Source organism: Megalops cyprinoides, chromosome 17 (assembly GCF_013368585.1).
Source record: "Megalops cyprinoides isolate fMegCyp1 chromosome 17, fMegCyp1.pri, whole genome shotgun sequence".
Lineage (NCBI taxonomy): Eukaryota > Metazoa > Chordata > Actinopteri > Elopiformes > Megalopidae > Megalops > Megalops cyprinoides.
Window position 1 is genome coordinate 27,463,863 of NC_050599.1, and position 288,358 is coordinate 27,752,220.

Sequence of the window (288,358 nt, forward strand, 5' to 3'; positions counted from 1 at the left end):
CTCCTCTGGCAGGAGAGTGGGAGGAGTCCTGAATCTCACTTTATGCTGACGCTGTCCCCTCACACAAGACAAATCCAGGGCGGTCGATCCCTGTGGTGCTGGAGTGTATTTCACAACGCAGCAGCCTCTCGGGTTACAAAATTAATCTGTCCAAATCCGTGGCACTACCTTTAAATATCCCCTCTACTTTATGAAATCTATATCCCTTTTTCTTGAGCTAAGGGTAGATTAAAGTGTCTTGGATATTTTTAGTAAACATTCCTCCCCTATAACCAAGAAAAGTAAGTCCAACTAAGTAGTGTTCACTCAGTCTAATTTTTTGGCAGGATTAACGTGGTTAGAATGAATTACCCCCCACTTAATTTGCCTCATCCCCCTCCTTTTTAAGGGACTGAATAAATCTTTATATAAATTCACATGGAACAATAAAAAGCAAATAATTAAATGTTTTCAAACACTAAAACCAAAAACGGAGGCGCTGGTTGCATTATTGGTCTGTTCAGATTAGACACATGGTTACCCGGGGCACCAACAAGCACAACTCCCTCTGGCTGAATGTGTAGTCAATGGCCTGCAACCCACTATTGGTATAGTGCCTACCTCTGGCTATACATCTGATGCTCTGATGCTAATCTTATAAAACACACATTTATAACATTTATGTTAACTTTGTTATGTAATGAATATGGAACAAAAAACTTTCTACATTCACAACAAATCTTATTTTTTTCCCCTTTTTTACTTTTCTGAAGCCAGATGAAAACTGGTTTGGCCTCTTTGTTACCTATGATTGACTATACATGCAAGCTTTTATACTATAAGTATAGACTGCAGACTACAGCTTTACAAGCCTTTGATACAGGCTATTATAGTGCTTTATGCTTCATCACAAATGCACAGCCACTTGTCCATAATTGCCTCTTTTATCAATAAGTCTCCCACAATAAGGCTGTCCTAGTTAAACTTGCATCTAACATCTGACCTCTGCACTCATTGATCCTGGAAACAGTAACAATGTACAATCTGTGCTCTAATTCAGTCTCTTTTTAAAATGCCTCATCAATGCTCTGAACTTGGCTGTCAGTTACAGTGCACGTTGGACTTGGAATGTTTTGCACAAACAGTTAAAAATGAACACCCTTGTTACCATTACTGAATGAAAAAAAAATGATTCACAGCAACTGGGGAATGTCCCTGTTTATAACTGTTTCTATCCTGAATTCCACTCTTTTCAAATATGCACTATATACTGTTGTGCAGTATTTTTATGTGTGGTTTGTTTGAAACCTATATGTACTGTAATTATTTCATGTCACCTCTACGAAAGGACACCTTTGCAAAAGAGGAGATTTTATATCTCAATGTGACTTTCCTTTGTAAAGTAAGGGATAAATAAATAAGTTTAAAACTGTTGTATGCAGAGCTGCCACAAGAGGGCAATATACACCCACCATTCATTCAGTGGCGATGTGCCTGGGCATTTAAAAGTCCTGGTCGACTCTTCTACATGGATTTCTATAAAATTATTTTTGTTGTGTGGTCTGTCATTAAATCTACGAGTTTTTGCATCTTCATAACAGTGAGACCGCAGCTCTCCGGACCCCCGACGGAGATGTATAAATGCCTTTTACAGCATTGTGAAAACGCAGGGGTGTCGAAGTTTGATTCATCTCCGCGTGCTTTCCCCATAATCCGTCTCCTAAATTAAACCAACATGGCATCCAGCTGACAAAGCAAAGCCGGCAGACCCCGGGGGACTCTGCTGAAGACATTTAGATTGAGAATGAACCACTTTAACAAAGTGCATTAACAAGCACTCCCCCCAACCCCACAGCCACCCCCCTCCCCCTCCCGCTCGCCCCATCCCCCCGGGGACTCAACTGCATCTCATGCCTGACAGCAGGGATGTCAAACTCAATTCCTTGAGGGCAGCGGGTGCGACAGGTTTTTGTTCCAACCAATTACCCTGGCTTAATTGGTCCAATTAGTTAATTAGCTGTATACATCTCCTCTGATGAGTTTCCCAGAGTACACTGCAGTACATCGTTCCTGGGCACATGTGCGGTCTCCGTCTGTGACACATGCCTTGATAAGAAAGCATGGTGTCATTTTGCACGTGGTCCGTTTCTGCATGAACTCTGGCTGAACAGCTTGCTGAAGGATATGACAACACTGTGCCATCTAGGGTACAAATCTGTAGGGTTACAAGCCCAGCACCTTAACTGTTACTCTACTCTCTCACCTCAGGATGGGGGGGTGGTGTAATTCTAAGTAAATGCATACTGGGGCTCTGTAACGTGCTAGCAGCTCGAACCCGGGTCTACGGGGTACCAAATATGCGACTTTGACTGCAACGCCAAAGAGCCAGGCTCATTGGTATGGCAGTCAGAGCGCATACTCAACCATAGTGACGGCACTCCGTCACAGGCTCTTTCAGTAATTTAGAGTAGAGGCTTGCAGCAATAGCCACTCACAGGGACTGGTTCTCTGGGTTCAGCTCTTTCACCTTGCAGACAGTTTTTTCTTTGAGGGCACTAAGAAGAGATAACCCTGACTACAGGCTCTGGGTCTACAGGCTGTGGGAGCGCAGCGTGATCTCAGCGCAATTGAAACGGTAGGTGTGTGGGACCCAGAGCCATGCCATGTGTGGCTTTGATGAAGAGATATGTTAGCTCAGGGACAGACTCTACATCACAGAACTGCCTCTCTGTACAGATATACAGATTTCTCCAAGGGTTAGGCGTTTGAGAGAGTGCCAACAGCATTATTTTAGCATCCTGGGGTTTCTTTTTAAATGGCATCATAAACAAGGACAGATGGGTGGTAAGATGGTGGTTAGCATTTTCTTTGCAGTCCCCTGAATGACCAGCACATTTGCGGTTTAGTGGGTTCAGAACAGCTGCAATAATATCCCATGAGTAACTCGCAGAACAGAAAACTACCACAGGCATTTCACAACTACAAAACAAAGCACAACCTACAGTACATGGCCACAGGCAGCCAGCAGCTGTATCAGTACGGAAGCAGACTGGGAGAAAGAACGGTGCTGTTTTGCTGGATTTCTCTACCCATGATGCAAAGCATTAAAAACATGTTACAAGCCCTGCACCAGTAATCCACCTGAGAGTGTCTAAAACACGACAGAAATATGAAATGGAAGCCCATTCACTTTTATCATGCCACAGCGATATGGCCCGCGACTGCGTTAGCCACTTCCTATTCCCCAATGTGAAGGCCCTCCAATGCAGTCAGCCTGTGAACACTGCAGCCGCGGAGCACCCGCCATCCTAAGCAAGCTGTCGGGAGTGAAGTAACGGGAGATTAATGCCTCAGCCCGAGCCACTGGCACGGTCACTTCCCCCCAAGTAGCTGAGTGTATTTAGTTTGCTAACCTGCCAAGCAATCAGATTAGCAAGAGAGCAAAGGCACCTCTGAATAGGTTATGTAAATGTCACAGCATTGTTTAATTAGGGGCTGGCTTAGTTTAGATGTGTGCCTGCAGTAATTAATCTTCGGTCAGGCAGCACCGGGCATCCCCATAGGCCGTTAGTGAGAGCAGGGAAGTCATTCTTTTTTCCCCTGGACAGACGCGCAGGGCCTAATGAAGTTATATGGCCACAATTAGAGATGCGCGTTTCGATTGGTTTGAGCGTTTGGCTTCCGAGACGGAACGCCCGACTAATCGAACCCCCGAGAGGAACTTCCCGTCCTCTCTGCATAAGTAATGGATCGCTGCAAAGAGATTGGCACTTTCTCCACATATTTAGACAGAGGGATTAATAATGTTAGTGAATCATGGTACTTTGTTCATGGTTCTTAGGCTCAACTTATAAATGTTCATGAGAAGAAATATATCTCTGGATGGAGTTTAATTTTTGTGTTGATTGACAAGAACAGTCCGGTTGAATATTCCTGAAAACCTTCCTTCCTTACTCAATAAGGTTAACTATAATAGATTTTTTAGGGTGAGCTCAGTCTGTAGAACAAGGGGACATGGAAACTAGTGAAGAGTAAGTTCCACACTGACATAAGGAAGTACTATTTTACACAAAGAGTTATCAATACATGAAACAGGTTGCCAGGGCATGTAGTTGATGCTGAGACCATTGCTGTGTTCAGGTCCAGACTTGATGCAGTTTTGGGTTCTCTTTAATTGAAATGGCGAGCTTAGTTGGGGAGCTTAGTTGTTCTTGTCATAATATGTTCTTATGTTCTTATGTCTTTAAACAGTCACGTCCCACTTCGCAATAGGTTGTCTTTTCCCTGTTGGCTTCTGGATGAAGGCCATTCCCTCTTGAACTGTGGCTTGAAAGGAGAGATTGGAGGCCTTTGAAAAACATAAACTTCCAATGCAACCCCCCCCCCCCCACCCCCCATACTGGGCTCCCCTGAAGGCTGATGTAATCAACTGAGGGAGTGATTGAACTTCCACTTTATTTGGTTATGGAACTTGTTACTGAACACACCAATATAGAATACAGCAAAAACGCCGAAAACAGGAGATATGAATCAAATATAACTGAAGTTTTAAAAAATTACTGGAACATTTGTGAATGTTCTCAGCTGTAAAGACATCTTAATGGGGTAAAGGGTGTGAGGAAAATGGGAAAATGATTCTAAAATTTAAAAAAAAAATGGAATTGTTTTCAAGTGTTACCCAAAAACAGCACTTAGCCATTGTATCCCAAACACAATATTTAATAATTTATTTGCTTTGCAGACACAAGGACAATGGAAAAAAAAGCTAACATCTTCCACTAAGCCACTGGCTATTTACTGATACAGTTTGGGTTAATTACTGTGTTCACGAGCACAATGGCAATGCCTCACCTGGGAGTCAAACTTGCAATCTTTTGTGTTACAAGCCCCATGCTGGAAACACTTCACCAGCTCTCTTCGGGGAGTGCTGACTCTGCAGAGGTCTGTCAATACACTGTCAATACACACATCAACACAATTATTTTGGTAGTTTTCTGTAATGTTAAGTTGCTGCAAGCAAACCAAACGGAGACATACACAGTACTGCAGAACACACCCATCCTCATCTTAGTACCATCACACACACCCCTTGCCTTCTTAATATCACAGACACACCCTCCCATCTGCATATCACAGGCATCTCTTGTCTTCTTAACATCCAGAAGCTGACAACAGGCTGTTTGTCAGACATTTTTGCCGATGAAAGTCAGTCCTTGCTAAACAACTGTGTACATGCAGATAAAAGCCAATCCAATGTATATTCCTCTAATGTACACTATGTAACCCATGTTTGGTAAGCTATACTGCACCTGTAGTGAATAAATCAGTAGAAGTTTTTGTATCAAATATAAAAAGTGGCCTTCTTCTCCTGCAGTTTAGAGGACAGCCTCATATTTCATGCCCTGCTCTAAAGCTATTGCTGAGACTTTCACAGAAACATTCCACACAACTTTCCATAATTGGAAACAAACTGAGAGTCCAATCTGTAAAAAAATAATTACATTTTTAAAAAATCATCCTCGATGCTGCAAATGTGTATGAGGTGAATTCCAGCAGCCACTGAATTCTTGATCTACTGTATCTGACTAATATAATTAATCCTTCCTGTGTCTGATTATACACATTAGCATCTGAGGCAGTACTTAGACTGATGAGTTCCTTATTTTGCCATTCAGATGCTTCTAATTTGCCAGTCACGCATGTATGTTCATTATAAGGGAAGCAGTCTGTGAAATCTGATGCCCTGGCAACCGCTGTGAGACTCGCCCACCCCCCTCATGGCAGAAGCAGAGACTGCCGCCGCTGCCTGCTACACCAGCTGCAGTTCCAGTCTGTTGCTTTTGGACCATGCCATTACAAAGCTGTGGCTAACCATATTACTAACCCCCCTGCCCCCCAGCCTCACATCCCTCTGCACCTGAACTTTAACCCCACAGAGTCATCACAACTAACCTATCACGGTGTGTTCCAGCTCCACGAGGCCTGGCTCATCACCTTCGCCAATATCTGTTTGTCAGTGATGACACAGGTCACCGATGGGGACATTGCAGTCTGGTGGCTGACAACTCTGCCTTGCATGCCATCAAAAGAGATGATAAGAGAGGACCCTCAAGAGCCAACTGCATAACACCTCAAAATGAGATGCTTTTAACTCAAGGGCCTTGCCATTCCATGCCATTGATGTGTTAGTTGTCACAAAAGGTGAGATTGTGTGTGGGAGCCATCATTTTTACACAGAAACCACATGTAATTTTTGAAAGAAGTTTTTTTTTTTTGAAAAAAAAAAGAAAATATATGGAGCAATCAAACTTCTTTTGCTTCTGGGCAGCTCTTATTACATTAGACCCATTGTAGAGCTATTAGCAGGGTAGCCACTAATCAAATCTCCAGCATATTGCTTGTGTAAAATCCTCTGAGAGGGAGGCCCACAGCCTAACGGCCTCCAGTCAGGTATTTTTGAAACAGTAGGGCTCACTCCAAGAAGGAGCCCCTGGGGTTTCTGGAAAGCATCCAGACAGTACTAGTGCTTCTTCACCATGGACAGCCACACAATTTCAGTAACAGAGATGCCTATTCAACTTCAGCACCATGGACAGCTACCCAACTTCAGCACCATGGACAGCTACCTAGCTTCAGCACAATGGGCAATTCCTTCACAGGCTAGAACCACATGGATGCAAAGAGACTCAGTTATTATCTCCAACAACAGCTTAACAAGTCTGGGAATCACACAGTCAAATCTCTAGCTGCACTCACCTCCTTATCCTCCTCCCCATCCTCTTCCTCCCTTTTGTATTGGGGTGTGCCTGTTGAGTGCCTCTCCCTCCCCCACCACCCACCTATTTTGTCTGAAAATGAACAAACCACAGCAGTGAGGCGTCAGAGACTTTACAAATAAAACAGCACTCAGTGGAAAGTATGCCTTTTTGAACAGATGTTATCCTGAGAAAAACCCCCATTCGAAATCCTGTCAGAGGGCCGGGGCTTCTGCCACAGGGCCTTCTGCTCCTTATCTGCCTCTCTCTAGGGTGCTGGAGCTCTCTCTGCATTTGTCTGAGGTTAAGCTCTCCTGAGGGGTGGCGGTCCTCATTTAACCTTTAATTTAATTTATTCAATTGAATTGTTTTGTTTCCTTTATGGGAGCTGACAGTGTGAGCAAAGCAAAATGTGAAATCTGGTATGCTGTCCTCAAGTAGCCTCAGATGATAAAACATCGGCTCAGAAACACAATGCCTGATTTTTTTGCATGTTTATAATTTTTTTTAGTAGCTGCATATTTCAAAGTCAGGTCAAAATAAATATACTGCACTGGGGCAACCCTTACAAAGCTGTCTCACAGGACGCCTGATACCACCTGATCCCTAGATCCCAAGATTTAAGATTCCCCTCTAAAGCATGCTTCTCCTAAAGTAAACAGACCTTTTCCAATAGAAAGTGAGCATTCCCTGAAAAGGGAAGAAGTTTGTGAACATGTCATATGAGGCGGTGCCATGTGTGGAGGTTTTCAAATGCAAGCACTGCTTGGTGGTGATGTAATGCAACCAGTCTACATGGAGACTGCTGGATTACACTATGCATATACTGTATGTGTGTGTCCAAGACTGCAGCCCTGGTGCCCCCAGAGAAATGAAAAAAAGGTTCCTCTGCTAACTTAGAGCTGAATTGCTTTATAAGGAAAATATTGGCATGGTGCTTAAAGATGCCAGGATCATCATTTCAATACTTTCAGAGCGATTCTCTGAAAATAGCTTTTCTGGCCCAGCTCTCTTTTTTTAATAAAAAACCTGTGGAGTCCTTATTCTCAGCTCCCAGCTTCGAAATCTTTTTATAATGAAATGTCTTTTTCCAGGCTTTTCGGGAAATATATCTGCAGACGGGCCAGATTGAAATGGCTCCCTTAGGTTTGACAGAAATACCCAGACAGCCCTTGGCCCCTGTGGTGTTCACATGCATTGCTTACCAGCCCTTTTAGGATTTGGTAGCTTTGGTTCACTGTAGAGACCATGTGGTCCAAATGTCCAACAGCTTAACAAGTCCAGAATGCACCAGGCACATGATGGTGAAATGATTTCCCTTTCATTTGGTTGAAATATTTACATCCGGAGCCCAGCAAGTCTGTGTTGTCAGTGTCAACCTTCTGCCCTGGTTATACAAGATTGCATCCTACATCCCGATTGCATCCTGTTTAAAGGTCTTGGTTTGGGACTCAGCAGACTGAGGTCCAGTTCCCAGGTGGAGTAGAGGGAGCAAGCCCACACTTTGAATTACTCCAGCAAATATTCAGCTGTGTCAAGGGGTACATTGTGTGAAAATGTGTGCCATGTGGTTGAAGGCATCTGCCAGGATAATGCAATTTAAATACTCTTAAGCTTAATAGCTTAAGTAATGGCTACACCATTGCTGAGCTAATGTAATGTTCAAGCTGTCACATGTTATGTATTTTTGATATTGCAAAATATTTACCCTTCTTTCTAGACCCCTTACCTCCTGTTAGGCCCCATGGTATTCTCTTCTTCAAAGAGGCTGTTGAGATGCTCGGGGCAGGAATGTCAATGACCAGGGTCCCCCTGGTCATCAATATTATAGATGCCGTTGCAATACATACATAGATATTCCATGTGACCAATACAAAACATGGACAGAGATCTAAGTCAATGTTTATTCATGACTCTGTGACGTTGGCTCTATAGAGACTAGGGCTCACCCTACCTGTTGAATCCATGCTCAGGGCAATGGAACGCCCTTGTGACAACACACAGGTGCACGTGGCCTGCATTAGCTTCTCTGCCGTGCAAAAACAAGCCTAGCGCCCCTCTGCTCTCCCAATGTGATCCCTCTACAGGATGTCTGGAGCAATGGAACGAGCGGTGCCGGCCACGCTTTGAACACGATCGCGTAAGTTTGCCGAGTCAAGTGTATCACTATCTGCACGGAACATGATTTATGGCAAATAAGCTCTCTTTTAACCCGGACCTCTGGTCGCTAGCGACAAATGGACGACAGGTGAAATATGGATAGCCGCAGTAATTCACTTAATTTGGTCTGAATATGGCTTTGATAATGAGTGTGTTGGAAGTGGCCTTTAACTATAGGCCGCCCGTTTATTCTACCTAAGAAATAATTCACTCTGTCTGATGTTTTTGTTTAGTGACGGTTTGAGCTAGAATCACTGCAGAGATATCTGCAGAGATTTTACAGTTAACAAGACTGGATTGCCGCAGCTAGCCTGAAGCAGAAAACATTATAAAGGCATTGATGTAACGTCGAGCAAACACACAAAAGCGGAAAAAAACCCTTAGCGCTGGGAGGGAAATTAACAGCAAAATAAGCACAGAATTCTAGAAGCAGTGAAACAGGGTGCGTTAGTGGAACGGACATGTGGAGTGTCGCTCTTCGTCCTCTAATGGAAATGGAAACACCCTAAAAGCTTTTGAATTCCTTAAGCATGCCATAATAGATTCTGACATATCGCCATGGGAATTTTATGAAAAATAATGTTCATAAATCATGAGGCAAAGAGCAAGAACTGAGAGCAAAGGCTGATTTTTTTTCTTTTGTCATCATTTGAACTTCCTCTGTGTTGCCACCAAACACAGCTGCACAAATCGCAAATTTTACGTACATTTTCATTTTTTTTTTTTTTTTGATGAGTTAATGTTAGAGTTATGGTTTCTATTTAAGTGCGGGGTTTACAATCCGACTTTCAGGCGTCCTAGTGAAAAAAATATTTCTATCACTCTTACTTTGTTTGTTTATTATAAATAATGAATAACATTTTGGTATGGGCTTTACTCGTCCTTCAGGTAACTGAAAAGATCTAAGGGGATCTAAGGGAACCGAAAAATTGTATCTTTTACGAAACTGATACCGCCTGACAAAAAATGTCAGTCAACCCCCATCTATTCAGTTATTCGCATTACACAGCCACCCCAAAATCTCTGAAAGGTTACATTTTATTTCCATACACATGGTCCATTGGAGCAATAAGTAGCGTAGAGATAATTCAGCAAGCACAGACCTACCAAATACCATCCCACACAAAAAACGCTACACACAAAAAGCCCTACGCTGCATTTGTCAGTCAGAATGCATCGATAGCCAGAAACAGTGATTAGATTCAGCCAACACGCTATCTTACCTGGGCAGAATAAACTCTACAAATACAGCGAGCTAGCTACTTAAATGATTTAGTACACTCCCACGACTGATGTCGCTAACCGATAACTCTTCTGTAGCGTATTGTTCTTTGCAAATATTGCGTATCCATTGATGCTATGGTTTTTCTCTGAGCTTCAGATTGCTTCCGTTATTTCATTTAATTTCATTTCACTGATGTTTCAGTAAATGCATTTTCATGAGATGAAACTAATGACCAACTTCTATTTCACCCCCAAGTCATTTACAACAGCAAAAATGCATGAATCGTGTGTCCCTCTCGACGGCACCACTTGTTGAAAAGCGCAGGGGCTTTTAAGGGACAGCACGCAAATAGCCAACTAAATAAAGTCAGAATTATTTATGTTCTTCACATACGTTTCCATAGACCTCTTTGTGAACTGCAAAGCATTGTACGCCAGTAGTATTGTTTAGCTGTAAGAAGGGTGAGCACTAATGAAAGAACAAGCAACATTTGAGGCATGGGGACCTTGCGCGAATTCACGGCAGCTCCTGTTCACACAAGCTTTGCTTCCGTTCTTACTGTAATGTAATTTCACCACCACGGCATCCATTCTAATGATCCTCTTAGACGCGTCGGGAAATCCCCGGAGCTCTTCTCCAAAACCCGGAGACCCATCGGTGCCTGCATGAAATATTAACTCGCTGAGAAAACTTTACGGGAAGGAGGCGACGGGGCGTGATGTGAATTTTAACTTCTGGTGCGGTTTTCAAGCTCGCATTTTGATCGCGTTTTTATATCTGTGTAGTCACGTGAGGTATTGTAACGAGGAGAAAAAAAGCGTTTCGTTTCAGGGCGCTGCGGTCCGTCCATCCAAAGCTCTCAAACGAAACGGTTTTTTTTTCTCTTTGGGGGACTATCATTCCCTCATCTGACTGCAAACCTCGCGGGAATTTGCTTTGCAGAAACTGTGGGACAGCCAAGGGAACGGCCGGAAGCAAATCTATCAGACGAACTGACGTGGTTAAGATGTCAGCTTGTGATGGCTTGAAATCCCTTGTTCGGGCGCTGTCCAGTGCATCGGCGGTGCTGAAACAAGCCCGCCCTGCCATGGCAACAACCTCTGATCATTCACATCCTCTCAGTTGGCTTTCAGTGCTGTCACTATTCTCTGGTTTTATTTCCCTGATGGAACATTTAAAAAAAATGGGCAGTGCAATTTCAGCTGCAATGATTGGATGAAATGTGGTCCCTAAGCGGAGAAGCTGAGGGTCTCAAACCAGCGCGAGTCTTTGGGTAATTTGTCATAATGAAGAGCAGCCGGATGATTGGTCCTAAACTGGGGCACGTGGGCTGGCTCCAGGGGGTACTTAAACTCGATGAGGAAATTAAATCAGACTATTTTCAGATTTACAGTAAGGAAAGCTACTTAGTACAACTCGAAATAACCTTTCATTTGGAGAGAGCAGAAGAATCATTTCTATGAATTAAAATCATATTTATCGTATAATTAATTTCTATGGGACATTTATGCTAAAATAAGATACTTTGCTGTACCATTAAAGTGCATAAATTATTTTTTATAAACGGATTTGTTAGCGTTACATTCGCCTTTAAAGAGTACATTTTAAGCATTGTGAAATGCTGTTCCTAATGTATGCACCAATGAAGGACAAACGTCCTGTCCCAGGGCATGGCCCAACCGTGTGTGGTGTCCCGATTCCGCCTGGCACTAGATCACTGCCCCCCTCTACAGGATAAAAATGCAAATGGACAGATATTAGGGCAAACTACGTACAGCAAATAGGCCTACACATACCTAACCAAAGAAATGACATGAGGAGGTGATATAACAACAGACATACCACACTAGCGACCTCCCAAGTCCTACTGCTCTCTTCCTCCTGGTATAATTAGAGAAATAAAAACCACTGCCAATTTTATTGATAGATTTTAATGGGGGGGGGGCAATATCTCTGATATTCACACCATATATATACGGTGTGAATATCACCAGCGTCACACATTATGCACACAACACATTACCATGAAAGTCCCATAGGAAGATGGAGGATACTTTTCTTGAGAAAGCCCACTGCAGTGATTCACTGTGGGCAGTTTTGACCGCTCATATGCTTCCATGCTCTCTGGAGACAGTGCCCCTTATAGGACGCATGGAGGAGTGCGCAGATCAGCGCCGCCGCCGGTCCTGCTCAGCAGATCTGCGCAGCACCCCCGCTGTGCCGCTACATTCCTGCACGTATCAAACCCCTCCGCTCACGCCGCGGCGCAGGATCGTATTTTATGTGTGGAAAGCTATAGGCGAGTTAAAGAAATGATTTACTTGGCTTCCCGCTCCAGCAGGTTTATGTTTTGAAGATGCGGTTTCTAAATCGATGTTTTATGGATGAGGGGAGAGAATGATTTGGCTCCAGATCTAGTGTTTTGGCAGGAGGAATAAAGGCTGGACCGACTGGGAGCACAGATGTGCAGGCCGTGGGAAACGCATCCGAGGCAAAGTTTCCATTTTTCCCACAGCGAGTAGCACTTTCAGAGAAGTTATGATAGAATTTCGGCATGATATATTTCATAAAGAGTACACACTGGCAGCCGAACTGATGATACAACCAGGACGGAGGGAGGGAGAGAGAGAGAGAGAGAGAGAGAGAGAGTGAGTTTATCATTTTTTGGAGATGGTTTATCATTTCACCAATGCGATGTACCAGACAGTTAACACTAAGTGGGGAGGACGGTCTATAACCCTCTGCTTGTCCATAAAAGTGAACACAGGGAACAAAGTTTAAATCACTGCTCCACGAAAATTTCCCCCCAGCAGAATGTCCTCCGCTGCCACGTTCTCATATGAGACTGATAAATACGATTCCCTGCACAAAATGCTTTGCCTCAATAGATGTGCACCATAACTAAGTTACAGCACCCGCTGCACTGGTTTAGAGTACTAGGCTCCAGACCACAGGGCAAGAGTGTCTCCCAGCTGTACGTGTAGGCCTACACAGCTGTCGTACAATTCCATGAGGTACAGTATTTTACCTTAATTGGCTGGAGGACAAATCGGTGTCTTTTACTAGGTCTGTACTTGTATGTTTAATTTGTGCATTTGAATTCTGAACAAACAGGGGAGGAAATTATGAATACTAAATACACTATATGGACAAAAGTATTCAGACGCCTGACCATTACATTGTAATGACATTGTATTCAAATACATATACTTTAATATGGAGTTGGTCCCCCTTTTGCAGCTATAACAGCTTCCACTCTTCTTCGAAGGCTTTCCACAAGATCTTGGAGTGTTTCTGTGGGAATTTGTGCCCATTCATTCTGTAGAGCATTTATGAGGTCAGGCACTGATGTTGGACGAGAAGGCCTGGCTCACAATCTCTGTTCCAGTCCATCCCAAAGGTGCTCGATGGGGTTGAGGTCAGGGCTCTGTGCAGGCCAGTCAAGTTCTTCCACACTGAACTCATCAAACCATGTCTTTATAGTCCTTGCTTTGTGCACTGGGGCACAGTCATGTTGGAATAGAAAAGGGCCTTCCTCAAACTGTTGCCACAAAGTTGGAAGCATAGCATTGTCCAAAATGTCTTGGTATGCTGAAGCATTAAGATTGCCCCTTCACTGGAGATAAGGGGCCTAGCCCAAACCCTGAATAACAGGTGTGGCCAAATACTTTTGTTCATATAGTGTACTTCATATATGTATGACATGCCTGTCCTTATGTACATGTGCAAGGAAGTACAGCCACGCATCGCTTAACGTCCACGATATGTTCTGTGATATAGGACGTTATGTGATCTGGATGTTGTGTGAACACCGTACTATATACAGTATATGGTATAATATGTAGCCTACTGTACCATTATACGCGTGGCAGCGCAATCACTTTATTTCAATGAGACATGAGATACATGGGTTGCATGCTGGAAGCATTGCCTTCACTACGTCCGGTCACACCCGCTACATCCCGCTCTGCTGTTGGGATTTTTAAACTTTATTATAACCTTATGGGACTACGGACGTACATGCGAACGGACGTTGACCGAATGGATGTTAAGCGGCGCATGACTGTACGTGTGCATGAGTTAACTTCCTGTTTTGGATGCCATTGCATGGCAAAACTTGAGAGAGAGAGTGTGACTGCGGAACTTGTGAAACCTTTTCCCTTAAGAAGTCGTTCCGGTAGTCTGCCGCAGTACTGTCTTCAGGCAGGCCAGTATCCTCCTCGTCCTTAATTATTTTCGGCTGATGGGACCATCCGTCAAGCCAAGAGGGCAGAGGGAGAACGGCGGGGGTGGGGTGGGGGGTAGGGGGTCTGGTGCACTTCCTGTGAACTCCTCCTGTTCTAACTTTCAGCTCTTTAGTTTTCAGCTTTGGTTAACATATTCTCCTTACTTTAAAAACAATATGACATGGCATTGTACATTAATGAACTGATGTTAAAACAGTCCATTTCCAAAAGAAAAAAATGCTAGTACAGTCTCTTGCCGGGAGCTGCCGCGTCGATTCCTCTGTCGGTGGAGACAACAGCGTGTTTGAGCCTTTGCTGTTGATTTATTAATCTGTCGAGGCAAGTGCGCGCTTGACCCGGCCTGTGTGGCGTCGATCGTGACGCTGTCCGCCGGCCAGTGCCACTATGTCCGATGCCCCAGACAGAGCTGTACATCTGCTTGGCCGGGCAAAAAAGCGCAACGACAGCCCGACAACAATTTCAGGCATCAAGTGTGCATGTCACTCGACTTGGGCTGTCCGACATTACCAGCTGCATTCAGTTTCTCAGTTTTCCGATATCTGAAGCACGAAAGACACGGCTCTGTCGATAACGCCCAACACATTTTGGCCAATGTACATCAATTGTTGGCCAATGTTTATCACTTGTAAGGGACTGGCACAACACCGCGTGAACGTTTACTCTGAACACGCACGCACGTCGGACTGTAAAAACATATCATACTCTATTTAGAAAGCAGGGCTGGGATCATCTTTAGCTTCGCATGTCACTGTGTAGGGCTTTCATAAAGAATTTGCAGTCAGATCATTCTCCAGCTACACTGCCCCGAATTCCACCACGTTCTCTGAACGTGAAAGGTTAATTAATACAGGGAGCCAAGCACGCGAAGATGTTTTCATGCTGCTCTCCAATAGCCTGAGCATGACGAACGCCGCATCAAGAAAGCGAGTTTCGGGCAGTTTGCAATCAAGTCAGTTGAAGGCTAACTTGCACAGCTGGCTAAAACAGAACTCAATGAAAATTTGAAAATAATTCCAGGGACAGGGTTACCTGGAGCCACAGTAAACTCTTGCTATAATATACATATTATATTCTTTATGCCAAATGTTCCCCTAAACTATAGGTTTCCATTAACATTCAGTCTATGTTGCGATCCTTCAAAATCCAAACCACTGCATGTTATTTTAACATTATGTGCCATGAGGTTTATTACTACAGGAAAGCTGCTTCATTATAAAAAAGGCTTAAATTTCTTTGTAAGATGAGAGTCACAACATTGACCGGTGAGCTCCGCGCTACAACCCGGCTATTGATCGCTGCATCCATGGACGTGTCTTTGGGGAATAGCCATGGCGCTTATCTGGGTCTATTGTTATCCCGGATAGATGGTACTGACATGAAACATTCATGCTGTACAAGAAAGATTTCAAAGAGCCTTTCTGATTGATGGCTGAGTTCTTCAGGGAGTTGGAAGGTTCATTTTTTAAATCAGTGCTGGGTTCACCTGAAATTATGTGAATGTGTGTGCACGTGTGTGGGCAGATAGGCGTGTATTATCTGTATAGACAGTATGTGTGTATTTAAAAATGTGTATGTGTGTATGCGTATAGTATGTGTGCACAGTGTGTGTGTGTGTGTGTGTGCAGTATGTTTCTATGCACACAGTATGTGTGAATGACAAACTGCATGGCAGGCTTAAGTTAACTGCTTGAACTCCATGTCTCAAAGTCCAGTGCCGCCCTGCTGTCCCTCTGGGTGCCAGATTGAGATCTAAATCTTCCAAAAAGCTCTGCATGCACACCTTCACCTGGAAGGTATCAATGGCAAAATCACAAAATCCCTCCCATTCCCGTGAGGTACGTCTCCCATGTCCCACTGGCTTTGTGGTAGTAGCATCTCTCCAACACTGTTCCTGTCCCTCCATGGATTCTAAAAACCAGGTTGGAAAATCTCTCGGTGACCAACTGAGGCTCGTGCCATCTGTTCTGTTCAGGGAGGTAGTATCTTGGAGTAGACTGATTATATTCCAAAGGGAGCAGTTCTGGTGAGCTCAGCTGCCTCTGAACAAACACTACAGCAATAAGAGTGATCTTCTGCAATGTTCCTGAAGATCAGTAATCTCAGCTGCTTATGGGTGGTTCACGGATTTATTATTAAACAGCATCAACCAGAAACATAAATTTGCTTCATATGGCTCTTTTCCAAAAACTCTTCAAGAAGCAGAATCACACACAAGAATCAGAATTGTGGCTCTTGTTATACCCGTGACAGTCATCTGGATATTATCATATGGATAGTCTGACCTTTGAAGCAATTCACCCTTGGAGATCAACATGTGAAAATAATTGGTACAGCACTGGTAACATAGGATTCACTTTAATCCATCAATTTGCAGTATAACTGTATTAATTTGCTTTAAATGTTACCTTAATAAGGGAAACTGAAGATTTTACATAGTGTAAATATATTTAAAATGGGTATTTACTAGTATACATAAATTCTGCCTAAGGGTACAACAGCGGGCAACTGAACCTAGAGAGCTGAACCTATAGCCTTAACAACTTCCCCACACTGGGACTGGTGAAAGAAGAGCCTTTTGAAATGCCTGAGATTCAATTGATGGCTACGTTACTGACAGGTAAAGGACTATCTCACTGTATCACCACAGTAAACATCCAGCTGTGTGAATATTTATATAATATAACATAGATATTTCATATTGCGCCTTTCCCTTGATAGCAAACGAACAGCAGTCAACTATCATGAGGTTATGTGTAATTTGCATTCCTGCAGTATTGTTTTCCTCGGCACAGTCCATTTGAAAGGACATGACATCCGGACCCCACACACGCCCATAGGCAACTTATTTTAGCACTCTTCCTTGGTGGGGTCTTCTGTATTGGGGAGTGTGGTTGTGTTTCATACATGTGTGTCCATGTGAGGAGGTACTTTCGCACTGTTGCAGGTCAGTGCAGGGCTAATGGGCAGAGATGGATGGATACTGCACCAGAGGAGAACCAGGGGAATTAAACATGGACAGCAGGTGCAGAATGTAGAAGTGGTTATCTCTGACCAGACTTGAAAAATTCTCTGGGTTCAGAGAGGCGTGCTGGGCTGTAATCAGCCCCTACTTGGATTCTTCTCTTCCGTGAGTCATGGTTGACAGGTGAATGACTATGTGGTGTGGGCTTTTGCGCACTACAAAATTTCAAACTATAGTTCCTTGGAAGTAACTGATCCATCAACTTTGTAGCTCCTTCAGGTTGTTCTCAACATTGAATACAATGCTTTTTGCATAATGTGTGGTGCTGTTGCATTCAGAGCTCCAATTTGCTTTGGGAATTACATCATCTGAAAACCCAATCCCCATCTGAGGCACAGGAGGCTTTGTGAACCATTTAGTGGGCGGAGCAGTGGCCTGACTTCAGATGTTCATTCTGATTCTGACTGTGCACTGATGGGCTCTCATCAGTCCATGACTGACAGCACATACTAGGCAGAGCTGTATGGTAACTTCAGTAACTGATTTCAACCAATCAGTGTGCTCATTCTGATTTTGATTGGCTCCCATCACTCCATGATTAACATACTAGGTAGTCTGGCCACCCTAATGGGCTGGTCCTTGGGGGCCACCAACATGTGTTGCAAATGCAGTGGATATATCAGGGCTTCTTCCTTCTGGCATTTGATTGGTCAGATATTGTCACACCACCTGACATCATTATATTGCTGATACACTGTGAAATTTGTAACTCTTGGATGGGTTTACATTAATCAATGGATGGGTACTGGAGCGTGATTTCAGCTACTGCCCTTTAAACAAAAGTTTCTGTTTTGTGAAATGGTTTATGCTTGGCCTCTGCCACTGATGTAAAAGCAGTGGTCTTTGTAGAACCTTTCCCAGGCAGTCTACACCTTGTCCAGTTTACCCAGGATTATCCATTCATTCCTGATGCCTTCTGGGATGTCAGCTACATTGCAGTGAAATTATAGCATGTCAGAAAATCAATGCAAGTCAATAGTATTCAATTTTATTTGTACAGTACTTTCTACAAATGGAGTTTGTCACAAGTCAACTTTACAGACTGCCTGAATCCCAGTGACAATCGGCGACAGAGACCATGGATATGCCTTCAGACTAGGGACAAGACAAAGGCATCATGCTGGGAAATCTCTCTGGACATTGAATCCAGTTCATATCCTAACAATACCACATTCTCATCAGTGTGATTATTTTCTTTCAGTGCGGTATCTAAGGCCGTGTTTCCCAACCCTGCTCCTGGAGGCACACTGTCCTGCATATCTTCTATGTATCCTTCCTGCTTGACTAAATCAGGTGTGCTCAGCTAATCAAAAGTGCCACTGATGAGTTCAGTCAGGTAGGTAGAGCAGGGATAGATAGAAGATATGCAGGACGGTGTGCCTTCAGGAGCAGGGTTGGGAAACGCTGATCTAAGGCATCTCAGAGGTTCATGACGAGGCCAGGGCATGCCTGCAACACCACTGCTGAGTATTCACTCCTTCATGAGTACCATTACATCAGTATAGAAACATTTTATCACATCGATAGTGTGTCCACCTACCCTAAAACACTGACCAAACAGGCAACAGAGGCAGCTGCAACAGTCATTTTACCTCAAACACTCAACACTCCAGCCACTCCATGGGATCTGCAAACCAAGTGGATTTATATGTTTTAGGCATTCTTTTTGTACTAAACTGATCAAAAGTGCTCTTTGTGCCCTTTAACACAAGGCATGGATTGCTTCAAAGAGCTGAGACGCACAATAACTGCACACTCCAATTTGCTTTGGAAGCACAAAGAAATCAATGGGGGAGGGCTTGGGTGGCTAGGTGGGAGGGAAATATCTGATGAGTGCTTTTATGCTGGTGTGGCAAGGGACTGAGGAATCTGCCCCCCACCCCACTCCTCCCGCATTCGAAAATGAACAAATAAATGGGTCTTCACATTGAAAATCCATTAACATATATCTGCGGTGATCCCAAAGAGGAGAGGGGGCGTCCACACTTGTAGATGTAAATCTGAAGTTTTAGCATGCTTCCTTCCTCCACCCCCGCTGGGCGCGAGAGAGAGCCTTTTAAGAGCTATGAGGGAATTAGTGGCTTCTTGCCTTGCATTCTTCCGAGCGCAATTTAATGATGCGGGTTATCGTCAGGAGATCGGCGTCATTCCACCGCCGGTAATGCTGCAAGACGCCTCCTTATCTCCTTGGATCGAGTAAGTCAATGTTTATCAAGCAAACCTGAGGCGGACAAAAGCATAAGCTCGCTGATAGAATAAGTGCCACGATCAACAGGTCAATTAGAGATGCACAGATGTGTTATTTACCGGCCAAGACTACACCGGTAGTCTGTACAGGTCAGTGGAGCATAAGATGACTTTTTTTCAACATCACATGGTAAGTCACACGACTTCCCACAAGAGAGAAAGGAGTGTTTTTTTGGTATGTCTCTGCTTCAAATCTGTTTTGTTTCCTTTGATCTCAGAGTCCTGCTGAGTCTAAGAGACAGTACCTCTAAATCTGAAACATGCATAAAGTATGTGGATGTGGCTTTTTTTGGTCTACTTAAAATACCCCTGCAGTTTTCACCAAAAGGCATACATAATGTTTGCCTCACACAATGGTTTGTGAGAACCACAGTTTCCTTTGATTTTAGAGTCCTGCTGAGGCTAGGAGACTACACCTCTAAATCCAAAACCTGCATAATGCGGCATTTTTTTGGTCTGCTTGCAGTACCCCAGGAGTTTCCACCAAAAGGCAGTATGTTTGATTTATGTGCTGAAATACTTAACTAGCACTAGACCAAGCCATGAATAAACATTAACTGTCTGTCATTACAGCTATGGATTGTCATCAGGATTTCTTAGGAATAAGTAAGTCGCTCTGATTGATTTTATCCATTGAAATTTGCCTATAACAAGATGGAATAGTCATCTCACAGTGTGCTTTAAATTTTGTAGGCAAACTGAGACACAATGCCACTGATTGTAATAACTGAATTCTGTTTTCAAACACACATGCGCTGTTATACTGCAATATCCTCATATGCCATTCTTTCAAACTGTGCTTAAACCTCAGGTTATGCTCTGCTTTATCTCTCTGCCCCCTGCTTTCCTCTCATTTATTTTCTCACTGGCTTCAATTTAACCCCAAGCTGAAAAGAATCTGACCAGAGCTCAACCACAACCTGACCAAGCCTAACATTAGTTGCTGTGCAAAGAAGCAAAGATGAGAAGTGTAATCACCAGGCTCCACTGAGATGACAGGGTCAGGAGGCAAGGAAAGTCAGAAGCCTGCAATTGCAACTCAACCGTGGCTCGACTGTGACTCAAGTGAGCCGATGAATGCACTGCCCCAACCTCCCACTTCCTGCATAAGATGGATTCACCCGTAACAAGACATTTTCCGCCATGATGATTTCAATTTGACAGCAGCTTGGTTCCCTGTAGTTTGGCGTTGTTGTATTTGCATTTTTTCTGATTTATCATTTTCAGAACAGAAACCTAATACAGGGTATGTAAAGACAGCTACCTTCCAATAATGGACAGGTTGTGACATTTTTTTTTTCATAGTTTTTGTGCCTGTCTTTTTGTCATTGGATAGATCCAGTAATTAATCTAGGCAATAAGAAGAACTGTGGGTGTGGCCTGGAGTGTTTTTCATTTTCAAGTAATGCACTTTATATGAAATATTTCAGTCTTTGTAGGAGTTTTTAAAAAGATTGATTTTTATCATTAAACAAATTTTAACCTCAACTTAATGTATGGTGAATGTTTGGCACAAAATGGCTCCTGCACTTCACCCAGTGAGGTTTGTTTCACGTAGCCCCCCATTCACGTCCAGTATGATACAGTGGGGAAGCCTGACACATGACACAAAATGGAAGTCCATCCAGGAAGGCTGTGATTTTTGATGTGCAGTAATGAATGATTGGCTTTCCTCTCTACACAATGCCAAACTGCTGTATGTGTAGGAATGATTATGGATCAGTATTCAGGGAGCGGACTTTGTCCTGGTTTAGAGTGCCCACTAAGCACGTAGATAAGGTCACGTAAAAGAATAACTCAACATGATTAAGATAAATGACTCTCCTCTGTAATTTTATGAGGATGGAAAATAGGAGATAGGGAATTCTCAGTAGGTATTAATGTTTGATTTGAGGCAGCCCCAAAAGCATTTTTTTTTAAATTTTATAAACCATGAGCAGCACATCTGTCATGTAAAACCAAAAAATTAGGATGTACAGCACCGAACTGATAAACGACAGTATTCAAAAATGAACTCTCCTGAATGCATGTGTGCATGTCACATTCGCCATAATCATAAAACACAGGAAATGTTTATATGACCCGAATTTATGTAAAACGAGCTCCATATTTCACAGAGGTGGCGACCAGACTCTAAAACCCTCGAAGCCACGAGGCAGCCACAATTAGCCGAGCTCCAGTTAGAATTATGCATGCACATAATATGCATTTATGCACGCGTGTCTCCTGAACATTTTCTTTAGGACACGCACAGCAGCGTTTGATTAGAAGATATGCTAAGCGTGCCCGCTCTGGATGGTGAATTTTCAAATAGCAATTTCCCCTCTCCGTACCGCAGCCGTGAGCTCCTGCCGAGGGTAACCGGGAGGGAGTCTGACTCTAACCCGATCTGACGGGAGCCTTTTACAGGAAACGCTTTATTGAGATTGACAGCGGGCGGGCCAATGGTTCGCCTCAGCGATTATTCAGTCTGATCCACTCTGTCAGTTTACCGTTCCCGATTCATTGATTAATTCATGCCTCGATTACATTTTCGCTGCTCGTCGAGCTTCTCCTGATTCTCCGGTCGATCAGAAGTCTGAGAGGTTTATCCTGGTGGTGGCGACGCAGAGAAACGTTGGGAGGTCGGGAGGTCGCTGCGTTGTTTGCCAGATATAAGGATGAAATATCCCTCCCCGCAATCCAGCAGCCCCTAACCCCACACTGGTCAAAACAGGCATCATATTACACTGGAGCTAAAGAGCCTCCTCAACAACAAGAACAGTCTTGTTTGTGCTACGATTACGTGAATGGCTTTTGTGTAATACGCCAGAAAGAAATGTTCAACGTTCACACCGAAGTCCCGGTCATTCATTACATATGTTGGAGTGGCGTTCTAGACCGCCCTTGACATGCCCGCCTCTCGTTGGCGATGATGGTGACTTTCTGTTTCTGTAGAACGTAAGGGAGGAGAGGAAAGCTGCACCTGTCTATTTGTGTAATTGTAAACTCTCTCAGTCAGCCATACCTTTATTTGAGATAATATAGCCCACCTTCACAGACCTCAACATGCAACATTTATCTGCAATGCTGCTGCCAGGTCCCATGGACTTGCCTTTTTATCCACGCATGTCTACCGAACAGCGAAAGGCAGCCATTGTTTTTTTTTTTTTTTTTTTTTTATGATAATCCTTGTTTTTGCATGCAAACGTGTAAGTGCACATTCATTCACATCGCGTTAGCACGGTCTCCTTGCAGGCTCTATTTTTAGAACGAGCTGTCAGAATTTGCTGTGGGGAGCGACTTAATTACTCTGTTATGGTGCATGGGATTTTATCAACTTAGCCTGGGTGGGAAAACTAATGGCAAACATTTTAACGTTTTGTAGTGGTGTTTGAATGTAAAACAAAAATAAAACTCAGTGTGCTTGTGTTCAGCCTGAGGTAGCAGTTCACTAGGGGGGCACCGAGATGTGGGTGCACGTGGCCAGCCATGCTTTTTTCAACAGCTATACCAATATATCAAATCTCCCTCCAAAACAGTACCAGCACCTCCTGAAAGTCCTCTCTATGGACACACATGAATAGGGTCTACGTTACTGGTGCACAGTCACGGACCAGCTCATTTCAGTAGGTCCAAACATGACTCAGTTTAAGTTGGCTCACAGAGAGACGTAGACTGGTAGACAGGATGGGAGCAGTCCAGATCACGGAATATTACAGAGATATCACCCGTGGCAGAAGTGTGCAGCTGCAGCTTATTAAATCCCCTGGTCTTCACCAGAGTCACAAAAACCAGCCCTCCTGGTGGTGTCCTTTCAGAGTTTGTTGCCTCGAAGGTCTTTCAAGATGCTGTGAATATGAATAACAGTTTGACCCCCCCAGACAGAAAATTAATGTAGAGTTATAGTGGTATGAACACTTCTCTGTTAATGGTTATGTAACACGGCGAATGTCATCGTGAGTCGAGATGTTAAAACGACAGAAGGGTTCTGTGTCACACACTTGTGACATTTGAAAGATTCACTGTGAGTTAGAGAGAGGCTAAGATACCTTGAAACGCAACTGTATAAATGAAACTGCAGCTCTGGTTTTAAAAAGCAGGATAACTGTTTCCCCGGCAGTTTTGTAACCCCATTCAAATCTGCTGAACAAAAGTATGCCATATTCTTCTCCACACTCTCTCTCGGTAAGTTCTACTTGGTGATTTCAGTCAAATTGACAACTCCGGGTTTTCTTTGTGCGCATAGCAACATCTGCGCACCGACAGCGATTGTGAAGCTTGCAGTACCGGCGCGAACATTCTGAGGGACAATGGGTTCGTCAGCGGAACAACTCGTTCCTTTGTGTGGATTTCTCTCGCTCCATTGTCACTCTGTTTGTGTTGTTCTGCCTTGATTGACGGATAACGCCCCAAACGCCTCTGAAATTCCATTAGCAACCAAAAAGAAATGACAGTAATTTATTTGCCTAATGTACTGAACTAACATTTTACCATTCAATGAGTTTGAGCGGCAGATAATAGTTCTGGTGTAACACGGAGATGAGACTGGTCCTGCATGAAAAATGTAATCAAAGGCAATCCACGTCAGTTTACTTCAGATACACCGGAACGCAATGACGCCTTAACGGCAGCACACTGTTCAGCCGTCGGAACATCAATATGTAAGGAGCAAAAAGACAGAAAACAATGCTTGGCTCATTTTCGTGCGGGGTCCATTTATACCGCAAACACACAGTTCTCAAGATGCTGCGGTTTGAAACTGAAAGGATGGAAGACGACATTGATTCTCTCACATACTATATTCACATAAGTTTGAATACAGTATTTCAGCCCTGTAGAGGGTGGTGGCTTTTTCTACGTAACCAGTTTCAAATATTTTATTGCATCAAGCGTTTGTTTTGTACTCTCCCTCCTTCAGAGTGATTTACGTGGCTCAAACATCAATTAAACATCATCGATTTACAGAGCTAAATAATTGTTCTGTGAGTTACTTTACTTTTACCAAATATTCAAGCCTGTACCTTTTTCTTTTGTAGCCCTGTTCTTTCAGCACAGTGCCACGGAGATTACCTTGCAGTGGCCCTCAACATTGAACAAATAGAGAGAAAAAGAGCTTCAGGGATAGCTCTGCTCTAGAGGCTCCAGAAGCCTTGACTTTCTCTGCCTGCAAAGGCCTCTGACATTCACTGTGCTGCTATTCATCCCTCACACATTCACACTTAACTTTGCTTAACAGATTCAAGCAGTTGTAACTTTTCTTTTCATAACCACATTATGAGTTTCATGGTCTCAGAGATTCATGTCAAAAACTTTGTGTAATGTGTAAATAGCTGGAGAAGATAGCATGTGCTTAAATCTGACAAACTATGGCACAGAGGGATTGAATGCCCCCCATAGAAAATGTGGGCTCTGACTATGGTTCCCATGGAAACAAAAATCAGAATCACCTAGAACAACCTTCTGCATCTCAGAAAATAAAGCCAGTTCCCCTTGAATAAGGGCTATACTGTCTTTCCAGTCAAAAAACACTGCAGTAGTGGTGTTTGTTCAGTGTCAGCATTTGGTTTTCTTGAGGGAAAAGTCATAATAATTCAATTTGAATATTTTTAATACTAATGCAGAGTGTTCCTTTCCCTAATTTATAATGAAGTTATCAAAAAAGTCTGAAACGCAGCCAAGATATGCAAAACAAAAAAACAAAATAACCACCTCGTTCTCTTGCTCCCCTCTTCAACTCTTAATTAAATCAGAAACTATTTTTGAATAAGTAATATTTAGGAAAGGGAAAAACAACCACCCATGCTTTTTTGTTGTTGTTCTGACGGATGGGTAACATGCTCTTCGTGGATGAGAACGGGAAACCACACGGTCATGCTCGGAGCTGTGAACTTGAAGTCCCATGAAAAACGCAAAAGAGATGGACGCACACAAAACTATTTCCGTTATCACCAGATTGCAAAAAAATTAGAAACGATAAAAGAAAGCTATATACCGAGTGTCATGACACCACTTGCGTACACCTGTGAGCCAGAACTACAGCACTATAGCTCATTCAAGATTAAGGTGGTAAACAAGTTACGTAGACATACTGATGTATTACATTATTTATTTGGCTCAACAAATACCGTCATCTTAAACACCTCAAATATCTTAAACTTTACATATTGACCGTTTATATAGCTGGACATTTAAGAAAGCTATTAAGCACGGTACAACCGAAGTGGCCTACCCAGGATGCCATTGTCTCGAGCGGCAGTTTCGGATTCCATTTTTCAGGATACAGTTATAGAACACAGAACCCAATTTGCTTATATAGTTTGCTAAGGGCGCATATTATTACGGGAGCGCGAAGAAGAGCGAGCTGGAGCAAGAATGTCCTCTCCGCCATCTCCTTCATCATCCATTCATAAACAGGCATTCTTCCTATTATATATGCATCTGCAAGTCCTCTTTAGCTCAGGAAATTGGAACACTATTTCCATAAATCAAAAGCCGGCTTAATGTGAGGTAATTCGCTTTTAATCAAGGTGAGCCGAAAATATCCTGTTATTGTTTACTATAAATCTCTCAGCAGTTGCGATTCATCAACCCAAAAGGCGCATGGATCATGAAAAATAAATGACAGGAGCTCTCTAAGCTTTATTTACTGTTATCACTCAGTGAACTGGCACCTATACTCTCGATTCTTAAACAGTGTTTTTACATGATATCACTAAGCCTGCAGCCAAGATCTTGAGAATGTGAAGAATCGAAAGCATGTAGCGTTACGACTTGCTCAAATGTGCTACCCAAAGTTAAGGGCAGAGCGTCATAGTAAAGCCCCCCCCCCCCCCCCACACACACACACACACACACACAACGTACGCTGTAAATCTTGTTTGCTGGGACTGTAACTGCCAGCAAGCTGAGTGATAACAGTAAACAATATTCAGAAAGCTATTGTCAGTTTTTATGAACCGTGCTCCATTTTGGCTGATGAATCGCAGCCGTGGACGATTTATAGTAAACAGTAACGGAACATTTTCGGCTGACGCTGATTAAAATCAAATTACCCGGGATCAAGGCAGCTTTGATGCATGGAAAAGTGTTTCCAATTTCCGAAACAAAAAAGAAGCGGCAGATTTCGCTTATTGGCTTACCAGATTTTTTTTTATCCGTGTATGTGTAAATAATACAGCAAAGAATTCCTGTTTCACGAACGGATGAATGAGATGGCGGCGAACAGAATCATCCACAAGCTTTCTCTTACACAGATACTATAATGGTATGCAAACCATGCTTCATAAATGAACCAGAACCAGGGTTTTTAAAATTGGCCTACGCCAGTAGTAAAATTGCTCAAGCAAATCAACTGCCTAAAGAAATGACACCAACTAAAAGCAACAAGACACGATAAAACCTGTGCATACAAATATCCATTCCACCGGTGAGTTAAAAGATGTGTCACAATATCACCACGTGAAGCTCTAGCATTGTTTTTTTTGTTTTTTTTTTACATTTTCTGTCGATTCATTCGACCCTTAAATCACCACATTCGAATAAAACCTTGAACGTGTCTGAAACTGTAGGGGAAAGGTCACGTCATTGTCGGCGCGCTCAGACAGTGTGACCATTTTGACCTGGTTGCTTGTGGTTACGCCGTTCACCCAGCATGGCGGGTGCAGACTGAACCCTGGACATTGCTGCGGCAGGATTATGGCTAAAGGGGGCGGGAATAACAACAGGGTCCCCGAGCAATGTGCAATGCCAGCGTTCCGCTCGATTGTTGCCGACTGCCCTGTCTCTCATTTGGGGTCAAACTGTCGGATCGCATTCACGTAGTAACCAGCACAACCCGCCGTCAGAGGAAAGCGAATCGTATAATTTCACCGGCAAACCGTTTTTTTATGTGCGTTTGCGGGCCAGTAATGGATGTTGGCCATTTTATTTGATCCAATCCTAGAATCCGCACAATGTCTTCGACAGAACTTTTTCAAAAATTAAATTTAAATTGTGGACAAATGAAAAGGGCAAGCTTTAATTATTCTCTTCGGTTTGATGTCTGCTAGAGCCAATGCATCGGACAGGCACGCAATGGCCATGCTGGTGGGGGTACATCAGTATTACTTGGGCAGAAATTGTTACTGTGCTCTTACCCTGTCTCTTCAGAAATAGATCTCCACACACCTGCTCCCCAGTTCAATATTTCAACATTTCACAGCATTTTAGTAAGGTAAAGGTAAGAATAATTCACCCGTGGGATGGCCAGGAGTGAGTGCAGTTATTTTTCCCCAAATTTTTTAATGAACTCCTTAAGCTCCCATCTTGTCTCCGTATAACATTCGTCAGAAGTCACGCTGCAAAACATATAGACAGTTGAAATAATTCATGGAAAAGAACAGAGGAAGAACTTGCAGCTGGGAATGAACTCCTAAAAACCAAACCAGAAAGATGCATTGATGTATATTGCACGCGCCTACAGTGGATACTGACATCATGACTTGCAGAGCTGAACGCACACCCATGTTTAGTCATTTCACTTTCTGATCCCTGGGTAACTTATTAAATCGGTTACATACTCAGACTCATTGCGTGTGACGGGCCAGAAGACAAAGCAGATATGTGCGCGAAACACGCTGTTCTCGTGCCGAAGCTCTTACGCGGCGCTCCGACTGAAAACCCTCAGTTCAATTATTTACACCCCGCTTCGGAGCTATGTTTGCTTTTTGGACCGCTTTGAAGAAATCAAACAAACACGAGCGCACGCCGTTTCTCCCTTTCCCTGTCAGCTGCAGTTCTGATTCATCCACTGCTGTGAAGAATTGCTCCAGAACAACAGGAAAACGCACCGAAAATGATTTATAGGTAACAAGATTTGTGTGAGCGCAATCGAATGCCTTTGATTTCTATTGAATTTAGCGCCTCACCCCTCCCCGCTCGCTCTGCTACCCTTTGTGGAGGTTATTTCCTGAATTCAGAATCTCAGCACTTATGAGTGAAACTGATTATTCCGACCAGTATTCGAACCTTTGTGATTAAGGGGACTGACCTTACTGTGTCTGACAGATAAGGCCAGCTATCAACGGTGTCTGCGCGTCTTAACCAATATCAGCCAAAGTCAATTATGTTCCCGTCGAAATATCAACAAGGTTTCTTGTCTTGAGCTAATTGGCAAATAAATTAATGCATACGAGTAAATATAAAAACAATGCTTTAAATTAATTCTTGCTGTCAGGAGGATGAACGATTAATAACATCCATGCAAACCCCTGCCCTTGGCTCAGCGCACGTGCATGGAGTTTTGATGCACTCACTGATTCGTCGCAAGGGTATTAACACATTCAGGTATACAGAATGTCCTTGAAGGGGCCCACCAGGAGCCAGGTGTATAACTTTGCAGAATTCACTATTGACCTGACACAGTGCTGGATTCACAAATACTACAATCACACTGACAAGCACAGTTTGGTGGAATGGCCTGTTATGTTCATCAGACTTCCTGTTTTGTGTTTCCTGGTGAAATAACAAAGCAAAACTGACCTGACAGGCTTGTCCTGGCATGTCTTCAAGAGCTGGGGGAGACTAGCTTGTGGAGCATAGTTGGCATTCTGAATCTGTTCTCTGACACACGGACGTAAATATTTGAACCGCATTATAAAATATATACAAGAATGGATTTATGACCAGGCTCTCTTTCTGCTTTCATCACACTTATGAAAAACAACAAACAAAAACTCAACCGTGGATCTGACAGCAGCCCTCCCGCAAGCCCTCGAAAGACTATAACGAGAGATGTATCCCAAATCCTTTCATCTCCCATGATTCTCACCTCCCTGTTCACCTCACGTTAAATGCAGCCCCTGTCAGTAGAAACAGCTGCCTCTACAGTTTTGTGCAGTGAGGAGCTTTTTGCCAGTGCCCCCCTGATCCATAGGAATGTCTGTATGACTGTAGCAGCGTAGCGTCAGGGCTTTTTTAAGTTCCCACTGCTTCATGATAAAGCCTCGTGGTAACAAGGAAAAGAATCTGCCAGGGTCAAAGGCACGTGATTAGACTGTGGCCTTCTGGCGTGGCTTCAAGGAGCTGAGTTTTAAAGGCTGAGAGCACACGGACCCGCCAAAAAGAGATTATCACGAGCGGCTCTCTCTCTTTCACATAGTGTGGAATTTAATTGGTCTTTGAACACAAAAAAAGACCAGAATAACTCGTGTTCTTCCCCAGGGTGCCAGAGGGCTAGAGATCCTGCCACTGCTGTATTTTGGAAGGAGAGTTTCATGTTGGTGTGTGCGTTTGGTACAAGCTTACAGTGGTTACTGTAAAATGTGCTTGTTAAATTAAAGATGTTCAATGTCCAGACTGCATCGTGTTTTATCTGTTTTACCCATTTCCACTGTATAGCTGGATATTTGCTGAAGACAGGATAGATCTGGATAGGTACCTCTCTCAAGGGTGCAACAGCAATGCCCCATGTAGGCATCAAACTGGCAATCTTTGGGGTACAATACCTGTTCCTTCTCACCCACAGTGCTATATTGTCATGGGAACCCAAAATGGTGTCCTTAAATCAGTCTGTCTGTGCTAAAGGATTCTAGATGTCTTCAATGTGCTACAAAAGTGGAGGTGGTAGAAAAAAGCACACATAAGCATCCAGGGCTAGTAAAAATGTCTGTGGTAGACCATACCATTATTATTAAAAATGATCTGTATATCTAGTTGTATATCAAGTTTTATTGGCAAAATGGAATAAGCACTTGAATGTTATTGTCAGGGCACAGGCAAGGACTCAGGCGCAGACCACAAGAACTCCAGAATCCAGGCGTTTAACAAAATCGCAGAACAAGCAGGCAGTCCAAAACAGGCAGGGTCAAAATACCAGGAAGGCAGTCCAAACACAGTCAGGAATCAAAGCCGGGGACAGGCAGGGTCAAACCAGGTAGTCAGGAAGATCAGGTGAACAAGGCAGGACAGCAGGCAGGAGCAAGGTCGAAGAGCAGGCAGGGTCAATTCGGGGAACAGCGATCAGGCAGAAAACACGGCGGGAACGAGACAGGTAAAGGCACACTGCAACGAACTGGCAACAAGACAGAGACAAGCAGGGTAGATATAGGGCTGGGCTGATGAGGAGATGGGAAGCAGGTGTGTAAGCAGGCAGGAGGGGATGATCGGGTGGGCGGAGACAGGGCGGAGAGTGGGGCAGGGCTAGAACACAAGGAAAACAAAAGCACATGGACAGGGAAAAACAAAACACAATAGCTAGGGGGCGGGAGCACTGACAGTTATGCACTGTTACAGTATTTAATTGTACGAATAAAACTGGATACGTCCAACCAAACACTTCTAATTGGTTTTAAATAATCATATCACTCCATATGCCCTTCAGGTATAAACTGAGAAACCAAGGGTCCAACCTGTTCATCAGAGATGTGTTCACACACGCCTAGCATTTGAATGGACTGGCTCCTCTTCAGCTGTTTTCAAATTCTGTAATGTGCAGTATATGAACACTCTGGTACAGCTTGATGTGGATTGAAAGGCCAGGTCCATTGCTACTGTAAAACTGGTTTGCCACACAAATTCTGTGTTCAGCTCACTGGGCTGGAAGTGATCTTCCCATATGCATTACTGCTCTAGGCAGCAGTTGCACGTGACTACTGATCTGGGACAAGTTTTGTTGTTCAGCTCATAATGGTTAAGGTTAACATTGTGGTTGGGGAATCTGGTACTAGATAAATGCTTGCAGGCGGCTTCTGCCTCAAGGTGCATTACTCAATGAGCGGATCCTCCCTTTAACCCCCACCCCCCTGAGTGAGTGGTTTGCCGCTGTTCATGGATGTGGGTTTAGATGAGGCACAATGGCCTCTACACCCACCCTCAGGTCTTTATTGTAGATGTTTGCATTAACCGAAGCTAGTCTGTGCCCATCATAATAAAAATAAAAGACAACAAGCAAGGAATTCCTATCATCATCACTGTAACGGAGCTGCTAGCCCGTTATAGAATGCCTCTATAATTGGGACAATAAAGAAATAATGCCGGTTATGACTCTAAACTTACCTGTTTTATTATACAACAACAGTTCGCAGAATTCCGATGTAAGTTTGTTAGTTCGCAACCGAGCGCACTACACACATTTAGGAACAAATTTTTAAATTACTGTTAGGCTACACTGTTGCTGTTAGGGTGGCCAACTGACAGGGCAGTGAAGCCACACACTGTTAAAAAACATAGCTAAACAGTTTTAACTTTGTTTTAAATGTTTTATGGTACTGTGTGAGTGTACTAACTAGCAAACATCTTACCGCGCATTTGTTATTATATTATTTGTTATTATTTAATGTACATCAGGTGGTATAGTCCAGTTAACACCAGTTTGCATATATGTTTATTTTCTAAACTTGGGTAAATTGGAAAATGTTATATATGTGTTATAAATGTGTTATAACTGAAATTCTATTTGTAATGTAAATTATTTTTGCGATTTATTACAATATTACCGGTTTTGGATTAAAAAGAATTAAAATTGTTTTGGATCGTCCCAGCCAGCTAGGAGGGTATATAAGGGAGTCTTTGCCCTCTTTTTAGGGTAGTTGTGTCAGTGCTCCCGCCCCCTAGCTATTGTGTTTTGTTTTTCCCTGTCCATGTGCTTTTGTTTCCCTTGTGTTCTAGCCCTGCCCCACTCTCCGTCCTGTCTCCGCCCACCCGATCATCCCCTCCTGCCTGCTTACACACCTGCTTCCCATCTCCTCATCAGCCCAGCCCTATATCTACCCTGCTTGTCTCTGTCTTGTTGCCAGTTCGTTGCAGTGTGCCTTTACCTGTCTCGTTCCCGCCGTGTTTTCTGCCTGATCGCTATTCCCCGAATCGACCCTGCCTGCTCTTCGACCTTGCTCCTGCCTGCTGTCCTGCCTTGTTCTCCTGATCTTCCTGACTACCTGGTTTGACCCTGCCTGTCCCCGGCTTTGATTCCTGTCTGTGTTTGGACTGCCTTCCTGGTATTTTGACCCTGCCTGTTTTGGACTGCCTGCGTGTTCTGCGATTTTGTTAATAAACGCCTGGACTCTGGAGTTCTTGTGGTCCGCGCCTGAGTCCTTGCCTGTGCCTTGTCAAGTTGGTTGAATGGGAGTGAAGACTGAGTCTAAGCGTGTACAGTGAGTGGGTATTATTGGAAACCCCTGTAAATAGTTTTGTTCACCTGTTTGTTATTTTATTCTTTTTGTTTTGGTTGCATATTTGTTGCTTGAGTTCTGTTTTTTGTTTATTTTGATACTTTTGCCACCTGCACTGTATATAGCCTTCATCTTCACCTGCACGCCTGGGAACCAATAAAAACACCCTTGCCACTTCATTTGTTGTTTGGCTCCATTTTGGAATTTTTTGCCTAGCTGCTGCGGTTATCCCGTCACAATCCCATAACATCAGAAACCATTCAAAGATCATTGTGGATTTATATATGAAGAACACGACTCTTGTGTAGTTTGACTTCATCTGTCCATTTTGTGATCTCAACTGTAACAACATCACAAATTCCATCACAATAGAGGAGGATGATAAGAAACTCCAAACCTGGTAGTGGAAAGTTAAAATAATGGATGTTTCTGAAGATCTTAGAAGTACCTGGTTCTAAATGAATTCTGCAAAGCTCAAATCAAACACTTATTTGCCAGATAAATGAACTCATTAAAAGTTGTGCTCCACTATGATAAACCACATCACTTTGATGTCATTTCATTATCATGCTGCACATTCCACAGAGACCTACCAACAATCAAACAAACAAATTGTGGTTACCAATAATGGATGTCCAATTTAAGAGCGTTAAATCATTTTCAAATCATGGTCATAAAAATAAACTAATAGATTTAAAGTAACATAATATATCTGGGGAAAGTGGTATACTGAAAATGAAACAGAAATCTTATAATGCATTTACTACTTGCTTATTATCTGATTATAAACTGTAGTAATAATGATGATACATAGCTTGTATTTGTAACAGTATAAATGGTTTGTAACAGTATAAATGGTCCAGGTAAATCAAGCCAGTTTTAAGAACGGGGTCAATGGTGGCAGGCCTTTTTCATTTTTTTTTAAAAATGGGTGTGTGTGTGGGGGGGGGGGGGGTCATGGTCATGTAGCAATGTGGGACCATCTGCTAGGACTGGTTGAAGTATCGAGTGTAATGGCCTTGTTAACACGAAGATACCTTGTGCGTCTGTGCATGTAGCTGTAAATATTTCAGAGGGTCTAGCTGTCCATAAAAAGGCTGTCCTCCCTGTGTATGAAAGGGGATCTGACATTTCCAAAAGCAGCAGTCTCACAGAAGGAGAGAGACTTTCCTTGTTCGGTGCAGTAACCTGACTCGGCAAACCCATGGCATCCTGCAAGCTATAAGTGGGCTGAGAATGGCCAGGAAGAGCGTTTTTCACCAAGGACGAACTGGGCCACAGCTGGTGCTCCCATCCACGATGACTCAAGCAGAAAGTGCAAGAACTGAAAGCACTGATTAAGGGTGGAAAAATTCCGAGAACAGTGAGCGTTTTTTAAAGCTTGTTACCACAGCGCTTAATTGGTTTCGAGGAACGACAAATCATTGTTTGTGGCATTTGAGTCTCATGTGTTTGAGATCACACCATGTCCATGAATTGCATGCGGCCAGAAACGTGACTTTGTGGAAGTGTGCATGGGAACACTGGAGTCCTGTTGGCACCACTGCCTCAGTGATGAGAAAGTTACGTATACAGCTCCTGCTCTATATCTGGTGCTTTTACATACAGCTTTACACTAGATATTTGTGCCTGAGATCATCTGTGAACATTGCTGAGCACAGTCCTGGCTAACCTACATAGATAGCTACTCTCTAGGAAAAACAGGTGCCAACAAGTAGTTTGTGTTTTGATTAATTAAATTACATTACTGTCATTTAACAGACGCTCATATCCAGAGTGACTTACATAGGTTGCGAATTTTACACCATCTGTTTATACAGTTTGATATTCACTGATGAAAATCAGGGTTAAGTTACTTGCTCAAGGGTACAGCAGCAGTGGCCCAGTGGGTCATCTAACCAGCAACCTCTCAGTTATGAACCCAGCTCCTTACCACCAAACTGCCATCCCATTGGACTGGTTGATTGAATACATTGATAAATATATAGTGTACACTGTGTACATACATATACATTTTTTTCGTAATAGGACTAGGGAATAGTTTGAGTCTATTTCAATTTCTACATAGCTAGTCTTTTTTGTTGTGTTGAATATTCATCACACTACTCATTTTAATTTCTTTAGCCCTTATGCATGTTGATGGTGCAGATTATAGTGGTGTAGGTTTTCCAGAGAATGGATCCATCCTCCTACTTCCACATTGAAGTGCACTGCATTTGTATAAACATGAAAATATATTTAATGCCACAAGCAAATGTAAAAAAAGACAATAACATTTTGTTGGAAATTGCATATGCTGCTGCAAAATTCCAATGTGGAACAATGACAAAACAAAAATGTATACCTTACCTGTAATCATAAATTGCTTCCCAAGAAATATTGTACATAGAGTGTAAAGAGATTGAAATGTGTGTTTCAGACAGGTGAGCTTTTTGAGTTTCACAGCTGAGCCCTCTATTTTCTCGTTATGTTCTTGTCTTTGATGCTGGGGACGAGTGCATTCATTATAATTTATATTTGTTTTTCTTCCTCAAGCGAATCTTCATTGGGAGCTGAAAAACTGATCGCCGAGCTAATTGCTCAAATTCACACGCGCCCCCCGTCTTCTTCAAACGGAGAGGCACCCTTTGATTGCGGCTGTCGACTTCAAAGCGAGCTTCGAGTGAAGCCGTGCGACAAAAGAGAGCGAAGCTTGTCAGAACAGAAGATGACAGGGAAGTGACGGGCGAGCAATACATCTTTTTAAGTAATCATCTGTTTTTTTTGTTGTTTTTTGTTTTTTGTGTTTTTTTTGTCGCCGAAGCATCTGGGTAAAATGTGATCGCGCTGGCCATTTTCTCGGGTTCAGCTGTTGCGATCACTTTCATCTGGGTGAGTCACGAAATCAAAAGGATGATGGGGTGCTTTTGCAAAAGAGGTGACAGCTCTCTAAACTCTTACTTGATCAAAGTGGCTGAGGAGAAAACTAAAATAATAGCCTGATGGTTAATGTGTACCCTGCCATATGGTGCAAAGCGTTGACAATAAGTATGAGGAGTGCTAAATGTGCTGTCTTCCTAATATCATAACATCAGTGCATCTCTCAGCTCATCTTATTTGAGATGACAAGTATGGGTTTATATTGGATTGTGGGGCAAAGGAACACTGAACCAATCAAACCACAGGTGAAGAACCACTTGACCAATCAGAATAATCGACCTGATGGGACTGAGAAATTCCTCACTATCCAGAGCACATAAATGACCTTTTTTGCCACCATTGCAAGTCTTCAGCCCTCTGTCTTATCACTGTTGCTCAGGTTCTGAAAATGTGTCTAACCTTATAACTGATTGCAGCATTTGTCAGACTGGTTCTGGAATGAACTTCCCCGTATTCACATGTTGGTGACAGGGATGAGATCATTATTTGCAGTGTGACTGTGATTGTGTTGAGGAGGGTATCATTGAGGGTGTCACTATGGCTCATGGCACAAGAGATTTACAGTTATGATATGGTCCCTGCTTGAGAGAGGCGGGAGCTAGTCCGCGCCATACTGACCTTTTAGAGATGTTTCACTGCAGTGCAAACATGGCTCCAACAGGGAACTTTAATTCAATGATACAATTTAATTTAATATAGAGCTTTCAGGCATATGTTATGTGTCTGATACACTGTGAGGCTTATCATCTGTCCTTTATTTTACCTTTCTGTGTGTGTGTGTGTATGTACGTATGTGTGTGTGTTGGTGTCTGTTCATATGCACACCGTAGGAGCCTGGAGTCTGCCTGTGTTATTTTTCTCAGCCCGTATAGTAACACAGACACTAAAAGCAAAGTAACAGATGAACCCAAATGTAATGTGTTCCTTACAAATGTAAGCTGGGCGACTCACCTTAATAAGGATAATTTACTTGCTTTTAATTATTACTGAATACAAGATGTTGTTAGACAGAAACAGAGGGCAAAAGCAATAATCAGACCGAATTAACATCAAAGTGGTAAAGCAACATGCTACCAACATTTCAGACAATGAACTTAGAAACAGTAGATAACTACTGTACAAGTGAGTGTTGTAGCAGCACATGCTTTCACTTCGCAGCTTGTGTAATTACACCCGTAACAAACACAAATCTCTTTATGAAAGTAGAGGAGCCTGGCAAAACTATGAGACAGCAAATGTGGCAGCTGTGTAGGCACACAGGACTGACAGGACTGTTGTGGGTGATTATTACTGCAGGCCTTAGTTTGTCTAGTCCGTGTGGATATCAGAGGAGTAGTTAGGGGTGTCCTTGAAAGAGTGTGGTCATAACGTGACTGGATGATGCACTGCTCCTCATTGGCATGAACAGCACGCGGTGGATTCATGCAGGGTGAGATCTGGGACACGCCTCTCTTTCTGAAGCATGAGGTGCCATCAATAATCCTGGTAAGGTTCCACTGCCTGATTTGGCCGTGTATGGAAGCACATTTTTCAGGAAGAGTGGACGGCTCATGAGAGTGCACACACATCCACAATCAGCTGAGCACCAGGACTATTTAAAAGCAGTAAATCCCCTTTTTGGGGAAGAGTGTCACCTTTTATGACAAATCCAGACCCGTGCAAAAACAATTATATGTTGAGAATAGATTTTAGAGAGTGTACATTTTAGCTCAGTTGATATATTTACAATATGTAAATGATTGTCCTCATATATTTGAGTATATTTCTGCATTGCTTTAATGTATTTTAAATGCATTTGCAATATATTCTGAACAACATACCTCTCAGTATATTACAACATATTTCATTTTCTTTGGGGAGATAACACCAGAATGCTCTTAAATTGTTGCAGTCTGTAATGGTAATGATCCTACTGTATTTTCCCTGGATTGCCACAGTGTGTGCTGCATGCTTACCTGCAATTGTTATTCCCATCCAGCAGGGGGCAGTAACAGCAACAGCCCCATTAACTTGCTTGCTCAAGAGCCTTAGCGCATGTCTGCATTTTTATGATCCAAGCCGACTACCTGACCCAGAACTCATGGATGATTTATGAATGATAGTATGCACTAACAGCTGTAGCCAAGCAGTAACAGTCATGCTGGCAAGTCCGTTCATTTGAATGTTACATTCCCAGCTGACAACCGCCAGTAGGAATTTTATCACTGTTGCAGTATACACGTCACATTAGACGTTACATAACGTTGTATTATACTCCGTGAGAGAGAGGGAAGGTGCCTGGGTCTCATGTGAGATGGATATAAAGGGCAACATATACAGAGATGCAATAAATCAAATCCCTGAAGCTGAAACCCTCTGATCCAGGCTTTCTCTTTCAGAAGTGCCGGTAACAACTTATCGCCACCACCAAGTAAGCCCCCACGAAACTGAATGTGGTTTATGCGCTGACGTGTCGTGTGATTCGTCCTATGGCTGTGGGCCCACCATACCTGGCTTCCTCAAGCTAATGCTGAATGGAGGTGGCAAATCAGAAGGGTTGGCGGTACTGGCCATGAAATACGCAGTGTGAAATCGATCCAGGCTGCGAGTTTAGCCGAAACCTTCGCCCAACACACATCAGGCTGCAGGGTAATTAAGGCGGAGCGACTTTCAGGGCTGTGCGCTCAGGTGTGTCTGATCCTGGCCTGCCAGGCTCCAGCAGTTGAGGGCGAGGTGTGCTTAAGCACGCGAGTAGCGTTTCCTGGTACTGCTCAGGCGCTCATCTTGATGGACAGGCAGCCGCGGTGGACAGATCCTGCGTGATTGGCAGGTGCAGGCTCCGCAGAGTGGCAAGACGAGCCATTAGCATCCCGTGACATTTTTTTTTTTTGCAGGGTTCCCTAGCAGTGCAAGCGATCGTGTAAACAAAGCGATGTCGTAGGGTGCAGTAGGGGGAACACGGAATTTAATGTAATGTAATATTACATTGCAGGCCGGATGACCGCAAGCGCTAGGCATGCATTTTAATGTGAGCCGACAGCGCTCCCTCCCTCTCTCTCTCTTCCAGATTGCTGAAAAAGAGGAGAGTGATGGCATACAGATGGATAGAATTGGATAGAGGTGACCGTTAAGATCAGGGTTTCAAAGGTCATTCAGGGGTCATGGATGGAATAAATGTAGCCAACAACGTCCCTTGATGCAAAACAACAATGAAAACTATTGGAGGCGACACTAGGGAAAAAACTGAAATGTTTAAGAATGTTACTCTTAAGAATCAACTCAATCAATCAATTAGGCTCTGGTTTAGTTATTGTCAGTTGTTTTCTGTGTAATTCAGAACCATAGAAAAGAGCATATGCCAAGTAAATGAATAAATAAAATGCAATTAATTATTAACAGTTTTGATTGTTGTGTATGTATGCCTAGGAATGTGACACTGGAGCGATTGAGCTATTTCAGTTTTTGTTAAAAAGGTTCATTCTTGATGCTTTTTAAAAATGTTTGTCGCTCAAACTCCTACTTCGGACCCAGCGGGACACTTTAGGCTTCCAAATAAGTCCATGGGACACTCAACGTACGGATGCTCAGGAAGCGCGACAGTGGGCGTGATGGTGAAAGGGGTACAGTGGACAGGTGCTGTGTGTGTCAGAGCTGGGGTTAGAATGCCATGGGGTACTACCACTGGGGGACTAGTGGTATCCATTACAACTGCTGGTGAAAGGAACGGCTCCAGTGGGCAGAGAGGAGCAGGTAACCTGTGAGATCAAGCTTCTGTGACGAAAGTGCCTGTTAAACCTAAAGACTTCAGAGGAACACTGCAGCAGTACTTGGACAGCTTCTGGGATGAAGCAGGACAACACAGCTAACAGCAAGAAGTAATGATTTGGCTCACCCTGTTTGCCCCAAATCATTGCCAATAGTACATGTCACTAGTTCAAGAGATCATATGTTTGGGGAAAACTCGCTTGTCATACCTTGTTTGTAAAAACTACACAGTTGACCTTCTGGTAACCTCTGCTGTCAGTTTCAGCACATAACAAATGCTGCAGGGCTGTAGTCTGTTAGTGCCCTCTCAGCAGACTGGAGCTGCATCTTGAAAAAAAACCATGACATGTAACACATCATAAGAGGTGACAAGTGACAACCGGCTGAGCTTGCGGTTGACAATGAGTCCTAAAACACATAAAATTTGAAAGACATGCCAGCTGGCCAAAATATTAATCTGGGAGAAGGTTTGAAGCTAACGTTTTATTTATTCATTATCAGGCTTCAAACTACTAAATAAAAGCAGTTTTCTCTGGAGCAGTGTGAATGAAGCTGGCTAAGATCAAATATTTGACTGGTTATTTCAGACTGGAGTGTGGAATATTCATGTTCAATGGCATGCCTTTCATCCAGAAATATCAACACCCTCTGATGCTTCAGATGTAGTCCTGAACTCAAGGAGAACTCAATATATCAGTAACCGTCTGGGCAAAGCAGGGAGGAGGAAAAATTAGATTCAGACACTGCCAGTGACCTTGAGACCTGCAACAAAAAAATATATATAAAATGGCAAAAAGGAAAGACAAGGGAGGGAAGAAAATGAAGCAGTAATCAAATGAAGACATTGTGATCCTAAGCCCTAGTCACAAAGATGTCCATAGCGACCTGAGAGAGCTTGAAAGATCTCCTCTCATCGTCGGCCTGGGAAAAGAGATGAGAAAAGAAGGCACCTCTTTGGCCCCCCTCCCCCTGATGTTTGCACGTCTGTGAGCGAGGCCCATTTGAGACAGCTCCTCACGCTCGAAACCCCTTGTGTTGGAGTGATGTTCCTGAAACGAGAGCTGGCGGAGCGTTGCGGTGCCACAGTGAGCATCTCAAACGGGGCGTGCTGGCTGCGTGGGCCTGTGCGATTGTCATGCGCCAGGAGGCCACTGCACTCTCCAGATGATTCGTTCTCTTGTCACCAGCTTGGCTGTCTGTTCCCGGACCACATTGACCCAGCTCTCTCATATTTATCCTAAATATGACACCCATTCAAAGAATTATATAAAAAAATATACACATTGATCTCCAGTTGCAGTATTACATTGTTTATATACTGAAAATGTGGTTTAAGATATTGGTTTGTGTTGGAGACAAATCCTCCTCCAACTGGGGCAGCAGCATGGTACAGTGGCAAGGAGCAGGGCTAGTAACCAAAAGATTGCGGGGTTGACTTCCCATTGGGGCACAGCTGTTGTAACTTATGGTGCAGTACTTAACCTACAATCACCTTAGTAAATATCTAGCTATATAACTTGTGTAATGTATGTAAGTCTTTCTGGGTAAAAGTGTGTGCTAAATGACAATAATGTAATGTACTTGAGTCTTTACTACTGGTACCCTACAATACTTGCAGGTTTCCTGATCCATGGGATCTCTATAGCATGCCAGCCATGAATGAACATAGTCCTCAGCTAGGTGTTTTCTATGCTGTAACATACAGCATATCAATATAAAAGGGAAAACGGTAGCAGCAAAAACGTACCAATAATCATGACACTGCTGCAGTTGGGACCACAAGATAGCTGGCACTTTCCCTGAGTCATTAACCAATCCTGTGGCAGCACATAGTTGCGTTGTTATGCTAAAAGACACTGGATTGGCTGCTGAGACAAAGTAAGTGCATGCATCTGCAAAGCTGCTCTGCCTGGAGAGGGATGGACAGAACCTGAGAGGCTTGAAAGCAGGACGTCATGTGACAGATAGGGGTTGTGTGAGGGGACCACAGTTGTACTGCAGGTGCATGGAATCAGACAGATGTCTACAGTACTACCTCCCTTCCCACCTCCCATATCTTATGTTGAAGTGGGGGGGGGTTTGACTGGCGGCTGGAGGAGACAAACAGCAAACGCCTGTGTCTCCTGAAAGAAAAAACCCCTCCTTGGTGTTCCTCCGGGGCACGTTAAGAACAAAAACAAGCACCGCGACATGAATCCCGGCGAGCACAGGAGCACCTCTGACACATCTCCATGCACTATGAGGATACGCCACGGGGGAGCAAAAGCGGAGGTATTTCAGGCAACGGGAAATCTGAAAATCCGAGGAGGGGAATGGTTTCTCAGCCAGTGTAAGACTGCTTACTCCCAGGCGGAGTCGATGCGAATGATGAAACGTCCTCAAGTCGTCAGAGTCGCACCGCTGGCCTCTCCGGGGAGAGCAGTAGAAAGACTGTGATGTCTGGGTGTACATGTGCATCAAACTATACATATGCCACGTTCCCTGATACTTTTTCAATCAGGGATTTGTTACTGGGGTGGCATGGCTAGGCAGCTCCTGCACCTGATTGGCTGTCCCAATATCTGTAATACTGTGTCTTTCATGAAAGGATATTCTTTGCCATCATCCTCACCTCAATGCACAATACCTATGAACTTACTCTTCATACCTAGAAATGCTTTTTCCTGTGAACCTTAGCAGTTATTGGACATTATATTTACTATTATTAGGTGCAGTGGAAATAATTTTATTTCTATATGAGCTTGCCACACATAGCCCTTACCTACACACCACTGAAAGTTATGTTCATGTAGAGAGTCTGGTTAATGTAAATGTAGCCATATGATAAAATCTGTTCTATTTTCCAGTCTTCCTCATCTTCTTCATCAATCCTGCTGATTAAATTTTCCAAAGTCCTTCAGTGCCTCAATATCATTTCTCACCATTGGTCCACACCCATATCTCTATCATACTTATATCATATTCAACCAATTGCAAGAAAAGGACAATAAATTAGAGTTCAATAACTTGGCACTTTTGTTGTGACTTTTCAAACCCCATGAACACTTTTTTTTTTGCATTTGACAAGCAAGAAATAGAAATCAAGTTCTATAGAAGATCAGTTTGTGAACCTCTTGTACAAATCGATAAATCTAGCAGACATTTCTTGTAGTGTAGTGACTTTCAATAAATAGCTAAAATTACTTCATAGTTACTAAAGAATTACAGTGCTATGTAGCAACAGGAAACTTTATTATAATTATTATAATGCTTGACAGCTTTACATTTCACTCAAAATAAAGCAAACATTGCCCCATTGAAAACATTTCTCTGTAATTTGTTTAATTTGAATTTAATGGAAAATTAGTCTGAAAAATTGGTTTGGTGGTGGTTCATGAACTAAAATGTATAGTATCATTCTAACCCAGAGCACACAGAACAAAATTATCTCTAGAAAAAAAGCCAAAAAAAAAATCCCTAATTTACTCACATGTACAAAGCCATTATGTGTCATTAAATAAACACTGACAATACAGGTCTGCTATATATTTTTTCCATAGGGCCAGATTACATTTAAAAATGGAGGAAGTATTGGATAGCATTTGGAATAATGCTTTTGTAGATGTTCTCTCAATTTGCTATCAATAATTGTGATGGTGAGCCTATTTTTTAAAATGTATATTCAGTGACATTCAAGAGACTTCACATTTCTGAATGTTGAAAATGTTTCTTTTTTGTTCAGATTAGTATTTGCTTGGCAGATTACTATTTATCCATGGTAATGTATGTGACTTGATTTCATTTTAACATATCTCACACTCATATGTCTGGATATTTACTGAAAGAATTCAGGTCAAAGGTTACAAGAAGCGTACCCCTGGATTCAAATTTTTTGCTGTACCAGAATATAGAAAATGATGTCAGGGAAAAAGAGCACTACCACAACGGCTCCCAGACATTCATCAGCAGGCAATCCCCTAAAGCAAACATACTGTCACTTTTCTGATACAGAAAAGCACATGTTTCATAGATCTTGGTCCACAAGAGTTCATTTTGCACCACCTACATGATTTCAAACACAAGGCTTTCCTTTATTTGCACTGGAAGCAAGTAGCTTATTGTATATGCATAATTAAAGAAGATTTAAAAATAAATTTGTTTGGTCAAGAGTGAGAGAATTTTTGACTCCATTTCAGAAATCATTTATTTACATAGGGAACTGAACATGGAACAAAACTGTTGCAGGTTCATAACCCATAAGAGGAACTGCTAGCAACAAGCTAGCTTCCACTGTCAACCCTGGCTTGCTTCTGTTAATATATCCATACATATGTGCATGGTTAATATGTAAAACATTAGCTATGCAAGTGAATAAACAAAAATCAAGGGTTGTCTTCATTATATGAATATGGAACTTCAAACACAGCATCTGCGAATAGACAAATTTGCACAACACAAAAGACAAGTGTTTTTTCCCCACTGATTTGACAAGTGCTCACCAGGGAATTGTTAATGCATAGAGGAGGCAATGGTAAACAAATGACCAAATGCCAAAATCAAAGACAACAATCAAACACAAACTTATTGTGAGGCTTCAGGGACTCAGCGTCAACTGTGACATGAGTGGATATCCTCACAGCAAACACAATACAATAAATCATATAATACCGGAAAAAGAGCTTTATTGAATACAGATGTAAAATATCTTATTTATTTTGTTGTATGTTGCAAGGATGTCACTTTAAAAAACTGGAAAGTACTTTACAGAATAAAGCAAAAAGGAAAGTCTCCGTATTGTATTTATATATAATTTATATTTCATCATTTGATATTTTAAGAATAATATATTGTTTACATTTTATTTCCATTTTGTGCTTTTTGTATGAATACACATTTTACCTAACAGATCATTTCTTGAAGTAATTTTACCAAATTGATTTGCATATCATTTTCTGCTCATTTTAATATTTTCATCACGCAAAGATGTATTCCAGAAAGGGAAGTAAAGGTTGAAGTCGTATCATTTAAGAAAAAAAAGATAGAAGTCTGTCATCAATATCAGTGATGTCATGTCAGGTTTTTTTTAAACAATAATTTCAAAAACAGGTGGTTAAGGATACAAATGGGCTCACATAGTTCCAAAGTCAGTTTCAGAGTCTGTGTAAAAGCTCTTTCTAGAATAATAAAATATGTTTTATTATATGACGACTGTAAAGGGGGAGCCTTTATTTTGTGTACAGTAATGCCAGGTTTTACTGGATGTCAATCAGATCAGCAGACTCATTCTCTGTGCACGGCACTCTGTTTGTGTTCCACGCTGTCGTTTTCCCATGTTTTTTTGTTGTTTCTTTTTTGCGCGTCCAGGGCTCGCTCGAGTTGGGATGGAGGTCACTTTTGAAGACCAGGGCAGGGCGAGCTGTTGGCAAGGAGCTTTGCCTTCCCCTCCGGTCTGTCCAATAACTGCATGAAAGTTCCAGCTGTGACCACTACTCAACAGTGGAAAAAATAACATTTCCCCCCCACTTTATTGTTCTTTCGAGGTCTCCTAGGGGGGTGCTGTTGTTCATGTGCCCATAAGCCACAGTTCTCGCCCAGGGTGGTAGTTTGCCCACAGCTGAGGGGTAGCACTTTGATTTCTTACATATTCACTTTTTTGTTTGTTTGTTAGCTTTGTGGATGGAAGTGAAGTTTTTGCAATATTTAGCGCTTGTTGTTAGCTGTAACATCCAGTGGTGTCGCTTGCCTTAAAACTGCGGCCGCTGTGGGCAATGAGCTGTGTATAAAATAGTCCCCAGGTGGCATCAGAAATGTCAGCCAGTGCGTTGTGTAATTGCCAGTGTGTCATGTGACTAACATGACTGCATTGTGTGATTACTCTCTGGCTCACAGTTGATGTTTACCTGAAGGCACTTGTTTCCATGGCAGGTAGTGGCTTCCCTTCTCCAGTGATTTGACGACAAGAATCAGACAACTTTCTTCCCTGCACCTTCCAAGCTGCCCTCTAGCAGGCCGCCACAATGGTGATGGTGTACCGTGGTCAGAAAACAACGAGGAGAGAAACGGAGGATGCGATACCTTCTTCCAGCTGTCCTGTTGCACGTAACTGAGCGGAGGGGAAGTGTCCAGTGTGCCCAGGTGTCAGTGCACCCCAGGTCCAGGTATCAGTGAGCTCCAGGTGTCAGTGCGCTCCAGGTCTCAGTGTGCCCCAGGTGTCAGTGCAGATCAGGCAGCAGAGCACCAGGGCAGCAGAGCAGCAGACAGACAGTGCGGGTTTCCCCATGGGGTGGGAAATAATTTCTTTAGAAATACAAAACAAAACAAAACATTTTTTCTTCAATGCTTCTGGGTATTTTTGTGGGTGGGGGATGGCGGGTGGGGGGTTGTAATTGCTCCTGTTTCAAAATCATACCCTGTTTACAAACTATTTCCATTTTGTGTCTGTTTTTTTCCTTGTCTTTACAACAGTTTTTAGAAGTTGCCAAGAACAAAAACAAGAAAAAAAGAACAAACATAAAAATAAACCCAAAGGAAAAACAGTTGGGAGTCTGAGCCTGGGTCCTTGTGCTTTCAAAGGTCTTCACCCATTCTGGGCCACAAATCAATCTATTCGGTGTACCCCACGCAAGGCAACCCAGGGGTGATCAAGCACTCCCCATCCTCAGGAGCGTTTATGCAAATGAAGTCATTAAAAATGAGTGGATCTTCCCTGTTATTTTTGTATCATTTTCACTCGTCTCGTGTGGTTTTGTTCTGTCTAGAGCCCCGGAGCTACTGCGACCCTCTCGGCGGTTTCGGCTGCTGGAATCTTTGGTAATTTTACACGTTGAAGGTCCGAGTGTGCCCACTTCTGCATGGTGCCAGTGCCGGGTGGATCGTTCCATTTCCTCTGCTGAGGAGTGAGGTCACCTTCGCCGGCTGAAAAGGGCCAGAGGCAGGGTGACGCATAGCCGCCATATATGGGATTCTGGGGGAGGAGCCAAGGACCTCAGATCTGAGGGGGGTTGGGGGGGAAGGGAGAGGACAGAACAACACGATTCAAACAGGAATTTAGCACGGTTAGTTATCTTCTGTCTAATAGTATTTATCTTCTGCTATGCGAACTCACCAGAAAACCTAATGTCTTGTCCCCATATGCAGGTGTTATTCTGTCAGCTGAATGTGTTTCTTCATTTCAGCCCACAGTCACATCTTGTCTTTAACCCCTTACACAGTTCCCTTGACTAATGCAATGCTCATGGCTACATGACAATGCCATGATGACCACAGCGAGATGTGTGTGATGTGTCTACTTACTGTTTGGTGGAGGGTCTCGACATTCCCCCTCCTCAAGGGTGACATCATCGATAGCGATGTCCCCCTCAATCCCCGGTCCACGAATACCTTCAAACACCATCTGCAAAAAAATGAAGAAAAAAAATGCAGAAGACAAATGTTCGCCACCACACATTCTGTCATCCATCTCCAGTTCTGCTGTCTAAGACTGGGGCTGAGTCTGCAAAGAGGCATATCTACTGTGCCTGCATTTCATATAGTAGGTAAAACACATTTAACGGAGGTGGGTCTGTCTGAAGTTTCAAACCTGTTCTCTACACAGCACACCAAAAGATGCCATTCGCTGGGCAAGCTAAAGTCTAAAGCCCTTGTCAATGCCACTTATGGTACTCTTGTTTTGGCTCGACAGGGCCATTCAAACTGTGCTGGTTAATCCTCACCTGCTCATACTGCTGAACACTGCTTTACCAATGTACATCTTCACATAAGCCCAGTGATCACTGAATTGGATGAAGAGTGTGTGCAAGAGCTTGGAATGTGTACTGCTGTCCTTGATCCAATTCATCACTCAAAGTTAAAGGACACACTGTAATGGTTAGACCACAAACCCCTGCAAAGAGTATTTTGGCTTTATTGACTTTTGAGGGTATTTTTAGAGTGTATTTTTCAAAAGTGCATGGTGGGTTACAGCATGCCTCCTAATAACAGGTCATTGGCTCTGCGTGAGGAGAGGGACAGCCGCCCCTCAGCTTAATCGGTCAATTTCACAGGGGTCTGTGTGCTGTCGGCTGTTCTGTACAGACCTCCCAAAATGGATCCCTCCCAGAAGAACTGAAATCAAGGCTGACCTTCTTCCAAACTACGGTACTGGAAATTTTGCAGAGCCAAAGGCCATCAACTGATTTACCAAAATGAACGCAGGGTCCAGTCTGGGCTTGTGTGCTTTATGTTCAGCGCGAAACTACCTATTACACGAGAGAAAGGACGGTCTAACCTTCCCCACACTCAGCAGAAGCCATAAAATGATAATTCATATGTCTGATTAGGATTTCCACCAGGGCACTGATGTTGGATCTCTCAACTGCTCTCTGGTAGCTTTGGAGTTCAAAAACATTCACTGAGGAGGACTTGTGATCCAGAGAGTGATATTGCCTTTATGTGAAAAGAAACCCATCGGCAAAATGCACAATAGAGATAGGTAATAGGGCCGCCGCATCATTGGCTGTGGGATAAAAGCTTGGTACCTGCTGGTGGCAGAGTGAAGGACCTGGGCTTTGCACCAGAAGGTTCCAGGCCAGATTCCCAGGTTGGTTGCTGTCTACTTGTGCATTTACTGGAATGTTCTTAACCTTAAATTGTTTCAATAATTATCCATCTGTAAAAATGGATTATTACCAAAAAAAGGTGCGTAAACTGCTGTGGAAGAAGCCACAGTGCAAATAAGTAAATAGTAAATAAGTGAATAAGCTACCGGCATCATTAGGTGGTCAGTGTTCTGAGTTGCTCCCTTTTGGATCTACATTTGTTTTCAGCCAGTTGTTGCCTAGCAGTGGTGGATAGTGAGTTATACATAGGGGAGACAGCCATAGTGAGATGAATTCCAAATCGCTCAGTTGTGTCTAACTAGGTGGCCTTACATTTGAGCACTTTAAAGTTTTATTTATAACAGATAGGGCTTTTTTAATTGAAGTCAACTGCTTTCTTCAAGATTAAAACAAATTCTTTCATGTCAAGTGCATAAAAGCACATCTATGACATTAGATAATGTCATTAATCATTTAGACAGGTCTCAGCTGAGTAATGCCTGTCATGCTTGTCAATGGAGGAAAACAGACATTGTTTTGGAGGCAAGGAGAAGGGGCAGGTGTGACACACCCACACAGGTGACACTCACCTGAAAGGAGGATGTGGGGTGGATGCTGACTTTGGCCTGCCGCCAGCGCTCTCCTTGGTTACCGCTGAGGGACCACACTGGGCTCTCGGGTGTGGTCTGACCCTTCTGCCTCAGAAATGTGTTCAGCGTCCCTGCCGGGAGAGGACTGGGAGTTACACCCATGTGGAGTAAATGCCAGGATTTTACACAGAGAAAATGTGTCTTACCTTTGCCTGCAAGTGCTGATCCAGGACCAGTTTCATTGTTTTAGCTCATGGTGATTATGGTTAGTAATGTGGTTGGGGTATCTAGTCCTAGATCAGCACTTACGGGTAATTTCTACTTCAAGCCTTACAGCTAGACATTTTACTGACTTAATGCAAAAATGAATTCTGCATGACAGGGGGTTTCCCTGTCTCCAATTCCCCCAATTCAAATAATTATTCCCTCTCACCAATAGTCACAGAAGTCAACCTCTTCTGAAAATCACCTTACACAAATAATCAATTAACAAAGTGGATTTGCTTCATTTGGTTCAGAGTTAGGGGGTCACACAACATGAGTACAGTTCTTTGATTCTCTTCAGTTACAAGACTTCATCTTCTTTAAACTTTCTTTAGACTGTGTTGAACATAATATTTCAGATTCACTCATGATTTTCAGATTTCATGACATCATTTCAAAATATACAGTCCTGCATATACAAGACACACATAAGAAAAGCAAAAAATCAAATGAAACATATCAATTTTCATTTTGTACATGTATTTGTAAATATATTGCTCAAAATACTGTAACAGCACATCACATTTTTGTCATTTAGCAGATGCTCTTATCCAGCCAATACACAAGGTGAGATATTTTAAACCACATTATATACTATATGCTTAGTTGTATATATTCATGTGGCAGTAACTGATAACTACTATATACTATAACTATGTAATATCTTAACCACTGATACGGCACATTGTGTATGTCAACAGCACTTGGCCCAGTGTGTTCTACAGATGCAGACATGGTCTGTACTAGAATAGTGATACGTTGAAGAGCATTGGAGGAATAACCTTCCCACAATGCCTGCGGGTGTTCTGGGAGCACCATGGGCACTTTAGCAGAGCCTCTGTATCAGCAGCAGCCAAGATGGTGGTCAGTCCTGGCATTGTTGACCTGAAAATCCCATCACCGGCCTCACAGTTCCAATTAGATTTAGCCATTTAAAATGGTGACAGGAGCTCATTAGTCAGATGAGGATGGAAGACAGGGCTCGCTCCCTCCTGTGAGATAAACTGTCTTGTGATAGTGCTGCTTGATTCCTCTGACCTGATCTGACCTGGTTTGGGCCTGTAGAGGGAAACGATGGCGTGGTCTCTCTCTTCACACCGGCAGGTGTTTCCTCACCTCCTGACTTGTAAGTGTGATAGCACTGACTGCATGCATACCCCTAAGTCGTGGAAAAGCCCTCAGGCTTGGATACCCATGGCTGACTCTGCCAAGTGGTTTATTATTAGGACTTCAAACACATCCGCTCTGTGAGGCATGACCCCAGATCAGCCTCGCGCTCAAAAAGCTTGGTTAGACCACACATTTGACAAAAGACTGGACATCCGGAGTCAGAACATGGTCCTCTCAAAGACATAATAAATTAAAACTGTTCCAAATGGGTGTGTGTGTGTGTGTGTGTGTATGCGTGTGTGTGTGTGTGTGTGTGTGTGTACATGCAGGAAGAACAAGGGGCATCAAGTGCTTGGCTCTGTAGAATGTTACAGTTTTGATGTCTGATGACATGTACAGACATAACGCTCAAGCTGAACTCTATGGCCCAGGTTTGATCCCAGATGAGCTGTTTGCTAACAATGACCCGGAGTCTGCATGAGCAGAGCAAACTGGCTTTATTCTGCCAGGAATAGCAGGGTAGGGTTCTCTCATCTTACCATTCTCAGGCACTCCACAATTCAACTGGCACCATTTTACCCCACATTTTAAAAAGCAAGGCTTAAACAAAGCAAGGTGCCATACTGCTCCATAGTGGATGGAGAACAATTATTGTTCTCAACTGAGCTCAAAACAGCCTATAAAACCAGGGAAGTACTGCATCCACCAATGACTTTCAAATTCCCAAGCACAGTCAGATGGAAGGAGAGAAAATGACCTTTTTGGAAAAAAACAACCACCTCATAAACTCATCTTGTCAAGAGCAGCCTTACTTAGGGACAGCAGAGTGCAGTGGAGGGTCATATTTTGACCTACAAGATCATCTGACTGCAGTCTCCAGCCCCCTACAAGCTTTCTTGTACTCACACAGAAAGACACCAAAATGAATGTTCTCGCATCAAATGAGAGTGCTCAGATTACGGACAGACTGCTGCGCTGTGGGGACTTTCTCTGGGGTGCCTAACTACCCAAGCCCCTTACACATATACAAACATGTTGCCGAATTAGAGCCGATGGGACTCGACTATGTGCGGATTCAGCCCAGCAGGTTCCCTCTTTCAAAGCTGAGCTTTGATTTTGATCATTCTAAGCATGCACTCCGAACAAGAAGACCTATATCTGTCAGTGTCTGCTGTCTCTGAATGGTTAGTGTAGGTTACTTGTGGTATATTCTCTTTACAATGTTTGCTCTTACATAAAAACAGCACAATCTGTTTTGGTCCCACTTTCAAGTGTGAACCTCTGATCTTCAGACTACTTGGCCAGACGCACCTGCAAAGATAAATTTTAAGCTCTTTGGCTGAGTGCAACTACTTTTCAACCTCTTGATCTTCTGAAATGCTGTCACTTTCTGTGGGTGTGAGGTTGACGTCCTTATCATTGTGTGCCTGATCATTAAAAAAAAAATACACAAACACCCAGAATTACTGCTCCAGCACACAGCTTCCCTTTTGATCCTTCTAAAAAGAGTGGTTGTCCGGAGGACCTCGGCAGAAGACCTTAACCCACCAGGATTAGCGTGGCGGCTCTCCCTCGGCCCGGATCAACCGGATTTGCGAAGAGGCAGAACATGGTGGCGAGCTCGCAGTGGAGGTCAGAGAAAGGTCGGCGTCACGGCAGAATGAGCGTTGCCTGGCCACAGTGGAGCAGGGGATGGTGAATCAGAGGGAATCGGCACGAATGGCCATTACTCTGTAGTGTTTTTATTGAGCTGTCAGAGGTGCCGCGCTAAGAGCACACACTGGGACAGGAGACGTATGCCCTTAACTCTGGTGGGAAAATCTCGCTGCGCTGCAGTTTCATGCTTTAGCCTTTCAGTTCACAGATGCAGTTCCTTATTGGCCTGCAAGACTCAAGAGACTGCAGAGTTTCTAATGCTGACATTTCTCATCTGAGATGATTGGGACGTATTACAAAATCAATGACACACACAAAAATAAAAATAAGATATATTCTCAATATATTATTAAAAAAAATTCAATATATTTAAAATATGTAAATAGTTGCCATTTTGGTATATTGCAATATTTTTTTGTTGTGTATTAATATATTTTAAATGGAGCAGCAAAATATGCTTGGGTTGACAATTGATTTTACAAAATATTTCATATTTATGCGGGACGACACTTTTAATCTACAATACACAAATGCAATGTAACGTACGTATGAACAGCAGAGACAGACTCTTCCAATTAGAAGACAGGGAGGAATAAGTTTTGACCTTTCTGACAAAGCAATACAGTTTTCCCAGCTGATATAAGGCAAAGCTGAACTGAAGAAGTTTCACTATGGTACTGAACAATGAGTCAAATTAGCACACTAGACTAATGCAACCTCAGTGACCCTGCGGTTTTCAGCAAAACCAAACAGCAGAAAGAGTTGTCAGCCAGGAGATCTCTTTTTTCCTATCAACAAGCACAGAGCAGGGCAAGCTCTCGATGCTAATCACTTTGGGCCTCGGAGCTCGTTTCAGGCTGCCTTGCATTTCCAAACATAGAGAAATTACTGAACCGGTGCCTTTAAGCATATCTAGGTTAATACAACGCTTCACTGAAAGCAAGGTGCAGCTCACCACTGGAGACTGATGGGAAAATCCAGCCCACACAGGGGTCATAGGTCACATGTATCCAGAATGAAAAAAAGAAAAAAAAAACATTACAATTGTTGCGAAGGAGTCATAAGGGCAATGTACTATTCAAACATGTGGTGGAGAAGGTGCAACACAACAACTGACCTTTTACTTGGCAAATTCTGTTGCTTAGGAGACAATGCTCTCTTTTATGATCTTCTCATTTACTATGTAGAACAATGTACTATCTCAGTCCCCCTGCCTAAGTGTGATTTCTTGATCCCCCTAATGCATAATTTTATGGTAATGTGGTAATTCTACTACAGGTTAAGTGGTAGCATTCTGTTTGGTATAATCCTACAGTAGGCTGTATTGCGTTGCACTTATGCAACTGAACCAAGTACACACCTGTGATCTTAGCATTGTGTTCGGCACTGATACATGTTTGAAGATGATTAGTAGTGTCTCGTTTGTGCAACTTTTCATACCACTTCACTGGATGCACTTTATAAGATGCTGTGGCTAAAAGCTTGTGCTAAATGACTAAAATGTAATGTAAAATGTAATATAATGTACTGTACCTGTTTTGTACTCAGATCTCATGTCATTCAGCAGGAGTCTGATTACATGAATGAGTACAGAAATAATGAGTCAGCCAGCTAATATTTTAATGTTGTCACTCATTTATCTGGTCTCACAAAGCAAGCAAAAAAAAAAAAAAAATCTTGCCGGGCTCATTACCATGGCAACACATCCAGGGTCTGTAAACCTGCTGAAATTCCCCTTTCCCACCCACCAATCAAATAAGATATTCTCCGCACTGCGGAATAGCATTACCATTAGGGAGAGATAGTATTGACCTTGGAGCTCAAATGGTGAGGGGAGCTTTGCCTGTTGGCTATTACAGTGTATTTAAAACAACGTTTAACATATAGCTACATATTTAACATGTTAGAAAATATTAACAGTTGCTTTAAATACGCCATTTAAATGAACACTATAAGGATGTGCGAATTTATTCTGAAAAGACATGGACAGTCCTTCACAATTCATAATTATGACTTTAAAGAACTGAGGAAAAAAGGAGGCGTTCACCTATAAGCCAATTCAGTGAGCATAACTGTGAAAAGTACCATCATTTCCAAATAAATCTTTAGTGGATACGTTACTTAAATCTCCAGGCTAACCTTTGAGATTGTTCACTCCATTTAATGTCATCCAGTCTCACTCTCTTAGTTGGTGGTGAGGCAATCCTCATTAACTGTACCAAATAAAAGGTGATGCAACATGAGCCCATTTTCTATGAATGGCTTAGATGTGACTGCAATGGCTAATGCAGTGGTAACCAGGAGCAGATATAGCATACTGTGTGTTGTTAAATGCAGCATGTTAACTCAATTTATGAGGCACTGCTCCTAGAACAGTGTTATTACTCCGGGGCCATGACGGTAATGGTATCGACTAGTAACAGAAGTAGGTTGGGATGATTGGATATAATGGTGAATAACTTATATGCTCTAGCAAACACTAGCTCTGTGCATATATTAATGAAGTGGACACTTGCTATTTCATTCCAAACTGGCTACAATTGTTTCTATGTGTACATGTTAGAGCTCCTTGTTATATTCCCTTTTAGACTTGCTGACTAGTGAGGGTGAGGTGCATTCCTCTCCTTCCTATTTACTTCCCTGGTGAGATATTTATACATTTCATATGGATGGCCCGTTTGAATCTACAAGCCCAGCTTTAGTAAGCTTGATCATTTTAATGCTAAGCTGGCTCTGCAAAACCAGATAACTGGCTACTGTGGCCTAGTCTGAGCTCTGTCAAGCCACGTAATACAAACTGTTTATGACTCACTTAATCCTTGTTTCTGGAAAAAAAGGTCTTGCTGAAGCAATCAGCCATCTAAAAATACAAGTGGATCATCCACTGGTAACAACACCATGGGTTAGATGTGAAAGAAACAGTTTCTGAAGAGGACTACACTCCCCACTGCTTGCAGGTTACCAGACTGGTTCCATGGGCCATTGTGCTAGTGTGTCATATAGCTTATGGATCTGGACATGTGACCAGGAGGCTGCAGGAGAGATTCCTAGATGGGTGCTACATTTACATTTTATTGCTTATCAGATTCTCTTACCAGTGCTACATAGAAGACGAGTGCATTTTACAACATATTTACATTGCTGACATCAAGCAGATGCTCTTATCCAGAGGGACATACAAGATGAATACATGTAACACTACGTTTACATTGTTGACATCCATTTGAAGCCCTTATCCACAGTGACTCCAGACATCAAGCACAAAGAGCATCCTGAAAATTGACACCGTTACTCAAATGAGGACACCACCATTCACACATGAACAAGAGCCTGTGTCAAACATACAAGGCTGAGATGAATGATGTACTCCTGGCCCAACTGGCAAGTATAACACAATATACCTGACAGAAGTAAGCCACTCCAACACTGACCCAACACATACCCAGGGCCTCTTAATGTAATGGTATGATGATGGCAAAAAATACCCCCCCAATGTCCTCCCTAGATGGACTCCCATTGGTAGATTCCCTTGTCTTTGTACGACCGAGTCTTCGTACAACAAAGCTGAGAAACGGGACTGCTGCTTCAGAAAGGCACACTGAAAAAATACCCTGTTCAGTAAAGAGCAGATAAGCAGCCAGTTAAGGGAGGGAAGCCTAAACTACTGACCAATTAGCAGTTAAATGCACCCTAGAAACTGTTGTGCTTCACCTGACCACTTCAGTGAACGCCCAGCCAGGATAATGTGCCAGAAAAGGTAGACTATGTAAGTGACCACTATAGGGATGTCTGCTTTGCCTTAGTGCATGAATAATGTACCAGCTCAGCTTGCTGTAAGTACAGAACCCTGCTACAAGCAGGGGAGCGATTCCCCAAGCTACCAGTCTGCTAAACAGAAGGCTACATAAATATCTATGTCGTAGCGCAGTGACGGGAATCTACGCAGAGGCAGCGCAACTGCGAACTTGGCACTTTATGCATTAAGATACAGAGGAAAGGCTGTAGATTGATAAGAAAAAAAGGAGGACTGAAAACAGCCAAGACCGCCAACACCTCATCAATATTAATTCACCTAATCCCGCACTGCTTAATCCGGAATGTGACAGAAGTGGTAGTCACGGCAACGCAGATGAAGGCCGCAGCCGCACGGGGAGGGGTAATTCTCACAGGCACGTGCTACGTTGGGCCAATTACGAGCAGGACGTTTGAGCGCAAATCTAATCAGTGTTTTCCTGACCGTCGGAGCAAAGGGGCCAGGGAACATACAGCTGGGGGACTGTGTGCCAGTAGGTCTGCTTTGAATATTTATGGCAGCATCAAAAATGTATGAAAGAAGACGGAGCATTATTAACAACAAAACCCCAGAGACCAAAACAGAACAATCAAATTCCGTTTGTTTAATCCCCTTTTAAAGGCACATAGACTTTTTTCTCCTACAATGCAATACAAACAGCAAGACAAAAACTACATTTTAGGTACTTCTTCGGTCTTGCTGCTGTGCACCACAATGAAAGAAATCAAGCAGTTCCACAGAAATAAGTGGACAACATCGCAGCTATAGTAATGGGATTAATGTAAATCACAAATCTCATATCATCTATAGGCACAGAATGTTTGCAAGCAGTTACACATATTAGAGGGTAATTATATTCACGGTGTACCGCTGCCTTCAGCAACAGCTCCCCAAAGCTGGATGGGAACACATTGTGAGAGACTTCCTGTTTTGGAGGTCTCTGTGGAACTGAAGAAGTAGGTCACAGTTCTTTTTTCCCCCTTCAACCTGTGGCAAATCCCCCTGTAATTATTGAGAGGGATATTATCTGATTCCTGCTTTTAGGGCAAGGACTTTCTGAATGACTTAAGTGATCCTGATTCATGTTTTCACTGGGGTGCTCTTCATACTGTGGAACAGTAAGAGACACATCTGCATTGAAAGGAACCGCACCACTCACAGGATGTGAGAGGAGAGTAAAAATTTGAACCAGCTGCAGCCAAAAGGCAAGGAAACCACGCTGGACTCCAATGCATGTAATTAAAGAACAGACTAAGAAAAATATATACTCAAATACTTCAAATACTTGCTCACCCCCCAAATGACTCATGTATTTTTACCTAACTGTAATGGACAGTTGTATTCTGTACAAGACAGTTTTCCACAACGGTGGAGACATAACTTCTGAAGTCTAAAACAGTTCTCAGGCAGGCTTTAAGTGTATTTTAAGCATGGAAAGGATCTAATGCACATCAAAGCAAGAGAAACAGACTTGTTCTTATCGGCATATTCATCATCAGCATCGTCCTCAGCATCAACATCATTTTCATCATCATACCCAAGAGACAGATAACTTGCCGCACCACGTAGTCACTGTAAGCAAAAGCAGGTGCTAGTGCTTGTGTAGCCCTTACAAAGTGCCAATGGGCCTATTCCACTCTGGGCAAACCCTGAGCCCCCCTGGAGGGGGGGTTCTTTTGGGCCCACTCCTGTCCTCCCCTCAGTGGCAGCCACTGGTGTGTGGGATGGGTCTGACATGTGAATGTAGTGTAGCTGGTGTGGTGCATAAATGTGGAGCGGCTAGCTTACCGATGTGCTTGCCATACATGTGGTAGTAGAAACTGAAGCAGTAGGCGGGGCCGGTTGTCCCGTACGGGCTTTTTGGGGCCACGTTGAAAGTGGGGCTCAGCAGTCGTGCCTGGTCGCCCTCCAGACGGGGTCTCGACGTCTCGATGTACATGTAGAACCCTGAACGGAACACACACAAGTTATCAGTGAAGCAGCACAGCAAGAGACCCCACCTCCATGCAGTTCAGCCTGACAGGTAGAGGGGCAGACAAGTAAACTGTGGCACTAGTGCACAAACACATCCCATTGCATGGAGAACTCTCATGTCAGAGGTTCTAAGTGTTGCCTTTGTTAGGAATTCACCGAGGGGGTGATTGTTTCTGCCTTTAAGGATTTCTTTTACATACACTACTGCAGATAAAGCCATTGTTCCTTCTCCTGCTCTCATTGCAATTTCATTTATTGTGTGTGTGTTCACATGTATGTCATTTAATCAAAGACACAGCAGTGGAGGAACACAAATGTTTCCAGGACTGACGTCAAACCGTTTAAACGAACGACACCAATGTTTATAGGAATGATACGTGAGATTGAGAGACTGGTCTCCACTGCTGTTTTCTTGGTGAAAAAGAAGTGAAAAAAAGCTCATCAAAATTACCAAGAAAATAATGATATGACTAACACAACTGGATTCCAAATTGAAAACATGAGCTTAAAGGAATGTAAGTACTTTACAACTATTTTAAAAGTTGTGCATTTTTGCACTTGCACAATGACAGATGACAGAAATACCTCAGAGATGACTCAAAGATAATTACCCCTCAAGGCTGCAAATTACACAAAAATGCAGCAATGATGAACAGGTAGATGGCCGTCATGATTAAGATGGTCAAAGATGAAAAAAAAAATTCAGTCTAGATAAGCAGGGCGTTTCTTATTAAAAGAAGAAAGTCCCTACTTAAAATTGTATTATCAATTTTTTAAAAAAGTCTTCTCTGCTTTTAAGGGTCAAATTTCTGTAACGAATGCAATTCTTCGCCTGCACATATTATCACATATTATTTTTAGTCACTCTCAAGCAGTATTATTTTTGCCTTGTTTCTCAAAAACTGGCAAGCCTATTTACCTCTCATGAAATTCAAATTTGTGCCTTATTATTTATTGAAAATGTATCACTGGCTTTCAAATACGCTAAAAAATTCATTATAACATGAAGTCACAAAAAATGTTTGCAGAGTGCAAAGATTATAATTGCATTGCTTTCACTTCTACAAGAAACGGCACAATACGCTCGAAATTATAAGTATGCATAAGTGTGGCCGGAGCAACAATACCTGGACTGACTGTCCTCAGTGAAGCACTAAGAAAAGTACACATTATATCTGCTGACAATTTCAGGAATAACTGCTTCTTGTGTGACCTGTGAAGAATTTACTTATTGCATTCACTTTAAAGAAAACAACAACTGACTGCAACTTGGACACTTCTTTGACACCTGACTTACTAGGCCTAGTTTGTGCAGATGGTGACATTGCTCAGGGCGGAAAATGGAATGCCTTTTAATTTACATCTGAAGTTCAGTTTTAACTGTATTATCCCACAATGTGAGGTTAATTGTCCTCTAAATGCTTAAAAAATAGCAATGTCAATATATGCTCAATACACTTAACAAAGAAAGTAAACAGTAAATAAGTGTGTTGCAATTCAGCACATTCACAGATACAGTACAAAAGTGTATGCAAAAACAAGCCTTATACAGTCTAATTGTTGTGAGTACAAAAGAATACTTGTATCTGTTTGTGTTAATCTTTCGCTGGAAGAGTCTGCCCCTTGCCAGCTTTTATTATCTAATTTATTATCTACCGTTCTATTAAATAATATGACGTTACTGTGGACAGTTATTTAATTGAAATAATCCCTCATGGTCAGATGACTGAATGATTGTAGTTGTGCTATTTTCTGAGTGCACACTAGGGGCAGTGTTGAGAATCAAGCAGCCACTGGTTGTGAAACATTCTGGCACATTCTGGCTGAGTGCACCTGTATAACTCCTACATGGCTGCCCCATCCTTGCTTGCCACTCAGTAATGTTGACTCGGCACAGTCACACAAACTGCCAAAGATGGATGGACAGGAACTCATTTGAGCCAGAGTTCCCATGCAATTAAATTTTCTCTTAATGTCTTAGGGTCACAAGTTCCTTCAGTAACAAAACAGCCATATTTTGTCAGATATATCATTTCTGTACTACATCTTGGCTGATTGAAATGGTCTCAAAAATGTCAGATTTTCAATGGTACATAGTTATGTACTGTATCTCTATGTACACATACCACCCCCCCCCCCCCCCACACACACACACACATGCACAGATACATATGGGTATGGCTGTAAAGTTTTGATATGCCAAATACTTGTGAATACAGCTGCAGTTGTGAATCAGGTTTGTGCCAGGGGCCACCTGTTGTTTTTGCAGATCAGATGAGTTGTGCACAGGTAACTTTCAACTGTGGCAGGCATTCTCGTTTGCAACTTATTCACAAGTGTAGCATGTTCCCCTGGTCCTCACAATATTACCAAAAAGTGTCAGATCAAACCTTAACAGACAATGCTGTAGATGGATATGTAAAATTTTTTCAACAAATAAGCCATTTGAAAGGGAACGTGCAACTTTCCACTAAGTATGAACAATATCACATCCACACATATTAGCACAAATTGCTCAAGTCAAACAGTAGAGGACCTATTTTCCTGGTTAAAACGTTGATACTTTTGACTGAAAACCAGCCAGACATGGTGAATTTGTCAGCTTTGTGGACCACGAAAAAAGCCTGGAATCCACACTGACTGGGACTCCAAAGCAAATGACTTTGTTATACCTCATTACATTAGCAATATTTTTAAAATTCAAATACAGCTTCTGTCTACCTTTCCACATGACTACATTTTATTTGGCTGATTTGAAAATTCCAGTGTCAGCTTCAGTCTGCATACAGACTTACACAATCACAAGAGATGAATTCCCAAAGAAATGATGATCCATTAAATCATGTTTCATTCCCTTAGCAGACACCCTTATCCAGAGCACCTCACACAGCATACATTAACACGTTACCCATGTAGACAGCTGAATGTTTACTGAGGCAGTCCAGGTGAACCACCACAGAAGCGGCCCAGATGGGAATTGAGCCGGCAATTCTTGGGTTACAAGCCCAGCTCCTGACCACTACACCATCCTGGTCTACTCTTCCTTTCCACATACCCAAGGATCCATCCTCCACTTCCCGAAGCTCTCTGTGAAAGCCTTCCCAAAAAGCATACATGGGTTCCCACTGGCTCCACAGTCAGTGTCCAGCTCTTTTTAATGATTCACTCTGTGTTTATTTGGCAGGCCCTCTTATCCTGGGGCGACACAGGTAATATTGGGGAGTCTGGTCCTAATCTGTACATCCCTGACACCAGCTGCTTCCTGAAAGCTGCCGAAATTAAATTGGTGCGAAGCAGGGAGGGGACCGCTGCTCGGTAATAACGACCTCTGACATAAAAAGAGGGTTCTTTCACTTTCCTCCAATGACACTGTTAAACCCACTTGAGGAGAGGCAGAAGGTAAGTAATGGTACTACTTCCATTAAAGATTACCCCCCCCCCCATCTAATGGATAGCACTTTCCTTTCTCAGGAAAACTATGCACCAAAAAACCTCCCAAATGAACCTCACTGACACTAACCAGCCTTAGAATACCTAACAGCCTACGTAGCTGGAAAGCACTTCCTATCTTGTCGTGCTCAAAGTTTGAACTATCAAATGCCCTCAGAACTGTAACAAATGGAGTTGGAACTTTTTAGAACATCTTACTATGCCAGAAACAAATGAGGGGCAATGAAGTACTGGACAATGTAATTTTGGTTTCCGACCCTCAGGTTACTGAAGAAATGCATTATTTACCACATTGGCCAATGCCTCATGCTCGTAAGACACACTGTAGCTTAATCACTTCAGCGTCTCTCTCCCGCGGGGATGCAACCAATTAACTTGCTGATCTTTTAACAGCTTCTTTTTGAAATTTCAATATAACAAAGAATGTTCTCTATCTTTCACTCCCTCCCTCTCACTCTCTCTCTCTTGCTCCCTCTAATTCCCTCCTACTTGTTCTCCTTCCTAATCTCTCCTCCTTTCTACCCCTTCTTATTTTTCCCCTCTTTTTCGAACTCTAACTCCCTCTCTCTTTCTCCCCTTCTCTCAGTCTGTTTTGCTCTCCTTCTCCTTTATCTGTCCCTCTCTTTCACTCTCTCCCTTTCTTGCCCTCTCTTCTCTCTCTCCCTCTCTATTTCTCCCCCTCTCTCTCCCCCCTTCCCTCTCTCTCCTTCACTCTCTTTCTCCATCTCTCCCCCCCATTTCTCTCTCCCTCTCTCTCCACCTCTCTCTCTCTATTTCTCCTACAGGAAGCCCTTGAGCGCCCTGCAATGACAATGTCCATATTTGGTCGCGGCCATCTTCTCCTGACACGGCAGCTGGGATGCGCCTGCAGAGACCCCCGTGGACTGTGAGGGTCTGTAGCTCCGCCTCTGCCCCTCCGCTCCCACCCCTCCGCTGGCACCTCTTTCACACACTCGCGCCCCAACCTTCAGTCAAACAGGCCTGGAACAGTCAACACTATGCATATCAGCCCTGAGCAGCCAAGTTTGTGGGCCGCGGGGAGCGTGCACATGTAAATTTAATGTATATGTTTAGCATAATTGCCACACTGCGGGTTGCGTTACCGGCTGTGGCAAACTCTGCAGAGTGGAAAAAAAACACGCCAGTGGAAAGGGGGCACCGGTGACATTCTGTGGCGAGTGCCAAGGTCGTGTCTGTACCACTCTGCCTGCCCACAGCCTTTCCCATGATGCCTCACGGCCCGACCGCCGGGCTGCACGGCCCCCTCAGTGAAGCTCATTCATTGCTGTCTTTGTGTGACATCATATTGCTGTATAAAGCAGCTCTATAGCACGAGATAACGTTCTGCTGCTGAGAGCTGATTTGTATTCAGCTTCTCTCTGCTGCATCACCTGCTTTCTGAAAGGAGAACGACTGGAGGGATGCAACAATGGCTACATCTGTTCAACCACAGAGAGAGTGAGAAAGGGAGAAATGGAGAGGAGAGGAGGAAGGGCGAGAAAGAGGAGGCGAGAGAAGGAGAGGGACAGTAATGTGGGGAGGTGAGAGAAAGAGACAACAGAGAGACAAGAAAGAAAAAGGGAAGAAAGGAAGAGAAAGAGAAATGGTAGAGTGAAAGAGAGCGATAGGGGAATGGGAGAAAGCGAGAGAGAGAGGGAGAGAGGGAGAGAGAGAGAGACGGCACAAAAACCCAAGCAATCAAAAGATACCGAGCCGAGGAGAGAGAAATGATTTAGGGGGGGGGGTGTCCTCGAGGGGTCTGATCCTTCCCTGCGATTGTGCCTTTTATCGTGATGCTGGGAGGGACTCACCCTGCTTAGACCCACTGCGGTCGCTGCTGGGCCCAGTGTTGGGTGTGTACTTGGTGTCCCTGGTGGCGGCGCTGTGCCGGGTCCAGTCGAAGTCGTCACTCTTCTCCTGGGTGAACATGCAGATAGGCTCCTCCTCAAAGCTGCAGTGGAACTCCCCTGTGGACCAAGAGCCATGCTATTATGCAGGTGGCAGGTCATTTGATCAACAGTGTGTGACACACCATGCATTAATAATATGCAGCATGTCTATTTGCATATTGTGGCAAACAAACAGTGTGCCACAATATGCATTTTTACACGTATTAAGTAACAAGGTCAGTATGGGGCAGTCATCCCTGTGGACCAAGTATAAATTACTGTGAATGTATGGCACATTGGGGATACTGTGATGTAGGTGGTTTCAGAGCACACTGAAAAAAAGAACTGTAAGCCTGTTTTGACAGACTGCTATAGAACAAGGGTCTCTCATCAAAAACTCAAATTTATAAGTCATTTATTACTGCTCCTTAGAGAGGAAATTATACATATTTCTTTGTACATTGTATTACTTTACAACAACATGAGCCACAGCGGATGTAGTTTAAATGGAAGAGCAGTGATACTTTGGCAGGAAAAAAATAATCACCTGGTGTAATTAGGGGTTGCTAATTAAATGTGATCAAATTATGCTTGATCTGAGGTATTGAGAGATGCCACAATAAGACACCTTGCAGTTATATTTGTGAAACAATGCAATACAGAAAAAAAATGCAATCTTGAGCAACCCGAAAAAAATGTAAGTGAGAGAAAATTTATGGGAAGAAAAATAACAAGGGCTTCACTACTGAAAGCCAAAGCATTAAGAATGACTCATTACACAAGTAAGACATTTCAATCCTTAATATTGTCACAGAAGCGCAGATGACTATGGAGAAGCAAACTCAAATCGGTATAACAAATATAAGGGTTTAACAGAATAATACACAAAATGTGTGCATTGATTTATTGAATTTGCTCACAGCAGGATGTTAAAAGAGCATGATCTGCTGGTTTAAGGCCTCAGTAATCTCCTGATCATATATGCTGTCGCCATGCCTGGCCGCCACCTCACAAACCCCTCTCTAATCTCAGACGCTGTGGATGGACTCAGCCTCCTATGTGAAGAGTGAGGTTGCCATTTACACCTTGTCACCGAAGCTGTGCTGCACACAGGACAGCCAATCCACATGTTGACATTCGCGACGCGTCTGACTCCATGGCAACAAAAAAAGACACATCTGCAGTATGTGAAAGTGGTTTTTGATCATCCAGAGAGCTGGATATATATCCAGAGCTGTCATGCTTCAGATATCACTATAACGTAATGTTTATTATATCTAAATTACCAAGTAAAACATTCATCAAGAAAAAACATACCAATGAAATATACTTACTTAGATGTGGGTTGACAGGAGCTGTAAAAGAAAATGGATAGGACATTTATTAGAATACAGCTAAACCTTTTTTCTCCTTTTGAAACAGTAAAAAGTGATGGAGTATAAAGCACACATTCATGGCCCTGCATTCAATATAACTGCATTAAAAAAATCAATACCTAAGTTCATGGAGAGCATTTTGTTTGTCCCTGAAGCATTTTGTAACTCTGAGACTAATAAAATGTTTACAGACTCGAATGTCCCGCAGCGGAATCTTTTTCTGCTTTATCACAGTGGGAGAGATTTATGGGTTGCAGGAGGGGAAACCCACACAGAGACTCTTAATTGAATTCAAAATCACCCTATCTGTGCTTAGCACGAACCTCAATCAGTGCCCTTTAAAAGGAGTGCTGCAATGCATTCTGGGAGGAGAGGTTGCAGTGGACACAGTCATATTCCTACACACTCTTGTTCTCTCTTTCTAGCTCTCTTGCTCACACACACATATTCACACATGCTCAAACACACACTCTTACTCTCTCATATACACACAAAGACACACACATAAATTCACACATGCGTAAACATCTTCTTCCCTCTCTCTCTCACTCACACACACACACACACACAGACACACACAGACACACACAGACACACACACACACACACACACACACACACACACACACATAAACAAAGCCATTTGCACACCCTAACTCACACACACACACACACACACACACACACACGCACAGACACAGACACACACACATAAACAAAGCCATTCGCACACCCTAACTCACACACACACACACACACACACACACACACGCGCACACACACACACACACACAATCTTTCTCTGTTTATCTTATTTCTCTCCCTCCTTCTCTCTCTCTCTCTCTCTCTCTCTCTCTCACACACACACACACACACACACACACAAACCCTCTCTTTCTCACATACACACTCATACATACAGACATACACCTACCCCAAACACACGCACTCTTGCTCTCTCTCTCTGACACACACACGTATTCACTCACATAGATACTTACTGTACACATACTGACACTCTTTCACACATTATGCCTTGCGTTGGAGTGGCAACCAGGGGTTAATCAATCTGACACAACATTGACAGAACAGTCAAGGAGAATGATTTAGATTTAATCCTCCCAATAGTGCAAAAGGGCCTGGGGGTTAAACCTGTAGGAGAGGTGAGAGGTCATAGTGTATGCAAGACTGCTATGGACAGTGACACCATATTCTGGAACATGTGTAGATGTCATGACTGGAAATGGCTCATTTACAAGTCATCCACTTTAAAGCTACCTTTTGAATATGAACAGTTGGCAAAGCTGCACATTTCCATAAAAAGTGTTAGCTGAGCCATTTTTAACCAGAGTCTGAAAAAAAGCATACATCATCTCGTTTGTAAAACAAATCGATGCTGACATTTTCTCGATGGCGGAGCAGAAGCTTAAATCTGGGGATTTTATTCACCACATTTTCTGGCCGGAAACCTTTAGCATTTAACAGATCCGAGAGCGGACAAAAAAGCCAATTAACGCCTTTATTTTTGCTCAACCTTCCCTGGATCTGAATGATAAACCTTTAATCAAACGAGCTCCCCCTACCCCGCCAGAGGCACCTGGTGCAGAGCACGGCCCCTGAGGGGCACCTTCGCCCACTGATTAGCTGTTTACCCTCTGTGGCCCCAAACCCTCCACGCTCACACGCACCGTTAGCCTGTAATGGAGGTTAACGTTGGAGAAACCTTTAAACTTTCATTAATTCAGAGTCTGGCAGGAATCTACAAACAACAAAATGGGAAGGAGTGTTTTGTGTGTTTTGCCATAATGATACACATCTCAGGCACACAGTTTGCATAAGTTTGCAAACACTATACAGTTGGCTGAAGGGATATGTATATGATAATGATATGACTATTACACATTTCTGAAAATGTTTTTACAGCAGTCTGGCTGTTACCTCACATAACACACTGTGGGGCGTGGGAGGGCCAAGGGTCCCAGAGGGTCCCAAACTAACGAACAGAATGGATTTGCAGATAAAGGTATTGATTCCTGCGTCTGCTCACACATGCCAACTGATACATCTATAGGCTTAAGTGAGACAACAGAAAGATCTTGGAATATCCACTTATTCACAGTAAGGAAATGGGTAAACCCCTTTCCCATTAATGCACAAACCACAAGGAAATAAATGCTTTTGTTCAACCAAATTCAAAACTGCTCCAATACTCTGATCTGGGAAGGTATTTTACCTAAATTGTTGCTCTTTCTGTTTGGTTTGAAGGTCAAGTTTATTTTTAAAAAGAGGGCCCCTTGAATGTTAATGAAGCGCAAACAATTATCATGGTATCCCTTCGGCATGTTCAAGAGCACACAGCACAGGGACAGACGAGCTCTCAGCCAGCCAACCAGCCCCGACTGCCGTGAGATTACCAGGCTGCGGCGGGCCTGAATTATTCAAAACCTACTGCAGCAGTGTTCAGGAGGGGACTTTGGATATGAATTTACAAAAAAATAATAAAAATAACATTGGGTTTGGGTCACGTCTATTCAAATATTCAAAGAGCTTTTGATGTTGCCAACCTCTCGCCTGGGGTTCTTTCAAAGCATCGAGAATACTAAAGGCAGGCATGGAGTCTGCTGCATCTCCAGACCCATTCACAGAGCACAGTTCTCAGAAGAGACCCTTCTACAGGAGACCCACACTGAGTCAGGACCATTTGGATACAATGAGTAAGGAGACAGGGAGTCGCTTACTGTGAATTTCAGTTCCTATCACACCTGATGCAGACATGCAGAAATAATAAAATCCAGGCAAAGTGTTGATTTGGACGGACACTGTGAAGCACTTATATGTATATATGTGTATATGATACTGATTCTGTAGGATATATATATCTCATTCAAAGCCAATCTCCTTAGTGCTTGCTTAGTTAAGTACATCCAACTAAATGATTCTTTGAGTTTCTTTTTCTTTTTCAAATAGTTGTTCAGTTTTTCAAGGAATCCTAAAATGAGTTTCTGGATGATCACAATGTCATCTACTAACAATATGGCAAAAGGCAGCCCTGGTTTCCCTGTAACTGTGAACTGTATTTGCAGTTTAAGTATCACAGTTAGAGAATCAGTAACTTTTTAAGTATGAGTAAAAGAACCAGTAGTCACATTATCAGTATCAGCTTCATATTCAGAATCAGTATCAATGTAAGAATCAATATCTAAATTAGAATCAGTGTCAGTATCAGAATCTGTAATAGCATCAGATTCAGATTCGGAATCAAATCATAATCCATCAGAGTCAAAATCTGAATCATTATCAAAGCACAGTGTAAATAAGAACTGAAGAAAGCTACATGCTTACTGCTGTACTTGATCATCCTGACGGTAGAGTCGCCCTCCCCGAACCGGGTGATGGGGGTGAGGCGCACCTCGTAGGCCTCAGGCTTGATCAGTTCGGTCAGGTTGTAGGTGATCAGCTCCCCTGGCTGGATCAGTCCCTCAACAGGAATCTCCTGCTCCCACCACCTCTGCTGCCCCGTCTGGCGAGGAGGACAGAACAGAACGAAACAGGATAGAATGATGCCCATAAATTGAAAATAGCATTTGTCAAGTACAACACTAAGGCATCATTTACAAAAAATGACAAACAACTAAATAATTCAACTCTGAAATCCATTACAATTCACCCACATAAACAGCAATACTTGTGGTTCAGTGTGTTCTCTGTACACCTCTGCTGCAGGAGTGGAGGACAAATGACACAACATACAGTTTGAGCCTGTGGTTCTCAAACTGTGGGGACCCTCTGGGGTAGGGAGTATCAACTAGGCTAGGGGGGCACCAAACAAGAGCTTAACTGTTTCCAAACACAGCATTGTCACATTAAACCTAAAATAAGAATGAAAATGGGAATTTTAATAGTGCATACTAAACAAGAATTTTATTTGTCTCAGGCATACAGTGATACAAAACTAGAAAAAATTTGTCTGTTTAGCTGCTTTCCTACAAGAACACAGTAAAATACTGTAATATCTTTTCCTACATGTGTTGCATTTTTTTTGTTTGTGTTGTACTCTGCTTCACTTGTAGGTTACTTTGGATAAAAGCATCTGCCAAATGAATAAATGCATGATGTAAATGTTTTTGATCCCCATTCATACAGGCACAAGCTTCACTGCTTTTTCCCATATGCCTCTTTCCACACACATCAGGGAGAATCTACTGGGAGGGTGGAAACCTGGATTCAGGGTTAAAGAATTTACAAGTGGCAAAAAGTGGGGAAAAAACAAGCCGCCCAAAATGTCAAATGTGAAAAAGCTAATTAACTCTAAGTAAGAAAGTGCAGTGGTCCTTATAGGGAGCATTTTCATTATTGGACAAAATATTTTAATGGCACCCGTTATATTTAGAAAAATCTTTCATTGGGAAAAGAAAATGAATCTTACAAATGAAATAAGAGATTTTTTATTGCAGGCTCTCGACACAAACAAGGCTGGCCCCTCTGCAGCGGAGAGCTGGCCTCATTTCTGGCATGGTGCTGTGTTTGAGCCTCACAAGTGTGAACTGCTGCTCCCGGATCAGCGGGAGCCTCTCCCAGCCACTCTGTGGCCCAGCTGCCTGCCAGCAAGGGTGCGACTCCAGTTCAGCCAGGAGGGAAGCGGGCACGGCGCTCCCACAATATGCAGCACGCCCACGCTGAGAGGGCGTCCGCAGGCTAATTATCACCTCCCCGGCTGGAGTGGGACGGAAGCAACCAGATCATGCTGGTTGAGTTCAGTGTGAGAGGATTCCAACACAGGCAGAGGACCTGCTTTTTACTTTCACCCTCATGTGCCTGCACAGACAACAGTGGCCCAACTGTCACAGCTCCGCCCCTGTTCAAATTAATTTTAATAATCAGACTCCCTCTTCCACATCATGTTGAGCTCCGAGCCACAACACCCCCCCTTACACACATAGGCCAGTGAGCTTGGCCTTTATCAACACCCCTGGATGAACTAAATTAATATGGAATCAACCTTAACTGGCATTAGTTAGACTTTTCTCTGTAGTGTTGCTGCACAGCAACAGAGAGCAGCTGGTCTAGTTAAAAGCCACCCCCCCACCTGGCCCCCAACACATACACGCATACACACACACTACACACGCATACAGGGCCCAGGTGTTTTCTCGCTCGCTGATCCTCAACGCCCTCCCTCATTATACGAACATTTGCTTGCATATGGGCCACTCTCAGAGCTCAGAGCATGGGGGCCTTGCTTGCTATGGTAACCCCCGGGTCACTTGCTGGGGCGATTACCTGGCACGTCCACCGAGAGCTGCACCTATCTGGCACCATATGGCCTTGGCATATGAACCTAACAGCCGCAATTAAACCTTTTGGGCTGCCTGATGCTACCATGTTGATGTCAGATTGCAGCCGTTAAATTTGAATGATTTAAAAACAAACCATAACAGCGCATGCTATTTGCACACCTTGTCCTGCTGCTACCTTTTTCTCCTTCTCTCTCTCCATTTTATCACTTTGTCTTTTCCATTCTCTCTATTTGCTTACTTTTAATGTTTTGTATGTGATGAAGTTCACAGAGAATTCTTCACTTCCAACTCCATGGAAGCTTTCATGGACTGTGTGCTAAAGTGGGTTTGCAAAATGTTTACAGGCACATGGCTACAGGAAATGGTTAAACAGGTAAGAGCGCATATGGTAGGAATGAAATCTACTGGTAAAGTAAGGAGCTTCACATGTGCAATCAGATGTCTCTATGCTGTACATTATGGCTGCTGAATCACAGATCGTTGCACAGTAAAGTTAACAAGATGATTAAAAATTAGGCTTCATAAAACTGGACAGTTAACATGTGAATGACATTTGTTTCAAGACAAAAGCAAACTCCGGCCAGAGTGTTTAGCCGGAAATAACCAAATAAATGGCCCTTCCCTTTTGCAGAGCTGCGGACCTCAAGACCAGCGCTGTCGCCATGGTTCTGCTGGACGTTCCTTATATGTGCGAGGAGCAGAGGGGCACGATGTCAAACGCTTGTTACTGCGGCAGCCATTCAGCATTCAGATGAGCTGCTTGCATTTTTCGCCATCTTCAGGATTTGACATTCTGTCATAACAAGCTGAGGATCCACACTGACCCCCACCATCCCCCTAAGGGACTTACCTCTGCCCTTTCAACATTGATTTGTGGAGATGCTGAGGCCCCCCCTAAAAACCGTTCGGGTGCATGCTGTCGCGGCCTGTAGCAGGAGGTTAGAATTTTACCTCATTAGAATTCTGCTCTCCATGTGTAAATAAAGACAGAGGCAGTGAAACCAAGGCCTCATTACGGATGCGCGGCTCTACCCACTCGAGAAGGGTGCATTAAAGCCCTCTCCTCTCGCCTCTGCAAGAGCCAAACGGGGGGAAAACAACCTAATTAGAGTAAATAAAAAGACAGGGGCGGCACGGAGAATGTAGAGGGTGGCAAGACTGGCGGTTAGCTGGAGCCGCAGAACCAAGGAGCGGCTCCTTCGTATGTTGCCAAAACAAGACCGCCGCATGACGCATTGATATGACCTGGAGACCAGCTGGTTGGCCGTTACTGTGGACGGATGTTTTGTTCATTGTTTGAATCATGGAAGGACTGGTAATTTTTTTTCTTTCATAGAAAGGGAAAATTTAACCCCCTGAGCAAGGGCAGAGCAACTAAGGATAGGTGGATCACCTATCTGGCAGAAGAATTTTCTTTCCTCCCAGTCCCCAATTAAGCTGCGGTGTTGTGGAAAAGACGGCTTGAATGAGGAGTGAAGTCCATTCATCCCGCTGAGCCTGGTTGTGAATGAAACCCTTGTAAACATGAATAGGATTCTTTCAGCAGATGCTGTTAATTAAAACAGGGGCCCACTGCGAGAGAGAGAGAGATAGAGGAGACACTTCAGAGGCACACCTCTCCTCCAAACCTGGAGGGTTACACACATCTTTCAGAAAGCCACAAATGTGACTCCGTTAGAGAGAATCTCCTTCTAGTAGTTAACCACGGGAGAACATTGTTTTTAAGGCTGACTCCTGTGAAAATGAAACATTTTCATTGGATGGCTTAGGCTCATCCTGTTATGTACATTACAGGGTTAGTATTGCACGGTTTTGGAGCCCTGCATAAATACACTACTGCATTAAGTTCACAGATATTTGCAGGCAGCTAAAACAAGATTTCCAAAAATCTGAAATCAGTTTGTCAGTTGGTGCAGATGTTCTTCTGAAGGTGAATTCTTCTGAATTTTCCATCTCAGCCACATATGTAACATAAATCTGCTTCATTGTCCTGAATTTTCATCAGATCTCATTCAGAATGTTGGCTGGAAGAATCATGACCCCATTGTAAGCTATCTGCTCCACCGCTCTCCTGTACAAGTTATGTCCTTTTCATGTCCCTAAATGGGTTATTAAACCCTAACCTTGGTCTGAACTATAATACTAATCTTAAACTTAAAACTACAGGTAACTAATTCTGACTGGAAGAACCCAATCTGATTTGGCATCAGCATCAGAACATACCCTTATATCCCTTATACACATACAATTATATATATATATATATATATATATATATATATATATATATATACACACAATTACAGACATTATATACTGTATGTGTATATGTGCATACACATATATTGTATATTTACAGAGCCCTGACGTCCTGAAATCAACCTAGAACACAAATGTGTTATGCCAGACATTAGTTATTAGTCATTTGTTACACTGTTTGCTGTAAATAAATTTGTTACACTGTTTGCTGTTTGCTGTAAATAAATAGCAATGTAAATTGCTCTGGATAACACCATTTGCAAAGCATTTATATGCTGGATATTTACTGAGGGAATTTGGGATGCACACTTTGCCCATGGGTACAACAGCAGTGCCCTACTGGGAAGTGATCTGGCAACCTTTGGGTACTGCTTCTTCCCACTGCACCACTCTACTGCTCCAGTTATTGGCAAGCAGCCATATATGGTAAAATGGGACTGTCCCACTGGAGTCGGGCTTTCAGTGGCTGCAGCTGTTTAATGTTCAATATCAGAAGGTGTGCTATATATGGCTTTAAGTAAGCTTTAAAAACCTCAGTATCTGATATACCAGAGGTTAAGTTTTCATGTGGATGTATCATGTACACATCAAGTCATGGCCTTTGCAAGGATTATTTCTAAATGTTTTGTACATGCAACTAAATAGAACCTCACCCACAGATGCAGGTTTTGGTAGGGTCAAGGGATACAGGACACTACCAATAATGTGTAACTGTTAAATTGACTCCAAATCATTTTAAGTTGTCTAATATCCACACCACACAGGGTTAACTTTGACAGTCCCACCACTCATTGCTTGATATTTATAATGATGTGCCCACTGTCTTTGATTCATTGATAGGAATGCTTCTGAAGAAAGTATTTTTACAGTCAGCAGCAGCAACCAATTCTGTGCTGTTACACTGTTTGCTAGTATTGTTCCTATGTAATTTTTTTGAAGATTGAAAATATATTTTTGGTCAGTTTGCTAACTTGCTTGCTTGCTAGCTAGCTCAGAATGAACTACACAACTTGCTGGCTAACTGTGTCATCATAACTCCATGCAGTTACTCACTTACTAGTTAACTTGCTAGATAACTGTGGAATGTTTGATAATGTTAGTCAGACAGGTTATCTTTTCATGTGGGCTTTGTAGGTGACCAAACTACTATGGCATCATCAAAACAAAAGGACAGCGGACATAAGGACATAAGGAAGCTTTATATCACTTCAAGGTAACCCACAATTTATGAAGATTCTTATTGCTACTGCATTTATGACATTTTCTTTAGTGATGTTAGCATAGCCAAATAGAGTAGAGTAGTAGAGTAGAATAGCAGTGCAGAGACAGGAACCAAATGTAGCAGGGCTTTAGGTGCTATTTTATACAATGATTCTTAATATACTGCAGTAAAATTAGTTAGACCCAGACTCAATGAAAGGGTTAGACCCAGTTGTGAGATATATTGTTCCTTGGGACATAATCATCATGGTAATGTGTGTGTGTGTAATCATGTGATCATGTGGGGCAGTATTGGGAATAAGGGCAGCCTGTAGGAAGGGTAAAAGTAGAATGTAGGATAATAGTCAAATATGTCCCCACCAATGTGAAGCTCACATGTAAAACTACACTTTTAGTGATGGAAAGGTATATCTTCATTAGTTGCATGAATAAATGGGTGGAGCTGCTCCTTGCTGTCGAGCAGACTGGGATAGGCTGATGTAAACACGTTTGCTGTTCAAAGCAAAACAGTTTGATAGGCTCAAATTTAAAAGTCACACAAAGTATGACAGCTCCACCCATTATGTGATTCATGACTCAACATCCAGCTTTTTTTTCTAATTAATACTCAGTTTCTGAGACACAAGGATTTGTCATGACCAATGGTAACACCCCATTGTCAGGGAGGTTGGTAAGCAGGAAATGTAGGTTTATTTTGCAAAAAGTGCATGGCAGCTTGAATGGGATCAGAGTGCGACAGAGACCCTTCAAAGGGGTTAAAAAAACAACACAGCAAATATAATTATTTAATCTTCAGACTTTTTCCTACAGAAGCAGATTTACCCATCCCGTATTACTCTCCACACAAACAACCTTTTCCCACAATCGTGTGCAAAATGGACAGACTGGCCTCACTGCCCGCAGGTGTTCGAGAGCAGTTACTGTCAAATGAGATGTGTGTTACTCAGACTCCAGGGTACCTCTCTACTGCAGAGCTGCTCTCCTTCAAACCAACATCGCACACTCGATTTTTTCCTTCTAAAGAGGCTTTCTTTGAATACCTTTATCGGCGCACGTGTACACAGGTCTATTACCTAAAGTGTAGGCAGCCAGGAGTTCTGACTTAAACAAAAGGGGATGAATTCATAAACGGCTTTTGTTACACCACTGCTGTTCCATCTCAGGCACAAATCATGTCACATCATAATCGTAGCTCCCCTGTTCACGAGTTGGTGGGTGTCGTCTCAGGTGTTGAGAAGAAAAAAATTCCCCTCCAGAGCTCATTCTGAAACGTGTAAAAGACCGAACCGTGACCACCCAGGTAATAATCCAATTGGTTCCTGTGAGCTGCGTTGCGCCCGGCTGGAAGTGCGCTGTCGGCTCCACTCCGAGGGAAGACCGTGGAAAGAGCTTAGCTTTTGAGCGGTCGCAAAAGCTGCTAAACAACCTCCAACAGCCCCAAGAATCAAAACGAAAGCTTTACCTTTCACAACGTCAGCCTGCACAGCACAGCGATGTTACTCACTTTGTCCTTTTCCCTGCCTTGTGCTGCTGGTAAGATGTGTATAAAACATTGCACTTCGTGTGGCAACCGCAATCTGTGTGTGTGAAAGAGAATGTTGTTTCAGCCCATCCTAATTAGTCCATTAACATTTCCTCTGTAATGAGTGGAGTGGAGCCTCTCCATTTCCACCCAATCCCCACCAACTGTTAACTGCCAACTTAATACAGTGCAGCGATTTAAAGTGGAACCAAAGATTTATGACATACGGGGCACAGGGCATCATTTTGTGATGTCCCAGGAAAAGGAAATGACAAAACAATGCAGCATTCAGACCAGCACCCGACCAGCGATGAGTAAAGATAACTGGACTGGCCACTGGTTCAACCCTATTTCCTGACAGCAATATGACATCATGGGACCACAAAGTGGTCTTGCTGATGCCCCCCAAAGAGCATTGTGTGCCCCCCCACCAAACTCCACTCAAACGCTGAGCTCCCCCTCCAAAAATGAATTACCAATGAAAAAATACTTAAAACCCTGGCCAGTGTTTGTGTGTTAATTTGCAATAATAATACACCGTGGATATATTTTATATTAAAATAATGCACAAGAGTGATGCCCGGAAATAAATCAATCATCTAGCAAGAACGAACGTGAGTGAGCTTTGAACCAGCATGGTTGCAGCAGTGCACGGGTAGCGGGTATAGTAGGCTAGCCTAAAGGTTGTATTAATTTTTTTTACTAACCCTAACCAACCAATATTACAACAATACCCTGTCCAGCTGTTTCAGAATAGGAATCGGTCTTTTGTGTCTATATGGTATCAGAGCCGTGAATGGCTGGAATATAGTGTGAAAGCAGATGCAGAAGGAACAAAGGAACATTTAATATGTCTGGCGAGATGGAAGGAACAGAAGAATTGCATCCGTATCGGCAAGGAAATTTCCACACTCATCCATGCTGACCAGATATGTAAGAACAGGTACTATCTCTCATCTCTTTTTGATGTGGTGGGATTCCTCACAGAGATCAGTTAGCTTTCAGGGGAAGTCTTGATAGTTTTAATGACATGGAAGAAGGGTTTAGTGGTCTCTTTCTCTCGCTGTTAAACTACACAATCCACAAAGACCCTGACCTCGCTGAAATAGTAAAGCATATTCTCCGTAACGCAAGCTATACCAGCCCTGACGTCCAGAATGAACTGATTAGCATTTTAAGTAATTTGGTGACTGAAGCCATTGTGGAAGAAATAGGCAAATCGTGGTATACTATTAAAGTGGATGGGAGGAAGGATTTGACTGAATGTGAAAACATTCTGGTGGTGGTTCGCTTTGTATCCCAATCAAACGAACCTACAGAGCGTCTTCTCATGATCGCTACAGCCAATGCAGGTGATGCAAAAACACTGACCAATTTGATAATAGCAGAGCTAGAAAGAGCTGGACTTGACACGTCAAAAATCCGCAGTCAGGTGTTTGACAGTTGCATTGCTTAAATCACCAACTCCATCTAGTTGTTGTGCACGTACTGGAAGCAGAGAAAGCAATCGTCGATTTTTTGATGTTTGTGGACCCCTGTACAAATTCTTCAGAAAGTCTACTGTTGCCGTTCAGTATAAAGGTGAGCAACTGAAGCGACTACTTGATCAAAGATGGACAGGCCATTTAGCAACTGTGTTAGTGGTCACTGGATCATTTAAGGACATCACCTCTTTACTGTCTGAGATTGAAACAGAGCGGGCTTATGGGACAGAAATGACGATGGAGGCCACTGGGCTCTTGCGAGAAGCTTCTGAGCCTACCTTTCTGTTCATTGCTTACTTTTTGCAAAGGGTATTGGTGCTGCTGGTTGCCCCAACCAAGCTCTTGCAGGGAGAAGACATGGACTTGTTAACAGACTTGGAACTGGTGGCAAGTGCCACTGAATATGTGAGAAAACTCCGCTGTGAGGCCGAGTTCACCAACCTGTGGAATAGGGTCACTGACACTCACATTGCTACCCCTACACCGAACCCCTACCCCTACACCGAACCCCCTATGAACAGGAATATGGATCACTTCGTGGTTGAAGAAACACTGGGACAGAAGGATGCCGACAAAACGGAACTGAAGAGGCTTTTCTACAGTGCCATTGACACGGTTCTTGGAGAGATGGACCATCGCTTCATCGAGCGCAACACAGAACTTGCACGGTCACTGGCTGCTTTGAATCCAGACATTGCCAGCTTTGTGTATCCCCGCTCACTCCAGTACATCATGGCATTAACAAAGTCAACCATCATTTAAGCAGAGTGTGTAGATGCCAAGCAAAAATCGGAAAAGAGGAAAGGCAGAATTGGACACAAAAACTGCTCTCAACATACCACAACACACTACAAGCCATGCCAAGTGTAGTGACTGCAATGCAACTTGGAGTAACCCTGGGTGCTTCGACTGCTATGTGCAGTTTTGAGGAACGTCTTCACAGACCACCATCGGTCTATGCTGCATGCACAAAAGGCCCGGATGGTGCAACTTGCCTTTGAGAGAGACCTCACACGAAAGTGCTTGAATGAATGGAAGGAAAAGGTGCTCAGGAGATTCCACTACATGTCTCTTCGACTTCAGCTCTTCTAAAGGCGAGTGAGCCCACATGTCCAGAAAATGCATTACTGTGGTATTATCAGGGTAAGCATTTAGTTTAGACCCTTCAACAAATGTGTAACAAATGTGCAACAAATGTAAGTAAAGCATACTTTAACAATGTTGTTTTGTTGTTGCCGATGGGCTTCAAAAAAGGACCTATAACAGTAGCATATAAACCATTCATTTCTGTGGTCTTTTCTTGTCTCTAAATGCTTAATGCTGGACCCCCCCCCCCCCCCAATGGTTCGACTGTACTAATAGCCTACTATTAACTGAGTTATGCGTGCGTGTATGCGTGTATGTGTTTAAGTTAGCAGTAACTAGGCTTTAGTGTTCAAATTGTGTGCCTAATGCGTGCCCCCCCATGAAAACCAAATGCCCCCCCCCACACATTTGGTTTGTTCTGGTGATGGGCCTGCCTGCCAAAGACCATGAGATCATGGGCATAAGAACATATTCCTGGGGTTTTTTTTGTTATAGCAGAGGAGTCAGAGAATCCAGTGCACTAGTCTCCAAATGCTGGGTTGTACAATGACAAAATGGGCACGGCTTCTTGTGCTGCAATCTAGCGCCATTCCTCTTCACTTCCAGACAGTGCGCCATCCGATCATTTCACAGGCATCCTCCTTGATTTGATTAGCCGCCATTATGATGACAGGAGCAATAAGACACACGAAGCGAAGGAAACGAACTTCCCGCAAGCTTTTCCCGCTCAGAGCCTCTGAAGGGAATGGCCTAAACGGGACGTGAAACAAAAGCAAGCATGCCGGAACTAATGAGGAAAAGCACCCGTGCGCCCCTCTCTCCTCACTGACGAGCGCATTTTAAACCCATTACCGCATTTAACCAGATTCCAGAGCCGAGCCGGCACAGAGCGCAGTGCAGGGCGTTGCAAACAGAAAACAATATCGCCAATTTTCAAGGCTTTGCTGCAGGAGCGCATTTTCATCTGCATTGTCTGCACGTTCGGTTTGGGATTTTGAGCTGCTCACAAATCCTTAACCTTTAAAGCCCGCTTTCGGAAAACACACAAAATCTGATTGAAATGAAAACAACGTCATTAAAAAGTGATTTTGCTCCCATTATTACAGGATCTGAAGGCTGACAGGGGCCAATGAGATGGAGGAGGGATTTTTTTTTTGGGGGGGGGGGGGGGGTGAGATTCAGGTTGAGAGGGAATCTTGCACACTGAACAAAATTAGCCATTGGCACTGAAATGCAAATTAATGAGTCATGGAACAAGCTCATTGAAACAAAAAAGTAATCATAATAATATGTTTAAGGTATGTAAGTGTCTGTGGACAAAACCACAAATTCATATAATGCTGAAAACCCTGGTGGTGGCTCAGAGTGGTCTCAAAGAATGCCACCAGGAACACTTTTGAGACTGTGGCCTTTAGACGTCCCCTTCCAAGCCATTTCCATGCCAGGAAGAGAAGAATAACAGACAGTGAAATCCTTTTAGGAGATGAAATACGGAACACAGAACCCATGGGGTCCATTGAGAGCTAAAGCCAAGATACACTGGAGAGCAGTCAAGAGGCCCACTAATAGCTGAGCTACAGAAGAGAGGCAGGAGAAAAACCAACACAGACATTCTACATCCTGACCAGATGTCTATGAACTATGAGCAGAATCTATGAGCATTCTTATTTTCTGGCCAGTTAAGAACATTCTTAAAGGGGTGTGGTCTTAAATCGAACATCCTCAACTAGCATAACAACACAGACAGAAGCAGAACCTCATATTATCAATCAGGACCTAAAAGGCAAGGAAACACTGAAGACACAAGTAACAGGAGCAACATCTGTTCACACTGTAGAATGCCAATAGTATCAACAACACAAGCCCAAGTGCAGGGCATTATGGTTAATTTGAACAGCATCACTGACTCCTCTCTTTGCTGAAAGGCTTTGGATGATATCGCCTTATACAGGATGTGTTCCTCAGGCTATGTACTGTATGTGTGCATGAAAAGTGGGTGAATTTTTTTACAGTTAGGTGGACTTTTTTGGACCCCTGATAGCAGTGTTATCATCACAGTCGTTCCGAGTTTCTGCTGTAGTTTGGTCACAAAGAAGGGTGGAAACAATTTTAAAAGGAAGGCAATAAAACAATGTGACCTCTCCAGTGAACTGGTGAAGGAACATTGCTCCTGTCGGATTTCACTAACCAGCCGACTATCTTATTCAGCTCAGGATCCTACATCATACAAAATATCAGGAAGAGAAGGACATTCACAGTCTGTCTAGCTACAATTTTTACGCTATATCCACTTATAGAGCTGGATATTTACTGAGGCAAATCTGGGTTAAGTTTCTTGCTCAAGGGTACAGTAGCAGTGCTCCAGTGGGGAAGCAAACCAACAACCTTTTGATTGTAACTCCTGCTCCTTACTATTATGCTATGCTGTATAATGTTAACCTGTTTTAACATTATTTAACTTCAATATGTTGAGGAAAATCAATTGAGAACTCTGAGTTTTTTTCAGTGAAAAGCTGAGGGAAAGCTAAGATTTGTGAAGGAATTAAAATGCAAGGGGGGTGTGATAAGTGTGAAAAGATTAATGGTCATCTAAAGAATGAATATATTGCAAAAATGTATAAAAAATGCATATATTTATATCTATATCAATGTGATCTATGTAGCTAGAATTTGAATAAATTGAGGTGTATACATGGACAATATGTCAAACAAGTCACCTTAACACACACTGCTCTGTGTAAAACAGCTGTGTCATTCCTGGGATTTGACCTTGTAACCTACAGTATAATGTACTACATTTAGGTACATAGGTAAACATCGCAATCTTGGTAATCCCACCACTTCACTGGGATAAAATCCCCCACTGTGTGAAAGTGACAGTGCATTAAAATGCACTGCTAAGCCGCTCTTAAATGCATTGATCATTTTAGGAATAAAACATCTGACATGCTTCTAGACAGATCATCTAGATAAACAGGAGGTACAGTGCCTATAGAAAGTCATCATACCCTGTGAAAATCTTTACCTTTTGTCACATTACACCCTGGAAAATAAAATAAATTAAGTCTAACTTTTTTGTATGTACACATTATAACCCTCTTCATCAAAGTGAAAATAACATTTTTAAACATTCTGGAGAATTATTAAAAATTAATTAGTGAAATACCTGGTTTGGTAAAGTGATCAGCCCCTTAGAGTATACCATTATAAACTTGCTCAGGTGCAACCAACTTCCAGATCAAACACCAGGCTAATTGCCCCAACTGACATCAATTGTAGTGGTTTTGATTACTTCAGAATAAAACCAGCTGTTTCTTGAAGATTTCACTACTAGTGGTGCATGGTACTGCAATGAATTCACCATGGTTGGGAAAGTACTTTCAAAAGGCCTCTGGGATAAAGTCGTAGAAAGGCACAAGTTAGGAGAAGGCTACAAAAAGATTTTGAAGGCTTTAGCTATCCCTCTGAGTACTGTTCAGAGCATCATTAAGAAGTGGAAAGCGTATGGCACCAGCAACACGTTGCCTAGATCAGGCCGTTCATCCAAACTGGATGACCGAGCCAGGAGGACATTGATCAGAGAAGCTATCAAGAGGCCAAAGGCAACTTTGAAGGACTTACAAGACTTTATGGCTGGGACTGGTCGCTCTGTGCATGTGTCAACAATCTCAAGCTTTACACAAAGCTGGCCTGTATGGCAGGGTGGCAAGAAAGAAAAAGTGCCACACTCAGTCTCGTTTGCGCTATGCAAAAACACAGCTGGAAGATTCTGATGCCATGTGGCAAAAGGTGCTATGGTCAGATGAGACCAAAATTGACCTTTTTGGACAGAATTCCAAGCGCTATGTTTGGCGAAAATCAAACACACCACCCAAAACACACCATACCTACTGTGAAGCATGGTGCTGGCAACATTATGTTGTAGGGGTGTTTCTTTTCAGCGGGGACTTGGCGATTGGTCAGGATTGAAGGGAAAATGGATGCTGCCAAGTACACCCAAATTCTTAAGGAAAACCTGCGTCCCTCTGCTAGACAGCTGAAGATAGGCAGGTAATTCACCCTCCAACACGACAACGATCCTAAACATACCGCCAAAAGAACAATGCAGTGGCTTAAGGACAGGAAGGTGAATGTCCTTCAGTGGCCAAGTCAGAGCCCTGACTTAAATCCGATAGAAAATCTGTGGATGGACTTGAAGAGAGCAGTCCATTGCTGTTCACCACGGAAGTGGACTGAACTCGAACAATTCTGCAAGGAAGAATGGGCAAATATTCCCCAATCTAGGTTTGCAAAGCTAGTACAGACATATCCAAAAAGATTGATGGCTGTAATTACAGTAAAAGGTGGCTCTACAAAGTATTAAATCAGGGGACTGATGACTTTTCCAACCCTGTTATTCTAGTGTCCAGTTTTTTTATTAATTTTCAGAACTGTCGCCTTTTTCTTTCATTCGTTTGATGTTGTACGGCAAAATTTGTAAATAAAGTTGGAAAAGGTTTTTTTTTTGGATTGGGTTTTGATTTCAGGCTGTACGACAAATAAAGTAATTATTCTATAGGCACGGTACCTTCATGAATTTATTTTTATACTATTCTCATATATAAAACAAAGCTAATGATAAAATCAGGAACAGAATGAGCTGTGTATTGTGTATCATCGAACTGCGCAAGGCTGTGCTTGTGTGGTCGTCCCTGGATTCATAAGGAGACATTCTGCCAGTACTAGTCCCCTGAATTCAATTCAGGACAAACAAAGATGAGCTACCTGTCATAAGCAAAAATAGCATCACTGTGTGCACTCGGGAAACATAAAGCCCACAGCACAGCAGCTAGAATGCTGCAGGGAGACGCAGTACTGGGAAACTGTCTAATATATAATATGAAAATACAGAAATGAAAGATATGTCAAGTTTAAACAGAGCCCAGAGGAGCCAGAGTGGGTCATACATTGATGTCGCTCCCCTTGTTGTCAGGACAGGAGAATGACTGGTTCCCTGAGCTGAGGACCTGGGTCTTTTGTCTAGTTTGTTACGTCCTAGGACATATTTGTGTGTGTTTTCTCTCTCTCTCCCTCTTGCTCCCCGTCCAGGTTACAGCGCGAGCTGAGCTTTGTGGTTATGAGCTCAAGGTTTGTTTTACCACACAACGACATGAATGGCATATTTATATCACCATTATGACAAAAACCTACAGAAATATTACAGATGTCATTGCAATAGGAGAGTGGCGAACATGTTTCAGTGAAAAAAATAGAGGTCAGACACAGTGACAATAAATGGAAGGTCCCATCTAGAACAGCAGATTGTGAGCTTCGGTCAACGTACGCAGAGATGTCAGGAGAGGTTGTAAGTGTGAAAATGTCATTTTGAAAAGAGGGCAGGGTGCAGGGTGGGGCCGATATCCCTCACCTGCCGGATGCCCAGGCGGTAGGCCACGATGCGATCCACCGCGCCTGGGTTCATCTGGGTCCACTGCAGCTTGTAGCCATAGAAACGGGGCCGGTTCTGCCAGAGGGGGCTGTATGTGTCGTAGTAGAACTCAGGAGTGTAGGCCTTCCCTGGAACACAGACGAGAAACACAGTCTTTATTACAGCCTGTTTGTGATCCTCTTTCTCTCTCCCTTTCCCAAAATCTAACCATCTTTCTCTCTCTCCCCCTCTGTCTTTGTCAAGCTCATAATCTACATCTCTCTCTCTCTGTATCTCTCTTTTTCCTCTGTGTCTCTACCTCTTTTCCTTCCTGTCTCTCACTCCCCCCCCCCCCCCCCCCCCCCCCCCGCCTTAGTTCAGTCATCAGGAACAAGAAGACACTTGTAGTTTTTACCTACTGTAATGCATCTTAAACATGTATAAAACATCAAGCATCTGGAAAAAAACGCATGCATAGTATCAGGTATCACCTACATATGAGACTCCATGGCTTTAACATGGACGATTAATAAATGCTTGATATGATCTACCAAGTTTCAATTTTTCTCACTGAACCATCCTAAGTGGGCTCCTAAGTATCTGCATGGTGTATTTGCAGAGCATGTTATAAGTTAATGCACTGCCTCACTGTCCTTCCTGGATTCAATCCCGTGACACACTGCCTCCTGTCCCATCCCTGTACTACACTGCTGTACCTCAGTCCCTGCACACCCTTGGCACACATGGGCCATGCTTACAATCAGGTAATCACAGATTCAGGTCAGCCATATTGCAGTGTAACAAAAAGGGTAAAATGTTCCATTAGAAGTAGTGTCCCGTCCAAAACTTAATTACAATTCATAAAGGTTAACATAGCAGAAACATCAGGACTTCTGTTGCTGAGAGGAACTACAGAGCTAAAAGAGTGGACAGCAGACCCAGACACCTCTCCAGGTGTCTCCTCAAACACTTCTAGAAACATCTCCCCCAAACACCTCCACAAATGTCTCAACAAACACGTCTCCAAAAGTCATTCCAAACGCCTTTCCAAATATCTCCCCAAACACCTCTGTAAATGTCTCCCAACACCTCTTCAGCTTTTTAAAGCCACATACACCACAAAATGATCTCACTTGGCCAAAAGCAATCAGACTCTTCGTGGAAGGCGACCGCAGTTAGGCCTGTCAATCATCTGCCACTGAATGTAACCTTATTGAACGCTATGTGGCATGTTTAATTTTCCTTTGCATTATTTATCATTAAGTCTATGATTTAAAACCCAACATCCCCGAATGAAAAAATGACATACTAAACATATCCATCCATTAATTATAAACACCACAAGCGAAACCTACGCCTCATAATTGGCTTTATTGATTGACAACGGTCAATATGCACATAGCCTATTCCTTCCTTAGTTGAGTGTTTGTGCTAAAGGTCTCCACTTACTGCTCTGTTTCCAGCAACAGGATTAGTGGGTTGTAGAAACAAAAGTGGGTTTTCTGAGTATGAAAATTAATGCAGGCCCAAGACTTTTTGTCCAAGTTTCAAAATGGAGGTTTTAATAGAACTAGTGGTAATTCTCCCCAAGTACAGAGAAAAAAAAACCCAACAAGGAAAAGACACAGCATTTTAAGCACATACCCCCCCCCCCTCCCCTCCCATACTTGGTGTACACTTCTAGGTCCTGTTGAGAGCAGACAGTGCCTCTCACCCTCACCCCAGGAAAGAGTCATTCACCTTTTCTCAACTCCCCAGGGTGAGGCTGATCTGACACATGGCAGACAGATGGCTGCAAGATCTTTTCACAAAAAATGTCCTTTCACGCTACATTTTAACATTCCCACATTCCCCACTTAGCTTACTTAAGTGAAAATTACAAATAGGGAAAGGGAAGAAAAGAGGGGTTGTATCTGTATTGCTGGGTTATATCTTCTGTTTAATAAGGGGGGAGGAAAAAGAACTTATATATATATATATATATATATATATACACACACACACACACACACACACACACACACACAAATGAACACAGGTCTGCATGTCAAGAGCAAGAACAGAGAACACAGAAGTGTCTGAGGTAAGGGCTGGGGTGCGTTGGCCTCGCCTGCGGTTTGAGAGATGACAGGAGCTTAAGAACCCTCCCTCCAGACAAGGCCTGCCACTTCTAATCTCTGTCAGGAGACTCAAGAACTGCCCAACCAGGCCACACACTCTTCCGAAACCCCACAACAGCAAACGGCCAACAGGGCTTTCAGGGACTGTTGGGCAGGGTGTGTGTGTGTGTTGGGGGGGGGGGGGGGGTTGCGTGTCTCAAGCCCGGCCACGCTTGAACGCGCCGCCTTTTCATTTGGATCCTGCGACATGCCAAGAGAACGGGTGACGCTGAGAAAGAGAAAAAATTTCACGACAGCTTGAGTGGAGCTCCCTGTGTCACCAAAAAGTGACTATTGTTAAACCTTAAAATTTAGCATGACACATTTGAACGTTTCCCTGTGGTGCTGCAGCTTCCCCTTTTGGCAATGACTACAGCGAATACCGAAGTGCTTACTCTTCAGAACTTTAGAACCTTCTACAAAACATTGAAGGAAATAAGAAATAAACAGCTACACATAAACAACTTTATTCCTTTAATAATACTGTATACACCAGGTATGACTTGGTATTTCCCCATGAATTCAACTGTTCACTCTTTAAGCTTTGATGAGTTTATGGCACATTTCACTGAAGTGGTAAACAGTGGGGATTGGAAAGAAAAACAGATTGTCTGGATAGAATCTGTGTATTGCCTTTTAGGAAAGCATCACTTCTGAACTGGACATCCCTCATTTTAGGGAACATGTTTTCTTGTCTCCTGACTTCTGAGACCTTACATTACATTACGTTAATTTAGCAGATGCTCTTATTCAGAACAATTTCCAGCACAGAAGAACAGAAGTGTATCCATTCCAGCTGAATGAGCAACAGTGTCAGACCAGGCTAACAACACTCCCAGACCAGTGACTGTGAACACTATTCAAGTCCCACCCCAAGTTAACTTGTGCAACCTGTTACCCTAGACAGCCTAGAAACAAAGGGAGGCCAAGGAGACCCACTACCATACATCACAGTCGCTAGATCACAGAATCCAAAACACATTGCGATACTGCACATACAATAAACAGCAAGCAATATAAGTAATACAAGTAAAAGGTGTTAGGGGGTGGAGACTGAGGTGGAACTGAGATACAGTCTGAAGAGGTGTGTCTTTAGTCAGTGTTGGAACATACGGCTGCTACTAACGTATTTAATTTTGATCCTTTCTCCCCTTTCTTTTTGAAATTGCTAATTGTGCACTGGGCTCATCTCACTGCAATAACCTCTGCACTTTCACAGGAGAGCTGAGGCGAAACAAATGAGACCCCTCCATACACTCGCAGGCAGCACTGCAAGTCACATTGCGCAGCTTTGGCAGAGGGGCACTCAGCAGAGGACAGGCGCAACGGTCCCGGTGACCCGCAGGTGCCTAACAAATCGCAGGGTGCCAGAGAGCATCGAGATGAGGAAATCCTGGCTGATCTGTTCCACTTCTGTGGGCCATAAAAGCTGCCGATGACCGCATGGGTTATGAGAATAAGGCTGATTTCACTGAATGTAGCTAACTTTATTTTATTTATTATTTAATAGTAGCCTACAGGTTGCTGGTTCGATTCTCTGCTAGGGCACTGCTGTTGTACCCTTTGGCACGGTACTTGCCACAATGGCCTCAGTAAATATCCAGCTTTATACATAGATAAAATTGTACCCCACTGTATCTGTGTCACTCTGGCTAAGAGTGTGTGCTAAATAACAATAATGTAATGATGAAAAGTGAGTCAGAAATATTAAAATTTACATCCAAGAATGCACTCATGGGCAACACCAGCAACCACATTTTCTGTTTCAGAGGAAACCACACCATGAAGGACATAAATAATGACAAAGAGCTCCACTGTAAAAGCATGCTGAGACTGCCCGTTGAACCTGCTGTGAAACAACAATGTTGCGGTGGCGTTCTCATCACTGTGTTTGTTGAAGAAATCAGAACGCATTTCATAAAACATCTCATAACTCCGCCCCTTTGGGGTAACCAGGCCACTCAGCTCTCTGTACCCCCTCATTACCTTACATTATTGTCATTCAGCAGATGCTCTTATCCAGAGTGACTTAAGTTTTACATGTTACCCATTTATACAGCTGGATATTTACTGAGGCAATTCTGGGTACCTTGCCGAAGGGTACAGCAGCAGTGCCCCAGTGAGGAATCAAACCAGCAACCTTTCAGTTACAAGCCCTGCTTCTTACCACTACACTACACTGCCAACAAACTCAAAATAAGCTGCAGTCAAGTGTCCAATTATTCATTATTAGATTCTTTTTTCACATGCTTTGCCTCTCATTGCTAAAGAAATAGACATATATAATTTATAACACAACCACAAATCTTACTCACCCGACCACATTAAAAAAAAACAGCATTAACATTTGTTCCCCTTCCTATGCAGAGCTGATTAAACATTTATGACACACGTCGATATGATTAATCACCACACAGTGTGTATACGTGTATATTTGACACATGCGTCTGACGCAGTAGTGGTGGCGAAGACTGCCATGGGGACATGGCTGTGTTCTGCGTCACGGCTGTCTTGTCCTGTCACCGGCTCAGCTCGCGTGCAGGGATGTGGCTTATCTCCCCATGCCCTGTCTTGTACTGAGCGGGGGCCCCTCAGAGACGGGATTAATTAACACGGAGCCCGCTCTGGCGCCAGCGGTTCAAAGAAGCGAAACCAGCGGGGGGGAAGAAAGAGAGGGATATTTGGAGTAGAGGACATCACACAGAGTGCCTGTCCCCCTGAATAACAAAAACGGGTGATGGGATAGCAAATAGTGATGTTAGAACACAAGAGGTAATGGTGCACTGGGCTCTGAAAATCTGTCAGTTCACAGAAGAGACACTGGCTTGTAGCTTTATACTAATCTACCCATTAACAAGGAAATGCTTGTGTGAAGCAGACAATGAATAAGTAGTTAATCTTCTGTGCATTATCTAAAAGGTTAATAATCCTAAACAGGAAAATAATAGGCCTGCGTGTGACATGCACTACATTCCTATTGTAAAGAAAGTTACAGAAAACATAGCACAATGGAAGAAAGGGATAAATGTGTTCGGCCACCCTCTGCCCACTTCTAAAGGGGTAGATGTGTGAACCGAGAAGTGTACTTTACTGAGGAGAGACTCCTACTCATGCTTATGGTGGGACTCCTCTACCGGAGACTCCTCCTCTCTACCGGGGCTATTCTACCAGCTGGACTCACCCCACCCCAACAGAGTCCCAGGAGCAGTTGAGGCTCCAGTTCTCAACTCTGTACCCCCAAGTGATGTTTTCACATCCCATGTCCCCTCATTCCCACAGAACCTTGCATCTCACGCAAGCTGTGCCAGTACCATTGCTCTGGGTCCATCCCTTCATCTTGTGTGTTTATCTGGGGCCCAAGCCCTCAGGCCAAAGCAAATTATCATAAAATAATTATTTGCTCTAGAGAAAGGGGAGACATGTTTAATACGAGATGGGCGAATGCCATCTTCAAACCCAAAGGCAGTGATGTGTCCCTGACCGGGAGCCGGGCACCCCATCCTGATGAATGCATTGCTTATTAGCACTGGGTGTCATACCTGGAGCGGAGCTCTCCCAGACTCCCCTACTGCATCCAAGTCTCTTTCTGTCCATCTTACTCTCTGTCTTTTCCTTGGCTCTATACCGGTTCTTCATTTGGCACGGCGGCTAACGGGCTTCTGGCAGATGCGGGCACTGAGGGGCGTGACCTAATTATTAGCCCGTGAGATGGCTAATCAATCACTTGGATCGGCGTTTGCACGCCCGTTAAACCAGAAAATGCAGAGTTTTATTTCTTCTCATCGATGTTTGCGAGGGAGAGCCTGAGAATGCTGCGTGAAGTAGCAGATAATCCTGGATATTATTCATTCTTCCTGCCTGAAAGAGCGTGAGTCAGGGCAGAGAGTTGTTTTCAAAGGTCATTTAAATGAGTCAGGATCAGCGCAAGTTATCAGGCTTCAGCGAGCTCGGCTCCCTTTCGCCGACGAGTTCAGTGTCATGACACCTGTTCACGATTAATGTGGCACGCTAACTCGAGCCGAGCCTGTTAAGTCGAGCTCAGCGCGCGCATATGCAAAACTTTTAAGAAAAGCAGATAAAGATCACCGTTGGTGAAAGGGGTTTAAAAGGAAGGGAAGAAACGGGAAGGAGATGCTTCTAGGCCTGCACGAGTATATGTTAAACTAAGATCTGAGGAATCAATCACATCTTATATTGCATATCTGAAAAACAGCACAGTAACAGTAGTCAAAATAATGTCAGTACAATAATGGCTGAGCGTTTTCTGCAGTATATAGAAACTACTACATTTTCACGAGTTAAACTTAATCAATGCGTGACTACTTCATTAAAATGTTTAATTATCATATTATTCCAAATACACATCCCTAATACACACGCACTGAACTATTACTTTTTGTTGTGTGCTCCCTGATCCTCTAACTTGCTTCCTTGCACTGTGCATAGAGTGTATATTTTTTGATAAGCTCTCATGACATGCCCCTGAATACACATGTACTAAATATGCAAACAATAAGGATTAACAGCACTGAGATATAAGAAGCAAGCATAAAGCAAACCATAAAAAGTACATAGCCTACGCACAGTGCAGCGCAAGACAATGAACCACCACGCTTTACATCAAATTATATGCTATATGGGAATATATGCAAGGCTGCTTCGCACAATATAAATTTTCTGAATGATTCCAGTCTCTCCACGAAGTAAAAGCAGGACTGTTTCATAACCTGAAAACACACACACACACACACAAACAAGCATCTCACAGAGGTCTCAGCTCGCTCAAACTGGCCTTTGAAACGCATTGTTTTTGTACATCGCTACATTCTGGCTGTGAAATTCATTTTTCATACAACGCAAGCTCCACGCACACAAGGCTTTTCTTAAATATTGCATTTACCTGAGTTCCTCCAACAGGTATCACTGTGGAGACCCAACAAGAAGCAAACAGAGCAGGCATGTTGAACATTTATCTGATTGTAGTCCTCAACGTCTTTTAATTGTTCCCCGCGATTAAACGAGTTTAAACCGTTTGGCAGTCGTCTCCCTTTTGGATCCATGGCATCTAATTTTAACGCTCTGCCTTCTCTCTCGTCATTCAAAACCATTTTAGTCACATTTTATATCTTTTCTTCATGTGTTACCTCTTTTTATCCTTATTTGGAATCGCCAATTACTTGGACTCAGCCAATGGCGACACCCCGAGCACTAGCACAGGAGAGCTCGGCGTGGCGAATTCAATCCTTCGGTACACTTGCACATCAACAGCGCTTATTTTTCACTACAAGCACCCAGAGAACTACAGTGGAAAAAGCACAAACTTCGCTTTTCTGACATCATTCACGAAATTTCATGCATTGATATTCACATTACTATATGTACCTCACCAGCTTTATTATAAATGTGTTATAAACGGCCCCACTGTTTGCAGTTTGTGTTCTACATTTTTCTAATCAGAACATTTAAGGCCTGGAGCACACTAGAGGATTTTCAAATCTTAACCGATTTTAAAAACGTGGGAGATCACAGAAATAATGACAGATTTGACCAATTTTTAATATGTTAATCGTAAGAACACACACCCCAGACGATTCAGTCAAGACGCAGGACCACACGCTAAACGATTTCAGAGTGGCGATTCCAGGGACTTGGGATCTCACAGAAACTCGCGATCAAATGTGACTTCAGAGCAAAACCAACAAGAAGGCAGACCGCCGTCTTCAGCTTGTTGCACTTGTGTGTGCTATGTTTTGTGCCGGAAAAAAAAAAAAAAATAGGAGAAAGACACTGTGGATGAAGTCATGGCTGAGAAGACGGAATCAGCATGGCTATACATTTTGCAGCTAGAGCTGGAGTTGAGTTGGAAATAAAGTTTTATTGTTAGTCTCAAACGGGGCTTGTGCAAGCTACTGCTACAAGCTATTTGTTATTTGTACACAGGTGGAGGGGAGAGTGAAACCTGTGATCATTCGAAATGTAGTAATTTTGATACATTCTCTGACCTTCCACGGCCCTGGAGATGCATATTAATATTATTGTGTTCTGGGCTTGTATGAAGGTTAACTGTCAATTGCTGAGTTGGTGACGCTTCCCGGTCAGCCCGCTGTCATTGGCTATTACAAGTTTCTGCTCAAGATTCCATCGCTGTTCCTTTCACACTACAGGATTTCAAGTCATAAATATGTTTGATATTTATGTTGATGTTTGATATATTCGAAATCGGGGAGACTCCAATCAAGTTGGTAACACTAAGATTACGTCTGTAAACCCCTCACACTACAGGATCATTTGGGCAGACAACCTGACCAGCCCCAGCTCGGGAACAACCCCCCCCCCCCCCCCCCCCCCCCCCGATCGTCGGGAGGGGCAAACTGGACCCAAAATTGGCCCAATTATCTTCTAGTGTGGGGCCAGCATAATTCAACTGCAGTCTTGTTTGTTCTTTAGTGATTGAATGCACCTGATTGACCACCTGGCAGACTAGCCTCACAATTTCTTTCTTTTATTATAGTGTTGCATCATATTGAAATGTATCTGCTGGAGAGCATGTGAATGTAGGCTGGCAGGTTTGTGGAGTGCTGGCCACTTGAAATGGGGCTCCTTTTGAAGGCACATCAATTTTTAATGCTTTTTCTCTGTTTGAAACTGCAGTCATTCAGGAGGCGATACACCTGCATTTGTGCCATTGGCCATTTTTGACACTACAAGTCCCACAGTGCACCATATTGAAGTGGGTGCTGATTGGAAGGAAGGTGCTACTCTGACAATGTCATCCAAGAAACTTACCGCAGCCCACAAGTGGTAAGATGGGAAAACCCTGGCTGACCCACCCACCCCTATACCTGGCAGAATAAAACCAATGTGTTCTGCCAGTGTTCGCTCCTGGTCATTGTTGCAAAATGGCACAGCCGTTTCAAACCCAGACAGAAGGGCTCAGCCTACACCGTAGACAGGCAACGTGCTGACTGAAATACAAATAAAATGTAGGTGCACAGCACAGCTCCTGGAGTGGATGGATTGCAGCATTGTGAATTTCTCAGAGAAATCCAAGACAAAAAAAAAAACAAAAAAAACAAAATCACATACCATCAATATTCTTGGAGGAACGTGGTCATTTTTTCAATTAATCTTGACTGAAGTGTGTTTTTTTTAGGCAAAACAAGAAGACAAACCCTGTTTCCCCACCTTTGGCAGGGGCTGCTTTCAGGTGGTTGAAATCTCAGCGATTTGTAGGAGGGCCTGGAAGGGATAAACCCCTATCCAAGGCCTGCTGTGGGTCTGGTGCCTGTTAAAGCAAGGCAAAGCGACCATAGGGTGAAAATCTCCTCCAGCCCGCTCTGTTTATGAGCAGGGGACTCAGGTGGCTGGGAGCGCCTTACGGACCATCTGCGAGTCCCGATTTATGAATATGGAAATGATCGAGAGAGAGAAAGAGAGAGAGAAAAAGAACAAATAATTCCCCTTTCCAGCAACCGGCAGTGCCAGGAGGGAGGCTGTGATGGCAGACGATCAAAGGGACAAACTGCCCATCCGTCTTAACTGCCCTAAGTGGCGTGTCAGAGACGCTCGTTCCTGCCAACTTCTGGGGATGTTTCAGCGATCCTTAGAATGCGCCCTGCCCTGTTAGGAAAATTAAGCTCAAAGCAAGACTGGATCAGAGATGATGGATTTTTCTGTCAGAATGCCACAGCAGCTCCTACTTTTGCCATTCCTGGAGTCAGAAGGGAGAATCTAGAAAGGGACACAAGCAATGGCATCCATCTGTATTCTCAGCTTTTTAAATAAAACTGTTAATTTTACTTAATTCACAAGCTGTGAAATAAAAGACAGACCGATGGGAAGGCTTGAATTTGGTAGCCATCAGCAACCGTATCTTAACTGGGACCACTGGAAATGTGATCGCAAGATTGACAGGCCTGTTGAGCACCATATGGGGTCTGCCACCAGGGGGAAATTGCAAACAAGAAGTTGGGTTACCTGTGACCAGGAAGCTGCAGCGTCCCACCCCAGCCTCGTTGATGATGTCACAGGTGTACTCCCCGTAGCCATCGCGGTTCAGGCTCCTGATCACGTACTCGGTCTCGTCCTGTAGGTCAAACTGCCCCGTCCGTAGCAGCCGGGAACCCAGCCTCCACTCATACCTCAGCACACGGGACGGGTGGGCCCGCAGCACTCTGCAGTTCATGGTGAAGGTGCGCGCCAGGCCCTGGCGGATTTCGGTGAACACCGGCTCCACTGTGGGGGGATCTGTTTGGCAAGAGGGAGGGTTGGAGGGAGATGACATATCAGCAAAGTTACCCTTGCATTGATGTATCCATCATCAAAAAATGTCATACGTCAACAAAATACCAGCACCAATATTTACCAACTCATGAGATCAATGAATCTGAATCCACTCGTAGTCTATGATTTTAGCGATTAGCAGGAAAGAAGACTCTCGACAATTATGTGCAGTAAAGAATTCATAATGCCTTTACATGTTCCTATAAACACAGCGACAACAAAATAATCCATGGTGGGAACCATCCCAAACATTCTTAAAAAAGAAGTAGGCACATTAGAAGTATGCTGATATCATGCTTCTGTACTGGTCCCTCAGTGGTGGAATGAACTCCCCACAGGGGTCAGGACAGTGGAATCACTGGCCATCTTCCAATGCACACTGAAGACCCACCTCTTCAGACTACATCTCAGTTCCACCTCAATTCTTGCAACCAAACACCTGCTACTTGTAGTACTTGCTGTTTATTTTATGTGTAGTATTGCAATGTATTTTGGTTTCTGTGATCTAGCCACTGATGTATGGTAGTATACTTGGCTTCCTTTGTCTAGTCAGGTTGCACAAGTTAACTTAGGGTAGGGCTTGAATGGTGTTATGCTCACACTTGCTGGTCTGGGAGTGTTGTTAGCCTGGTCTGACACTGTTGCTCATTCAATTTGAATGGACACACTTGTATTCTATTGTGATGGAAGTCGCTCTGGATAAGAGCCTTTGCTAAATGTAATGTAATGTAACGTGTAATGTAATATAGAGTAAGAGAGCTTTGTGGAGTAGTATCTAGAAAGCTGGATTGTCAGAACATATTGCATCCCTGTAATTGCAAATCAGATAACTGCATACTCTGTTTTATTGCAGATGGCCCTGTTTCAACTCCACTGACTTCACTTACTGCAGCTATGTGTGCACAGTGATTAAGTGCATAATGCCGCAACAGCCCTAGATGTCATTGGAACTGGAATTGTGGATGGTGCTTTGTGTTGATGGTAGTCAAGGAATTTTAAGTCCTTCTCTCAGATTATAACATGACCTTATCTAAGGACCCTCAATAGCTTGGCCCCACTTACAGGAGTGATACAGGACAGGACCATAGACTCACAGGAGAGCTGCAGGGCCATGGACAGTCCTTTCCCTACTCACAGATGAACTGCAGGACCATAGACTCACAGGAGAGGTGCAGAACCATAGACTGTGTTGGTCCTACGCACAGGAGTGATACAGGGTCATAAACTAACAGGAGAGCTGCAAGGCCCCAGCTGTACTCGCCAGCATCGCAGCGCCAACAGTACAGCTCTGTGCTAATCATAGCAGCTGCTCCTTATTGCCTCATCAGAGATCCTGTTTAACACTCCTGAGACTTTAATGGAAGAGAGTACTAGAGTCTATTAGACTGGTAGGTCTAATGAGACACCCACATGGAGACCTTTTTCCAATGCTTTTATTTTGATGTTTAGGCAGCGTTTTTTTGTTTCGGTAGATCCTTATTTTCAGATTGCTTTTCTATTTTCATCCCCTTGGAATGTTATTTTTTTTCTTGCGCTAACAGCCCAGCTGGGCTATCAAAATAAAAGCCCCAGCCAGCAGATTACTGCCAGCTGGCATCTGCTTGTTCTTCTCCTTCTCTCGCCTCTCTCCCTGCACTCTCCGTCCACACCTGGCACTCATTGACAATTATGGAAAAAAAGAATATTAACATATTAAAAAAACAGTTCTTCCATAAAAACAAGGCCACAGTTTTTCTTTTTTTGTGGAATTGTACAGATGGATTGAAGGGCACATCTCTCCATCTTTAGAAGCACTATGGACAACCTAAAGTGTGGACTACAGGGAATCAAAAAACATTCTGCCACCTTAAACATTTATAATAATTTTTGAAAATGGCACAAAGCCGATGAAAATTGCCGAGTGCATTAATTGTGATCACAAACAGTTTGTTGGCTCATTTTGAGTATCACTCATGCAGTTGTAGATTACATGAGCAGTGCATTTTAAGTATTGCTCATGCAATGTAAATTATTTTGTTAGCTCTCACTACAGACTTCCATTTAGAGGCCACATCCAATGACCTTTGTTCAGTCGAGCATTCAACGCGATCATTCAATCCAAATATCATTCTAGAAAAGTGGTTATTAAAATTGACTGCCATTTGTATTGCAGTAGCTGAGAGAGATTAATTGTACCATGTTGGGGCAACAACACACACTGCATCGCCAAGGGGAGTTGTTTATGTCACTGCGTAAAGACGATGCTGATTTAAAAGCAATAATCACAGCATTGAATCTGTGACTTTGAGGAATGGGCCTTCTGCTGAATAGTTCCTCCTAATGGTGCTACTTTGTTTGTGCATTGGTTTTGATTAGCATTTCTGGTGTGGGGAAAGGCTCAGGGAGCAGCAATGAAATAAAATGAACAGAACAGAACTGCAGTTGTGCGAATGCTGGAGTTTTGTAACTAAACCAAGCAGTTGATTTTTTTTTCCCACAATCCTGACAGCCAGTGACAAACCCTAACCGTGGAAAATCACATTCTGAACACGCTGGGGTGGGCTGCAGCAATACCATTGAAGTTTAACAGTCGTGGATTTGCTTGTATGTATTAAAAGAGCACTTTCCTGACTAGGCTTCCTTCAGTCAAAGGCTACAGAGGCAAGTGTTTACACATCAAAGCTAGATGAAAAAAATGGCTTGACTCTGTGAAACTTTTTTTTTTATTTTACACTTCAAATGCTCTTTGTTTAGAGAAATATAACTTTACCCTTTATGGAATTAGTTAGCATGGTTTTACATAAGTCTCAGAAGCAGAAGGCTCTGACGCTGCTGAAGAAAAGCGCCTCAGAGGATTGGCAGGCGGGCAAGAGGAATGAAGCTGGGAGCAAACCCTGTGGTAGAATAATACTGGTATTTACTGTACCGGATCGCCATCCAGACTGCTGCATCTCAGTTACACATTGGGCTGGGAATACTCTAAAGGGCCTGCACCCTATGAATAATCTTAGTATGTTATCATTTCACAGGCACTCGCACAAACATACACACATGCACTCACACACACAGACACACACATTCACTCAAACACATGCACATACACACACACACACACTCAGGAGTATATATATTACAAGCATATATAAACATACAAACACACAGCCACATCAACACACATAATGCATACACATGCACACAAGGAAAAAAATATTCCCACAAACACATTCACATCATCCACAAGGCTTATAAGGACCTGCTTTATGTAAGTCTCAACATTCTTATCCACATGAAGGCATTAACAAAATCACACAGGGCTTCCCATGACTGACTGACCTACACCTGGTGCTATGGAATCTACCCTGAGAGATCTTTATGCCTGTCCATGCCCTGCCTGTTATGTAAAAACCATTTTAAAAAAGACAAGGCAGGGTACAAAAGTTAATCAATAAAAATTCATTAAAAACAGATTGCATTAATCATGCAATCTAATAGATGTTAATAAATAGATTTATGGAAGTAGGAGACTGATTAATCATTGACTACGGCAGGTCAAGTTGTGAGCTTCCTGCATTGAGTTGTATGCCTGGACTATTTTCTTTGCTTTTTCAGATTTGATTGTGGCCTCGACGAATGAAAGCTGTAATTCTGTCCACAGAGAGCGACACAGTCGAGGGGCAGAAGGATTCTGGTCGTCTGCGAAACATTGAAACATTCCCAAAATGAGCTCCGAATAAATTTTAATGCGTTCATTTTTTAAGGAATATTGGAGAATGCTTCATCTCTGAAATGCGTTTCTCCCCCTTCTGCGCGCCCGACGCGGTACGGCGGCAGGTACTCGCTGCGCGAGCGCACGCAAATCCGGCAGGATGAATTACAGACGGATTCTAATTAAACACGCTTTGTTTAAATTAGAATTTGCATGCGTAATAAGGTGAGGGAGACAGCGTGAGGAGCGACAAGCTGAGCCGCCCTGCTGCGGCGTTTTGAAGCTCTAAGAGGCCGCGATGCCTGGATTCTGCTCCTCCCGTGCCGAGTGTTTCTAGCTGTTACCGCGAACACGTGCTCAAAACAGCAGCATTGGGTTCAATCGAATGTATAATTAATGACGTTCGGGGACCGTTTTCGAAATCCCCCATCTCGCTAGTGTCGAAGTATCGGTATTTTTGTCAACCAACCTTAAAATGGACAAACTACATTTGAGAGTAATACTGTATTTCTGAAGTCTTTGTTTATGTTTTTGTCTTAGCAGTGACTGGAAACTTCCCAAAGGCCTCTTGTGTTCTCTCTGTGTAAACTGTGAGATGTTCTTGCCCCTGAGACTCAAGGTCCGCTCACATTAACGTCACCCTGCTAACGAATCCATTTTTGAAGAAAAAAAAAACTGCTTTGGAGCTGAGCTAGTTCAGTCTTATCTTTTTTTTGTTCCAGTTAAATTCCCCTATTGTGAAATGTTGCTGACCCTCTGAAACTTTAAAACAGTATTCAATGGTCTTCTAATTGACATAATGACTGCTTCTGAAACACCTTGAGGCTAATATGCTTTCTCAGATTTCCCTGAACTTCTTTAAGTGGGTAGGCGTATAGACTTGGCCTACAGTTCTGCTCTGATTGCAAACCATTCCTCAAGCATTAAGCCAGACCTTACATGCTCCTTCACTGATGTGAGTGAGATCAATTGACACATAGCTACACAGTACATGCGGCACTATATTCTGATCCTCCATTTTACTTTAACTGCTACTTTGCTGTTTATTTCTATGCAATGAGCCATCTTAATGTTAGAGTGCTACCACATGTTTACTGTATTACTAGCCTTTTATCCTTTAGCCTCCCAGTGGTAAAAGTGCTGCCTACCTGGCTGTCCCGAGCTAGCACAGCCATTTACCTGTCTGAATGAGAGCAGCTGTTATGTTATGGATGTAAAGGTTGTAGCTAAGGCTGGGCGATCAAAATCATATCTCAGTATTTTTAGGCTGAATGGCAATACACGATATCTCGGTACTACATTATATGTATAACTTATTATTTATTTTATTTATTCGTCTCATTTTTTTTTTACATTTTTTATTTGTTTTTCAGTTGAATTATATTTAAAGTTCAAGAAAATCCACTGTTAAACCTTTCGCACGTAATTTATTTTTATGCTATGTAGCGTGTATGTTATGTTACATGGTTCATTATGTTTTCATTAGCGTTATTAAGCTTCTCATAGTTTTCAGTTAGCATTTGCTAAATTTTTAACGTTAAATCGCTGTTTCTTCAAAGCTAAAATGAGAATTTTTCCAATCGCACTGGTTTTAGCACTTTTTATGCAGGTTTTACGCACTAAACAGCTAATCACACCAATGTGACGCGCAAAAGGGTTAAAAAGTTTTTTTTTTTAATGTTTCAATAAATGCATGATGTTTCCAAAGTCAATGAGTAATCATGTTAAATAATCATGATCTCAATATTAGATCTAAAACATCTAGTAGGGGCATTTCTGCTGATAATCTGAGAAAAATTTAATTTGACAAACCTGAAAGTAGAATTTGCAGACAAATGGTACTTAAGATTGGGTTAATAAATATTAGGTTGTTACAAGCTAAAGCTGTGTTAGTAAACGAATTGATTACTGATCACCAATTTGATATCTTACGCCTGACTGAAACTTGGTTTAAACCTAATGACTTTATTGCTCTTAATGAATCAACTCCTCCCAGTTACAGTAATCACCAGGTCCCTCGACCTACTGGCAGAGGTGGCGGTGTTTCTGCTGTACACAGCTCCAAACTCTGTGCCACTTTTAAACCTGGCTATAACTTTTATTTGTTTGAACTGTTAGTACTGAGCTTTGCGCATCCTGACCAGACTGCATTTCAGCTATTTACCCTTGTAATAGTTTACAAGCCGCCTGGCCCTCGCAGTGTTTTCTTAACAGAATGTGATGGAACTTTTTATCCGAGCTGGTTGTTAATACAGAAAAGGCAGTGATAGTAGGCGACTTTAATGTGCATACAGTATGGATAATGAACATGACTGGTTCAGAACAGCATATTTGTCTATTATCGAACCTATTGGACTCTATCAAGCTGTGGATAAACCCACACATTACTGTAACCATAATCTAGATTTGGTCCTCACATATGGAGCAGACATTACCCAGGCAGAAACTACCTCACCATTGCCACACCATCCTGTGTTATCAGACCACTATCTCAGCTTTTTCAATTTACCGCTAATGTGCTTCACATACTCGGAGCCCAAATTTTCTTCTAGACACATGTTTTCGTCTTTCACAGCTAATGCCTTTATCGATGAGCTCCCTACATCATACAGCCTATACAATGAAATCTCCTCTAGCTTATGTTCAAACCCTAGTTTAACTGGTATTAATCAACCTGCAGACAGTATCGACTCTACGTAAAACTCTTGATGCCGTTGCTCCCCTTAAAAGGAATGCGAAAACTCGAAAGAAAATGGCGCTCCACCAAATTACAAGTTTTTTTTCCTGCCGTGGAAGGAAAGTCTCCTAACCTATAAGCATGCCTTCATAGCTGCCAGATCCAAATATTTCTCTACCTTTATTGTAAAAAAAAAATAAGGACAATCCTAGGTATCTGTTTAGCACTATCGCCAGATTAACTAAGAGCTACATCAGTTAACCCTAACATGCCAGCATATATGCTAACATGCTTTATAGTAGCAATGACTTCATCCCAGTCCCGTCCCAGACAACCTAGGTATGTTTTTTAGGCCTACCTCGTGCTTTGACTCTTTTATACCCATTGAATTTAGTGACTTTTTTTCTTTAATCAATTCATCTAAAAACTCTACCAGCCAACTAGACCCCATACCAACCGGCTTCCTAAAACAGCTACTACCTGCAATTGGCACACCACTATTAAATCTTATCAATGCCTCCCTTACATCTGGACAGTCCTTCAAAGTAGCAGTTATCAAGTCTATTCTGAAGAAGCCCAATCTAGATCCCAATGACTTGTCAAGCTACAGGCCCATTCTGAATCTTCCATTTCTCTCAAAAATCCTGGAAAAAGCAGTATCAAAGCAATTCTATGCATTTCTACACTCTAACAACATTTTGGAAGTTTTTCAGTCTGGGTATAGACCTCATCATAGTACAGAAACCGCTCTTCTGAAAATGCTCAACAATCTTCTACTCTCCTGTGACAATGGCCGTATCTCTCTTCTTGTGCTACTAGACTTAAGTGCAGCCTTTGATACCATTGATTATCATAGCCTCCTTGACCGCCTCAAAAACCTGGTTGGCATAAGAGGAAAGGCTCTATCTTGGTTTAGGTCCTATCTATCAGAATGATATCAGTTTGTCTCCATTAACAATGAATTTTCTGTTCATTCCAGAGTAAGATATGGTATACCACAAGGATCTGGGCCTCTGCTATTCTCATTTTACATGTTGCCTCTTGGCGATATCATCCGGAAACATGACATTAGCTTCCACTGTTACGCGGATGACTTTAAGTTATACATATCTGTGAAACCTGATGTTCCTCTGAATATATCAAACGTGGAAGCCTGCCTAACAGATGTAAAGAATTGGATGGCCCGAAATTTTCTCCTCCAAAACCGAAATATTGGTTGATGGCCAAAATTCAATCAGGAGCAAAATTACTCATTTTACACTAGACCTCGATGGTATCTCCCTTGCCTCAAGTGCAGCTATCAAAGACCTTGGTGTTGTTATTGATCCTGAGCGCTCTTTTGAAACTCATATAACTAACACTTCTAGGACAGCCTTCTTTCATTTGAGAAATATAGCCAAAATCAGGAAAATTGTATCAACTAATTACGCTGAAAAGCTAATCCATGCCTTTGTAACATCCAGATTAGACTACTGTAATGCCCTCTTGTCAGGATGTGCAAATGTCTCACTGAAGCCCCTTTAGCTGGTACAAAATGCAGCTGCTCGTATCTTAACTAGAACTAAACTCGCTTTGAGCACATTATCCCAGTTCTAGCTTCTCTCCATTGGCTACCCATTAAATACCGGATCGATTTTAAAATACTCTTACTCACATTCAAGGCTTGCCCCTCCCTATTTTAAGGACCTTCTTCATCCATACCTTCCGCAAAGAGCCCTTTGTTCCCAAAATGCCGGGCTTCTCATTGTTCCAAGAGTGGGCAAAACTACTATAGGTGGTAGAGCCTTTTCCTATCGAGCCCCTCTCCTGTGGAACAGCTTACCCACCGAGGTTCAGGGAGCAGACTCTCTCTCCACCTTTAAGTCTAACCTCAAAACATATCTATACCGTAAATCCTTCAGCTGAGGGACATGGCCTGGTGCTGGCATGGATCATAGAGTCTCTGGTGGACTAAGTGGTCATTGGCCATGATCTGGTGTTGACTGCCTTAGGGTTGCCCTCATGATTATGCTGGTCCCTTGCCTCCCGTCCCCTAGGTATGCTGCCATGATGTTAGCCTGCTGGGGTTTTTTTCCTTGTTGCACACTGGCATCTTTTTTCCTGCCCCTCCTCTTCTGCCTCTCTGCTGTACATTCCTGCAACTCTAATCATCTACTAACCTATGTTTTCCCCACTCGGCTCCGGGCTCTTGCCTGGAGCTGTAACTCAAACACCACTTCGGGACCCCCAGCTCAGTTTCCTCGCCGTCATTTCTGTGGAGCCCACCATGTATCATGAACTGGACCCTCGAGGACTACATGCCATGCATATTCTGCTGTATAACTTTTAAGATTTAAGATTTACAAGACTCATTGAGTCTTACGCACCTACATTGCTGTGTCTTACGACCTACATGTTTCTCTACTCTTAAGTACTGTTAAGAACTTCACAGGAAATTTTTTACTACTCTATTTGTCCACCCAGTGCCAGCCAGAAGCAGATGGGCTCCCCCTCTGACCCGGGTTCTGCTCAAGGTTTCTTCCTATTAGTCAGGGAGCTTTTCCTTGCCACTGTTGCCTTTGGCTTGCTCTGAGGGGGTATCAGGCCTGGAATACCGATGCAAAGCTGCTTTGTGACAACTCATGTTGCACTATAAAAAATGTTAAAAAATTAAATATCAAATCAATATTGACCAAAATAATCGTGATTATGATTTTTGCCATAATCGAGCAGCCCTATGAGTGGGGCTGGGTTTGCGTGCAGATGCAGAAGGAGAGTGGGGGCAGGGAGTGTGAGAGAGGAGAGATGCAAACACTGGCACAGCTTTACGGAAGAAACAGGTTATGTAACGCAACATCAAACTATATCGATATAAACGGTATTGTCTCATCCTATATCTCGTTTGAAAATACAGTATATCGATATACCTTAAAAAGTCGATATAAAGCCCAGCCCTAGTTGCCCAGTTCCTGCATAATTCTGAGACTGTTTGGACAATGCAGATGGCAGGAGGAGATTCTGGTGGATTCGCTCCATGGCTCAATTTCCACGACAAAAACGGAAAGTGGGAAACACGCGCCGAACACTGCCACCCACCCCCTCCCCCCCGAGCCCTTCTGGCACGTGCTGCCGCCAGCCGGTGGAGAGCACGGTGCAGGCTTGAAGAAGGGTAATTACCTCCTCGCTGAACCGAGCCATGGCTGCTCCGCTTCTAATTTCGCCTTGCTGGCGGAGCCGCGGGCCTGAGCCGGCTGGGGTCAGGGGGAGACACGCTGCGGAAAATGACATTGCATCCCACCGGCCCTCCAAAGGCTGGCCGCCACGGCGTCATGGGTGACCACGAAATCTGCGATCCTTCCACCCCCATCCCTCCCAGCCATCAAAGGGGGCAAATGAAATTGAACTTGTTTCCGAGGCAAAGAGTACTCATAAAAACTGTTTTTTTTTCATTAGGTTTAGTGACAAACCACCATGGGCAGCATCTTCAGGACGGTACCCGACCTATCCTCACTGTCATTGGCTGAAGAAGTGGTGATGCTGTCTGAACAGGAATGTGGTCGGGATGTGGTCAGACCGCTTTTGAACCCTGTGGGGCAGTGCCATTTGTGGCGTCCTGCTGTTGTACTGAATCGCTGTTGCACCGCGTGTGCACTGATCTCCATACGATCGGGACCGCTCCTCCCATTTCCTAGTCCTGCTGCATCAGCTAAACTTACAGTACTAGGTGCTTACATCTGTATTAAGTAGCACTTTACTTTCAATGTTCCCATTCCACTTAACGTCAGTGTAATTGTTACTTTGCTCTTTGTTTTCGGTGTAATGAGCTGCACTTACCAGGCTAAGTGCGGGTAATTGCAAGTTAACATGGCAGTGTTACCACATTTCTACCACATTATTTCCAATTTATCTTGAGTGGTGAAGTTAAAATCAAGTGCAACCTACTTGGTTACTGTCAGTCCCTGCTGCACTGGTTAATACAAATGCAATTGGCAGTACTATCAGCATCACCTCAAACACAGAAATGCATACTGAAATAAAAAAAAAACATTATGGGGTTATGACATGGTTATTAAGGCACTGTAACAGAATGTGCCAGCAACATCTAGCACACATGCAGCCACTGAAATAGTATGCTAACATGGTGGTGTCTCATTAGAAACACCTCACACTAAAAGGCTACATTTTAAAACACGCTAATCACAGTGCAGCTCTTCCTTAAAGCAGGCAAATGGTTGCTTTGCTTGCTTTGTAACACATCTGCACGAAACACAGCGATATGGGGAGAGCTCCAAAGCGGCGGCCCCCTCATCAGCGATCTATCATTATTCATTTGAGGAAAAGTGAGCGGCCGCGGCGGTTGCTTGGGCTGATTTCTCCAAGCGCGTTATAACTTCATTAATCTCGCGGCCCGCAGAGCCAAGATGCTCCTGGCGTGCGGCAGTGGACGTGCTGGCCATGTCAAGACGAGGGGGGAGAACCGAATGAACCATTCAGCAGCCTGCACACCGGGACCCGGATGCCGCCGAAACACTGCCGAAGTGCCTGTCTCTGTCTGTGCAGCTGTACTGTTTGGGATGGTGTGCGCTCCGGCGTTTGGGAACGCGCTGCCCCCTACAGGTCCAGATTACTCATGCAGCAGTTTAGAGGAGGACACGTCAGCTGTGATCTCAGCTCAAATCTTTTCAAGAGAACAATATGTCCATGTACAAAAATATTCAAAAGGCTTTTATACATTCAAGGGCAGCTCTGATGGTCAAGAGTTTATGTTAAGGATTGCTGGGGAAGGCAGCTATAGAACTGTAGAGCTCACATTGCCCCCTGTTTAATAAATCTTTCTGGCCCAGTGTTTGGAGAACTCTGATTCATTTCCTTGCATGAATCTCTTTCACTTTTTCCCTGTGAAACTGCATGAATGGGTGGCTCTGCAGTTAATCCCAGCAATATTCAGGAAGCTTTCCACAGTCTACAGAAATACATGTAGATTAAATTCCAGTGGGGAGAAATTTACTCTCTAATTAGGCCTTCTGCCAGCCTCTGAATGTCACATTTGAACAATGGGGACAGAACTGTGATGTGGCTTGATTCCAAAGAGGAAATAGTCATCCCCTGTAAGTTCCTTCCTGTTAATTGCAATACATTTCACACTTATAGTGCTGCCATCCCATTTCTGCACTGTAGACTTTCACTTCAATGCACAAAAGAAAGTTACCAGGTTTGCATGAGAAAAGGGTCCTTTCCATGTGTACTTTGATGTAGCCTAAACTCCACTCGCACACAAGGTGCGTACACTGCCTGTCAGAAAGCATTGCTCACCACATTTAGAAACATGGGGCCACACTGCGTGATGCTTTTTCAAGCTGTGCTTGGAATTAAAACATTTTCTGAGATTTCAGAAAAGAACCCTGGGTGATGCGAGAAACACTCCGTTGTTTCTTTTCCACACTGTGTGGGGTAGTGGTCTGAAGAGGAGGGGACTAAGGTGATGGATGGGCCATCACAGTCAGCTGACCTGACTGAGATCCATTGGGATCCACCTGGAACCGAGGAACATGAGCAGAGTTCTGTGATCCTGCTGAGATATTGTTCTATAACCTACATGACGTGTGTGTGCATCTGTGTGTATGTATGTGTATGTATGTGCTCTAACTGGACTGATCAATCAACTTTAGTCATTCTTTAATCAAACTATTTGATTAGGTTATTGGCAAGGAGTTCTCTTTGAGCACTGAGCCTTATGACCTAGGTTAGAAACCAGAATTTTGACTCATACTCACTAACTTGACTAAAATTAGTGCAATTTAATAGCAGAGTTTGCTTCTTTTTAAGTATGTAACAAGCTGTTTTGGGCTGTAAAATGTGCTGTCATTATTGAAAACATGTTCTTGCATTAATACCATCCATCCTAAATAATTATGCTGCTGATTGAAGTTTTAAAAAAATAACAGCATCTGTGCTCTCAAATTTCACAACATTTCAAGGGTCTTGTGAATCTTTCCCTCAATTTTTAGACTAGAAACTAAATTAAAATCTGCACCTCATTAAAGCTGCTATCATATAAGTTTAGTACTAATTACCTAAATTACAGACTCTCTGCATATTAGTAGTATACTTGAATGAATGTACTATTATTAGTATTAGGAGCGTGCTAATATTAGCAATATACTTGAATTCAAAGTATACATAAATATATACATACACATATACACACAAAGGACCACCAAGTGGGCTGTGAGTCTTGTCTTGGGGTAGGTGATGGGTTGGTGTGGACTGCCAGCATGGCCACACCATGAGCAGATCCCCATGGACTCTCTGTGGGAGGCATGCATGGGACCTCATCTCCAGCCCACAGTGGCTGCCATTATGTCCACAAGGTTGTCGCAGGGTAGTTGCACGCAGGCTATCGAGCTTTGTGTATCCTACTGGTGGTTAACAATCTGAGGAAAACAGCACCAGCAAATGAAATACCCCGACCAGAAAACCAGAGGCAAGATACAAAAAAGAGAAATATTGTGAGCCACCTATTTTCTGAGAGAAAAGACATCAGCACTGGTGTTTTATAATAGCACAGGCTACTAGCTGCAAGGCCATAGGTTTAATGGCGTTCCATCTGATACAGGGCGACTGTTAGGGCCTGAGGGGAGAGAGCGAGGTGAGATGGCCCTCCAAAAAGGGGCCATTCAGGTTGGAAAGAGATGGCTGCTCCAGTTTCAGTTAGGATAACAGCAAATAGAAAAACACAGGAGAGGGAAAGATGGCTAAAGAGCCAGTGTAAATGTTGCACCAAAGACAAAAACATTTTTTTTCCATTATTTGATAAAATTATACCGCACTCTGAGCAAAGAACCTCACATGTGGTCAGTGTGTGTGGATTAAATTGGTGTTCAGAAGTGCTGTGTGTGTCTGTACATGTGTATGTGAGTATGTGTGTGTAAGTGCATGTAAGTGTGACAGTGTATGTGTGTGTGTGTGTTTGTGTGTGAGTAAATGTGTGTCCCTATATGTGTGTGTGTGTGAGTGTGTGTATGCATGCAAATCCACACATCAATCTCTGTCTCTTTTCAGCTACCTGGTTTCATTGCTCCATGCGTACCCTGTTGCTCATAATTCCCTTAATCCTCCTCAGTGACCTGGGGACGCTGGCCTGGGTAAGCGCAGGGTAAGCGCATCCGGCCCAGGCTGCCACTTCAACAGATGACACGCGCAAAGCTCCGTGACTCGCTCTCTGCCACCACTGCCCGGCTGTCACTGCGAGCAGGTGGAAGTGACAGGGACGGCGCTTGACCTTTTAAAAATGCCACTGGAATTATGTGATTTGATAAGAAAAACGCCGCCGGCCGCCACGTTTGATTAGGCCACAATCCTCTGACAAATCCGCCAATGCACCTCAGCCAGCGCTGCACCCAAGGAGCCGCCCATTCCCCACGCTGAATCACCACCCCTCTAATTGTATGTTTTGCCATTTTGCCAGGATTCGTGGGCCTTAATGCAATTAATCCTAACCCTCGGAGGGGGACTGAGCAGAACCCCCATCACAGACACTGGTGGGGTCGACAGGTTCAGAGGCCGCGTCCCTGAACCCATTTGCCATTCCTGCGAGTCACGTTCTGCTCAGCAGTTAGCCTTATAAACGCTCAACCTCCACATTCTGTCTCTTTCACTTATTGAAAGCTTGTTATGCTGGTGTCACGTGCTCAGCTGTATCTCAGCTCTCATCATGCGTTTATTGCTTGGCCTTTCTGTGGCAGCTTTCATGGGGTGTTGTTTTGCTGTGTACTGATGTACTTGATAAAAGGTAAGACTCTTTTGTTCATTTCAATGTGTGACTGGAAAATCAACACAGCTAATAGGGCAATGAAATGTCAGCAAAACAGTTTGTTCTGAATATGTACTACCAACTTCTGTTATAATCATAATTACTATCTGTCGAATATGATGATATTATGTCCCTTATGCACACACATGAACACACACATGCGCACGCACTCAAACACATGCACACATGCACACATCCACACACACGTCCTCTCACGATCCAGGTGCATGTTATGTTCATATCAGTTCAATATTCATTTGCACTTACGCACATTAACTTAAGTACACAACTCCTTCTGCCTGAGCAGAATAACACTGCTTAGCACATGGGGGAGTCATGCCATTCTTAGCACATTCAGCCCTGATTATTGATACCAGTGGAGCATACAGTATTTTCTGAAAACACACTGATGGAGTCAACTGGAAAAGATGTTTGCCCGTCTGCTTCAATATAGAGCCAATCAGAAGAGCCTGATCTAGCTTTCATTTTTTTGCCTTTTAATGTAGATTTAATGCAACATGAATAATGCTGATATAATTTTGTGACACGCCTTTGAAAAGTACTGTAAATGTATCTAACAGAAAACTCTAAAGTGTTTTGCATCCTGTGCTGTTGTCCTGTGAGAAATACAAACTTAATGTTCCCTTAGAAAAAAGCAAAAGAGTAAACATCTTGTCTTATAAATACAGGTGTGAAAGCCATGAGACTACAGTGGTTAAAAGTCAGTACATCAGTGGATACATCCAGGGTGAAGACCTGCGGTTATATATAGAGCGCTCAGACACAGAGGGCAGAACGCACTTGCGTGAGGTTACCGCACCAAGACTGCTATGTGTTGTATTCTCAACCCGCTGGGAATTTGCGTTTCCCTCTCAAACAAAATCACTGCAAGAACACTGGTAAAAGAGACTTATCGACGCACTATCCCAAAAAACTATCACAAGCAGTACACAAGGGGCCACATGCGGTCGATGAGACAAATTATTTATTATGTAATAATGCAAATTCTCCGCTGTGTGCTCTGCACTCTTACGTAATAAATAATTCGTCTAGATTGTGGACTGTGCGCAGACCTTATTACTCTGTTTTTTCAGGGCGCTTACTGGTGATTCATGCACTCCTCTGCCTTTGGCTGAATACATGCACACATGCAGGAGTGCATCTGTAAATGTAGCCAGAATCTGCTAAATGAAAGGACAGGCGTATGAAAAGACCTGAAAGAAACCATGTCACTCGGCACAAACCAGTGTTTTCCAACCAAAGTGCTCATTTGGGTGACCCACTTCTCAGAAAACACCCTTTGAATGTGCCTGAGTTTTCTTTTAAGACATTATGTGCTGAACCTCAGTGGGTGACAGTTCTGACATAAGCTTGTAGGTGATTTAGGAGGGAAAAAAGGTGCAATTCTGGGATAAGTACATGGTGGCTAAACGTCAAAACACACAATTAATGCTTATGCACACAAAATAGCATGCACTGTCACTCACAAAAACAGACACATATGTATATGCCGACACACAAAGACACACACACAAACACACTTTCACTCACAGGCATATGTGCTCACATGTGCACATACACACATATACACACACACACATACACACACACACAAAAACAATACACACACAACACGAACACCTGCTTAATACGTATGTTCCCACACACAGATGCATACGCGCACGTACACACACATGAACATGCAAAAAACATACACAAACACACATAATCTCTCTCACACACAAACACACATAATTTCTCTCACACACACACTCACACACTGACACACACGCTCTCCTGTACTCACACTGCACGATCAGCTCCACAATGGCCTCACGCGGCTTGACGTTGAAGCCGTTGTACTGGCTGGTCTGGCAGCGGTAGGAGCCGGTCATCTCCCGCGAGACGTTGACAATGCGCAGGATGCCGTCGTAGCTCTCCGTCTGCATGCTGCCATCTGGCATGGGTGCCTCCTTGTCGGCGCGAGACCACAGGATGATGGGCTTGGGCTTCCCTGAAACAAGGCACTGAAGCTCCACCGTGTCGCCCTCCTGGGCCACCAGGGGGGACTTGCCTCGGGGGACTGTCAGGTTCGGGGGAACTAAGAAGGAGAAAAACAGAGGAGGGACTGATATGGGGCTCTAGCACGTCAGACAGCGGAGTAACCGGGATGGTTTGCCCCCCTCCCCCCACCACCCCCTTGTTTGGCAACCCGGGTCATGACTGAAAGGTAGACGCCTGCCACATGCTTCGCCAAGAGCCTGAACAGCAGGCCAAGGTATCATACTCACATACTATTCAATGGTGAGACTCTTGTCTGTGCCACTTTTGCTTGCAAAAATGTCTTCTGATTTAACATATGCGACATTTAGTTCTTGCATTAATTCCCACTTTTGAAGTGTATTTCAAATCTAAAATATGCAAATTCTAATGCAATGAATTAAAAAGAAGACAGTTTAATTCATAGAGCATGTTTTGTCATTGAACTTTTTTCGTTTAAAAGCCAATTTATCCATCCCCCTCTTTCACCCTGCCTACGGAATGAGCAGCTATATGTTCGGCTCTGCTTCTCCCTCTGCCCCTGCTCAGGAGCACCAAGGCATGACAAATCCCCCCGATACACTCACATGCGACTTAATGGCTGTTTCTCACACTACAAGTCCCATAGTGCACCACAGCAGGCAAGCACTGAATGGAGGATAGGCCCCTCCCCCACTGAGGTCATCTGAAGATCTCATCGCTGTCTGACGGGTCACTAGGAGGTGCGTCTGAGCAGTGTGATAAAGGTGCCCTTGCTGACATAACCCACCCAACCCCAGGAGAATGGAGCTAATTAGGCTGTACCAACATGGGCTCCCTCTCTCTGTCAGCTAACGACATAGCCAAGGCTCGTTCTGGCAGTGACTTAGACCGCAGGGCTCAAACTTAATCGACTAAGCTATTCGGGACCAACAGCTAATTGTTTCAGTGAATATGAGCTGTACAGTTTTTTTCCCAAAAAAAAAAAAAACCAACAGAAAATGAACATTAACATAGCTCACACAGGGCAGAGTACCTTGCCCTTGGCTATAATACACAGCACCCTTCTTGGCATTCCAAATTGTAAACCTTCTGGTAACAAGCAGAATTAGAATTCTGAGAATACAATTACACTCCCCCCATTGCAATCACCATGGTAACGCAACAGTCAGTATTTCAGCATGTCCCGTTCAATGACATACATATTGACTAAACTGCCAGCCCTGATATCTGAACACAGACACTTCAATATGGCCCAAATGGGTGTCCTTTCCAGAGGACAGGGGTCAGCCAATGGCTGCCAGTCTTGTTCATTTAGACGCTACTGGTCTATTGGAAAGCTCTTCCTCCAGACCAGCAGTTCTTGAAGAGCAGTGTAGATAGTCTATTCCAGCCTCTTTTTTTTAATTAGCTCCTTAATATGTGTGCTCATGTTGTCAGTTCAGCTTTTTTTTAATGAAAACATGCTTTGCTGTGAGATTTGAGGAATAGCCAGACATGTTTCATAGCAGTGCATTATGGGAAAATGCTGTTTATTACTGCATATGTATACTACTAACTAATCAACCAGACCAGAGGCTGGGGTTTTCAATCTTATGCACGTTTAGTGCACTTTTTTTCAGGCTTTGTCTGATCTATTGTGACATGTGCCCCTGTGTATGCATGATTCCAAATACCCCCTACATCCTTCTGTGTTACCCCTGGAGGTATCTGTAACCCTTGTTTAGAGTCTTTGTGCTGCACCAGTTGAGTAAGGGTAACTGACTGATGCACACCCTGGGGAGAAGTGAGCTGAGAATGACAGCCCTGCTGTAGGCCGAGGTGCAGATCTCCACAGCAAAGGTCTCTGTGGCAGCACTGGGCTGCGCTCCCCAGAGGGGTCCTGTTACAATCAAAACTCTGTCATGGCATTGCACGGTCCTACGTCCCCACCACAGGGGACGAGGTGGTCTCAAACAGATGGTCCATTCAGGGCTCAGGGCGGCTTGCTCCGCTGATTGTAAGCCAGGGTGCATGTAGGGGGATGGGACTTCACCTTTGAAGAACCTATACTTCCATTAGGCCTTTAGCTAACTCTGTCCTCTCGTTTAAAGGAGAAAATATGGATAAACAACCTCCCCTCTTCACACACAGGCACCACGAGCAGGAAAAAAATGGCATTTATTAAAACTGCTGATATTCAGTAAGTCTTTTCATGCAGCAAACAGCAGGGATTAAAGACGCGTGTTAGCTCCAAATGACGGGTACATCGCACAGTCCTCCTCTGAACACTTCAGAAACAAACTCCTCTCTTCAACAACAAGCACCATGAAGTATCTCAGACAGCACAAACCAGTCAACTTGGACACAGTCCGCCCCAAACGCTGCTGACGCTTAGCAAAAACCATCTGACTGAACACAAAAATGCTGCGCTGGGTATCCAGCAGAGAGCCAGCCAAAGTGATTCAGTCACCGTTCCATAGACAGGCTCGCCTGGGGGTAGGGACAAGCGCAGGGTTAGGATAACCCCAAGCAGCACCGCTTTAAAAGTCACCTGAAGATACCCGCCCTTCATTTTGGTGTTCGCTCTCTCGCACCTGGAGCCAGTAACACTTGCTAGAGCGGCAAAAAGGCAACCTGGGGCGTCAGTTATCATGGCGCGGTGTTGGTCAGTGGAATGCGTGGCCATTGCCCCTGGCCCCCCTCTCTCTCCCAGCCCGTGGTGGGCTGCCTGTGCTTCCAGGTCTCCTTTTCCGCCGCATCAGAGTGGATCTGTTTTCCAGACACCCGCTTCGCCCCCGAAGGGGTCTCTCAGGGGAGCAGGTGATGGAGGCGGGACTGACTGAGGGGGTAGGACTCGCCCGGGAGGGGTGAGGGGAAGACAAATGGGAACAGACGGAGCCGCGGCATGGAGAAATTAAAATAACACCAACAGACAACAACAGAAACACTCAGCTAGAGACCTGCACTGGTGTGGCTCCAGCTCTACACTGTTCTCTCCCTTCTGTCCGCAGTGGGATTACTTTATTGCCCTGAATGACATTAACACTGTACAGAAAGGGGGAGAGAAAGAGAAAGACAGACAGATGGAGACAGTGTGACAGAGAGAGAGAGAGATAAAGGGAGACAAAGAAAAAGAAAAGAAGAGAGAGAGGGAGAGAAAGAGAAAGATAGAGGGAGACAGAAAGACAGAGTTTTAAATACTTCTGTGTGGAGTAAAATATGGGATCCACACAGTAGGGAAAATATTACTATATGAGAAAAACACCCAGGTGGAATTCCATGCAAAACACAGGAACATGCCCACCAATGAATGTAGAGCTGAGCAGGCTGATATACAGTTCTTATCCATAACCAGAGAAGGCCGCTTCATTTAACAGAACATCTAAAAACAAATTAATCACACTAGAAGGCTCTCAAAACCAAAGAGCTCAGCCCAGAAAAGACAGTAAGAGAGACAGAGAGGGACACAGACGGTCACTGGATAGAAACCACAAAGCGACCGTTCAGGTGGTGACATAAAGGGAGTGAGGACGTGACACAGCATGCTAAGGAAGGGGAGGTGCAGATTGTATGACAGAACAACCACCCTGGCAGCAGACAGCTTCTGCATTTCATTAGGACGGCAGCGCAGGAGCTGAGATTACCATGATGCCACACCGTGCAGATCACACCGCCAGGTTAGGTGCCGTCTGCATGCACCACTGTACCTCTGTAATGTAAGAAATGTGTCTCTGTGCAGACTGCAGATGAAAGAGGCTGATTAAACATTCACTGTTGCAGCTAAGACACATGTACACTCTCCTATGAGAAATAATACCAGGTCTATGCAAATAAAAAAACAGGGGCATTCTGTAATCTGGCGCACTGCATATCTGAATGTGATTATCCCATTTGCACAGCCTTGCCTTCAGTAGCTACTGTAGCAGTAAGGGTCTAAGGTTAAAAAAACTTATCCTGAAAAGAAATAACTGCACGGCATGTTCTGATGTAGCCAATATTCTAAATATCACACTCATTGATCATAATTTTAACACAGCGGCTTCATAATGGCTGTGAAATTGCTTCAACAGATCCCAACCCTTCCGTAACCGTAACGACAAACGAAGAAGAATTGCTCCCTTCCTTTGGGAAAACTTGATCCACATACTCTCCCTTTGATAAACGACACCATGGTAACATATTAATTAAATTCTATCTGTCACAGGGGTCGCAATCACAGGGTCGCAATCACCGAAGGCCTCATACTTGTGCATTCAGCACTTTTGGCTTACTTTTTTTCCCTGGTATCATGTTTAACATTTAACGGACTAATGTAAAGATTAATAGTGTGCTATGACAGACCGCAGAAACAGCACTGCTCTGAATTCTGGTTTGTCTCTCCTCTTTAATCTTGCTGGCAATGTAGAGCAGGTCCTGACGCTCATTTGCCTATTTGTGATGAATAAAACATGAGATAAAAAAACAGTTGGTTAATGACTCAATCCTCACAATGAAAAATACTCGCAATCTTAGCCTGGGAGAGGAATATGAGCAATTTTGTTGGTTATATATAGTGTTATCAGTTGTTAGTCACTTTCAGTTTTATCTTCGCAGGGAAATCTGCATGGCAGAAGCATGAGTAAAAAAAACACATTTAGGTATTAATCATGTTTCTGTCATCCCAGTCCTTTATATTTATCACTTTATGTTTAAAATCAGGAGCTTCAAGCACATCACAGAATTACGTTTAATGTGAACAGGAAGACCTTTGCTATAGAAATAATGTGATAAGCAGTGGGATCACCCAAGGTCCAATTTACAGCCTATATACAGTTAGTGTCCACTGTAAATCAATCCCTCTGGAGAGATATTACATCATTGAATGATTTGAATGATTTTTTTCCCCAAATTTTTACCATTGTTGGCATTCTACTTTTGGCTTCTAATTAGACAGTAAAGGAAAGGTGACGAAAGGGCAAAAATACTTTTCATAAAGGGGTAGGGCGACTAGTTTACAGCTTCATTAAAGTGCAAAGCTTCCTTTAGCTGAGGCTGGCAGCACACTGCAGGAAAATGAAGGAGACACTTTCGTAAGACCCAACACCATTGTTTCAGCAACTGTCATGTTCCATATGCCCACTTTAACAAAACAGACCTGATTAATCCATCAATTAATTAACCCAAGAAATGAAAATGATTTAACTGTTTTTTCTTTCAATCAACTGGGATCACTAGTGTAAATAGGTCACATCCGCCCCCATCCCTGCAGAGACCCCACAATGGGGGGGAGGTGGATGGCGGAGCTTGGTGGAAATAGATGCTCACCAGTGGTGGAGGAGATGTTGACGTCGATGCTGATCTCCGGGATGCCCCCGCCCTTCAAGGCCGCGATGCAGGTGTATGTGCCAAAGTCGGTGAACTTAAGGTCAATGATGTCAAGGTTGGTGGTGCCGGCGGACACGTCTGGGTCGGTCTGGGTGATGACCATCCGCTCGGAGCTGCGCAGTGGGCGGCCGTTCTTCAGCCAGCTGAACACCAGCTCCTCGGGGGGCGTGGCCTCCACCTGGCACGAGATCTTGACCTCCCGCCCAATCTGGATGTTGTCATCGTTGTGGTATGGGTCCGGGGTGATCCAGAAACGGCCCTTTTTCAGCGCTGTGATCGGAGAGAGCAGAGCATGCTGGGTAATGGGGTCCAGAGGGAGAGTTCTGGACAGCAATTTCGCAGTAAAGCATTCTGGATCAGTGCCTACAGGTTTTTTGGCTCTAGCAAAGCATCCCCATAAAAAATATATTATACTGAAGATATATTTTAGAGATTATATATTTTAGCTTAATCAATATACTGAAAATATGTAAATTGTTTTTGTGTTGGTACATAGCAGTATATTTCTGACATGTATTAATATATTTTAAAAGTATCTGTAATATTGGGATGAACAACATATTTCTAAGTACAGTATATTACATTAAATTTCATTTTCATATGGGTCCTTATGAAGGATAACTAAGTATCCCCCTATCCAAAATAATTTAATATATTTTCTCAGAACATAAAAAAAAATACAGGGTTGGAAGTTTTACATCACAACTGCAATCCCAGTTTAATGTCTTAAATAACAAATACCATACTCTGCTCAACAGAAATAAAAAGACTTCATTGGAACTACATGGAGCATTTTGCTGATATATTGAGATGTGTTTATGTAAATAAATGTTTTCCTATGAGACAAGTTCAACTCCCATCTCTTTGAAATTATTGGACTAATATATCTTTGTTTTATCCACCAGTAAATTTTCATAAAGCTGTTGAAAATCAAAACCAAAAGGTCAAATGGAGACATTTCAAAGGAAATTGCAAGTTATCATTATAATTTCTGGAAAGATATTGTATAAACAGCATTATGATGAACAGATATGAAGCCACACAATAGAAATGCTTTTTTCATGCATTTTACTCTGTAGTATATATGCTTTTGAGTGGCAAGCAGAGCTCCTCACATCAAAACATTGATTTCTCAGTTACATAATGTATGAACTATATAATGCAATTAAGATTCTAGAATGTGGTTTTGTGAAAGCGCAGAAAAGCATTCCATGGTTCCTTTCTTCTCAACGCTCCATTTAATGAGGTACAAGTGAGTGAGAGACTGAGGCTGCGGTGTATTCTGTTAAAGCATAAGTAATTCTCTGAAAAAAGGATCAATACTTCACTAGTTGTTAGGAATTATATAAGAGCGAGTGTTTCAAAATGAAATTCAACAAACATGTTTCAGTCATTAAAATGTGGCACTGCGAAGACGGTCCAAACCACGCTGACCAATATCCAACCACGGGCTTTCTGTGAGCTCTGCAACACACAGTATTGAACCATGACTGCTTCTTTGATCAACATCTGTTTTGTTACGGTCTTGCATGCCTTCTGGGTGTTTCTCAAGCAAAAAGAGGCATACGCCTCAGCCAGCAAATCCTTCCAAGCCTGCAAGTGCTCTCCCAGTGCCACCGCGTAGCCTGTCACAGCACCTGCCGAAAGCAACAGCTGGACCAGCTTGGGATGGTTGCCAAAGGAGATGGGCGGGCTGACCGGCACCTCCAGGTTATATCCGCCCAGGAAGCACATGCCCTTGAAGTGAACGCCACTCGGACCACACTTTCTATGACCACTGCGTTTTCATGCATATTTCAGTAAACCCCACTCCATGCCAGTGTTCTGCTCAAAAAAACAATTTAACATTAGCAGTCGCGCTGTGTCAGAAGCGCCACGGCTGCAGCACCGCTGTGGAGTACATGTGCATAGGTGCAACCATGTTGTTTTTTATGGACTCAGCCCATTTCCTTATCCAGTGCGACTCATATATATTTTCCTGTACATTATTCATCAATATGGCTAGGTATTTACAGAACAAATTCAGGTTAAGTACCTGTCTGGGGACCTGTCTGGGAACCAAACCAGCAACCCCCTGGCGTACAAGGCCTGGCTGCTTCCCCCACCACACTCTTTAGTGGAGAGAAAGTGGTGCAAATACTCATGCCTAAAACAAGGTAAATGGTACCTCTGTTGTCACGCTCCACACCTTGTGGGGCTGGACGTGATTGGCTAGGAATGTTTATGCCTTGCCTTCGAGTGACGGGCCTTGGGAAGCACTTTTCTGGAAGCAGAATCAGTTTAGTGTGCCTTGGCTGTCGCTGGGTTGCCCACCCCCATCACCACCACGCACTAAACAACATGACTCATCTCAGAGGGCTGCTGCATTTTTTACAAGAACACCAGGTTAAAACAGCACTTCCCCATTTGTGTGCCCTGACTAAATGTACCGGATGCCACCGCTGTCCGCCTCTAGTCAGACCGCATCAAGTTAGGCGATTTTGCCCGCTTCGGTGAAGTGAAAAAGTCCAGTCACAGAAATAGACGCTCCTACATTTGTAAAGGTCAGTAGCTTATTAGGAGCTGTAAAAGCTAACTAGAGTGGGAACAGTACTACCCGCATGTAAATCTGATGGGGAAGAGTCTATGGGCTGAACAGAAGAATCCTGCAGTTTTTAAACACACCTGATATCAAAGCCAGATGCACCTGTGACACCAGGACCGTTCAAATCTCGTTTGTCGCGTGTTTTGTTCCCCTGGATCTCAAACGAGCTGAAGCTCAAAGCAGCTGCAAATATCAACCCGCTGATGGTGGCCAAACGTCACACCCCCCTCCCCACCCCCCAGCAGACGTTTAGCTGTGATGCGTTACAAAAGTGCCCGTGCGATGCGAGCTTTGGGAAGTGCAGAGAGAGTAAACAGAGGAACACAGAGTCAGGGTGCATTATTAATGCACCGCTTTGGGGCGGGAGGGGTGGGAGGAGGGATGTAACTTCCCTTTTCTTCGCACATACCCGTCGCAGGACGCAGCTCTATGAGCTATGCAGCGCGAGCAGCGAACACGCACTCCCTCAGAACTGCCAATCCTAATATTTATATCGGCGGCAGCTCATCTAAAAATACACAGAGGTGTCGGAAGGAAAGGCGGAGAACAATGAGGGAGTAAAAAAGATAAGACAGAAGTGCCTTCAAAGGGCCTGAGTGAGAGAGCAGTGGCAGCCATTTAGGGAAGATTGGGCAACACCAGGCAGTTCAGGCAGAGTCGTTTGGTTCCATTAGGCTGCGCCGCGCTAAGATATTTATGAATTTGTTGCACAAGAACAGGTTGCTGAACAGAGTAAAATAACAGAGGGCCAGAGTCATGACAGGCCACAATGTCTAGCAGCTCTCCCAATGGGCACTTGGGTTGGCGGATTTTCAGAACGCTGACATGACAGAACTGTGAGATTGTAGTGGTGGAGGCCCCTGCCCCTGCTACATGGTAACCACGAGCTACACAGTGCCTGTCTCACTCACAGTGCTCACAAGAGGAATTAGGGACTTTGGGTTTCACCTCATATATAACACACGAAATACATTTCCATGCAATTGCCGGTTCAATATCATAAACCTTGCTTTCTTTCAGTTAAATCATATTGCACATGGTGATGAAACTTGCAAACAAGCAAGTCATTTCCATTTATTTTTTTAACTAGTGGAAAGGTAAAAGGAAAGTTAAAATAGCTAAATCCACTTCTGATGACCCTAAGGTGTTCGACACACATTTCTCTTCATAACTTCAAGATTTTTTCACCTGTACTTCCCTGTGTTCCCATAAAATACATTTATTTATGTCCATATCAGATGCCTTCTCAGAGATTACAGATACATTACTATTACATTATCCCTGTATGCATGTGAATAATGTGTTCCTGTAACTGAGGTTAAGCACCTCAGACAAGGGTAGAACCTGCAGCTTTAACATTAGAAATCCAGCACTGAAGTATAGGCACATGCCATTGAGCTGTCCCACCCAGCTGCTGAGATGGGAGAATGGGAGACCGTATGATGGCAGGTTGTCTCATGTGAGTGGCCCTTCAACCCCTGACCACTGCCCGCTATCGATCCTGCAGGGGTCCACACCCGCCTGGTGCAGCACAGCTCACTTACATCCAGAACCCCCCCCCCCCCCCCAAAAAAAAACACTCTCCCCTGCCGCTCATTAATGAGAATTTTATGCAGCACAGGCCCATGAATTATTTAAAAAAACATCTCTGATAAGAGCCAATTTACATGTTGATTTACATGCTGGCGGCCGGCTCTTTACAAGCCGCGTAGAGAGGCGTTTGTTTTTGTTGGAGGGCCAAACATCAGCAGCGGCGAGCCCGCCAGAGCCCAGCGGGCCGTCCGGCTATAAATAGGCGAGAGAGTGTCACGGGAGGCAGCCCGCCGAGTGGCCGTCCGGGGGCTCGAGTGGCCAGTGTCTCAATTAACGAGCCGGTAAACGTGGGCCCAGATTTCAGCAGCTCCCACCGGAGCTGTCACAAAAGACATTAATTACGCCGTTTGATTCGGAAGCTTTGGTACATGTGGCCCAGCTCCTTTCCTCATATTAGAGGAAAAGCACTTGAGGCTGAAGGCGGCGGAGGGGTGCTCAGTCCAACTTTAGTGGAGGCTCATGTGTGATGTAAGCACGTATCTAAGTAAATGCCACATTTTGGGGCCAATGCTACAGCCTGTCCACCTAATTTGCTGTGGAATGGAACTGTTTTGATGAACTATGTTAATGCCAATGTTATTTTTTCCACTGTTTTCCAAGAGTGTCTCAACCACCTTTTCCTCGCATTGCCTGGATATTTTTGGTCAATGAAATAAAGCAATATTGAGGAGGACAAGTAATGGTTATCATAATTCCTTAATTAAATTTAAGGAGAAATAGCTACAAATATTCGGCCAACCTCCACCCTCCACCCTTAGGAGTTTTGGCTCAGGTGTTTCTTGGCCTGGAGTCATGGGGCTCAGTGAGCCAGGAGTCGGTGAGCGTCTGGCCAATCTGGAGAGAGTGAGCTCTGTGCTTTTCGTCTGTGTTGGGTTTCGCCGCGCCAGGCGCCTGTGGGTGTCCTTGAAGGACGGCCGAGGCGAGAGCCGTACTGAGCCAGGGGAAGCGCAGCCAAGAGCGCAGCCATCTGCTCGGAGAGGACCCGTGGAAACAGACAGGCCCCCTGGCAGGATGGGCCCCCAGGGTGGGTGGGGTTGTTCAAGGGCTGGGGCCCATAAACCCAGCCCCACCCGTGCCAATCCCAACCCGCAGGACGCCAAGGAAACAGACCATGACCCGCAGGACGCCAAGGAAACAGACCATGACCCACAGGATGGCATGGAAACAGACCATTTATGAAAATAAATCTCCACTGTGAAAATGAGCTGGTCTCAAAAGGCTGAAAAAACCAAAACGACATCAGGATGCACCTCTGTTTCTTTCTGTGCTAAACCACTGCCCCTTTCAGTGCTTTAGGAGTTTATAGACACAGCAAAGTTGTTAATTTATTTTCCCTAAGTGAGGCCAGCTTCCCTCGGTGGAGCAAACAGTCTGTTGTCAGCACTGTCACAGGCCTGGACTTTGTGTCATGACAACTTCAAAACAAACTTGTTTCTGCTGGAATCCAACTCACCTCGCTTGCACATCACGTAATTCTACTTATGTTGTCTCCTTGAGCTCAGTTTGTCTGCACAGTGTCAGACTTAAGAAAAGCACACTTCTCCAGCTAAAATAAACCTCATCAGCTTAATAAGATCTATTTCTGCATCGAACAAATTGCTTCCATAATATTGTATTATCACATAGGTATTTACCTTAAAATAATCCCTGTTTTCAATTGTCACTCATGTCTCTATGCCCATCTCTTTTCATTTAGCTTGTTTGCTAGCTCAAGAAATCAATAGTAATAATGCCTTCTGTTTTGTGTTCTTGTTCTCTAAATATCTTTTGTTGCCAATTCACATTCTAAGGCTTTCACACCAACCTTCTCCTTACAAAATAAAATGTGGTCCTCTGACTACTACTTTTTAATAAAGGTGTTCCCCACCAAAAAACAAACCAGACTAAGTGGCTGACAATGCAGCACTCTGAGGCTTGATTTGCACAAAGACAAAACTAATACTTTACTAATATACAGCTCAGCATATTCAATTTACCCAGAAGCATGTGCAATTTCAGGTGCCTGGGTTTTGAACAAACCTGAAATGAAAGCAAATGGCATCTCGGTGTCCAATGATCAACTATTCCATTCTATGCCAGAGGTTTAAACTGGCAAGTGCATTTTCCCTGAGAAGGCTCTTCACTCCTCGACAGTGACCTCAGCTACTGTAAACAGATACATTAAACTGTATATTAAGAGGGAGTAAAAAGTTTTAAAAAATCTCTGAGGTCAGTGGGTGCCCTGGAGATTACTAGAAAGTTGTAGTTTTTTGGGGGCTGCGGAGCATTAGCAAAGGTGTAGCCTTGCTTTATGAAATGGTAGGGTCCACCTTCTCTCCCAAAACAAAATTAGGTCAAATTATGTCTTTAGACAATAATTAATAGGGCTTCTTTGGTATTAATACAGTATTAACAAGTGCTAACAATTTTAAGTAGTAACAATTATTGCATGTTTCTCATGTTGTGTTGCAGAAAGTTGCCTTCATATGCACAACATCAAAACACAAACTTGGGGAAGTTCAGAAAGGCACGATGGTGCTCAAAACAGTAAGCAGACGGCAGCATTCATGTTTGCAAAGGGAGCACATTTATTGCTGACACTAAAGGCACAGCGTTTTTCTCCCCCTCAAACAGCCCGTAAGATCAGCGATAGAACAAAACAGCTCCACCAGCACCCACGTCGTTATGATCAATAATAAATGTGTACCCATTGCAAATATGAAGGTTACTCTGTTCTCTCTATTTCAAAGCCCTATTATTGATAAACATTTGTTACAGTAATAAAATTTATATTTCTAGGGGCTGTGTTTGTAAACTGGTGCTTACCACACTTAAACGGGTGTTCTCTGTGTTTGCATGGGTCCTTTTTCAATGGTAACCGGGTTCAGGTTTTAGAGTTGACCTCAGAAGTCACACTGCTTTTGGGCCTCTAGAGGCACTGGAGAGCACCACCTCTGACAACAGTGGTGGTAAAATTGTTGCATATTGGACTAGATAGCATTACTTCTGATGATGATAGCAGTGGACTTCTTGGACACTAATCATTGTCTGCTAGAAGCAATGGCAAGCACTCCCTCTACAATGGTGGCGGACTTCTTACATACAACCTTTGTCTAATAGAGGTGCTAACAGCACCAGCTCTGACAACAGCAGTGGTAGAAGTGTTGCATATTACGCTTTGTCCACTAGAGGTGCCAGAGAGTGTTACCTCTGATGATGATGGTGGTGAAAGTGTTGCATACTAATCTTTGTCTATAAGAAGTTTCAGAGAGCAGCTCCTTTGACAACAGAGTGGTAACATTGCACCATACTACTCTTTGTCCAATAGAGGTGCCAGACAGCGATACCTCTGACAATGATGGTGGTGGACTTCTTGGCAGGGTTGCCCACGTTGTTGTTGGCCAAGCAGCTATAGACGCCGGCATCCTCCGCGGTGACGGCAGGCAGGGTGAGGGTGCCGCCATTGAGGACGCTCTTCTCCGGCAGCGTCTCATTGCTGGAGACCCAGGTGAGGGTGGGCGGGGGCTCGCCGCCAGACGTTATGCACACCAGCGTCACCGTCTGGCCCGGGTTCACCACTATGGGGTCCTCCACCAGCAGCTTGATGGTAGGCGACGCTGCAAAAATAAGTAAAAAAAAAAACACAGGCCCATGTTTACTTCAAAGCAGCAGGCCTGCCTGAGGCCAGAGGAGCTTAACCTAACACTCCACGCATCAAAATCCCTCGGATCCTGTCTGTCACAGTTCAAACATACCTCCAAGCGCATTAAATTGCTCTGGAGTGAAGTTTTATCCATCAAAAAAAAAACAGTAAGTAGAAAAAAAACTCAAATATGAAGTCAGTTGAGGGACGTTATTCAAAAAAAATCCACACAAAATCCACACAATTTTGCTATTCCATTTTTTTAACCATATCTCAGGGAATATGCACAGCCCTTTATTCAAGAAACACTTACAGAGATGTGAAACTGGAGTAAAGCTTATTTTAAGTGAATGAAGATAAGCAATTGGGACAACACTGCAATCTGTGTGACTTCAGTAATTCATACCTTTCATATTCTCTTTTTCTTAAAGACCATGAGGGAATATTTGAGATTTGGGAAATCATGATCATAAACTCATGCAAGCAGCCAGGATGAATGCTGTGAGATCTGTATCTGAGTCAGTGAAAGTCTCCCTCATTACTGATTCAAAATCTGAATAGAAATACACTTTGCAACCATTTACAGATCTGAAGTCCTCACTGTCCTTTACAACTTTCATATGATCTATTTCTTTGTCAAGCAGCTAGGTCCAATAGCAAGCTTTATAAATGCTTATTGATACTTTGTCCACTGGTCAAAAACTGTTATCTAGGATTAGTAGAATTTCTTAATGGTAGTTATTTTTTCTATAAATGGAGAGATTTCCAATTAAACAAAGAAGATATCAATGAGTGTACAAGTGAGGTCAACAAATCACTTCTATAAACACATAATTACGACATTCAAGAAAAGTAGCAGATATTTTTTGGATGCAGACACCTCATTAATGAGCTAATTATCCAATAATAGGTGGACTTTGAGGAAGTAAAGAAATTAATCTTTCTGAAAGCTTCCTAAAGGCCACATAAAATCCGGTCCCCCATATATTAATTCTCTTGAATCATTCTTTAGAATTATGAATTGCTAGTGTTGGAGTTCTAATTGGGCCTGAGGGATGGGGTGGAGCATTCTAAGGCTGTTCTGTTTGGTGGAGAGCACAGGGGTTGGCTGGCTTTCAGTGTGGGCAAATAATCTCCAGGACAAGCCCAGAAAGACCAGAAAAGTCCAGCACCAGAAGGCCATTACCACAGACAGGATATCCCGTATGTCCTGATTCATTGAGAAATGTATCTTTTACTTTTTTGTTAAGCATGGAGTGGCACGTGCTGAATAATACAGAAAATGATTAGATTCAGAGGCTGCAGTTCGTTTAACTGTCTTGTTTTCAGTGCACCAGACACTGCACTTTACTTCTGCTTAACAGACACTCTAACAGTATATCAATCATGTACCAAACAAAAGGATATTAATATGAATGTATCTGAGTACTCAATATACTCCACTCAGAAGAAACACTGATATTACAGTCAACTATACTGTATATACATCAGAAATACTGGGACAGAATCTTTCCTGCTCTAACTTTGTTTAAAAACTCAATTTGTAATAATCAACCAACCAGTTTATGAGAATCAATTTGGGCTCACTCATCATGTAATATGGAGCTCAATGTAGCCATGGTGCATAATTAATGAAAAAACACTCAAATCTCTTATCTCACTGATTACCAAAGCATCAAGCATGCAAAATATTTTTGCAGTTTATCTAAGAGCCTGAATGCCAGTGAACATGGCAGGAATCAGGAGGACACTTCATACAGCTGAGAAACACTGACTTCTTGAGTCTTACAATTGTCTTAATACCAAGCTGAGTAACCGGGCATTCCACATCCTACACTAAGATTCTGTGAGGCATCGCAAACAGGCCAGGCACCATGGTGACAATTATCATGGAGACACAAAAAAATAATTAACGTGAGTCAAACTGCAATTTTATGTTTTAATTTAGGGACGGACATTGCCAGGGCTACAGCGCCAGCAATTTGCATGGTGGCATTCAAATGATTAACATGACTCATGTTTTTTATTTAATAAAGGACTGTATAAAAATATTGAGTATGTTTTTTAAAAGATAAGCGTCCATCTTACTCCGACTGCAGCTCTGCTTTCAAGGATGAAACGCTTTCGAATTGCCTTGGATGGAGCTCTCTGCATTGCCTCTATCAGTATTTTTAGTCAAGTATTACTTTTGAAATCCGAAGAACAGGGAAGACTAAAGAAATTGTTACCGCCATGCACTAAAGACTCCGCATAGCTATGAGGTGACGACTCCAAACACCTGCGCTCTATTGCTGCTGTACTGTGCCTTAAATGCACACCTGCGGGCAGGTTACCTGTCTTGTTGGTGAGCCTGAAGTGGACATTCTTGTCCTCGATGCCACACACGCTCCGCACCGAGGCGATGCAGCTGTAGTTGGCGTAATCCTGGGGCCGGAGGTTCTTCAGCTTCAGGATTTTAGTCTCCCCCTGCAGATGAGGCCATGCCAGAAAGAGCGACATTTGCATTGGAGGTGTTCCGCTCATTTAGATCACACTACACACCTGGTTAAACTCAAAGACATTCTGGATGTTCCTCTCCGAATGCAATAAAGACATTCTATATCCTTTTAGGGGAATCACTTGCTAGCTGCAGGTGACAACAAGTTAGAGGTCCTCACTTTGAATGTGGGCAGAACCCTATGGCCCAACTTCAAGACTGACCATGTCATTTGCTGAAAATTAAAGGAAAAACTGCAACAAATTGGCCTCATTCTACCAGGGACAGGAGTGTGGAGGTTGGTCAGGGTCTCTCATCTCACTGTTCTCAGGCATCCCCTGATTCGTCAGACATCTGCGAGTTCCTTGGCTGAGGTCAGTGGAGTGGTGCCTATCCTTCAATGAGAGCCTGACCTACTGTAGTGCACTGTGTGACAAAGACAGGTAATTGGCCGTGTGCTAGTGGATCAGAGGATTGAATCTGTCTTGCCTCAGCACTCCTATGCAGATGCGGAGGCAGTCAAGGTGAGACAACCTTGCGCACAACGGTGGCTCCAAAACAGGCTTGCAAAAAAAGGAGAAAGCATTTAAAAAGAAATGAAGGTACATTAGAAAAAAATGCTCTTTTGTTTGATTTCTTCCCACTGTCTACAGAGGCTTTAAAAGATCAAAAGAGGAGCGCAAGGTCTGTGCAATGTCTGTCCTCATTAATTACCAGCACAATGACATTTCACCAGGGTTTGAAAATGTCACTGTGCAGCTTCATTCATCTTGGTGACACACATTTTTAGGACGAGGCTGCACCTTTGTTTCAGCTGATTCCATCGTGCACAAGCACACACCCCTGCTTCTCCAGCTTCTGTCTGGCCCTGAGCTGTCCAGTGCAGCTCCGGTTACACACGGCTCAGGCTTATACCCACCTGCTGTCAGGGCTGGAGGATTTATGCTGATGTTTCTGCCAGCCTTAACTGCCTTTTGCACTTCAGTTAGCACAATATTCCCTTTACTTACACCCGTAAACGCGTGATCCTGGATCCTGCCTTTGTTTTTTAAATACAGAACGCATGAATCGATGGCTCAGAGGACACGCTGCCACAGCATCAAACTTTCATTGTATTTCAGCCAGGTATATCTAAGGATAAGACGTGCTTGAAAAATAAATGTTGAAATCATCCAAGTCTGCTTGCTGTGTGTAACCATGTAAGCCTAGCAGATAGCTGTTGTGGCCTTACCCTTTCAGTAGGTGTGAATCCCTTTGGTAATACTATTTGGGTCAGACTGTAAATGTGTGTACTTAAACTGAGCTTAGCCCAAAGAAATTCACTGTTCAATTTTGACCAAATTTGTGAATCTGCATTTGCATGAAACTGCTTTTTGGTGAACCCCTGTCGCTAAACCTCATGTTGCCAACATTGTCATAATGGTGGGTTAGCCTGTGCCAGCCAAGGCAGATGCAGCTAGGAGTCCATGGCTTACCTGTGTGAAGAAGGGCTCATAGATCTCCACACCCTTGTCGGAGCCCTGGGAGAGGACCTCGTGCCCGCGCCGCCAGCTGTAGCGGACTGGAGGGTTGGAGTTGGCCATGCACCGCAGGAACACGGTCCGCTCGTAGTAGAACTGCTCCTTGGCCTCGCCGATACTCTGGTGCACGGTCACCACAGGGTCGTCCAAGTCTGGGGAGAAAACACACCGGGGGGGGCTTGTCAAGAACGGGCGCCATTAGGTGTGGAGGCTGGGGCACTGCACTCTGTGTGTCACGGGTTCAAATCCTCCATCGGGACATGTTGTTTTACCCCTGGGCAAGGTATTCCACAACAGTCACTGCAGTGAAGCTCCAGCTGTACTGGTCACATTGCAAGCATTGTAATTCACCCTGTGTGAGTGTCAGATGAGCAAATGACTAACGTATTGCCTTGTAAAGAAGACTTGGCTCCTTTCACTTTCTAACACACTGTCTTGTTATACTGTGTTACAGATTACTGATGACAGCAGATGAACTGGTAATTTCTGTCTGGCAATTTATCTTTCGAAACAAAGACATTTACTCAGGCCTAACATTTATTGGGACAACACTGCGCTAGAACAGCAGCTCAGCTTGGAATTGAACCCACAGCTCAAAGGCATAGTGTCTAATCAATGAATGAACCTATCAATCAATCAATCAATACTCAGGACCAAACCCATGCAGAACTTGACAGATATAGAACCAGGTTTCATTATTTAGGATGACATGGAAAGAGGGCGGCCAGACTAAAAGGAATAAGTGACATGGAGGCAAAAAATAAGGATGCTGTCACAACCTGTCACCTGTTGCTTCAGACACAAGTGACAGCAAATAAGGAATGCAACTACCAGAATGTCTGTGAAAAATTTCAACCAATTGAAATGCACCCACTGGCAAGCAAGGAGACATCTGCTGACCAGTAAGGCTTTTTTCACCAGTCTGTATTGATCTACTGCTGCCATCAGCTCACATTGTCACAATTAGCTAGACTGTGTTTGCTATGCAATGCTCAGGTTCCCCCACGCAAAAATATCTTACTCACTCTTACTTTAGTCTACCTTGGCTGTTTGCTGCAATCAGGGATGGTGCCATTCTCCTGTCTCTCCCTTCCATATTTATCATCTCTGTTTTCAGTACTGATGCCAACTGACGTGAACATAGCTTGGCAGGTCAATGACTCTGCCCACAACCTGCTCTAAGCAGGCTAACTAGTGAGTGGAGCCGACGCAAGTCAGCACAAAAAAGAGGACTGTAGAAACCCACCCAGAACCTGATCTATGAAGGCCAGTATGATTCTAGCATTGTGTTGGAAACCAGCAAGTGTGACTGATGCCTACATGATGTCAATGTGATGACCCCACCCACGCAAAAAGAAAAAGAAACAGACACGTACCAAGTGCCTCTATTGTGTCGCCTTAGCAACAGACAGTGGCTTAATTAGAACAAAAGATGAGACAAGTGCTACACGTGAAGTAAACGAACCAGGTTCTGTCACTGCTGAAACGACAGCAAAATGACCCACACTAGGTGAATACAGGATCATTTTAGTGTGGTAATCGTGAAATTAGTGCATTAGTGCATTAGTGCATTAGTCTCTATTCACCAATGGATCCTGGACCATTTCTTTCAGCATTAGTCACTCTTTTGGCCCATTGGGGTCCAAGGTCACAGCAAATAGCCTTTCAATCTGGTACACAGTATCAGTAATTAAGGTTATGAGAGGGTGCTAAGGAATGGGGTGGGAGAACTGCTCACAAGATTGGCATCCAGGTCACAACACAAATCTAGCTGTGTAATATCTTTACAGAAGTAGAATGTTCTGTATGCCAAACCATAGACTAAGGGCACTATCAATATCCTTAAAAGCACATTGACAATAGACAATAGAAGTGAGATGCCCATGGTTGGATCACTTCCTGCTGAGAACTAGAGAATACAATAACGATTTTCAACTCTTGTCTGTTTTCACTGTGTGTCTTTTTAAGTGTCTTAAGAAGACAAAGTGTCTTAATATTACAAATAGTAATATTAATATCAAATTAATTACATTCACACTGATGTTTCATCCATTTGATGAAAAATAAAAAATCCCTTCACAGTTGTGGGGGAGGGGTGGTTGGATTCTCCTAATCCACCACCAATGTGCAGCATCTGTCTGGAAGACACATGGCAACCATTTTGCCTCAGAACACTGACCACATACCAGCTGTGGTAAAAAGTAGTCAAAAATGGCAAACTACAGCTAGGCTTGGCGGGCCTTCCTAGGCAGTGGCTTTAAAAGAAGGATCCCGATTTCTTAATTTTCCGGTTCATTTTCAGGAACAGCTTAACAGAGGTTCTGCCCGGTCTTTGCCATTGCGCTGTCTGAGCAACCACACTTGCAGATAATTAAAAGGATTTCAAGTTAATCACCTCACTCACAAAACACATTTAATACAGTCTCCGGAAGCTGGAAATTAAGCTTGCACAAATGGTGTTCATCACAACACTTTCTGGTGCCATTTAGCTCACCGTTAAAGAATGTCTGCTCACGTCTCTAGAATATCGGAGAGCGGAGGACCCACTATTTTTTTGGAATAGACTGTTTAACGCAAGTAAAAGCAGATGTAAATAAGCTAAAAACTGGACGGACAAATTGTCGAGTCAATTATTATGTTCAGGCCTTCTGACATAATCACAGCTCACTGAATCATAAAAGAATATGGCCCATTTTAATGAGCCATCTTGAGCTATAACTCTGTTTTAGTCTTTCAATGCTCAATGAGGAAATATGATATACAAGCTACAACTGATCATTTTACCCACAACTGGGCTGACATTTACTAGTTTTTGTATCATGACTACACACCAGTAAATGTAATACATACTTTATCACTGTTTATCAGCTTGGTGTTTAGTCACTGTAGCCTGCCTAGAATACAGATAAATAGTGAAATAATAATGATAATGCTTATTTTTTAAAGCACAGTTCACAAATAGTACAGATACAATAATACAGATTTATAGTATTAATACACTCAATAATAATCACCACTACACAATCCTTCATACTCAGCCTTACTGAGATTTAGAAAATATATGAGCAACATGTTAGCAGAAATGTTTGCATTAAACATCCAAAACTAGTAGCAGTTTCACTGTCTCTGATGTCCTTAGGCAAATCTCTCCAAAGCCATGGTGCACAGCTTGAAAAAACTATGACACCAAAAGAACAATGCCTGGTTAGATGATAAGATGGGTTGTCAGTGGAACTGAGACTGAGCTTTATGATGTAAGAGATATGAAATACAAAAAGGGGATGGGCCATGTGGGAAGGGGAGGGGCCATGCAGGGCCTTAAATGTTAGTAGCAGTGATGAGACAGTGTATACAGAACCAGTGAGGTCTGCTCTTAACTTTTAGCACATGTCACAAACCAGACTCATAAGCTTTGAATGGGTGGTTGAACTTCCAGCTAGTAAGACGCCAAAAGATTGTGGGACTGGAAGGAATTTGAGAAATATTATTAAAATGATAGAAGGAATCCCTGTTGTAAAGCATATTAATACATACATAATATATACTATATAACATATAATGTATACATATATAAGGATGGGTCTCAGAAGTGAACCCTGTGGTAAACCTGACAAAACCAGGTGAAAGTAATTTTATCTGATTCCTGCAGCATTCTCAAGCCTACTTGGCAGAATAGAAAACTGATTGTGTTTAATGCAGAGCTCAATTAAGTCAAATAATGACAGAAACCACTGCAACTATTCAGCAGTTAATCACCCTCAGTATCATTACTTTGCAAAGATCTGGACCTCCACTGAAATGGTTTATATGGGCTGTTTGTCTCCAATTCACTAGTGTATGGACACCAGCCCACTGTAGAACCTTTGACAAGAAGGGTAGATGTGAGACAGGCTGGTAATTACTGATCTATGTTAGGCTTTTTTCAGTGGCGGGGAAATGACCGCTTATTCAAGACTGGGCAGCGTAACTCCAGCTCTTAAGGGTTTATTTACAACCTGAATAATTGCAGGACTTGCAGGGCTAGAGCACCTATCTAAACCAACGGACTTGGAATTGGGTTAAAACATCTGATCGAGATGTTTAATCTCTTAATTTTAAACAGACCATTTGGGAATATTTCTGAAAAACACAAGAGGGGGAATGTACTTATCTACAATTCAAGCACTACTGCAGAGAAGCTGACTCCTGTTATGTTCAGCGTTTTGCTAAATAATTCAACTCTGTCTTTGCCGTAGGCACTGGAATTAGTTATTGCAGTTTTTTATGTTGATGAGGTAAGCAGTTACCAGGTAGTCAAAAGCCATTTGGGGTTACATTTTCCTCCTCAATGAATTTCCCCAAAAAGGGGGACCTGAGCCAGTTCAGGTCATTTTTAACCTGACAAGTGCTTTCTGTATGTATGAAAGAAGAGCCTACACCTGAACTGGAAAAAATAATTACTTGGCTATAAATACTGTGCTGTCTTAAAAGGTATGTTTTGTTTTTGGTAACATATTGGTATTTTAAATGGTGTGAAAGTACACATTAAATTGAGGATCTTCTGCTCGGTCCTCACTCTTACCAATAACAAATCTGTTCCATCCACTTCATCTGTGAGATGGTAATTGTATGCTTATGTCCCTGGGAGGACAGCTGTCTGTTAATGAGCCTCACCTTAACTCAGTGCAAAAACAGATGTATAGCTACTGGGAGCTGGTAATTTACCTTGCTGTGTCTCTGTCAAGGCTGGTTCCTGAATTTGTTCTTGATTTTTCAATAAATTCTTTTTTTTTTGGTAAATATTCTCCTTCCCCTTATTTACATGTGGCGCATAAGCCATAACACCATAACAGTATCCTAAAAGGTATACATGGAAGCCAGTTTCCCACCATCTTTGTTTAATTTTCTGACCTGTGTCTCTTAATTAACACAATCATGAATTGTACCAAGGGGACACTCTAGTAACAGTTGCTCCTCTAGGCTTAATAGAGGCACATTTATTCCCAGCACCAGAAAGGGTTGAGCCATACACTTCAGCTAGGCCCTGAAGTGCGTTACAATCAGTGTCATTTGTTGGAGTAAGTGTGACATACAGAGCCCAATGTTCTCAAGTGGAGACAACATAATGGACTAAATTGATTTGTCAATTGTTTTTTTCAGGTCACGGGAAGACAGAGTTTGATTTGAGATTTTTTTTTTTCACATCACATTCAGAGAAAAAGTGAGGCTGAAAAGAACTGAACTATACTATTAAATGCAGTGTCCCTGAATGTGGGGGTTGTCCATTTTTAGCCCACATGAACAAATTCAGGGTATGTTCTTTATCACAGGTGGGCCTGACAACATGGTGATTAAGTCCATAATAACTCAACAGGGGAAGAGCTTCTAGTGAAAGGGGCACAATGTTGAGAATCAGTACAGATGTTAGAAAAGTCTTGTTCGGACTTTTCTGAAGTCTGGAGGTGGGAATGGAGATAAGGTTTGCAAACTCGTTTTGGAGAGGTTGCCCTCATATATTTCAACAGCCGCTAATGGATGAGGAGAAGGAGCTTTAAGTGTCAGGCACTGAATGGTGGATGTGGAAGCCATTTTTATGCAGCACTGAATTTAAATGCAGTTAACTAACTTAGCACCCTTGCCTTGATTTTTGTCTTTTTCTGTCTCTCCACACTATCCAAAACGCAGGTAGAACTGAAGACAATAACCAATCAGACACTCTGCATAAATGAAACCACAGTATCAGAAGGCCAAATGATAATCTTGTGACCCCCTCCGGAAGGAGGCTTCCTGAAATGTCATATCTTTTCTCAGACTACAGCCTCTGTGTTATTGGCCTCTCAGTACACATGTTCTTACTGTTGTTCTTGCTCCAGTGATTTCATGGACTGCTTTTCAAGTGGCTCTGGATTAGAGCACCTGTCAAATAAATACATTAATAGTAATGTATGTAAAGATCCAACCCTGATAAGGAAAAAGAAACACTTAAATATATTCCAAAATCTTCATTTACATTCACTCTGCCTGGCCCAGAATGCCTGTTCAAGAATAAAAAAAAATCTGCCAGTCTAAACGTCCTTCAAATGTTCTGTTGGAGTTGCTCGGGGAGACGGCGATCACCTCGGAGGGACGGGTAATGAGGGATAATGAAACTTGGGTTGGTCCCGGTCGATGTTGTGAACCCTTGTCGCTCCATTCAGCTGGAGACGCAGGCTATTCGCCGGCACTCGAAATAAATATGCAGTCACAACAGGAGGTGCTGATGAATATAGACTCTTGGTCAGGCCTTTTCAATTTCCTTCCATTTCACCACACCATATAACAGCTGTGACAAGAATAGAGCAGAATCAGAAACTACATTATAAAGTCCCCCGGAGAAACATCTCCTTGTCAGACAATATGAAAATCTATGTAGAGCATTTTATTTTACTCAAATACAAACTGAAACATTAAAGACATTATGTATATAAGGCATAAATTCTCTATTTTTTGTGGTATTGACTATTTATAGATTGCAAATACTCAGAAAGGCAGTCTACGCTGGAGGGAGCTCAGCTAAATATAAGAATGGACAGATTGAAATTTAAATCTCAAATCTGTCATTATCATACATCTTCCAGCACAAGGGCTGCCGGTGTTTCTCCAGCTCCATCCCCCACAATGCAACACTGCGCATTATCACAGGCCTGAGAGTGCTGACTGACTCCTGTGCTTGAATAAAGACAGGAGCTGGACTATAGCTGAGATGCACTTTTCACTGAAGGGTTATACCCACTTCAGTGCTTCAAGGGTACTGTGCAGCAGTAGTTAGAATTTGCAGTGTGTACTGACTATAAGATTTGTACGGTAGGCTATGCACTGAGGTTAGGATCTGTTAAGGATATTGGTATTTGTAGCGAGTAGTGAGTTTAGCATTTGAAATGGCATTCATATTTGCATACTGATGAGTAATCAGGCTAGAATTTGTCATTTGTTTAGGGATGGTATTAAGAAATAAGTACACTTTTTGTTACCCTAACCTTTTTGTATGCACTTTTGTTAGTCACTTGGGATAAGAGTGTCTGCTTAATGACAGCAAATGTAAATGCAATCAGATTGGAATTTATAATCAGGTTAGGATTTGCAGGAAGATGGCTGCATATTCACAGGTGACAAGTATTACCATCACATTGCACATTCTAGAAAAGCGCTAGACATAAACTGCAAGCAAGACCATACTGTTGTGCAATCTAGAAAAGCACTAGTCCTAAATTGTTCAGAAGTTCTGTCATAGAAATGAGTCTGCTTTTAAGGTGATTGGCACTCCCGAATACTTAAAGATTAGTCTTAACCACAGAAAGTGAAAGTGAATCTGTAATAAGACCCGCTGTTACAGCAAGCCATTTTGAAACCCCCAAAATGTACATAAAGGGAGGGCTGGTTCATTTCAGGCCTCCTCTACAGCACATTAAACTGGCTCCATTATCTGTGTTGCAGGTGGGGGAGGGAAAGTAAAGCGCAGCGTTTATTCATTTTAATGTACTGCATGGCAGTCATTTGGATACATCTACACGTGTGATAGGCTCTGAGGCTGCCCACGTGAGGGTGCCTTTTATCTGGACCACACAGGGGCAGGTGATTTCCCCATAATTACACACAGAGGCCACGGGGGTTGGCGAAATCTGGCAATTTGGCTCAGGCGGGTTGCACACTGAGACCAGACGTGGGCGCCACACTCTTGCTCAATTCCCCCCCTCCCATCCTCCCCATGAGGTGGAAAACACACGACGATGCGCACGCCGCCCCCCTCCAGAGGTGCGCGGGGGGCTAATTAGGTGGAGGATAGCTGTCTCCTCCGATTAATCCTAATTATGGGGAAACGAGCCTAATGGAGCGGAGCTGTTCTGGCGCACCCGCTCAGGTGTTCTGCCAGCGGAAGGCTCCCGCCGCGCCGCGCAGCGCTCCGATCGGTCATGCCGGCGGCACCTCCGCATCCCTCTCAAAAACTGGGTCCCTCCTTGCGCTCATTTCAAAGTGCATCTCCTGCCCCCTTCCCTCCATGGGGTGAGCTCAGCCAAGGAGAGCTCCCTCTCTCTGGCAGGTACCGTGTGTATTTAAGCCAACAAAACCCAGGAAAAGCACTTTGTTGGCCCATGTGTTTATAAACCAGCCCCTGGAAGGGTTACCAACTTATGTGTACGGGCACAGTGTGTTCCAAACAAGAACTTTCTCTTAAGGTTTTTTTCAAATGCCTACTTCTTTTTTTTTTTTGCTAACTGCATACTGCGTTAAACATGAGATTAATTTCAAGCTCCCATCGGATGATACATATGAAATCATAATTACAAGGTAAATTACTGATCATTTTTCCCTTTTTTCCAGAGAATAGCTCTTGGCTGCTCATGCAAAGTGGCTCCCGCAGCCGAGACAGGGGAGAGAAGCATCTCTTCAGAGACTCAGCAGCTCCGGTCGGCTCTTTGGAACAAACAGCATCCTCAGTCAAATGGGACTTCACTGAGACGCCTACTCAGCCACCGTGGAGGTACTCTCCAAGCTGATTTCAAGGAGAACATTGCCGCGGCAACACAGGCCTCAGCCAATAGATTCCAGAAGGAGCATAACCACTGCAGAAACTCAGAGGAATGACCTTTTATGTTCAGTACATTTCATTATGAAATATGCCAGTAATAAAAGATACAAATATGACAAACAGCTATGCATGCCTTCCTATTGGATGAGATTGAAAGAGTGACCAAATACCACAGCTTTCATGTTGCATGTTACATATGCATTTTTAGTGTTGTAGTTACACAGCATGTCCATCAAAAATCTCACCCAAATGTATTATATTTGATGCATCTACCTACCTGTATTTAATGGAGCTCATAAGGATTAAATATTTTACACATAAACCCTTAAGCAACTGCGCTTTAAAACAAGAGTTTTGTCAAGGGCCGCACTGGGAAAGCATCCATGGCTGTCCCTAAAAACTACTCCAAATGTTAGAGGGAAGATCAGCCTTTATCAGCTTGCTCAATGCAAACTCTTTTGAATATGTCCTTCCCATTAGTCTTTGTCAGGCCTCAATGAAGCATTACTGTGTCCCAACATATTTTAAAAAATTTATACAAATAGAATGTTTATGCAACCAGGGACACATCCGTGCACTGGACCACCCACGGCTCTCCCCGGATGTGGAGCGCAAGGCCCTTAGGGGAGAGTGCTTGAGATGTCAGCAATCAGTGACGTGGAAGCGGAGAGGGAAATCTGATGACTCACCGGGATATTTATAGGCCAGGATCTCGCGCGCTTCCCCTCCCTCCGCTCTCCAGCTGAGGCCCTGACTCCACTGCGGCTGCTTAAGATCCCGTGGCACTCAAAGCACAGAGGGCAGGGGGTTTGGCTGGCGTCCTGGCTGGATCTGTCTGGCATCTAATCTAATCACTCTGTGGTTCAAGCGGATAACATGAATCGCTCTCAATCCACCTTAGCTGATTTGGGGTGAGTGTTTCGGGGAGAAATGGCCTCTGTGCCTCAGTTAGGCGGGTGCTATATGCCCATCCCCTCTAGCCTCACCCGCCCTGCCCTCCACCACTGTAAAGAGCTTTGAAATCCACAAAAGACACTATAAATGCATCTGCTATGCCCCCCCCCCTCCCCCCCGGACAAAGGGATCTGCCATATAACTAATAATAATGTATAATAATGTTGAATTTCTCCCACTCTCTTAGTAATGTGATGTGCCTCCCACTCTTTTCTTATCACAGGCACTCACACACCGCAGAACGTACCTGACACCCAGAGTCCACCATGACAGCATATAGGTACATCGTGCTATAGTGCTCGAGGCTTGCATTGAGCAGTTTAATCTTTATCAAGGCATTTCCAGGCCTGGGAATGGTGTCAATGGGAGCTCAGTGTGTTCACGCTTGGGCTGGAGCTGCAGCCACTGTAGATAAGAGAGCCAAAGAGGCCAAAAGGCGTCCCTTTTCCCTCTTTTTTAGCCGATTATGAGAGGGTAATGAATTTTCTCGAGCTCCAATCTCAGCCTTCTCCAGCGTTTCATCACACGGCTGAAATCGATCATGATTTTGCTCTGCCAGGTCCTCAGATTTTCCCCCAAATTGCCGTGGAAAGGATCGCCAGCTGCCGGAAAAGCGCTGAAATTCTGAGACCAAGAAACCCCCCGGCACTCGTGCAAGCTCTCCTGATTGGAGAGGTCTTGACCCCACTCTTACGACAAGCGACAAAAAACTACCTCAACATTTACCTCTGAAACCCCTCCCCTCCTCCCAAGCTGAGTGCTTTTAAGGGCTGTCTGTGCAACAGCAGCCTCAGCAGGACACCACTGTTCCACATGGAAATTAAATGCCATCTGGTATACTTGCACTTCAAGTAACACAGCTTCTCGTTATCGTTCTATTTTTAGCAGCCATTCTAGTATTCCTGTAATAGTGGCATTAGAAGTATTAGCTGGAGTAGTGGTACATTCACATTTTTACATTCGTTCATTTAGGAGATGCTCTTATCCAGAGCGACTTACAAAAAGTGCATTCAATAGATTAGGCATGTAGCCATATAAACACTGAATCACTGCTTCCTGTGCTTGGGGAAGTACGGCATACAAATACATCAACAAATATGCAATATTTGCGCATAATACACACAAACATATGCTACCACCTCCATTTTCAGCCACCAAGCTTGTACTGCCACAAGCTTCATAGTGCTACAAAGTACTGCCTTGTTTCACTACTGTCAATTACTACAGAGGTATTTGCCACATCAAAAGACTAATATGGCCTTTGCCTCTAATGCTTATATCTCACATATTAAACTCATTTGACTATAAGTTTTTACCACAGTGGTCAAGGAGGGGGGGCAAGGGTCTGGTGAGCTGAGATGTAGTTGAAATAGGAGGCATCTCAGTCTGCACTGGAAAATGGACAGTAACTCTGCTGTTCTGATTATTGTGGTGAGCTCAATCCACAACTTGAGGGCCAGAAATGGGAAGGGGCATGATCCAGGAAAGGATGACTAGGCATCTAGAGGTATAGGAGCTACATAAGCTGGCTGTAGGTAAGAGGATGATATTCCTGCCACTGCTCTGTTGGTAGAAATCAGGGTTTTGAATTCAGGAAGACAATCAAGAAAAGAACTGCTGTGGTCCAGACTACAGAGAAAGAAGGCCTGCGGGAACAGCTGTATCAGATTGGGAGTAAGAAACTAGCAGATTTTTCGGATATTACAGAAAAGAAATCCATAGCTGTGAGATAAGGATGCTATTTTGAGCACATATTGTGTGTAGCATCAGTGCTAATGATATAATACCAGCAGAAGTAGTAGTGACAGGGGTATGAGCTTCATCTGTGGCAGACATAGTCTTTAGAGCCCATCAGTGTGCTAGCACATCGCTCCAATTTACAGCTTCTCTGGAACCCATTCACACAGTTCAACTGTAAGAGGGCAATTTGGGATAATGCTTATTATAGATTGATCCTCTCCACCTCTGAGCAAAATCAACAGCAAGGCCAGACTGAGAAGCCTGTTCTTGTCAATGTAATTTCTCATGTTTGTGTTCTCAGATTTTCAGCTCAGCAGCATTAAAGGAAAAGCCCGACAAGGAACTGAAATGGAAGCCCCCCCTTTGCTTCAAGTCTTGACCCTCTCCTGCTGTACTGCTACAGAGGGCTGCTTTAATTTGAGCGTCCCTCTTGGACCGGGATTTCTCCTTCTCTTTTCTGCTTGCACATCTCTTTCTCTGTCAGCGTGCCCCTGTCGCTTTTTCCTGAACACGCTGTCAGGGATGGAGTGAGGTGATCAATCGAGAGCTCGCTCTCTCCGCCTTCACCACCCCCCCCTCCCCCACCCCACCCCCCCAATGGAGCAGGGAATGAGGAAATAACCAGACCACCGGTCGTGGAGTCAGTGGTAATGACTCTCTCTTGATCGTCTCCCTGGGACAATGTTGTCTGCCAAAGTCCATATCCCCTCCTATTCATCTCACCGATAAACAAAGCCGTGGAAGCGCTCCCTCGTAAGCATTGTCTACTGCAGACGCAACACTTTTATTTTCCAGCGTCTGGCAGGCCCCGTGGAATCTCTAACGAGGCCAAATCTGTCCTTCTCTCTGCTCTCTTACTGTCTTACTCTCCCTCTTTCTTTTTCTGTTCCTCTCTTCTTTTTCTCATTTTCTCTTTACTCCTGTTCTCTCGCTCCATGTCCATTCTCTCCTCTGTTCCATTTTGTTATATTGTATTCTATTTTCTCTTTCTTTCATTCTCTCTTGGCTTCCTCTTTCTTTCCCTTTCTGTTGGCTCGACCTGTTCACTGTTTCCTTGACTACAAGGTCTTTGTTAGCTTAGCTTTTCCACTGAAATGGACATGTTGTCAACAGAAATTGGGACTAAGAGTCCAGATACATTGGAATATCTCATCTGAAGCATAAGGGACAGAGATAGTTAAGTTCTTGTGCTGAAAGTGATCTATCAAAATTGCCAGGCTGGATTAATTTAATAACTCATCCAACTGTACGGACTGACAATTGTCTGTCAGATGTTGTCATTTGGGTTAATTTAGTTATCTTGACACATTTGGATTAGTTTAGTTATCTTCCCCTTCCATTATGTCTCTGTGTTGGAAGCAGAGATGTGGGCCTTTATTTACACAGGTGTTATGGGAATGTCTGACCCTGGTTCTTACCGGAGATGTCCTGTGGCCATTCAGAGAGGCCCTGAATTCAAGAAGCCAGAGGTGCTGGCAGATTGGTCCAAGAGTGCAAGGGAGAGAAGAAAGAAAGTCCAACTGTGCAACTTTTAAATCTGCTTACATAACCACTACCCATTGGTTTACATGGAACAAAAGTCCCTCCCCATGCGTTCAAGTAAATTCCCTGTGTCAGGGTCGACTGACCTGCCAGAATGGCCTACCTCCATTGGCCTGTGCCTCTTCTATCTCACAAGTTGTGTGAGGAGATGCCCATTTGTTGGCTGTTTTAAAACCCCCAAGCATATAAAAGAGAGGGATGGGGAAGATTATTTGACTAAGGGGAGTTCATATTTTGCTGATATGAAGACTTTAAAAACCAAATGAACAGGACATGTGGATGTTCCCTCAGTTGTGTCTTTAATTGGAGCAACCACAAACTGCACCACCTGAAAGAGATCAGCGAGGCTCCCGGGCAAGCTCTCCATCACTGTCTTACTCTCTCAGCGAGCTGTCAATCTTTCTTACTTTCTCAGCAAAAACTCTGTCTCTTCCTTACTTTCTCAGCAAGCTCTCAATCTCTTCCTTATTTTCTCACAAGCTTTCCATCTCCCTTACTTTCTCATAAAACCTCTGTCTCCTTCTTAGTTTCTCAGCAAGCTCCCTGTGTCTCTCACTTTCTCAACAGGCTCTCCATCTCTTTCTTACCTTCTCAGCACGCTCTCCATCTTTTTCTTCGGCAAGCTCTCTGGCCGTTTCTTACCTTTTCAGCAAACTCTCTATCTCTTTCTTACTTTCTCAGCAAGCTTTCCATCTCTCTTACCTCATTCTCCTATCATTCTCATCCTCTCTAAAAGTTATGCAATCAATGTTTTTCTCATTATTTCTATTTTTCTTTTGTTCTTTCTCTGTTTATCTTCTTTCTCATTTCTTCTTCTCATCTTCTGTCATATTTTCTGTCTTCTGTCTGCTACTCAGTGATACAGGACTCTCAGTTTTTTTGGCTTTATTTATTCTTTAATAAATAAGCCACTATTTACTAATTAAATCTTGAATCATTTTTAAATATCTAATACAGAGACAGTTAGAGTGTAGGAAATGCAATTAGAACCTGACAATAGTTCATGAAAATTTTGAAAAAGTCTGAACAAGAAGTGTGGAGGAAGAAAATTTTTAAAACAATGATTTTTTTTAACATATTTTCACACTCCAAGATTGAATTTAATTCCCTTTAATCAATGACCACATGGCTGCTAAGCACATAATGCTAAAAAAAAAAAAAAAAAACAAGTCACGTTTAATCAATAATCAGGAGCGTACTCATCAGCTGTTTCCTAACAGTGTAAGTAAGCCCTGATAACAAAGGGTCAACATAAAATAAACTGTGGGTGTACAATGAGGAAATAAAAAACTTCAATTTTACAGCGCCTGCTTCCTGTCGATCCCATGTCTTAAACTGTGATCAAGGTTGACGGACATTAACTGCTAACCCATACCAATGAGATCATCTCATAGACAACTTCATGTTCTGTACCAGTGCAAAAAATCTTGATATGTATTTAGCAAACATGTCATTAAAATTTTTGTATGAAGAACTTCACCTAAAAGGATGTCCTTGTAAGAGTGATGGGGAATCGTGATCCAAAATAATTTTCACAGAAGCAAAAATTTACATGTTTGAGCTAACAGACAATGAGGCAAATGCAGGTGACACTAATTGATACAGACCAGGGAGTGAGTATCCCTAATTTGAGATAAATTAAATACTGCCAGAATGAGGTCATTAAAAGGACAGATCGGAACACAATCAAAATCTGTCAGTTCATGTGTTGCGTAACTATGAAACATCACCTTTGAAAACAAGCTCGCAGCCCTGAAGCCAAAGCCCCCAGCAGTAATGACCCCACTGGCAGTAAGGCGGCACGAAGCCACTGCTGTCAGAGGGAAATTGAATTTGCGATAATGCGAATGCTGAAAACGCCATTGATGCGCAGTGCCCGCAGAAGCGGAGCATCTGCTTAACGCCTCGTTTGGGCCCATCTGTGGGAGCCCGCCTCCGAGCCGAGCCCCAGCGGGGGCCGATTCCGCACACGCCAGTGTCAGGGCTCCCCTCGCTGGCCGCCCACACTGTGGTGTCGCCTGTCAGTGGAGCGGAGCAGCGCCTGGGGAGCTTGCAACAAGAGGCTAGCGAGCGCAAATCCCAGCAGTGCCGTCTGTACCATTAAGAAAGCTACTGATCCCTGATGGCTTCAGTAAATATCTAGCTCTGTAAAAGGATCATGGGTAAAATCTATTGTGGGGTAAGTCATGTTGGAAGGCGGGCCTCTGTTAATGGACACTAATAGTAATGAGAACTCACAGATTGACTATATCCAAAGCACAGGGATTCTCCTCTCTTTGCCACTCAGAAGAAATGATGCCAGAGACCTTCCATGGACACCACTCTATCTCAGTCCATCAAATCCCAACAGTCTCTCTTCTTTAACCCTTTTGTGCATACAGTCAAACTGGTGTGATTAGAACACTAGATTGGAAGAATTCTAGCTAATGTTATCTTTGAGGAAACAGTGATTTAACATTATAAAGTAAAGCAAATGCAGAGCTGAAAACTATGAGACGTAACACACGAGCTACATAACATAAAATAAGTCACACTGGGGGACAGTTGATTTTAGAACTTACGTATGAAAGGGTTAAAACATATTTATTAAAATGAAATGACCTCTGACATTTCTGTTGCCTTGGGCTGGGTCCCTGGTCCTTTCTGCTAGTCCTGCCAGTCTGCTTTATGTGTCTAGAAAGAAGGGTTATTCTCTGGCTTTTCAAGCCCATGGTCAACAGAGAAAACCAGCAGAGTAAACACTTCACAACTTCAACATGTGTGCCACTACCAGGTCTACATCAATGCAAGGCCAAGTGTTAGTCATGTGTCAAAGGTGGGAGAAGTAGACTGTGGATAAAATGTCCTAGACGAGTTAGAGTCAATGTGCAGAAAATGTAGCACTTCTAATCTGTTCAAAATTCTGGTAAAGGCTAAGTAATAGCTGATAAATGTATGATTCTATTTTAGTTGTTTTTTTTAATGCCTTTCATGGCATTTTGACTGTCTGCAGAAGGAGTGCCAACTCTAAATATGGAGGTGTTCCAGGCAGACACTGGGGCTTCTCCTGATCTCTGTGACTTGCTGGGAAAAGGAGTGAAACTGAACCAGCTGAGAATTTATTTCACACTAAGGCTCAGGTGGGGGAGAGATGCTGCACACACAGACATGGATGCATTCCAGTACACCAACACACACACACACACACACACAGATGCATTCATATAAATGCAACACAAGCACATACACATGCATGAATATGTGTATACACACACATACATATATGCATGGACACACACATGCACACACACAAAGACACAAGCACAAAAGCATACAGTTGCTCTCACAGCCGTACAGCCATAGAATTAGCATATCCAGCACACATTTAATGGATACAGTGAGACCGTTAACTCGATTTAGCACTGCGTGTCCTGAAAAATATCCTCAGCTTTAAAAGAGCTTTAAAAAGACTCCACAAAGCACCCAGTGTGCTTATAATGACATATAATGACAATATGCAATGAGCACCATCAACCCCACAGCATGCCAGAGAGACACATTATCGTCGTTAATTATGGTGGGCTGTCCATGTCCATGCCTGCTTGGAGGGTCCCCAGCACTACGAAAGGTCCTGAATCCTGTGCAAAGAATACTGGGAGTTGCTCACTCTCCCTCTCCCCAGTTTTTTTTCCCCACAAACCTTCCACACTTTCTCTTGGTGGACGGATGACAGATCCCTCCCACAGATGTGCTGGCGTGGACACAGATATGCACAGCACTGAGCTGCGCGGGAGAGAGGAGGAAACTTGGGAGGCATCTGAGCACCAGATGAGACACACGTTGGATTTGGGACTAACCACACCGCTGTGTCTCCATACCCCGAAGAGGGTGAAAAACAGACCGCTGTGCTCCCAACCTTGTGTTTCCTCTCAGAGGCGATCCACCCCCCCACTCAGCACAAATGATCACTCTATGTTTGCCATACAGATGTGCTCATTTTGTGCTTTTATTCCTAATTCCCTCTCTCTTTCCCCTCCTCTCTCCCCCTCTAAATGAACTAAAATGGGCCATAAATTTTGCACTTTGTCAAAGTGATGAGAATAAATGGGGTTTATAAATATCTTTTCTGGAGATCTGGGTTTTTGAAAATGTTTCTTTGTTTGTTCACTTGTTTTCATTGGTTGTATTCTGCAGTTTTTTTTCTTTTTCATGTTTTACCTTTTTGTGAAAAACATGCTCTTTTAAAACAAGTATTAAATAAAGAGCCTTTAGAAGTCCAAAGTCTCTCTCTCTCTCGCCCTGTCTTCCCATTTCTATCCATCTCACTCATACTCTTTTCACTCTCTCTCTTTCTCTCCCTCTTTCTCTCTCTGTCTCTCCTGCTTTCTATCTCTTTCTCCCTCTGTCTCCATCTCTCATTCTGTCTCTCTCCTTCACTCTCTCCCCCTCATTCAGATACGAGCCAGCATCCTTGGAGCCCCTGACCTTTCTGCTAGCTCAGCTCACTTCAGCGACTCCCTCCCTTCCCCACAAAATCACTACAGGACCAGCTCTCCCTTCAGTGCCCAAGAAACAATTCCCAGTGCTCCCGGCCTGGAGGCAGCCCAACCAGCCACCTCAACTATGGAAGAAACTGCTGTGAAACCCTACAACCCAGGGTCTGTTCCCACCGCTACATTATGGTCATTTACCAGATGACCATCTTATCCAGAGTGACTTACATGGGTTGCAATTTAATCCATTTATACAGATACAGATTTACTGAGGCAATAGTTGGTTAAGTACCTTTCCCAAAGGTACAACAGGAAGCGCCCCAGTGAGGAATCAAATCCACAACCTGGTCACAGCAGCCCTATTCCTTACCACCACACCACGCTGCTGGCCACATCCACATATTTTATATAGTGTGTATATATAAATGTCATTCTGGGCATGGAAGTCCTGCCATTAAAGTCTCTCCTGGTGTTCCTTGGATCCCATGGCAGCCTGTGATCGCTCCCCCTTTCAGCTTTACCTCTAAAAAAGCACAGTGGAGGCTATCCATATAACTTTAGTATCGTCATAAAATCAGCACCCCTTCTTTCAACCAAGCAGACAATTCATGTTGAAATACACCAAATTACAATTTCAGGCTGGCACTTTATGAGCTAGGTACTTAACCTCAATTGTGTTAGTAAATACCGAGCTGTATGAAAGGGCTAGATGTAAAATGGAGGCAGCAGAGGTCACCCTCCATGAGGAGGGGTCTGCTTAGCAAATCAATCAGGTAATGCAGTGGGTCCTGAGCCAAACAGAAGCATCCACCAGCCAAAAGGCATCGAGGTGAATCCATTTTTAAATTATTGCTAAATTCATCAGTAACTTGCCCTGAAAAGTGCACGTTTTCTAGTTGAGCCGATGAAGCACGCAGAGAGGTGAAGCTGAGATGCATGTATGCCTAGGATGCAGCTCATTGTGGTTGCATTTTTAGGAGGGTAGGTGAACAGGGTTCAGTTGGAACAAATGTTGGGGCTAAATTAAGGATTTTACCAGCTGGCTGAAAAGCTGGCCATTTCAGCACTCCTGCTTGCATCAATAGAGGACGGGTCACTCCACCCTCCTGTGATCAGACAGACAGGGAGGTGCAGTTCTCACACAGCCAGCAAACCTGCCCATTTTCAGCTGCAGTCAGCCTTCAGAGGGAATCAGCTTTATTCTCTGTCAATCTCTCATTCCTTATGCCCTTTTCCTCTCTTTCCCTGTCCCTCTATCTGTCTCCTTTTATTGATTCTCTCTTGTCCCTTTTTTTCCTCATCTGGCTTTCTCACTCTCCCTCTCTGTCCTCCTCTCTTTCTATCCATCTCACTATACCTCTATCTTTCCATGCCACCTTCCTTCCTTGTCTCTTTCTATTCTTTCTGTCCATCTGTCCTTCTCTGTTTCTGACTTTCCCTGCCCCCTCCCCCTATCCCTGCCTCTCCCAATCACTGTTCCTCCATAGTGATCAAGACATTCTGACTGGGGGCCTGACCACCTGACCATGTTCCTCACAGGCAGGGTCCTCTGGGAATGTACCATTTCTTGCAAGTTGCAAAAAAAACTGCAGCTCTTTTTGCTGCGCGGGGAATGTTGCAGGCCCATGCTTATAAAAACTGCAATTTCAACGCTAATTAAAAATCAAGGCTGCAAACCTCTAAAAATAGTTGGAGCAGTAAGAGGAAAATCAATTACAGCTGCCCCCAGGGGAGGCCAAAGCTCTTCCTGGGCAAAAAGGCATTTCTGCACAATGGAGGCTGAGCAACAATGAATAAGAACAAATGGATGAACATAGCATTCAGGGGTCAGATATCGTTCTTAGGCATAGTCCAAATGTAGAGTAGGATTCAAACAGTATGATTCAGTCAGAAGGTCGCTGACTGATTGTGAAAAACTTGAAAATGATACAATGCATGACACCATATGAGCATGTACTTGCAGGTCCTGTTTTGGTTTTAGAAGATCTGGTGATCCTGTACTCCTGTGTTTCTGTTGTGCATCTCCTGCGGATGTTACAGTGGCCCAAAACTCCCGGTAGGTTCCTAGGTTTCCCCTCATTTTCCTAATTTCCATGTGTATCGCAATGGACCTCAGTGGAATCTGGGTCAGGTGACTGTGATGGCCAACCCATCGTCTCAGCTGCCTCCTCTTGAAAGCACCTCCCCACACAGCACGGGACAGAGACAAGGGGAGTGTTCCCATTATCCACCAAAACATTCCTCCTACTCGCAAGAAAGGCTTCAGATCGGTTGGGTACTGTGGTTCAGGTAAAAATGCACCATGTGAGGGACACCTAGTCTCTCAGAAAAAAAAAGTTCTTAGCAGGCTGAGCCCTACAGTTTGGGAACAAAAGAGGTAATGCCACCTACTGATGATAAGCGTGACCCCACAGCGGTGTAACAAAGTGGCTTCATCTTGCCAGGGAAGGGGTGGGGTCAGGTATGTTAGCCAGGGTTTGCTCATTGCATCTCTAGCACCTCGAAACTCGCTTGGCCATTTATGAGTGTATCAAATATGGCGACGTGACTATCCTCCATTCAGTGTCTACGTCCCAGTGCACTGTGGGACTTGCAGCATGAAAAAAGTTGCACTGACTTGTGTCTGTATTGCGTGTGCCCCTGATTGGGTGCAGAAGCTGTCATGGTGGGGTGAGGTTAGTATTCATCTACTGAACAGTAATCAAGGGGCCAAATTTTTAAATAGCATCAGGTAATATAGTTACACGTTCCTATATGTTGTGAGTATTGCTTTCCTGACTGCCTATGTGTTTGAAAATATATTCACATATTTAGCATATAAATATATAAATGATTGCCATGACATATCCATATGTAATTCACAAAATATGAAATGTTGACATTCATGAAGCAGCAGCAACTGACTTACTCTGTAATGCATTGAGTTTATTTTTATACACATTAAATTGAGTTAAAACATACCTCTTGTATTCTGTATTCCATAATTCATACTTTCATACTGCATATTTTATTTCATATATTGACATGTATTACTTATTCATTCCAATAAGCTGCTGTAGTTCTGCTTCCCCATGTTTTCAGATTTCACTTTATTTCAACAAATGTCAAAAAAAAGCCACTGCCACATTGTGGGAATGTTAGTCAGACAAGCTCACACAACAGGAAGGCCACAGTGGGAGCAGAGGGTTTTGGAATTGGAGTGTCACTCCCTGTTCCGCCCTCTCCCCGGGGGACTGATTTTCATTAACATCAAAGCATCGTTTTCATGTGCCTCAATAGCCTGGTCACGGTTCAGCTTTCTTGCGTCGCCTTCTGACGGGATGTTTCCAAATGTGACAGCCACGACGGCCTGATCCCATACGCGGACACGTGTTGTGTAAGTGCATTTACTGCCTCGTCTGCTGATGACGGAGGTCATTGGGTGGAACAAGCTTACAGATTGGGTGGGTGCGGCGGTTCAGATATAAAGTGGATGGAGGCGATGGGGGGAGGGGGTAACCATGCTAATAATGTCTGAAGTATTAAGGCCTATCATGATGGATGGAGCTAACATGTGCTGTCAGGTATCTAAGACTGTCTATCAGTCATGTGGACCAATCAAAAATTGTTTGCTCCATAAAAATGATTGGTCACTGCGCTAGCAAGCAGCTCAGCCAGTTAAGGTGCTTGGTCTGTGCAGCTGCTGGAGTGCTAAAACCCAGACCTGGATTCAAACATAGGCTGGGTCATTCGCTGACGATGACCAGGACTCCATAACCCTGAAGGACCCTTGACCCACGACCCAACTGGTTTTGTCATGCTGGGATAGGGCAGAGTTAATTAGATGCGCTCATCTACCTGCTGTGGCACCCTCTAGCAGCCCCTGAGGTGTCTTGAGCTGCTTGGATGACAGTCCTGATCCAATTGATGTTTAATCTGCCGCAATGCACTGTGGGACTTGTTGTGTGAAAAGCAACCATTGACAGTGTGTCGGAGGATTGCATTCATCTTGCTTCCGCACTGTTTGCTTCTACCCAACCAGGACAGTTCTAAGGCCTTCCCTTGACCAATAAAGGGGAGGTGGCACTCACTGAGCCTCACCTCTCACATTATAGGGGCATTCCAGTAGCTCCCTCTCCACAATGAGCTCCATCAATAGAAGGGACAGTCAAATGCAGGAATGAGAGGAGCAAAAGCTGATAGTCAGACAGACAGAGAACAGGCCCCAGCCATGATCACAACATACTAAAGACAGACCACTAACCTGACAAGCACAATGAGGAAGCCCTGACCATCAAAAGGCACCTATTGTCAAAATCCAAGCCCTTACATACATTCATATAGTCATCAAAGAAAAGGTACATACATGCATATAATACGGGCACATTAACACCAGTACATGTCAGAAAAACACATCTAAACATGTGCCAAGTCATCAAACAGCTTTGTGATAACCAGTGCTATACTGCATGCAGAATGGCTGCTACAATAATCAAAACTTTCACCAACTGTGTCAAAGTACGGTAATACCCTACAGCAGCAGTCAGACTGGATTAAAGCACATTTTCAGCCTTTTAGTGGCCATTAACTTGAATGAGCTTGATACGTCCAACTAAAACGTTTCCCTGGGCTTTCTTTACAAATATTTAAGGACCTTTTCAAGAGAACCTAAAACCAGTGTAAATCTGAAATTAGATGTACCAAGCTTAATGCTCAGAGTAAGGTTAAATTATTGATTGTATTTTGCTGAGAGACCAGCCCTGTGTTTAAATGAAAAACGCTGTCCTCTGTAAAAGGTCAGCAGCTGGTGCACCCTGGGAAACAGAGCAGGGCAGCAGGAATAAAGCATTGGCTCAGCATCGCTGCGGAGCTCAGGCCATAAAATATGAGCACAACTGTAAATGTACACAGACGCAGTAAACAATACTACAACGCCTATGGCAGCATAAATGGACGCTATCCTTTTTCAAGTCTCGGAATTTTCACATTATTATAGCGGGGAGCAATATCGAGGATAAGGGCATGCAATCTGAATAAAATGCCAAAAAAAGACGGGTAAACTGTCAATCATCCTACAGCAAAAAGGGCTACACTTTAGCAGCAATTGGGTGTAATCATCATGACAGCAAATACTTAAAGGAGGACTCCAATATAAAGATAAGAGCTGATTTGTTTTATGTTTTGTACCAAGTACATGACTAGAAAATTGAACATTCCCAAACTCGCCCTGTAGGCCCCCCATTCATTTGATGGAACAGGGACATGCTACCAGAGTTTTGCATTAGTGCAAAAAGCAAAATGCAGACTGGCATCATAGAATAGCAGCTATCTCCTCTTACTCAAGAATCAAACAGGAATGCTACTCATGGAAGTTATGGTGAGTGGGTCATGTGTGGTGATGATTTTTGCACTGTAGAATGGGCAGGGGTCAGTCCCCGGACTCACAGTACACGTCGACCCGAATGGATTTGATGGCGGGTGAGCCCAGGCCATTCTCTGCCTTGCAGTAGTAGCGGCCCCCCTGGTGGCGCTGGATGTTGGGGATACGCAGCGTCTCATTGAACACAGTGGAGTCCTGGAAGCGGTCCGAGGCGCTGCCCGCCGTCTTGGTCCAGCGGATCTGCATGAGCGAGAGGGAGAGAGAGAGGGAAAAAATATCAAGAAGAGCTGAAGCGTGCTAACTGCGATCATGAGCATGACGAACAAACACACCTAAAGTAATGGAGGGAAGGTGAGTGTCTTGCTTCAATATCTCAGACAGTGAGGCTTCGTGAACCCCAAAACGAGCAGTGCAACAATTTGCTCTTGAGCCAGCCACAGTGTTCTATTATGGCAAGCAAATCCTTTCGCTTGGTTGAGTCAAGTCAGTGATTGACAGCACATGGCAGCCCCAACCATTACAGAGTTCATGAAGCCCCAATCTCTGGGCCATTAGCCATCTGTGGGTGGGGCTGTTATGTAGAGGTCAAGAGTTAAACGATTTGGTAACTGGTCTGGTTCCCAAGTCAAGCACTGACAAGCTGCAAACCTAATCCAATCTTTTTCAGTAAAATACCCCACTGTGTATACTTCAATGTTTTGGTTGTAAAACTTGTAGAAATCACTCATCTTCATGGATGCAAAGTAATGTATTCTACATTTTTGGGCAGCCATGACACTTTCCTCATCAGTTGGAATAGGCCTCTTCTTATGTAGCTGTGATATAGGTCTGTGTGAATGCACATGTGAAACACTAAAGCAGAATAATGCCATTTATTCCAGCACTCTTTCTGGTTACTCAAAGAGGTTGAACATCACTGAGGTAAGCACACACACTGCACGCTCCAAAAAATGAAAATCTGCCGCATGCAAATTCAGATGACCTATTTCTAGCTCTTGCCGGCTTGCCGTTCCAAGGGACGTGTCGAATCGCGACACGAGAATCTCACGGTCACAGTGACGCCAAGCCCCTGCTTCTTAAAGGAGCGGCTGAAATTATCCACGCTCAGCGTCCACTTAATCTCGCATCTCCGTAATAGATTCACCCGCACATTATCGACACAAGCCGTCATCGCGGCCGTTTTGCACAAGGCAGAAAATGGTTTCGGCTGGGGTCTCTCGGCTGCGCTAACCCGCGTTTAATTCCGATGTAGTTCAGCATGACACTGCAGCAGTCTCTGTACCCGGCTCCCTCATCTTCCCCCACCCCCCCAGGGAGCTGAGAGAATTTCTGGAGGAAAGCAATTAATTAAGTCTGTGCACTGAGCTGGGGGCAGGTGAGGGAACAAAGAAGGAAGGGAGGTTAAAATGAATCGGCTACATCTGCACGTGCACTGTATCACTGGAAGCTGAGCACTGTGCTGAATGCCTCTGACTACTTTGCCAACTCCCTTTGCCCTCTTTTGCCTCAATAAATGTCTGCCTCTCCACTGTAGATAACATCTGTTAACGTCATGGTGTCACATGACCACTGCTTGTCACCCTGACAGGTGCTCCACGTCAGTGGTGTGTTGGGGAGATTTGCTCTGAGTCATGTTACAAAGCATTTTGTGATCCTGGGAAAGGGTGAAAGAGGGCGCAGGAACGTGACTGGTCACTTCCGCCTCACTGCGAAATGGCGGGATGTGCTCACTTGGTCGTTGCACAAGTGAATTGGTGAGCCGGTCAGTCAGGCAGTTGGCCGGTCAGTGAGAAACACCACTGTTTCTATGGCCACTTCCTCCCCCTGAAAATTACATGAATAAAACGTCTAAGCACTTTTCATTATCCAATCAATGAGTGTCTTTATTTTCTGAGAGTCATTCATTGCCTCTTGTTTTGCATTGTGGTGATCATTACACCAAATGAGTCTGCAAGGCTACTGTGACGTTAAACAAGATTCAAAGACTGTTACTGCAGTCAGATGTCTATGGCTTATATTCAAAGATCACACAAATAACAGTAACTTTTGAGATAAAGGAAGACGTCCATAGATAGCAATAATAACATCAAATGCTGTCAAACAGAACATCAAATACCATCAAATAGCATAACGAGACACAAAAAACATAATTGTGTCATTTAAATGTAAATGCTTAACTTAACCAACAATATGATGGCTATGTGTCTGTGTTCACACCACTTCTTACTGGATGATATTGAGGCTTCAGGAAAAAAGGTCTTCCTACATATTTTTTTAGCCCTAGCATCGGGTGCCAGTATTTGGATACACAAGCTTGCTTCTGCTCTCCATCCTGACACCCAGCAGCCTCCTCTGTTTTGACCTCAGACAGGAGCCAATCACCGGTTTGGGCCTGGCATGCCCGTATGATGGCTCACTGTGAAACCTCACCAGCCAGCGAGACTCGCCCCTGCAGCAATGCTCCACCTTTCATCACGAGCACAGCCCTGGGGCTCCGCTAATCTGTAGCGAGCCATTTACATGAGACCACACCACCCTTCCCTCTTCTCACAAATAACCTCCCTGTGTTTACTCATCCAGATGTGTTCATCCCTCCTTTTGAAGTTTTACTCCTTACCCTTTCTTGGTCGCCCTCTCTCTTGTTTGGTCGCCTCCCTCGCTCAGTCACCCTCTCTCTCTCTCTCTCTCTCTCTCTCTCTCTCTCTCTAACTCAGTTACTCTCTCTCCCTCAGTCTCCCTCTGTTTCTCCCCTCAGTCTCCCTCTCTGTCTCGCTCACCTTCTCTCCCTCTTTCTCCCTCTATTTCTCTCTGGTTCTCTCTCTCATAGCACACCGCGGACCATTTGACACATTTTGGTTTCACTTCAACACTCAAATACCACTGCACCAGGTAATGGAGAGACCTCTTTGGGCTCTTGTGCAGGTGGCGTTTTTTACTTTACTGTCAGTCTTTAACTCCATTCTGAGTATAAGACCATAAGGCTGCAATCTGGCAGTGAAACCACCCTCTCATGTGTGTAACCTCAGATGAATTATCCCCATCTGGAGTGCAACAGAGAGCACACAATCTGATAGGGCCTACTCTACAATGCCCCTCCAGTCATTAAATGCCTTATTTGATGGGGGGACATTAGCAAAGGGAATAAAGAGAGACTAGGGATCTGCAGAGAACCCACACATGGTGCCCTGGAATCTCTGATCCCCCACATCAGTAGGGAAGCATAGTAGTGTGGCAGTTACATAACTGGAACGTTGCAGATGTGGCACCGTTCAGCAAGGTACTCAAGCTGCATTGCTTTGGTTAACATCCAGCTGTATGAATGGACAAGAGACAATATAAGGTTAAGCTCTAAGTCACCCTGGATGTGAAATTTCTCTGAATGAGCTGACAAATTTCATGCTGTAAGTGAACCAGCCCCTTCATTGGAGTGTCACGAAAGTTGGGGTGGTCTGATACTTCTAATAGTCCAGCCTTCATGGTACAGCAGAAGCTGATTATGAAGCTTGTTATTTGGACCCTTAGGTTTGGCTGATCTCTTTCCATGATGTTACGAGAGAGGGAGGTTCAGGACAAAGGACAGCAGCCAGCAGTATCCCTATAGGCAAGGCTATATGTGGACTATATCAGGACTATATGTGAATTGGTCATAAGAACGAAACAGTCTTTTTCAGCATTAATGGGGTGGTAGTAGTAGATTCTTTTTGTATGGTGAGTGCAGTATTCGTCCTCGATGATGTGATTCGGGACAAAGGACAGCAGCCAGCTGTTGCCCTATAGGCAAAGCTGATTCAGGACAATGGACAGCAGCCAGCAGTTGCCCTATAGGCAAGGCTGATTCAGGACAACGGACAGCAGTCAAAAGTAGTCCTACAGGCAAGCATTGTTCAGAACCATGGTGAGAGGCCAACAGTGGTCCTAAAGGCTAAGCAGACTGAGGAACGCAGCTAACAGTGGCCCTGAGGGTGAGGCAAATTCGGGACAGCAGCTAACAGTGGCTTCAAAGGTGAGGCAAATTTGGGAGAGTAGCTAACAGCAGCCCTAAAGGCAGGGCAGATTCAGGACTGAGGACAGAAACTGAAAGTGCAAAGGAGGGTGTGTTAATGTTAATGTGCAACCTTCAGAAGGGATTGACATTGCTAAAAGACCTTAGCATTTTAGAGTTATGTAAAATACAGAATTCACCATATGAATATATGTAATTATTTGTAGCATGCATTACAAAATACTGATAATCAATTACGTCTGCATCCATACAGGCAAATTTATGCACATATTATTAAGTATGTCTTAGTGTTAAAATACTTTGACAATGGTTGTACAACATATTCATAAAATCACATATGAGACAGTGGATATAGCTGATGCATTTATATGTATGCTGTATATTCAGATATATTAAAAAGATGTGTCTCAGATATTGGATTTCATATTTTTGTAAGAGAAGGGGGCCCACTGGCTGGCTGTATTAAGTATGACAGAGAAAAAAGAAAGCTCCACTTGACCTTAAAAGTAATTGAAAAATCTAGCTGTAAAAATCTTATCATGGCACAAGAATCTCGTCCAGCTGGGATGTGTTTCCAGGGAGGGAACACATGGAGCCACCAGGGTACCTCGTCTCTGTCAGAAGACAGCTACCAGTGAGGTGCGGGTCCACCCCCATTTCTGAGGGTATCTGTGGGGTTCTTCCTAAGATGGAAATGTGGGACTACACCTCCATGTCCTAGAATGCCACACTTCATCTCCTCTTTATGCTGGCTGATACTGAGGACTTCTTGTGCCATTTCACTCTCTATGAAGTTATGCCCAGATGTGACAGTCAATCCACCATCCAATATGTGGTCTGTTTTTCATGGGTCATACTGGACTATTACTAACCAAACCTACAGCAGTGAAATCCACACTCACATGTCACCGGCCATCCCCTATGGCCACCTCTACCCCACTAAATTTCCCAAATTTCCCCGCCTGGGGATCAATAAAGTGTTATCTTATCTTATCTGATCCTATCCTATCTTATCTTATCTTATCTAACACAAGTAAAAATTTTCTTTAGCAAGTCAAATAGCACTAAGGCTTACTGCTAAAACTGCATATGCATTCCTGCCAGCACCGATCACACAAGACCCCTGTAATCAGGCATCTAGCCACTTCAGCCAGTGCCAATATCACCCTTTACCCACTGAGACAAACAGAATATTTTTTAGTAAGGGTAGTTATTTTAAAATGCCTAAAAAACTGCTTATGCAGTCCTGATAGCTTGAACCATGGTTTCTTACCAATAATCAGATTCACAGGCATATAGCCACCTCACCCCTTATCCACAACTGACACAACCAGCCAAGTTGCATTACCTTAAAATACCTAATTCAAAAAGAAAGATTTTAAATGAAATGCACCATAAAATCCTAGAATTTCCAGAAATAACATGCCAGAAGACAGCACACACCTCATTACCCCCAAAGTGTTTGGACCTCCATGATGTCAAAGAAAGAGTGTCGATGGTATTCTAAACGCGAGAGGATAAGAACGCCCCTCCATCAGATAGCCTGCCCTCTCCTGTATGCTGGGTCCTATGAATCAGCCCCATCTGGAAGACAGCTGAGAATGCAGGGGCTGGAGGGTGTACTCCACAATACCCTTGCAGTCATTAACTGTCTTATGTGATGAGGATGGAGGGGGCTAACAAAAGGAAGGGACGTTACCCAGGGAACTGCGCAGAAATCCGCAGAAAAAACTCCTGTCACTTCAGCCCTGTTAAAGGAACACCTTAGGATACGCTCTCAATCCGAGACGCCATTTGATTGGCTGTCCCTTGTGGGTAAATTATTTGGTGTACATTGGCGCATGCTGGTAAATCAGCTCCATCAACCCTTGACGGGCACTCCTCCTCAGCTTCCTTTACACATCTCTATCAGCATGTTTTGGCTTGCCCAGACAGAAATTAGAGCATGCCCCCTTCGGTAATCGCTGACCCTGTCTCGCCCCGCGGGTTTGAGCTCAACTCTCCAAATAATCACAACAACAGAGACAATATTTGCTTGCTGTCGGCTGCCAGCCTGATGCTGTGTTTTCACACAGCGTGCCTGTGAATGGCCCAGCAGCTTGGGGAGCATTGGGGAGTGGGGGGGGGGGGCTCATACGGAAAGAATCTTTTTCTCTGCTGGTGCGTGGGATGGGAAGTCCCAAAACCTCACAGATACGGCCACCCGAGTGCTTCGACCAAGCCTAATTTATTTTACCTCATAACTCAGTTGATCCATTGCTTCTTTTGGCTTGCAGATGCTGTTGTCTGGGAGGCCTTACCACATTGGACTGAATATAAGGCAGGTTTTTTTCAACAAAATATATATAGCAATTCACCCAAAACTTGTAAACAGCTTAAAATTGCTAATGCTAAGTGGTAAGAGATGGTGCCATTGACTGAAGTGATGCCCACAGATGTTCCGGCAGCAGTTGTGATGTGTAGCTAGCATGGCAGCATGAAAAAAATAAGCCAATCTGAAGTGATCATGTCAAAAATAACAGTGGATGAAAAGATGGGTGTCCAAGGGATTAAGAGGAAGTTATGGTGCCAATTTAAAGATCATGTAAGTTAACAAGGCAGAAGCTTCAAAGAACTGTTGATACTGGAAAAAAAGTGTCACTGAAAATAGTGTGTTGTAATGGCGTGACATGTGAGCCATTACAGTACATCACTTATTTTAACAACTGATGAGGGAAATTCCATCTCTTTTTACAAAAGTGTGGAATTCATTTTTGGTGGCATATTCGGCCCAATACAAAGGATAATTTTGGGAATTAAAAAAAGAAAAAAGTCCTTGAATTAAAATGTACATACAATCTTGATAGCTTCTGATTCAGCAAACTCAAAAAGTTTAAATCTGATTTTGACACTAAAAATGAAAGATGGTAACACTTCAGATTCAGGTTACATCAATTAACATGAAGTAGTGTATTCATAATTCTCAATAAATTATACCATTTACAAAGCATAGACAGGTCTGATGTAGACTTAGTATATAGTTGAAAATACATAAACATCAATACTATGCACTTGATGAAAAGTGTTCCAAAACTAGGTTGATGCTTTACATCATTATAATTCATTATAAGCTGTCATGGTACATTAATTAGACATCAATGTATAAATGAGACATTAATTAGACATAATGGTGTGAATGGTTGCCACTATACTGTAGGAGCACAAAGAGGATGAATTCATGATGAAGTACCATGAGCTAATCCTTAGCAATCTGTCATCACTCTTTCGTCATTTCTTAGTAACAGTGTAAATAACTAATACATTAGTTCATGTTAACTAATGTAACCTTCAAATAAAGTGATACCGTGAATGTATCTTACTGTATGAAGTCATGCCCATCAGACTAGATCTCATTGAATTTACTTGTCTTGTTTAAAACTGGATATTCCATTTAAATAAAAGACAAGCCTTTTGGTAAAGACAGTCTTCAAACATCATTTAACATGGTTTTTCCCCCATATTCAAAACTGGCAGTTTGCTTGCTAAACAATAGCATGGCAGTTGCATCCATTAAAGGTTTTCAAGAGTCATCAGAACTCAGCTGACAACATTTGGGAGTGCACTCCATGGCCCTCTAGCAAGCTAAGCACTGTGGCATCACTTGGAGGAAAAGATAGCAATCTAACATCACCGGGAGGCACTCGGGGCAGAATGTGTTATCTCCAAAGCCATGTTTCAACCAAGAGTAGAGCAGTCAGATTTTTTTCTTTGATACCATTTTTGGGTGATAATGGGATCCAACACTTCACACTTGCCAAATCCCACCAACATCAATGAAACACCACGCTCCAATGCAACGTCTGGGATGAGGACGTTTTCATTGCTGATTGGTCTCTGCTTCTGTTCTGGTCATCTTGAATGGAAAAATGTATCAATAAAGCTTACAAGTCAAGCAGTAAAGTGTAGTGAGAAGCAAGATTAAGACTTTTGGTCTCACTGTCTCTTTGCAACCCTGGCCAGTGAACCTGCCCATCAAACTGACACATCCCCATGAACAACCTTTTTTCAAAAAAGTTTTCCACAGCAATGGAAAGCTTTAAGCAGGGAAGCTCAATGGTATACCACCAAAAATTCAACCAATCACCTCTTTTTGTTTTTTTTTCCCCCAGATGGAGGTGGGAATGCCTCACTTTGCCATGCTGATGCAGGGTCTGTTCTTGCAGGAAGGAGGGTAAACTTCAGGAGTTAGTGATATGGACATGAGCCACAGGAGTGTGCATTCCTCAGAGGGGAGACGGAGAGGGGAGTTGATTTTATATTTATTCTGAGATGAAGCTGTCCATCTCAGCTCAATGTTCTGCTGTATTCTCGGTTCCAGAGAACATGCTTCATTAGTGGGCATAGACGTGGCATTTCCACCTATTGGGACAAGCAAGTGCCCATTTTGGATGACATCCCAGAGTTCTATAAATGGCACACCTTGAGGTTTGGGTGAGGAGATCTATGGCCTGTTCACTGATCACCCCGAAAGGGGTTAAAGGCCACCAAAGGAAGGAACATTCAGCAGGGAAATATCCTTGATAAGGTAATGTGTACATCATCTGCGCATTCACAGAAGATTTTTTTTCCATTGGATTTAAATTAATTGGGTGTGGGTATTTGACTGATGTGCATGTACCCATGCCCCTTGGGTACTGACCTTTGAACTGTGTATTAAAAACTCTGAACAAATTAACCTGATGGCCATTTAATTTTTCTCCTTAATCATAATCCCTGGGGGACTGACCTCCAGAGGCTCAACGAGGCTCAAAAGTCAAAGACAGGGGTCAAAGGTCAAAGACAATGGAGTTTGTCAGCCCCCCATGGTCAGACAGAGGAAATGTTTAAGAAAAATTAAAGAGACAATGAAAATAAATAAATCATCCAGTGACAAGTGTAATATGTTGGGTATGTCTGTTGCCTCATGTAAAGCTGTTGAAATTGCAACTTGATATGAAATAAATAAATAAATAAATAAAAATATTATTTGCTTGAAATCCATCGATATGCTGGTAAAAATTACATTATCACAGATCTCATTCCAACACAGCTTACATTTGCTTTGCTTCCAAAGAAACATGATTAAAAAAAAAAAAAAAATCCTGATATACATCTCAAGTGTTGGAATGTCCACCTTTTTACCTCTTAATTCAATACTGTAGTCAATATAGAACATACCTGTCCATTTCCAGAAGCTGTGTATGTACTAACAGGCTGTACATCGATCAAAATGGCATGAAACATTAATTAAAATATAAATTGACAAGTCAAGTCCCAAGACATTATCGGTCAGACTTAATGAATTTTCATCGAGCAGTTCGAGTAAAATCACTGCTTTTGGTATTGACCGCGTGACCCTGAATGCAAAATAAGCTTCAGTTATGAAGGAGAAGGGAGTCTTACTAGTGAACCTGGCTTTCCGCATTCAGCACTAAATCTAAAGGCCATTTGTCTTTCTTTAAGCTGCTAAATAATCCTTTTCCAATCTCCACAACACTGATAGGAAGCCAAAATAAACGTGTGTGCTGAAGTATATTCTCATGGTTTTGCTAAATCTTTGTGAAATCTCATCTGTCTGATGTGTATTGGTCTCATATAATTGGATGAGAAAGCCAGACAGACTCAGTTGGTTGTCACATCATGGCAACAGTACTGTCACCGTTCATCATTTGCTTCTGGGGAGAGCAAGAGAGACAGTTGTCTTGTCCCTAGGGCTGTCTCCTCCGTAGAGTGCAGAGAACCCCAAATCTGGGATTTATTATTGCGTTCTCCCTTTAACAAGAACAAGACTGAGGTGTGTTTTGTGGGTAAGACTGCTCCTTGTCACCTCTGCAGCAGTAGACTGTAGATTAACGGGTAGGGAGAGCTACATGTTACACAGTTATCTGTTATGCAATGAGAAAAGCCTGTTCCAAGCCTGTTGTATGCTGATTGGGCATATGAAACACCCACGGCTTTTGATTGAACTATCTTTGCAAATACATTATCTCAGTTTATTGCATGGTTGTCAAGACATGTTTCTGTCAGGCTGACACACAGCTTGGAAAGCCAGGCCATGGCAAAACTAGCAGCCAACAAATTCAGTGCTGGAAAACCTCAAAACTGAAGCGCATTGAGTTTACATACAACTAAAGAGCAAAGTATAGAACTGAAAAAGCCAAGAGGTAGCAACTCAGAGATGGCAGCTTGGTGTGTTACTCACCTGGGGGTGCGGGTGGCCAGTGACCAGACATGTGAGCTCCAGCGTCTCCCCCTCCCTGATGGTGTAGACCCTCTCAGTGTACCTCTCTTCCTCGACATTGCACGCATGGCCCGAGTGCACAATCCGGACAGAAGGGGGAGCTGTGGAGAGAGGTGGACCACCAATCTGGTATCACTTCAGCAGGCTAACATGCAACAAGCATCAGACAGTACGACAACTGCATTTTCTATAAACTGTGCTCTCTTTGTGCAGCACAAATAATCAAAGAGCAACACAAACTCACTCTCTGAATTAGTAAATGTAAAAGTTAGTTCTGAGAGGAAAAGCACAACTTGTGTACCACACACCATTTCAGTTCCACTGCCCCCTTTCATCCATGTGCTGCAACATAACTACAAGAAAAAATGTTCAAAAGGCAACATGCTGTATGAATGTTATTGTAATCTGTAATCATAAGGAGCGTTAATTCCAATGCATGGGTTTGTTATGAACTTCCCTGACAGAGTATGTAAGAGTCTCAGATCTGTGCTCTGCTTGATAAACCTGCACTCCTTGATTTCTCACACCAATCACCGCTGGAAATAAACAGGAACTGGGAAAGCAACAAGGAATCGGTCTTGCATCAAATTACGTAACACTCGGACATGAGGAGGACTAACTGCAAAAGTTGCAACTCTGCAGTTGCTGCAAAACTTTGTATTGCTGCGCCTCTGTAATGTATTCTCAACACATTCATTACACTCTCTACAACATACTCACAGTGCTAAAGGGAGTTCATAGACACCAGTGATACTTTAGGGCTGGTTTACTTGCCAACAGTAATGGGTTAACGCAAATAGCAGCTCATTACCCATAAATGACAGCAAAGTCTCATTTGGACAAACACATCTGAATGCAGAATGCCAGTGTTACTAATAATAATAATAATAATTAGTGCCACTCTGTAAACGGATAAGTCCAATCTGGCTGAATAGGGCACAGCATTTCATTATATAGAACCAATCACAAAGAGGGACCAATTGTGAAGAGGGGTTGAATTTAAGGACCAATCATGCCAAAGGGGTCAATTTCAGGGACCAATCACAAAAAAAGGGATAGCCAGACTCCCAGAGAGTGTGCTACGTCTTCATTTTGTCAGCCATGTTGATAATGATGCCTTCAAAGGCAAGAAAGGGAAAGCACCCAACATTTTACAGACAGACAGACTGCCGCATTTTAGTGAAAAAACCTAATTAAAATCAGTAAGAAGAAGCCACATCTAAACCCTGCTTCAGCAAATCGCCATTGAAAAGGGAGTGCTGATGATCCACACTGCCATCTGACATCCAGCCTATAATGGCTGAATCACATGGACTGAATGGGAGAGTCGCTGGCCTTAAGCGGCTCATATTGCTTTCGTTTTCCTGCACTTCAAATAGATGGGCCATCGAAGAGGGGCTAAAAGCATCTCTCACTGGAAAACAAACAACCCTCGGCGCACGGGGGGGTGGTGGGGGGGGGGGGGGGGTGGTGGGGGGAACAGAAATAATTTCACCGTGGAAACTGGATGTTCCAATGGAGATTAAACAGGATGTGGCTGCCTCTTTGATAGAGCAACTGTCAAGAGCAGTTCATAAATGTAGGATGGAAGCATTCTCCTTCATCTTGCAGTTGAAAAAGTACACACAAATTACTGAGTGCTCACTGGCATGCATTTTGCTTTTCAAACTAAGCACAGGGGATTCTTACTATGTGTGTGTGTGTGACTGCATTTGTGTCTCTGTGTGTGTTTGTATGTGTGGGGGCACTGTGTGTGTGTGTGTGTGTGTGTGTGTGTGTGTGTGTGTGTGTGTGTATGGTGTCATAGGTGTATGTGTGTCTGTGTATATGACTGTATATATGATTCTCCCTGTGAGTGTGTATATGTGGGGGCACTGTGTGTGTGCACATTCACTCGTTTTTGATTTTTCCTTGACAGTTATGACAGCTCTGACAGTTATATTCATTCCACGTTTCCTGCAGAAAACAGATTCACAGCTGGTGTGAGAGATGGTATGCATGAAATTATATCTTCAATGCTTCTGTCCACAGCCAGCGCTGCATGTTGACTGTAGTATTAGACCCAGCCAGTCGTTACATGGCTACACTTATCACCACTACAGCACTGCCATGGCAACCTGGGTAATGTGCTTAACCTGCACTGCCTTAGGAAATATCCAGCTATGTAAATGGATAAAACATTAAAATGTCAACTATGAAAATGTATGTAAGTCATAGACAAGGCCCCGAAAGCAAAAAAAATTAAATATCAATGAGGAGCCGCTTTGCTCCCTGTTCATAAATTCCCCTGCGCAAAAAAAAAAAAAAAAATTGAACATGAAACACGTGCCAAAGGGAATTGTTTTAAGATTAGGCCCTTCCTGATCAGACCTCAGACTACACAAAACAGCTCTTGATTATTCCCAGCAATATAATAAAGCTTCGCATGTTTGGCACTGATTACATTTACATTCCTCTAATCGGGACCCCACAAACGGCAAGAGGCCTGAGCTGACTCGGCCTCGGCCAATCGCAGCCGACCGCCTCTCCTCAGTGCCCCGCCCCCCGTTTTCGGAAAGCCTGTTCCTGCGGTAATGTCCTGTCATGGTGGGTTTTTAAACTCTAATCCCCTCTAATCAGCTATCTGCAGGGGGAGGATAATCACTGTGATTGGCTGCGGCGGCTTGTCGGGCTCTGATTACCGTTCGGTGAAACGTGTGCTACCAGTGCCCCGGTTCGAGAGTTCCCGCTGGCAGCGCAGCCTGACTCCTTTCTCTGTGCCCGGATTAACACGTTATTATCTGCTCCCCCAGGGTCTCATAGAGAGGCTGTTGCTGTAGCCCAGGTAAGGCCCAAAAACGACCACCACAAAAACGAAGCCCATATCCAGAAACTCCAGCAACATTTGACAAATTAGCACGGATACATGGTGTAGTACTGGCTGAATGTCACTTACCATGTGCCAGTTGCACACAGTGATGTCGGTACTGTAATATTGGTACTGATTGCTTTGTAATAATAGAGACCCCCAGGTTCAGAGACTTCAGTACTCAGGCTGTGAGATGAGGGGAGAGAGCCAACTGCTAGTGGGAGGCAGAGTTAGGTCCTAGAGGGAGGATGCTGTAAGCCCGTATGTGCCATGCATTATTGTATGGATCATTATCTGTGAGTATTAATGCATTTCACGGGGAAATGATTATAATGTTGAGGGGATAGTGGTAAACTGTTATAACAACTGTTATAACTGTCCACCATATATACCATGGTGGACAATTAGTGGTAATCTTGCTCTATGATTACTTTTCCAATAGCCATGGCTTTACAGCAGTGATTGGCAACATCATCCTGTTCTGTTAACCTGTACCACACTGGTTGTCTAATGTTTAAAATTCCTTGTCTCTGTGGGAGATGTGATTTGGCCCAACAGGGTGTGGTTGGACACCTCTTGGGAGGGCCAGCTGTTTGCCCATCTGCGTCTTTAACACATCCACATCCTTTTTTAAAAAATTATTTTCACTAATCCTGTAAGATCTTTTAACTATAATCACAATCACAGAGCGCCTCGGTCAGCATTTCCACAAAGCTCTGCAATTCCATCTCTCCCTCCTGCTGGTGCGGCTCTTGCCTATGCGTTTCCCCGCAGGGAATAATGGAGCGACAGAAAAAAAAACCCCAACCCCCTGACCACCCCTGATGAATTTATTAATAGGCCTGGTTTTGATGCCTTCTGTTATGTCGCCAAACCCACGCTGTGCCGGCCTAGTGTTTCCGAGTCGCAGAATTGTTCTGCCTCGCTAAAGCTGCATGGCCGCCAAACAGGCTTCCAGCACAGCTCCTGTCAAGTATGTAAACAAGACTAGAGATTTCCACACTGGTGAACTGTACGCTTTTGCTGCAAGTTGTCCACTTTGTTGTGCATTTGACACCCTGGCAAGATCCACGCTGTCATGACTTTTATGTGTGTTGCACAGTGTTTGTTGTGAGTTTGCCACATTGTCATGAGTTTGACAGTCTGCTGCTAGTTGGACACTCAACTAAGGTTAGAGGAGCTGAGGGATGTGATAGTGTGTGCTCTTGTACACAGTTCGTATAAAAGCTGAAAAAATACTTTAATTTCATGTAATGACACAATGAAAAGTGAAAAAGGCTCAAGTGCTATTTTGCTCCTTAACTTGTACTGACAAACACAAAAACATTTTGTATTGATCTCTGCTGGCTCTTCATCAGGCAAAGTTCTGTGGGGATCGAAATGTGGTCTCGCTTGTTGGTGAAATACAAGTTTTAAATGCAAAATCGTGTCTTTTCCCTCCTAGTCAATCTGATGCAGAGAAGTGTTCAAAAGTGAGACACTGAAAATGGAGTCAAAATTTACATTAGGATGTTTGGGGATTTTTGGTGTTGTTTTTTCATTTAAGAGTAAAAGATATTAAGAAAATTGTATTTTTTAGTTACTTAATGCTTCCTTCTGTTGTCATTTTGCCAAATTCTTGAAACCTCAGCTCATGTTAAAACCAAGCTGCAACATTGTCATTAGTACGGTACAACAGAGAGGGGAAAAAAATGTTTTTCATTCCACCTCTAAAGAGCCTCCCATGGTAAGGAAATATCAAGTTTGGTTTCAGCGTCACAGGATATTTATTTCAAAACTAAGATTTGAAGGGAGAATTTTCAAGCAATCCCTACACCAATTAACTAAACTGAGACAAATTGCTCCCATCCACAACTGTAAAAATCCCACTTACGTATTACGTATCAGCTGTTCATAGAATCCCTCATCCAGCCCTCCCCCCTTTTTTCCCCTGTTTAAATATCCGAATGGGGCAGTCAACAACCTCAGCCTGTGACCAAGTGTAGTCCCTTTGGCGGACTTCAAACTAGAATTAAGTGTTGTATATCCACCTCAATCGCAGCTTGTAATCGGTGCAGATCAAAATCGCACAAAGGGAACATCTGGGAGGGGCTACAAGCATTCCTCACCAGAAAATGAACAACTCTTGGTGCAGGGGAGGGAAGCAAACCAAAAATAATTTTACCGCAGAAACTCGATGTGCTGATAGAGATTAAAGAGGACAGATGGAAACATTCCCCTTTATCTTGCAGTTGAGAGAGCACAAATTACTGAGTGCTCACTGGCATCCTCTTTGCTTTTGTAACCAAACACAGAAATGTGTGCACATAAGCATACATACATTCCTGTGTATTTATCTACATGCATGTTGCTATGTATATACATATATACGTCTTGGGGGGTAGAGGTGGGGTTGGGCACTGTGTGTGTGTGGGTGTGTGTGTGTGTGTCACACATTCACACGCTGTAATTTTATGAGATCAAAACAAGGCACGTTTTAGTTAAAAGACTGAGGGATCTAGCTGAGGGAGTGTAGCTAATACACATTCTGAGAAGGGTGTCAGAAAGTTGCTCAGAAAAAGAGGAGAGAAGCAGATGTTTGCATCAACAATGTAAACACTACCAGAGTTATCAGTGACTCCAACAATAAACACGTCCACCTCCAAATACCACGTTGTTTCGATGGGGAAGGGTCAAGCTACAGTGCAGAATCTTGAGGGAAGTTAGGTATGAAAACACCTGTCACAGTCATGTCAAAAGCAGACACCATGCTGTAGGTGAATCCTTTCTGATTGGTTGAGCGACAGCCTTGGGGATTTTAGGCCCCTGGAGTTAGTTGCCTCCTTTGTCTCATTTTCCACAGGCAGGTGTTTCAGTCTCAGGGTTGAGGTGTCCCCTGTGGTCAGCATTCAGGACTCCATCAGTCTATCAGTCACTCTCAGCCAATCAATAAATCAATCAATCAAGCAAATATCATGTCTTCCTCTGGGCACTTCCGCGTTGGCACATTACAGCAGCACATCAGCCGTCCAGCTGGTCTTTAACTGAACGAGGCCCGCTACTCCGGCACAGCACGCACTGCTATTTTGGACCCGGCACGGATCTGGGGGCGGATCACTCTGAGCAGAGATCAGACCAGAGATCAGTTAACAGCTCACTGCACAGGCGCTATTGCAATTTCTGTTAGACTGAAAGGCAGTCTCTGCAGGGTGGCTTGGGACAGAGATCGAGAGGCCCTGACCCACGCACCTACTGGAGATTGTGATAAACGGAGACAGGGGAAGGACTACCCAGTCCTCTCCATGGCAACTAACCCAGGATGGGGCCTTAACAGCACTCAAACTGGCAACCACCTTGGTAGGAGGTAGTCATGGCACCAGCAAGGCCTAGTGAGGGAGAGAGAGCTGGCTCAGAGCTGATATGTCTTGCAATATGCACGATTCCAGGTGGGCCACTGCTTTTATACCCCTGGGCAAGGTACTAACCCCACAGTGCCTTAACTATAGAGCTATAGAAATGTGCAACATATGATAATGTAAGTTGAGTACGTTACTCAGAATAAGGGTGTCTGGGAAGAAAATGTAATGCAATGCAATGGGACATTAACGGACAACCAATCAAATAAGAGTGTTAAGCCCACAAGGCCAGAAACCCACACCAGAAGAATCGCTAAGTGCCTCAAGAGGTGACATCACCTTGTGTAACTGCACTCATAAATAAGTCCTATTAACCTGCAAAGTCTTCTGGGAAATTCAAAGAAACAATCCTTTCCCCCACTGGATTGTACAAGATTACTTTTCCTCTACAAAAGACAGTCATTGCTCCAATTGTTCTTTTCTCATTTGGAGATATTTTTACTCATGAGAGCATGTCTGAGAAAAGGATATGTAGGAGGAGAGTGTGAGCTAGATCTTACGACCTTATTTTTCACATCCATACTGTGACACTATGGTGTCTCTTTTTTTCTGGAGAGTTCTTTTTCTGTATGATGGGAACATCACCTGGACATCAGAATATGCCTGCAGACACCGATCCAATCATCCGTGTGAGCGCTGCGACCATCTGCCAGCCCTGGTTACTAGCGCCATTACCACACTGATGCATTATGGGCCATTTTGGAGACAGGTCTGGGGGGAGCGAGGGAGACAGCAGCTGGAGACCGTGTTTCCGTTTAATGGTCATTGCCTTTTTGGAATGGATTTTGAGTGTGATTCAATTCTAGCCGCTCTCTGATTACCACGTGCACAGACCGCTGTGCACAATCGGTCAGGCTGAATTCCCTGCGACGCCGAGGTGATGGTTCTGCCTTCTACAGTGGCTGTAGGAAGCACAGAACCTGCACATAAGCACTTTCCTGTCGCGCTGCTGGATCACCCTGCTGCTTAATTTTTGTCTAACTCGGCTCTTTCTTGGTTTGGTTTGATTGAGCTATTTATTGAATACCTTTCTGGGTTTGACATTAGTAGACAGGCAGTCATTAGTTTATATACTACATTTACATTTTGTCACTTAGTGGAGGCCCTCTCCAGAGTGGCATACAAGATGGAAGCATTTAACTTTAAATTTATGTGTTTTTCATCCAGTAGATGCTCTTATCTGGAGTAAGTCCCAAAGTGAAGCAAAAGGTGCATCCAACAAAACACAAAACATTACACAAACAAGGACACCACCATCCACACACACACCCTGTGTCAAACACACAAGGCTGAGACCACAATTGCACACCTGGCCCAAAACAAGTGCTACACAATATCCCCTCAGAGGGGTGTACCATTCCAACACAAAACCAACATACCCTGAAGTAAAACTACCATACTTAATGGATGTGATTAGTTCATTAAGTTAATTAACAACATCAATATGGGATAGTGATGTGACAGGACCTCCCCCAGGGACCTCCTTTGATGGACTCTCATAGATAGATTCCCTTGTCTTTACATAACTGTCTTTGCCAACTTTGTACAGTCTTCGCCTTAGTCCTCAAAACAACGTTAGCGTTGTATCCAGAAGAGTGTTGCACTCGCAAACAGACACAGTTAATGGTAGCGTGTCAACTTATTTCTGGTCATTTCAGTCCCTTTAGCAGATCGAGTGATGAAAATTGGTGTTCGATTTAACTGAGTGAGATTAATCAGGCACTGATTTGGTATTGAATTGAAAGGAATTGATCCACTAATGAGACTGCACTGAGATGGCTGCCTAGCCTGATGGAGGTTATGATGATAAACTTAAGCGTTGACCCTCACCTATCTGCAGCAACTTGACAACTGGTTATCCAGTCAGCTGTATACCTCTACACTCAGTGCAGTTCAGCACAGTTTACAAACTGTAAAAGGCTACAAATGTCAAAAGTCTGACTATATAAAGTCTGTAATAAAATTTGAAATTAGTTTTTATGGAATGTATTTATTTTGTGTCCCAAATTCAGAGGGATATTCAGTATCAAGGTTGTAGGAGCTTTTTCCCTTTAGTGACATAAACAATGTTCTGTGGTTGAGTATCCAAATGACAAATTTAGATAATTTATTATTATTCAAAGGGTAGAATGCCACTGCATGGAAGAAGTGAATGGCAAGGGATTAAATAAGACATGATTTCTCTTTGAATATTAAACAGTGACTTCTTCAATTTGACTTTAATGACAGTACTGTTTAAACACATAATTTGTGGGTAAACTCCTCAAAATGTTCCAAGATGCAAACTGTGGAGAAACAAAGTTGTCATTGAATGCAAATCACAGTGAGACAGCAGTAGCAGAGGCCCATTTAAGTTCATTTCTCTGTGTAAGCAATGGACAAATTGTAATAAATTGTAACCTGCCCTTTTGTCAAAAACATTTATGGAAGCATTACATACTTTATTAACAAAATCATCATTCTATTATATATTTTTTGTGGCATAATATTCACAGGTCACTCTGTGGAGCAAAGCCACCAAGGATTTCCCCAACACTCCTTGGGTCCTGGTAGAGAGCGTCTTGGTAAAGGTATCAGCACAGAGTGGTCAGTTTGTCTCTTCACAAAGCTGATGCAATGGCCAGGAGTTACTGTTCTCTGATTAGATAATGTTGAAAGTCTCTGCATATTTTCTGCAAGTGAAATAGCATGCTCAGGTGTGCTCGTTTGACTCCTAGTGCGGCTCCAGCGTTCAGCTGGTTGCGATTTCTTACCTCTTCTACCTTCTTACTTCTTCGTTTTATAGTTTTTTTAATCTAAACTTGAACTTTTTTATCTTAACTTTTTTCTGCTTCCTGATAGAGCTGACAGAAAGCATGGTGTGTTGTGATTGATTCTCTGATAACTTTGAGCAGCAAGTAAGAAAATCAGATGTCCTTTAATTAGGCAACAGAAGCCTGAAATGGATGCAAGGGCATTTCGTCACATGGACAAAGAATCATCAGAGGACAATGACGTCCCCCGTGTAAATTCACTGGAGTCTGTGAGGTAGTCATCTTTTTTCAAACAATGCTAAATCTCAACTTTAAAAGCCCTCCACTGCAAAGACTGGAGTTTTAACATACGGTGACAACAGACAGTGCCTTAGAAAGAGTTAAAGGCACTCTCATTGCACTTCTGAGTCATCCAGGACCAGAGCTGTGAACTTGGCTTTCCACCAATCAGACCGAAGGGGGTCAGACACCGTGGATGTTGACATCACAATCACCTCCCGGGACACCGGGGGTGTCTGAGGACTGAGAATGGAACACCTTTACTGTTAGAACACTCCCAACATGAACCAGCTGAGGTAAAACACTGTTCCAACCCCGCCTTTCTTCTCGAAAACCTCGACTGCTGAAAACCAGCTGGCTCAAAAACACTGTGCGCGCAATTAAGCAGCATGTGTTGGGAGGGGCACAACAACAGAGCTCTTATTCTTATGCTGTCAGTGCCTGCAGATGGACTTGTGTGGTGTGCTGGGACACTTATTCCTTCAGGGAACTGTTGGGGTGATGTCACAGACACTTGCACATAAGGCATTCGGATGGGGGATCTCAAGAGGCTGCTACCCCTTCCCCGCCGATGTCTCTAAGCTAACCAAGTCATCTGCCAACATTGTGCAAATGGAGCCACGCTGAATCAAGATAACAGTTAAATTCACCTGTGTAAAGCACATATTAGACATCACTTCACTTCAGATGGGTAACAGACCAGGCAGATGGGTTTTAATGCTGTACTTACATTATAGCTGCGGTGGTGAGCTGCATGGTCCTCTGCTAAGCTGTACAGAATATAGTGTCAATATCAGGCTTGCTTTGACTTTGCTACCTCTTCAGGCTTCTCCCTGCCTGTTTAAGTATTAGGCAACCTGCCTTGATGCTTTTCATACCGCCTAGTTGAAAAATGGACAAAATAGCTGCTTGGATCCAATAATTCTGTCATTATTTTCAACTGCACTTACATTTACTTATTTAGCTAATGCTCTCATTCAAAGTGTAAATATGACCATCATATCACAGTGCCAAGACAATTTGCCAGGGATGGTAGGGTAGTTTGGCTGGGGTTCCCTTGTGTCACCGCTCTCAGGCACCCTGCAGTTTGTCAGGTACCTGCAAGCTGCTTGGATTGTGTCAGCTGAGTAACTCCTATCCTGCAGCTGCAGCGTGCTGTTTGACTTGTGTGGAAAACGAGTTTCTCAGAGGATTGCATTCACCTTGCCTTAACACTCTTGCAAAAGTGCAGTTGTTGGGGTGAGAAAAGTCTGATATACAATTATTTAATGTACAATTCCACAACAGGGTTGTGTGAAGGGGAAGAAATAATAAACTCATATTCAGCAAGGCTGATCTGGGCTCAGTGTTTATGGACTTGGTTTACCTTCAGCATGCAGTGTGCTGAATAGAAGAGATGGAGGAATAAAATTTGACCAGGGGACTCTTACCAGTTGTCTGCATCTGAAAGAGTGCAACTTTTTTCTTATCTGTCTTAACTGGTAACTGTCGTAACTCTTACCAGTTGTCCCCGGTTCTCTTACCAGGGGATTCGTTTGGTCCAAAGTTTTAGATGATTATTGCTATAGTAGCATATTACTATTATTATTACTTTCAACACTACAGGTTTGCGATGCCCCCATTTGGATATCATAAACAGAAAAACAGATGGATGGTGGAGGAGGGATGCTGTGAACACCTGACATGGAAAGGAAGTGGTAAGTCTGATTCTCATACTTGTGGATGGGACCAATATATGTAGGTGGAGTTAACTGTATAGGGATAGCCTGAAAATTCTTCTCCTGCACCTTTGTTTGGAACTTCAACTCATCAAATAGGGAGCCACACCCACAGTGGTGAGTCACATCTGAAACCAGGCTGTCAAACCTGAAGATCCAACTGCATGACAGTCTGTGTGTTGTATGGAAAAAAACAGCAGCATCTATTGCACTCGACAAAATTTTAACCTGGATTAAAATGGATTAAGCCTCGGAATGCCAGGCTTTCTAATAAGGATTTGTGTTGAGATTCAGGCGCAAAATGAGAATGACGGAAGTCCACACTCATCATTAAGTAATTTTTATCCTTGTGTGACACACAGAGATGTTTCAGTCCTGCATGCAAATGAATGTATTAATGCAAATTGATGCAAATAAAGTCAATGCGCCAAACTGAAGTTTGTTTTTTTTTGTTGGTTTTTTTTTTTCTTGCCCTGTGAGGGTCTTCAGTGCTAAAACACATCCAAGAGCCAGGCTGCCATGCAGTGTGCAAATAGCTAACATTGTACACTGCAGGGAGGTATTCATAAAAGCATTGTTTCTTAGGCATTCATTTGTCTATCTAAACTTTGTGAAAGGCCTTAACTTTTCATCTACTAACAAGATTTCCTTTTTTAGAATGTAGACATTATTTTTTTATACAGTTTTATTACGCTTGATGTGGCATTTCTGATCCGTGATGTTACGTAAGAAAGCACTGCTGTTTTTTAGTCTGCTGTCAAGTAAGTCACATGTTAACATTCAAAATAGTCAGGGGTGTTCCATGCACATAGCGTGTTGATATGTGATGGAGATGTCTGTCCATCAATACACACAACCAAACAAAAAAAAAAAAAACTAAACTTTCACAGACATGCTGATAAAAGGCTGAAAACAACTGAGCTAGCAAATCCTCTCTGTTCCCTCATAAAGTTTTAAATTAATCGGCTTGCTGGAGACAGAGCGCACAGAGACTGTGCATGTTTGGGAACCATTTCCTTTCTCATCTCTGAGTATGATGTGACTCACGCTGTGAAAGTATGGGTTGTGCGTGCGCCGGGGGGGGGGCTAACGGGGGTTCCCACCCGTCAGTGAAAGAAACACTTGTAATGGCTGCAGTGGGAAAGTGGGAGATGTTCAGCTCTGCGTGTGTTCGCAGAGCCCTTTCTCTTACACAGAGCGCGGTGGCCTCCAGAGAAACCGCACGTCCCTCCCTTTCTTCCTTCTTTGGTCTCATAAGCTGAGAGCTACAATAGCTTCAGAGAGGGACACGGACGGGACTCGTTTTAGTGAGTAAGCGCTTTAAAAAGAGGAAATTGTGAAGACTTGTTGAGCGTGCAGTAGTAAGGCACCCTGCGGTATTCGCGGTCCTCAGTCGAGCTGGTAGACAGCTTTATTTGGCTTAGTTGAGCTTCTGAACTCGGTGCTTTCAGGACAACCCCAGTGTCCCATTATCAGGCCTCTTTAAGACCATAAAGTCTTCAAAAACACTCAGGCATCAAAAATAGCTATGCCACAAACCACTTGCTTAAAAAATAAGAAGTCAAAAAGGTTTTATGGAAAGATAATGGCAAACAAGATAAGACTAATGGATTGATTCTCGATCATACGCAGTAAGATCTAATGGATTTCAATCGTGGCATGTGCCATATCCCATTCTAGCGTCTCTCTTCCTCTCTGTCGTGTTTGGCCCTATTGGAAAATGAGATATAGAGGCTGCTGATCACAGGTTCCACTGTGGTTGTCCAACCAGCTAAGGGCCTTGTATTGCAGTAGCAATCTTATAACAGTTTACAGCAAAATAATAAACAAGATTGTCCAAAAAAACCACTGCAATTACTGCAATCACATTAGCCAATTCAGTAGATATGAATTTCCATCCAATCAAAGCCTGAAGGTTGTGTGTGATGTGGTTACAGCGGTATTTTTGCTTGGCTTGGAGTCTGATGAAGGGATCACACCTGGCCGTGGGCTGAGATTGTTGACCCTGTGTGTGGACATCAGAAACAGGAAAAAGTGGGGAGATGGGGTAGATGAGGGATGCCATGAACAACCAAGGCAGAAAGCAAGTGTTAAGTGAGATTTTTATGTGGACAGGACTGGCTTTTCTAGGTTTGTTTCACTGCATAGGAATTTTTTGAAAATCCTCCAAACTTCAAATTGTGATGATGTGTTTTGCATGGGTCCATGACCAGGCACAATGTGTGGATTCAGATCCAGTGGCATTGCTCTGGGGACCCACTGCTGACCACAGCTGGTTGCCAAGCACATATGATGCATGGCTTCAACAGAAGCCCAGAAGACATGCTGACAGAGGTCATCTCTGACATGAAAGGGAAATAACACATAACCCAGGGCTGGACTGACCGAAATTTCAGGTCCTCTGTTTTGGGCAGGGGTGTGCATATCCTGAACCAGTGCTCATATTAAATCACTGTGTATGGGGATCCTGATTACAACATCTGCCTTTACACAGTGATAGCAGAGTGAGGCCTCATGAACCCTGAAATGGGCGGTGCTATGATGTCCTATCAGTGGCTCACTTATTTGAAAGATGAACAGGAAAGTCTTTTTTAGTTGGTTAATGAGGTGTTGATTGACAGCATACAGTGCAAACCCTGTAATGAATCCTAACTTTCCCCTCACCGCTGTTGTCTGAACTAAACAGAGATTGCTCCCCTTGTATTCAGCTTATCACTCAATTGTGGCCCGAGCCAAGAATAAATGGACCAGAAGAACCCATCCATTTAACCCTCTCACCTTCGCAAACATCAGCGCTGTGGCTCAGAGGTGTTTCACACAGCCCAAAGCTAATGCAGTGCTGCAGGCTGAGCCTCAGAAAGGCAAGAGATTTTTATGGCATGTCTCCACTTCGTAACAGAAATTCCAGAGGTGCATGAACAGTTCTCAATGCACCATGGGAGACTGAGTTTATGCCCCATGACAAGACTCCCAGGATCATCACGGATGCATGCTGCTGAATAAAAATAAAGGGCCTCATCCACTTAAACCGGCAAGGATGTGTTTCCATGGCCTCCATGACCACATATGGTACATTTGCACTAGATCACTTTAAAAGGCCTGTAGCATTACTCTATGACAATATAAAATCTGCAAAGTTGGTAAGTGGGACTCCCTGTGCATTTATACTGCTCTAAATCCTTCCCTTATTGTGTAAGTGCACTTTAATGGGTATGTGCTTTGGAATGTCCAATTAAACATTTTTTCGGGGGCTGTTTTCTCTAGGAAAACATTTAGGGAAAAACACATCATTTCAGACACCAGTTAAAAGACATTACATACAGATGTTGAATTTACATGTTAAATTATAAACAACATCCTACGGTAAGGTAAACTACATCCTTCTGTCAGCAATGGTTCTACACTGCATTGATCACTTACAATGCTAGTTAACTCACTCCATTGGTTATTTAATGCACAGGCTGGTTACCACTCTGTCTCCTGACTGAATTTGACTAATCAGTAGCATTACACTACCAGGAGGGCAGGTCCTGTTGAGATGCTCAGTTTTTGTCTCTATCTCATTGCCTTACACCCTCTCCCTCTTGCTCACTCCCTTCTTCCCCTTACTCTCCTCCTATCTCATCCCTCCACCCCCACACTCCTCTGGTTTTGAAGTGAAACCGGGTCAGGGCACACTCACATACCCTCTCTACCACCCTGTGCTGCAAGGCAAGAGCTACAGGAACCAATTACCATCAGACGCGAGGCAGTGTGAATCTGGACTTTTGTAGTCTGGCAAAAAAGAGGGAGAATAGGAAAAAAACACGGTTCTCCTGGTCCTGGAGGAATGGCAGGGTAAGTTAGAGGACACTTAAAAAAAACACTGGCTCAGGCAACTGCAAAGTTCCTGACAAACACAGCATTCCTGTAGGGTTCAATAACATATTCTGGACAGGGTTGTTTATTAGGGGTAATGCAGGGAAGACTAATGCCAAGCTGCTGTTGCTCCAGTCCTACGTGACATGCAATTCTTATGCAGAACTGGAGGCCAGTGGCACTGACATTTGCCAACTACAAAATTCTACAAAGCCTTCAATTACAAGCTGGACAGATCATCAAACCCAATGTGTCATCTCTTCCATGTCCCAATCCAGAACCATCTCACTGGTTGTAAAATTCTGGACTTTTCCATGCTGCAGGAAGGGTGATAGAGAATGGCTTCCTTTGCATTAGTGTGAATGAGCTTCACGTAACACAAGCTGAACCAAGACCAAAGGCAGGAGTGTCCAGAGCAAAGAGGGCTTGATGTTTGTCAAGGGCGCCCTGAGCCACTCCCTTCTCTGCGAACCCACCAACAACTCCCCTCGGGGGTAGAGGATGTCCCAAATTCAATCCATTAGAGCGTTTGTCCATAAATAGAAATGCTAATAACACAGCGATTGGATCAAACCCTCACCGTTTTTTCCCCCGGAGTATAGTATGGTAATGGAAAAGCCTTTTTATGACTCTTTATGCACTCTCATACATAATTCATTCCATTTATTATAAAAGGGAGTGTTTTGTGCGAATTGATCAATATTTAAAATGCAAAATGCTGAAAGCGTACAGCACAATACATCCAAAATGGGAAGGTAAAATTACCATGACGAGATTACCAGCGTAAGTGTGTTTCCTCCTGGTTTCGCATGCGGTGGCCACCTTATTGCATTAACTGCACGCAATCACAGTTTACCGGGCTGATTAACCTGGCATATCACTCAGACTAGCCCCTCACCTCCGCAGCACACTGACGTGTCAGAATGTGCGAGAGTAAAACAAAACACAGCTCTGCCTTGCAGGCAACACATGCACTTGAATCTCGTTCCGGTACAATTCCATCCCTAAATGTTGCATGTCGTGACATCCATGTGTTAGTACCATGCAGTGCTCATTAGAAGCTCTCTTGGAGGGTGTAAATGGCGCCAGTGAGTGTAAGTGGGGGCATGACGCCCACGGTAAACAACGCTTGCCCCTGGGCGAATCCGCTCCCGATCTCTCCTCCGCTTGCCACAACCAATCGGAGGCAGACTCATCTTACCGGGAAAAAATAGAAGAAGGCAACGGCCCCATTCTTCCCATAAAACCATTTCCGCCACCGCATCACGGAGCATCCTGCCGTGGAGAGTGACAGATATGGGCCGACGTGTAAAGAGCCGAACGGGCAAAGACAGCTGTGAGGAGCTCATGAAAAAACATGAAACACAGGCTGCATTCCAAAATAATTTAGCGTGGAACCATGTTAATGCAAACTGTGGGGGAAATGAATTTGTATATGGTGCTAGATATAGAATTGATTGTCTATCCTGTGCATATATGTGTATGTGTGTGTGTATATTTAATATGTATATGTATGATGAGCAATGCGTGTACATTTGTGCCGGTAATGCAGCCCCCAGGCTAAGCCAAGGGATGTTTAGTGCCCTAGAAGTGCTGTACATGGAAATAATAATCAGCTCCGATTGGTGGAAAGGCAGGCAAGAAAAAAAAGTCTTCTGATTTGTTTGTATGGATCCATGGTGGACAGAAGAGACACTACCCATTATGGGCCTAACGAACCTCTACTTTCCATCACTGCCGACCAGAGAGCTTGACAACTTTCATACAACACAGACCAGATGGAATAATGTACTTTGGATACAACGCTAAAGGGAACACTGTTCTCCAATTTGTATTGAAGTAGATAAGAGCATCTGCTCAGCAAATACTGGAGAATAACAAAGTGAGAATAACCACTGCAATGGTCTCTGAATTTCTGAGATGGAACACAGGCTGGGCAATGGGCCAGGCTTTCTAAATCCATGCAAAGGGAGAGCCGGGGCACCCTGACAGACCAGCTTTGGAGAAACAGAGAGAAGGCTGCGTCAGGATCGCCCTTCTCATAAGCAGCTCAGGCCAGCCTGTAAGCTTTTCGATGCATGGTCCTGCTCAGAGAGGTCGGAGATCACAGGGAAAGGACCGAGCAGGCGTCATTCTTGCGGTCGTTCACATTTGTACACAAGCGACCAGCTGGCTTATCGTCTGCTGAGCTAGCGGGAAAGTGAGTACAACTTCTTTTGTTATGAGTTTGTTCTGGGTAAAAACCTAAAGAGACCAAATGATGCCTCAAAGTTACAGGAAATCACCAATCAACAGCCCAGACCAAGCTGGGGTCCCATTACAACCAATGGGAAGAGCTGGTTCCAAAGCAAAGCATTAATAGCAAAGCTTACATCTGCCGTGTGTTGGGTAACTGGTTGGAATGGAACACTGCAAGCTGTGAGTGGAGACTCCCCAAGTCCAGTTCACCTCAGAGATTTAGCTGGCTAGCTTTGTGCAAAGGAGAGAAGAACAGATGATCAATAAGAATCCATTAAAACACATCTACCGATATAGCGTACTTCTATAAGTCTCAAAAAAGCATTACATTAAGTGTGACCTTATGCATTAACAACAAAAGCAAAGTAATGGAGAGATGTGGCTTGATTTCTATTTTCAGCCTTACAGGAAATGGCCAGCAATCTGTAGCTTCTATCTAACCAACATATCTGCAAAATTCATGTTTGTTAATACAAATGCTTTTTTCCTACACCACTTAAATCACCAATGGAAGTGAAAGCTTTGGTTTCATACTTTATTTACAAAAATATATCCAGCTCACAGTGAGAGAGGAAACTGTGAAATTGTTTCATACTTATTTAAAGTCATTAATCATAGGATACACACACTATAAATAGTATATTAAGACAGAGTACACAAACACACACTCATAAAAGCCCCTGGATTCCACTCATTTCTCAAGCGAAAACTGCAAATTACAGCAAATATCTTGCATCTGATACTTGAGTTCAAACGAAGATCGATAGCCTGCGAACGAACGGACATAAGGCTTCTGTAGGCTCGTGCAGTCCCTCAGGGATCGACCGGCCGCTCCATTTTCCAGCGTATCAGCCTGCTTGCAATTCAGTATCATTACGCAGACATGGGCAGTCTTGCGTAAAGCAGCTTGTTTACTGTTGCCTATTGATCTTCTGTTTGCCATTGGTTTAATCTGGGTTCTTAAAATTGCTGCTGCATGTCTTTGGAGATGCACGCTCACACACGCAATTACACTATCGCGTGTTTGCCAAAACCGGGGATGAGAAAAGAATAAGAAAAAAATTGTTTTACCTAATATAGCACTGGTAAAGATAAAAAGGTATATTCACAGTGCGTTTGCCAGGATGCTAACAGAAAAGAAAGGATAAATGCGACAACAGTATACTGAAGTTCCTTAGCAGACCCTCTTATCCAGAGCGATTCACATACCTTATTATTTTTACATGTTATCCATTTACACAGCTGGATGTTTGCTGAAGCATTTCAGGTTAAGTACCTTGCTCAAGCGTACAACGGCAGCGCCCCCTTGGGGGATTAAACCAGCAACCTTTGCGTTACAGGCCCTGATTCTTTACCGCCACGCTTTCCTGCTGCCAACATGAGACGTAACGGAAGAGCAACAGCACGAGTTAAAGTGGAAAAAAAAATCACAGAGTGGAAAATACATGTGACCCACGCTACAGCATGTGTTGCACGGAATGATCCGCGGAATATTCTGGGCTGCGAATATATGCCGCATTTCTCTGCATCGTGCCAGGAGGTGGGGGTTGAACTATTTTCCCATTAGAATGCTCAGATCGTGCTCAAGGAAATAAATGATTGAGCACTGGGAATACTAAACAGCGCGGTACCTCTGCTAGTGCCGGAAGAGCATCTGCCGAGACGTCGCCGTCTGTGTGCTTCATCATTGAATGTCGAGACTTTTCAGGCGCCCGAACTCGTCGCTGTCGACACGCTTTTCTCGGAGAACACGCTCCTGCTCGTCAGTGCTACTTAAACATTGCTTGCTGCGAAGATAAGAGGCCCCTGTGAACTGTTTCAGATATGAACGGGCCGCGATTCTAGTACGTGCTGTACGCGCATTAGATGATGGCTCCAGACTGGTTTTGGCACAAAGGAGGGGAATCGGGATGTTCAGACATGCGAGCTTTACACTGCCAGTGTTATGGCCGGTGTCACTTGAAGGGAAGAGAGAATACAATGGGCGTGTCAATTTAAGCAGCATAGCCATCTCCAGCCTGTGGAGAGTGGTACACGCTCATCTTTTATGGCTTGTGCACCCCAAGGCCAGTTCTCACATCCAGTACAGACAACGGAGCCTACTGCTCTTTCACGATCTGAGCATCCCAAGGTCCATTCTCACATCCAGTAATACACTTTACATCAGAGGTTTTCAACCTTTTTGGGGCTAAGGCACATCAAAGGTCAAGCCAGAACGTCAAGGCACACCAACTTTAAGTTGGTTATCGAATATTAAGAATGTCGCACAAATTATGATAGGCTGTAATGTCATTAGCGAGATTTGACCCATATTGCACTACAGCAGACTGTCAAATAATTATCAAACAGATAGGTAAATCATAATTTATTAAAAATGCATTGAAGTGCATTGGAGCAAGAACTTTTCCGACATAGTGCGGCATCATGAACAGCAACATACTAAAATAAAATAAATAAAATAAAACAAAATGTTACTCCATTAATAGCACAATATAAAACATCAGTCTAAACAACAATTTAAGCGGTCGCAACGTGCAACTGACAACAATTAGCGCGACCGCCTTCTCTGGTCGCTACAATAACGATCCTCCTCCACGGACCTAAATTTATTTTCGAAATCAAACTGAGAATGTGACTAAAGGCCATTTAGATAAAAAAAATAATAATTGTAAAAGTTTTAAATAAGTGACTACCTACAAACGTTTTTAATTAAGAAGCAGTGTCATTGGTGTATTTAAAAATACTATTTCATGAGCCTGTATAAAAACGCATTGGGTACCTCAAAATTCCATGGCACACTTCACTTTGCCTCACGGCACACCAGTTGAGAACCACTGCTTTACATAACACTACCTGTGTAATTACCTATGCCAACTACTAAGCATTGTTCTTACGGTTTTCCATATAGTGCAACATGATTTTATTTGACAATGTTCCTACATAACACTGAGTATATATTACTTACATATGGTGCATAGGTTCAAGGCCACTGCTCCTGTTAAAGACATGCACACACACATACAATGTTTCCTTTCTACCTGAATTTCATTAGGGTTCATTAGGGTTCATTGGAGTTTGTAAAATATTTCTAATTTATTCATTTGAAAGTGTTTTTAACTCGATAAGATTCACACTGTGAAAATACATGTGTGACTTCACTTCCGTTGTTTTTGTACTATTTTTTCAGTTTTGGACAGTCAATATATTAGTGATTATACTGTATCTTAATAAGTGCACATGAGCTTACACACTGTTACCTGCAATAATAATAATAATAATAATAATGCTGTCATAATAAAATAAAAATGTTGTTCTATATACATACACAATTATTTATTAAGCACTTCACAAACAGCACACAGAAGCATTAAGAACAACCAATAATTGTTAAGATTCATAATGGAGTGTTCAACAGCATTCATAAGAACTTATAAACATCTATTACTTGGGACATCAAAGATAACACAGAAATAAAATGACTTCTAGCAGGGATTAAGTGAGGCATTCCTTTTAGGTTTGGCAGGCCTGCTGCAATGTCACCTAATGTCACCTACAGTCCAGGTACTGAAATGCCAGCAGGGAGACTTGACTCAGAGACTGTAATGTAATCTGCCAGTCGCTGGTACAGTGCTCCTCCCAACGGCTTGGTCAGTACTGGAGGATACAAAGAGCTCCTGCCATTAAAAGCCTTGTCTTCCTGTTCAGTGACAAAGTGATCATTGATCCTCCGCTATCGCAGTTTTATAAAGTGACATAAAAACGTTGCCTCGGCAACCACAGCCCGCCTGCCAGCTGGACAGAGCGTAGCTTTTTTCTCTCCCCATAAATCTTTCCCAGCGATATTCTCAAGCCGCAGGGACTACGGTAACACCAGGGCGCCTCTGGCAATTTACGTCTCGCATGCGCCTCACGTCTTTGCAGGACATTGCTCAACCAACCCCTGCAGTGGCATGGCCCCGCCTCCGCTGACCCATGTGAAAATGCCTCGGGGGCAGACACAGTGTCTCGCCGGCTGCCCCCTGGCAACCGGCCCGTCACTATCGGGCTCCAAAAATAGTTTTTGAAAAACACAACTTGCGCGTGTGGCCTGGTGACAGCACAGCCTTGCACCTCGGGCGCTGCTCCCTGAACGTGGCAGTGAACTGCCTATGGCGCTGCGCTGTGGGTGAGAAATTGGATTGGAAACCTAAAGGTCATGGGCTGAAATCCCAGGGGCTGCTGTCGTATGTCTGAGCAGAACATATTTCCCATCTGAATCACTTCAACAAACACCCAGCTGTATATATTAATATCATGGAAAAATGTATATGATATGAAGGTCGCCCTGGACAAAGGTATATGCTAAGCAAAGCTATTATTTAGAAAAATGAACTGTAAAAATGTAGATTTTACACAGCAAATATGCATTTCATACATGTAGGAGATCTGAGGGTAGCAGTTAGGGGTACTGAATCTTCCACATTTTGGTTCACTCCACCCATAATAAGCAGCGTCATGGATGCAATGATGCATGTTAACATTGATGCAATTTTAAGGCACCGTTTGGGTCATGAGTCATATGTAAAATGGCAAGGACTGATTCTTTCAGTTCTTAGTATTATCATGTGCCTGTAAAGCTGAATTGCAGTAATTCTTCAAGAAGAAGCGGACTTGGGCATCAGCAAGGAATGTTAAACAGGAAGTATACTAGTGACAGGATGCATGAGGATCTGTCTCCAGAATGAAAAAAAAAATCCACTCACAGATTACATAGCTTCCCAGCAAATGTGCCAAATTCCATGAACAGCACTTCAATCATATGGCAAAATTATCAAGAGAATGTACATGCCAAATTCCATGAAGAGCGCTCTGACCTTATGACACAAAGTAAACAGAATGCAGAGTTATCAAACAGCACATGCTGTAATCTTGCTTGATCCACCTCCATTAAATCGAGTTCATCAGGGTCATTCCTGAAACTGGGGCATGATTATCCCTTACAGATCCCATATTGTGCATTGTCTCAGTTCAGTGGTGCATCAGGCCCGCCTTGCTGAGCCAGTGTTACACACATCTGGTGACAACCATGGGATTAAATGAGATAAGAATGCGTGGATTGATCCTAATTGCGTGGGGAGGAGTGTTGCCCGTTTTCCATTTCTCCCTTGGGAAGCAATCTGACAAACAGAAATGCTTACTGCATGCTGATTGAGCGGGTGAATCAGCCATTATTTCTGATTGCTCACCTTTTGCGCATACATTATCTCAATTTAGACATCCAGCATCCAGCAGGAGGGGAGAGGTGGGGTGTAAAAGTAAAATAAATTTTAAGCTTAAAGTTTGAAGAAATAAACAGTTGCTCATCAAAACTTGACAAATTAGGCACTGCTTCATCAGGAACCATTTGTTTGCCAGTTTGTTTTAAAATGTTAAATTCAGTGTGAAATTAAACAATTACTTCAGTCTGTCAAAATAGCACATTAGTAGCCAACACTGCCTTCAAGAGGAGGTGTTCTAATTTCTATTACTGCTAAAAGCCAAACCACCTTCCAACTCTGTCCTACGTGATAGCTGAAGCTAAGCAAGAATTAGCTTAATTAGTAAACCACCTGAGAAAAGTGAGGTTGCTGCTGAAAGTTGTACTGGTGGCCCTATAGGGGGCAGTCTTCCCTCTGGACCTTACAGGAAACCAATGGCCCTGTGCAGTGATGGGGACACTGTGTTGTAGGAGACTCTGGGTGAGATGTTAAACTGAGGACCTGATTCTCTGTGATCATTAAAGATCCTATGGCAATTAGTGCAAAGAGCTGGGGTTCCCCCTGTGTCCTGATTACATTCCCAATCAGTTGGGCCATCTCAGTATCTCAGGGTTAATTGACTAAATTACTTCCCACTCCCAGGTCACCATTGTAAATGGGTCAATTTACCCTATCTGCTAAAATAAAAGTTATTTAGATAAATGTACACACGTAGATTTTTAAGGATATATCCATCTATAAAATTATGTGCCCTCTCTCTCCGATGGTTATGTAAGCAGACTATTACTTTAATTATTTTGTCAAACATATTTGTTTATTATTATTTATTTTAGAATGGATCCAATTCTTCTGTTTCTGTTATTTTCATGTTGTTTTTCTTTTGAATGTTAATAAAATATTTAACAGAGATCTTCCTGGTTTCTCTACTACGTGTAAACTTGAGTCTATTAGCTGGATAAATAGCTAAAGTTAGCATTGTCAAGCAATTGCATATTATATGCTATGGTGTCTAAAGTTACAAATATATCTGACATGTTCTTTTTTATTAACATACAGGTACGCTGCTAGCATACTGTAGATGACAATCAACCAGATAGTCCCCTCACACTAACAACAAGAGTTTTTGAAGGGTGGGCTGAGTGTTAATTAATCACAGCTCTCCTACTCCTCTACTTAATACTATTAAGACTTTTTCTTAAGCCTGTTAAGACTCCTTATAAAGGCAATTAAGAATTCTTGCTTAGGATGGACTACTTCTTAAAGCCAATAATATGTCTTAAGGCTGTTAAGACTTGTTGTTAAGGCTGTTGAGAATTCTTGTTTACAATGTTAAGACTTCTTATGGCTGTTAAGATTTCTTGTTAAGTCTGTTAAGACTTTTTGTTAAGGTCATTAAGACTTGTTGTTAAGGCTGTTGAGAATTCTTGTTTACAATGTTAAGACTCCTTATGGCTGTTAAGACTTCTTGTTAAGTCTGTTAAGACTTTTTGTTAAGGTCATTAAGACTTGTTCTTAAGGCTGTTGAGAATTCTTGCTTACAATTTTAAGACTTCTTTTGGCTGTTAAGACTTCTTGTTAAGTCTGTTAAGACTTTTTGTTAAGGTCATTAAGACGTCTTGTTACAGATGTTAAGAACTCTTGCTTAGGATGTTAAGACTTCTTGTTAAGGCTGTTAAAAACTCTTGTTAAGGATGTAAAGACTTAAGGCATTCTGACTTCTTGTTAAGGTGTACCACCAGAACAAAAGCACTCTGCGGGAGCAGCACTCCGGTTAGATGTCCCACCCTGGCAGTGGGGCGGATCACCACAGCGAGGACCGTGACCTGAGAGAGGCAATGAGGGACCCCGTGGAAAAGGAACAGAGAGGCAACAAAGACAACTTCAGTCTTCAACGGCAAGGAGAATTTGCATAACTTACAAGCTGAACGTCTGAACTCAGCATGAAAAAGGCCCTTGAGAACTCTGACGGCTTCAATAGCAACGGGGGATGAAAGCAGAAGAACTGTTTTACCAAGAGCGCATCGGAACACGATGCAAGGCGCCTTATAGTATAATTTCTGATGTGCCATGCATTTACTGAAAGCCGCGATAACTTAAGCATGACTTACCTGGTGCATATTATCTCCCTGGAAGGAGCACAGGGCACATTCCCTGGGCTCGAGTAATTTTGCTTTTCCTCATCTGAAGAAATGGCTCAGAGCAATGTGCTCCTTATCGCAGGTCTATTTCAGCTGGAAGTGCCTTTCTCATGAGCTGTGGTGTCCACTCCTGGTGCTAGAGGTCCACAGGGTTTTAGAGATAACTTTCATACAGCTGCTGGGCTGATTAGGTCCCGCAGAGGAAAGTTAGGTTTCTGTACACTAAATCTCAGCACTTTCTAGAACATATCTAGAGTGTGCAGACCACATGATCTAAGGCAGAGCCAAATGATACCACAGTGGTTCCCAAACCTGGTCCTGAAGTAACCCTTATTTTAAATCTGCTGTAGCCCTGGATCAACCCTGTGCCGGCTGATTTTGGCTCCATCTGAGATCCTCGCAATTGGGTTTGTGTTATGCTAGGAGGGGGTAGCCCAAGAGCTGGGAGACTGATTTTCTTTGGGGCCTCAAAACACAGAAATGTGTCTGTGAAGGTGTGTTTGTGCTAATAAAAGGGTCAAAGTAAAGGCTCATCTTGTGGTTCACAATCAATTCATGTTAATATGTGGCCCTTGTAAACAAATTACTAATGCAAATTGGTATTGAACTTAGTGATTAATTGGGATGGGGCCCACAATAATTTATTTATTGAACAACTAATTAATCCTGAGTTCAACACAAATATGCTGAATGTTTGTGTTTAACAAATGCTGAATATTCAGTATTATGATGAAAAATATCTTATCATGAGCATTCAATAAACCTCAGCAGGAAACAAATTATTTACATGTATACATTAGGGGAAAGACCTCTCAGTATGTGTTACGTTACACAGTATGAGTCAGTGGATATCCATGAGTTCTGTATTCCGGTTCTCGCCACAACACCACATTATTAAGCACAGAGAAGTGCACCACGTCCAAGATTTACTAGATGGTCATGGTCATAAAATTGGATGGTCCTCCGCAAATGTCACGTGCGCATTCGCTATAACCCATACATCATCTAACTGAAATGTGCTCTGTGCTTAACTTTGAATGACAAAACTAAGCAAGTGATGTTTTTGTTGTTGTTATTTGATATTTCCCCTTACTGTCAGCAACGTTAGAACTTTGTTTGCTGTGTTAGCACCAAAAGACATACATACATACATGTGTTACTCAGATTTAAGGGGTTAAAGGGTTGACTCGGGCTGTATGAGAGAAGAACGTGGTATATCTACTGTAAATATCCAAAAGGTTTACCTAGAAGATTCTGTTAGGCCTACTGACGTCTTGCGTCTGCTACTGTATGTAGGTTAATTATTGCTCATCAAAGTCTCTTCTTGAAGTCACAGAATGCGGACGCATTATATAATGTATTCTTTAACGTTGATCGCACCTGACCGACCTGCGAAAATCGTGCTGCCTGTGTCCATCTGTAAATTAACGTCTTAAATATGCCCTGTGTAATTTAAGATATGATTCACTTAGCCCGAACGCGAATGGCCATTTCCGATAGAGAACGCCAAAGAGGACTGGGCGAAATGCAGTGTGGGACTTTGTGTGGCCAACACTCTTTTGATTAAGATATGTTATTTTCACAAGTGTTAGCTCTTAGTCCGTGAATCCAGATATTTTTAGATTTTATTTCTCAATGCCTGTGCAACCGAGGTCAATTAGAAGAATTCTACTGTAAACCACTGGGCCAATCCATACTCGGCGTTCGCTTCATCGAATTCACCGACTTCTTCTCATTCACAGATCCGCATAATATAATTCCCACAGTAACAGTCCAGAGAGCGTGCTGTCGGCTAGGAACACAGTATGTAATAAACAGCGCGCCAGAAATGCGCAGGCGTCATTTAATACTTAGCGGCGCAACGGACTTTCAAACGGGCGCATTAAGAAGCCTTGAACTAACCAATTGCTTTGTTTACTCCGGGAGATCAGTCAGCAGCCGGGATTCAACTGAGCTTCAGTGTCTCCGCCCCCCCCCCCCCCCCCGTCATTTGCTCTTTATGATTCATTCGGCTCCACAAAGAATAATGACTAATTGTTCTTGCCTAACACAAAGGTGTCTCATTCACTTCACCGGCACCATTGGCAATAGCTATTTGTTCGAGACAGCAAGCCAAACGTCTTAATGGCCATCTATCGATACCATCTATCGATGTAATAGTAAATACTGTCAATCTTACTCCAATCCATCGAATATAACAAATCGGCAAAAGTTGACAAACCATTCAAAGGGAAAATGTACATGCTTTTAATTATTTCACCGTAAAGTCGTATGTTTAAAAATAATTGTTAATCCATTTCTAAAAAATCGTTCCTATCTAGGCTACTTGAATGAGAAGCCAATGAGTGGAATCCAACCAGCTGTGACTGGGCACGTTGACTCGCGGACGCTGGAAGACAAGAGCCCATTATACACACGTATTACACGGTCCCGCTGCAGAGACATTGACGTATAGAAAATTGAGATTTTCAGTGCTTATTACTATTCATTTCAAACTCTACATAGCCACTCGTTGCAGATGAATATCTGGTTTTGTTTGACATGTAGAGGAATGGTGAATTGCTCAACTAAACTGTAAGTGCAAACACAATTTTAAAAATTCATATTAACGACGTGCTGTGCAATGAGCTACGTGCATAATACTGCAAATCTCGACCGGTTTGCCATGCAGCATTGGTGAGTGCAAGCCACATGTGGTTGATTGAAAGCCGGTAGTCTTTCGTTTTATGATGGCAATCATACACTTAAAATAATCACGTCCGGAAAAAAATATGGAAATGGTCTCCATATCGTTAGTGGCCCTAGGGTGTAATTGTGAATACAAATCTTCCTCTTTATGGGCTAATGGTCGTGATCATAAAAAATCGAATCCGTCTTCCCATGTGCACCCACTTACCATATACTCCTTGGCAATGAATGCCCTCCAGAAACACCGTAAGAAGCCACGAGACACCGAAAACTAAATCCATCTTTACGTTAATGTCACCATATCCAGCTCGATAGCGGCAAGTCCGTCCCCGAGGCAAGAGTGGTGGTCAGACAGAACTCAGATCCAGCGACAAACCACACCGCGTCCGCGCTTATTGGTGACGGTTCTGAAGGTGGTGTGGCAAATACAAAAATAGATTCTTTTAAAAAAGGCAAACTGCGACAGATTACGATCCAGAATCGGTATTCATTCCGGTTCGTTGTATAAAAAAACAACCAGGATGCAACGGCTTAGACTAACGAACTGATTTAGGCAGGTTTGGCTGCAATACAGACGGAAACCAAAAACACAGGATAGCTTCTGTTCGGGTACGTTAAAAGTAGCTCCCGCAGAATAATTAAACCAGCACGCTTGATCGCAGTCCTGCAATATCCACCGACATGTCTTCACCAGCCCTAGGATGCAACGGCTAGACAAAAAAGCACATTAATCCTCCGACCAGTAGCCCGTCTTAATTGGGACCCGATGCATTGACAAACAGGTTGCCTGTTCTTGGGTTATTTCTGTATATCACAGCTACCGGGCGAACGAGAAGCGCGAGGGAGCGCCACGCTGTTGCCGCTGCCGCTGCTGCTGCTTAGAGATGCGATCCGCTCACAATCACATCACGACTTACATCCAAGGACCGCGAGCGAGTCACCTCCGGGCGGGTGAGAACTGCTCCAGCTAAGCAACTGCGCATGCGCCCGATAACGAGTAAACTCCCTCGATAAAAAGGAAAAGAGGAGGATGCGAGTGTTGTTGAGTATCGGTACTGTACGTTCTTTCCTTTCCTCTACACAGACTATCTTAAAAACGGAGGGGCATTGGCGGACAGATGATCAGTCACGTTGCGCAATACGTGCTGTGCCGCAAGAACACAGACCCGCAGCCAGTCGCGCGACGACGTCAAAGAGTGCGTGATTCAGAAAGATCTCATCTGTATGGGGAACTACAAACAGCGTCAAGGGGCCACGCGAAATCCAACCACTGGATAGATAGCGATAACAGGAAAAAAATGACAAAGGCCTAAATTGGTATTCAGAATAATGGGCTTCCTTTTCAGTCGACAGTAATTCTTACAATAAAATAGATATGATTTCGCCGATTCTAATCCGACCACTCTCCCTTACCGTTCTGCGGTAACTGTCCACGTTGCTAATGCTCGAGTTTAACGCATAATGTGACTCTTACTCTCAAAGCGTAGGCCTACAGTTCATCTTCGTTTCTCAGCTTGTAGATTCGTTTAAAATTACTACGTTTTTTGACTTGTCATAGCTTCGTTTGCATCGTTAAAACTGTTTATATTTGCTGTCTGGTGATACCAATGCATTCTCTGCATGCGATTTGAAGTATTACAAGTAATCACCCGTGTTGTGAGAGTGGCACGTCTCTGTGTTCCCGTGCCAGAGCGATGCGCTTTCATGGCCGTGAATGAGGCTCGTGTCTGTGCATTTTCTGGCTCTGTGTCAGAGAGGACTTGGAGAGATGTGTTTGCTAGTGGGTCTGTGGGGAACAAACAAGGGTAGTCAGGGGGCTTGCCATAGCAGCAGCTACTGTAGAAATAGTGCTCTCCCGGCTGCTTCCCGGGCATGGGGGCGACATGGGTCAGGGTGTGGCCACAACAGGTGGTTTACAGGCGCTGTCAAAACGATCATCGTTTTCCTTTCCTTTTTTTTTTTCTTTGTTGCTTTCCTTTGCTCTTCGTTTTTTGTAGTAGTTGTTGTTGTTGTTAAAAAAAAAAAAAAAAAAACGATCATCGTTAACGAGAAAGATTTTTATGCGCCCTCAGTCTCTGAGAGGTCCGTTATGAATGACCGCAAAGCGGTGTGAGCGGACAGGACGTGTCATTAGTGTTATTAGCAAAATAATTGACCAGAACACAATGCCAACACAGTGATGGTGACGGTAAGCATACGCTAATAAAACCTGCAAATTTAATAATAATTTAATTAATATACAGCCACACAACGTAATTGAAAGTTATTTTTGAAGGACAGACACGGCGGTGATGGGGAAGCAAGAGGACAGACTGGTCCAGTTTCTAGTTTGCGAGCTGGGGCTGTATATATTAGAAGGTAAAACCTTTGCTGTGAGTGTGTGATACGAGAGTCTGTTTATCAGCACTTCAGAGGGAGAAGTAGGCTGCGCTCCAGAGAGGCTGAGAACATACAGCACATATTATATACGACCATCCCCGCAATTGCAAGGGGAACGTGGTGCCGCTTCAGTCGAAGTGTAGTCTAAAGCAGTTTTGTAAGGGGCGCCCTCTACTGTTATGTGTAGGAGGCAGCAGACTGTGTCTTCAATCGTCTTTGGAAATAGTAATGACACGTATAGTGTAAGTGTGGTCTCCAGCACTGCTGTCATCTGGTTTGTGTTCCATGTCATTCTAAATCACCAGTTTCTGGACAAAGGACAGCACCTTATTAACCATTGATAAGTAAACCAGCTTCTTGTTCAGGATCAGTAAGTGTGGTTAATTTTTTGGTGGCATTGCCCATGTTGTGATTAAACATACTCTAGTTAGAGCTAGTGACATTATCAACCCACAAAATGCTTAGCCTTAGCTCTCAGTAGGACCTTTAATGAAGTTGTTCATTTTATCATAAGGTACAAAGTAGATTTAGTTTAGATACATATTTTTTTCTCTATCTGTTCCTGTCCCAGGTCATGACTTTGGTGTCCTTAGTGGAAGGTGGTAAAAATTCTGTCTGATATGGACATGCATAACCATCAGACACCAAGACATGGTGTCTGTGTTGCCATATAATTACACAGGGATTGTTTTCTCATTGATTCATATGCTTGTATTCAGGGGATAATTTAAGCTTTGCATGGGTAGTCTGACATTTTTAATTATGCTAAAAAGCGAATGTCCAGCAGTGGCAGAGCCATTCTTGCCAATATTGCTGTGTTTAATCGCTTCAACACACATCGCCTGGGAGCAGACGTTTGTTTTACCAGGACCTTAATGTTTGAGGAGGGCCACATCTTGTCAAAATGAGAAATGCACAGTTCAACACAGTGGCACATTCACTCTATGATTAAAATGACTGGGTCCAAATGGGATTGATCCAGGTACTCTGCAAACAAGACACTCAATGTTATGTGTTTCCAAACAGGGTGTAGACACGCTCCCTGCAGATCAGCAATCTTCGGAGGCAACACACTTTGTAATTTTTGTACTACTGGGATTAGATTTACAAGCACTCAGTTAGGGACTCTTGAGCATCTCACGGAGAGGTCAAAGGTGAATGTGATTGGTCCTACTCTTCCTTTGAATGCTACTAGAAAGTGTGTGAATGATTCAGCTGTGTCCAAGGTTCTGAACTTGTTACCCTCTCTGAATCCCCAGATACCCAAAATGTAGTGCTTAATTAGAGGTTTTAAATTGAATTTTTGGAACCAAGCTGATTACAAGTCCATCTGATGTTCCTGTTGGTAAACTCACTCATTTTCAGTCATTTGGTCCATCCTGTCTGTAAGAGTGCTTGATCTCAGCTGGCTGGTCATTAGTTCGTTAATTGGGCATGACATTTATTGGGTGTGTCTGCGCTGAAGTGGCAGTGGAGGCAGCAGCCTTGTCTATCAGCCTCCTTGTATGGAAACTTACTTTCCTCCACGTATTCTCTATACTTCCCCTCTCCCACCTCTACAGCTCGTCTTTTATAAAGAATCAAAGCATTAAACATGTAATTGTTGTAAAGTAATGTAACTACATGTCAACATCAGTAAAGTTGTAAGTCACTCTGGATAAGAGTGTCTGCTAAATAAGGAAAGTATAAATGAAAACGTTAACATTGTAGAAATAAAAGGGCACACAGAGTTATTGTATTACATGAAGCTGTGTGTGGGGGTGATGTTTGCTGCACATGTCTCCGGTTTCAGAATAGCGCTTAAAGAATTGTGCTCATCACCAGATGGCTCCAGGTTTGAATCCCTAGGCAGGGAAGGGAGGGGGGGGCTGCCCTTAAGCCAGGCACTTCACCAGACTTGTTTCAGCAAGCGTCCATCTGCAGAATCAGAAGTCAAAATGTGAGTTGCCCTTGATGACAGCGTGTCATCAGCATGTCAAGGTAAATAAAAATATGATGTGTTGCATTTTGCATATTTCCTTCTTGCTGCGCAGCGTCCAGTCACTCAGGGCTGTCCTAATCAGCAATAGAGCTCCTCCCCAAGCTTTCTCAGAGCACCAGTGTAATAATTACTGTGACAGCAGGCCTAGTGCAGCACCATAGAATAACATTACCATACTGAGATAGAAGCTCGCCGTGGGGCGGGCAGTGGTGGAAAAAACACATCTATGTACCCTATGGTTTGCGTTTTGATCATCCAGGGGGGTAGGGCAATGGGGGGAGGGGTCTTTTGCCTTTCAGTTCCCCTCAACAGCGCTTCCTTGTCATCTTGTGAACCCTGAATCTTGGAGATGTTCAAACAGCCCCCAACCTGTTTGCCTGTGTCTTTTGATGTCATCATCCAAGGCCTTTGGCGCGCTGAACGTCAGGGGACTGCTCTGTATCTTACTCTGTGGCCTAGAAATGTGTACAAAGCTGTCAGAGGTTGGTGCACTGTTTACAGAGCATAGGTTTTTTGACCCATTCATCTATTTTTTTCAATGGTGAAAAAAGTAAGTAAACAATGTATATTGCATTGTATTACAATGTCAAAATTATTAGGAATTTATCTAATATCAAACATCAACACTTATGCCATGTATTACAAAGTGTATCAACTGCAGACCTTTACATTTGACAATATATACATGGAAAGTATAGTCAAAATAGAGAATTGGTTTTGATATTAGGACATTCAGTCAACATTAGGTAGCTAACAAGCCAGTTATTATCTCAATAGTAGCAAATTAGCTTATTATTATTGAGAAATATATTACTAAATTATTAATAAAGGTTTGTGAAAATGTGTTGCTCAGAGTTAAGCACTAAAAGAATTGTGTTCAAGACCAAATAAAAGCACAATTCATTCACAGGTACTCAAAGGCAAATGATAATAGGAAATCTGGTTTAGTCCAAACCACTCTGCCACAATTGCCTGTCATCAGAATGATCCACAGAATGGGGACCTTCATTTTTCCCCACCTGTCTACCAATCAACTATGACTGATGCATTACCCATCATGCCTTTTGGTTTAGCTTGCTGCCGGACATTTAAACAAGCCGCTGTCGTTCCTCTCCCATAAGGTGGGACTCAGTGTGACAGTAATCACCAGTCACCACATGCACTGCTCACAGTTTTCCTGTGAAATCCACGAGCCACTGCAACACTTCTGCTCTTAATGAAGCTCGAGTCCCGTGAACACCTGCATGTGAGCAGGTCCCGGGCGAGGGGGGCTGATCGAAGAAGCTTAAAAAATGCAAAGCTGCTCCTCTGAACAAGGGCCGCTGCGAGACTCCGCTCTTGAATTGTACATCAGGCATGCCTAGATCCTCCCGTCCTCCTCGGGAGCAGAGCGTGGGCCTTAAAAGCATATCATTTATAAATAAGAAACAAGCTTTTTATGAACTTTTTACTCATACTTGCCTGGAGCTTCCTTTAAATTATGGTAGAATTGAGGAAGACTAGAAGGTAGTGATTTTTTTCTCTGGATGACTTGCCCTTAGTGTCCAGCTTCTGCAACCCTGTGAATAACAAATACTGGCCAATGGCGTGCATTTCAGTAATGGTGTGCATTTCAGAAATCAAGCTGCAAATGTGTAACAAGTAGATATCTTGCACAAAAAACAGACTCAAGCAAATCGAAGCCAGACATACATTCCATGAAGCTTTTCATCTTGTGTAAGACTGTATGGCCTTGATCCCTCCCTTCAGACATCCCTGCCTGTAGTAGCAATAGAGCTGTTGCCTGATCTGTCATTGTGTCCAGCATTAACACAGAATATACCTGCTGAATGCACACCTTTCAGTTTGAGTGAAATATGTTCAGAGAGAGATGGTCCTGCAGCAAAGCAATGCAGCAGAGCTCTCCAGCAGCCATGCACCCACACAAACTGTGCAGCCTTTGTCAGTGCTTTCACTCAAAGGGAATTAAAGCGACTTAAAGCGCAATGACAATAAACAATAAAATATTCAACAAACATATTTATAATCCATATATGTATGAAAATATAGTTCTCATTATCTGCTAAATTGCAATCTGAAATTAGGTAGATGGTGAAACCACGTACTATACCTAACTAGCGTGTTAGAATATTTATCAAGCTTGCTAGCTAAAATCTAGCAGTATGGTACGGTATGAGTATTTAACGGTAGCAACAGTTGTACCTACCTTAAACTGGCACCAAGAAGATAACTCACCATTATCACCATTCTACAGGATAATGAAGCACTTTCACACACATTGTGAGTCTGGCAATAGAAACATGAAGTGCAGGAGATTGTTTGATTGTTTACATCAGTTGATTGCTTTGGTATCATTACATCATCCACCATTTCCACTCCTATCAATGCTATCGTTCCACCCACCACTGACCAATACCACACTCACCAACACCATTGCTCCACCCACCACTTACAACTGCCACACCCACTGTGAGGCGGAACCAAAAACGTGGTGCGAGGGGAGGGGGAAACAACACAAGCAACCATTCACCGCACAACCATGAGGCCTCTGATTCAAAGACCTGATTTTCCTAAGGGAACAACATGGTACAAGTGCAATTGCCTGTCTGCCAATAAACTCTTATCACTCACCTGTAACAAACAGCCTACATTTTAATGGATTACTTCACTAATAGACTAAATAATTAAACTACCACCAGCAACTGAACCAGCCCAAGGTGTTTTAGACCCCGAAGCAAATGAGTGAATCAGTACAACAGGCAGAGTTCAGAGCCCACTGTGGCCACCTCCATTGTCCTGTTTGATATAAACGTGTTGTGGGTGATACAGGCTAAATGGGTTTGTAATTACTTCATTGTACACAACATTTCATGCTCAGAATCGGTATCCTTTTTGGCAGCTGAATGATTTTTGCTTTCCTGTTACTGAATGTCAAAACTGAGGACTGAATCTAAATGATTTGTCTTTCTTTTCTTTTTTTCAGTCTTTCAATCAGTCAAGATAATGTGGGCTGTAATTGCTTTTTTCCACAACAGATGCGCAATATATGCTGTGTCTAATGTGACTCTCTATGAAATTAGTTCTCACGAAATCTAGGCCTAATGCCAAAACATTATTCAGGTTTCAGGTGCTGTTGCATGTTGTTTAAATACAAATTACTGTTGATTTGCTGAGCAGATTTTTACACATAACGTATTTCACATTACAGCTTGATATTTGCATTAAAAATCTGGATTGGGTAAGTGCTGCTAGGGTACAACTGCTTTGTCCCGCCGGGGAATAAAACCGGTAACACAACTGCTTTGTCCAACTGGAGAATCAAACCCATAACCCAACTGCAGTGTTTCACCTGAGAATCAAACCCATAACCTGACGGCAATGCCCCACTAGAGAATCAAACCTGCAGCCATCTGTTTCCTTATCCAGTGCACCACACCGGTGCTATATGAGCAGACTAAGGCAGCACATTACACAGTGGAGTATAGGGTAGGGTAGAGCATTAATGAGAAGCTCAAATGCCTGGTTGTTGCCTCTGAGACAGCGGATCTTTGGTAAGAGAGGTGCGTGAGTGCTGAGATTTGTCTCGAAATTAGTGCTTTATAAAAGCTGTGCTTCCAGTCCACCCTCAGCACATTCATGCACCTTCCAGGAAATGTCATGGTTTTCACAAGCCTGGACAACACATTAATATGAGACATTATTTGGGTTACTTTACAAACTGTTTACTTTAGAAACTAAGATGTTTTTTGATTTGTAATGTAGACCACAGACCAACTACTACTGTTAATTATAATATAAATAATAACATAAAAAATGACTGCATCATGTTGTTACTTATAGGACATGAGGAGTAATTATATTTTTCTTTTCCATATTGTAGCTTACTAAAATGCTTGGACACAAAGAGGTGTAATGGTAAATGTTCACAGGTTAACCGTCTTTTGTCCAGAACAGAGACATGCACCTCCATACAGATGATAAAGAGAGAGGAGCTGTAAACAGATTAGTAGCTGGGTACACTTCTCAGAATATGCTAAGAATATACTTCTCAGTATTCATTGTACAGACTGTGTTCAAGCCATGGCACAGGAACACCACATTGTGCTTCTACATCCACTAACTCAATAACAGACTGCTAGGGCTTGAAAAAGGTGAAATATAGCTCAATATAAATTTGTCAATATATGTGTACATGTTCTTATCTAAAAAGAGAGTTATTTATAGTTAAACACATATGTTTATTCATAAACATGTAGATAAAAATGTGCAAAATATATAAAAACATATTTATGAATACATGCACATATTATTAAATATAGATTTGCGGTTGCACCGTCGGAGTTAAACAAGCACTTTAAAACCAACCCTCTCCCTAACATATCATACGTCCTGTGTTTGATTTGAGTTATATTATTCATCTTGATATCTTGGCAGAAGCCTCCGCCCAGGGTGAGTGAAAAAGGTTAGATTTTGCATACTATCCATTTTCATTGCTAGCCACAATGACACGGAGCCTAACAAGAAAGCGTCATGTATCTCACATACCTCAACACAGCAGCTCCAGCGGCATCAGTGACGTGCAGCTAATTGTACAACATTTGTGACAAGGCACGGGGTTGCTGAAGTGGTTACTTCCTTTAAATTAACGTGGCGGCACGCGGAACGTCTGCACGAGATCTAATTAAGAAAGGTAATTGAGGCATCTTCAGTGCTACCACCTCTATTATTCTCTCGTGTTTTTCACCTCATTTGCATGTTCGGAAACGATAAATTGTTGCGGACGTTGCTGTTTCTGTCCCTGATTTAGTAATATAAAGGATGTGTGTGCTTTGCTCCTTTGTATCATTAAATAGATTTTTTGAAACATGGCATTTTAATTTGCGTATTACACTACCATTAAGGTATGGAACTGCAAACTCACTGCAAACAAAGAAAATAGCAATTTACAAAAACAGACTGCGACAGCATGTTCCGACACTTGTGAATTATCAGCAGGCCAACTGTAGCCCACGTCTGGTTACACTTTACATCTAAGTGTAACTTCATGAAGCGTAAATAACATTTGCAGGAGCATGGCATTGCCTCTTCATAAATCAGCGCTTTCATAAAGTGATATACAACACAGTAATGCACACTGTGTGGAAAATGACACTGCACACGTGAAAACATGCATTATAGCTATGAATTTGCATCTAACAAAAGCACAACAATATACACAGGAATTTATGAAGAGAGCAATGTCCATGATCCATTAAGTAATATGAATGCAAGATGACAGAGGAAGCTGTGAACATATTTGTGGGTCATGCTTTGATGTCATAATGAAATCCCACTGAAAACATCCTGACGCTCTCTTTGGAACAAAACTTAACACTGTCTTTGTGAGTTTCATAAATGTTGCCTGCACCATCTCAACAGGAGCAGGCACCTTGCATGAAAGGAACTGTTCCCACCAACTACAGTTCTGGTCAACATTTTTGGCACCCCTGTATTTTAAGTACAAGTGTGCCGTGAAACAGTTGTGGTGATACAAAACAGGACAGGATAAAACAATAACAATTTAAAAAGAGATGGCTGTGTAAAAACAGAAACATTGCCATGGACACAATTATTGGCACCCTTTTGAAGAATTTAAATCAGATTGAAAAGAAGTAGACTGTCCATTGCAGTGAAATTAGACTCACCTGTGATAAATTGTCAGGGCTCACATGACTTGAATTAACCAATGAATGATGGCTTTATTACTTAACAAGGCCACCTTCATTCTCTGTTCCTTTTTCACAATGGTGAAGACAAGAGAGCTGTCTGAGAGCATCAGAAATGCTATTATCACAAAACACAAGAATTCTAAAGGGCACAAGGCTATCTCCAAAGACTTTGGCATCCCTGTTTCAACAGTTCACAATGTTGTTAAGACGTTTGCTGTGCATGGAACTGTCAAAAACCTCCCTGGATGGGGTGGAAAAAGGAAAATTGATCAGAGAAGTCTTCAGATGTTGGTGCGAACTGTGGAAAGTGCACCATGTAAAGCATCCACAGAGTTTAAGGCTGACCTGGAGCAATCTGGAGTGATGGTTTCAACCTGTACCATACACCACTGAAATAAAAACATAAGGCAAGACAGATCTTTGCCAAGACCTACCTAGACAAACCACAGTCCTTCTGGGAGAATGTTCCATGGACAGATGAAACCAAAGTAGAGCACTTTGGCAATGCAGACCAGCGATTTGTTTATAGGCAAGGAAATGAAACTTACAAGGAAAAAACACCCTACCTACAGTTACATATGGTGGAGAATCTGTAATGTTGTGGGACTGCTTTGCTGCCTCTGGTACTGGAGGCCTTGAACATGTTAAAGGAACCATGAAATCAAAGGATTACCAAGGCATTTTAGAGCGAAATGTGCTACCCAGTGTCAAAGAATGAGGTATGAGTCAAAGATCATGGGTCCTCCAGCAGGACAATGACTCAAAGCACACAACCAAAAGCACAAAAGAATGGTTGAAAAGGAAAAGATTGACTGTTTTAAACTGCCCATTAATGAGTCCTGATCTCAATCTAATTGAAACTCTTTGGAAAGAGCTGAAATCTGCTATTGGGAAAAGGAATCCTGCAAACTTGAACGAACTGCAATTGAAGAGTGGGAGAAACTACCAGCAGAAAGAGGGTCAAGAAGCTTATAGATGGCTACAAGAAATGTTTGCAGGCTGTCATTGCTGCCAAGGATTGTTCAACCAAATATTAGAGCAGGGCCGGCCTGACGCATATGCGAACTAAGCGGCTGCTTAGGGGGCCCCCAAGAGGGCTTGAAATGTCCCACAAGAGAGCTTGAAAGGTTTTTTTTTTTTTTTGTTGATGTATTATATTTAGGGTTGTCAAAATAACGTGTTAATTTACTGTTAGTTAGCTAGCTTGCTAGCTTCCTGCTTTTTTATCATACACGAAAAGGCTAGCTATACGGTAGGCAAGCAAGCCACTTTTAATCATAGCTCACTACACATGAGTGAGCTACTTTGTAGCATACATGGACAGGCTAGACATACGGTAGGTTTGCTAGCTAGCTATTGTTTATCATACGCAACTGCAGGCTAGCTAAGTTCTTTTATATCATACACGAAAAGTATCCACATTATATACTATATCCACCATATATTACTGTTGGTCTATGTTGCCTAACTAATTTTAGTTTAGTTTTTGGTATCTAAAATATGACACATTGACAATCATTACAATGTCAAGGATAAATGAGAAAGTTATGGACGTATTTCCATCATTATTCTTGCTGAAACATTTCTGATTTTTAATTTCCTCAATTCATTACGTCATATTTTTTTATTGTTATGGTAGGTATGTACGATGATATCGGCACGACATAAAAGCTTAAGAAGTTAATTATCGCAGATATGAAAATTTCTGCTGATGTGCGTGGCCGATAAGGTGACGCGTTAATTATGCGCACGCCATGGCACTAAATGTTTATTATGAGCGCCAGCAACAAGCTTCAACGTCAGCTGTATGGAAGTAGCCTATTTCAAAGCATCTGAAACAGATAACAAAATTGCTATTTGCAATGCTTGTAAAACACCAGTGATGTGAGGAGGGGTGAAATAAGTGTCTCACTCTGGGAGGACGCTAGCTGTGTGCTGCTAAGCTTTTCTCTGCTTCTGGAGGGTCGTGAGAAAATTTTTAAATAACGCGGTTCCGGAAGCAGAGATGGCAATGGGAAACAAAACAAGACAACCCGCAATCGCCTAGTTCCTGCTTTGGGACTCGAACAGAAGGCGGAATTTTTGTGTTTGTACACTTACACAACGACACTGGACAGCGAATAGCTTTTTCTGTAACTTTATTGTGTCTCTGCTCATTCAAAATATATATCGCGGAAATAAGACAGCCCGCGATCGCCAAGCTCGTGCTTTGGGACTTGAACGGAGGGGCCCAATGGTTTTGACCGACCCCTAGCTAGGTTTCTCACCCTGTGAGGATGCTAGTTATGTGAAACCATTTTTAAACTACGCGGCACCTATATCTCCACTATCGGCATGTATCGGTGTATCGGCATGGCAGTCGGCCAAAATGAGTTGAAAATATCGGCATATTGAATATCGGCAAAAATCCAATATCATTATGTCATGTTATAGCCATTAATTGCGTATGAACAGTGAAAAAATGTTCTGAATGTATGGGAAATGAAAGACATGTTGGCCTTTAAAGTTTACAATGTCTGTTATCATTGATGCAGTCATCTACCAAATCTATTTGAATTATTTTTAAATGCTTCTCGCAGCATATATTGATATATGCAATTAATTTAGATTATGTATGCATGTAATTAATTAGATTGATTTTTAAAAATTGCTTGACAGCCATAATTATATTATGTCAATGGTAATCATACAAAAACGCAATATTATGTTAACAATAGTCAAAAGTATTGGCAGTGCCGAGGCGGTGGGGGGCCCCCAAATCAAATTATGCTTAGGGCCGCATAAAGGCTTGGGCCGGCCCTGTATTAGAGAAGGGTGTCTTTAATACTGTCCAGGTCACATTTTATGTTTATTCTGTGAAATCACTACATGTAAGTTGAAAATTATTTCTGAAGATATTGTTCATGATGCACTTAAAATACAGGAGTGCCAATAATGTTGACCTGAACTGTATGTATCAGGCAGAGTAGTTACACTGTGAGCTTATAGTAAAGGACATTGCACACAATACACAATGCATAATGCATGATGTTGAGAATACAAGGATTGCACTGGTGATATCACAATTGGGAAACATTATGATGTGATGACTACAATCCTTGGTAACCGTGTTACAGTGGCAAAGACTTGGTGATGGAGTAAAAGCCCCAACAAACAGGTCAGTGATTGATAGCAGATGTTAGGCCCACACATGGGTCATTGGGCTGATGAAGGCTTGCTTCCCCACCACTGATGTGTAATGCTCCACTCCTCACGGTGCCGTGAGTGGTAATGGTGATGAGGGGTAATATACTGTTCAAGCCATGCATTCACGTATAAACCTCGGGAACTTTTGCTGAACGGTGGCGGATCTCAATTATATCCCACACTTGTTCATATCCAAAACAAGTGTGGGATATAATTGTGGAGAAGCACTAATTTGGGGAAGGATACAAGAAAATTTCAAAGGCACTGAACATACCTTGGAGCTCAGTGCAGTCCATCGTACAGAAGTGGAAGAAATATGGAGCTACAGCCACACTGCCCAGGGCAGTCTGCCCCCCTAAACAAGAATGACACTTGTCAGAGCAGTTACTGTGGGGCCAACTATCACTCTATCCGAGCTACAGAAGTCAGTGGCTGCAACTGAAAATGATGTCCAAGGGTGAACAATCTCCAAGCTATGCACAAAAGGGGCTATTATGGAAGAGTGGCAAGGAAGAAGCCCTTGCTGGAAAAAAAGCACATACATGCCCATAAAGACAAAACATCACCTGGAATTTATTACAAATATGTGGCAGAAGGTCTTGTGGTCTGATGAGACAAACACTAAATGGTATGTGTGGCATAAAGCTAACAATGCACATTAGCCAGGAAACAGCATCTCCCACAGTAAAATATGCTGGTGGTAGCATCATGTTATGGGGGTGCTTTTCAGCAGCAGGGACTGGCAATCTGGTCAAAATTAATGGGAAGATGAATGCTGCATAATACATGGACATTCTGGATAAAAACCTACTCCCCTCTGCCAGAAAGTATAAACTAGGGAGGATGTTTGTGTTTCAGCAGGACAACTACCCAAAGCACACTGCCAGAGCAACACTGGATTGGTTAAAAATTAAGAAAACTGATGTCCTTGAGTGGCCCAGTCAGAGTCCTGACCTTAACCCCATCAAACATCTGTGGAAAGACCTCAAAATTGCTGTCCACTGCCGCTGTCCAACTAACCTGGTACCGCTTGAGGAGGAATGGGCTAATATTACTCCATCAAGTTGTGCAAAATTAATACACTTATCCAAAAAGACTGGCTGTAATAGCTGCAAACGTACTAAAGAAGGGAGATGAATACTTATTGTAAACATTTCAGTTCTTGATTTTTTTATTCTTTAATGGTTTATAATTTTATTTCTTTTTTGGAAATCATTTGTGTTGGGGGCTGAATACTTTTTCAAGGCACTATATGTATAAAATATCAAGTCAAGTCAGGAGAACTAGTGCAGCTTAGCTTGGCTTTACTAGCTCACCACGGTATTGCAATGAACAGAGGACTCCTTACCAGTATGTCCCAATCACTCCACATAGGTACAGCCCCCCCCCCCTTTCTGACTAATGCCCTTTGACCTTTATATCAATATCCAATAAGAATGATCTGGCATATTATCATCCAATAAGGATGCACCAAAGCATGTTTATAATCCTGTTCCCATTGGTCGCGTGGGCTGAAAAGAAGGCATTTCAGAGGTGCCACGTGCGTGAGAGGGTGGGAACTGCACCGACCTGAAAAACAATTCCCTTCCTTTTATTGGAGTGCTTATCACTGCAGGCCTGTTAACACCAGCTGATGAGAAAAGTCTGAATGGAATATGAGAAGCTGTAGCAATGTGCTGGGACTGAATCAAAAGGCATCTTGCCCAAAAGGAAAAGGCATGAATGAGAGCCTACTGCTTTCACACACTGGGGAAAAGAATATGCCGAGGGCAAAAAAACAAAACATTATTGTGATATAACTAAACAAATGTAAGACACAGAGCACACACATAGCAATTACTCACAATACAGTCGTGAGGCTGAAAGAGACAGGGCCCAGATTCAGTCAAATCACTACTGCAGTTTGTCCTTAATTTTGAGTGACGAATTTAAGCAAGTATTGCATTTGCCTTTTAAATTCATGCACAAAGGAGTTTGCTAATTCCAGTGACAGTCAAACTCGTGCAGTAAAGCTTAAAAGAGAATTAATCATTTGCTAAAATTTGGTGTCAAATTTAATGGTAAAGCATGTTACAGCTATATTGAATTGAAACCAAGGGCTCGGTTGTTTTCGAGTAGCATCGATCAGCCACCTCTGAGTGACTTTAGTATGTTCCAGAACATTCCATCTGAAGTATGTGATCAGCTGAGGTGAAAGTGTAACTTTGACCTGGCGTCAGGATGTGAGGATCTATTCAAAGCCATGTTAAAGGATGTCATTAAGGAACAGAGTGAATACTGCAGCATACCATAGTCGGAATCAGATATCGCTCTCGCTAACCATTTCACAGCACTCTCCCCGTTTGCCTCTCCATCAGGCACTGAAAATGTTCAGCACACTGAACATGCATTTTGTCAGTTTAAATTTGTGCCACGGTTTCTCAGAAACCCAGTGAATTCTAAAACAATCTGGGGCCTTGGGCCATTAAATTTGTATTCATTAATAACGTTTAGCATGACTTTTGTAGACTGGGCAACCACTCAGTAGGAAACTCAGTAGGCAGCAAGTGTTACACAGGAAATCTGTACAGATTTCTGAACAATTTTAATAAGACACAAAATACATGCTAGAGCGCATGTTTTACATTTGCACAGCAGATAACCTTGCATAGCATTGTCATCCACATATACAGATAGGTATTTACTAAAACAGCTTAGCTTAAGTACAGTGGTGCCCCACCTGGGAATTAAACCTACAACTTTAGGGTTATGAACCCTGCTCCTTAACCACTACACCAAACAGCTTGCAAATTTGCAAGTACGGGTGTTGTGTAATGCAGGTTTCACTGAGTATTGCGTTAGCATATTACATTATATTACATTACTGGCATTTAGCAGACGTTCTTATTCAGAGTGACTTACATAGGTTACAATTTTTTTACATTTTACCCATTTATACAACTGGATATTTACTGAGGCAATTCTGGGATAAGTTCCTTGCTTAAGGGTACAACAAAAGCACCCCAGTGGGGAATCAAACCAGCAGCCTTTCCATTACAAGTCTCGCTCCTTACCCACTAAGCTATACTGCTTGCTGCATAGATCCTTCTGTGCAAGACCACAAATCCCAGTGTATACCTGAGCTATGAACCTGAAACCTTATGTCTAGGATCCAAACTCATTACCCACATAGTACAGAGCAAATCAAATAATCATTTGCAAAGAGAAATCAATCTGTTAGTACCACTGGTCCCAGCTGGTACATCAAATGTTGATGACATGCTGTAAAATGTGTCCAAATTCCTAAGACATCTGAATTGTACATTAATTGCAATTTTAATTTCATTTCAGTACCATAAATGAACTGCTCTTAATGTATGTCAGTTGGAGCCCTCTTAGTTCTTAGTTAATGAAGATGGCCTGTCAATAAAACAACAATGTCATACATTTGTCCTAAGATTGTGAATATGAGTATCATATGAGCTACATCTTTAGATTTCTTTGTGCTTTTTGGATGTATCCTTCTTTTTAACATTTCACTGTCTGGGCCCAGCTAATCTTACAGTAGATGAAACTTACTAGGTTCTACCCTCTAGGGTTCAGTGAAAAATAATAAGATAGAATAATTAATCCCCCCTTGTTTTGTTTACTGGAAATGTAGGAAAATGGCACATGGTATTGGCAGCAGCCTTGGAGGTGAGGAATAAGAGTCATAACCAGGGGGTCATAGGGTCAGATCCCTCATGGGCTGTCACTGTTGTTCTGTTGAGCAATGTACATAACAACTTCATTTTCAGCATCCAGCTGTATAAATAAATCATTTATGAATGTGAGTGGTGTAATTCGCCCTGCGTTAAGGCACCTACTGCACTCACACCAAAAAAGAAAATGATCATATATGAAATGCGGTGACTCTGAGCCAATAACGTGGGTCAGAGACCCTGGGTCACCTTTGCACTTTGTTTATGAATAGTGACCCTAGGCTTGTATTTGGCATCATAAATCTTTCCCCAAGATATTCAGAATCTCATGGTTGATTGCACTTTAGCCTAGCATTGAGAGGTACTGTATGTCTCAGATTTTCCACTTAGCCACCTGGCTACAGCTGCAGTCCAGTGCAATTCAGTGCCACATGACACAGTCATACTTTATTGACTGTTGGCTTGAACTGTGGCCCAAGTATTTGGTTAAACATATTTAAGAAAATATATTATGCTTTACATTGAACATAACAAATGATCAACACATAAATCAAATATGAATCAATAAGTAATCAGCAATGCTGTTTATATGAAGGTTGCAGTGGAAGAATTAATTGTTGAAATAATCAGGTAGAACAGTTTTACAGGTCTGGTCTGACATTATCATTCTTTGTTTTTTTTAGTCTGACTTGATCCTAACACAGTTAAATAAACAACCATTCAGACAGGCAGATAGATAGGTGCAGAACATTAACAAACATGTTTGTTAATAAATAAATAAATAAATAAATAAATAAATAAATAAAAATAAAAATAAAAAATAGTTTGATTCTGTTAAATTCTTTTAATGTAGACACAGCATTCATTTTCAGTAGCTTTTCTGCTGAAAAATTTAGCGCAAAGCATTCCATCCACGTAAGTGGCCTACAGCTAGCCATGCACACAGCAAATTATTTAAATGAAGATTTATTCCAGGAAAATGTATGTTTGTCTAGGTGTTCTTGAATTAAATCAAGTGTGAGTCAGGGCAATTGAATTTACACCGTTGCGAATATTATGTCAGTTTGCATGCGTGCCACAGACGCGGGCCATCCTCCAGTGATCCACTTCACAGCACAGAACAGTCTATAGTATCATCGGATCAGCAGATGTTTTTACATATTATCCATTTATGCTGCTGAATGTCTGCTGAAGCAGCTCAGTGCCTTTCTCAGTGGTGCTACAGCTGCACCCCACCCAACCTGCAGCCCTCCTGTTACTAACCATATTTGTGTCTGTAGGGTTACTTTGCAGTTATTTTTCTCATTATTATTATTCTTAAATGTGGCAGGTCCTCAGGTGTCCAGCCTCCAGGGTACTCCGTGTTAAACTCCCGCACCTGATATGTGAGTCTGCATCTTCTTCAAGGATACATACAAATTAACCGCACATACATTTTTCACAATCTCTCCCTCTCTCCTGTTGAAATACGTTGAAACTACAGAAACACAAACGACAAAGCAATACATGAACATGCTTGTTGTGCATTATAACTGAAATAAAAATCTGATGCTGGCATTCCACTGATGTGCACTCTGGGCAGTTTTTTTTTTTATCTTAATCCGATATTCCACAAAAGGCTAAATTAGGTCTCCCCAATCTCCAGCCTACTCCCAGTATCTCCTTACGATATTCTCCAAGCTCATTCGTTATTCATAGATGAAAAGGTTGGTTTTTTTCCTTCTTCTCCTTTTTTCCCCTTCCTGCCTTTTGCTTGCTCCTGCTCCCTCCTTTCATCCTTCGCGTTCTCTCTCCAGTCTATCTGAGTTGCCCTTCAGAGAGCGGCGATATGATTTATTCACCTTCTCGCATTTGATTTTTCATTTTGTAGTGACGATCAGTGGCACACCAGTAATGCAGGGAAACGTTAGCCCTCATTAATGCTGTGAATGCTTATGAATGCTGTGGAACAGTATTGCAGTTAGGTAATATCAGATGAGTGTGGCTAGGTTTGGCTAGGTTTGGCTAGGTTTGGTGGGCCATCTGTCCCTGTTTCCCTCTGGAAATATGAAGCTTTTGGACACAGCGGAGACTATCACAGATCACTAATAAACCTCTTATTATGACAACCTATTACTTTTCGTGCAGCCATTCATTAACATTTCTAAAACTACTTAACAGCATTTGTGATCCTTTATAAACATTTTTATAACCACTGATTACCATATAGTGTGCAGTTATGATGCGTGTAATTGGTGGCTGTAAATATTTATGAATGATTAAGCGTGTGTAAATGTATAATCGCTAATGAATGCATATGAATGTCCTTATGTGGTTTTAAATAAACATTAATGGGACCTGCATGTGTAAAAAGGCCCATTCTTTGCCCCCCAGCTGTGCACGAGGCCCGCCTTGTTCAGCCAGCCATGCTCACAGCTGGTGACATCTGTGTGCTTAAGTGAGATGAGTATGCACGGTTTGCAGGGAGGAGAGCTGCTCCTTGTAATGAGAGAAGCCTACCACATGCTGATAGAGCGGGTGGATAGCCCGCTGCTTTTGATCACTTGGCTGGTGTGCATACATTATCTCAATCTGGAGTACAGCCTGACATGCTGCTGGTAGTGAAGGCATAAAATAAGGTTTTTGCCATCTGTACTGCTGTAAGGTTCCTTCCTCAGAAAAGTTTGGAAAGAGGAGGAGCATGAGGGTGGAGTGAACATGGAGTAGCCGCCTGGTGCTAGGCTTCAGTACCTTAGCATGTGATTGGACGGTCCATGGCTTAGATTCGGTTCAGCAACCATTAGACACCTAGTTCCTTTTAGATATACAAAGCCCCACGTGTCTCAGCCAATTAAAGTGCTTGCTCTGAGCTCAGGTGGAGTTCTATGGCCTGGGTTCAAAACTGGGGAGCCCATAGCAGCATAAAAAATTGGTGATGGGGATGGAAGGTCCAGGGTCCCTTCCTCACACCAGGTGGTATGGGAATGTATCATAGAACTGTGCTTGCTAAGCCCTGTGCCCAATGAGGAACCAGTGAAAAAAAAAATCAAGAAAAAACTCACATACTAATAAGTTCATAATAAAAATGTGTAGAAAAAGGTGTAGAGGTCAATGAGTCACATTTTCAGCCATTTTCCTGAAGATCCTCAATCCATATGTGACACACTAATGAGGGTACCTGACCCATTGCCAAAGGGTTGTGGGTTCAAGTCCCAGGTGGGGTGCGTAAGACTTGTCCCTTTCCTCATTTTTGGGGGATATTTTTCCCATAATCCCCGGGGGCAAAGCAATGCTGGGGAAACAGAGCAGAACGTTTTAAAGATGAGCAATGGCCCCAGCCCATGACAGCAGGCAATTACGCACTCTAACCTGTCATTATGCTAATGAAGCATCGGGTGCACGCTTCACATTCCTTGGGAATATGCTGGAATTTGCCGTCCAATGAAAAGCCCACACACAGAGATGGTAATCAGTCTTCCGTTAGCCTGGAGGCACAGAAGACAAAGCTGAGTCAACAGCCATCACAATAAGCAGGTCACTACTGGTAACAATTGCATGGGCCCCAGAATAAAGACCAGAAATTTGAAGAAACTGTACATTTTGGATTTACATATGAGAGGCCTGTTTCCGAGATTTTCTATGTAATGCAGTTATATACTGATATACACGACCCAGTAAGATTACTACATTTTTAACTGCAGCAGCCACGGTTGGAAAAAAACAAAGACCGTGTAATGCCTCAACAGGTTTAGAGAAATTAATTTTAGGAGATTACCCGTTCCAGTAATCCTCACAACCATTTTAAGGAAAGCGCAGGGGACCGAATGAGCATTAAAAATGCCATTTTTGCAGTTTGATGTACAAACTGCTTGTAGCAGGACTCTAGTAAGCCAATTAGTGATCACATTGGAAGGACAAAAACAGTTCTTTGTAATGGGAACATATAGTGTAAATAGCCAAAGTAAATTCTACAGACATCCATTACCAGCCTTTCTGTAGAAGCTCTTCTGTCCTTTTACATAGCTCATCCAAAATATGATGCTCAACATAAGTCACATAATGCACTGAGACCACATAAATCATAAAAACTCAATAATCATAAAATCTCCTAACAATGCAAACCCTGCCAACTGCATAACTCATGCATTCCTCCAGAGAGAAAAGCAGTTTCCCAGGATTAGGTAATGCAGAGTAATATCATGTTGTTGCAGACTGAACATGCTTTTTAAACACCAATACTAAAAACAGAATAATTAATTTTGGTCATTAAATTCTGGAGAAGACATTGCCAGATATATGAATTTACAGAGCAAATATCAGATATGTTGGACCTGTATTTTTGAACCCATACCCCCCCCCCCCCCCCCCCAGCCCGACCCCATATATCTATCAATATGTATACATAAAAAATGTATGTACACGTATATTAGGAGTGCATATGAATTAAATATGAATGCAGATCGTCATCCTCCTGCTAAGGGCGGCAGTATGCTCTCGGTTTAACAAGATCTTTTGGGAATTGCCCCCAAAAATATAGATGCAGGCAGCCAGGCCACTATACTTGTATATTATGAGTCTGTATCTGGGGCCTGTTCCACAAAGCAAGATTACTGAGTTAGCCAATTCAGTCTTAACCTGTTTCATGAAGCAAGCTCAAACTGTAGTCAACTAAGTTACCATAACAGCCTATCGTTTGGCCTAAATCTGACACCAAGCAAGGTAAGTTGAACTTGAGCCTGACTTCCTACAAAAGCCGACATGTCTGACCAATCAATGGCACACCCTTCAGATATGGCATCATAATTTCTAAGGGAACCGATTCCAGACATGGTGTCACCATTTCTGAGTATTCTGGTATTGGTGTGCAAATTGCAAGAAGAACTTAAAAGGAGAATTTCAACAGGATGCATTAAATTCCTCCAATGATTGGATGTAAGAAGGATATCTCTTCACTCATGAGGGTTCAATGTACCTTAGCAATTTGCTAACTCCCTACATTGCCAGCTTCACCTGTCACATCTTCACACTGACAGTGACACAAATTGAAGCTCCAAACAAAGATTCGGAAGGAGAATTTACAAATCCCAAACAACAATCCCATCCCATCCTCAGGTATAAAAATCCCACTTGTATCAGCTGTTCATTTCTGTTGCCTCCTCCACCCCATGTCCTTATATCCATTCGCAAGTATGATGTCTAATGGGGGGTCAGCAACCTCAGCCCACAGCAAGGTGAGACCCCACCTCAGACTTCAAGCCAAAGATGTGTATCTCTACACCTTCATCACCACCAATGCCCCTTATTATATTCATATTGATTGAATTGTTTGTGTCAGACTGTGTTTTTTTGCAAGTGGTAGGTTTTTATATTCACTTGGGGAAGCGGAGCACCTTGGCAAAACAAAGGTGTGCCATGTCATTAAGAAAACATAGCTGCCATCAAAGGCACTGCTGTACTGTTATCAAATTCCCTAGCCTTGCAAATGTACATTCCATTATGGAAGGTTTTTCCACAATCGCTGGAAATCCATACATTCTATTATGCATTACTCCACACATTATTCAATCACTACCAATGTAATTGGGAACATTTACATTAAGTGAGCTGCCCAGCTGTTCCCAATGGCACAGACTTTTATGCCATTTGTGCTGTGGATACCACTTTGGACAATGTTCTTACATCTGGTCCTTATCTGGACCCAGATGTTTCTGATATCTATTGGATTACGACTACATGCATAGAAAACAAACATTAGCATGACATGATCATCTGTAATGATGCAAGGCACATTCAATACTATACAAGAGAGTTGCCTAATAGTTTAAGTAGAAGACATACATTTGAGTTAAACAAATCATGAATCCATATGTCATTTCAGCAATATGTTTGCGCTGATCTGTTGATTTCAGTTCGCTTAGCGGGTTATGTTTTGAGAAAAGCATGACATCTCTGCCACGCTCCCCTTCAGCTGCCCTCCCTTCTCTCTCAAAGATGATATGCTGTTAAAATAAAAGGATGCATGGAACAGAGCCAAAACATAACTGGGATGGCAGGTGTGCCATCTGCTAAGCTACGTGGTTGGCGTGGCATACCCCATACCTACACACCACCTAGAGTTTAGCCCTTTTTGGTTCACAATGCAGTAACAGGTTAGTCTGACTAAGACCTAACACAGACATAGATGACATCTGCCGAGCACAGTAAACACAGCATTGGAAAACTAGTAAATTTGCATTAAGGAAGAAGTCTTGGTTATTTCATGCTGTATCCGTGCTGATGGCATCAGTGCAATGATGCTGTTTATTCTACGCCAACTTCTCCCTGCAGAAACAGCACACTTATGAATTTGTCTTTACCTCCACGTGTAGCCTGGAATGACAGACAAGCACATTTACACATGACTGACTGAAGGCCTGCACTGTGTCTATGACCCGCCCAGCATACAGCGCTGCATGATGGGACATGGAATATTTCTGACTTTTTTTCATTTTGAGGTATTAAGAAAGACATCCAAACTGTGAATGTTCTTTTTAGAAGGCTTAACTGTGGAACAACTTCCGCAGAAACCAATATTTCTTTTCCAATAAAAGAAAAATGAGGAATTGGTCTTTTGCAGTGTGAGTGACAGCATAACACAATAAAGCACACACAAAACCACACATACACACACTAAAAATCAACACTAAAAAAATACCTGCAGGTATCACGCTGTAATTCACAAGTGATCTCGCTATCAATATTATATAACAACACAACTGATAATGACAGGGTACAGCCTGTTTGAGAAGCATGAATACATATACAGTATATCATACCACAAAAGCCAAAAAAAAATCTGGTTATCACACAAAGAGTGGTGGGGTAACATAATCATGGGGGAAAAAAAATTGAAAATATCTATGGAAGGGAAATGCATCAGAGCCGTGGGAAAGGAGCAGTTTATTTAGGGTTTTGCTTTTGAGAAAGTCATTAAAAAGTAGCATTGCAACATTCTCCAGTGAACTATACCAGACCAGGTCACAGCACAATGTGCCAAAAGCACTGAGAATTATGATCTGGAGACGGTATGTGCTAAGAGAGATAATTGCGGCAAAAAGCCATTGTTCTGGAGAATGTTTACAGGGTTGTTCTCATTGTTTATATTTTCTAAATATTTCAGCTATTCAGAATGACTCGAAAGGACAGCTTGGATTGCTTAATTACATTTCCAATGAACGAAAAAGATTCAAACAGAGCATAAGTGCTGCGTAGAAGTGCACTGAGAGCAGTTCTTGTGTGTGCTTGACGTTTCAGGCCAAACAGATAGCGTTGTCCTTGTGATACATCCAGTAAAGTGTTTTAATCCAAGTGGTTATATGGCACAAAGAGGAGAGAGCAGAGAAATCACTTAAAGTGAAATTCATTTAAAGAGATATTCATTTGAGTGGCTCAGTGAGTGCAGACAGAGCCCTACAGACTAGGTCTGAAAACCAGTGGTGGCACCTGCTGACAGTTACTGGGAGACAATTGGAGTGGAGAAAATTGGCTTTGGTCCGGCGCAGACAGGCATGGGTGGGTCGGCCAGATTTCCCTCATCTGGCTGCTGTCAGGCACCCAGTCAATTCATCAGGTGCCTGCAGGTTGCTTGGAAGATGCCAGCGGATGACAGAGCTCCTATCCTCCAATGAGCGTCCACTCCACTGTAGTGTGCTGTGTGACCTGCAGTGCAAAGAAATCAGCTGGCTTTGTAAGAACATACACATCAAAGAACTGCATTGGTCTCGCTTCAGTGCTCCCGTGTGAGGTCATCCAAATGAAAAGGGCCTCATGTACAACTGGTGATTCCAAAACAGTGACATCAAGGGGGGGAAAGTCACATAAAAGTGAGTGACATCACCACCCAATGAGTAGAAGTCTCAAGTTTAAAATAGAAAACAGAAACTTTACATTAAAGGAATAATGGAGGGGGAAATATATAAAAATATTTATTAGGCTGAAAGACGTTTTCATGTGTCCAGTGTATGTTGTTCGTCTCGCTTTTCTGCGTTCAACTTTTCTGTGATAGTTTCACCCATAAAGAGCTGAGGGGGGAGTGTGAAGTCAGTGTGAACTAAGTTCATGTTAACTAAAAAAAAAGAACATGGCAATGTACAAAGATCAAAGATTAAAATCACACAGTGATGTACAAAAGAACAGAGGCTTTCCCCCTCCCTATATGTCTTCCATTTTGTTCTCTTGGGAACATCGTGTCACTGTGTACGGTTTTGCACAGCATCAAAAATGAATTCTGTGAGATTGGCAGCTGCCAGACTCCTGTTAACCGAATTCAACAACTGATGTCAGTATGCATCACTTATATGGATTTACATCTCCCTTTTTTGCTGCCTCAAACACTTTCTGTTGCATTTCATTCCTGTCCTTTTCCTCCCACGCTCCCTCCTTTTAGCGAGTGAAACGCAGGTGACGTGAACACCTGTCACGAAACGACACATTGACGACTGCCACGGAAATATGAAGGACCTTGCGGGCGCTGAAGCCTCAGCTGCGCTAAATGTTCATTAGGTTTTCTGCGCCGCTTGATGGTGCGGGGTTACAGAGTTACGGGGCCTGTTCGGTAATGGGTTCTGGCATTTAGCTGGTGGTACGATGCGGAAGACTGCCACTCACAGCGTGCTGAGCCGGTAACGCTCTCAGTATTATCCTGATTTTATTTTCTGACAGACACTCTCGTGAAAAAAAAGGAATTATGTTCACCCAGAAAGCATCTTCAGCAGAGATGAAGCCAGGGGAGAGAAGAAAGCTCTTATAGGGGTTAAGCCGGTGGATGTTATTGAAATGAGCTACGTTTACTGCCGCTATTTATTTGGTAGAGTCATTTCAGGACAAATATCAGGGACAATAACAAGGAGAAAGAAGACATGATGCAGGGCTGTTTGCAGTTAGGGAGGAGTATGATATAACTGCATGAATATACATACAGCATGAACCTGGTTAATATCACCTTGCCTAATGTCACAACCCTCTTAATGTTATCTGCTGTTAAGTGTTGTTTGAGTGAGAGAATGGGCTCATGGACAGTAGGAAGAGCAAGCAGGAAAGAGTTGTAATATACATATTCTAATACAGCAAGATTAAAATTGGGCTAAATCGATAAATTTGTTTTACTTACTACAGATCAACATACCTATATATGTATAGATGTATGTGTATGCACGTGCGCGCGCACACACACACGCACGCACGCACGCACGCACGCACGCACGCACGCACGCACGCACGCACACACACACACACACACACACAAACACACACAAACACACAGCGCCTCGCCTAGGTGCGGCCTCGAATCTACTTCTCTGACCGAACATCACAACTGGTATTATTGCTATGCGCATTCTTATTTGTGTAATTTTAAATTTTAACTATTTCACTCTTTTGTTTTAAAGTAGTTATTTCACCATTTATTTATTACTTTCTCCTTTTTGTTTCAAATGTTTCATGCCACATCCTTCTTTGTTTGTTATCAAATGCAATTTAAATGTTTTCACCATTAATGAGTGGAACCCTGATGCCTGAGCAGGGAAGCACGTTAGCACCAATTACAATACGGCAGTCAGATGTTAGTGCCTTTTACAGTAAGGTAGTTAGAAGTATGTTAGCACCATTTACAGTATAGCAAGTAATGTGGCCCCTTATTATTGTCTCTTTGTACTGTTTTAGCTTTACTGCGCCTCTTTTGTACCTCATCTCAACATCTCGGCACAGTACTCGGGTGGACATGACGTCCTTTGTCTGTTTTAATAAGCTGGCATTTATGAATATTAATACCTCTGAATGTATTATGAGTGGTGTATAAAATGTCCTTCAAATGAAGTCTTTCCAGATGAGGTGGCACTGCTGTAAGTGTTTGTGCTCCAAAGCACTGTGACTGATGATTCGTCCTTAATTATCTAAATAAATTATTTTTAACTCGGAGGCATGCAATTAAAGTGTCCAACGTCGGCACTGCGGTTCTGCGTCTCAAATCTGGAGGGAACATTGGTGCAATGTAGAACTGCCTCTCTCTCCCTGCAATATTTATGGTCAGGTCACTCAAAGGCATACCGGCTCTTTCTGCAAAATGCAAGCTTGTCTTCAGCATCCTCGCAAGTACATTAACCCTCTCATACACAGAGTCTGCAAAGGCTAAATTTTAAACAATGCAAATTTGTGTTGTTGTTGCTTTCTTTCTTTTTTACTCCACTGTCCTGCCTCAATTTGTCTGTTAGATTTCATTTTTTGGACATTAAACCAAGGTCCTGACTTACTCTGGTCTTTATGGGGTCCATTGTACTTATCACAAAATGCCGGGGTGCTCCTCATCATCCTGGCAATATGCCCAGTCTAGTTCAGCTAAATGTGGTCATCTGCAGCAATCATCCCCCAGTTTGACAGCCTAAATAAAGCATTCCCGGCTAGGCTAATGTACAGTAAGTGCTCTGTTGCAAAATGGCTGCCCTGCATCACCCAGTTGGGTGCCACACTTTGGCGGAGGTTCAGTGGAGTTCCGCTAATTTCACAAAAATTACGAAGAGCAGCATGAAAGAGCACACACATGGTCACATAATGTTTCCCCCTGTTATGAAAGCTCCCCCCTCACATAAGAACCTCCTGCTGATATAAGAGCCTCCGCCTGTTATAAGAACTTCACATTGATATGAGACTCCCCCTGTTGTAATAGCCTCCCACTGATATAAGAGCCTCCCTCTGATATAAGATACCTCCCCCTGTTATAAAGAGCTCCCTCCTGTTATAAGAGCCTCTCATTGCATACTAAACATGCTCAAAGGCATACGAGTAATGGTCTCTCTGGCCAGAATCACCTGAGGTTTTGCCAGAACATTCACTAAATTTAAACCAACCTTGTATTGGTGTGCTAATCCTCTGGTCTACATTTACAAAGGTGTTGCCAGAATCAAGTAAAAGAAAACTACTCATAAAAACCATGTGTTGCAATGTAATTCTCTGTACATTTGATATGTTGAGCTTGAATTTATCTTTTACAAATTGGGTAGCACTGGCAAGAGGACTTGATTGGTTACAGCAGGGTTCAAATGCCATGTGGGGTGCTGCTCTGCTCAATCACGTTACGTAAACGTAAAATGTAACATCTAATGTTGTAATATTTAATAAACAGTAATGTAATAAAGAGTAAAGGGTTTTATGCTTTCAGTTATTTAAAATATATTTTAAAAAGAACAAATCCTATGTCGTTTAAAATTGTCATTGGAAGACAGGGGCAAAGTGACCATCCGTGGTCTATCAATGCACAATCATTCTTTTGCGGACATTTCTTGCGCAATCTGACATTTCAGCTTTTTTCAAGCCTCGTGTCCGTTTCCACATTTTCTGCTGCTTCTGCTGTAATCCCTCATCGTAGACCTGTAGACCCGTTGGTGCGTCTGACTCCACCGGCGGTGCGTTTCCGTGCCGCATGCTTCGCCGTCTTTATTAACTGCGGCGGTCTCACCTGACAAGAAGCGTATTTACACGACACGGCGCCTCTCGTCACCGTCGCCCTACACACCGCTGACAGACACCTGCAGTCTCCGCACGTGGCACAGAGATGCTAACATAGCCCCAGCAAAGTTAGGCCAGGGCCGCAGCAGTTGCATCGCGTGTGTGTGACGGTCGCTGAACGTCGTGATTTTCATTTTGGCGCCCATGTTAATAGGTTAGAGCAGCCACATAGCCCGCGTGAGCAGCGTGGCTCACGCGCGGCTCGAGCCTCGCTGCAGTTGCGAGTCATGTAGACTTTCGGCGTGGAGCCTATTTTTTGCAAAAATAGACAGTGAAAACGATCTGTTGATAGTCATGTTGACATCATACCAGCATTACACCTTTCACTACAGTTTCAGGATGTTTTCACACTTGGTCCATTTTCCTGGTCCGAACTCGAGCGCGATTATTCCCCCCTCCCCCTGCCCCCGCTGGTCTCCTTTCACATTACATTTTTTGGTTGCAAACCCTGGTCTGTTTACGTCATCAACACGTAAAGAACGTGAAGCTTTTATTTACCAATGTCGCTAGGCAACGAAGCAAAACGGAGGCAAAATGTAAAGACTACTAGTTTTCTAATTCATCTTTTTGTTAATATGGTGTCAGCACCAAAATAACCGTGTTCGGCATTTTCACTATGCCATAAATGCGTCCCGCTTTCTAAGAGTGATGCGAGCTGCTCGGATAAGGAGATTTTTGCGGAGACAGGCGGCAATGCGAAATGAAGTGGCAGCTTTGCTTGCAGAGCATACACTCATACCCTCAAGGTGACCGAACAGTGCGGCTACCTGCAATTATTTCCCGAATAGTTTTTAGATGCGACAAGCAAATAACAAATTACACGTCATCAATAGCGTTTACTTCCTGGTTTTAGATTAGATAGTTTTCACACCAAATGCGAACCGCAGTGGAGTTCAGGTGAACCGTACCCCAGACCCCTGTTTTCTGGAGGACTCAGGTACGTTCCCTGGTGCGCACCCGAGTTCGGAAAACAGTGTTCACATCAACAAAACGAACCGAAGTAACGGCTCCAGCGGACTCGGGTCCGCACCAAAAGCTCTAGTGTGAAAGCACCCTCAATGTCTATATCTGTAGAATATGTCACAGACATTTATATTTTTACTTAACACTTCCTGTATCCGTTTCAAATTCTGTCTAAACTAAATATAAATGAAATTTATAATGAAATGAAATGAAACATTCTATGATTGATCAGTGGGTGAGCTGGAAACAGGGGAAGCCCAAACATAAGGACATAACATGTTTAATTATGTCCTTAAACATAATTTAAGGACAATAGCGGGGGCAAGGGGAGGGGGGAATAATCACACTCAAGTTCAGACCAGCAGAATGGACTAAGTGTGAAAACAGCCTAAAAAGACTGCTCAGGGATGAACATCTCAAAAAGCAAGATACACAAACACAGAAGTGACCCAATATTCATAAAACACCTTCGCCTCATGGGTATGGCATGGCCTGGGCTAAGGCTGGGATTCAGTCGAAACCACATTCCGCAATGTCATCTTAAGGAAAAGTGCCATTTAATCAAACAGAAAAAATCTTTTTAGCACCTCAGGTCAGCAGAAGGCATTTCTGAGCCATAGAGAACTGTGCAGGAAGCAAGATCTGTCAGCCAGTGACATTGTTTTTACATCAGTGACTGACACCAGAGATTGTGTCCTATTGGACTTAAAGCAGAAAACATTCCTGCTTCTTTGGATTTGAAAGAGTTGTTTGTGTTTATTTAATGCTCAGACAAGCTGTGTCATCCCCATTTTGATTTTACAAGTTGTTATTTTACACAGCATTACAAAGTTATCACACAGCACGAAACAAGTGTTGACCAAAGCAACCTTCTACCATGATGGTAATATTAGATACAAAAACATAAATGATCACTGAAGAAAAAAACTGAACATTTTACTTTGTGAACAACTGCTTTTTTTCCTTTTTAATAGCTGTTGATTTGCTTTCATTATTACATCAAAAGAACTGTCTAATCCAAAAAAGGTGGAAGACAAGAAAAGGAAACAATTACATTAACTAAACTCTTTATTCATATAATGTGGCAGTAACCAAGTATGACACGATTCCCCTCAGTGAATTCCATTATTCACTCTTTAAGCTTCTTCATTTCTGTAAGTATAAGATGTTGTAAAGAGTTAAACAGTAGGGATTGTAAAGCCGGAGACAGGAAAAAGGTTTCTCTGGAGCACAGCTGTCACTCTCACAAACACTCCCACCTCCAGCCACCGTCAGGCCTGTTCCTGTTGCCTGGATTTTGAGCCTTTATAAACTTAAGACTGACCATTACGAGCATATGGCTTATCTTTTTATGGATAAGGCTGACACGATTGAATAAAGATAGCCCTCTTTTGAATGATCTCAGCCTAAATTTGAGGAATTCACAACCAGCAATTGCTAACCTAGCAGCAGGTCACTGTCAAACACTTTATTGTCAATCGATTTTTTTTTCTCATACCATTGTTATTAGGTTTTGAGGGGTTATTTATTAGTGTTGTGCATGGTAAAGAGTACCACAAGAAGTACTGATGCTTTGTTTTTTGCACTGCATAGTTTTTGCACAACTTAAAAAGATTGTGATCAGTAAATTACTGTCAATAATGATATTTTCCCTTCATTCTTTGTAGTTTTCTTCTGGAGTGTCATTATATCACAGTGGTTAGAGGGTGCTGTTTTCAGACAAGATTATATGATGTCATCATTAGCAGTGTCCTGTTTAACATAAATGTCAATTATGGCAGTATCACAAAGAACTGATTATGGGCAAAGATCTTGTGAGCCAAAGTGATTAAACTTGGCAAACTAACTCCCCTGTTGGTTCAGATTCCTTTTGGTCTTGTGAATTTCTTCAACACAGTCTGTAAAGAACATGCTTCAAATTTAAACATTTAATTTATGTATGACCCCGGGTGGAACATATTCAGATCTGCATAATTTATGTTGGAGAAGACACTTTGTACTTACCAGTATCAGGATCATACCCCACATGGGAACTGAACCTTCAACCTTCAGATCCACAGTGTAAAAGGAAACACTGTATCAATGATCCTCATTATGTCCATACATTGATGAGACATTGAGAGGTGATGGCAATACAATTATACAGACAATTTAATGCAATGCAGTTCTTTTCATTCGATTTCCAAACTATCCATTATGTGTATACCCACATATTGTGAGGAGGTTTCCCCGTCAGTGCAAATTACATTCAAAAGTCAACAGATTGTATACACTAGAACATTTGGGAATTACTAGCATACCTCAATATGATATCCAGAGGTCAGGTTTTTGTGAATTTGTTATGGGGTGACTGCACAGATGGCTCAACAGAAGGCTGGAAAGAAGCAGCACTGAGCTGTTTAAGATTTTCAGGGATAAACTTTCAAAATCCCCAGAATGCCACTCTGTGTGTCGTGCACATGTGGGCTAAGTGTGGCAAGATAGTTTTGTCCTCTCAAAACAGATTAGTGTCAAAGTTTTTTATTTATTTTATTTAAACCTTCCTGTATAATCTCTTTTTCCTAATGCGGTGTGACACTGCCGCTCTGCTGTCCTGTCCTGTGTACCTGTGTCACAGGACCAAATATATAATATGCATGGACTTACAGTATTGTGTCTGTGTCTTTTATTAAAGGGCATGGGCTTGTGAATGTTTAAGCTGGAGAGAGAATTTAAATACAACATGTCCATATGCTGCCACATGTGCTCCTTGCAAAGGGGAAATAAACGAACAGACAAACAAATCTACGTATCATATACATGTAGGTATTACAAACTTTCCTTCTGGTGGAATAATGGTATCTGAGTTCTACATTGTGCAGTGGTAGCATTAGGATCTTGCTAACTATATTAGTCTGCAACCATGTTGTGTGACTAAAATGTAATATTTACTGGGGTGAGAGTGATGGAGGAATATGAAAGTGAATATGAAAGTGTGATTACATAATGAAGTTAATGAGAGGATAAATAATAAGCTGGGGTTTCTGGCTGAAAGCGTGGTTATCTGGGCTGCAGTCAAACCAGAGCAAAAGGCCATCTCAGCTGCCGCACCTCCCAGGACTCTGCCCACTTTAGAGGGGTCTGGGAAAGCTTACAAGTGGTTTTCTCGCTCCATTCAGGACACACCGGTTAAATGATCATCACAAAGGAGAAAAGTGGATGCATTTTTTTCCCCAACAACGTGATTCTGGGTGCCATTTGTGCGGCTGCCATCTTGTCATCACGGGTGGTAACCAAGCCAGGCTTACCATCATCTCCAGCACATGGCACCTGTGCTCAACCCAGGCCTTAGGGCCTGTATGCTAGCTTTAGCTCCAGACATACTTGGGTCTACATGAGAATTCTGTGGATCTGTGTGACCCCCCACCCCTCCCCACCCAAGTCCACATTGCGGCAGAAATGGATACACTGTAGGGTCGGGTGGGAGTTGGATAATCCTGCCACCACACCCAAAGCTTGGGAAACCCTAAGGAGGTCAGACGGTGAGTGAAGCGCCGGCCACACGCGCACCCTAAAAAGCATCAGCGGTCAGCTCAGGTAAGGCTTCATCATACCAAAACAATTTCTCCCAACATGCCTTTGAAAGGAGGGACTGGCTTGTACATCAATTTGGAATCTCTGGTAACTAGGAAAAAGCAGATCTAAACTAGTTGACCTTCTCTTGGTAGCACCTCACAAATTCCCTCATGTGCAAAGCGAAGAGCTCAGAAACAAACAAAAAGCAATGAGCTAAATGTGCATTCTGACTGTGGACAAAGAAGTAGTCAAATGCATTTTCATCTTAACCTTGACTAAACAAGAAAGCAGCTGGAATGAAAAATCAGCACATGTACCACAGTCTGTGAGGCCCTTCTGCAGAAAACTGCTTCTCATACTGAAGCTCATAAATGCTAGAAATTGTTTGTGCACAGCTCCAGTCCACACTGATTTACATCCTTCTTCTATGCTGCATATTAATCCATTTGCTACTGCCAGCCAATGTTTATGTATCCAGGTTATCATGAGACATTGAGCACACTGGGCTAATGTTACACTCTACAGAGTTAAATATGAATAAATACAGCGATCAATGATTTATACTGTAAATAGAGCTTGTGTGACCTGCGTTGAATTTTAATGGGTAACCTGCATACTTGGGACATATGTATTATGCAACTCTGTCAAGGATATAATTATTTCATGTCATTATTTCTTCTAATGCATTTTTAATTGTGCCTAATCATATTTCTAAGTATGTTTATTGTTGGCTGACGTGTTTTAAAAGGGATTAGGGCCCACGTTCACTCGAACAGCAAGGCTCTTAATCTTTCATTTTGTAAGACAGATTGAAGCTACTGTTATATATTTATTTTTTCAGATTTTTTTGACGATTTCAGCTTTGTGCAAGTATCAAAGGAAAGTTACTCAGAGTTTTGGGCAACATGTGTTGCAGTTAGGGCAGAGTCTGGGCTTAAGAACACAAAAAATCAAGGTGTCTTTGAAATGCAAACTGGATTGTGAATGATCCAGATCAGGCAGAGGATCATAGAGGGTCCTTTTCCACATCTCCCGGTGACACCCTGGGAGCAGTTTGAAATCACCACTGCACCAGCATTACACACTGCTCCTCAGAACTACATGTAAAGCCTTGTAATTTGCCTTCCTCGTGAACAGTATCTGTTGCGGGTTATGTAACTTAATCAACATTACCAGCATTACCATAAAAACCTACATCCTGGCCTAGATCTCTCTCAGCTGCAGACAGAGGAAGACACAGCCATATAGTTAATTAAGCTAGAGTGTTGTGGCAGTATAGCATAGCGGTGTAGAGCAGCGCTCGTAACTGAAAGGTGCCAGTTTGATTCTCCACTGGGGCACTGATGCTGTACCTTTAGTAAGGTACTTAACCCAGAACTGTCTCAGTAAATATTCAGCTGTATAAGTGGATAAAACTGTAACATATGTAGGTTGATCTGGATAAGAGCGTTTCCTAAATGACAATAATGTAATGTGTTGACGGCCACATGCAGACAGTGATTAAAAACATCTCATCTGCCTGTAATTTAGGGGAAGGGAAGAAAACGAATGTTTGGACACTTTGTTCTCTGTTCTCTGTTGAAAGGTATATGCATACTCACACGTCGTGTGCAGAGCTTAATTCAACATTGCATTGCACACTTGAACATTGCAATGTGGGTAAGACTCAACATACTAGCTCAGGATAATCTTTTTAACATTACAATTGCTTTGCAGACATTCTTATCCAGAGTGGCTTCAATAGATTACAATTTTTACACTTAATCCATGTATGCAGCTGGATGTCTAAAGAAGCAGTTTGCATTTGTGATGTATTTCATGAAATCATAAGGAAAAGACGCAACTGTAATGATGCATATTATCAATTACGCATGATTGGTTATGTGCTGTGATGTGATGTAATCCTCCTCTGAGGAAGGACTCAAAGGACTTGGCTCTGACGTCCTTCTCTCTCTGTTCTGGCCTGCAATCAAGAAATCTTATGCACCAAAAGCTCATTAGCACAGTAAAGTTGTACGATTATACTTTTCACTCAAGAGTCACTAAAATTAAATTTTAATCCCAGGGTCCATCAGTGTCTCACCCAGGAATTTAACGAGCAACCTTTGGAATGCAAGCCATTTTCCTTACCACACTGCAGAATTTATTTTAGCACAAAGCTGAAGCACTTTTTAAGGGGAGAAGTTCACAAGGGACAAGGGAACCATGTCCCCAAAACAAGCCTAATGCATTTTGTGAAAACTCCTACTCCAGGGTACAAATAGGTATCTGTCTTTGTCTATTGCTTCTCATATGAAGCAAGTGACACAAGCATGACTGCACTGTCCACACTGACAATGTAGACTTCCAGGAAATGATATATATGAGGAATAGCCATGTGTCGTCAGCAACTCAAAAAATTAAATGGATCGCAGCCTTTCGGAGAGTCTTTTAACTCCTTCACCAATGCCAGTGAATGCCAGCAAGTTGCAGCTCCACCAGCGGAGCAAATGAAGCCTCTCCCTGCTACAGCGACTCACTGCTAAACACATGCTCAGGGATGAATGTGATGCCAGGTCATCACAGCGATAGCGGAGCCTGCCACTGGCTGCTCCAGCACTTGTCAGGCCGGAATCCGCTGCATCCACGAAAAATGGAGGACATCATTTATAATTTAATGTACCTGCAAAGAGCGGAGGCAGACAGTGTATGGATACAGCTATGTTACAATCTTTATTATGAACCCATCATACCTCCCTGTTACATCATTGACGTGTGTGTAAAATTAGCTTTCAAATGACATTAAACATGATTATGTTGTACATGTACAATGACCATATTCAATACTTTTGACAAGATATGAACAGAGTCCTGGGTGTGGCTGTGCTGTAGGTTGCCTGGCAGCAGAGTCCAGAGTCCAGGATGCAGCTGCCCTTAGTGTGACCTGCTGACTAGAGATTAGTGGCAAGCGTTGGACTGCCGCTACCCCCTGGTTAAGTTGCTTAATATTCACATTTGGTGGGTGTTGCATGGTAACTGAGGTATCCAGATAACTATTGCACCCTCCTGACCTCCTGCAAGCCCAGAGGAAAACACTTGCATTCCTTTGGGGGGTTTTGCAAGAGATGTGGTCCTGTAAATTGCCCTACAAGCAGTGGAAAGGAGGCCTGGTACCCTGTAGCTCCCCCCCGAACACAAACACTTTGTTGACCTTCCTTACTTAACAGAGGTGAAATAACCAGTCAGCACTACAGGACACTTGAGGCTTAAATTCAGCAGAAAACTTCAGATTCCGAGAAAGCTTTTTTTGGCTCAGATTTGATCACTGTCAACGGAGGAATTTTTTTATTCATATGAGTGGCACCCTGAGTAACTCTTTTTGTTATTAGCAGGTGTGTCAGCACTTTGGCCAGCTGCCCTAGTATTAGGAAGCGCGTCTACAGTGGTTTAATAATCACAGTCTCATCTGTGTGTTCCCTTGGATTTCTGCAGTTCCTTTGTGATCCTCATTGTGGTACTGTCAGAATGGATCCTTTTAAGTCTTGTGTAATTGGCATGAAATGCTTCCAAAGCAGATTTAGCCTGAGGTGAAACCGTCCCCCAAATCAACCACCCATGACGTGACCAGAAATTTGAGCCAATCTGTGCGGTCACTCCAGCCAGTGCTACCAGCATTCAGGCTTGACTCTTGACTTCAGAGGGTGGCGGCTCTCTGTGAGCAAGGAACTCACAAGGACTTCCACGAACCAGACAGTTCCACGTTCGCCCATCTCCATCCATCCTTCCTGAGTAGAAATTGATGAGGAACCTCTGCTGAACTATCACTGTTTCTGGTCAAAATCAGCCACTCCAAACTAAGCACCCAGAGGTTTGCTGAATGTTGAGAAATGCAAATTTAATTGGTTCTTACATTCAGTGATAGACAGCACATGGCAGCTCCACCCCTTTTTGGGCTTACTGAAAGCCTCACTCTCCTGTCACTAAGCCTCATTCTCTCGTCACTCCTTTCTGGCTTGCAACTATGAAATAACTGTCAAGGGGTGTGGCTAAACTTAACCTTAGTGTTTTCCAGACGGATTTCCTCAGACAATGATCCAATATTGTCATGCACAAGAGAAGCCAGGAAGCACTGGTGCCAGGTACTGTGTTATTCTGTGTGGTTTTTGGTTTTCTTTTTGGTCACGAATTGAAAAAGCAGAACTTTTGCATCTTTGACCTTTAGTACCCCTCATTCCAGCAGGGCTCCACAGTGGCAGATTATTGGCAGGGAATCAATTGGCCTCGCCGTTGGCCACCCCGAGCTCAGCATGAGACAAGGCAAATGAAAACACGTGAGCTTGACACTGTTCAGCCCCTGAGAGCACCAAGCAGACCCATTTCCCCAAAAGCTTTTACCTCTTTTCCCATCCATCTGAGGCCCGCGCGGCTATAATCACACAATCATACTTATGTTCCCACCACAAATTGCCCGCCCTTGTAACACATGGCGGGGGGGGCAGGCGGGTGCTTTCACAGCAGCGGCTGATTTCAATTGCCTCCACAGTGCAGAGTGGGAAGTCAGAAGCTTTCTGCATTCATGTGAAACAAAATGAAAATGACAGGAGTGAGGCGTCTGGGGCAGGGTTTTGTTTAGGTACTGAGTAGTATTGTGAGGAACTTGCTTGGGGTCGTTAGATTGCGTTTGCTTTTTTGGCTGTTTGTGTTCTACACTGTATCTTCTAATGACCCATAAAGTTACCTGCTTAAGAGTCATATAATGTCATTCTAGCACCCCTGTCATCATTGTTGAGATGGGTTTTCCTTAATTTCCACTGCCAGTTCAAAGGAAGCCTCACACTAGAATTTTCCTTCATCCCAGAAACTTAGCACATTTAGGTATATTAGCCCACACATGTCGGCTGTACAACAGCTGTGCAGTACTGGCTGTGCCCGTCAGGGAGCCCCAGACAATTAGGACACATCCCTGAATGGAGCTTTAGGACAGATGCGACACCCCCTGTTAGAAAGAGCCAATGGACTGATGGAAGGAGGGAAGGGAGGGGCAGGCAATCAAAGGAGTAGGGAATAAAAAAACAAAAACACCATGGTGAAACTTTGCCACACTGCTTAACAGTCATTTGATGATTGACAAGCAGAAAAATGGCCCAAAACGGGCAAAGCTTCCATGTACTGTCAATCACTGACATGTATGAACAAATCAAAGGACTTCACCCGTACATGACAGACCAACCCATTTTTATCTGTTCACGAACAGCCATTCTCCCATCACTAGCAGTGCTTCTGTGCTTCCCTGAGTATTGTGGCATTCAATGGGATGAAGAGACTGTTCTCACCAGCCTTGCTTTAGTGACTGCTCTCAGAACAGTAAAGGACTGGACAGTGATGCATTGGCCCCATGATGCTAACCTAATAATGCTTTTTTCCAGAGTCAGTCAGGGAGGAAGTACAGTTTTCTTCAACCCCCTGCCCCAAAACTCATCATAAAATCAATTTTTAAAAAATCAATATCTGAAGTGCGATAAGGAGGGAATCATTTTCAAACAGTTTGAAAGCATGTCCTCCAAAGCAGAGCCGCAATAGGATTCTTTGTTGGAGATAAGGAAATGTAAATACTTCGCAATATAAATAAACACAACAAAATAAATTGACCAATCTTAAAAAAGTATTTTGGACTCAATTGTGGAAAATCATCAGGTTTAATAGAAAATCTGACAAGTGGTACTCATCGCTCTGATCCATGGGTATGTATCTTAAACGATCTGATACCTGACCACATTTATGCTGCAACAGCTTTATAAATGATTAAGACAGCCTATGAACTTCTCTGATGCACTCTGATGCAAAGCACTGAGAACAGTAACTGGACTTGTAACTGGGTCTTGTGCTTGTGCAAATGGAACAGGTGCATGCGCGCTTGCATAAATGAGCACTAACAATGTTAGTGTGCAAGGACATGTGTATACATGTATGCATAAATGAATGGGTGTATGTGCACGTGCATAAATGAGCATGAGTGTGTGGATTGAATGAGTGTGCATGCACATATATGCATTTGTGAGTGAATGCATGCATCTTTGTTAGTGCACGTGTGTAGTAGTGTGTTAGTGGCAATCTTGTTAGAGATAAAAAAAAAACTAATTCAGTGGAGTTTCCAGATAATATCACAGTAAATAGCCCAAATGTTCAAAACAAATTCTGTTTTCCTGACAAACATAAAATCCAGTTGAATCCTATTCAATTTAAACTGGCACCTGGGCAGGCATTTGAATCCAAGCCAGATAAGGTACACAGTAAACACTCCATGCCCGTTTAATTAATGCTTGGCTGTTACTTACCACCATAATTACACCCACAGCTTGACAACAAGAAACAAACTGTGAGAAACACATCCTGTTTGTGAGTGAATCCACATCTCATCACTGACTTTATTCAGTCAGTAATAAGTCTGATTCATACAGATTTCATTTTTCAGCATTTAAAAAAATGTGCAATGTGTAATGCTTTCCCATCACTGTATACATGGGCACAACTCAAATGTGAGGCGAATGGTGTCTGATTCAAAATGTTAGTGAAAACAATTCCAACCCAATCTCACAGTGTGCTGTTTTTTGTCCAGAAAGTTTTAATTAATTTTACATTTAAGCAAGAGTAGTGGTTTTCCCGAGACTTACTTTAAACACCTTTGCCAAATTCCCAGTCTGGCTATGTCAGTCATGCCCTCTAATCATCCCCATGTTCCATTGCCTGAATAAATCCATCTCTCCGCCTCAGCTGACCTCAGCATCACCCAGGGCCCAGGTGACCAAAGTATATTTCATGTGTTGTTATTCTAATTGTATCTCAGAAAGTGAGAGGTTGCAGTGCTGATGTCTGGTATGACGTCAATGACCGAGACTGATCCATATCACAGATTACGCTGAATGAGAGTGATCCATAGCATAGATACAGAAAATGAGTGATCCATAGTGTAGATTGCACTGAGTGAAAGTGATCCATAGTGTAGTTTTGGCATCACAGACCAATTAATTCACTCATATGAGAAAGGATTCAATCCCAGTGTTGAAGGCAGAAATGGTGTTTCACTCCAATGTCACACTTTTGTTCACAGATATGGATATTACCATGTTGGGGCTGACACGATGGAGTTGGTATGACTCTGCAGACCGTGTCATAATATTATTTCACCACCCCCTGTTATGTACTCATTTAATTGACATCCTAATAAAGGGAAAGCACCCAAACTGGACATGAGGCGTGATGCTTGCTACTGGTATGAAACCAGTGGAAGACATTTTGAAGGGATGTTCACTCCACCTGAAGTATAATTATCTAAATCTTAATCGCTCCTTGTTACTCATAACAGCATTGTGAGATGTTAAAGAGGTTTACCTTGAAAAGGTTCAAGATAACTGCAAACACTGGGTCATAAAACTGGCCCCAACACCTATATATGTATACTGTGTCGGTGCAGGAACTACTGTGTAGTTATATAGTAACTGCTGCATGCATATCTATTTTGGTTGTCAGACAAGTGTAATTACAGAAATCACAAATGGGTTAAGTATTCTGTAAGCATGTGATATTCAGCACAGTTGGCACACTTTTTATGTAAGCAGAGCATAAAATATAAATACATAAAGTATAAATACATATAAATATAAGTGGTATAAGGGCCACTTGATGTAAATGTTATCATTGTAAAAAAAAAAAAGTATTCCAGGGCAAGTTAATATTTATGATTCTTCTAAAATGAATTAAATGCACTAAAGAATATTCAATAAACTTCATGCTTGGAGGCCTTAGTCTCTCCCCCACCACCTAGAGTCTGAAACGCTTACATTTCGAGATGAGCTACCTGGAGGGAGTTTAAGCGGGCTAATCGCATATGTGGCGTTTATGTAAAGACCGTGGCATGACCCACGCATGAAGTGGTAATACAGTTATACAAACAACCCCGGGCGCTTGAAGCACGTTTTACTTAGGCTGATATTCCCCATGCGTTTATACAACTGCATTCTTCGGCTGAGAAAGCCCCGGCACTTTATGTGCAAATTGACTGAGCAGCTCCATCCTGTCTCCAAAAAAAAAAAAAAACACCACTGCACTCACAGCAAGGTGCTCATCAGAAACAGCGGCTCGGCTCGGAGATACCAAGTGAAAAGAAAATCAAACGCGCTCCGACTCGGGCCCTCGCTAAGTAACGGAGAGGCGACAAGCGTGCTGCCTGTCTCCGGGGACCGCATTTGCATAATGGAACAGTCGCGCGCGTTTGAGCCGAGAGCGCTTCTCTCCTGGGGAAGCTCGATGGTGTGGAACGAGGACGGGCGAATCGGGCCGGGTCGGCAAGTCGCCGCGGAGACCACCGTTTTCTCAGCTCCTCTCTATCACACCTGCCCGTGCAACCCGTCAAGCATGTCGTTCCAACCCCCAGAATTTCGCCGACGAAATCGGTCATGTCAGAACGCTATTAGCACCGTCAGATGACATCGGCGCAGCAGCGGCTCAAATGCACTTCTTTTCTGGCGCAAAAGCAAAACGGACAAAAACTCAGAGCCCAAAAAACGGCGCCTGTTCTGAGATGTGGTCTTCGAGTGTTTTATTTCACCACCACAGCTACTAGAAGTCAGAGGTTGGGATTTGAACTTCCAAGCTTTATCTCTGGATACCTGCAGTAAGACCTCTGCTGACCCACCCACGCTGCAGTGTTACCTCAGGAAGCGAGGGAGAGCGGGTGTGAAGTGCGTGACCTAGGGCCTATAGCGTGGGGTCAAATGTGCTTTGGGCAATGGGTGGAAACCAAGGTGTTTATTTTGGATCACCTCATCTGAAAATAGAACATTCAACCACCAGGATAACGTAGCATATGGAAATGCAGGAAAAGGACGGCGGGTACAACGAGTCTAAATGTATAATGGAATAATCACAAATGCGATAACCTTTTCTGAATTAACACCTCATATTGGTGCCTTTTGAACCCTAAAGCTCTGAAATGCAGGAGCACACCTCGTCCTCCTCCAAAGAGAGAAATACACAATGCTACCGATACTTTCCCACTTCATAGAGGCTGTCAGTCAATGGATTTTGACTATCTAAGCACTCCTAATTTACTCTTAAAATAAAGAAGTTACATTTTTTCATACATAACATCATGTCAATCTCAATCTGCTAGTGAAGCTAAAGAAAAAATGCTTATACTTGAAGAAAAATGTAAGAAAGAACTGCAACTGAAAGAAAGGGAAAATTTAGCACTGTCCCCATGTCCCACTAAGAAACAAATGGGCGAAGTGTAGAAGTTTGTGCACAGTCAATTTGACTAGAACCTTTTAGGTAAAGGACAACTGGAAAATCTGAGCTATCAACAACTAAATGTATATTTACATTTATTTATTTCGCAGACTTTATCCAAAGCGACATACAAAAGTGCATACAGTAAGTATAGTGACAGTACGGGGACAGGATGTGTACAGTTCCACAATGAGACAGTAGTTCTCAGCTGAGAGTAAAGTCTGTTTGAGGACACAGTATTAGCTAATTTATACAACTACAAGGTATAGGGCAACTAACAAGATCCAACTTCAAAACAGCACAATGAGTGCCAGAGTAAAGGCGGTAACAAGAAAACAAAAACACACAGCAATGGGGAGCTGAAAGATGACAGCAGACAGGAGTTGGGAAGTGAGTGGTGAGTGGTGATTGTGTGATAGGTCAGTCCAGGTAGAATCTGAAGAGATGTGTCTTCAGACCACGTCTGAAGGATTGGAGTGTTATGTAGCAGATTAACAATGAAAAGAAATTGCAATGAATGTGACAAATTTAGCAGAGCAAGAAAAGATCATCAGTCTTTTGTAACCATAATGGTTATCATCTCCAGTGTTAGACCTTGTTAATATTCCAACTGAGATCAGCTCTTAAGCGCCCTGTCTCTGTGTAATAAACCTGTAGCATTTATTACATTGAAACACATAAAATTGTCACAGGGGAGAAATTCTGCAGAATTAATCCTGTGACATTTGCCTCATTACCTCAGCTGGTTTTAGCAAAAAGAGGCAAATGGTTTAAAGGGAATTTTGGATTTTAGACAAACATCTGCATTATTCATGAAACACCCACTCTACCTGAGTGTGGGGGATTTCTGTGAGCCCTGTGGTGCACTGTTGTGTTTGAGCAGCTAAATGTTACATGTGGCTGGTGCAACCCTGATATGATTGGCTGAGCTTCACACACAAAGAGTAACACCTAAATTCTAGAATGTTCAGCCTCATTTCACTTCAAAAATGAAAACTGGGTGTGTTACCATGAATTTCTGGAGATGCCAATCAATAGTTCCACTAAAGGAAGTTGCTGGTTGCAGTATTGGGGTAAGTACTTCTGGGTCGATCACTCCCTAATGCTAGGTAGAGATCAGAAAATGGATAAAAAAGGGTCACAGGATGACTTGAGAAGACCTCTTCATCTTTGTAAGAAATGGTTATAAGAAAACCCATATTAAGGAACAGCCACAGTGGTGTTCATACTTCAGTCATGTGCTTACTTTGTCATATAAACTTTTAGGGGAAAAAAATAATGCAGTAATTTTAGTCACTTTTCTTAGCTTAATGGGGCTTGTAATTAAATTTCTAAACATGGAAGTGTGTCTTTATAATGAATCGTTTAATGGGGCAAAGGTTGATTTACGTTTTAATGATTTTTTTTTTACATAAAATTGAACATTCATTAAAACACTCCAGACTCTGAAAATAAAATGATATTCTCCTTAGCCTTATTTTGATTCACCTGCAATATAGAAAAAAAATACATGTAAGCACATGGAAAGAAGGCTTCTGATATGTATGCCTAACTTTACACATTCAAAATGTTGTGTTTTATATTTTTCTGGGTATCAAAGTGGCTTGATCCACAGCCCTCGGGCAAACAAACCGCCCCCTGAAATGGCTTCAATGCATTGGCCAGCGGGCTGAATAGAATAGATAACGAATCAATTTTATGAAGAAATGAATAAATGAATAGGTAAATGAATAGAACTTTCCACCCTCTGCCCTCAGCTGTATTAAAAATGCAGGCTGGCCTAAAAGAAGGTCAGGCAATCTCAGGGGAGAAAACTCCAACCGTTTCGGGGGGGTAAGGTGGAAAAGGGGGGTAGGTCAAGGGCTCTGCAGACAAGGCCTGCAGAGTGACAGAGGGAGGGCCCCAAAAATGCAGCACCATGCGCTATATTTCTGTGGCTCTCCCTGTGTCACACCCGCTCCCAGTCAGCCAGCTCAGCCATGCCCAGTTCAATTCACTCAGCCAGACCAGCCACGCCCAGTTCAGCCTGGCTTAACCACTCAAGCACACCTGTAACCCAAGTTCAGTTGCTTCATTGTGAGGTATTGTTCCTGCAACACTACTGAGCCTGCTCTCTGTTGCTCTCTTGTGAGTTTCCTGTGTTTTGACCCTTTGCCTGTTCTTTGGACCTTGCTAGTGTTTTTGGATTTGGATTTGGATTTTCGTATTGCTGCTTCCCGGTGCAGACCTGTTTTGTCCCAGACCACGACTTTGGATTCTGTTATTAAATACCATTCACCGCACTTGGATCCCAGGCTGTTTCATTACACCCTGGTGCAGTGCCTGACCATTGACCCTTAAAAGGGGCGGGGTGGAAACTGCGATGAGCGCTTGGGTTGTGGATGCTGTTCTGCCATTTTTTGCATGCTCAAATGCTGCTGCAACAGCTGCATGCAAATGCTGGCCATCGGTAGCAACATTCTCCAGCTCACCAATTACCTGACAATAACATGATGCAAGGTCTTTTGTCTTACAACCAATGCACGTTATTACCGCTAAAAATGGTTGATGCACGTAATGAATTCTATACGGACATGAAAGGTACTGTAGTTATAGTCTCATATGAAGAAATACATTTGAAGGAGGATACATATTCACATGTTAGGGGAGTAAATTAGTTTATTAATATAATTGTTATTATTACCATTTTGTCTTCTTAATAATAAAATATAAGAGCACCACATGTTTCAGACCCATTGCTCAGTGATGATGGAGGGGGGAGACTTTATGGACCCTGTAATAGGTGGAACTGCGGTGTCAATCACTGAATTGCACAAACCACTTCTATTGTGAACTCCTGTGATTGGTTCAAATCAGCGAGTGACAGACAGGGCCTTGACAGGTCCACTCACTTTGGAGGCTGGAAGCATCATGCTACCATCTCTGCTGGCAAACATTTGCAGTCACGTTCATGCTGTTTGGAATAACGTTCAGATACTCCTCGGATGTCCTTACAGCGTGCATCTGTTCTGAACGGTGACCGCTGCAACCCCCCCAACACACACATACACATACACACACACGCACGTTCCTGATGATCGATTAGTCACTCCATGCGTGTCACCCAGCACGATGGATGGCCTCTGACAGCTCCAATCAGAGGAAAGGTTAATTGGCTGTCGTCCTCTCATTAAGCTCTTCCCCTGCTTTTTTTTTTTGCAGACGACATTCTTTAGAACTCCTGACACCCTTAATGGACCTGCTAGTAGCGTGGAATGCTTCTGCAAAACCCAGGTGTTCCCTGGCCAGAGGGAATGAAAGGGAAAGGGAGAAATTGCATTCCATCTCCTCTTACCTTTACACTGATACATTGAGAAGTCCTCTCTGAGAAGTCCTTGTGTTTTTTTTAGTCCTATATTGCAGTGGCAGCACATTAACAGTGTCTATTTGCTGAGGAGAAAGTAACCTCACACACTTTCATAAATTATGCCCTTTTTCAACCTCTCCTCTCATTGCATGTGGCGGTGGGAGATGACACGATCAGTACACGCTGGCGGTTGACCTGCAAGGAAGGACCTCGTTAATTTGTGCAGAAGCTGATGATGTGGTGACACGCACTTCATAAAAAGCTGTGGTAAAATACAGCTGATTTTGCTTTTAAAAAATGAGCTAGCATCTTGTTAACCACTTTCTAACTTTAATTGCTGTGAGAACAGGTTAATTGTGACAATCGTGTATCCTGATGTCAGATACACTTACACAGTGGTTTTGTGCTGAACTGGAGTCCTGCCTTCAGAAAGGCCTTTGAGCTGAAACATTGACTTCTGCCGAACCACAATTCCATCTTTGAAATAAAAATTTATGGTAATTTTTGTTTGCCTCCACACATATGTGATGCCAGAGGGGGTGGGGCAGGAATACAGAAGGCTGCTTGCAAACATTTTTGGCTGCTGTTTGTCCTGTCAGCCTGGGAGGCTTTAGGACCTCAGCCAGTGGAGGCTAATTGCTAATCAGCCAGGTGCTCCCCCTTGCCTTCGTTAGGCCTGTTATAACGGAGGACTAGATGCAACCTGGAGGGGACATTGGTTGTTTTGGTGTTTGTAAAGTGGAAAGTACTCATGGTGTTTTTGGCTGGCCTGAAAGAGTTCTTATTGTTTTGGTTCCTATTTTCTATAACCACTGGAGGGAAAAATATATCTGCCAGCCAAACAGACAGTTTGGTAGATGTGTGCTTGTTCAATCAATCTCTGGCTAGGTGGCATTCCTGTCACCGTGCCACAGCATATTTTACTGTTTTTTTCCCTATAGCTGAATAATGAGGTAAGCAGATTTATGGATAACAAGCTTCCTTCATCAGTAACCACAGATGGGAAAGAATCAATGCTGGAGTTGGACCATCCAGCATTTGCAAATATGAAGGCACTGGACACAGCCCACAGTAGCTTGTCCTTTAAGAGATCCATTCCAAAACATGGCGCAAAAGCTAGCTGGCACTTAGAGACAGGCAAACAGTAGCTCCTTAGCATGGTCAAAAAATGTCCAGCTAAACACTTACCTTGGGGTTCCTTCTGAAATACTTTTTTCCAGAACTGAAATAAATTTCAAACCCCAAACAGAAACACATTTTAAATCATGGCACAATTATTTTTCCACATTAAACACGGTTTTTAACAGTGCCTGAGAACAGTACACACACTCTGCTCTCTGCTGCGCGTAGCAGTAGGCAGCCTTCAGTGTCTCGGGCTTTGGGTGGCACAATGTTGTTTTAGAGGGTGCCCCTGATGTTTTTCCAGGTGCAGCCTGTGGTTTTAGTGAGTTTTCTCCCCGTGTCTGTCATTAGCGCAGCCCCACATGCACTTGGTACCGTTTTCGTTTCTTCAGTAGCAATGTTTGAAGGGGGACCCTGCTCGCCTGGCAGTGCCAGGATAATGGGAGAATCTCCCCTGCGGTCTGCTGGAGGCTGAGGGGGCCCTTCAGAGAAGATGCCGGCACTTGTGATGCAAGGAAAGCACAAATGAGTAGCAATAGACTGCCCGAGCCCTGCGTTACGAAAGCATGGGGGCCACTGGGAGAGAGTCAGGTGCAGAGGCGTGTCTTGTGTGTGTTTGTGTCTTGAGTGTGTGAGTGCATGTGTGGGTAGATATGTGTTTATATGTGAGTGTGTGTGTGCGCACATGTGTGCATGTATGTGTGGCGTGTATGTATGTATGTATGTGTGTTTGTGTGTGTGTACAAAGCACCTGCGAATACCACTGTGTGGTTCCATAGCCTGCTGTGTTCTTAAAACATCCAGCTGAACTCTCGCTGGGACCCATTAACACACAGGCATTCTTCCAGAGAAGTAAAAATCATTCTCTACTGCCAACCAGATAAACATGTTCAGTCACAACCGTAACATTCAGTGCTAATGATTTATCAGAAAACAAAAGCCTGGCTCCCTTTATAAATGTGTCACAGCTGAAAGAAGGTTTTAAAGAACATCATTCCACATCATGTAGCATTATTGACACAAAGGTGGAAAAGTTTAACCACAGAGCATGCAGTTCTTAATATACTGACCAAAAAATATAGCGGAACTGCTGATGCACGCAAGACAAGTGTGCGATATGAAAAAAGAGAGGATGAGACAGACATTTATTTATTTACTTATTTCTATGCTTTTTGCTCTTATTTCTGCTACCACAGTCCTAACTTAAGAATCATCAGTTGCATACTGTTGTCTCTCACCATGACAACCACTGTACTCATGCAGGGGTGCTGGGGTGGAGGAAGTGCAATCCTCTGATTCACACACATGCCAGCCCTGACTGTTTTTCACACAGCATGCCTCCCAGGGCACCACAGTGAATTAAACACCTATTGGAGGATGGGTGTGGCTTCACTGACGTCGTCCATGAAATCGGCAGGTCCCTGATGAGTCATAGAGTGCCTGACAGCTGTGCGATGAGCGTCCCTTGCCGACTTGCCCACCCCTATCCTCAGCGGAATATTATTAGATCACGGTCACCATTGGTTGATGACATAGCTATGGTTGGCTTGAAGTCAATTTGCTGGCTCCCGGTCATCATCTGCCTATGACACAGGTTCAGTCTGCACTCAGAGCAAACACCTTAGCCACTGACCCTCTTGGGATCCAAGACAAAGGTTCATTAATCATTACTCTTTGCCCTTTGCTTTTTCTTCCTTGCTTGATTCTTATCTTTTTTGACAGTGAAGTCATTATGCTACAGATATAATGTCACTTCCTCCTGCCAATCATATCAGTGTTACCAACGTCTTTCATTATATCACAGTCATTTAACAGATGCTCTTATCCAGACTGACTTCCAGCACAAGGGAACAGAGGTGTATCTGTCTGAGTTACATGAACATCAGTGTCAAACCAGGCACACCCAGGCTAGTCAGTGCAAGCACATCACCATTAAAGCATTACCACAAGTTAACTTGTGCTAATCTTAAACTAGACAGCCTAGAAAACTAGGAATTGAACACATTCATTACCACATATCTAGATCACACTAGATCACAACATCCATAACACATAGTGATACTATGAGTAAATAAGCACCAAGTAATACTAGTACAAGTAGCAGGTGCTAGAGGGTGGGAGGAGGAAGTTTCTTATGAGGAACATGCTCCACCGTCCATTTTTTTACTGCTTCAGGATCTTCCCTGCTTCTGGCTAACTCCAATTCATTCAAGGACAAAAGAGCAGATGACAAGCCTGAGGACGCGTGAGCTTTTCAGACCATTCAGACACAGGTAACGAAGCAAATCTTTTCAACGCAAAACAGGCCTAATACAGCTCTGCTTACACTTCAGAGGATTCCAGGCAGGAAGTTCAGTGTTTATTCTTGAGTTTCAATTTTGACATTTATTAATACTGTAGCCGACAGCATGGGATTTTGAGATCACTTAATTAGACGTATGCTCGTTTAAGTGTTACGCCTTCATTTAAAAAGAGCTTGACGGAATAATCGTGTCTTGACGCAAGTAGGTCTGGTGTTTACAAAGACTGCCGGCGCTGAAAAGTGGCGTTTACCGCAAGCCGGCCGTTCTGCCAGTAATGAGGGGCTACTCCTCGGCAGAAAATCTGGCTGAAAGCGGATAATTGCTCTTCAGGGGGTTTCAAGCATTCCTTAAAACCCCCCAAAAAACCAAAAAATTTTCTGCAATCTGTTTCTCCCCGATACTTCCCGATACTAGAGCTGCTTTGAGGTTTTAATTAATACAAGTGGTGTACCACTCCTTACACGGAAACAATGTCGTCCTGGAAAGCACTGTAGAAATGTGCCAGTAATCCATCATTTTGTTCTTTGGCAAGACACACCAAGACGCACCTACAACCTCTCTTTCCCCCACCCCCACCCCCTCCCCAAAAAACGGGAACAGAGAGGGTGATTGAATCTCAGGGAAAGCGGAAAGTCCTTAAAAATCAATAACTAATTTAATGTGCTGTTACTCTGTGTTATAACCACTGTTATAGCAGCGCCACTGGCCTCATTCCTGTTTGAAGACAAATACCGCTATTTAGCTTAGCGATAGCTCTGGTGCTGCCCCCAGAAAATAAGACATCAGTTGGTTCAAAACTTCCAGCCAATTTGGTTATGTTTGATATCCACTCTACAGATCCACTGAAATTCTTCATGACTAAAAATGTTACAAGGTGTGTATTGACAAGCACCTCATCCTGAAATTAAAGAAAACTGTTGAGTGAGTAATAGCACAGTTCAGCAAAGCATTTACAAATGTCCTACTTCTGAATTCCTTCCCGACTTCATATATTTCGTGTTATGAGTGGTTTTGTTATTAATTTCCACAAACTAACAATATTTGTCATAAAGGTATGCAGTCTACTGACTCCCCCTTAATCAACTGGAACATCTCTAATGCTGCCATCCACCACTGTTTTACAGTTTGTCTTGAACTATTCCTCTAGGCCTGAGCGCTATTCAAGAGAGACACATTTCTTGTATCACCTTCGTCAAGCCTGATGTTATGTCTACACCTCTCTTTGTATTTTAAATTGCCTGCCTCAAAGTGTGAGACAATACGTCCCTCCGCCAATTACTCGGTGACATTTTCGCCCATATTTACAATTCCTTACAGAGGCATATCTGCTTCCTGCTGGGTCCCCCTCAGCCTGCAGTGGACTGGCGATGCATGACCTTTCCTCTCGGACTGAGAGTGCTCCCTCTGATCGCCGGTTCCTCGTGAGCTTCACGAAATCTATAATTCAGCGTACTTCACTCGTTTCTCTTCAAAGGAAATGCGGAATGGGTAATGCGGGCGGATCGCCTAAAAACACCACGGAGCCACGTTAGCGGTGGGAGAAGGGGGAGCTACAGACCGGCGCCGGCTTATTGCGGCCTCAACATCAAAAGGGAACTAATTAGGAGCTAATCGGAGGTCTGATTCAATTGAGCATCTGAGCTTTCAGGTATGCCACTCGCCCCGACCCCGTGAGCTTTTCCGTCAGTGCAGACAGAGTGGATTTCGCAAACATGCGGGACGGCTCCTGACAGGGGGGCGCGATTCGTCGGCCGAGCTCATGACCTCGGCACACGAGACCGTTTCCCTAATGTCTTCACTCGTGGGACAGTGAAGACGAATGGCAGGAAATCCATACATGTATAATGGAGTTTCCACTGCAGGAAAATGGATGCAAGGTGCAGATATACAGTATAGTGCAGTTATAATGATTATATAAAACCACATTCTTATACACAAACGTGTCAAAATGTGAAATCATGCTGATGCTATAGCAGATGCTGTCAGGACAGATATTAGATTACATTAGATTATATTAGATTAGATTACAAGTCTGTCAAAACAACACAATTTAGGCTATAACACAGAAGACATGTACAACCCAACAGCATTAGAACATTAGCAGACATTGATGTGCGTATACAAAAACAGAGCTAGTCAATTTATCCAGTCTGACCAATTATGATTAGATTAGATTCGAGGAGATTAGACAGGATTATAGTGAGTGAGTCTGTTAAAATAACACAACACAGGCTATAACACTGAGGACATGCACAACTCAACGGTGCAGGATAGAGAATTAGTGAACGATGACGTTAATATTCAAAACAAAGATAGTCACTTTGTCCGGTTGTGACAATTACACTCATTACAGATTATATTACAATGGTTAAGCATTAAAACACTGTGTTAACACAGGCTATAACACAGAGGCCATGCACAACTCAACAGTATGGTCTTTGTACAGTACAGTACGGTGCAATAGCAGACAATGACGTTCATATTCAAAAACAAAGCCTTTCCAAAGCCATATCCAGTCTTGACGATAACACTCATTCATTTCACACATATGCTCCATATCAGACGCTTGGGCATTTCTTAAACCGCGTGGACCTCAGCTGGAAGATCTCACGCCTTTCAGAAGCTGGAGTGAGAACAGGACGAATCCTGTCACCAGCTCTCCCACCCTCCTAGCGGTCACGAGGAGGGGCGGAATGGTGGGGAGGGATTCGCAGAGCACACGGGACCACGCCTCTCCTTCCACCTCTCTGCTTTGGGGGGGATAGAGACCAGAAATCACCCATAAATTCTGTACTCCTTGCAAAGGTCCCGGCAGGTAAAGAGCATCCTATTTCATTCAGATTTAAACAAACACACAACAAGCGCCTCCTCAGGAATGGGCTTGACTTTAAAGGTGCAGTGAAATTGCTATTGATTTTTTTGTCCCTGGATAATGCAAAGGCATATCGCTTGTCCGGACGGTGAGTTTATCGGTTTATTCTGAATATAAATAAACCAAATGCTTACGGGAGGACATAGGTGCTTACTAATATATGTGCAGGTACATTTCAGTAGTTATTATTCATTGTGCCAGTATCCGCTTGGATATCACGTGGTGGAATGAACTCCCCATCCCCCTGAGAACAACTCCTTCACTCCAACCCTTCAGACGTGGGCTGAAGACACACCTCTTCAGACTCTACCTGGACTGACACCTTTGCTGTTTGACCTTGTAAATCTAAGATTCTTGGCTTGTACTTGTAGCACTATCTCTTACCTTGTATTTGTAGCACGTTTTTGCCTAGGTAGTATAGCACGGCACTTTATTATCCCAGTGACTGTATTCAACATACAGTATATACAGTATGTAACCTTAGATCAGTCTTTAGTTATCACCTTAGTTCTGTCTCACTACACCGACCTCGTGCTCAGCTTCAGCACTATCTGCATTGTATGATGGGCGGCAGTGTAGCATAGTGGTTAAGGAGCAGGACTCGTAACTGAAAGGTTGCCGGTTCGATCCCCGCTGGGACACTGCTGCTGTACCCTTGGGCAAGGTACTTAACCCACAATTGCCTCAGTAAATATCCAGCTGTATAAATGGATAACATTGTAAAGAACTGTAACCTATGTACGTCGCTTTGGATAAAAGCATCTGCTAAATGAATAAATGTAAATGTATGACCTGCACACATCTTGCCCTTGTGCCTGTCTGCCCACTATATGCACTTTTGTACATTGCTTTGGATGAAAGCGTCTGCTAAATGAATAAATTTAAATGTAACTGTAAATATCGCTGGGTACAAAGTCTTTTGTATCGCCATTTGGGAGATGTGTAAATGCGAATTAATCTTAATATCGACTCTTTATCGACTTCTCTCTGCCGCTGTCACCCACCGCGGTGAGAGGAGCCCAACAGAGAATGCGAAGCTGACGTCATGCCGTGTTGAATTTTGTTTACGCGCCATCTTGTGAGGGTCCCGCTGCTTTTCTGTTCGTGAGTTGGAGGCTGTGTTTTGATTTTCTGTCGTGATTCTGAAAAATGTCGCCATGGTAGGTCAGTGCTGCTGCATCAAGAACTGCCATAGTAGGTCACACCATCATTCAGGAAGAAAACTGGACAATGGAATACGTCACCTTTCCCACATGGAAAACACACAAAGGGACGCAGGTTGAGGAGGTGATGAGAAGACGGCGGATGGCGTGCATCGGGGTCTGTAATCCAGTCTTGGGCTGCCAAGTCATATGGATCTATGTTATTCATCGTTATTAGTTTGTCCAAATATGGTTGCTTGGCATTGCCCATTAGGGTCCCTTTTCTTTCTCTTTCGCCTTCTCCATCTCTTCCTTTCTCCATCAGATTTGAATGATTTAAACAACTTTTTAGCCAAACAAAACAAAAGGTATGCAGGTAAGCACCGTAGCAGGCACAGGTAAACAGAGTGCGTTCCTCACAAGATAGTGCCCCTGCCCCAACATGCAACATGGCGTGACATATCTTCACATTCTCTATATGCCCATGAATCTGTAAGAAAGCAAAACCACTTCAATTACACGCTTAAATGTAGCCTAATGTAATGTTCCACTCAGGCTATTACTAGACTCTGTTTGTATGTTAGTATGACGTACGAGTGTTGTTTTTAAGGATAGTTGATGGGCGCTGTGTGCTTGCTTGAGCAATTATGGATTTTGGGCACGATGCTTAGACACCATGTTGTTGGCTGTTCTGATCTCAACGCTTCTGTTGTTACCATTTTGCTTGCATCTTGCTATGGCGGCCTGGTAAGGCTCTGACAAACGAGTCTGACAAATGAAATACTAATTACTGTAGTTCCAAACGAGGATTTGGGAGGAAAACAATCTTCATCCCGTGGCCAGATTCAATTCAAGCCAAAGGTAAGTATTAATGTACCCACACCAATCACAGGCATGTGCATAAGGATTCATAACTACATAATAATACTCATAATAATAATATGTACTTTTGTGATATATTCTATTGTGATTAAAATGCCAGTATGATAATGGATGTACTGTAGCTTGGTGAAAACACATCTTCACAAACACTACTACACCAGAAAAAAGGATGTCATTTCACCCTGTGAATATGAATCCAGAGCCCAGGGAGGTCATGAGGCCTGGCTAATTAGGCCAGTCATTGTCAACATGCCATCACTTCACTAGGAGCGTGCTGACGACAGACAGCAACACATTGCTGGGGTTTGTGGGGTTTGTGGGTGGGATCAGAGCACACGGGTGCATTGATCAGGAGAACGGCACAACCGCACATAGCGGTTAGGTCAACAATTTTAGAAAATGGCCCCTCATTACAGAGAAAGTGGTATGTGAAAGGAAAAAAAAACATGTCTGTGACATGTTCTGATGTAAATAATATTCTTCATTATTCCCTTTGAATGCAATGAATGAGATTCGTTCCTCAGATGTCCAGATGAAAGCGCTCCATTTGCACACATTCCAAATTTAGCACATGCAATGGCAGGAAGAGGGGGCCCATTTTTATAACATATCATAAACCTAAAATATTTCTGTGGAGTGGGTAGTTCACAAATATTGTTACGGTTCACGCCCCACAACCAACACCAGCTCATATCAAGCCCACGTTTGAGATGTTGTGGTTGTTTCTGATTAAAATGCATTTTCACAGTACGAGACCGCCTGACAGAAAATCCATTCGGAATTTGCAATATAATGATTATTTATGGATTGTGGGCTTTTGAAACCGTCATCAGTCAAAAGTGTCACAACGCAGCATCAGATGTGATGATTACTTATGTAATGGGAGCAGATCATCAATCAAAAATGTCTTTGTGCCACGTGCAACAAACACAGGTGGTAAGATGCTCTCCAAAATGTGTAAAGGAAAGCATTTCAGTTCAGGCACTTCTTCCTGTGGAGTGGTGGAGGGGTCATGCTGAAACTTGTTTGACACTAAGACGCAGGTTCAATCTAGCCAATGTGTTTTGTTCTTGCACATTTCTCATTAACTAAAGCAACCATCAAATGTATATATATTGTAAAAATAAGAATTTAAGTAAGACTTAAGTTCCAAAGCAACATTTAGGAGGACAATTTTTAGACAATTTCCACACAATTAACTGAACCCAGATAAACCTGTTCTACCTGCATATAGAAATCCAACCTACCACTTCCTTTCCACATCAGCTGTTGAAAGCATCCCCTCTCCACCCCAACTCCCCCCTTTCTTTTCCCTGTTTATAATGTCCAATTGGGGGGAAACAACTTCAGCCTCATGGCCAGGTGCGATCCCCTCATCAGACTCCAAGCAAAAGATGAGAAGTACTGTGCCCATATCTAATGGCATGTTCTCCAATACATTCATTAGTATTGTTTGGAAATTCATATCTATAGCCATATCTAAAAGAAGATTTTCTTTGCAGATTCATGCCTCACCCAATGAGCAATTAATGTGCGACCATTATGGAAAATGACAGCTCCCACTCAGCGTGGTGGAAGCCATTAAAACAGCTGGAACAATGAGAATTCTTCTTTACTACTTCACAGCTTTGTACCACAACTGAAAAGGCAATGATGCCAAAGAGATTCATTTTCCAAAATGTACACTGTGTACCTATCGATCAAGCCACACAGAGCACTGCACTACACAGAGCACTGCTCAGAACAAATGCAGCTTGGACACCAAAAATGACAGAATGACTTAAACAAACACACACAGAGTATGCTGCATGCAAATTTGTTTTATTCGTTGGTGAATTTAGTTTGCTTTCTCATTTCTATGGGTGAAAAGTACAAAAATCACAGTATCCTTAGATGTTACACATGTTCTTATTTAGAGAACTATTGGAAACTCTATTTATATTTATTTACCATTAATACAACTGGATATTCTACTGCAGCAATTCAGGTTAAGTACCTTGCACAAAGATACAGTACAACAGCAGTGCCCCACCTAGGAATCAAACCTGCAACACTCAGACTGCAAGCCCTGCTTCTTACCTGTAATGCCATACTGATGACTTTTGGATGTGTTCCCCCTCACTTTGCCCTGCCATATTCAGCAGAAGGAACCTTTATAGTAAATGCCTACAGGGCCCTGGCCATTGTAAAAACAGCGGACCGAAAGATCTTAGCTGGGGTTGCAATTTTGAGTGTAGACTGACAGACCGCTGAATCCTACCACAGCCAGATCAGCTGTTCCTGCTTGGGAGTACAGACTGTTCCTGTTGAGTGCGGCGTGGCGGACTAAACCTGAGGTTAAAACCTCCACTAAGGCCCTCACAGCTGGTCCAGAGAGAGGGAGCTCTTTAAATCAGGATGCCGCTCGCAGCTGGCCCAACTGCGCCCGGCGAAGGCACGTGTGTTTAGTCAGGACGCAGCTGCGGGGCCGAGGAGCACGGCGGCGAGGGAGTTCCTCCCCTCTCCCTTAACGAAAGAGGAACGAGGAGCTCAGACTTTTTAATGAGCACTCCAAAGCACTTACAGCACAACACATCATTAGACACCGTCCGGGATAAAGACAATTACGCGCGGGAGGAACCCTCATTGGACTCACGGGGGGTGGGGGGGAGCGCAATTAAAGAAAGCAGCAAGGTAGACCAACCAGCTCAACGTCTCACAAGCAGGGATCCTTGTAAATGAAGTTACGCGAGAAAAAAATGATCAGATCATCAGAAATACCGCCACACCATGGATCCTGTACAGCCACACAGTCACATAAAGCCACAGTAAGACCACAAACCCTCAAAGAAAATGATTTATGCTAGTACATAGGTAGAGAAGCTGGGAGGGGAGCAGTTATCCTTGAGAGAAAATGAGACATTATTATTTGTTGACTAGGTGCTGGTTAGATTTTCCACTCGTGTCTGAAAGGATAATTCACACAGCAGTGTCACATGGTTCCTGGCCATCAGCATTATGTCAGATGCTATATTATATATCCCATGATGGATTCCATTCTATCAGGTCTTCTCTCAGTCAGTGACCTCACCACTCACATATGCATAGTGTAGCATCTGCTTCAAATGGAACCTTTGCTCACTCCATTCAAATCTTCATGCATTTGCTCAGCATATGCAGTAATTCACTGCGTAGCTCAGTAGGAACTATAGCTGTGCCTCACTCAGGATTCAAACCTGCAAATGCTTAGTTGCATGTCCACTTCTCTAACCATCAGTTCACTCTGCTGTGGTTTATTTGCTTAGTAGATGCCCCTCACCCAGGGTTTCAATTTTATTTATTCATAAAAATGGATATCAGGCTATTCTGATCCAGCGCCTTGCTATGAGGGTAATAACTGGCCTCATGACTGTGTCCTACTGCACTGATGACTCACTCCTGGCCAGCATGAGGCCACCATGAAAATGGCCCTCTCTGCTTCTCATCCATGTTGAAATGGGAGAAACCACCAAAATTGACCATAAAGTGCATATGTTAAAAGTGCATTTGCTAATGGGGATTTCAAAACTGGATCTCAAGGAACTTTTGTGAGCTATCACAAGTGCCACTAGCTAGCAAGATAGCTAATTACAGTAGCAGCACATAAGATATCAAAATAATTGCTCATGGCATCATTCTATGCAGCTAATAGCAGCAGCGAACTAGCTAATCTCATTTTTAACCACGTGTCTCCTTCATTCATATTGGATCCTGCTTTGACCATCCAAGATCAATTGCTATTATGTATTAAAAAATGACACTGGCAACCGGAATCACTCCTCCCACGTATGACAGCCATACCAACAAATTATCTCTGCACTGACCCGGGACATCACCAGGCGTGGAGCTATACGTGTCATGCACCTGGTGAAAATAGTTAGGTTACAGCGTTACTCCATGCTGCCCTGCTGCCGAGGCATGAACAAACAACGAGACTCCATGCCTAGAGGTGGGACCCAGCTGCCGAGAAACCACAGCCACCTGAGCGTGACACACTGTGACACGGCTGTTGCAGGGTGGACCGACACGTGCGTATGCTCAGTGGGCACTGACTTCCAATCAGCCACAGAAGAAAAGTTCCAACCAGAGAGTTCTGAAATGAGAACTCTCCATCCTCTTCTGGCCAGTACACCACTGCAGTTCCTCTGTGGTTAGTCAAGTGTCTCAAAAGGTCTATGTAATGCTGCGGTTATACACTGTGACTGACATGGAGCTTGGGGAGCTTTGGTCCCGCCTCCAGCCCTGTATCCATTTTTAGGGCACTGCCAGCTGTCAGAATCTGTTGTCTTCACTTATTTTGGATTTTCTCACTTGTCAGCAATATCACTTTCAGAGTCAAACTTCTACAGGCATATATCCATTGACGCATTGCGTGAGGTCAACCCATTATCAGAACTTTCAACCGGAGACAATAACATTCCAGAGCTTCAGAAAATACTGCTAAAGAGGTAACATCAAATCGGCCTTTAACAAGAAATGCACATTTATTTGAATGTAATGAATGGGTATGAACTTGAACTGCATTAAGATGCACTGATTTGTACGAATTTCATTCAATGCTAGCGTTGTGGGACTTGCATGCACTTGCACACAGCACTGAATTCTTCACTTTTTCTGCTCGATTGAAAATGGCAATCAATGCCTACTGCTCAAGACTGAACAGCATCACTTCACTGTGCTTTTCATTCTTCTTGGTTCCTCCCTCCTTATGAGATGTGTAGCATCCAGTCAAATTGATTTAAATTTCATATTACATCCTGGAAGACTGCTCACAGTTTCATTGGCTGGGCATTTGCATGCCATAGTTACTTTAATCACTGCCATTAATGAGGAACTGTAAAGGGCAAGACAGGAACTGTTTATTTAAAAGACTCACAATCCATGCCTTGTTACTGGTTGGCTTTTCATATTGCATGAAGGCAAAATCAGTGAAATTTTAAAAACCAATGTCGGCTGACGCACTGCACATAAAACTCGCAGAAGGAGGAACGTAGCAAGAAAAATCGAATAATTTCTTTGAAAAAACACATGAGAAGAGAAAAAGCCTTGAACACATACACAGCTAAACCTACTGCCAAAAAGTGTGAGTCTCTACCAGCAGCCCTTTACCTGTTCTAAAGGCATCTGAACACAGACAATTACAATCAAGGACAAATGAAAATTCAACAATTAGACAATTAACCTATATGAACCTGATTGATTTAGACTAGTTATCTGTAAAATGGTGTAATGATGATTCACATAGAGGTCCTATTAACATTTATACAAACATTTAACAATTACAAGACATTACTAACAAACATTAACAATTTCGGTGGCACAAGTGAAGACTCGCCTTCAAAAAGTGCATTAGCACTGTTTTGAATTGCTTTGAATTAGAACTGCTTCAATTCTAAGCATTTACATATTAAATAAATAGATTTTTTATTATAAAAATATTAACTTCTTTAACAGGGTCTTTGATCTTAAAGATTTTGCTAACTGAGGTATACCTGTGCTGTGGTCACAAAGGCATGCATCAGAGCTGTTCAGAAAAGCTACTCTTGTGGCTGGAGTTGTAAGCCGACAAGATATTAATTTCATTTTTCAGTGCAAGAAGTTGTCATGCAGAGAAGCCATGCCATTAACTACAGCCCTGAGGGCACAACCAATTGTGTTGAGGGTTTTTTTTTGGAGCCACCTACTAGTAGTTGGAGCATGCTCAGGAATGCTTAGAGGGGTTTTGGTGAGACATTGGTTCCTCAGACATTGGAATCTCATGCTGCCACCTCTTGATGTACGCCGCAAACTAGCGTGACATGGAAAGTTATTCCACGATGCGACAGACCGCCTTAGTTGAAGGGGTCACTTCAATTCCAGCTCATTCTGTGGTAAAAGCCCCCTCTGTTAAATATGCAGGCAGTATCGATTCCTGTCGGTGAACTGCATATTGCTTTGTATGTGGTTAAATTGGATGCTAGCACTACCTGCCGAGTCAATAGCTTGAGTGGTGCATTATTTTTGATGGTTTATCAGCTGGTCATTGATTTTTTTTATCTTTTCGTCCACAACTTTGCAGCACCAGGCATATACTTATCTCAGCATAATGACTTAAAAGGCCCCAAGGGTGGATCAATGAGAAAATACACCCCAGGGAAAGAGGTTTGGCCGGACATAATAAGCATTTATGAATGAGTCCTATAAGGACTGTATACTCACTATGTGCTTTGCATGGCCGACTGAATACTTTCCCTGTGGATCATTTTGAAATAATCACCTTTTCCCTACAAAAAACAACCCTTTTACTGTGAATCCCAAAATTATTCTCAAGCTGCAGTTTGATATTGCTGAAAGAAAAACAGCTGATGACTCTGTTTTTTGGAGAGCAGCCCCAGGTGAGTGTTAAAAGCAACAATTGCAGAAATCAACATTGCAGGAGGCTTCTCCAAAGGCCAGAGCAGGACCTCTTAATGTAGCCGAAATGCAGTTTTAAAAGATGACTTGCATAATCTCTAACCTTACTTTGCTAGCATTCTAATACAGCAGGCAGCTTAAAATCAATGATGGCTCATTCCGCTGAAGCCTATGGTGTTGGATGTCAAAGGTAATGAGGTGTGTCTCCCCTCTGATCAATAATGAGGACATCATTGGTCATAAATCTTATATTTCCCTTTACATTCATTTTATGCTCTGCTGTGATGGTGCCCTGGCAGAGCGGAGTAGCTGCTAAGGAACTGGGCTTGCAACCAAAAGGCTTAAGGTTTCATTCCCTTTAAGGGTACTACTGGCTTTGCTGGTGCTTAACCTGGGTAGCCTCAATAAAATACCCAGCCCTGCACAAAGAATAATATGTGAGAACTCATGATGTTGCAGATAAGGGCGTCTGTCAAGCAGGCTGACAGTTGGAGCTTAGGGTTTTTCATGGTGAGATATTTTTCTGCTGTGATTACTGTGCCTCAGGGAGAGATAGCATGTGACCGATTCCCTTTGCTCTGATTGTTTGTGACTGCTCCCATCCCACAGACGGATAAACAGAGAGGTGGAATCTAAAAGTGGAGTTCTGGCGTTCCCTGTGTCTTACAGAGACAGACTGAGCTGTGCCAGTGTAGGTCTCCCTGTCCTCTTTTGGGTCATTTAAAGTAAATTTTGATAAAATTCGAGCTAAAATTGAGTGATTTTGTGTGACTGTACATGGTAGTATGAAGGTCTTGAAGACCAGAACTGTCAGCCATTGCCCAAGAAATGAGCATGGTGATCCATGCAAGCAGCAGCACACAAGAGCTACTTGTCAGTTCATTCCTGTCTTTTCTTTAAGGGTTTTCTCAACATTCTCGTAAATGTTAGAACCTCCTAACAAACTGAAATTCAAATTCTAATAGAATTGGTTTATCTTTATTGGTTATCTATCAAAAAGGTCCAAGCAATGCCATGTGACAAATCCCCTTCCTTTCTCCTCAATCAAGGCACCAAAAATAATCACACAAAAACATTGTAACACAATACAAATTCAACATCAATTTACAGAAATCAGTAGCAATAGTGCTAGCTTTTAAGCTTATACTTGAGATGTGATTTTCGTGACATATTAGCACATAGAATTTCCAGTACCATCCTCCACACCCCCGACCCCACTAAAAACAATGTTTGGGGGGTATGTTTGAAAGCATGGGGAGAATATTTCAATTTGAATGACAACCTTGAAGGCACTAGATACACAGATGTGTATCAAGCGAGCAGTGATCGAAGCAACACCCCTGAAATCCAATACGAGAGGGAAATTGGAGTGTTTTCCACCACTCCGTCACTCCAAACGGCCCCCCTGTGAGTAGTTCGGCCCTTCATTCAGCCCTGATACATTTCCCCTATCAGCACCCTTCACATTATTCACAAACCGAGAGGCTGTAATTTCATACCATCCTCCATTCGCTTATCGACAGAAGCTTCCCTACCGCCTAGCTTGTACATTCCATCTGCACGCAGATGAGTCAACCAAAACTGTCACCCCATTAAGGCCCAGTTTGAATAATCTTGACATTCGGGCTGGTTCTGTAATCTGCCATCTTTACCCTTCAGACAAAAGAGGGGGGTTCCCCCCACTAACAATCCATTCGTTTCGTTTTGCAGATTTTGTAAGCCATTCGGCTGGCTACCCCACTTGCCTTTTGCCCTTGCAGTGCCTTGGCTAACATCCACATTCACTGAATGTTCTCACAAAGCAATGGAAATTGAAATGCTAAAGGTAGCTTCCGTCACATGTGACTGTTCCAGTACAATTAAGAAATAACATTTACTCTTCGTGAGTGCTTTCAGCAGTTTAAGCCATTTTCCAGGCCTTTTAGAGCAGTTTTTACCTTTTTTAAAATGTCCTCCATCCTACGCATTATGAAGAAAAGAACACATTTTCAGAGAAGATTGCATCATAGCTCACTATTTAATGGCCAACCAGGCCTGACCTCTAAAAATATATTAGCACCTTAGAGATTTCATTTACTGTTTTTTTTAGGTGCTTTGACAAATTTTTAAGAAGGACTTTGTCAACAGAACATCTCTGAAAGTTGTAAAATCCTGTCCTGTGGAATTTGCATCACAATGTGAAAGGCTGTGTGCAAGCAGCAGCAATTTGGAACACTGCCTAGCCAGGCCACAGAGGTACTGGCCGTGGCCATGGTTGTGGTCAACAATCAAGACCATACCATGAACTCTGATGGAATCAGAGCACTGATGATCAACTGTGTCATAACCTGAGGTTGGTCAGCAGCTTGACAGCTCGAACAGCTGAGTTTACATCATAAAACTGTTGACTGCTGTTTCTGTTAACTAAGTACTCTGTTCTGTTTACTGGTGAGTAACACGTACATGGTACTGAAGACACTGGGTTTTGAGCATGCTAGAGTCTGTTGCTGAATTGGGGAGGTTGGGGTTTTGTGTTGAGTTTTGAATCTAAAGACCATACCTAAGCGATTGAGAAAAAACTAACATCTGTTTCTAATTGGTAACACACTCACTACCAGTAGAAGAGTGCTGTACATCTAATGTACTCTCATCCATCATCAACCACTAACAGACAAACAAACAATAACAAATACACAAACAAATCAAGCAGTGACCAGTCAGAGGAGAGCAGAAATGCATAGCAACCAAATTAATCAACCAATCAGTAAACACTGACTTCTGCCTAGCAGTATCTCTCTCCAACAGCCAACCTAAGCACAGGTTATGAGCAGGTTCAGTAGGCATGGATAGCAGGTGCCATACTGTCCAGTTACATTCGGCACTTCAAACATTAATCAAATGCAATTACCCTGATGCTTCTCTTTAACCTGTGGCCTCTTACCTTTATGAGGATTAATGTCTGTTTTTCTCTTCCAGGCAAGCATGTTTTTTTGAGAAAGTTTGATTAAAGTTTGATCCCTCAGCCATCTGCTCCAACACAGAACTGAACTTTGAACCCCCCCCCCCCCCCCCAGTCCTGAAGCCTGGACTATTGTCCACCCATTCCTACTCCCAACATTAATCACACACAAACTCACACAGATCTGCACAGTCACTTTACTTATATAACAGTCTACATCATATCCTGAGGAATTCATATTTATACTTATATTTTTATATTTATATTTTTATATTTCTAAACCTACCATGTGCCTTGATGCCCTTGCTGTAAATATTTGTAGCTTGTTCTGTCTCTAATGTCATACGTTTTATTTATGTCTGTGTTATTGAGCCATTTGTGTTTATTGTATATCTGTGAAAATTCTTGTTCTTGTCTCTCAGTGTCACTGTGTTATGTCGAACTGTTGTATTGTCACTGTGGGCCTGAGAGAAACGCAATTTCAATCCTCCATATGTCCTGTGCATATTGGAGAATTGACAATAAAGTTGACTTTGACTTTGACTATGAAATGACCACAGCTTGACAGGTAATACAAAGCAATCAACATATCAGACTGCTTCCCATTGTTAGTAAAAGTCCCGAACACCAAAACGTGTTTCGTTACGACAAAGAACCAGATTCAATGTTCGCAGCAAAAGACAGGTAGGTTTATTTGCACAGCTGGCCGTGGGAATATCAGCATTGAGCAGAAGTTCAACTAATATAACATTTCGTTCTTTTTTTATACAGTTAATAGCAGGCACATTTACATATTAGTTATAATGACCAGCAGGGGTTCTGATTGGTTTTGTGGAGGTGTGCATAGCTAAACAGCTCCCTCTCTAATTGGGTATTTCCTGAGCCCTGTAACCTAATTGGCTCCGTAGGGTTCACAAGAGGCGCCATTTGGCTCCGGTCGGATGTAGCGACATCGCTTTGTATTCGAATACACATCGCTTGTCTCCAGCGTTTGTATTCGAATACACATCGCGTGTCTTTGGATCAAACGCCATGCCGTTCCACAAAACTGTCTCCTAACACCATGTTTTGAAATTTCTTGCTGCAGTGCCACCAGGAGTAGTAGAAAAGGTCCCAGAAAAGGCATCTGTGATCCAGCAGGCCAGAGACAGTGAAAACAGTAGTAACCCTCATCTTTGAGTTATTTTTAATTTAATGAGTTGTATTTGAATTAGGGCAAATGAACTGATTCAACGGCCTCAGGTAGCTTGCTAAACCTGACAGTCAAGGAAGAGGGAACATGGAGCTGGCTCAGCATCAAGGTTAGTCGCCATGAAGGATTTGCTGGGTGACTCACTCTCCCTCTACCTGCATGTCAGCGTATGTCACTCTCAGATGTTTCACCTGTAGTCAGAAACAGAGGGCGGAGGGAGGGCAAAATGGCTTCAGGTGGCCAATATAATATCAGTATTTAGGGACAGAGCAGATGGTGAAGAGAAAGTGTCACCACATCTCTTTCACTCCTTGCTTTTTTAGTAGTCCCAGTTCACACTTACCATTTTTACTTTAATACTCCTGAATTGCCAGGCTACAGCTGGTAGGTCACATTTAACACTGCATTGCTATTATGTGTGAGACAGTTAACTTAAATGGAACAAACTTGCTGAGTTCAGCCCAGGGGAAGGTAAGACATCAGGATTAAGGATCACCTGCTTTATTTCTGATTTGTTTCATGCACTGTTCACCACTGTGACCCCAGGACCAAAGCTGTCACTCAGATGGAAGTTTCAGGTGCTGTCAGAACAGACCCATCATTCACTAAAAAGCTCAAGCGTCTTTGCGCGACTCCCACGGTGATCAGAGTCATAAATCAATCATGAGCTACCACTGACACCCCCCTCCCCTGGGATCCACATTTCAGTCACCAGAAGGTCACAGGCCTGACCCCAGGTTACAGGTTACACCTCACACTGGAGGGAAACATTGATTAGATATCTGCCTCAAAAACGGTGAGGAAGGTTTGTTTTTCTTGGCAAATCAACTAGAAAGAAATCTCTCTGTGCTGGCCTTCTAGGCATGCAGTGTATGCACCATAATAATGCTATAATGCTAATCACAGTTTCCAACGCGACCATAACTGATGACATAAAAAATATATGTAATTAAAGGTCTGCCACAGAGGTAGAATGACGTGACATGTTGGGCTTCACACCGCACTCTTGTCATCACATCCCCCTTATTTCATCAGTTTCTCTGCTTCACCCTCTGTGCTTCCTGGGTTCTACGCTGATAGCAGACAGAGAGGTAGCAAGCACCCCGTCTTTGTTCTTCTCCTTTTTGACCAATGGGCGTGGAGACGCGGGCCCCACTCTGCTCTTGATCAATGGGCTCCCCTCCAGCCGAGAGCCAGAGAGCGGGTGACTGTCAATGCCTCTCTCTGAGTGTGGGGCTCAGCCGGTCAGATCCAACGCGCACCTTGGCGAGCTCATTTCCATTCGCGTCACGGTGCTTTTTTGGATGCTGCTCTGGCGGCATCTGTCTCCAACTGTCCCACGTCTGTTGTACTCATCATGACCCTGAAAGAAAGCTGCACATGTGCAAGCATGCACATGCACACGCAAGCCCATAGACTCTGCAGTGCAAAATCAATTCGGCCCATTATGAAACCTCATGCCGTTCCTGCCACTGTTGTCCATGCCTTGACATCATTGGGCTGTATTTATTGTATGTGAGGACGCAATTATTGCAGCAATGTCAAATTTAACCAGCTGGTCTATGCAAGGGACCCATCACTTCATATAACAACATGGAGCTGCCTGTTCAAACTGAACTAGAATGAAATTTATGCCCCTTATCACAATAATTGATTGATGTGAAGTAGATGCATGCATGTGCAAAATGACTTGCAGGTTAACTGATTATTTCATTCCTTGCATCTGTTAATTTGTTTGTAAATTTTATTTTTTAGTGTTCTCTGGCAATTGTTCCATTTGTGGGTGATGATGGCTGTTAATAGTGATTGTCTAGCCCTGTGTTGACAGTAATTCTGTAAGCCTGTGTTAATTACGGAGCATAAAATAAATATAGGCATATTGGGGTGGGAGAGTTGGGGGTTGGGTGTTCAAGGCTGCCAGCTTTGGCTTTTTTCAGCCAAACTGAGCGATTCATTACTAATTTTGCACTGAATTATGGGAATTGCAAACTGGCATTGCAGTTTGGCATCTCTTCCATTAATTTTTCTAATCAGTTTAACTCACAAAGAAAAACATGCAAATTTTGGGGTCTGGTTGTTAGCGGGGCGCATTGTGGTGCAAAGCAGTCATACCCGGCATGTTTTTGCAGTTAATATTCTGCCACTCTTGCTATTGTTGCTGTATGACTTGCATTGTTGTCTACACCCAATGGCAAATCAGGTTGCTTGTTACCACAGGAGCAGGAGTTTACCAGCAGCCTCCTCATTTGATTTTCAATTAATGTGACGTGTTCATATTTAATAATACATGATGCATAATGATATTATCCATCTTTGCTACCAGCATAATATTTGCATTTGTATTCCAATGAAAATCAGGAGTGAGTACCATTACGACACACACCTTGTAAAATCACTGGTCTCTGTATCTGTGCATTCATTAATGGTTGGAGTGAATTTGTCATGCTGTCTGCTGATTTGTGAACAGTCCACTTTAGTTTGTAGGTTTCTGTGTAAGTAGGAGAAAGGAAGAAAGAAACAAAACATCAACGCACAGCGCCACCTGCTGGTCACCACCAACACATGGACATTCAGCATCCCAAATCCTTGAGCAATTAGTGTAATATGCGACATGCATTGCAGACACAACCAATCCCTTCTGAAGTAGCTGATGACCTAATATATGCCAATAATGAGACAGCGACTGTATCTATGTTCCGTGTCTCTCATTTGTTTGGCCACCACCCTGACAAAGAGCAACCTTGTTGCAAACAAACATTTTATTGTTATACAGCTGGTCATGATCTATGCTGTCCATCATGGTGTGATTCAGCCAAAGGCATCGAGTTCCCTGGACGGCCGTGCGGATGTAGAAGTGATGCTTTAATTGCAGATTAACACTGGAGAAAGTGCATGTGTTCAAGTGGAAGCTGGGTTTCAGCATTCCAAAACTGCACCCTGCCCCTCCCCCCACACACATATATATACACACACACACACACACACACCCTGAGACACAAGGCCCTTGTGTGCATCAGGGGCTGTCGGCAGAGAGAGGAGGAAATGGGAGGGAAGGGAGGGGGGAGAGCAGAGTTCGGAGCGCCCGCTGCGGTTCCCACAGCGCGCCGATGGTCTCTCTCCAAGGGGCGGAGTGGCGCAATTAGCGGAGGCACGACAGGAGCGTGACAGGCGCTATGCGGCACCCCCCCAGCAGGCATACACACACTGCGCCTCTAATTGCTGTTCTCATCCTCCTTGCCAAGCCACTGCTGGGGCTGACTGACCTCGGAGTCACCCTGTGCCAGACGCGTTTACCTAGCTCCATTCCCTCACCCAGCCCATCCCCCGATCTCAACAGTTCAGGATGGAGGATGGAGGATGGAGGATGGAGGATGGAGGGCGGGGGGGAGGGGGGACGGTGGTAGGGTGCCACTACTGATTGATAAGGTTCCCTGGCTACACCCCCCCAACACACACACGCAGGAGGGGCAAGGTGTCTGTGCTCGGAGCTCTCACCATGGGAATCTCCGTTAGGGAGCCAAATGTTGTGGCACATGCAGCCCTCATGCGGTTGTCACTGGTGCTCAGCCCAGACCAAGGTCAGGTGAAAAGGGCAGGACTGGTCACTCGGGGGTGTTGATCTGGTCCTAATGCTAGCATGATATTGACCTGAGCTGCAATCGCAACAGCCTGCCAGTGGAGGCCACCGGGGACAGCACCAGCCACAAGCTCCAGCTCCACCTTGCAGCCGCTCCCCTCTCACACAACCCGCCCCCGTGCCAATATGGCTGATCAGACTGAGTTTGAAGGCGAGGCTGTGGAGGGGGTCCCACACCTGAGGAGAAGTCTCTGTGGTCTTCCAACACCAAAAATTTTAGATCTCAGCATTCATGACTTCACATGTAAGGTGTGCATGCAGGTGTGATTGCAGATGAAAACTTGTCCAGTGTTTGCACAGTCATGTTCTCTCCCTCTGCAGTCCACAGGCTCTTTCCCTACTATAGCGACTCTGTGAACTTATCTGTAAGGGTGATTGTGACAGCAGAGTAATCCTCACAGAGATCACCATGTGGAAATGAACTGTTGACCTCAGCATATTTATACAGGTCACTGTCTCTTTAGCATGTAAAGAACACTACATAGTGGTGCATTAGTTTAAAGCACCTCCCAGATGAAGAGCAATGGCTTGATTGTAACTAACTTTTGTGAAATTATATTACGGTAACCACTTTCATAACAGACCCACACTGTGCTTCTAAAGAAAATTAAGGCTAAAAGATCCAAATATGTCAGCATGCTGACACCGTGAAGTGGTGTCACTCTGCTGTGTTCGAAAATGAATGTAGCCACTGACATTGCTTTGATCCATATGCCTAGATATTCAGAGTGCACATGTCAGTATGGTCTTGGTTAGCCGGATAATTTTACTGGACATCATCGTTTGAGGAGAAGAGTCTGATCAACCTGGAACAAAATGCCGTTTGCAAGTGGGGGGCAAAACTCTGTGGCAAGATCAAAGATTAGACTGCGTGCCATGAATATGATATCTTTCCTCTAATCTGCATGCAGAGCCGAGGGAAAAACAGTCAGCAGGGTGAGCATGCCTCTTTTTAAAGAGTGCTTTCATGGTGCCTGTGCTTCACATAATGTCCCCATAACAGAGGGTGCAATCGAGAGCTTTATGCACTTAACAGTCAAGAGCAGCTCAGTCAAGATTCATTAAGGGTAAACCTGAGGCTCTGAGGTCTGAGGTCTCCATCTTGCAAAGTTGCTGTCAAATTAACAATTAACTTTGTGTGTGTTTGTGTGTTTACATGTATGTTGGGGGGAAGGATGTTTGCCATTTTAGAAAAGCTACTGCCCTGCTGCTGTTACAGAATGTTTTCTCTGGATGGAGGAAAAGTCAAATAGTCTTTCTCTGTCTTTAATGATTGGCATGGAAAGCAAAGTAAAAAAACGAGTCATGTTGAACTTTCCAAGCTGTTAAATGAGAGGAAAACGGCAGTTTTATAATAGTCACTTCATCCCAACCATGTCTTTTTAGCAAAAGCTCTTTACTCTCTGTCCTTCAGTGAATACAAGCACATGCATGTTATTAATGCAGCTATCACCAGCAGAAGAAACAAAACTTCCAAAACAGTTTTTTGTCAGACAGCGCTTTGCTCAGTCTGTATGAAAAGCATTGTATAAACTATTATTATTATTATTATTATTATTATTATTGAAAGACCAAGTGCATGACATCTTCTAAAAACCAAAAGGCTTCATTTCAGGGGTTTATCAGTTTATCAGTGCGATACACTGCTTTCCAGAGTACTGTCAAAGACGGCATGTCTGTTTGAATCACAGAGACGGCCTCTCTGGGGCCGCGGTAGCCCATCTGGTTCCTCTTCTTTAAAAGCGCCAGAAGGAAACTGAATTATATGTTCTTTTTAACGGCAGCTTTTTTCCAAGGTCGACGTGAACTGAGCATCCTCCCCCCCTTCTCCCTCTCTCTCTCTCTCTGTCTCTTTCTCGTCGTTTCCAAATCATTGCAGCATATCAGTGTTGTTTAGGATCGAGAAAACTCCCGTATCCGCGCGACATGCGCTGTGGTGAAAGGACGCTGTATGTGTTTTAGAGAGGCCATTACTTTGAATTACGGTGGAATTGCTTTGGGGAAATTGGCCTCCGGCGCGTGTCCAGTTTGCCGCGATAGCAGACTCGCGCGTCCACTCGAGAGACGTGCGGTCGCGGGTCGGGTCCGTTACCCTGCGCGTCCCTCATACGGCTCCGTAAGATGCTATGTACGCACACATCCACGCAGGCAAAAAGGGTTGCTATGCCAACGCCCGCAAATCCGTCCGGCCTCTCTCTCTCTCTCTCTCTCTCTCACTCTCTCTCTCTCTCTCTCTGTGCCTTTTGAGAACGGCAGAGAATGAAGGAGCTAGCCAACTCATTTGTCCCTTGCCCTGAAGGGGGAATCTGGGTTTAAGGGTCACTGGAGAGGAAAAACAGACAGCCTAGCGTTTTTGATATCTACAGTGAGAATGTATGGATGGCAATACAGAGAACAGCATCAGGGAACACGGACTGCAACGATCAGAATCTTGCATTCTCCAGTTAGCACAGCAGCAACAGCAGGCCCTTTTAAAGCCCGAGCATCAAGGAGAGGGTGAAGGAGGAATTCGTTTTGCATGTTATCACTGAAAACGACTGAAAATGTGTACCGACCCTGCAGTAATCATTTTATTTGTATCTATATCAAAAAAACAGCAAAACAGATTTGACTAGCTAAATCTCATCTTTTTTGTTTATATTTTTGTTCATTTTTGTTTTTTTCGGTTGATTTCAGTTTGTGTCATGTTTATCTGTCTGTGGCACTTGAAAAGACCCAAAAATTAATATATGTGCATAACATGTCATAAAGTTTTTTTTAATCCATTCATTCAGTTTTTGGTCACACATACTGCACTTAAAGGTTGCAAACCCACACTCCCTGGAATTCACAGGGAGCTGCGGCTGTACGTTAAATAAAAGATGAAAAATGTTATTCTGCTTCCAGCAGTGGTTATGGCACTGAGACAAGAAGTCATTTTATGAGGAGAGTTATGTGGAGTTATAAGGAGATGTTCACTGTGGTGACCAATGATAAGGAAAAGATGCACTAGATGGCTAGGAGGTTCACAGTATGAGCCGGTGAAATGCTGATTAATTTAAAAGCACACATACTCTCTCACTCTTACTCTCACTCTCTCTCTCTCACACACACACACACACACACACACACACACACACACACACACCATAATGCTGGTTCTACAACTGATCCATGAGCTACACTACATTTCAACTTTTAACTGATGATTGACAACAGACCTGGATGGATGATGTATTTATTTTTTCTTTTTCATCCCAGTTTTGGAATGGCTAATTGTACATTAAGCTAGCCACACCACGACATCCTCTACACTTGCACTGGAATGCAGAAGCGCTGGAGTATAGCAAATGGAGTCCTCTGATACCCTTGTATGTAGCCAGCAGCTACTTTTTACATTGCAAATCCCATGGTACATCACACAAGATCAATCTCTGAACAGAGGGGACGCATATCTTTGCATGACATCATCTGCATAACTGAAGACCTTGCCTTAACCAACTGAGCCACTCAGGAGCAAACCTGTATGCAGTAGTCTTCACCTAAAATGCAAATAGCCCCTATACCCGTACCAGGTATAACTACCATACCGATAGATAAAAAACACCATGTTATCATTCAGAGAGTGCAATGGAAATCAAAAGGCTGTGTTACGAAAAACTGTGGTGCTGGATACACTCAAAGGAACAGATCTTAGGGGCATGTATACAGGGGAATGATTATTACCCACAAAGATGGTGAGGTAATCGGCTAGATTGACCTTTGACCCTGACGATAATATTAAACCAGAAAAGCAAGTGAAGATTACCAAAAACAGTGCCCGTGGCTAAATGTTTAATGGCCCCCTATGAAATATAGATATATTCACTTTTGCACTGGTTGACTATCACTTTTCACAGTAATGCATGTAAACCTCTTATCTCTCAGTGTAAGCAAGCCTGTTCAGTATTCCAGTATAACAACGAACTGAGCAGCTGTTTTACACATTTCCCTCTTTTACAGCCTTGACTCCATAATGAGTTTTATTCATAGGAAGGACACACCAAAGCCCTGTGGGTACAGACAGCTGTATCTACTGTATTGCTCTCTTCAGCAATGCCCCCTCCCAAAAAAGGGGAGACAATGTATTAAATGTGTAACAGACTGTTAGAAGAAGCTGTCCATGCAGATAATTTGCCATGGGGGCTCTCTCACCTTTGTAGTGAGGACAATGAGGCTCCGAGTGGCGTTCTGTAAAAGTTCTAAATCTCTCTTTGTGGGATTTGAAATGAGCCATGACAGCAGGTGAAGGGTTAGGCACATAGTGTGCCAAGAAGGAATCAGACAAAGCAGAAATCTCATGGAGAATCCAATGGAGTGGGTAAGGCTTAAGTGGGCAGGGCATCGCAGAAGGCAGTTCATTGAAGTAAGCTGGGCCTGGCTGTAGTAGCAGTGTGACTCTGATAAGGCTTTGTGGTGGGTGCGGCCTAGAAGTAGGAATGGCCTTTATAGTGGATGAAAAATCACAGGCATGCCTTTGCAGTGGGTGTGGCCTGGTACTGGGTGTGGCCTATAGTGGGAGAGGCCTTTCATGGATTGGCAGTCTTAGCGCCCCTTCCCCACCCCCTCCCATAGGATTCACAGTATGGATTCTGCACCACACACCAAACACAAGGGACCTCCTGTGTACAGTACACCAGTGAGAACAACAGAACATAGCAGCTGAATTTCAGCACCACCACATAAAACCACCACCCTCTGCAGTGATTCAAAAAACAGCCTCCAGAGGCCATGACAGTCACTGTCCAGCTCTCTGTAGGGGGTGAGTCTTAAGTGATGACTCGATCAGACACCACACCAAATGCAAACCTCGGCCTCGTCAAGAGGGGGAAGCATGACCGAAGTCCCGTCCATTTTTGCAGTGATGAAATATGGTCGATGAACTGCGCCTAATCTTCAAACGGTGCCGCAAAAATGTTAGCATTTGCTTTGAATGGAATGAGAACAGGAGGGACGTATTGAAAGTGGTAGGAGGTTTAGAAGCGCCAGTGTGGCAGATGCAGACACTCTAATGGACCAGGTGCAGGGACAGCACCTCCGTCAGCCAGCAGACCATGGCAGCCCTCCTGGCACATGCTCCCAGCCTCATTACACACAGCGCAACAGGCCCTCGTTTAATTCTATTACCATAAATAGCGGTGGGGGGGCGGTGTACTCAACACCAAAGTAATGTCCTACAAATCTCTCCTCTTCCATTGAGAGTAAAATTACATCTTGTAAAATGCTGGGGCCTGTTTAGTACAATTTTGCTATTTCACCTGGCTTATTTTTTTCCCTTCTATTTTTTAATGCATTCATTATAAATAAAAGGTATTAATGTATGTAGCATAAACTTTGTGAGATACATACGTGGTGTCTTCAAGTGCATCCAGGGATATCTGTTATAAAGTTTCCACCTTCCCCACAGTGGTCTGAGTTCACCCAGAGAAAAACATATAAAGCTAAAATTGTATGTCTCCCATTACTCCCATCAGGAGGGAAGCCCTATCAAGTATCACTCACTTGCCATCTGATAAGAAAAACAAACAACTTTGAGTTGATGCATTTTTTTTCTTTAATCCCTTCTTTAGAAGATTCTTGCCTGTGTGACTGGAAGATGATAACTCATCTTATGTTGTTCGTCTGCATCTGAACTGCCAGTGATGCAATGTGGTTGGTTACAGGTGTGGGGGTGTGGGGTGTCCAGACACATGCATTACTCAGTCCAGTCATGCTAACTGTGGGAGTCTCTCCTGCAATAACAAAGACAATGCAAAAGGTTATGCTTTTAAAAAAAAAAAAAAAAAGTACTGCCACCTCTCTCTCCTCTCCTCCCCCTGTCCTACTTCACCAAGAGGGAGGTATAATGAGGTCAGGAATCCCACAGGGAAATGCAATCATAACCTATTACTAGTTTCCAAAGTTTAGCATACATCGTTAAAATACTCGTTACATTTTAATTAAAACAGAGCTGAGGAGTGCATCTAATCATTTTTTATATGTATTACAAAACCATTCGGCATAAATAATAATGAGGAGTTCCAGTCCTTCACGCTCACTGTGATGCCTTCGGGTTCAACCCTCTGTGAATTATTCAGTCTCATTAATGGAATGTAAACTCATTCCTATGTAGCCACACGTGTGCCATGCTAAAGATTACCTCCCATAAATTATTTACAAGCTATTAATAAGGGAGCACTGTTGCATGGAGATTCAGTCGCTTCTGCCAATTTGAGACTGGCTCATCTTCCTCATCCAATATTCAAACTCCAACAGACAGACAGCATTTGTTGGTCAGTGGTCACACCCCTTTGAAAGGCTGCGATCAAGTCTGGTCAGTAAGCACATCCCAGATTTGTAACACGGTAACGGTATTTGTAACGGTAGCGTGCACCAAACACTATGGCTCTCATAGGGCTGATATACAAATTACTGTTGTGTCCAACCAAGCACTTTCCTTGGGTGTTGTGTCCTCGAAGAGCAAGAGGAAGCAGAATCCCAAGACACATGTAAAACAGTGGTTTTACACTGTCCGCAGATCCACTGCAACTCAAATGGAGTCTCAGGACCAAAAATGTGATGATAAGGACCTTTTTACTTACATGTAACCATACAGATTATCATTGTATATGAAGTTGTGTAATTACTATTGTAAAATTGTATTTAATGTTGTATTTATTTCTTATTTTTATGATAGGCGGGCATTTGCTATGTACAAGGACAAAGGGTAGTCTCTGTGTCAAAGGAGCTGGTTTCAACAAGAGAAATGTCTATTTCTGCTCCGGCGAAATAGATCTCCTGATCTTTCAGCACCGCAAATGGCTCCCATAACCATAATTGAGTTAATTACGCAATTACGGACACGCTCATTTAGTGACAGAAAAAAACCTTTTCTTGCGCACTGTCGTCTAACTGTTTAATGAAGCAGAGAGGCATGAAGTGCTGAATCATTTGTACTTTCTCTTTGCTGGTCTGAACGTATGTATCTACATATCAATAATTATGTATAATTATTGTAATGGCTTATTTTCGCATACATGCAACGCACGCACTCTGGAGTAATTTGCATAATCACATCGTATTGTACGGTACATTTTTACCATGTCCGTCCATATTAAAATGGAACATAAAAGTATTTGCAATTTTCCCAAAGACAGCAAGACACACAGTGGAGTTGAGCTTGTAGAGGTCAGATGTTTTTACTGTGCTCTGTGGCTATAGAACCCGTGGTGCCGTCTACATACACTAGGCACTTTTGCCTGTACATTCACCTTTCTGTGTTCACTTCTGCGTGCGAACACTAGTGGAACCGCGGGAGCGAGGCGAGCCGAGCCGAGGGAGAGCACCGAGAGAGATCCGTTTAAGCGAGAAATCAATTTTTGTCCGGTCGTCGCTCTGGCAGCAGCCGGACAGCCTGGCACTCACACGCGACGGAAAGCGCGACCTCTCCGCTCCGGCGGCGCCTCGGAGTACCTCCGAAACGCCGCCACCGTTTCCTCTCACCTCCGCCCATTAATCACAGCCTAAGGAAATCAATGGGGACAAGTCCGCCGCTGCCCTCTCCGATTCCTATCACTCCTCATTAAGCTCAATGTTCCGAATCCCTACCTCGCATCTGCTGTTAAATATTTAGATACTGCATTTAAAAAGCCCTTTGAGTCTCTACAGGGACAGCCGAAATCAATTAAACCAGAGACAGCCCCGTCGGTTTGGATACCTCCCTCCCTCTTTCTATCAATCTTTCAATCTGTGTGTGTGCTTGTGTGTGTCTCTCTCTCACACTCTCATTCAGAATGTGAATCTCGCTACACGTGAATAATGGATTCTGGAAAATATGGTCATCATAAAAAAGTAAAAATAAAAAATAGTGGTCTTAAATTCTACCACATATACATTATTGAGCTACTAAAAGGTGGGGGGGTCGAGGGGGCATGGGGTAGGTCACTGATGGTTCAAAGTGAACAAGTGACTTGTGAGTGCTTGAGTCTTCTGTAGTTGAGGAAAATGGTGAATATTTATGGACTGTGTCTACATGGGGAAATGGACTGGGCATTGGCTCACACACATTGTGCACTTTATTGTCTTCGTAGTAATTTCAACACCTCATGGTCCACGACATTAAAACTAGCATATTATGGATGAATTAGTGAGGCTCGCAAGTGGTTCATTCGTTAGGCCCTGTCCTCAGTACAAGCTCAGCTCTAGAGTAGGGTGACTAGGAGCCCTCACTGACAAACTAGAACAAACTTTTGTCTCCCTTTATTTTAAAAGTGCTTCCTCTCATCATCAAGACAAATGCTTCCTGAAGACAAATCATGGGGTGTGCACTTCTACAGAACAATTTGAACTAAAAGACAACAATTTCCCGCTGTTGCTGGCACTGTATGAATAAATATATGAAGCTTGAAAAAGAACAGTGTAGTTCAGCCAATCAGAGCAGCCACGTTAAAAGCTCTGTCTGATTATTTCCTCTCCTTAGACACACCCACTTTCTTCCCTTTTTATACAGGCAGGGGGCAAGGAAAACACAATGTCAACATTTTTACTGTATCACATTTTTGTATGTTTTCCCCAGTGTCACTATTGTGTCTGTAGTGTGATTCATTAACTGAAAAAAAATCCATATCATTCACTTAGATCATGAGTGGTCTGACTTAACTACACACCTAACCTTGCCAGGTGAAAATAAATATTGCCTTTTCCTTCCTTTTCATTACACAGCAAATTTGCTGAATGCGTTTGTATCTATTGATCTGTGTGCTCTGCAGAACTTAACACTTACTGGTATCTCCTCTCCTTTGTCCCGCTGCCTAGTGGTTGTAGCATTCAGCCCTGGTGTGTTTGTTGTTGTCATGGTGCTTTTTCTCCACAGTTCCAGGAGCGTTGAGAGGCCTGGCGCAGAACCCAGCTCTAAGAAGACCATGCTCCCGGTAACCAGACTTGCACACTAGTCTTTGCGCTCAGATTAAACACATCAGCTGTAATGCGATTCTGCCTGAATTCAGGCCACCCCATGAGGCAGTGCAATTACTGCAATGATTCAGTGCTTCTTGCTTTCCTCCCCTGTCTGACACCTCTGTAAAAATAGCCATCTGTGGCAGTCAGTATGCTTAAAGGGTACCGGGAACGACCCCTATAAATAACTATCATTACCATGCATTTCTAATTGGGATCAATTTGACATATTCAGAATAAATAAGAGTTTGGAAATGAAAGACCATGGTTGTACATCCTGAACGTATAAAAATACTGCACCAACTAGATGCAAGTAAGTGGTCCTCAGAACTTTTCTGTGATGTCCAACCAAGCCCTTTTCCTGAGTTATATATTCTCATTGAAAACACCCCATAAGTCTTTCAAAGGATCCATGCAGTATCTGGATTTCACAGCCTATTTGTGCCCTAAACTACAAGATCGCAACTTTATGAGAGTCAATTATCAACACTCTCCCTCTCCTTCAAGCTAAATATGCTGCATGGAGCTTGATAGTACAATTCAAGCCTTTTCCATAAGCGTAATCTTTACATCTTACTTAGCATGATTCCATTATTATGAGCAACAGACTCTGACTGCAGAACCAGCTCCTTCCAAGGCTGATGAGTCAATATGTGCAACACTTCATTTTCTCTGCAAATTAGACCCCTAAGCACCGTTAACATTGGCAGATGGGTGAATTAAGAGGGCCGCGGCAGTGAATGCCTAAATTGGTTGCCATCACACGGCGGATGGCGTTACGCTGACTGGTACAGACAAAATGGGACGCGAAGATAATCTGAACCACAGCTATAGCTGGCTATGAAAATGAATAATTTATGTCGATGTATGATTGCTGGTGGTTGGCTGCTTTAAACATTATCCAGGACATGTGTATCTGTCAACGCGCATGTCATAGTGCGTTTCTTCACCGGGTACTATGCAAGCCCTTATGACAAAAAGAAACACGCATTTAAATTCAAGACCCCAAAGCATATGGACAATTTTTTTTAAATACATGTCAAATTATGCTGCACATATCAGAAAACTAATCACTCCTCACCTTTCCCAATAGTTTCACATGTCATTTTGTGCATAAACAGCTGAATACCCAATAGTATAAAAACACCTAAACCGTAAAATATATTCAACACCTTTGCAATGTATGCATAAAATTACACATATGAGAGTGGCAGTCTTTTTTTCTTATCCATGCTATATGTATTGATGGACATTTCATAGAAAGCTTATGTGAAATATGACAGTTTACGGGCATGTATTGCAGTTTCATAATGGTGTTCTGTGTGGTTTGCCTATCAGTGAGACAGAGCATTTATCCATAGAGATTAGATGGAGGTGGAGTCTGGTGACAGGGGCCGACTTTGATTAGTGGATTTGTTTGCTCGGCAGGTCGTGGGCAATGAAACAGACCGACTGACTGTGAGCCGGCTGCAGATCCGGGCTATACCAGCGTTCCATGAAACTAGCGGGTCCTTACCCTCTGAAATGGCAAGAGACACATTTCAGAAAAAAACCACACATCTAGTGGCGAAGCTCTGTTGTTCTTTCAGATATCAAGCCAGTCATAATCTAAGATCTGATAATCTATACAGAGGGCAATAATAACCTTGTTGGCAGTTCAGCGGAAATCACCACTGATGGAAATTCCATTTTAACTGAACCAGTACAAGAGACATGTCTGTAGTATTCACAGCTTTTACAGATAAAGCTGATTTTAAATACAGCAGGTCTGTGGTATTTGTGGGTTTCACAGTTAGACAGACAGCATGAATAGATAGCACAGGTAGCTGCACCTCTGACAGGAAAATAAATGGGAACGCTGTTATTGCTCCAATTATTTCCCTCAAAGAAAATTTGTGTTTTCCGCCAGCCAGCACAGCAGCAAAACTGCAAGCTTCAATTCCCGCCATTTCACCAGACACATTTTTAGGTCATCTGCTACAGTCAGCTGGATAGAGCTGCAGACCGTGGCTGAACAGCCCAGGAGACTAAGGAATGACTGGATATGGAGACTAAGGAATGACTGGATATGGAGACTTATCTAACCTTAAACGCATTAACTGTAAACTCATAAACTATAAACATACTAGCTGAACTCACTAACCATGAACTCACCAACTGTAAATTCACTAACTGTAAACTCGCTATCCAAAAACTCACTGAATGTAAACTCACCACCGATAAACTGTCTAACAATAAATTCACTCACTGTAAATACGCTAACTGTAAACTCACTAACCTTGAACTCAGTAACCAGGAACCATCTGTAAAATCACTAACTGTAAACTGTAACTGTAAACTGGTTTACTGTGAACTCACTAAATGTAAACTCACATCATCACTAAGATGTCCAGGCTTTATTTCCCAGGGTGATCCAAATTCACATCTGAAAAAATATAATAATAAATGTGGCCTGGGTGCACATATTCTGCTGGAGTCTGCATCTGCATTTCCAGAGAGAACACTTTGAAGTCTTACGTGAAGGGGATTAAAACTCAAAACTACAGGGTAGCATTACCAATGCACCCGCCCCCAGTCAAAGGTTGTCAAAGGATATTATTTGATCTTACTGCTGCAGCTACGAACCGAGACAACTCTGATGGAGAGAGTGAGGCTTCGTGAACTCCAAAATGGAGCATAGCCATCATGTGTTGGCTTTATTCTTGACCTGACTGGTCCATTGACTTGCATCAAGGATTGGCAGTACATGATGGTCCCCCCCGCACACCTGAGGGTTCATGAGGTCTCCCTCACCCATCACTCAAATCCATTTAAATGCATCAAAAATGCAAAATCCACACAGCTTGTTACAGGGACTAGGCAGTAAAATCACAATCACAGAGTAAGAGAGCAAATATTTCCTCTTGTCTCTGGGATGTTTTGGCTAGATCTGTTCCCACAGCATGGGATTGTGGGTAGCTTGGAGGGAAAGCATGCTGATAACATTTAACAAGGCCAGAGCTGGGAAAGCCAACAGATTACTACATCTCGGAATTAGGCTTATTATTTTCATTTGTTTTGTTAAAAAGTACAGATGGAAGACTATCTTCCTTCCCAGAAGCTAATTACATGAGGGTCAGCGGCTGCTTTTATGCCTCTAAACGTTATTAAATGTCAGCTCTTGATCTGTGTTGCTTGCGAGAGTGCTTCCATTCCCGGCAAGGGTGACCACAAGGTTACACAGCTTATAAATGGACCAAGCTGTTGCCAAATAGATTCTTCTCCCCTATTCCTTGGACAATTTCCCTCTTACCTGTATGTCATATTTCTTGTATATGTTTCCCTCTCCATTTCTTTCTCTTTCTTTCTCTCCCTTTGTTTCAGTTCAATTCAAATGAACCTCACTGGTGTGACAGTGAACCAAATTGTGTTGCCAAGGCAAAGGCAGCGCAAACCAGAAACGAAACACAGAGTAGTGTACAATAAGTGCACATGTCAGAATTCATTATCCCCACTTAAAGCCCCTTCCTTTTATGCTTGGAAAAGAGCAAGCAAAATCTCTCCACCAGGTCCCAGTCTGTTTGAAGAAAGGACTGAAGCCAGAACTGCACTGTATTTAAATTCACTGTACGTAAAGTCATTTAAATTCTGTAAACAATCTTCGTTGAATTTCAAAAAAGCTGAGTGTTACAGGCACTCTGAGCACATGCCAAAAGCTCTGCAGAGAACTCTTATTTACTGATTCTGTGCTGATGACACAGATAGATCAGATTTTGTCTATTTTCTCTGACTTGTAGTGTCCTGTTCAGATGATCTACTCTTGATTTAAGAGCTACTGTCAGCTTTTTATTGAACCATTTGGTGCATTTTTTTAAAGTGCATTTCAATTGTATAATGAAATGAATTAGAGGAGCTATAAAATATAATATCAAATATAATTACCTAAATTAGATTTTCTCTGCTTCCCAGACTCCCTCTGTCTTACAATCTCTCTCCCTCTCTCTCTTCATCTACATGTACCTCTTGTAAGATCTCATTAGCTTTCTCAGAGATCCAATAGGAAAGCTGGAGGTGTCTAGCAGAGGAGCCAGCAGGTCTCTCACAACAGCGCAGGGAGAGACAGGCAACAGACAGGAGGACATCAGTGTCTGTGATGACCCTTCCATTCTGCTTAGCGTGGTCTCTTTTCCCATCATGGATATGATGACAGTTTATCTTCCTGACCTTTTTGTGACAAGCAAGCAGACCACAAGCCAACCGCAGAATCTTTTGTGATAAGCAAGCAGACCGCAAGCTGACCGTGGAGCCTTTCGTGACCTGCAAGTGGACCGCAAGCTGACTACAGAGTCTGTTGTGACCAGCAAGCAGACCCCAAGCTGACCGCGGGGTCTTTCATGACCAGCAAACAGAAGGTAGACTATGACCGATAAAAAGTCACGGAAGCACAAAGTGTTTCCCACAGATCAGTGTGGTTTGGATGACAGACATAGCACCCCAGGATTTTTACCCCTTTCATTCTGGTCCATTTGGTTCAAAGTGAGTTCCTGTGAACTAATTGCAGGAGACCTGGTCTATCCAGCCCTCACCTGAACACAATCCTTCTATGCCAATTCTTCCAAAACGTCAAGAGAGAACACAACAAGAGACCCCAAAACCCTCATTAGGCATCTTTAGATAAGTCATTTCCAGAGAGCTGATGTGGTCAGCTACAGCTCTCAACTCTCACCTTACAAGGACCAATCATGGCCTCAGCTGTGGCCCATGAGTGAATTAGGACCACCTCAGTGTGGCTCTAAGAGAAAGAAGGAACTGCTGAGATGAAGAAGGTTATAAAGGAGAGGAGAAAAAGAGAGGGACAGAAGGAAAGAGAGGGAGACAGGGAAGTGAGAAAGAGAAAGACATAGAGGTACTGAGAAAGAGAGAAACAGAGAGAGACAGTGAGGAATAAAGACAGTGAGAGAGTCATAGTGACAGAAAGAGAAAGAGAACACACCGAAGAACCCTACGTTAAAGCCCTGCTCCCAATCTGCCATCGCTCCTGGCTTCGGAGAGTGCAAATAAATGTTCGTGTTTTCCACAAGGTTGAAAAAAATGAAGACGAGAAAGAGAACGACAAATCCATGAGACCAAGGTTTTCCTTTTGTTTGTTCGAAGAATCGTAAAGAATAGCGTTTACTTGTGAGAAAGCAGAAGCAACCAGCAGCAGAGTGACCAGCGTTGCCATGCCAACAGCACGGCAAAAAAAGGAATCAAATAAAGTCCCGTGTATGTGAGTTTTATGAGAAGGTGAGTGTAAGCGCCCCACATGGCGCGTCGCAGACGCGCATTCCTGCTTCTCCGCGAATTTTCGGAAATGCCCCGGGGAAAGAATCCCTGAACGCTCGAAAAGAACGTTCGCCACGGAAGGGTGGACATCGCAATCTAGCGACTCCCCGATGATCGTAGTGCACCTGTCCACGAGATCACGCGTGTCACTCACAAAAGATCCAGGAAGGTTTTCAGACTATGTGAATAGAAATGTTGCCTTCCTGCTACCAAATTGTATTTTGTCAGTCACTGGCGACATGGACCAATCACCCGAACTGTTTAATGCCTTAAATGTTTTTCTTATGTACTAACACATATATGCTAGAAAAAATATATATGTTGAAGGACATTTGACATTAATCCTACTTTTAAACTCACTATAGCTTTAAAATGCTATGCAATAACTCGTGTGTTTGTGAACAGCATTTTGCGGTATTCGTCTGCTGGGCAGGGCAAACGAAAGGTTTTTTTTTTCTTTGTAGAACTTTTCTGCCACCTACTGCCTGAGATTGTGCATTGTTTATTTTACAATTTTCGATTTACACTTACAGGGCGATACTTTTACTGTCACGATATACAGTATCTCATCTTTCTGACATTTTGTCGTTACACCTTCTCCTCTTCCCTATTTTACATTACATAATTTTAGCAAATGCTCTTACTTAAGTACACCACTATGCTAAGAGTAGTTAACGAGAAGTATTACAAGAGGTCAGTAAGATACTGAGTTAAGTGCTAAACTAGTGTAGGGTGCTTTTTTGTAGAAAATAGGGATAGACAGGACAAACAGATATAGATACAGAGGAAGGTAAGCTATAAATACAGCTTAAAAAGATGAGCTTTCAGCTTTCTCTTGAAGGTGCCCAGGGAGTCTGTTGTATGAATCTTGGCAGGAAACTCATTCCACCAGTGTGGAGCTAGTACTGGGAAGAGGTGAGTCTGAGAGAGAGAGAGTCTGTCCTTGTATTCAGGTCACAGAGGCTTGCAGGCCTTGATCATGTCCTGTATGTATAGGGGGGCTGATCCATTAAGTCCCATGAAGGTTAGTAACAAGGTCTTGAACTTGATCCTTGCTGCAACTGGTAGCCAATGGAGGTGAGAGGTGTTACATGGGCCTGCTTGGGGAGGCTGGACGTGAATCTGGCTGCTGCATTCTGGATAAGCTACAGTGGTCGGATGGTGTACGTTGGGAAGCCGTTAAGCAGCGAGTTGCAGTAGTCCAGATGTGACAGGATAAGAGCCTGGATCACAACTTGAGCTTTGTATCTGGAGAGGTATGGTCTGGTCTTCCTAATGTTGAATAAAAAGGAATCTGCAGATCCTGGTCATGGGCAAGCTTGGTTGTGGGCCTGGTTGTGGGATTTTGGGCAGGCAGAAGATGTCGCCCATCCCCCACTTCAGATTTTAACAATTTTCTTTCAACTAAAACAGGAAAACCCTGTAAATAATTGTCCATATTCCCCTATCAATCCCTCAGCTGATAGGACTGCAAAAAACTGTTTAAAAAAAGAAAAACACAGACACTCCCTTTTCATGTTGAAATATTCCTCAGATACTTTTCTTTGGTTTTGCCACACATCAGATTATTCCACTTAGAGATACTGAACAAGAGAGCTGCACTTATTCCAGGCATTCCAATCATATTTGCACAAGAACCCTCTCACAATTTCACTCTCCAGAACAGTTTTCTCCAAAACTGAGAAAAGGGTGTGGCTTGAGGCCACTATCCAATGGTAAATTTAACATATTTTGCATATTTTTATGATAGACACAGTGCAAGTTTTTTTTATTACTTTGGGGAAAGTAAATTAAAACAAACCAACTTCTGTAACTTGTTTACATATTGTTAAACCGCAGTAAAAACATTATCTTGTGACACCCTTATCCAAGGTAATTTCACATGCTATTAAATCTAACATGATTTCATTCACAGTGTAAGTGACTTTTATCCGTCTATAGCTCTTGATTTGCTTGCCGTTATCCTGCAGTGAAAGTTAAGTTGCATCAATACCTATCTGTTGAAGACACCGTCAAACTGAAATTATTCAGTAGCAACACCACAAGGCAGACAAATGAAGCAAAGGCAAGAAGCATCACTTCTGCAAACAAGTTTTAAATTTTTTAGCTGGGCAAAGAGAACATGTTTTTGGATCTTACTTAGGTACCAGCCTATTCCACACTTGTTACACCCATTGGCAATGAGTGTTACCTTACCAAGCATGCGCACTAGGCAAAGTAAGTTTTAAGGCGAGAAAGCGGAGTAGGAATCTAACCGATTTTCCATATTTAGACACTATTGTATGGTTGGTTACTGAATCAAAAGTTTCGGAGACTTGTCAGATTTAGTATGATCATTCACTCACCACAGTCAACTAGCGAGCGTCCTTGTGTTGTGAGCCAATCATTAGCCTCGACTGATGAAAATAACTTTTTATAGAACACCTCAAAACAATGGCAATGGTATGCATCTAAAGAATGCAGTTTAAGCACTGCTCCAGATTTCACTGTAAAGTCTGCATTTCTCAGTCAGTAGCACATTTATTACATCATCCCACACAGGCCAGAACAGATGCAGGCCCATTTCCTGACACTGAAGTCTGCCAAACTAAAAAATTCATGAAATAAACTGCCATTGTCTCAGTAGACTCTCTGCTATGCAAGTAACATAGGGTATATAAGACACTAATGTAATCTTTCTTTTAGTACTTGCTTATCACTTACCAGTTACACTTTAGGATGGCCGGCAATAAATGTGGGCTCTTAATGCATTTTTCAATAAATGACACTTACCATGTACATGAGAAGACTCAGGCTTCTCAAGCATCCAGTATGCAGACAACACACAAGACTAGACTTGTCCTTACACAAGTATTGCATGGTATAACACTCATCAACAAAAGGGGTCAATAACCCCATGTTGGCAGACGCCAAGACTATATTATGCCTGCATGTTGTATTTATGGTAAAACGCCACAAGGGGATGTTTGCAAAAGATGCCAAACATATTTTAAGGTTTAAAGATGCTTAATTCAATAAGAAACGTAATTCTTTAAATATATATTCAAACGAGCAAACACCCAGCAGCTGTGCCAAAATACAATTTAGCAATGCAGTGCTATACTCCTGAGACCCCCTGTATCTTAACACCACTGCATTATAGATGCCAAATCAATGAATTGTCTACACGCATGATAGATGTGCTATCGATATATAGGAACCACACACATCAGGTTAAATTTTCAAATATTTATTTGTACAATGCTACACGACCAAGGGTGGTTTTCAGCGTGGTTTCCTCCATGTTCTTCTGGGCGTCGGTGCAGCGTCTCAGCACATCTAATCGAGCTATAACAAAAAACAGGGTAACGAACATTTTTCAGTAAAAACATTAGATACTGCAACTAAGGAGACGACTGCCACATAGTGTACAATACAGAACACTTGTCATGCAACTTGTTACACTTGTCACAACACTTAGCATAACGTTTGATGATACGCTTTGATGATACGGTTTGATTGCTAACACATTAGCTTTAGCTCAATTAACTGATTACTGTACAACGCAATGTACACCATCATAGAGTTAATTAAGCCTAAACCCTTAAATAAACTTAATGACACTGAGTTCGACGGGCATTTACCTTAACGAAGCCGATGTCTTTTGCATACTGTCGGAAACACTGGCGGCACATGTTGAGCCCGTATTTACGGATCAGACCGTGTCTGTTTGAGCATACCCGGCTACAAAGACACATGAGGAAACGGGATTAGGAGGCAATCGCTTGTGATGCTAGCTATATTGTTTAACTACGCAAGAGCTGCTAGGTAACTAGCAAGGTGTTAAGCAGAATCGCTAACGACCAAATTAATATGAAATTACACGCCTCAACGGCAATTAGCATTTAGCTCACATGTATTACCAACACTTCCAAAATTCCCACTGGTGGTAACCAGTTGGTAGGTGCCAATTTAAGATCTGACAGCTAGATCTAGATAGTGAAGCTGCTGGATGGAATGTTACGTGGAGCAGTTGCAGTATTATTTATCTTGCAGTTTGAGCTCGACTGGAGACTTCACGTGGATGTCCTGCTTGCTATCATTAGCTCGCTAGCTAACAGCGAGCGTCAGACACAGCAAATGCGTGGAAAATTCATAGGGACAAATCAATTTGTGTTCTTAATATATACATTTGAAAAATGTAACTTTAAATGAAACTACAAAAGTCTTACACAACTGCAATATAGCGGCGTATGCCAAACTATGCCAATCCTTTCAATGTTCAATGTTTCAAAGGCCGGTTTTAGCAAGTTAGCTATTTAGCTACTGATGGAAGACGCCATGTTTACCATCCATGCGGATCAGGATTTGTAAATAACATTTATGGTCTGATTTAAAGTAAAAACGCTAAAATCTAGAAATAATGTCAAGAAAATTTTGTACTGCTGATTTACAGGGCATAACTAACCAGGATCGAGATCCCTGGCCGAATTTTCGAGGGTGACTCCAGTAGAGCTGCTGGTGACCCATCTTGTCTCTTTCGCTCGGATGTCGAAAAGGAAGGAAGGAAAGCGCGCATGCGCTTACGTCGCATGCGCTTGCCCATGCGTCTTCTAGAAAGCCCTTCCGCCCAGTGGCTGTGACGTTAGTGTGACGTATTTCCAACTTCCAAACTCCAATGCCTGGGTGCGTTTCGAGAACCTGAGAACATCACGACTGTGAGAATGTCCTAGTAGATGGTAGTTGTGTGATGGTGAAGCCATTCCGATTTGTTTACTGAACCGTTCAGTTCAGTACGAAGATCCGATTCACTGATTAGTGTAGTAAGTATTACTTTGTTAAAGCCAGATTAAGGTTTAGGTCTCACTCCTCCTCTTAGAAAATTACTTGTATGTAATAAATTTTTTAAACAGCAAACAAACAGACATAACATTTTTAGTGATGTAATTTTAATTAAGCAACGCCTTAAAACACGCACATGCAAGAAACACATGAATTTGGTCTTTTGAGACTTAATTCATTTTGAAGTTCTTTGACATTGTCTTCGTGTAGGCCTGGTATAAACCCATTTACATTATCAATGAATACGCTTTGCACACCACGACCATCTCGTGCCCCACCGATTCTTTCACACTGCTCTAGTTCTTTAATTAATTAACCACGAAAAATGAGTACCCTAGTGATTGATTGAAATAAATGGTTCCATCACTGCAATGTTGTCCATTATATGTTTTGATTGTTCCCATTTTTAATAATACTGAACGCACGAAATGACTGATTAACGGTATTTTCTTTAGTAAAATATCCACATCTGGCTAAATAATTTATCTAGCTTCTTTAGTAATTGCCATTAGTTTTATTAAATGTTGGAATGCCAGTTTTACAAGAGAACATGTTCATTTTTCTATTATACAGTGGTTTATATGTGATTCACGTCACGTACTGAAAGTACTTCAGTAAGTGAACAATCTGGAAGAACTAAACAATCGGTAGCAAGTCAGTCATCAGACTCACAAAGTCGCAAACTGAAAGAACTGGATGAGCGATTAAGTTAATGATAGACATTTGCATTTAGGAGTGTACTGTGTAACTTTTTTTCTCCATTCACATTCATTCTTGGTGTAGGATAGTGAATCAGTACATAGACTACACTGAAAAGATTCATACAAAAAGATTTAATTTGCAAACTGCATACTATCAGTGTATGAGTTGCCATGTGGGGTAAAACACATAGACATGAATGATCAAGCAGCTTGTACAAATTGCTTGCACGTAAACCCATACTGACGATGACATTCACACAGACATATGAAACACTCACATACTGTATATATGTGTAACAGAGTCACAAATTAATATAGTTTAGTGTGTATTTCACCAAACTTACTTTCAGTACACACTGGTTAAACTACATATTTGCTGAGGGCCCCAGCTGGCTGAGCTGGTGCTACTGACATGTAGCAGTAAAACAGTGATCTCCCGTGACCTACCTGATCCAACACAGCTGATTCAAATGATCAACTCGTTATGAACTCCTGAAGCTGCCTAATAACAAACTGATTATTTAAATCAGCTGTGTTGGAGCAGGGAGAGATCTAAAACATGCAGGACAAGTGGCCCTCCAGGAGAGGTTTGGACAACGCTGTACTTGTCAGACGTTTTACGCTGTCTGTGAGGTAGGTCACGAGGCAGACGTTTGGATAGATTTTAATATTAATTATAGAAAGTTTTGTTATTAATTCCAATCTCCACTTGTTTATAGCCTAGTGATCTAACAACCAAAAAGAATGTAGATGATGGAATCAATTGCAAAAAAATCACCCTATTAATGTAGCTAAACTTTGCTAACTCAAAGGGCAGTAGGGATAGCTAGCTAATTATATTAGAATGAACTAGAATGAATGTTAGAATGAATGTTCAGGAGCCATACATACAAGTTTTATACAAATACATTCAAGACATTTCAATAAATGTGTGTGCAAGGCATTTTATGGTTTGAGTGGAAGACATTTCATGTTAAATCCCTTCTGGATAAAGTGAAATATTTTTTCTACATGGGCCAATAAGATACTAGGGGTGGGGTCAGGGCAAGGTGGAACTATGGGTGGATAAGACAATGGACTTTTGACCTACCATGCAGTGGCGGTGAGGATGGACAGTGTGAATTATCAGTGACAAACTCCCAATGTATATCTTAGCTGCATGGGTGTGTTAAATATCCACTACATTACATTACATGCATTTAGCAGACAAGCTTATCCAGAGTGACTTCCATCACAATAGAACATGAGTGTATCCATTCAATTTAAACAAGGAACAATGTCAGACCACGCTCACAACATCCCCAGACTAGTGAGTGTGAGCATAACATTATTCAAGCTCTGCCACAAGAAATTGTGCACTCTGACAAAAGCCAAGTATATGATACTATGATACAACAGGTCCTAGAACACAAATTCATAATACATCATAATTACACATAAAGTTGACATTGAATGCAAGAAGTAGCAGGTATTATGGGGTGGGGATAGAAGTGGAACCGAGATGCAGTCTGAGAAGACCCTTCAGTGTGTGTTGGAAGAATGCCAGTGATTCTACTGTCCTAACCCCCATGGGAAGTTCATTCCACCACTGAGGGACCAGTACAGACAGGGATTGTGACTGAGAAGAGCGATCCTGTTGGGTTGGCGCAGTCAGTTGCCCTGTGGATGCAGAGCTCAGTAATCTTGAGAGAACATGTCCTGTATGCCAGCACCAAGGTTTTGAACTTGATGTGAGCAATAACAGGAAGCCAGTGAAGTGAGATGCTGTGACCATTCTCACTAAATCATGGATGGGCATTACAGCAAAGGCCTGAGATATTACTTTCAGGTAGACCCTGTGTACGTGCAAAAACTACAGTGTGTGGTTCTACAGTGTGTGCATGTTTCTGTTGGTAGACGAGGCAAGGACCACAGTAAAGAAGTAACTGTCCATGTGTGATCATCAATGTCCCTTAAATGCTGGTTGCTGTTGTCATTTCTGTGTTCACAAAATGAAGCATATGCTGTATATAAGAGAATATACTGTATATAAACAATACAACTGCCTCTTTGTTGCATTTGGTTGTGGAGTGTAGAAAAAAAAAATACATGAAAAAATATTTGTACAGTCATATATGTAGCTAGATCAGAGCAAGTAATTAAATGCAAAGAGTCACTGGGATGTAACTGCAGCAGGTCATTAGAAACAACATTTACTCTGTGAAATTTCAGTAGCATGAGTGAGGGCTGTTTCATGTGAATGTGAAAGCAAAGGTTCACACTCTAACGCACACCGCTAAAGTTCAGTAGGTGAGTGAGAGGTAGTCTACTTTATGTGGTTGGGTGAGCATTTGAGCATTCAAATTTCTTATTAATTCAACATTTTACAGAAGGAAAACGGGCATTTTTTCAAAATACTACTTTTTTCTTATAATGGGTTCTTATAATTTGATATGTGCTACATTTATTGAAAACTGAATTATGTGGTTGAAATCCATTGTTAAGAGAAAAGCAACATTAGGTGTTTACACGAGATTTATTACAATCAGCAATACAATACATTAACTATCGTAAGCTTCATGCTCCAAAATGTTCAACAACTGTAGGAAAATTAATTAATTAGATCCAAACCACTTTGGGTTGATGAATGAAAAGTCTGAAAAAGCCAGCTGGTCCGTGGATTTAATGGAGCGCCCGTCGCATTGAGATAATTGGGCCGTCTCACTCAGGTACTCCTGGAAAAAATATCTGCAGTCATGGGGCTTCTCCTGTGATAGGCAGACAGAGGGAGAGAATGAAAAGTGACTGACTGAAAAGTCACTGACATTCTGATTTACAAGGCATCTCTCAAGGCACTGGACAGATTTTCTGCTGTTATAACTAATACATAAACAAGTGAGTCAGTCAATCATACCATTATGGGCTTGAAGGGGGGCTCCACCTCCCTCCTTTCAAGGGCCAACCAGTCGATGTTCTCAAAGAAGGGGTGTGCGCGGATGTGTCCAACTGCTCCCAGTCTGCGGGTGGGGTCCCTCTCCAACAGCTGTGGGGGGAGAAGCGGATGGGGACACAAATACTGAGCAATGTGAGTTTGCAAGGGGGCATGGTCCCCAGGTAAAACTGAGGCTCATTGATCTCATTTACTCACACACTCAACTGATACTTATTTACTCACACACCCATTAATGCACTCACTGACTCATTGCCCAATTCACTTACTCAATCACTCATGCATTGATTCACTTGTACATAAACCGAATACCCCACTCATTTTGAAGATGTGTTGACAGGCATACAGACCTTCTCCAGGAAGTCCTTTGACTCCTCGTTAATCCAGCTGGGGTACTGGGGCGTGTCCATACAAACAGACATGGCAAGCTCATCATCATCAGCCCCATGAAAGGGGGACTCGCCGGTCAACAGCTCAAACACCAGGACCCCAAATGACCACCAGTCCACAGGAAAAGAGTAGTCCTTTCCCTGGAAGATCTGAGGGCAGGGAGAGAGACGCTGGGTTATGGACATCTTCACAGAGGGACATACTGACTGAGTCAAAGCTCACAGTGTTTAAGATGATGCTGTGGTGGGCTCTCAACTTTATGCACCTTCCACCCCTGTGTACTCAGAAGTATATCAAGGAGTGCAAAGTGTGCAGGTATGCACTTTGGAATACAGCTACTGCCTGCATCTCTGTCATCATCAAAGAGAGACACGTACCTCTGGGGCAATGTAGTGCTCCGAGCCACAGAAGCTAAATGCACGTTTATCTCCTAGCATGTTATCCTTGCACAACCCAAAGTCTGCAATTTTTATGTGGCCCTCTCTGTCTAACATTACGTTGTCCAACTTCAGATCTCTGAGGAGAGGAGAGGAAAGAAAATAGTGAGAGAGGAAGAAGAAAAGAAAGCAGAAAAAAGGAGATGATGCATCTGAAGGCAGTGGAATATTCTCTGGTCCAGAATAGCATCAGTGAGATAGGACTGTGTGCATGTGTTGTGCACTGTGTTTTACACATAGTGTAAAGTGACATCATCGTGAGGACACATAATGTTTGGGTCAACATCATCTAAAGGAGACACACTGAGTTGGGCACTTATAAACATGACTCCCTCATTCTCATGCTTCTGCTCATTTCCAGAAGCGAAACTCCTATCGAACCAACAATAATACAAATGTTCCATTAACATTTGACTGCCTGGAGATGGAGGAAAGCCTTTTACCTGTATATGACTCCATTTCTGTGGAGGAATTGGAGCCCACAGGTCATCTCTGCAGCATAGAACCTGAGAAAGAGAGATAACAATAGGAACCTTATCATAACTCATTTTCACTAGTCTATAATTTCATTTGAGTGAAACAGGTGTGCTGTTGGGATTGGGGTCAGGGGATGTAGCTAGTACTCACTGTGTGCTGACCAGGTCAAAACGTCCCTTTTCCTCTATGTGGAAAAACAGGTCCCCTCCATTCACATACTCCATGACAAAGAAGAGAAACTCCTAAAGTCACAGAGAGCACTGTTACTCATCACCTGGACACACACCAGTCTCTGGGTGAGAAGCATTACTCTGGTCTGGAGGGTGAAATATATTTGTGTATATTTGTATGTGAGAAGGAGGGCATTACCTTTGTTTGGAATGAGGTGTAGAGGTGTGTGAGGAAGGGGTTCTCTACAGAAAGGGCCAGCACCCTCCGCTCCACCTTGGTATATTCAACATAGCCATTCGCTAGAATGTTGTCCTTCTTCAGCACTTTGATGGCAAAGTGCTCCCCACTTCCCCTCATCTCTGCCAGCATGACCTGAGGAAGGGGTGGACGAGGAAAGAAAGAGAAAAGAGGAGGGGAGGGAGAGGACAAGTTTCTAACAATGGACTTCATATTACTCATTAAGATTACAGATACAACATTAAGAATACACATATAACACTGACATTCACATTTTAAAGAGCCATCTGGGAGGTATCTGTGAAGTAGATGAAGGTCATGGACAGATTTGCTGACAGGTGCCCAGGCCATACCTTTCCAAAGGATCCTCTTCCTAGAACTCTGAGGAACTCAAAGTTCTCAATGGAGAGGCGCGAATGCAACTGTGCTGGCTTTTTCTCCAGGTCACAGTCAGACAGGGTGGTCTGTGCTCCTTTTTCACACTGGACCTGTGAACCTGTTTCCTCCAGGTCATGCTGGAGGGCTGCTGCTGTTTGCTTTTGGTCATGATGGAGTGAGGTGGCATTTGCCTCCATCAAGTAGACTAATTTTTTCAGTTCTGGCTGAATGCGGTCTGCAGTTGTTTGCAGGTCCCATTGAATAGATGTTATAAACTCCTGCAGGTCAGGACAGGGTAACTCTATGTCCTGACCAGGTGAGCATGAAACCCTCCTTTCCTGAACAGGAGAGCGTGGTGCTCCCCTCTCCCCTGGCCGCCTCTGCTGCCTGTGCTCATCTGGGGATCTAAAATAATCACTGTATTTTTGGGGGTGTTTCCCTCGAGGCAAAGGGCCTGGGGCCTGGATGGGGGAGAGAGGGTGATCAGAATTAAGCACTGACACCAGCTGACCTCAAGTTCATCAATGTTTCAACGTTTCACCATAAGAGACAACTCTGACCAGGCCAGCTAGCTAAGCTATTGTGCAGTCATTGCAAATCCAACTGACAAGTTCACTTCCTTGACAGTACATCAAATGGTCTATATTGGCATAATACGAATTGAAAAAAATATGATATCAGATACATGATATTAGATAAAGGGTTGTATACTACCAAGTTGTTTGACTCTACACCACTGTTCAATTGTTTTTCCATATGGACTCCACCATAGGCTCAGACTCTTTTATTTTGCAAAGAATGCTGGAACAGGAAACGTGAAACCATTCCTACTACTAGATACTAGATGGTCAAGCATACTTGCTAAGTGCACTACATAGTATGCTAGTGTGTGATTTGGGATTACATATACTGTACAACACTAATGTCTACACTGTAGACAGCCATCTGGGATATATCTCTGGAAAAGATAAAGGTGATGGACAGCTGTGCTATGAAGAGGTGGCTTTTACCTCCATCCTAAACACCAACTCCTGCAGTTCCTGTTGGATCTGGGCTGCTGTTGCATGGAGGTCTTGTTGGATAGATGTTATTAAGTCCCCCAGATCAGGACAGGGTACCTCTATATCCTGACCAGGAAAGCATGGTTCTCGATTTTCTTTAACAGGAGGGCGTAGGGCTGCCCTCTCCCCTGGCCTGCTTTTTCGATTGGGGGATCCAAAAGAATCCCTGTATTTTTTGGGGGTTTTCCCCTTAGGCAGAGGGTCTAGGGGCTGAGGGTAGGGAGAGAGGGCAACCAAAATTAAGAACTGGCATTAACTGACCTCAAGTTCATCAATGTGTCATATTTATATTTTGTCATTTAGCAGACACTGTTGCCTAGTGCAACTTCTAATGTGCAAATACAAAATGCATTTAACAAAATGGTATGAAAAAAACAAAGGACATATATATGGTTCAACACATCAAGTGAAACGCAATATCTCCTTTATTATAGGAATGAAACAAATACCTACAAAAAACTGTAACAACAAAACTGCAATATATGAATATTACATAAAAGGGGAACAGGATCACACTAGCGTAGGAGAAATGAAGGACAGTTTGAAGGGGTGGGTCTGTGGTCTGTGGCAAGATATTTAGCTGTTCTGACTGCAACAGGAAGCTCATTCCACCACATAGGGGCCAAGACTGAGAAAGTATGTACATATAATTATATATGACTATGGAGAGATATGTTAGATATTAACAATCATGCTACTTGCTGCATACTACTAACAATCACTTGCTGCAGGCTACTAACAATCATGTTACTATTATAAAATTACTCACCAGAAAAAGCTGTTTGAGTCGTTTGAAAAAACCCATAGTTAATGTTTTTAATAGCTCAGGATTGCACTGTTGACTGAATTTAAGTGGTGTGTCTCTCAGAAATGCAAAGTGATAATGACTTCTTTGCCCTGTTTGTTTACCTTTAAATACATGGACAACATGCTGTGATGTGAGAGTAAGAGCAACTTGGTGTCATAATTCCGAGCTCCTGTGATGTCACAATTCATGACCAGTCCTTTGTATTACAGTATTCTTTCTGTACTGAAACATTGCTTTCAAGCCCCATTGTTGCATGGACATGCCTTCAGTGGTTCAAATCAAACTACAATTTTTTAAAATCAACTTTCTTATGGCTACTGAAAACTATCGCCTTTGACTGTCGTGGATTGTATTCTTGTCACACAGAAAAAAAATTAATCACAATGAAAATGACTTTTGATTCAACATTTTGTAAAATAAAAAAAAAGTTTCTTGTTTTAAAACCGTATTCAATCATCTCAAGGCTTTCAAGGGAGGAAAACACAATTGTATGTTTCTCTCAGGTTGAGAGCTCTTCTTTACAATACTGATCAAGGCCACAAGGTAGCAATTGCAAATAACAATAATAAAAGGATGCTTTATATGGGCTATCCCTTAGCTTATAGTCTACATGGGTGGAAGAACACAAAATAATGTGCGTAGCAGTCACAGAGCTGAAAGTAGCAGTTTGAGTCCTGTGGAAAGCCGTTAGGGTAGCAGGTAGCAGAACGCTGTCGGCGGTGACTGGAGGCTTAGCGTCATTGCCCATGGAGCAAAGGCCAAATTACATTTAGCTCAATTTCATAACAATGTGGGTGATAAGTTCAGCTGCGTGACGAGACAACATAACCTCACATAAGTTCATCAATATGCACACAAGTTTATGTTAAATAAAACAAACTCGCCTCAAGACAATGCGGGCCAACACTTAGTAAACTATGGGCACACTTGCCAGCTAGCTAGGCAACTGATGCTTGCTTGCTTGCTCCCAGGGTACTATGTTTCCCAGCTCTATATAGCATATACTGGGAAGCTAGTGGTGGTCATTCCTATGTTCCCAGGGTCTTATGTTCCCCAGCTTCATATAGCACATCATGGGAACCTGAAAAAGATGTTCCCCAGCTCTGTATTCACTTAATATGACATGAATAATGCTTCCAAGGGCCCAAATGGAAGCTCAGGTTAGGGTTAGTTTTAGCATTAGTTCTGAGTTAGCGTTAGCTTTAGCTTTCTGGTTAGCATTAGCATTATTGTCAGATTTAGCCTTAAAAGTTGGGTGAGAGGACAGAATTTGGGTTAGGGTTTGGTTTAGGGTTAGGGTTGTGTTAGCATTAGCATTAAGGTTAGCGTTAGCATGTAAGTACATGTTAGCATTAGACTTAGGATTATCTTGAGAGTTATCATTGGCTTTAGAGCTATGTTAGCATTAGCATTAGGTTAGCATTAGCATGTCGGTAAGTGTTAGCATTAGTATTAGTATATGTTACTATTAACATTAGCATTAGATGCAAGGTTAGCATTAGCTGGTGTGTTAACAGAATATTGAACTTGGGAACATAGGCCCCTGGGAACTTAGGACCCTGGGAACGTAGATACGCTCCCATAGTAAAAGACGCTACCACAGCAAAGAAACCAGCACAGTTCTCTTCTGAAACAGGCTAGAGTTGATACGGTGGATTTACAGGAAAAATAGAATATGTAGCTGGCAAGGACTTTTTGTTCGCTTTGTCATGGGAGCGGTTTCTAATCGCACGTGAAGAGCGATACACAGCGCAGATGCTGGCGGATCAGACATAATGTTGGCCTCTCCCTTCACACTGTTCATGTATTCACTGGCAGCACCACTATCAATTACTTCATCGATTAACTAGTTTCTTGGTTTTTATTGGTTAGTTTTACCTATTTTTGGTTGCCAAGATGGACAAGTTGCATTACCCAATGGTTGCCCAAACCTCCTCATCGGTGAAGTCTGGCTGCCCCGTGCACTGGGTGTGGGGGGGGGGCTTCTTCATGTGGGTGTGTGAAGCAAGCTTTTCTGTTTTATATGAATGAGTCTTCAAAAATATGGATATAGGTGGAATGTGAGTGTGTGTGTGTGTCTGTGTGTGTGCGTGTGTGTGTGCATATGAATGTAAGTAAAGATTAACTCTCCACACGGCGCCTCAGGTTAACAGATGGCGCCTCAGGTTAACAGATGAACACCCTAACACATGCAGTCACAATCAAAGATTATCTGTGGTAAGTCAGAGTCATTACTGTAGCTCAACAATAATACAATAATGTCAATTGAGACGTATATGGCTTACTCAAGAAATACTCCCACCCTCATTTAAACCTAAATTAATATGATGTGATTTTATTCATGTTTCATTCATTTAATTGGGCTGTCATGAGATAAACATTTCCTTGTTTCTAATGAAGTCTCTCTAGAGCAGGGCCTGCCAACATGTGGCCCTTGGGACTCACGCAGCTCTATCGGAGGTTAATTGGTGGTGCCTGAGGTGGGAATGAAGGAGAAAAATCCTTTACAAACCGTTTCAATGCCATTATTAAAATGTTATTGCTGTAGACCACCAGGGGGCACTCTTGAGCAAGAACTGTTCAGGTATGTCTGCCATTTCACAGGAAGTGCAAATCTGTGCTATGTTTCACAAAATAGCCACTGCAGCACTAAGCCCCTCCTGTTCAGTGTAAAATCAATGAAATTTCACATATAAATGAATACATGGATGGATAATTACTGCTTTCTATTTTAAAATAAATATCTCTGTATAATGAGTGAACTGGACATTAAATGTTTGTAAATATCTTTACTATGGCCCTTTAATAATCTCATCGGAAAATTCTGGCTCCTATTCAGGGTTAATTGGCTACCACCTACTCTAGATCAGTCTGCTTGTATGGGCCATTGTTACAAGTGATTGACATCACTGGTACCTGCTGCAGTGGAGTACATTTTACTTCTTTTATTCTTCAGTGCTTTTTGCGGGGTGCAGCTGGAGTTAGTCACTGAAGCACTGGGCAGCATTCTGTTTTTGGCAGGAGGTGCTATTACTTTATCATTTGAAAGCACACCTTCTAAAAAGACTGAAACTTATGATCTGTGTCACATGATTGGTTTGGGAAAAAATATGATTCATACAGCCTCAACAGGTCCTTCCTGTCACATGCCTCAGCAACTCCCAATCTAGCCACCTCACAATGTACTGGTCAATTTAGAGCTTCTGTAACTGCCCTGAGTCTGAAAAATGCTAGTGAAAACCTTTGCATCTTGACTTGTCACCACTGACCATTTTAGTCACTGAAACCTTTCTTCTTAAACCTTTCTTACTTACAGGGACAGATTAAGTTTTCTTTTGTCTACGAAGTATTTTATAAAAGTATGATGTGCTGAAATCTTTAGGGTCGGTTTTATGTCTGTTTTATCATTTTCCCGCAATTAGGTGTTCAGCCATGGTAAAGTATACTTGTGCTCAAGCAAGTCACGGAGCACAAGAGTGACAAAGCAAATTTAGCAAAATGCATACAGCAAATGCAGCTCTCCCAAGTGATGATGATGTCATCAGGAAATTATGTGCACTCGTTGTCGCCCCCTAGTGCACTGAGACTGAAAAGGCAAAGAGAAGTGGTCACCCAGTTCAAACGGAAAACATAATGCATAGAAGGTTGATCATTGTATTTTAGGATGTGTTTCCCATTAGGCAGAGGGCCTGGGGCCTGAGGGTTGGGAGAGAGGGCAACCTATCTGTGGAAACCTCCCAATCTAATTTCCTCAGATGAGGGAAAATCATGGCGGCTCCCGTGTGGGGCTTCATTTCCAGTAGTCCCTCCTGAAAGTTACCGCTGAACCCAGAACTTGAAAAGAAAGTACCCTCACCTGAGAAGAACCTGTTTTTGTTTCCTCTTCTTTTTTATTTTTGTAGAAACGCTATAAATTTTGCATTTCTTTGTGATGTTCCTGGGCTTGCTCACAGAAGTCCTATCTGTGCAGGTGGGGATGGTCCTTGTTCCTGAAGGGAAATGTCCCTTTGGTTCCGCCTCATGTCATTTCACTGAGTCTGACCTAGGACTCTAAGAGCTTTTGGACTTCCAATGCCTCCACATGCAAGATGACAGAATATATGAAATTAATGAAACTCTGTGCGATGTCGTTAAGGTCAGTTGCATCTTCATGAGCAGAGAGTTTTCAAAGTAAAACTCTAGTGTAAGCAAATCCGCCTCCTCAGGCTTGGAGTTAAGTTTGCCCTAGCTATGCTTTTCCCCTGTCCTATATGTACAAAAAATTGCCTTGATTTCAAGTTGTGTGGAAGGTCCAAAAAATGCATTCACTAAAAACACAGCCATGGTTCAGTTAAACGACTCTGAGGAGAAATGCAGAAATGAGTGTTACATCAAAACATGCTGATTAGCTGCTGTACTGCATCACCCACTCCAGTGTGCTGATGGAATCAGTGTTGAGTGGTGCTTTTTTAAACCAAAAAATCCTGCTGATAAGATGACAGACTGTCATATGAAAACTAATAAACTCAAAGTGTTTTTTTCCCATAACTCTCCTTTTTCCATACCCATCTCCGGTGGGTCCTGGGCCTTGCTGAAGCCCGTGGATATGGAAACGCCAGGGACTATGGCAACACCTGGCAGTGTGTCATCATAAAGGACCCACCTGGACAAAAGGTACATCATGCTTCAGGCACAAGGTGCTGGTGGATAACACAGGCTGTTGAGGCTTTGGTACGGCATCATTTACGCTCCATTGGCTTCTACTCATGGTCGCTGCACAGCCCGTGGTGACTCCACGCATCAGTTAACCAGGCACTCACAGTAAGCCCTCAGAACCAAGGCAAATGAACACACTAGTGAAATGGCCTCTGACAGACAGGGCCGTGCCCCAAGGGCTGTTAGCATCAAGTATGACCACACTTCTTTTTATACGACTCCTCCCTGCTATTTTTATCACTGCTTACAACCTGCAGACTTTTCCCTCTCTCAGATACAACCCAATATTCTGGCGAAGGCACCTTTCCATCATTACACAAAACAGAAGCCATAATTAGAGTAGGCAGATGTTACCTTAGCACTTTTTTAATTGTTGTCAGGTTTTGTTCAAAAATCTGAGCTGAAAACGTGAGACCAAAGCCAGCACAAATGCTCATGCAGAGGCTTACAAACAAGGTGCCCATACAGTTATAAAGCTGACATACTGTATCTGTAATGTTTCAGTGAGGTAACACAGCCCTCTAGTGGCCAGAAATGTAATGTTATTGATCACCCAAACGAAAAAATATTTTAAAATAAAAGTTTTAACCATTGGCTTTCCTGACTGTCTTTACCTCAAGCTGTCATGATTCACAAATTCACGATAAATGTTCATGTCGGCTTTTGTTTTACAGTCTGTTAAACAACGGATACCTTTTGTGAAATTCCATTATTTGTGTCCGGTTTGAATATGATTAAATGGACAAAAAGGCATTTAGATATAGGCAACTCAAAGTCTGCGAGTACTCCTTTACTCCTTTAATGAAAATAACCTAGGTGACATGAGAGAGCAGAAGCTCACCTGCTTTCATACTGTGCAATGCTTTAGTCATTTCTGAATTGCATATTTCCTACCGTGGAACTGCTACCTTTTTGGTTATAGAATTAGTTACCATTATCGCTTTGAGAACAACACTCCTTCCCTTAAAGAAGTGAATTGTGAGTTTAAAATGAATTTGATCTGAGTATCCCAAGGTTTTTACATTCTAACATGGATTACATGCATTCACACCGAAAAACAGATCTCACATGAACAGACATTGAATAGAATCAACTTTACATCGTTGTGATACCGAGAAAACCGAACTGCCTACAACGGAAGTGATTTGAGGAGGTACTGTATGCGTACATGAGAAACAAACTACAACAAGGTCCATCACCCGTTTTGTTCCCAGCCAAACGTGTAGTTTGCTCCTTGCCTAATAAATACACATTTGTAGTACAAAACCGCCGCCACAAACGGAACAATACAATAACTGGCCCAAAATTCTTCGGTGCACTAATATATTTAGCTTTACAATGAATGAAGGGGTCAAACGAGGACAAACGTAAATTTTTAATCATGCATTAAATATTTCATTGTAATACTCCACTAAATGTTATTGCTGTAAGTTATCTAGCTGACGCAGCACTTCCTTCACCTGCAGATGTTGCTGGGAGTGTGTTTGGTATAGTGCCTGACAATGCAGTGTTTTTGACATGGTTTCCGTTATTTTAGCACTTAAGCCTATCACTTTTCGCATATTTTCTATATTTGCATATCTGTTGCATTTTTCCTGATTGAGCCCCTGGAGAAACAGAAAGCGTAGTCCTGAACCTGACATACGCTTGCCACTTCTATTCCTGAGAAGTCGCAATAAGTAGATCAAAATGCTTTGGGTATAGTTATTAAATAAACATTACCAGGCGACAAATGATTCACCTGTCGGATCTTAAAAAGTTGATGGATAGTGTGTCCACAGTGAGCTCGGAGCCAAAGGGGCAGGCACTTTTTTACAGGGGGCGTGTCGACACAGCCAATCTTCAGAGCCCCCTGGAGGTATAACGGTAATGCATTGTCGGATACAAAATGTACTGAGCAGTGCGCCTTTCGGTTGAAACGCAACTGGAATGGGAAGGGAAAGGGGTCTAGGAATGGAGGACAGCGACGACCACACGTTTGCGCCTTGTTGATCAGAACGCATCTGAAGCAGCCGAGTCGCGGGAGCGCGTCGTTGTTACGGTAATGTGCGTTAACCGGCTACTGGCGAAGATTGTGTTTGCGGCAGTTCTGAACTTGCTATCGTATGGAGTGGACGGATATTCACTGTTGTATTCTGTCCAAATCGCTAGCGAACAATGAGCATGAGACACGGCTTGCTTCTTAGTTACATCTACATGCATGCATGTGTTCACGACATTTTCGTATAAGGAGAAATCCCTAGCTTACTAACATAGCCAGCTAGACTGAATAATAACGCTTTTCTGTCATGGCAGCGCACCCCAGTTCTCGTGCTACCTTCCAGTAACGCATCGATGTGGGGTTAGCTAGCCTGCTGTCTCGGTAGTTTGCTGGAACACTAGCACAATGAAACTGGAAATACACATATATGAGCTAGCTACGCAGTGGCAAATGATACAGCGAATACCGATATCCAAACACTTACAGAACGGTAGCCGATTAACGAGCCAATTTGCTGCATCCATCCATTACCTTATCTGTGAAGCCAGATTAGCTATACCGTATCAATACCTAGCAAATCATATTTTGAGTCCTGGCTTTAAAAAGTTGGCTAATTAGCGAACCCAGCTACTCAGTAATTTGTTAACGCCTGGAGTCGACGATGGGAGAAAAAAATAGGTCGTCAGTAGCTAGCTACAGCTGTAGATGAGGTGAGCTAGCTAGATCTAACCAGCCACCCATATATTTGAAATCATCTGGCTGGATAGTTGTCCTGCACGTAATCGCTGCTAGCTGTAT

The 288,358-nt window shown here is 42.9% G+C and overlaps 4 protein-coding genes across 5 annotated transcripts in view; 1 reads left to right on the plus strand and 3 right to left on the minus strand.

Moving 5' to 3' along the window:
* Positions 1–46,133: 46,133 nt before the first annotated feature.
* Positions 46,134–187,058, minus strand: LOC118792259 (MAM domain-containing glycosylphosphatidylinositol anchor protein 2-like). Of its 2 annotated transcripts, none has more exons than XM_036550065.1 (17): positions 186,349–187,058; positions 158,950–159,089; positions 148,792–148,966; positions 126,070–126,266; positions 124,452–124,584; positions 121,823–122,092; positions 114,260–114,589; positions 108,762–109,055; positions 92,495–92,764; positions 82,359–82,507; positions 67,425–67,602; positions 64,041–64,061; positions 62,629–62,784; positions 57,182–57,340; positions 48,571–48,701; positions 46,698–46,797; positions 46,134–46,395 (listed from the first exon to the last, which is right to left on the minus strand). In XM_036550065.1, exons 1-17 carry the CDS (start codon positions 186,419–186,421, stop codon positions 46,307–46,309), a joined length of 2,865 nt encoding a protein of 954 aa, XP_036405958.1. In that variant the 5' UTR covers positions 186,422–187,058; the 3' UTR covers positions 46,134–46,306. The 2 variants fall into 2 exon arrangements, with proteins under 2 accessions (XP_036405958.1, XP_036405957.1); XM_036550064.1 differs by having other exon boundaries at positions 108,762–109,082.
* An 84,629-nt stretch (positions 187,059–271,687) lies between these two features.
* LOC118792606 (40S ribosomal protein S29) lies at positions 271,688–273,021 on the minus strand. Its single transcript, XM_036550490.1, has 3 exons — positions 272,922–273,021; positions 272,098–272,197; positions 271,688–271,801 (listed from the first exon to the last, which is right to left on the minus strand). Exons 1-3 carry the CDS (start codon positions 272,981–272,983, stop codon positions 271,793–271,795), a joined length of 171 nt encoding a protein of 56 aa, XP_036406383.1. The 5' UTR covers positions 272,984–273,021; the 3' UTR covers positions 271,688–271,792.
* Positions 273,022–273,883: 862 nt separating this feature from the next.
* LOC118791851 (protein kinase C delta type-like) lies at positions 273,884–279,212 on the minus strand. Its single transcript, XM_036549333.1, has 10 exons — positions 278,991–279,212; positions 278,599–278,772; positions 278,380–278,471; positions 278,196–278,258; positions 277,693–277,831; positions 277,276–277,464; positions 276,890–277,018; positions 276,610–276,743; positions 274,618–274,699; positions 273,884–273,931 (listed from the first exon to the last, which is right to left on the minus strand). The coding sequence occupies exons 1-10, from the start codon at positions 279,210–279,212 to the stop codon at positions 273,884–273,886; spliced, it is 1,272 nt and encodes a 423-aa protein (XP_036405226.1).
* Positions 279,213–287,517: 8,305 nt separating this feature from the next.
* The window catches only part of LOC118792238 (alpha-1,6-mannosyl-glycoprotein 2-beta-N-acetylglucosaminyltransferase-like), a 6,499-nt gene continuing 5,658 nt past the window's right edge, over positions 287,518–288,358 (plus strand). The window contains exon 1 of the mRNA XM_036550036.1: positions 287,518–287,620. The gene's annotated coding sequence lies outside the window, so the exon portion shown is untranslated. The remainder of the gene's footprint in view (positions 287,621–288,358) is intronic.

Coding starts and splice junctions, on each gene's coding strand:
- LOC118792259 (XM_036550064.1), bottom strand. CDS start 186,421: ATGGATTTAGTTTTCGGTGTCTCGTGGCTTCTTACGGTGTTTCTGGAG. Junction 124,585..126,069: donor ATGAGCCCTTCTTCACACAG/GTAAGCCATGGA, acceptor CCTCATCTGCAG/GGGGAGACTAAAATCCTGAA. Junction 67,603..82,358: donor ACCGCCTGGGCATCCGGCAG/GTGAGGGATATC, acceptor CCTCCTCGCCAG/ACGGGGCAGCAGAGGTGGTG.
- LOC118792606 (XM_036550490.1), bottom strand. CDS start 272,983: ATGGGTCACCAGCAGCTCTACTGGAGTCACCCTCGAAAATTCGGCCAG. Junction 272,198..272,921: donor GGCCAGGGATCTCGATCCTG/GTTAGTTATGCC, acceptor GTGTCTTTGTAG/CCGGGTATGCTCAAACAGAC.
- LOC118791851 (XM_036549333.1), bottom strand. CDS start 279,212: ATGGAGGCAAATGCCACCTCACTCCATCATGACCAAAAGCAAACAGCA. Junction 278,259..278,379: donor TTTGACCTGGTCAGCACACA/GTGAGTACTAGC, acceptor TCTCTTTCTCAG/GTTCTATGCTGCAGAGATGA. Junction 273,932..274,617: donor TGACCTACCTCACAGACAGC/GTAAAACGTCTG, acceptor CCGATTGTTTAG/TTCTTCCAGATTGTTCACTT.